Genomic DNA, 288,358 nt, shown 5'->3' with positions numbered 1-288,358 from the left:
CCAAGCCTCGACCACCCATCTTAAAATTGAAATTAGCCTCTTTTCGTCTCTTCCTAGCAGTCCAAATACTGACATGTTTCATTATCTCTCCTTTATATTCTCGTCAACGAGGCCTGCACCTGTCCATACTTCCTTCATATGCCTTCATTTAGAGTTCGTTCTGCAGTGTAAGAACCCTTGCCTCACTTGCCATTGATGTTAAGCTTTTAATACGCCTGGTGCCCTCCAGTCTGCTACGTGCAAATTTTACCATCTTGTTCAAATGCTTTTAGAATTACATTTTAACCGAGCTTCCCAACTGCTGCAAAGCTTGCATGTGGATTCAGTTTGGTTCAGTATATGCATCATACGACACCTGTTAGAATACATAGGTAAAAGTGCTAATGCATCAAAAGTATACGCGGCAGGGAATATGACATATTATTTAGCCCTAACACCTCTGTCGGCTCATCAAGTTTTAGATACGAACAGTCTTTGAATATATCCATGCAAACCGAAGGAGGCCGATATTAAAACTCGACTGCGGTCCCGTATATAACACTGCAAGCGCAGCGTTATGGGCACTTATTGCCTAACAGAGTGAGTCAAAAAGAAAGTGACCAAATTAGAAGAAAATGTTTTTAAAAATATGAGGCTCACTCCAATTCATAAAAAAAACATAGCGATAAAGTTCCTGTTATTGATTATAACTGTGAAAATTTCACGTCATTTGCATACTTTTTTCCAAGGTGGTGTCTATTTTCATAAAAGAGATCACAACATTCAGCTCTCCACCACTGATCATTTACTGTTCTACGAACTGATGAATACCCATTAAATACATGTACAATGAAACACGGATGTTTCCCACCTCCATGAATGAACGAAAACTTACAAAGGAAAACATTCAAAGTCGCCATTCATATTTCGGGGGGGGGGGGAGGGGGAAGAGTGGACTTGTATTGTTCCTCATATTAAAAGCACAAAATCTGACAGCAAAAATAATGTTTCAGTCTTGACTCAAATGATTAAAATCTCATTTGTATTTGAATGCCTGTGTAATATAATTCTCACTCATCAAGCTCAACAGCTTCCAATGGCATTCCATTCCGTAAAAAAATGGGTTCTTTTAGTACAATACATGTATGCACAGCCTAACTTCTGATAGCATGGATAAATTTTAGTAATTTTTTTTCAGGCAAGTGGAAGAACATGCTCTTTTAAGACATCTTTCGTTGGTGTATCAAATTTGAATGCTTAAAAAACCTTGAAAAAAATTAATCCAGGTCACTTTCTTGTTGACTCACCCTGTAGATATCAACGTACATATTATACAGTAAGCAAAGTTTTTGGAAGGTTTCTTTTCCATGTTAATGCTCCCTGATAGAACTCATGTTTGGGAATATACACTGGTGTTTTTGACGTTCAGTATTGGCAATCGTGGTTACAGTGTACTTAAGGGCATACTTGCCAATTTAATCTTTGCTGAAAAAAGTTCTTAGACGCGTATTGATAAAGGACTGCAGACTATGCTCGCAAAATCGCCGCAATTCCCCCTTGTTGGCTCTCGCAGAAGCCATGACGGCTGTGGCTAGCGCATTTCTATTCGCCTGTGTCAACTTTTGGACAAACAACAATTTCATTAGTAAATTGGGATATATACACTCGGGATGCGCCGACGGGCAGGTGGTCCGATGCATTGCACTTGTTGTCATTATGCTGGTTAATTAGACGAAAGGAATATACCTGGCACGTAGCGTCGTGTTCCTGTCTCGGTGATTAATGGCGAAACCGGTAGAGGGAATTAAACAGTTGGTAAATAAATGGGAAATTTATGGTAAATAAAAGTCCGGGGAAAATTGGGAGTCAAAAAGATGAAGGCACGTCAACGGAGTATGTCTTTCGTGATATCGTCGCAACAAGTGTTCATTAAGGAGTCTCTGGTTAAGTAGTTAAAGTATATATCAACACGCAAACCTACAGATTATTATCGTCGAACTCAATGAATGGTCCAAAAAAAAGAGACATTGTATGAAAATTTATAAGTTACGATGATTGATGTATTAATTAAAAACATGACTCCGCCGGCCTTATTGGCAGTTCTTGACAAAATTAATATCCCCACCTTATCTACACTGTATTCAAATAATTGGTATACTGAGTCTGCGGTGACTCATTTCGGAGTGTGGTTATAATGCCATGTCACATTGATGAAGATATCAAATTGCATCCAATGTTTGGAAGGTTGCCAAATGAGTGTTTACATTTGGCGTGGTGGTTGCCTGCAAATGCCGGAAGTCGTCAGTCAGTATCTATATTTGCTCTGAGAGAGGGATATGGCGTTACGATGCCACTCAACGATGTCCGTCAATTTACGACACATTTTTAAAAAATCAACAGATCATACTTGGCGTGTTTTTGACACCTATAGGAACGCAGACAATGAGGCGCGCCAGCAATGCTTTGGCATGTGTTAGGCCTATCCGTCAAACGCCCCCGCCACGGCAACATGATCCGAAATCTGCAAAAACTCATCCCATCAAATATTGATCCATTAACGCTTATAGGCAAGTGCTTGTTTTTCTTTTTCTGCCTCTCCTGCGTCGTGCCCTGCAATATGCATCATTCAACAGGAGACCTCTGTGGGAATTGACTTGTGATGTGACCAATAAAAACCCACAATAACTTAACTAGATATTCTTTTGTCATGGTGAGTGGGAGTTACACGAAGCGTTCAAAAGAAGGCAGGAGGATGCACGTTAGTTAGTCTTGGGATCAGACATTCACGGGGGCAAAAGCACGGTTGAACGTCTGGTATATCATAGCATACATGTATAGTTTATGCGACCCTGCGCGCCAGCCAACCGGAGTGGTCGTTAGAGACTGTGACGTCGTTGCGATCAGAAATGTGGACTAAGCTGTGGATTGGTCGATTGGATGCCATGCTGTTGTAATAACGGAAGACCCGATAGAAGGCGCCCGCGCACTGCCTGGTCAGAATCTCGAGGTCAAGACGCAGACTTGTTAATTTGTGTAGTTCATTGCCCAATCTGCTCGCATATCAAAGACCCTTGCTAGCTGTGCAAGGGGATACTCCATAGACCACACGTTGGTGGTGTATTGAAACGAACATTTTGATGTCGCCTTTTATTGCATATTGCACGTTTCCGTCCTTCCAAGTTGTTGCCGTTTTTGACTTATGGAACGAAATTGTAGCCAGCTGATATTTCGACCATCGATGAGTAATCGAAAATCTTCTTAGATGGGAAGAACAAGGACAAACTTAAACGAACTTTTAATCCGCACCTCAAAATAAAGCCACTAAATCCATTTTGTCTGTAACACGGCACCATTCAAAAAATAGCACAAAATCTCTACTCAACCGCTGAAAAATGATGTGGAAGGCCACAATTATCCTTATCTCGTTTTTCTTCTGACAGTTGGGAGGTTTGCAGGTGACTATAGTTTCTGACAGGTGATACTATAGCGAGCTGAAACAAAATCCATCCACTTAATTTTTGATCGAGGATTGTTCTGCCCAAAGTTATCTCCTTTGTTGGCCGGTAAGAAATCGGAACCACTTGTCCCGCGGGAGGCAGGCGGTCGTACATCACTGAGGATTTTTCAAGATGGAGATGAGTTTTGCTAGTTTGGGCTTGCTCGCAAGTTATTCAATGTGTGTCAAAAAGGTAGTCCAAAAATAATGCCTCATTATGTTTAACAAGTAATAAATTCCAACTTTGTCAGTATTGTCGCATCAGGTGCTTTAACAACTTTCCAAAAACTACCGTTCTTGCACCGTTGTAGTCACTCTTGACTGAGCGCCATCAAGTTCAAAACAAAAGATAAAAATCCCCTTTTGCCAAGCTGGGCTGCTTCAGGTTGCACTCTTAAGGCCCAAATAACTATTTGGCCTGACACTTTTCCGGGTCAAAATGACACACTTTTCCGGTCACAATGACACACATTTCCGTGTCAACATGACACTTTTGCGCGTCAAAATGACACGGAAATTGAGTCAGAGAAGTGTCATTTTGACCCGGAAAGTGTCGTTTTAACGTTTTTACAAAGTCTGACCTCATAATAACACACGTTTAGCGTTTCACACAACAGTTCTTTTGCACAATATGAACTGCTATTGAATGTCCCTGTTTTAAGTAAAGGTATAACAACAATTACGGAAAATCCATTTTGCTTTACCAAAAACGGTAAGTCTTTTTCCCGAAAACGGTTAACTGACAGAATGAACCGATCTTTTTTTCCAAGTATTGAGAACGTGCGAACTCAAGAATTAAGGAAACGACGGATTTTAGGCGTCAGCATCGCTTTTAATTTGCAAACACAGCTTTAATATAAAAGCCGCAGTAACTTTCTAGTGGAACTGACATTGTAGCCTTGTTGTGCAGAAAGCCATGAATCAATACTGCGACTCGGAATTGAATTTGTGAGCGTATGCATTAGGACATTGTTTGATCCGCCCGGGAAAAAGTCATGTTCAAGTGTGTACATTAACTGCGTGTTCTTTGCCTTTCACGAGAAGCGGGGATATTGTGTCGTTGACACGGCGCGTGATTAATGGAATACTCGGTGTCTGTTTAAGGCAGAATAAATGGGGACAAACCAAACACAATTCGACGAGGTGTGCCGATGCACGTGTCGGGACAAGTGATTACCACAGGGAATAAATGCATTTCTAAACATCTTCTCGTACGCTGCGGTCAAAATGTCATCGACAGAAATCGTCAATGTGACTGTCGAATGTGAAGTGAGAAAAATGAGGCGGTCCTTTCGCCCACCGCTGCCATCTGACATAAACCAAGTTAACATCAGGTGTGCTGTCAAAGCTTTCGCTTTTCACCACTAAATTCAAAACGTTTCATGTCGAGTACTCATGGCTACGGTTTGGTTTTTTTCTATTTTAAATCTGATGTTTGTATTGTTTACGCTTTTGACTTGATTTTCCTCAGGCAACCAATTAATTAAAATGAGTTATCTCTGCTTTGTGTTTCTGTGATGAGGAATATAGAAAGAGATATGTACTTGGCCTGTTTTAAACAAGAACGTTTAAAACCGGCTAGGAGCCTGGTCGCCGATAATGGCCCGAGCCGAAAGCGGCGAGGGCCATTATTCACGACCAGGCCTCGAGCAGGTTGTAAACGTACATAATATAATTTTTCCCGTTCATAAATAATTGTCGGTAAAAAGTCAAAAACTCACAAATTCGCAACGATTTTGATCAAAGCTTTTTTTTCATGTTTTGTGAACATCTCTCTCGCCTGTCTATGGTATGTGCCTCACGCGCGTAGTTCTAATAATATCCTTATATGGAAATTGACGCGCGCGCGGCGCGTATAGCGCGATGTGGTGCACAACGCAGCGGCGATATACAACCACCCGTGTTACGGGCTCTTGGTCAACAGGAATAGGTAAACCGTCTCAGGGATTTAGGAATTTGTTTTGATAGGCCTAGCTCTCTCGTGGCTTACTTTTCTCGAACAGTCCCAACGGACGGAACATTATGTGAAAGGTTAAGTTATTTAATTAAAAAGCATAATTTTGTTGAGAGAAATCTCATAGAAAACAAGTCAGGTGTGTTTACAAACACAAATGCCCCGCAACCGTGACTGTTCCCATGACATAACACCACTCTTTTAACATCAACTTACATGTACCTTGGTCACATGGAACGTTCATTGACAGCATTAGTGTCTTCTGTAGGTTTTATATGAATTAATCCCTAATCCCTATGATCTCTATGATCTCAGAATAAATACAAGATATATATTGTTTAAGACACTGTGACCTTGACCTTGACCTTTCAACCCCCAATGCGATAGGCCTATTTGGATTACCAAGAACGATCCACAAACCAAATTTGAAGTTCACATGTAAAGTATTTCTCAAGTTATCGCGCTGAGAAAATTTCTTTTGTTTTAGCCACTGTGACCTTGACCCTTGACCTTTTGGCCCCAAATGCAATAAGCTTCTTAGGATTGCCAAGAACAATCCACATACCAAATTTAAAGTTCATATGTACATGTACATGTAAAGTATATCTCAAGTTATCACGCTGACAAAATTTCTTTTGTTTTAGCCACTGTGACCTTGACCCTTGACCTTTTGGCCCCAAATGTAAAAGGCTTCTTAGGATTGCCAAGGACAATCCACAAACCAAATTTGAAGTTCATATGTAAAGTATTTCTCAAGTTATCGCGCTGACAACATTTCTATTGTTTCAGCCACTGTGACCTTGACCCTTGACCTTTCGGCCCCAAATGCAATAGGCTTCTTAGTATTACCAAGAACAATACACAAACCAAATTTGAAGTTCATATGTTAAGTATATCTCGTTATCACGCTGACAAAATTTCTTTTGTTTTAGCCACTGTGACCTTGACCCTTGACCTTTTGGCCCCAAATGCAAAAGGCTTCTTAGGATTGCCAAGGACAATCCACAAACCAAATTTGAAGTTCATATGTCAAGTATTTCTCAAGTTATCGCGCTGACAAAATTTCTTTTGTTTTAGTCACTGTGACCTTGACCTTTCGGCCCCAAATGCAATAGGTTTCTTAGGATTACCAAGAACAATACACGAACCAAATTTGAAGTTAATATGTTAAGTATTTCTCAAGTTATCGCGCTGACAAGATTTGTCCGGACACTCACACACACCCACCCACCCACACACCCACCCACCCACCCACCCACCCACGGAAGGACAAGGCGGAAACAGTATGCCCCTTCGGCTTCGCCGCGGGGCATAAAAATGAAAGTGTTTGAGGTCACTTAAAGTCGAACTCGTGAATCGAACTCATGAGTGGACGGCTGGTACAAAATTAGTTGCCATTCTTCTGGCATGCGGTTATGGAATTTACGTTGTTCTCCCGTCAACTCCCGTTAAACCCAGACGTTCCAATGTCTGACATGATTATCCTTACATGCCAATTGAATGCGACCCCACGCGCCAGCGCCAATTCGAGTCTACTTCAGAAACTGCTACGTCATTTCGATCGGAAATATGGACTAAGCTGTTGATTGGTCAAATTTGGATGCCATATTTTGTAATACAACAACGGGTTTAAACTGAAGGCCCGATATACTGAATGGTCAGAATCTCGAGGTCAAGACGCAGTCTTGTTTTGTATTGATCGCAGAATCCGCTCGCATATCATAAACCCTTGCTGTGCAAGGGTATATTCCATAGACTTAGTTAAACCCGCAAAAGGCAAAAAAAACATACTCTCTGTGTCTGAAAAACACTGTACTTCTGCTGGTAAATTGTTTGCGTAATGGAAATGTCGTGAACTTGTTATGTTTAACATTGTTAATGTTAGATGGCCGTTTTAGGCAATCACGTCATGATGGCAAAGCCGACCACTGCCGACCGCCTCCCCTAATACCGTCTGATATCTTAAGTGCTGGACATACTCTGTGTCCAATTAAACTGGGTATGTGAAATAATGTCGAGTCAATTGCTTTCAGAAGTCGAGTCAACTTCTTTCATCTTCTGCATTTTCGCAATTATCAATTCCGTACTCGAAGAGGCTTTACCAAAATCCTTCTTCGGGGGTTGTTTACGGGAATGCGCAGAACATCTCTCAGCCGTCCCTGTAATCTGTAGGGGATATCTCCGGCAAATCGTCACTCAACGGAAGGTTGCTGGATTGCATTTGGCATGGCTTCAGTGAATTTCCCGCCACTCAGCGCGTCTTATTAAACGCTATATTGAACTGACTTCTGCACTTCTGCGCGGCTGCAGTAATTCTGCAAAGGGGCACAGTACACAGTAAAGGTCAATCAACAATCGCTGAGAGGGCCTCTCAATGACGATGGTAGGTCCGTAGGGCGCTCTGCGAAAAAGAAGCAGCATACAGAGTTTAATTCTGCAAAATGGCGACGGCACTTTTTTCAAGTTCAAGCAACAATCAACAGACGAAGGAGAACAGAGGAACAGCAAGTTTTTCGATCAAATCCTTAATTTATGTTGATTTGTCTTTAGGGATATTGGATGAAAAAGTTTTACGCCCTTCTGGTGCATAGTTTAATTCATCGATTATGTGTATAACAACAGGTTAGGCCAAAAAAAAAAGTCTCCGGTTTCTGGTATGGAGCTTGCCCAAAAAGTGGTGCGGCGATTGTTTTGCTTCAAATGTCAGCTGATGACTGCAAATGGTGCCCGACTAAACTTAGTGCAAATATATGGGAGTCCAGAGAGGCCACATAGAGCTTATTCTCGACCATAACCCAATCTCAAAACACGTTAAAATTGTGCAGCAGCAGGATTCCAGTCAAACCAGTGAGTTTGGCGGATTTGAGACATCATCTTTCATTGAAAAAAAACTTTTTCATTTTGCCGACGCGCATGGCTACGGCGACGTGCGCGCATACCAGAAACCGGAGCCTTTTTTTGGGGGCCTTATCATGGTTTACAAAAATGCTTGCTGCCTGCCGTGGTCTAGGAACGTATTTTTTTCATTTAAATGTAATTTCGAACCCATGTCCACAATTGACGCGTGAGGATCAAGGTAAAAAAGAAAAACAACAAGACAAAGTGCGAGTGCACAATAAGCTCTGGACGTGTCGCAAGAAGTCTTGGATGAAATAACCGATCAGAATGATCCCTGCATGCCAGAGGTTAAAATTGCGACGCCGAAAAATGCGACGCCGATATGGAACACCGTACTTTGGGTTAATCTTTGGGGCCGACAGACAGACCGACCGACCGACCGATCACCAAGTGACCTGTAGAAGCTCCTGGTAGAGCTTAAGAATAGGAAGTGAATATCGAGAAACCCGTGAAATCTCCTGTTAAGAAGGACCCCTAGGAGAATGAAAAATAGGAGAAACCTCTTAGGAAGATAGAACTTACAGGAATACCTAAGCTGGTAGAAAATGGATAGTGGCAATTGGTAATCCCGAGGAGGGTAGAAAAAGTGGGAGCGCACAGTAAAGCTCTGGCCGTGTTGCAAGACGCCTTGCACGAAAGTCTTGCATGAAATCGATCAAAATGATCCCTGGCAGCGCTTAAAAAATGCGACGCCGAAAAATGCGACGCCGATGGCACATAATTATGGAAGCCTATACTTTTGGTCAATTTTCGGGGACAGACAGACAGACAGATCGACCGACCGACCGACCGACCAACCACCAAATGACATGCAGGATCTCCTGCTAGAGCTTAAACAGGGTTCAAAATTAGCGGTAGCCTGCTAGCCAAATGCTAGCCAAAACAGCGGCGGGCTAGTCAAACTATTTCTCAACTAGCCCGGCTGGCGAGTGAAAAATTATCTAAATCGTTAAATTCAGAAAGAAAACCCCATCAATTTGTGTCTAATTTTATCAACTGTTTCAAAGGGTTAAATAATTAGATCTGTTAATTAAAAACACTCAAATTGCCTCAGAATTGAGCCTGAGAATACGCCATTTTGTATTTGAGATAACAAAAAAATGCGGGCTAGTGAAAATGCCCGCGGGCTAGTGAACAGAAAAGTTAAGGTCGAACCCTGGCTTAAACATTCACGAAGGCTGAATATCTGCCGAGTTAGCGTGGTTATCATTGAGTCTATCGAAATGGTACGAGACATTGTGAGCCCGTTTGTATACGTCACTGACGATCGCGCGATGGGGGGGGGGGGGGGGGGGGGCACAAAGTAAATCGACTCAGTCTCCGATCTGCGTACAATGTTTGCCGATGAGGAGAGTGTTTCAACATGTTGTCTGCATTGCGTGTGTACCCTCTCCTAAATGATGGATGGGAATTCAATGCGCCAGCGTTCCCCACTACGTAATTGCCCAGCATTGATCAGTTAGCAGATCGGAGCCACTTGTTGGTAGAAAAAGTATAATCCCAAATCCTGTATGTATAAGAAGCTGGAACGAGCACTTTTGAAGAGTTCAGGGCTTGGCGTGCTGGAAGACGTCATCGCTTTTCCTCACGTGTCACCAAACCTCATGTCCAGGAGGAATTTAAGATTATTGAATTTTCTTCTTGTTTTCCTGAATGCCGCGTGACAAGTAAAGAGCATCGGAGCTAGAAAAGAAAAGAAAAAGTGCTCGTTCCCCCAGGCGATATCAATAGGAATTATTCATGTCTCTGAATCGATGGGAATATGTGCAAGAGTGTTTGATTCTCACGTAAAATCGTTTGGATCGTAATAGTTCAACGGCAGGTGCGGTGCGAATGGTAACGCGCACAACTTGTTATATAAGTGCGGTTACTTGGTGGGCGGTGTCGACATGCTGACACCGATGAGACAGAGGCAAGCTGTTATAGAGGGGGACAAGCTGACCCCAAATAAATGAAACATTTTCGTTTTTTTCAAACACGTCATCTTTGAATTTTTATGTTTTGGATAACAGATTAAAGCTGAGAGACTTTTTTTCTTTCAAATACTGAAAACCCCCGTGAAAACAGCACATTGGGGGGTTGAGAAAATGCCAATTATGTAACACAACTCCTTTTGTTGGTCCTTTCAATAACATTACCATAGTGATTATACACTGTACCTATTTGTGCATGAAATGCATGTAGCGCATTGTGTCATAATCCTTACAAACAATACGGCACATCTATGACAAGAGTACAAATTAGTTTGATGGATATACCTTTTATTTTCCACCTGAACAGGTATCTTATCCCTTTTAATCCTATTTTAAACCTTTTCATAAATATGCCAAAATATTAAAGAAATTGCATAAAATGAAAGACAATTGTACAGTGGGCTTTCAGTGGCACGTTTCACTGTTTGAAGTGTCATTGGAATGGTACCATTGGTAACAATGGGGCATAGAGCTCAGCAGGGTGACCGTAAGGTCATGGCCAAGTTCTGCTAAATGCACATCAAAAATCTGTCAGATTTATCAAAAATCTGCCAAATTTCCCAGAATTACTCGAAATACACTCTAAACACTAAAAATCACATGCAGATGTTGTAGTATTACCTTAATTAAGGCTCAAATTACAAATATAAACAATCTATAGTCACATAAAGATGTTATGAAATTGCGTAAATTTCAGGCAAAATGCGGTTGCGTCACGCTGAAGTCCGGTTCCCAGTGAACCTCAGCACCTAGACCAGCCAACCTGTCCCATTATGCAGGGGTTTGTTTAAACAGATTGAAGCTTTTTAAAACAAATGTACCATTTTTTTTTTCAAATTTTCTCTGTTTTTCCGTCAAATATATCCATTTTTGCAGAATTCTGCCAGAAATCTGCCAAAAAAAATCCATTTTGTCAAATTTTCTGTCAAACTCATTTTTTTACAAAAAAATATGTCAAAGTTAGCCGAAAATCGGCTAAAACGGTCACCATGGAGCTCAGTGATAAAGGGGATACATGTATATGAATGCAATTACGGAAGGGCTTTTTCGTGACTTATTAATTGGTTCGAGCACATCGAGTAGGGAATCGAAACACACCCCTTTTTGTCCGTACGGGTGACATTTCGCACAGCCGCAGATGCGCCGGAAGACCCTAGCGGAGGGCGGAGGCGCGATTAAAGTAACAGCGCAGACGGAAACACCGAATCGAAAAACATAACAGCAATTAATACTTTAATAAACTTGGCTGCCATAATAATAAGGAGCCAGATGGGAATGTTCCCGTTTTTTCTCCCAAAAGGGTTTTTCACGGGTTTTTTGCCACTCCCGTTTTCAGCGAATGTATAGAAATGTATTGTACCGATGTCATAAGAAGAAATATATTTTACCGATGCCACAAGAAATGTCCAAGTTCTTCGTGTACACTTAATTCACATGTATATGTCGTTTCAAACTGTAAATGTTTCTTTGTAATGATGTACCAGTACAATATTTATTATAGTTGCTTTACAACCATGCAGTAATCACGCATGCTTTTATTTTATTTCATCGTGTTGTATTGTATTTGTACATGTGTTTATAATCATTTGAAGTGAATGCAGGGCCCCAATGGAAACCAGTTTTTAACTGTTTGGGCATACCCTGGATAAAGAAATGTAATAAATAAATAAATAAATAAATGGAGTGGGGCGTCAGGCAAAAGGCCAAAAGCTTGCATTTAACCAGCTCCTTTCAAAATGAAATGAGAATCTATGAGGAAGTCACGAAATTCGAAATTGAACAATCACATGATGTATTGAAGAATCTATTAGTACCGTATTACAAAATTAAAGTTTTATGGGGTCATTTTTCCAACTTGGAGACTACAGATTTAACGGAAAGAATAGAGTCTCTACTTTTGAACTGTCGCCTTCAAGCAGTCTCAATTTCAATGCAGTCTGCACGTAAAATCGTACGGCAGCTTCACCTTCGCCCACTCCTACTTCACAAGAGATCTTTCGGATGAAATCTCTTGATGTGATATTTAAGCTTCTATTACGACTCAAGGTTTCTATTTTGTCAGACCGATAGTATGAATTATTGATGTTTCTCTTACGCCTAAAGAAACACTTGCTGCATCTGCGTGGACAGATCGGAAATCAACAAGGCACTTTGATATTTACTCTTCTTTCTATTGAATGAACCGTTCCTTTGGGGTGGATAAGATTCTGATAAACAGCTATGTCTATTTAATAATTTAATTCAGCTTTAAATTTCACCCAACGCCTACAACATGGAGTCGTAAATTTTGTAAATTTTACAAGTAACGTTATGTGCGTATATCCAAAAGAAATGTGGTTGAAAACAATGTTTCTAACATGTTTAGAAAGGTCGATAACCTGGCACAGCATTAGGGCTGGGCATCGGAACCCGGTACCCGAGTATACCCGACCACTGATGTCAGGAACCGGTTCCAGATTATAGAATCGAGTACCCGTAAACTAATTACTTAGTGACTTCTCAGACTATTTAAAAAGAAAGGTTTTGAATTTCATTTTAAAACAGATTAATGTTGCGAGTGCAATTTTCACTTTAAAGCTACATGTATCGAGCTCACTATATACAAGTTTTGTAACTAGCCGTATTGACTCACTGATGTGGTTGTATTATAATGCAGACCTTTATGAACAATCTTAACAGTATAACTTCCAAGATTTACCCGGGTACCCTTGTGTAGGTTTTTTTCCAATCGGGTAACCGATTCCCATACTACCCGTTAATGCACACCCCTACACAGCATGCACTCCACATGGACGTATTAAATCTGGCACGAAAACTGAACTCACAAGAACTTAATAATAATAACATCGCACTACATGCGGACATAATTAAAGCTGATCTAGAGGCATATACCAGTCTTCTTCTTTTCTTTGCAACATTCTAAGTTGTTGACGAATTGCGTCTGTTTTCACAGCTATCCGTGATGTCCACGTTCCGTCGTAAAGCAGCTGTAAGTTAAAACGAGCAATTTTCTAGCCTTGGGGCATCATAATCTTATCAACGTGTTTTTCTTCGCCCGGCAGATCGTCCCAATCGTGCAGCCCAGTAGCTGACAAATCAACTTTTGTGCGGCTTTAGATTGTGATAGATTTGGTTGCCTGGAAGTGAGAATTATTGTCAGAGGTAAACAAGGCCATTTGTGACGTCACCGCTTCTGCGCATAAGACGTCGTGCAGTCCGCATTATTTTACCACGCCCGCGTGTTTCCGAAGCTAACCTCAAGTGGTCTCTGTCCGTCTTAAGAAAACAGAAATGCATTCGGTGTGCATTCATGGGGGATGCGGGTAATACACAAGACGGTTATTGGAATACGATAACCGGAATAAATGCAACTGTGATGTATCATAGTCGGAAATAGACGATGCACGATTTCCAGATTTCGTTGCGCTGACGCGGGATGCACTGATGCCACGTGTTTTCAAAAAAAAATAAAATGCTTACATTTTCGGATATTCTTGGTGGGCCAATCTGTTGCATTTCATTCATCTTAAAAAATGGTGAATGGAAAATTACAGGATGCATGGTTAAGGGCATGCCTCAACTCCGATTTCAAACTTAGAGAGAAATGACAACAACTTATGGGATGTAAACCATATTGGTTTAAAATATGACATGAGACGCTATAGAGTCTATATACGTTCGTCAATTATAAGACTTCCTTTTGTGTTAAAGGGGTCGGAAGTGTGCACGAATATTTTGTTTTTAATTTTGACACTTGTTTTGCCTCCAATAAAAATGCGATGTGGGTGATCATTGCTTATTATAAATCTTCCTTTTGATTCCTACTTTTATGGAATCTGTTAACTGACGCCAGAGTGAAACCTCATTTCAGTCCGTGCTTTCCGTTGTAATATTTCATGCGAGAGGCGACACATTATCCGCTCTACACAAACACGACCGCGTGAGTTGTCACACATCCCAGTCGGGCCAGTGTTTTAAAAAGATAGATCAGCTTTCGGTGCTGATCCCCTAGAGTAATATACAACATAAATAGCCCCACTGATTGAATTCAGAAACTGGGTCTCCTTTGGTGAACTCGAAATAAAGGGAGTGTCATTAGCGTTGCATAAAGGGCCAAGGCGGGACGCGGAGATAATAACTCTAAAAAGTCCCGGGTCAGATTTGACTCGGAAAAGAGTCAGGTAAGCCTGACCCTTTTCCGGGTCACAAATGACCCTTTTCCGGGTCAAAAATTACACTTTTCCGGGTCAAAATAACCCAGAAAAGTGTCATTTTTGACCCGCAAAAGGGTCAGGCCCCACATGACCCTTTTCCGGGTCAAATCTGACCCGGGACTTTTTAGAGTGTAACTCATTTTCATCAAACAACACGTTTTCATCCAACAATCTTATTCTCAAATCTCCTTTTGCCAATAAAACCATTGAAACATGTTATTACTATTCAACCACACTAAGCGCAGGTATAGTTCAATGAGTTTTTAATGCACTGGTAAAAGTTAAAAGCTGTTTGTTTTACACAAAATAATGAGAGCTGGTTAGTTTTGTTTAACCTTTTAAAGACTCGGGCAAATTATATCTATCACGGTCCTTGTACATCTACATACCGTAAGGCACGGTACCTCGATACGCTTTTTTATTCGCGGGACTCGTATGTTGCTTTTACAATGGCACAATGGGCAGCCGATATTAAAAATGGAGAAAATGGCTGGTAATCGAGATGAAAGCTTTGTAGACTTCCTTTTCATCCAGTCACGTCCTTTTCTAAAGACCTGGCCATCCCGTTTTGGTCGTTTTACAAGAGACGGTCTAATGTGATCCCGAGCCAATGCCAATTTCATCGTAACCATGCCTCAACCTGTAGAATATGAAGGCTTAAAATAATTTCAACAATCAGGAGAAACGGTGGCGACGGATGCAACTGTGAAACCTAGACGCTCTATTTCATTTGCATCAACTTGTATACCAACGACCTCCGGCTATGCCAGCTGTATTTCAAACCGTAAGAAAATTCTGCTTTCTCTGTTGCGCTTTAAGAAAATCTAAACCAGAAAATGTTTAATAGGTATTAGTGCTTTTCCATCATCTGCCGTAGTTCCCATTGCCAGAAAAGACCTTTTTTTAATCAGTAGACTAACGGGCCCCCTTCAATGGAGAAACCATTGTGCATGCTATTGTACAAAGCTACTCCCGTGACGGATTATCTGAACAATAGCTAGCACAAGGCTTTCGCCATTGAAGGGGGCCTCCGTGTTAGAATTGATAGCGATTGGACTATAGACAATCTTAAGACTCTACGAAAGGAAGAGCGCATTTATCTCTCAACTCGAGGGACCCTCTCAACATGCATAGGTGCTGTCCACCCGGAGGGCGGTTTAATACACCCAATTCCCAGACCGTAATACTTCCGAAATGACTTGATGGATTACTCCGAAGCGTGGGCGCAATTTCGCCCGATTTGGGACGGATGTACGGGACACTTGTGTTTTCTTCTTTGCAATCTTTATCGGGTCCTGGGGCCGCATTTAAGGTCCTGCATGCCCCCTGGGAAGGGGTCAAGTTGAAAATTGCTTACAAACACCTCTGCGTAATATAACGCTTTGGATGCAAATCCGAGAAAGAACACTCAAATAAAACGATGGAGACCACCAATATACTCTTTAATGAACTGTCCTACACAATGCGCAAGATTCATGTGATATTGTTCCTCTTCGGAGTGACCCTATAGGCCTTGCGGGGAAAAAATCGAATCACTTGACGACACTTGGTTACTAAGTAACCGATCTCTTCCTGGTCGTATCTCTGTCTGAAATTTCAGCACTGGGATTTTTTTGTATTCTGTGGGTGCAGCTATATAGTGAGATTAATCTCAGGCCTGTGATTGAAAGCTGGGAACTGTTGAGTATCAGTTGTCCCGTCGCAAGGACGGGTGCGTGTTGGCGATCCATACCCCCTTATCACGCCCAGAGGAGTTTCCTCCGTTCGTCAGATTATTATCAACCCCGGCGTGCGATGTCAATGCCCGGCCAGTCGATGAAACTTTGCTCCCCATTCACTTGACAGTGCTTTGCTTGTGTAACCGTTCACTCCGAGTTGGCGGGAAGGGTTTGGGGTAGTTGACTCGCTGACTGGGCCGCTATATGCATTGCGAGATTGCATTTTGAAGAAGGATCTTACAATATAAAGCCCAAAAACCAGTGGCCCAACTGACGTTTTCGCGTTAGTTAATACGCGTAGCACCGCCGTCAGAGAAAGATCAAGTCTTTCTATTTTCACTTTTCCATCCTTGACGTTTTCTGAGCTAAAACAGCACCTGTTTATTAGGTACTTACATTATCAGGCTAACCGTGAATTATCATTCGGACCTGTCATTTCCAGCATTATGTAGGTGTAGGGGACACTGACGAGACAAGAATGCAAGGTGTTAATATTTGTACACAACGTGTCCCAAATACCCCCAACATGTTTTTGGCGAAGCTCTAGTGTCAGCCGCGGAAACACGTACCGCCATTACTTTTATATGATTTCAAAGCTTGGAATCTTAACTTTATCCATGGTAAGTATTGCTTTCATTTTCAAAAGGGTTTTGAAATGATTCGTGTTCAAATAAAGGCATGTCAAAAACAAATCCAACCGATTTCAAGGAAAATCCATCATGCGCATTCAAATGGTTCATCATGTTCATAACGTAACGATCTCGTTGCCTTTTACTTTCTGTGTTTCCTATTCTTTTCGATCCACGTAGACTACACCTTAAATGAATTCACAATATTGATCTTTGTTTCAAGTTCAGTTTTGAAATTCACGTGCAAGTATGTACATATTCAAAAAGCGCGCTCAAAGTGTGACTCGAGTTTGCATCTGATGTACTGCATCATCGAGTTTTCTTGAAATCGGTCGAGTTTCTTTTCGACATGCCTTCATTTGAACACGAATAATTTTAAAACTCTTTTAAATATCAAACCAATACTCGCCAGGGATAAAGTTCTGATTCAAAGCTTTATATTGGTTTAAAAAAAATAATGGCGGCACGTGTTTCCGCCCCGACGTTAGAGCCTCGCCAAAAAATTTGCGGGTATTTTGAGACGCGCTGTATATATTATCCCAGGATACCAAAACATAATCACGTCGCTCGCCACTATGCGACCGATCACATTTGATCTTGGGGGAATAATCTGATCAGATCTGCTTCATCTGTCAAATACATGCCATTTCGTATGCATTGCGGTCTCGGTACTTTGTCACGTAGGCTACTTCAACAAAATTCACATTCAAATTGCACGAGCCTTTATAGGGTAACATGAGTGCATAGCTTATCACTGTAGGGAATTATCTTATTCCTTGACACATGGCGCAAAGGTATTTTGTATGCACTTACCTAAAAAAGACGAGCATATATTATAAGAGAATTATATTCCTGACAACTGGAGACAGGAGCATGCAACTGTCACAAATACCCTAGGGATTATATAAGGAATATAAAGTGAACACCGCAGTCACCTGACGAGATAATTTAACAAAGTGAATTCAACAGGGTTTCAGGTTGACCGCACGTCTCTCAGTTTAATTTGAGAGCTTACACAATTTGTTGTTCGATCAAGCAAAATGAATTGAAGATGATATTGTCAGGGCACAAGAGACGCAAGTTGTATAATTTGTTTTTGCCTGAAAATTATTTTTTCCCCTCCGGTAACTAATATTTAAAGGAAGTGAACGGATCCCCTTCCTCTTGTTCATTTGTCACGTTTTCGATTGGGCAGATAATCCATCACTTTAACGATATTCCGATACAGTCAAATGCAACTTATGTTTTAACGATGCTTCACTTATTGTGTTTTAAAGGTAGAGTACATCATTTGCAGCTATCCAAAAAGTAACTGGTGAAATTATTGTTGAAAAGCATACTTGGTTTAAAGATAGTAATGGCACCCTGTGAAATTATTCTTTCTGGCATGCTGTCATTTTGAAGAAAACGATAAAAGAAGGTCGTTTCCATTTTTTGGAAATTTTCCGGTAGAAGTTCGTTTTTATTTCGGCGAAGCCATGAATAGGTGCGTGCAAGCGTTGACACGACGCGCACGTGCGCGCGGTTGCTATAATTCGTCTGTTTAGCGCGTGACATCGCGTAACTTCAACCGGCTGAATGAGAACGTGTCCCGGACGCTGAATTTGGTTGCAGTTCAAAACATGACTCGGCAACTTTCGAAATCGAAATCCTAGAATATTGTTCTCTCGGAATATATAGCATTCACTGAGCTAAAATTTCATCAGGTTAGTTGTTAGGCACCTTTCTTTAGATTTTGAGCACGTTTGTTGCTTCAAACGAACATAATAGTGCACAAATTACAAATGATGTACGGTACTCTACCTTCACTCACTAATAGTTATGCATGTTGATAATGCGCATGCACATCTAAAACCGCGATCCGCTTTACGAAAAAGTCTGCTCCTAATTTGTCCTAATTTGTCACTAAACGTGTACAGTGTTTTTCTTCAATCTGCGTCTCGCGTAGGCTTATAGGAGTAAATTTTCGGTAATGAATTACTTCGGTAATGATTGTACTGGGACACCAGAAATAAAACTGAAAATCTAACCTATGTGAAGCGATATGCATTTGCTGTGTATGCTACATTGAAGAGTACTTTCTTAATAAGTTAGAATCGCAAGACAGCATCGATGCGTTACAGAGTTGCCGGCACACAATGCTCACTAACATGAACTGAACCACACCGTCACATTAGTGCTAGGCATGAAAACTACAACTGCTTGCGTGTGTTGAATGACCCGATTGCTTGCTCCAATTGTCTCTGCAGTCCATTATAGTGGGTTGATGAATGACACCGGAAATTTGTGGGTTTTTTACGCTGGATGGCAACCCGATACAGAGTCCACAAATTCGTTTGAGTATATCCCTTCAATCTCTTAACCGCAATTACTGCACCTTGTACTTCTGTGCACGTCCACAGACGGTTGGGATCTGCCGACTCGCGGTCTTCTTACTACGTTTAAAAGAGAAAAATGTCCCCTTTCACCGAATAAAATAATCATGAACGGGTCATCAATAAACCAAGAACGATCATATGGAGATAAATAAGCCTTTTAACTCTAAACTTCGGCAACCAGCGTGGAATCTGTTTCGGTACAAATATTGAGCCTCGCAGGTCTCGACCTCACACAGGTTTTTTTTTTTTAGTGGCAACGAAATCAAAATGGAGTGAACAGATAAATTGATATCTACATTTTTAATGACCAATGGTTTCATGGTAGAAATGTAAGGGCAAGTTAACTCAAGCTTCAAAAAGCAAAACGTATGGACAAAGTTATTATTTAGCTAACACAAAACAGTTGTATTGCTGGATACTTAATGGGGTTGCAAATCGCATTTCTAGTCTTTGGGAATTAATTACCGGTACAGTCTTCAGTCCCCCCCCCCCCCCCCACCTATCCACTGTGTCCTTAACTGTCCCCGTAATCTGTCCTCCTTCTCGCGTCGAGAAGAAAATAATACGCTCATGGATACTGTTCCACTTAGCGATTGGGTCCGTGCAAGTGTTGGCTGATTGAATTTGCCGTTGACTCGAAAACATTTTCGTCTTCCTTTTGCTCTAATTCATCGCAGGAGGCCTTCGGAGGGCGTTTCCAATTAGAAATGCGATAGCTATAGCTTGCAATTTTGTTTGTACCAGTGGTGAATACTACGACATTTGGGACTCCGTTGGTTTAATCAAGATTGCACCGCGCGGTTTAGGTATAAGAATGATGAAATTCCAACGATGACGTCATACAGTCTACGGGAATGTCTCAACCAGGCGTGAGTAAATTGATAAAATGCTGGCAACAAACTGCATGTTATTGCTACTGACTTGAATTCTACGAGTCGCTAACCTGCATAAAGACATCGGTTGATCGTGGTTTTTTTTAATATTCTATTGGAATTGGGGGATTTTTGAGAAGAAAAAACTCCCATGTGTTACTGAGATTTACAACAAGCATTTTACAAACAATAATCTATTCAAGATTTCGACTGCGATAAATTGAACATATGCTTAAAGTTGCCACGTGTGATCGGATGGGTCTTCGCAATCGAAAATGGAACATCACGATCAGTATTGTCCTCCTGCGAAACGGGTGCACGCCTATGTTCCCCATTACCTTTGTACCCCAATACCTATGTTCCCCAATACCTATGTTCAACAACCCTAACCCTTACCTTACCCTAACTCTAACCCTAAGGATTTTGGAGAACAAAGCTATTCGGGAACCGAGGTATAGACCTATATCATGCTGCCAGCATTTCAGTCATGTTCCCTGTATCCAATAACAGTACTGAATGATAATGGGTTTGTGCAAAAAGGAACCAGACTATTTTCCTTCCAGCCTCGCTTTGGTTACGTTGATTTGAATGGGAAAAAATCAAGATGGCCGCAACATAATAATGGTCTATTGCGGAACATCCGGTGGACCCCCTGCAAAACCACCGCATCACGACTATGCTTTCCAATGATAGGAAACCCATGATCTGGCTACCAGGCGCGCCGTTTGACTCACGAACTCCACCACACCGAAATCGTGGCCCGTGCGCGATGTGATGAAATTAATATCGGAATGCGTGTGCTTTATAATGTACATATTTCAAGACGTAGTTAGCTAAGTGTCCTATAGGGGAACCCCGACCCATCGGCTAGCATGTGTACTCAAAGACGTCTCTCCTCTCACTTAAAAAATGGTCCCCTTGCGGAGAGTAGGGCCATCATTCATTTCCCGTCTCTCATCGACCGCTTTGACGCAGCGCAGCCATAACACGCGGGCACATACCGTGCTTGCAGTCAGCCAGACTGTTGGAAATTGAGTGGAACTCACGACAGACTCTTTGGCGATCTGCGCGTGCTTGGTAACCGCTGGGCCAGCTCGGTATGCTTCTATGCTGGCGACATTCTTCTGTTGCCAGCATCCAAACATGTTCATTTGCAGCGCCGCGGTTTAAAAATATCCGTGCATTATCTGCATTTCCATAGTGAGGCGCAGTAAGATGAACTGTTGCTTTTGGGCGACACACAAATACAAATGGAAGTTACTCGGTTGATCTAGAGCGCGTTTCCGTGCATCAGTTGCTTTTATTGATCGAGCGGTGACCACGAATATTGCAGGTTTTAAAAGTTATATGAGACAAGTCAGCAAAACATCTGGCACGTGTGTCATGACAGAGTCTGGTTTCTATTATACTTGAACTTGTTGAAAAGTTGAATTGACTGTCCAGATCAACTGACTTGAAGGCTAGGTATTATTCCTTCGCAAGCTTTTGATAACGACACACCGATATGTGCTATGCAGTTACAGAAAAAAATACGTATGGTAAAGTATGACGTGGCCTGGGGGGACTTATGTCAGAGTGTACCATTCATTGCCCGTCCATTTAAAGATCAGGTATCCGAGGAGAAAAGAAGCAAAACCAGCGTCAGAGAATGAAAGTTATTATTCTCTTTTATATCTTGCAGCCGTTTGTGGGTTTAGATCCTACCAAAGGCTAATATTTTATTACCTCCGCCAATTAGGTTATGTTTTCATCGGCATTGGTTGGTTGGTTTGTCTGTTAACAGGATAACTCAAAAAGTTCTGGACGGATTTTGATGAATTTTTGGTACAAGTACAAATACATTAGATTTTGAAAGTGATCCGGATCTGGGTCTGGATGCAGGATTTGTTTAATTTCTTTAACATGTCGTAAATGCGAATATGCTACGAGTGAAGAGACGTGTGTGTGCAGTCTATGAGCGCTTAGCGGACGCACCGTTGAAACTAACGGGTCAATGGACTCGTATCGAACATTTGATGCTATTTGGAGGAGGGGGAATGTGCAATAAAATATGGAATTCCAGTGGATATGTGGGTATTTCTATTGGTTGTACTGACAGTGTGGCGGTGAATTGTTCAGCCTTGGCGGAGGTTTGCGCTCTCCGAGTGCTTTCTAGTTCAAAATTTTGTTGCGACATTTGAACATTATAGAGAAGTGCAATTTGGTTGTGCAATAAAACTTTCGATCAGAAGGTATTCGAGTTATAGGCTGTGAAAATCTGTTTCAAAATAGACCCTGGCAAAGCAGATAAGTGGAAATTTGTAATGCAAGTTCGAGTTGAATAAGGAGCTCCTTGATTTAAGGGCTTTATTACAAAAGGATCTCTTTATACTTCCATAAGGCCAAAAAAAAAAAGTCTCCGGTTTCTGGTATGCGCGCGCGTCGCCGTAGCCATGCGCGTCGGCAAAATGAAAAAGTTTTTTTTCAATGAAAGATGATGTCTCAAAACCGCCAAACTCACTGGTTTGACTGGAATTCTGCTGCTGCGCAATTTCAACTTGTTTTTAGATGGGGTTATGATCGACAATAAGCTTTATGTGGCCTCTCTGGACTCCCATATATTGCACTAAGTTTAGTCGGGCACCATTTGCAGTCATCAGCCGACATTTGAAGCAAAAAAGTCGGGTAAAAAAAAAAAAAAGCCGCGTCGCCGCACCACTTTTTGGACAAGCTCCATACCAGAAACCGGAGACTTTTTTTTTTTGGCCTAATGCATGAATAATTTGAGAGGGAATAAGATATGCCTGTAAACACACAGATCAAGGCTCGGATGAAACATTAAAGATTCATGTTGTGATGAAAACTTGCAAAAATGACTGAACAGAATCTGGCCATGCAGTTTATTCTTGGATAAGTGGAAATTTGTAACGGGCGGTAGATTTAAGCAGGGCTTATTGCGAAATGATGTCCTAATACTCCCTTAATGCCCGGGGAGGTTGCGAGGGATCAAGATGTGACTGTAAATTCATCGACCAAGGGTCACGATTCAACTGCTTTGATCATCCGATGAGAGCCATTATAAAAGCCGACAAGATGGAATTTTGAACAGACGTTAGTTGCTTCTGTTCCATCTGCCAAGACGTTTAAAAATAAATGAGAACCGTCTGAAATCTGTATTTGATTTGAGTGAATGGGTAGTACCGAGGTCAGTGTGAATTAACTAGTAAGCCAATTGCGCTAGTCGGGAAAATAGTTATCCAAGCGTTTTACGCCCACCATCGTGGCTTCTGTCACGTATACATGGAGTTTGTCACTAAAATAGCTTGTAGGCTGTTATGCCAATCCCGGTCAATCCTTTGTGCCAGATTTGTGCGGCATCTTTTAATTGGCCGATCTTATAAAACCAGATTTTTGGCCGGATGGTATAGCTTAGAAATAGTTAGCTTGTTTACATGAACGGTCCGACCAAAAGTATCTATTCGGCTTCCGAGTGGCGGTGGTGAGTGATCAAGTTTTGAAGCCAATCATTACCAATGCAACAGTTGACCAGATCGTAAAGATGAAAAACAATTATGATATAAACAGATATCGTATAAACAGAGTCGATAAGTTAAAGAAAAAAGGTTGCGACTGTCTGGCGGCGAAGAAATGTAACACTTGACTCTAAAAGCTTTATATGCTCATCTGTTTGGTTATCTGATAATTGAATGCCTGTACCTTACTTTTCATTCTCGCATTAATTTCTAGGGTTGCGTAAGAGAATTCGTTTCAAAAAAGTGCGGAACAGTACTTGGTTTGTGCAGGGCTTCCGTATATTTCCGAGAATAACTGCTGCCGATATCCGAATATACAGGGTGTCTCAAAAAACAAACCGGAACCTCAAGGCGTCCTCTTCTTCGCATCTTTAAAAAAATACATCGCAATTAACTGTACCTATTTAGAGGTTATAGTCCATTAGCTTTTCAACAACGAAAAAAAAAATCCAATAGGGCAAAATGTTTATTGAGTTATGGCCAATTCAAAATAAGTGCTGATTGTTCTATCTGTCCAGTACGGTCTCAAATGTGGGGCCGTATCATAAGTCCGACGCCTCATAGACCCGACGCCTCATAAGACCGAAATTTCGGACATATGAGGCGTCGGACTTATGAGGCATAAATTCCGCCTCATAGGTCCTTCGCCTCATTAGTCTGACGCCTCAGAAGTCCGACAATGGACAAATGCTATTTCGGACTTATGAGGCATCGGAGCTATGAGGCGTCGGACTTATGCAGCGTCGGACCTATGAGGCGGAATAATTAAATTGTATGCCTCATAAGTCCGACGCATTATAAGTCCGACGCCTCATAAGTCCGAAATTTCGGACTTATGAGGCGTCGGACTTATGAGCGGACCCCTCAAATGTCATTTGTTAGGAATGTAATGGATTTGGTGGTGAGGGTAGTTTTGCTTTCTTTAATGTTTCAATGTTTCTTTATTTATATTATTCCTTAATTTTTTGCAACAATGGTTATCTATCCTTTTGGACGTAATGGTAGTCCTGAAAAGGACTGTTTGTTCAACTTCTTAGATGTTTACTCTGCTGCTCTGTCTCTTCCCTCCACTTCGTAGCCTTTTTTTCACAAATGCAAATTTTGGTTCGTGTTCTTATTGCGGCAGTGAAAAAATAGCAGTCGCCGTGGCCAAAATGAAAAGGCGGTGCTTGTTTTCAATTGGCCATAACTCAACAAATATTTACCCCATTGGAAAGATTTGTTTCGTTGTTAAAAAGCTAATGGACTTTACTCTCTAAATATATAAAGATATTAGCGACACCCTGTAGACCTACAAACACATTTATGGTATATTTGGGGATCCTTTGGTGTTTTTTAAAGTACAAAAACACATTTTGAATGTGTGCTGCAATAACATGTTGTGTTAACAGCCCAGCGGCACGCTCCGATTGTAATGTGCATCAGTTTTGTAATCAGAAAATCAACTCGAGGAAGCGGGCTCGGGACACTAAAGTGAGAGGCTGTGTCGGATGATTGCTACTTGCAAGCGCCGTTCCATGCTTCATTCGATATGCAATCATTCAATATTATCTCCCACAAGCAGGAGGGTAACTTTATCCGTACATCAATATTTCCCGTGGACCGGTCATTGCGGGAGGTTATCGTCAAGTTCAATCAACCTCACAGTGGCAACTTATTATTTCAGCGGACCTCGGAAAGAAACATTTTGTATAGCGAACTTGTTTTAAGTACGCAAGTGCCTTTATGTATTAACAGGGCTATTATATTGCAGCTAAGTTTACCCCCCCCCCCCTTCTATTTACCGTTGCCTTCTCCGTTAAACCTCGGTGGAAAATTTAAGTATATAAAGATACATCGTGTTCGAGTTGATGCTATGTAGGGTAATTCAATTACGCGCACATCGGGCGGCAGGGAACACGCCAAAGCCGAGCTAATAACATCCTTACTTGCACAGTATTATTTCCTGAGCTGAATGGCAATAGGTGTCGCATGAACGTGACATGATTGTAACCGATAGCTGTAAAAGTCAATATTGTTTTGTTAGGTGGAAGAGTACAGGTTTCAAAGATGTATAAATCGCTTCTTGTCAAGTGCAATATATTCACGCGCACATTTTGGCCGACTACTGCAAATTAAACGGGCCTCTTAGATTGCAACTGATGTGTTTTCCTTCTACTGAAGCATTTACTAATGTCTTACCGAAATTAGGGAAATGAGGTTCATGTTAAACGGATTTCTCTTTTTTTTCTGGCCTCGCATTGTATTGCTGGATGAGGATGAAGGATCGCTATCGCCACGGACACTCTGGAGGCTTTTCAGCCCTATTTCAATTACTGCATCTAATGATCCTGCGGTCTGAAATGTAATATCCTCACCTCAACGAAACACTGATTTATCCCTCGTTAACTTGAGTTTGAAAACTAACTTCTACTTTTTTGTTCGGTTGTGGTTTGTGTTTTCGTTATTTACTTTGTCATGTTGGCATTTTTGTTCTAATTTGATCCGAATGAGCGAGTTTATCCTATGCATTAAGTTCGGAGTCCTTGTGTAATATGATCCAAGACAGGTATACTTATATATGTGCAGAAGTAGAAACTATCCATCTTAGACTGTTATCCTCTTTGGTCTGTTTTTTGGCACGTACTGTCGTGTAAGGAATAGTAGTTTCTAGGCTAGTGTACATTCGATGTTTAGCCAGACTTTTCAAAGAACCATGTATATACGAAAACGCTCCTCTAACTTTCCTCGCATGCTTGTAAGATACAGCGTATTACTTCCGCTAACCTGAACGCACACAGAAAGAGCGGGCAGTTACGAATCTCCGTTGACGTGCCTGCTGCATCGGAAAAAAACTGCCATTACCTTACATGAGGCATCAGCACGAGCGTGATCCCGGCACTCCCTCGGGAGCATCGGGCGGGCGAAATGCTACCCGCCCCAGGCGACATCATTTGAGCGACACGCTCTCGCAAAATGGCCGTCCCTATAGCGTTGAGAGTCTATCTTCTCGCAAGCGGAAATTCAACGATCGATTTAAGACGTCACATGTCCTCCCTAACGACGGGTATAATTCATTTAAATCTACTTAACCTTGATACCAAGTCCACGCGCATTAAGTAAGCTAAGCAGGTCTCAATGTACCGAGTGCGATCAAAAAAAACTCATTTAAGTATATACAGGCTCCGTCGGCCGTCATACGCTGTTGGCGTCTTGCGCTTCACTTTTGATTTGATTTTCTAGCAAATTGTTGTGAGAATATTGACAAGGTTTACGTAAGGCTGTGATTAATTATGAGCAGAGGAAAGCACCACAGCTGTCCCTTGAACATATCGCCGAGTAACTAAGAGATCTAACAATCGATAATTTTAGAAATGACTGAAACGACTCCACAGGATGACGACGCCGCTTCCGACTGCCTGATGCGGACTCAACCACAAAACAATTTCTTCGAGACAATGATCTCTCTCGAAGGCATGGATGTTGTTCCATCGACCCTACGTCATCATCCTATGACGGAGACACGTGCACTTTCAAATGACCTTAAACAAAAGTCGTGTACGTGACAAGCGCCTTTCCCCATTCCGGTGCGTTACTTGCCGGTAATGAATTTGTAGCGCCAGAAACCATAACCAGCTATCATAAAAGACCGGCATGGGCTCAGTCTGCCCGCGGTACGGGTCTCTTGCCGCCACGGCAAATGTCGCTGCCTGATGTGGCGTGATAGAGCTGAATGTCATTCCTGTCGAAAGGCACATGCGAACAGTATAAGATGCGAGACTGTCAAACTTATTAGTAGAACTATGCTCCTTAAAAAAGCTACGTTCGCATGCAATATTCAAATCACAGTGAATGCATCTCATAATACATTCTCCGTTTAGTATTTACTTCTTGATTCCGTCGCGCGTTTGTGCAGTTTCAGAGGCTGATATCAGAGCAAAAAGGTATCAGTAAAATCGTTGTATTAGATATTGTTTTCCAGAGGGAGAAGATGTTTTCCTCCAATAATATAAACTTTACGCTCCTGCGTAATCAGTTTCTTTTCATTTTGTTACTCATGTATTTTTTTTAAAAAGTGAACTAAGGCAAACGAATAAGAAGGCACTCTGACTATCCCAACGGGGTCAGCACAATGAGTGCACTTTAAATTATCAGAATGTGTGACCTCAAGAAACCGTACCGATAAGTCCATTTGCGAAACTGGGAATTGTTTAAATCAGGATGTATCTGACTAGAAGATGTAATAACCTGGTGCAGCTATGGCTTGATTTAATGAGCGTCACGAGGTCCAAACGGCAAATAAGGAAATTGCCGCTGGGAGTGACCCATTACCCAAAATACGTGAAGTGAATATCGTATACAGAGTCCCATCTAGTCCTGGCTTTGGCAAGAGGCAAATCCTTTAGTTTCCATACGTTTCCGGAACGGGAACCGAAGAGACGGCTCAAGATAAAGAATTCCCAAATGGGATCAATTTTAAACTGTTCATGCTGATTCGCCGGGAATAAAATCACGATCAAATCGAACGAGGTACAACTGGTTTTCTGGATGGCATTAGGTAGCGACGAAATAACGAGCTGAGAGCGCGATCTGATTTCGATTTTAATGCAAAACAATGTTTCCAGTAAACTTGTAATTTTACATAGCCTGCATAATTTTGAAGATAAAGTTTAGAATTTTAAACATGGTGGCTAAATTTTAAAGCTTGGCGGCAGACGCGCCAAGCTTGGCGGCCCGCCAGGCTTGCTTTACAGCTTGGAGGACAACGCATGATATTTATTTTAAAATAAAAAAAATACCTGCAGATTTTAAACAAAGTTTAATCGGGCATTTAAATTTTTATTCTTGGCACATACATATTCCCACTGTAATGATTGAGGGGATCATTCAACATTTTTTTTTGTATACAGATACGATGGTGATGAGTGCAGTCCGATATCAGGAGTTTTTCCTACGTTTTTAAGGAGAATGAACGAGGAACTGCAGATTTAGGCCTATAAGAATGAACGAATGCGAAACCGTGTCTGTTCTTGCACGAATCTACAGTTCCGAGTCTATTCTCCGACTTCAACTATTTTTTTCCCCTCAAAACAACAAAGGATTCAAATGAGTCCCATGCATCACCTAACTCTCTGTGTTTTGAGTAATTATGTGTAGATTCGTAAAATTACTCATGCGTACACATTTAGTCAGTGTACAACGAATGAAAGGCGTCAGTATAGAGTTGGGTTCATATGTCACTGCAAAAAGCAAGTCAACTTAGTAAGCCATGTCTGATTGCGACAGTTCTGGGTTTTTCTTGACACAAAAAACCTTCAAATCTTCTAGTGTCCAGAAGAGTCCACAGTTAACTGTAGACTCGTTACGAATCTACAGTAAACTGTAGATTCGAATCTACAGTAAACTGTAGATTCGTTATACAGTGAACTATGGATTCGTTACGTATCTACAGTAACTGAAGATTCGTGGGAAATAATCTACACTTTTAACAATAGTGTGACGTCACACAAAAGTAGTTAATTAGGGAGGAACCGCGATATTAACAGCACGGGCTTAAGCACGAGCACGGCAACGTGAATAATCATAACTGTTGAAAAATGTCGTTTTATTACGAAAGAAAACTACATCCTCGAAATGTTTAACTGCTAACGGGCGATTTGACAAGATTATGTGTTGTTCAAATGGGCATGCTACTGAGCCCGAATTGACACACCATACCAGCAGCAGATACTCAGCAACCAAAATCGTTTGGTTTTAAACAAGTTTCAAGTTTGATGATTAACGTTTTCCCCCGCCGTTCGAAATTTACTCCCGGGCCAGGCCTCGAGGCCATCCGTCTGCAAAAGAGCCGATAAGTGCATCGGGCGTGAAGAAAATGTGACAGTCGTTCTTCGGATTTTGTAGGCAAATAACACTTGTGTGGAAAAACAGCTGCGAGAATCCACTTGCGCGCGAAGACGGAGGTGAACCCCGTTATATCGACCGGAGTGCTTGCCGAGATTGGAACAAACAAGTGGGGGGAGCCGAGGCTAGCTGTTTCATCTCCGTTCCTGTGAAGGTCATTGCGCTAATGTCTGCCGCTGCTTTCACACTGCCCCGCAATAATTATAGTGAACGTGTTGGAGCCAGTGGCTTGGACATACCCCTACAGCGCCCTCTCCCGGTCGAAACGGCATTATCTTGTGTTGCACAATCGTGTGTTGCACAATCGTGTGTTGCACAATCGTGTATTGCACAATTTTGTGTTTCTTTTGGCATGACAGAAAAGAATACCAAACGTTCTTCTTTTGTGGTCTCTGTTTTCTACATTCAAAGCGAGGAATGATATTTATAGACACATTTTAAGCTATCAAAAGCTAAAATTCTTATCATCCCGGCCAATCTATGGACGCTGTCACAGTTACGTCGTTATATATTTCTATGTGTTGCTCCACATTATGCTTTCGCCTTCAATCTTTTAATGGTAACGACTTCAATGCCATCATAGTAAAATTGACGTACTTTATTCATTTTTTTGCAGAATCTAGGTCTGTAGCTGAAGGATCTGATTTGAATCATGGCTGTCCGGCTACATGGATTAACAACAGCTCGAGATACGACTGGCCACGGAATCCGGCCATACCACGTACTCTTGGAGATGTTTGAGAACGTAGGCTCCCCTGAGCGAGACGCAGACGTCGAGGAGGGTTACACGAACTACACGGTGGCAGACAACTTGGAGCAGTATTCTGAGAGCTCATCTGATATCAGTCTGGGTAGCTTCGTGAACAACATTATCGAGGACGGGGCTAAAGATGACGAGGGAAGCATGGACTTTCTTAATCCGCATAGCATCCCCGCCCGAGCTGTTTTTATTACACTGTACACAATCATTGCCATAATGTCCCTACTGGGCAATTCACTCGTTTGCCTCGTTGTTGTGCGCAACAAACGCATGCGCAGTGTGACAAACTTTTTCCTGGCCAATCAGGCGCTCTCAGATATGCTTATGACTATCCTGAACATCCCGTTCATTGCATACAACCAGCTTGCCGGAAACTGGCCTTTTGGCTTCCTCATGTGTCACCTGGCCGACTATATGGGCATGTCGTCTGTCTATGTGTCAACTTTTATGCTGACGGCCATTGCACTGGACCGCCACAGTGTCATCATCCATCCGCTTCGGCCACGAATCACAATGAGAACGGCCATAGCCATAGCCGTGTTGATTTGGGTGTTGGCAATGTCACTGTCCATCCCATTTGCAATCTACCGTGAACTCCAGGAGCGCCCGTCGAACAAAGATCATGTTCTGTGTTTAGCCAACTACCCTGGCGAGGACCACAACTTTACCAAGTACTTCACGCTGGCCACGTTCATTTATCAATGTGTGGTTCCACTTGCCTTGACCTCGGGAGCCTACCTCCATATTGGCATGAAGCTATGGGCTCAGGCCTCCATTGGTGATGTGATTGCCCAACAGCGAGCTGCCAACAACCAGACGAAGCACCGCACCACACGAATGCTTGTGCTGGTTGTGGCTGTGTTTGCCTTGTGCTGGTGTCCGATCAACGTCTACTTGTTAGTGAGCAACTTCTGGCCCGACAAGAAGAGCTCCATTCTCTACTTGTCACTCCACTGGTTCGCCATGTGCAGCGTCTGCATCAACCCGGTCGCCTTTGCCTTCCTCAACAAGAACTTTCGCAGCAATCTGAAGGCCTCGTTCCACTGCTGGTTCAAGAACGCCAGCCTGAAGAGTCGCCACAGCAAGAGCTTCGGCCGTACAACGGACCTCAACGAAAACTCACACACGGCAGATAGACCCACTAATGGTCAGACTCGCTATGAGTATGTGACGACACGCACCGGAGGCTCCGCTGGTACAAGTTGCAACGGTTCGCCGGGTGCCACATGCGAAACGTACCAATTGGAAGTGAAGCTCTCATGTCCGGACGAGTTGGCGGACGAAATCGTAGAGAACAAAGTCTGAAGAGGTTGCTAGGGCTAGGGGCCACTCCACCTGCCTTGGAGAATGACAGGTGCAGGCAAGTCGGGGACCTTTGGGGGAGGAGGGAAGACATGATACATTCCAGTACGACATTGTGGTATATAAATATGTGGCAGCATCTACATGTCATAATGTCACGTTCGGCCCGTGGACTATATGTTTTGTTTCTATGTGCATCACAGGAAATATGTTAACATGCACCGGCTATGAAAATAAATATTATGTATAAGTTACCATGAGTTTGCTAGCTAGACGTCTACAGTGTAAGTAAAAGTTGATATTTACTTTAAGTTTTTTTCGTGGGTGTTTTACCGAAACACTATTTTAAACAAAGCTCAAGCGGCGAAAGGCACTGTTACGAGTTCTATCTGACAACTCTGCATCAATTTCAACATCTTTCAAAGACAAAATGCCCGATACAGATGTACTTCTTAAAAATGGGGTTCATTTAATCTATTCCGTGGTAGAACTTATATGGCCTTTAATCTATGTTAGGTACGCCTTTCAAATGCTTGAGCTACTCAGCACAAGCTGTGCACAAGCTTCTCGATATGTAAATACACAAACTCCTAAGCATACGTTCGGCTCTTAAACCTGTATTTTTTTCTAGTATCGTTTCATTAAATTAATAGCTTATTAAATTTCACCAGAATTAGCACTTTTAAGTTGTATCTGCGCAACCTTAATAGCAAGTGGGTTCATGCACTCATCGCCGCGTACAGAACATTCTCAGTGATCTACCTTTTGCTAATGAGTATGACGCCCATTGCCTTTAAACTTCACCACGTAACTACGGCAGTTAACTGTTAAGAATGTGTTATATTTCTGGGGGGATTGATTAATTTACAGTCAACCTTTAGCCCATCGACGTTGATTAGAGCAAGATTATCAGCAGCTTTCTATTGAACTAAGCTATATAAAGTCTCGCCTAGCGATTGTGTACTTTAAATACGACATCTCGACAGTCACCTTTATCAAAATGAATTAGGCTTAAGGCATCGTAGCACCTGTATCCAACTACCATGAAGAGGTAGGATTATTAATTATGCAGTGCACGATGATGTTGAAGATTGTAAGTATTTCAAATTCAAAAGCCTGCCTGGATACAAACGGCCAAAAGGGACTGTTCGTCTGCGTATCCAAAATGGGGGACTAATCTGAGGATCTATACTTTCTGTTACCACCTTTGATAGATTACGATAATCCCGATATTCGACAGAGAATTAGTTGACCTGTCCGCTAGCTATGCATCTTTCTATTGCGCACGTTAGACATGTCAGCCCAGACTTTCCCCCTAACTTTCTATATATAGTAGCCACACCTCAGGGATAGGACATCAGTAGCCTAAGCAGTGAAAGAGCTAAATCCTCTTGCATCTACCGAGCAGCTTATCACCAGAGTGCGGTTAAAGGACAGAGTGCAAATACTGAATGTTTCAAGAAATGCAGCTTGATCATACAAAACCGTAGGTTTATAGATACACAAGGGCAGTGTGTAAATATTGTAAATATTAATTACAGATAGCTCTAAATTTGTAAAGTTATTTATATTATACTGAAATCACGGTATGTGGTTTAAACAAATATATATTTTGGACTCGGCCATGAACTCATGCGCGGTCGATATACTCGACAGAAACTTTAGACTGAAAAGCCGGTCCTATGGGAACATGCAATCTCCATTTGGGATTAATGATAATTCACATCCTGTAATATTCAATATACCACCACATCTGTTTTTCATAAACACTGTCGAATAATATTCAAACTGAAACAAGCGGCTGTACGTGAACATTTGGTTGTGCATTTACTTGAAGACAGGCTATATAATTACCCATAGTTCTACAGCATGCACGCGGCAGGTCCGTAGCAAGCTCGAGCCTATTCAAGACGGCCATCAATTTAGGGGAGGGGAGGTAATTACATCTTATAATTAAAAAACAATCATCTGATCTTAGCGATTATTATAATTATGACAATGCAGCCCCATGTAGGCCTACGTGACAAACGCTACCACTGGATCCGTAGTATGTAGGCAAGCATGCATGCTAATGTCAGTATTTCTCGGCCTCGGGCCTTGTCTGCTTGCTGCTCCGGCCGCGCTCTGGGCTGCACTGAAGCCCAAATGATGGAGTTATAGGCTGTAATCCTTTTTTCCTCCTTTGTGCTATAGTTGGTTACGCCTAAAAGGCAAAGCTCGTAACACCTAGTCTTTAGTCGAGCGTGCTGCTATCGCTCTTTCTGGCACTGTGCCGCTGTGGCGTTCAGATTGAGCGGATCAGAGGGCGTTTTTTGCCACCCTGGAGCTCGTGACAACCCCCTCGGTGTTCGGGTGACATGCCTGCCTCTTGAGCCCCGATCCATAAGCACTCGCTTTGTGAAGGGGGAACACCACACCATGGAGTGTGATGTGATCACGGAATCTCCCCGAGATTTGATAGACGTGCCCGGGGAGTAGTAAAGGGAGTTATTTGTCCAGCAGGGCTCGGCTATATCGAATGCCATCCGAGGCTTTCAAATGGTGCGAGGATATTGATATCAGGGCAAGTGTCATATGCCGCAGTATAGCGTTTCCTTCGTATTGGGGAAGGCGTGTGCATCATCACAAGTCAAGGGGAATTGACGGAGAATTGATAATTTTTTTTTAATTTTAACACTTCCACGTACATTTCTTAGATATTGATGTAGCCGCAGATCTAGAGGAGGGGGATGTTATTTGGCGGTCGAAACCTCCCCCCCCCCTCCCCCGCTCTGACACAAACACAAATCATATCATTTATAAAAACAATAATAACCTATAAGTCCGCCTGTTAGCAACAATCGTACGTAAAATATCTAACCGGCCTGAAACCCCCTCTGCAAGAATTCCTTGATCCACCCCTGTGATGTCTGGTAACAGAATGAATTTCTTTACCGCTGAGTTACTCTTTGTGTGGGTCTCAATTTTAACATCGCCAAAATTCAGTTTAACGTACTCTTCTACACACGCGGTGATCAGTTAGCTCCTTTGTTTTCAGAGATTAGTTTAATAAACCACGTCAATAACAATTACACCCAGAGCAGGCCCTATACTAAAATGCTACGAGTATAACATTCTTCGTTATGTGAGATGTTATAGATTTATCGGGGCACTTTATGTATTTCTAGTCTCTTTGTGTTTCAAGAATAAGTGTACTCTTAATTATTTTTGCATAAAAGTGTTAATATGCACACAATAAGACAAAAATGTCGTTCAGTGTACCACCTATTATAATGTTTGGGTCTTCGTTGTTATGATTACATTAATAAAGTTGGTATATAAGTGCTTTTTCAAAATTTCGATTTTCTTTTCCGAACGAAATTTAAAGGAATATAATGTCCTGTAACAAATCAATGTCCTGGTTTGTTTTTTTGCAGGCCTGTTTACAGTTTTAAAAAGTGGTTTTAATTTATGGTACCGCTCTTAATTCAAAAGTTGAAATTAATTAATTGATTATTTGTCGTGGGCCAATTTTTTTCGTGCGATGTCTCATTGCAAAGCTCAAATTAATGTAATGCTTAAAAATTATCAATTCGATTTGAAAATCTAATTTTCAAGGTGCCACACCCAAAAAGCACGTATACACCAACTTTGAAAAGGGGCTTAATTAATTGAAAGAATATATAGTGAACTGTTGAAAGTGCGATTGGCACATTATCACACAGCATAGGAAAGTCTTGTAGTAAGTTGACAAAAAGAGTCGGTTTTGACCTCGTCCCTTCCCATGTATTTATCATTGATGGCAACCTGTTTGGCATGACCGTACCTGAGAATATTGTTGAGGGGTGACACACACATGCCCGAATGGCATTGCGCTCCTAAGAAAAGTTTGGGCAGCAAATGAAGTTATGCGTTTAAGCAGGTGAGAACCAATCACTCGCTAACACATCAGGTGTTTTTGCCTAAAAGAAATGCTCCTCATACATGCACATCAGATTTTTGTGCTTTGAAGCTCCCAGGAAATTGGGATCAGCTGAGATTGCGGGGTGTGAGACAGAGCCGGAGCATGGAGGTTGAAGGTGAGAAACTAGCTCATAAAGGAGGAGGAGGAGGAGAAAAGGAATGGTGCAATATGTGTTTATACAGGAGATGCCTGAAGCGAAGACGGAATGTGATGGATGGCCGCTTGGGACGAGTGCAAAGGCATGTCTTAGGAAGGATGAGAATGTGAGTACGTGTGGTTGTGTGCGGTAAATGAACTGGATGTGAATGGGCCAGCTGGTGGGACGAGATGAACATGAAATTGGAGACCGAGTAGGAGGGAGAAGGATGTGGATATGATTGATGTGGGATCAGAATGTAGCGAACAGTGGATCCGTTGGGGGTAGTGGATTTGCTATGGGGTGTCACCGTTTGGGGTATATCACAAAACAGAGCAGGGAATTGTCACCCATAACCCATCTGATTTAAAGACAGCAATTTCTCATCTAAATAATCCCAATAATGGGGCCAGTGCTTAGGACACTTTGAATCTGCAGTCCAAACTATGAAGAAGAAAACTCCCAGCCTGCATCTTTTGCAGGACGAAAACATTCATCCTTGCGAAACTAATATTTCTCTACAACCGATATCGAAGGGTAAATCGTTCAGGCCCGACGCTGTTGTGCAGGGATCACATGCAGATACTGTACAATTTATGTACATAAACAATGAACATGACAGCTATTTATTTATCTATTTATTTATATTTTTATACACAACACTTGCTTAATGAGATTAACGTTAAAATTAATCGAGCAACTGAAGAGATGTCATTTGTAAATTACGCTGTTATTTGTGTGGAAATTAGTCGTGTACATAATCTCACATTATCGGTGTACTTTCAATAAATATGTATTTATGTAAATTGAAGATGTAATGTTCATGATTATGTGAGTTTGGATGTAATATCCAAGAGTGGGTTAAACGATCGGTTTTTTTTGTTTGTTATTAAATCTTATCAGTTTGAGACGAGTGTGCGAAGAAGATATAAAAAATGTTAACTATTTAACGCATGATCTGATGTCTGTTAATTGATGATGGATTGATGAAAAATCTCTGTAACAGCCAATCAGCAGTCAGCTAAATAAAGTCATCACTGAAATATATTTAATTTGTAAAAAAAAAAAAATAGAGGCATAGTTCTTTTTTGTTTAGCAATCTTTCAAAAACATTTAGTTTGTGTTTTTCCATAGAGCTATGGTGTTTCGAAGGCAGCCTAAACACTGAACACTTTAAAGAGTAAATGTCTTCAATAAATACGTGTGTAGATATACAAAAGAAGCAAAGCGATTTCATTTAAGTATTATAGTGCCACTGGTGACATTGGTTTTTGCACAACAATAAAGGTATAAGAACTGCAAAGGTATAGTCATTGTCATAACCGCAAAATGCAGGCATTCATGACACAAATTCACCAATGATGTGTTCGAATGCTCGATATTGTTACACGCCTTTGTTTTTCACTTGGTATGATTTTGCTGGAATTGTGGCGCATCCTTGTTGGGCCTCATAGCTGCAAACATCCTAGTAGAGAATTACATTTTGTTGCAATTGATATTTGCATTTTTGCTTTTCTGGTTATTTAATTGACAAGGGTTTACTGGTACTATATTATTCTGATGAGGAGAACTGGAACATATGCATAAATGGCACCGTTACGAGTATTTTAAGGATGATTGACAAAACAATGAGAGTCTGCATATACAGTGTGATAGATGTATTATGTAAAAATAAAACAGTGATGTGGACATTTTATCTTACAGTCACATTATGTTTAATAAAACAGCAATGCATGTGAGTTGTAGACATTGAGAACACGTTTGTTTGTGTGCATAACTAACTTTTTGTTTATTTTAGAAAGTATAGCCAATATTTTTGGAATTCGTCTTAACAGGTAAAAAATGGTCACCAAGTACCCTTTAAATGCGCTTTGTGGGACCACTTTAACAGAAAATGACTTCGTAATGTTGTTTTTATGATCAGAATCGGCCTTACGTGCTTTAACGTAAGAGTAAGTGTCTCTAATATTCTGAAGTGAGACCCAAAAATTGCAGCCTATTACTCCGCAACAGTTTAACATTTTCTGAGAGTGCTATACCTCTTAAACATCAAATTAGAGTTGGTCGACGTCAAGAACGTGACAATCCAATAATGTCAACGATTTCCAGTAGGCCAAAAACCTTAATGAGAAATTTGAAAAATAATTCAATATCTCCATACAAAAGGAAAGATGAAATTGTCACGATCTAGATCTGTCCACATAGACAGTTCCATATCACAGTCCATATCTTGCCAAGAAGCAAAAAAATCCACTCCCTGCATGAAAAAACCCCCAAAGTCTACGGTGAAGGGTGAATCTTCATTCTCAACATGCTGTCACACATTTCATTGGCATTAACGGGCTGCCGTCTTGACAGTACTGGAACGGAAGAAATAAGTCCCGGGCACAGTCTTGCATGAATGTGAAAGCCGGCTGAAACATGCATTCAGGTAAGAGTCACTGAGACGAGACAAAGATTACTTGCCGGAAATAGTCGTCTCGCTCATTATAGATCTCTGGCCTACTTTTCCAAGTACATGTTCATGTACATGTACATGATGTAGTACAAGTTTATGTAGAGGACTACTTGTAGCCCTCTCATGACTGATGCAAATTGAAGATGCGGAACTTTTATTCATTGCTTTAACAGACGATTAGCGTCCATCCATTAGCAACGCAGCGGCGAGGCACATTTGCAATCTGATGCAATACCTTATTTGTTGGTACATCAAAGCTTAATTCGCATCGTCCGCTTCGCGGGGGAGGCGGCTTCGAGGACGAGTAACTAAACTTCTTGTATTTTGATTCGACCTGCAATGGGCCTTATTCACGTGTTGGCCATGTTGAATTGAAAGCGAGGTAAAATCTTCAAATTTAACCTAAAAGTTAATTACACATTAATACCAGTGTGCTCGGATGAATAATTTAAAATTTGTCACTGAACATACCCTAACGTTTTAAGCCATATTTGAAAAAAAATGAAAGTGAGGCTCCAAATGCACAAATAGTCTGGCACCATCCCATTCAACAGTTTACAAGGACAGGCCGTATACACAATGCGTAATTTCGTCGCAACGACTCCCCCGCCCTTCAATGTCGCTCGCACTGTTCAGAAATAGTCAGAATCTTTTGGTCTGGGAACCGGAACCAGACTAGGAATTTGAGAGGCAACGTGAATGAATAATTAACCTCATTATAAGATATGCCAATATCGGGGAACTTTTACCGTTTGTACCGAGTTGGTTCTTTTTTGTTGTTGAAAACTACTTCAAAAATTTCCACGGGAAAGAATGTTGCATCCTGACGCCATTTTATTTCCATCATATATATTCTCAATGAAGGTCAGTCATTGCAAAATTGTTGAAAAGTCACGAATCTAGGAGTGAGAAACATTTTCAATTTTGTTACAAAAATACTTTGAAAATGCACTCAACACTCCATACACTTTGTACACACCCAAGTGGCGTCAGGATACTACATTCTTTCCATTTCACGACTCTCACGCAAACTTTGCAAGTGGAATACAATATTTTCATCAAGAAATATATACAACAAAAGTACAACAAAATGTATAAGCTTACCCAAATCCTGTACTTTTCTTGCAAGAAGTTCCACGTTTGTTGATCCAATTAGCTGATGAGTCTGCCAAGTCCCCTTGTCAACTTCCAGCAAAATAATTACAGGTATAGGTTGGCTGACCGTAATAATAAATAATCCAATCTGCTTCTCGGTGATTACTGACAGTCATTTCATTATGGGTTCGCAGTGTCCGAGATTTGGGCATCACACTTCCTTTTTTTCAAACATCTGAAGTTAATTAAGCTACTGCCTTTCGTTACTTCACTGTACTCCACATGTTGTTGTGTTTATAGCGATGTATAAACGCATTAGAGGCGAGACAACTGCATGTATCTTGATAACAATCAGTCTCATGTCCTTCCATAAATCACATGTCCTTCTATGAATTCCTCCACTGCATGAACGAACTTGTAGTTCTTTACAATTAAACAAGCCTGAAGTTTGACGAGTTGGACACGTTGTTTGGTTGCAAGTGGTTCACACCTCTTCTCCAAATTGTCACCAAAAAGCTGTAGTGGTTACCCACACGCAAAATTGTTTCTCACACTTCAACTCGTTATTAGTTTCAAAAGTGAAGAACGTCCGCTTAATGATTACGCAACAACCACATGTCACATAGCTTGGATTGAACTGGTAACCATGATAAATGCCTTCATTTATTCATGACGAATACCAGTTCCAACGGGATGGAATTTCCCACCAGGCTCGCATTCCAAAATGCATTGTTTCAATTGTATTGTTATTTTGCACCTGGGACAACTTCGGCTGCGCGCCGTTTCAGCTTGTTGCCTTTGTTGTCCTTTTGGCACGTCGCCCATGCCAAGAATAATGCGCTGCTCGTGGACAGCTAATGTTATTTGGAAAAGTGTAATTTTCAAAAGTTAATCTGCGACCGACAGAACAAAAAATGATCGACATGCAAAGTAAACGAGTATTATTTCAAAATATGTTATGGTAAATCATGGGTGCTGCTGAAATATTTGTACACAATTAACTTACTCCAAGGATACGCATCAAATGTTAGGAATCTAATATATGTACTAACCCCCCCCCCCCTCCATTTTAATTCCAATTAATTCTAACATGAATTTCAACCCATCAACCCCAACGGCATGTTTTGTTACAATCTGTCAGGATGGGTACAGTACTACGGAAGACGGATAGTGCCACTCAAAGAGTGTGAATATAATATATAATAAGTGGCGGCCGCCACATAATAAGTGGCGGCCGCTGTACAAAAAAAAATATTTTCACACGCACTAAAAAAATATATTCACACGCATTGAGTGGCACTATCCGTCTTAACTGACAGTCTTTTACATTGGGTTGGCACACCTCCAGAATCAAAGTCAGAAATAAATGTGTGCGCAGTTTCCCATATGGTCATGGGCCAATATATTTCAGGAGGGGTATGGTTCTTAGTAAACAATGCTAGGGAGTAAGTGTTAATACAGTGGTATTCTCAATGCCAGAAAAGAAGGGGGGAAAACAACTCATAAAGGTGACTGTGAGCATCAAAGCTGGCAGCGAGTTGACAAAAATGCAGGCATTTGCACGGTAGCTGTGTCAAGTGCTCACCAAACGGATATTTCGAATGCGCTCAAGGGTTTGAAAATGGGGAGCCGACGGTTACTGAAATCTGACAATTCCAACCCTCGAGACGAGTGGGCAGGTGCTACGGAGAGTGAGACCCAGGCTCATGTTCTTTCCAAAACATCCCACTTCCGGTCGGTTGTCTGGCGGGAAAAAAAACTCTTCTTTTCTGGCATGAATTACACATCGGCGAACGTGCATATACTCCATGTCTATCGATCAATGGATAATATTGCTCAAAAACGTGGACCAAAAAAAGTACAAGAGTACAGTCGAAATTGATAAGGCTTGGAAATGAGCACACCTGGGCTGCCCTAGCTGCGAATAAAGTACAAGACGCGTTCGATTCTGTACGAAACAGTCGAGACGAACACATCCTCTGGCTCCAAGAATCCACAAGGCAAGGCCGATTAAAGATGTGTGGATCATTTCGAATTTACCTAGGAAGAACCAAACTGTTCGACAAACCACATTTGAATTAAGAAGTTCGATGTTCATTAAACAAGTGAATTGTGCGGATGCCACAAAAAAATCGTGTTTTTTTTAAGGGAATGTACAACAATTGCCCTTGCTACAATTTTCAGTAGTAAATGGATTTGGGGGAGCAGAATGTACAACAAATATTGTTAAACTGACGTGTTTCACGTTTTGAGCTTGAAGATGCTGGAAAAACCAAGAAAAGCATCATATTCTTGTAGTCTTGTTCCCTGACCCCACTTAAGATGAAACTGCATTTTGTCGACTTGGGAAATTGTGAGGTCAAAGAATCAGACCGGCAAGCTTCTACCCCTTCACAGGTGTAGAATCAATTGCAAAGAAAATGCGGCAAAACTAATTATGAACAATTAAGAGCAGTTTTTGAACAAAGCCATCAGTTTTCTCAAATGCTGGTCGGCGTTGGAAAATACATTTTTCCTTTAAAATGTGAGCACACCAGGAGCCACGATTTTACAGGGTGCTTTAGAATGTCATTCCCTAACAATCCAGTAAGAAATTTCGTGAAAATTTGATCATTTCGTGTTTTGATGTTTGTAAATGTTGTATCTTCCTTTTAAACATAAGTAGTGAAGTTATTAAAGAATGTATAGTAGATTTTTGACCACCAATTCTCAACAAATTTCATTATCTAAAATTTAATTATTTACACGCATGATAACTGATGTATTATAGAGGACATAAAATGCGTTCACGTCAATTACATAAGCGAAATCATCTCGTCCTAGACGCTTAAATCTTGTCGTTCTTTTTTTTTTGGGGGGGGGGGTGATATTCCATGAACATTCTGAATACGCGTCAACCACGTGAGTTTGAACATCTCTTTAACAGGACCGTCATTCTCTTTCCGAGTACAGCCGGTCCATGGCTGTGTTCGAACCCTACAGAAACGTACCGCTCATTTAAAGTTAGTATGTACGCGCTTTTTGGGTGTGGCACCTTGACAAATATATTTTCAAATTGAATTGATAATTTCTAGCATTACATTAGTTATGAGCTTTCAAGACAGACATCGCACGAAAAAAATTCGGCCGATGGCAAGTAATCAATTAATTAATTTCAACTTTTGAATTAAGAGCGGGCCGCTCGTAATTCGTTCTGAATATAGTGTGCGCAATTTCTGAACTAGATTGCGCCATTTAAAACCACTTTTTAAAACTGTAAAAACAAACAAGCAAATGTATTTGTTAATTCGGAAAATAAGATCACAATTTTTAAGAAAAAAAACCCCACGTATACACCAATTTTAAGTGGAATGCAAGGGGAGTGGGCGGGGGATTAAAGCCGGTTCATTTTCGGTGCCAAAGCGAACGTGAACGAAGATTAATTTGTGACGTCAGGGCAGGTTCTCGCTTTTCGAATTCGTGTAAACTTCAAAGGCGAATCTCTCTGTTGACTATTTTCCAAGTGATGAACTGTTGTCGGTGTCAGCGATGGAAAAGACAGATGAAATTAGATGTATACCCGCCCCAACCAAAAAAAAAAATACCCCCCACCAAAAACATACACATCGCCACGTCAAACGGGGGTATATGGTTGCAGACCAGTAAATAAGCCCAAAATTGCCTACGCCGGGCAAATCACGATTGCATGCCCTCAGTTTTTGAACTTGAGGGCTTTAAAAAAAAAAATAAGGGTGGAAGCCGTGCACAGGACTGTGAGCTTGCAGTTCTGTGTAATTTGGATGAAATTGGGGCCCTTAAAGCGCTCTATTTTGCAACGGACTGTAGGCATCGTTTTTCAAAATAGCGACTGGTTCCAGGACTATTTTAAGGGGTAAAATTTCTCCTAAAAGTCATCAGTTTACCTCCCGAAAATTGAAAAGAAAATGACAGATGATGAAATGACAGATGATGAAATAAGCTTTAATTTGATGTGTGTCTCGAACACCTTGGAGAGTTGTGAGTATTTTTCATGAATTTCTGAAGTAGGCCCGGGGCATTTATCATTGGTGTATATGGCAGTTTGTTTACTGGTCTGCAGCCATAATAGGAGGGAGGGTGTCTTTGCAATCCCGAACCGCATCCTCTCCTGCTACGTAAGGGTCATTCACATGCAATGACCCACAAAACGCTTCCCGATTGTCCGCAGCAGGCTTTAAACACGCTTCCAACTTGACCTGGACCAACAGATACCGGTGATGGTAAAGCCAGTCATTTGGGCTAATAGGTAAGTGTCGACATACATCTATCGCGGGAACGTTTGCGATGAAACACATTGTCGTTTCACAAATACCATCTGCGTCCAGAGAAAGAGAGGGAGGGGTATACAGTATTAAATGCATGACCAAGGGTCACTCGCTGTCGCCAGTTAATCCTCCATCTCTGGCGATCAGTGCTGATGGCATGCATCTGATGGCATACATCTGATGATGGCAGGGTGGCAAACAGCGATGTGGTTGACCCAGCCAGAATGTCTCAACTTGGCGACCTCTTTCCAAGAGTAGGCTTCACTTCAACCTAGCTGTCAACAGACTTTAGATTGGTATAGTGTTTCATACAGAGCCTTAAAGTTCACTAGTGGCGCGCCTCACGGAACCTTGAATAGAAAAGTTAACGTTCAACAAATCTGCAATTTGCACTTATTTTTGGTACATTGGTTTCTTAGGAGAATCACCCTCCAAAAAAGGCTTTTTTTGTTATGAGCATCTCAATTTATGGAAACTGAAAAATCGCCTGACGTGGAAGAGAAATATTGTGCCAAAACTCGACCTCTAACTTCCGGGACCTAAGCTCTGTTCATGAATACTTTAAAAACTGTGGGGGCTACTTTTCCATCAAACAGGGATATCGTCACAGCGCCCTCTTGCGACGTACCGCATGACGATAATGGTCATTTCTAGTACATTGTACTTTGTTCAAAGGCCAGCGCATCATCAATTGTAAATAAATATTCTGCGCTCTAACAATGGATTGGTTAGTCAGCTACGACACTTGAATCGCTTCAAAAGAATGACCTAATAACAATGATATTCAATGCTACTTTCTAATGTTGCCAATCCTCATGTCATTGAAATGATTTATGTAAAATCGATATTTTTTTCGATAGGCCTTTAATATCAACTTGACATTTGCAGCAGTTACCTTTAAACGGTAAAAAACTGGCGGTCAGGATTATATCAGATATAATAAGTTAATTGATACATATCAAAAGATGGACCAAAAAATTCAAACAAAATTTAATGCTGTTCAATTTGTAATAGAAGGCCCTATACGAGCCATATTTCTTATAGGAAGTTAGCAAAACTCCTTCACGTTTCAAACATGCGTCAGAAACAACCGTCATTTCTTGAACAGAAGTAGTAACAGTTAAAGTTTTGTGAAATCGATGCTGATGGCATTTATGTATGGGCTCCAGATGGCCAACGACCTGCGATAACGCTGCCTCCATTTTCAAATTTAATAACAAGACGAAGAAAACAGCATTAAAAAAACAACCCGAGAGCAGCTCTTTAATTTTTTTTTTTTTAACGCCAAGAACCTTGAAGGCACGGCTACTCAAGTGTCGCATGGCATATTCAAATGTCATCTTCAAGTCATTCTTATAAGGCCGGTGGAAACAGCATAGGTGTTCAAAGATGCAAAGATAAGACCTTTGTTTGAAATGTTTCACTTCAACTTCATGAATAATACCCTCAAGATATTTAATTAAAACGGTAGACTGTAAACGTCAAGTTTAGGGATTTGCAAAGGCTTGGATCAAGCGCGTGGATTCCGACTGCAAACGGCTGCATTAGTTAGCTGCTTTCTTCGGTAGATGACATGAGTCGGTGAGTGGTTTTAAGCCCAGCAGCGATATGTGACAGTAATGATAAAACTACACAAGTTAAACACTCTCAGTGTGGCGGTTGGGAATGGGGTGTGGAAATAATTATGACATCATGATATTGGTTAAGTAATAACCAGAAAGCGGAAATGACTAACATGAGATGCAAATCGGAGCACCAGTTTAAGGTGATCATGCAAAAAAAAGTAGGCAAACAAGAAGCTGGGCAGCGTTCCAGTACAGACATAATTACAAGGTAATAAGCTTTGGAACTAACCAAACGACAAGCAAACAAACTAACAAAAACCATGACGTTGGCATTCATTTTACCACTGTTCGCACTGTGATCTAACTTGTGATGGACTCTTCAAACTTGCTATTGAAAAATTATAATCGCCGTTCAGAGAAAACAAGCAGCAAAAGGGCATGATTAAATTTAATGTAGCCTCCAAATAAATGATAAGAGAGATACGTTTACACACATCAAAAGAGATGTAAAACTCTGGATTTGATCATGAGATTTAAACTTTATTGAAGTTTCGGTCTCAAGAGGAAGATTTTCAAGAAGTAATAAAGATTGTTGAAGGGGTAGGGCTCAAAATTTCAGTGCCTTTTATAAGCTCTCGGAATCAGTCAAGACTATTCATTCAACATCATGATTGAACAACATTGAGAAATTTACAGTCGGTGTTCAATGCCTGTAAAACGGAGGGGTATCAAGCCCAAGCGGATGAATATTGATAACAAAGGCAAATTTGTACAGATATTCTGAAAAGCCATGGAGCCTTCTATCACTCCAACGTGACACAACACGTTTGGAATAATACACCTGTTTTCATTTATTTTGCGCATAAAGACAGCTGGCTTTAGCCATAGTAACATTCCTTTTGATGAGACCAACGCTTCAAACTCATACCAGTCCTGGAACAAACGAGACACGGCTTTTCTGTTTTGTTATCATGTGGAAAATAAACAAAAGCAACTAGAATTGTTGATCGTCATCATGACGTCCGAACAATATGCACGGGTTCAGCCTATGCAAAGTTTCATCAAGAAAGAAGTCTGTTTAATGTCAAAAGTGACCCAGAAAATGAAACGTGTACAAAGTCAATGGGATTTGAGATAGAAGAACAAGGGGGAAAAAGAACAAAAAAATCAGAAGAAAACCAATGGCTTTTCCGCAAAGTTGCGGAAAAGCCCAAAACGGAAGGAAAACAATGGCTTTTCCACACATTGCGGACAAGTAAAAAAAAAAAAAAAACCGCACAGGGTTCAACAGCCGGGATGACTGCAAGATTACGTACACTCCAATGAGTAAAAGCATATTGCTTCAAATTTCGTACAAGAGAGTCGCGGTAAAACTAATCGACAGAAGGAACTGATGACGTACACATCCCGTCAGGAAATCTGTCAGGGACTGCTTCGCATGCCCTTCCATCCACCCGCGCAGAAAGTCATTGCCCTCATCAGAGGAATAAATAAGAACAGCGGTGTGGCAATTGCGACTTTGGTTAAGGGGACACCTGCTTCAACTCGATGCTCATCTTGGAGTGGCCGGAACCTCATTATCATTCGTGGAGATATTTGATCGGTCAGTCCCCTTGTCATTCATGCATCTTCGACGAGTGAATGGAAAATTGGGGATTATAGAGTAGGAACTTGAAAGGTTTGGGAAATCTTCACCATAAAGCTTTTGGGAAATCTTCATCTTGTATTTATTTTCACAAGGCTTTGATCATGAAAAGGAATTTTCCTTTGGAAAGGAATTGAAGTTAAAAAGTCTTAGATGAGATGGGGCTTCACTGTACTGATAACAAGTTGATTGGAGGATGGTCTTGTGGCCTGGTGGGAGATTTAATGATCAAAGCATGGATTTTACTGCTGTAACATGAAACTACCACATTACCTTGTTCATGAGGGTACTGTTCAAGAACTTACAGACAATGAAACTGCCTGAGAGTGAGTGAAACATGGATGGTCAAGATGCAACTTGAAGGAATTATCCTTGTCTACCATATCGCGTATATATATTATTTGAGAATATGTACACATGACCGCTATACAGGATGACTTTTTTTTTAAAAGTCACTTTGGATAAGTCATTGTATTTATGTTTCCCATAAAGGGAAAGGTTATAAGTTTTTTTCTCTTCAGCCAACATTCGGTCTGGGCATTGACCACAGTCAGTAAACGTTTCACTGATATTCATCCATGCATGCAACAGGCATGCAACTGGGAAATCACAAAAAAGAGGAAATTCAAATTTTTCCCAGACTTTGTACAGTGTTTTTCTATTTTCAATGGCACACATGGGAAGTAAAAAAAGAGGAAATCAGCTGATCCGAGGAAAAGTTGTATGCCTGATGCAAGAGATACAGGCCTTTCTTTGTGACGACCCAAAAACACTACCAACACAATTTTCCTAATATTTGTAAGGGGATATTTAACATTTAATTAGCCAGCTCAAAGCAAGACAGAACATTTCACCGTAACCAAAGGCAACAGTTTACTTCTGTCCAAAGAGCGTTCTCCTCCCCCGCGTAGCAGGCGAGGAGAAGCCTCGTCATGTATATGTAGATATGTATTAATCAAATTAGGTCTTGCCCTTCACCGACGTTTTAAACACTGTATACTCGGTGTGTTACCTCCCGAGTGAAAGTTGGAAAAAATAGATATGTATTATTAGCTGGACAATTACAAATGGTGTATTTATACACATATGGGTGCACACCGGTAAATAGGCTTAAACCAATCCGCCGAGCTCATGAATAAAAGTTATACCCTCAAAATATTCTATATTAGAGAGTTCTGAGAGCCATAAAATTAGGGGAATTGAAGAGATATGTAAATGAAGCTCTGGCCCGGACTCGGGGCTTCCAATTCTGAGCATTTTGGATTCAATTGGGCTCGAAAGTGGCACTATTTTGCCATGTTGTGGAGGGATCCTTTTTCAAGATGGCTACTTTTTCGCTTTGAGAAAAATAGGGGTCATCTTCTTTGAGTGAGATTTCTCGAAAAGTCAATGGTCAACCCACCAAAAAAATGAAAAGAAAATGAAAGATGACATGTTGATCATCATTTTACTGTGCAGCTAAAATACCTGTGAGAGTTCCGAGTATTTTAAAAAGAATTCTGAAGTATGGGCATTTAGCACTAGTGTCTATGGGATTTTATTGCACTTTTGCATCCATATGGAGTTGGGATAAACCAGTTGGTTAAATCGCAATTTTGTGTGGTTATTTCGCCAAAACTACATTATGTATATCTTAACGTTTTGATGTGAAATGCACATTGCCCATATTGTGCTAGATGAATAACCACGATTTTACAAGCAACTTTTTCCCGAGCCACATAGCTATCCCGTATATGTACGGTCCTTTTGATCAATGATCAATGGCTTAAAACAAGTAATGCACAGAACTAATGACAGCCTTCTTTTTTTACAAGATTCTTTATCAAAAGCACCAAAGTACATTGTCCACAAGTGGGGCACACCTGGAAGCTCCAGTAAAACACATTCCAGACCTAACATAACTGCAGTAAGTGTAACGGATTCAGAGGGCCGAGGCCAGATTGGCATATCGACGCAAGAAATCCCAAACAAAAACCCAAGAAACTATAAATTCTCGAAGCTTAACCCTATCTTAGATTGTGATATATTCAATAGATGGAATTTTAATGAGATCAATTGGACTCATGGAAGAATGTGACTTGACTCGACTTAACCAGTTCACGCCAGGATTATTTTGACATCCGCCGGACCCAGGCGTGGGATTGTTTTTCACAAACCTCGATGCCAGACAGGTTCAGGCCGTCATCTGCAGGTAGCAAACCCTGATATTTCCAGCCTCGCTCGCTGCGAGCGGTTCGCTGACGGATATCTTCTGCCTCGCTCATTGCGTGTTTATCCATCATCCGATCCGACTACTGCAAAACCTTTGCGTGTATACATGTCATCCGACTTGAACTGGTTAACTCGCCAACCCATTGTGAGTCAACCTGATTCGACTTTGCCAGGTGTCACTGCCTTTGAGTGACTCCATTTTGTATTGAGTCACTGCATTACAATAAATTGACTTGAATTGAGATACAAAATCCAGTATCAAGAAAAAAATTGCAGGTAATTTGTACATTTCAAACAGAAATATAGACATATAATCAACCAGTATTTTTTTAAACTTTACTCATAGCTTTATAGTTCTGTGTAGTGTAGGGTCTGTCTCAATTCATATGAGTTCCGGACAAGTTGCAGGGTAGCATCATTCACTTTGTCCGGAAAAAGCTCCGCATTTTGTCCTGGACATCTTCCTGGCAACCAGGTTAGCAGATGTGGAACACCAATATACGTACTGTCCATGGGCTAATTGTCATGTGAATCTGCCATAAGTCAGTTTTGGGCCCCAAAACATGGCCACTGCTAGAGCTACATCATGGCCATTTAGTCACTGGTAAGGATATTAACTACACGTGTAATGGATCTACGAAACTTGTAAAATCAGCGGTGCCCATCACATCAGGTCATAATAATAATATTAATTATAATAATAATAATACTGTGGTGCTTATATATAGCGCTTTATTACTAAAAAGGTAAAGGGGACGAACCTGTATTCACAGGTACGTGTGGTCGTGGGGCACGTGTGGTCTAGCGGTGGAGCACAGGATTCGTGATCAAGAGGTTGTGGGTTCGAGCCCCACCGTGGCCATGCGTGTTGTGCCCTTGAGTAAGGCACTTTACCTCAATTACTCCTCTCAACCCAGGCGTTAAATGGGTACCAGCATTGTTCAATGCTGGGAAGGTAACAGACTCACTGTGGAGGAGGTGTGGCGATCCCCCCACAGCAGCATTTCATGGACTCAAGTCTGGCCCAATCGCTAACGAAAGAGAGATGGGCACTCCGTTCCTGTGAATACAGGTTCGTCCCCTTTTCTTTTTTTTATTACTAAAAGTCTCAAAGCACTTCACAATTATTACCCCTGTTCATCAGGCCATGAGACCAGTTTTTGCAGCAGCTCGAGATCAGCGCAATCTGGTCTCTACCTTCACAGGTACCCATTTATACTCCTGGGTGGAGAGAGGCAATTGTAGTAAAGTGTCTTGCCCAAGAACACAAGCACCATGTTCCCCGTCAGGCTTTGAACCCACGTACCGAGGCACGCGAGTCAACACCTTAACATTGGACCACAGCGCTCCACAGGCGATAGTTACTTGTGGGCGGTAGTTATGGTTTTTGATTTCCCTACTGTAACACGAGACGGTCACCGAAAGAAAACTCACTTTAGAGAGGTTGGCAAGATACAAAGTTCCAGGAATTGCACATGTAATCAAAATGACCCTCTGCCTCCTACTCTCCGGTAAAATATATTTTAAAACGCACCAACTGTACATAACAGATATCATGATCATCTTTCATTTAATATATTTCAGTCTGTGTGTGCTTCTTTAAAAAAATTGGTTATTAAAATAGTGATTTTTGGTGTTTTTTTTACAACCTGCGGAGCATCACTGGCTGAGTAGAGTTGTGACCTGTACACGGCCGTCCATGGAGCCCGTTAGACACATGCCAGTGTTGACTGACGTGCACCAGTCGACGCTGACGACTGGAGTACGGTGACCTAAGATGGTCAACAGCCGCAGCATTCCCTGCTCTCTGTGCAGCTGGTATTGATTTATAAAAAAAAAAAAAATTATATTTGTTGATGGCTTAAAATTTTTACTAAAAACCCATGACAACGCCTTTGTTGTTTTCTTGTCATTAAAGGGAATGTACAACATTTGCTTTTGCTTCAATTTTCAGAAATAAATGGATTTGGAGGATTAGTATGTTATAGAAAATATTGTTAAACAGACTTGTTTCACGTTTTGGGCTTGTAGATGCTGGAAACACCAAGAAAACCTATCGTGTTCTTGTAGTCTGGTTCCCTGACCCCAATAGGATGAAACAGAGCAATTAATACACTTTGGGGAATTGTAAGGTCAGAGAATCAGTCTAGCAGGCTTGTGCCCCTTCAGAGGTGTGTAATCAATTGCAAAGAAAATTCAGAATAACTAAATATGAAAAATTAAGAACAGTTTTTAAAAAAAAAGCCAGTTTTCTCCAACGCTGGTCGGCCGACCAGCGTTGGAAAAATACAGTTTTTCTTGAAAATGTCAGCACACCAGGAGCCACGATTTTAAAGGATGCTTTAGATTGTCAGTCCCTAACAATCCAGTAAGGTATTTCATGATAATTTGATCATTTCATTTTTTGATGTTTGCAAATGTTGTATTTTCCCTTTAAGGGCTCACGCAATGTAATTTTTTTAATGCAATCCTTGAAAATGCACCTTTGTGTCCCATTTAACCTTATTTTCAGTTTTTGTTTTGCCATTTTGAAGGGCATTTTGGTGACTTTTGGTTCTTATGCTTATTCAAATTTCCATTTTCATGAGCAAAACTGTGATGTCATTCCAGGCAGAAACCTCAATGTTACAGCTACATCAGCACAAATAGTTGCTAGAATTTTGGATATTTTGCGGTCGTTAAGTTTGTTTTCTTTGGGGATTCGTCATTGTGTAAGTACAGGGTAGTAAGCCAATGAGCAACCTTTTCTCACTACTGTTTTAAATTAGCAAATTTTGGGTTCACAATCTGAACAGAAAACATCGAACTGAAAAGTGTCTTCCTGAAATGATATCACATCCAACCGGCGGGTAACCGCAGGTTACCACCGGTTCCTGCCGGTTCCAAGTGGGTTTCATCTGAACATTTTGAAAAGGACGATGTCAAGTCATGAATATTGGTATATGCAAAAGGTCATCCAGCCTGGCCCACGAACTCATTAGGAATGAGTCAACTGGCCTGGGATTAACTCCAGGGTGCCAGGACAGCAAACAATGCAGGGTGAGTAAAAAAAAATGAAACCCAAATGTTGGGACCATTGTTTTAGTGAAGTTCTTCATATAGCACTTTCAAAATCTAGGATATGAAAGCCCAATTCATAAGCTTTCTTTTAGTACAGGAATTATTCAAATCACTCACGTACTTTTCAAGTTACGGAATTTTAAACACAACCACCGTTTTAAGGTTCTGTCCAAAGATCACAAAAAAGTTCAGTGTTCATTCAGCAAAACGAAAAGAAATCACACAGGGATGTGTGTGAATTGTTTTCGTTTTGCTAATAGAACGCTGACCTTTTTGTGATCCGTGGACAGAACCTTAAAACGGTGGTTGTGTTTAAAACTCTGTAACTTGAAAAGTACATGAGTGATTTGAATAATTCGTGTACTAAAAGAAAGCTTGTGAATTGGGCTTTCATATCCTAGATTTTGAAAGTGCTATATGCAGAACTTCCCTAAAACAATGGTCCCAAAATTTGGGTATCGTTTCTTTTTACTCATCCTGTAGAAACCTCGAAGATACATTTTGAGGGACGATTTTGCACGAACAGTCACCAATTTTTTCCCCCACCACTAACCTTGTAAATGATGCCTCCGTACGGCGCACAGGTAAGCACGTGGGTGCCGCTGCTGTCGAAGGCAAAGAGCTTGGCCCGGGGAGCCAGCTGTTGTTTGTATCCGCCGAATCCCGACATGATGAATGGTCCCGTGGCACCGTCGTGGATGTCTAGCTGCTGCAGCCTCTCACCGACTCGGTGCGTGCTCCACTGACTGAACTGTAGTGTAACGGGAGATGAAACCGGCATTGTAGTCAAGCAGTGGCGTAGTAGGGGTCCAATTTGCAGGATTTTTTTTGGGGGGGGGGGAGATGCTAATTTTCTAGCGGAGGGTTGGGAGAGGGGGAGGGGCTCAATTCCTTCTTAAAGGGAAGATACAACATTGGCAAAGATCAAAAAACAAAATGGTCAAATTATCACAAAATACCTTACTGGATTGTCAGGGAATGATAGTCTAAAGCATCCTGTAAAATCGTAGCTCCTGGTGTGCTGACATTTTCAAGAAATTTTCAAGTATTTTTTCCCAATGCTGGTCGGCCAACCAGTGTTGGAAAAAAAACTAGCTTGTTTCTAAAACTGCTCCTAATTTTTCGTATTTAGTTATTCCGCATTTTCTTGGCAATTGATTACACACCTGTGAAGGGGTACAAGTCTTCTAGACTGATTCTCTATACCTTACAATTTCACAAGGTCTATAAATTGGTCCATTTCACCTTAGGGAAACAGACTTCAAGAACATGATTGGTTTTCTTGGTTTTTTTTTACATCTACAAGCCCAAAACGTGAAACAAGTCAATTTAACAATATCTGCTATAGCATACTAATCCTCCGAATCCATTTATTTCTGAAAATTGCAGCAAAGGCAAATGTTGTACATTCCCTTGAACTTTTAAAGGCTCATTTTGCCTTCCCCAAATTCTGAGGTGTATGGGTCATTAGGGATGGATGCACTTGCCCAAAGCAGGAGGATTCAGGGTCAGGGTTTATAGGTTTACCTTTCCATCCGAGCCCATACTCAGGACAGACGTCTCATCTAGGCTGAACTGAGCTGCATAGACCGGACCGGAGTGTGCATGCCAACTGAGTAGGCTCTCTAATCGTTGCATATCTGCAAGAAACACAACAAAAAACAACAATGTACTTCACATAATGTGGTTTATTTTCTTGTCAATTTTGAACTTTTTAGTGTTTTTATGCCTACCTAATCTTCCTTTTTGGCAGTGTTACTGGAAACAAAACTTTTTTTTTTACTTTTCTTACCAAATATTCTGATCATTCCATCTGCTGCGCCAGTGACTAAGAGATGCCCGTTGTGGTTGAATGCTGTGCAGTTCACACAACCTGAATTGGTCGTCATAGCCAGCTCATTCTGGAAGAAAAAGAAATGTTCAAAACCAGGATGAGAAATCAACCTCTGAAAGTCTTCCAGCAAATAAATTACCATTGACAAAGAGGGTGGGGTGTGGAGTGTGGGGGGGGTATAAATCGTTTTTGTCAACGAATAGAGTCCGTCTGCAAATTTGTTGCAATGAAAAGGGCTACCTATGTCCAATGGTGTTAAGATCATTCGCTTTGAACACGCCCCCATTAGCCAGATGGGTGGGTGACGGGACAAAATGAACACGTTTCACCTCGGGGTAATTTCGCAGCTGTTTCCCGACTTCAAATTCGCTTCGTGTTCATATTTCTATACTGGCCTGAACTCAATCCTCATCAGATTTATGAAAGTGGCGTGGATCACACTTACTATGACCTTGACCTGTTTGATGTCACAGACTAGTAACCTGGACGATACCGCTGTGGAGGGAAGACCGGACGGCTGGTGATTGGAAAGACTGGCCGCTGAACAGATGAAGGTTGAACCATTGGGACTGCAGCATAAAGAGACTGCCCTGCAGGAAACCAAGATAAACACAGTATTGTTGTGATTTATTGCACACTAAATTAACCCGATGGTTGAATATTTTTTTTTTCAAAAAGGGGAAGGGGATTAAATATGTAGAATCTTGTGCTATTTCCATATTGTAATACAGGGTGGATAAAAAAATGAAAGTTGGGCACATGTGAATCAAAAGGAGATACCCTCTGTTAGGGTTGAATCTCCTCTTTAAAATGACACCCTGATCATGTCCTTACATTCACAGTTGACTGAGCAGTGACCAATTTTATGAAAGGGTCTATTTAGAGAATTGCGCCACTTTTCATGGTGAAATCTCTTTTTTCCCCCACCTGCCTTGATTGGCAACCATAGCCTTTCACTCTGTGACAAATGACAACACAAAAACCACAATTGAAAAGTGGCGCAAGCCTGTAAATAGACCCTTTCAAAAAAATTTGTCACTGCTCAGTCAACCGTGAAGGTAATGACATGATCAGGGTGTCATTTTAAAGAGGAGATTCAACCCTAACAGAGGATATCTCCTTTTGACTCACATGTGCCCTACTTCTGTTCCAATTAGCAATAATATCTCGGTTTCATGTTTGTTTTATCCACCCTGTATAATTAAAACTAAAAGGTATGCGTAGCTGATGGCTAGCGAGGGAGATACGCAACATTTTAATTTATTTCCTGAAAATGTAAAAAAAAAAAATAATAATAATAATCAATAACAGTTTTCCAGGAGGGGGGGTGCCCCCCACCCCCCTCTGGATCCGGAAATTTGCCAAGTTACCATTGCTTTTATATTTCCTGCCTCTTTTCCTGGTGTCTTTTTAAGGGATTTTCACAAATGCCCTCTTCCTTGGAAAAGCATTTCACAATGATGACCGTTCAAACAAAAACTGAAACTTGAATTCCTTAAAAGTACTCTGACCATACATAACTGAACGAACGGCAACACAGCTAAAAATAGGGAGTTGATCACACCATTGATGCCCTTTTTGAACCACAATGACATTTTGTTTGAACGCAAACCTTGGATGGCCGCTGTCTGTTTCTAAGTCACACACTGGTTTCTTGGCTTCCGTGTCGTAGATCTTCACAGTGCCGTTTGAACTGCCCAGTAACAACTGCAAAGCAATGAAACAGAATTGATGGAAACGTTACAAGTCTAGTCTGGCAACTGCAACTGAAAGCCATGGCACACATGTATGGGCTCCAGTGCGCCAACGAAAGAGGGCGCTTTTGAGACGGGACACCGCGTGTGCCTGTACGGGACTGGTTAGCGCGCGAAGTAAGCACGACTTACTTATTCTGAATGTGCACAAAGCTAAGCCGTAGCATTGTCGCGCGTGAGCACCAGGTGTCGTCGGCGCGCATTCAAATTTAACTTTACGTTCAAATTTAACTTGCGATAGTCTGGCAGATGATTCAAAATACACAGTGGATGGCCCGGAACCAGTCTAGGTCTCCCCCAACTCTCCTTTTCTGGCCGTTGAAGGGGTACTTGTGAACGGAGCCCATAGATGCCAGCAAGCTCGCATGCAGGTCGCATGCATGTACTCAATACGCCTTCAACCAGAAGCCTTATCGTTAAAAGGTAGAGCAGATCATTTCCAACTATCCCACAAGTAACATACCAAATTATTGTTCAAAGCTCAGGCCAAGTTCGCGCAAGGACTATAGTTGACCAATGGTTAACTAACGTTTGCCCGAACTCTGTCTAGTCAACGGTGGTTGACTACGCTAGTCGACTATTTGGAACCAGCCTACTGGGGTTGGTTGCTTCGCTGGTAACCAATAGCCGCGCACATTCATAACGCTAGCAGAGAGCCAGGATCCAGAAGTTTTGCGATGACATTTTGACCAGCGTTTGACTAGAGATGTTCGCATGTTGCTATCAGCGCGCAGGCATAAGGTACGTCACAAATCAACCACTAGTGGACTAATGGTCCTTGCTCAAACTTGGCCTCACTTGATTCAAAGATAGTAATGTTTTTAAACTCCCTGTGAAATTATTCCTGCTGGCATGCTGTCATTTTTTAGAAAACAATATTAAGAAGGTCACTTCCGAAGATGAGTCAAGTGACGCATTTCGGGAAAGTTCTGTTAGCAGTGGTTTGTAATTGGGTGAATCCGTGAATGGGTGCACGCAAGCGTTGACACGAGGCACACGTGGTTGCTATTAAATTACGTTTTTGTAAGTGAAATATCAAAGAAAATTAATGGAAAAAGAAGAAAGAAATATTATCCTAATTTTGTTCATAGGGGGCCAAGTTCGGGCAAGGACCATTTAATAGTCGACTAGTGGTTGATTTATGACGTACCTTACGCCTGCGCACTGATAGCAACGTGCGAACGTCTCTAGTCAAACACTGGTCAAAATGTCATCGCAAAACTTCTGGATCCTGGCTCTCTGCTAGCGTTATGAATGCGCTCGGCTATTGGTTACCAGTGAAGCAACCAACCCCAGTAGGCTGGTTCCAAATAGTCGACTAGCGTAGTCAACCACCGTCGACTAGACAGAGTTTGGGCAAACGTTAGTTAACCATTGGTCAACTATAGTCCTTGCGCGAACTTGGCCCAAGCCGTAGCATCGTCGCGCGTGAGCATCAGGCGTCGTCGGTGCGCATTCAAATTTAACTTTGCGTTCAAATTTAACTTGCGATAGTCTGGCAGATCATTCGAAATACACAGTGGATGGACCGGAACCAGTCTAGGTCTCCCCCAACTCTCCTTTTCTGGCCGTTGAAGGGGTACTTGTGCACGGAGCCCATAGCAAGCTCGCATGCAGGTCGCATGCATGTACTCAATACGCCTACAACCAAAAGCCACTAGGGGCACTAGATCCTGAAATCCCAGAAAATTTTATATTTTGGATTGTTTACTTAGCCTATTTCAAACATCTGGTTGAAAGGAAACCAACCTAATGTCTTACCGTTCCCGAGAAAAGAAAAAAAAAAACCGCTTGTTTACAATCACCATCAATGCAAAAAAAAAAGGTTTCTTCAACGTCCGCAAATGGCGAACACTTTACAAATGAAATCACAACTAGCGTCATAACAGCTCGAATTTATGGGGTCGCAAAAGTGGACCCCGAAATTCGTTCTCGCACGCAAAATACAGGAATAACACAAAAACGCCCAGTTTTGAAAGGATAGTTGTGTGGATGTTTATATCCTACTTTTAAATGTTATTTCCGATTAACATCATCTCGTTCAAAGTGCGTTTTGTAGCCCAATTTGGCTGTTCCAGGACCCTAGTGTCCCTTTAAAATGTAGAGTAGATCATTTGCAACTATCCCACAAGTAACATACCAAATTATTGTTCAAAGCTCACTTGATTCAAAGATAGTAATGTCTTTAAACTCCCTGTGAAATTATCAAGTTCCTTCTGGCATGCTATCATTTTGTAGAAAAGAATATAAGGTCACTCCCGAAGATGAGTCAAGAGATGCATTTTTGGAAAGTTCTGTTAGAAGTGGTTTGTAATTGGGCGAATCCGTGAATGGGTGCACGTAGGCATTGACACGAGGCACACGTGGTTGCTATTTATTACGTTTTTGTAAGTGAAATATCAAAGAAAATTAATGGGAAAAGAAGAAAGAAATATCACTCTAATTTTGATCATATCGGATTGGTGTTATACTTTCTTACCAAGCGGTCCGATTTTGTAGCCCACTCTATGGATAGTACTGGTGATTTATACATGATTGTTGCCGTGGTTATTGGGGAAGGTGCAAACTTCCAAACCCTGTGTGGATAAAGTAGGGTCTTTATGAAAATCAATATTTAATGAGAAGAAAAAACACAATTAAGAAGCTGATCAGGCAACACGAAAATTAAACATTTTTCTCATGAACTTATCATTATGTGGTATAAAGAGGAAGTACAGGGTGAGTCAAAAAAGCGAAACCCAAATGTTGGGACCATTGTTTTAGTGAAGTTCTGCATGTAGCACTTTCAAAATCTAGGATATGAAAGCCCAATTCATGAGCTTTCTTTTAGTACAAGAATCATTCAAATCACTGATGTACTTTTCAAGGTACGGAATTTTAAACACAACCACCGTTTTAAGGTTCTGTCCAAGGATCGTAAAAAAGTTCAGTGCTCTTTCAGCAAAACGAAAACAAATCACATAGGTATGTGTGTGAATTGTTTTCGTTTTGCTGAAAGAACGCACACCTTTTTGGTGAACCGTGGACCTTAACCTTAAACAGTGGTTGTGTTTAAAATTCCGTAACTTGAAAAGTACATGAGTGATTTCAATGATTCTTGTACTAAAAGAAAGCTTATGAATTGGGCTTTCATATACTAGATTTTGAAAGTGCTACATGCAGAACTTCAATAAAACAATAGTCCTGACATTTGGGTTTCATTTTTTTTTAGTCACCATGTACATCTCTTAAAATTGTGGGTTTGTGAGGTCCTGAAAAGAACCGGAGGAAACTCCACATTTCGGACAGTGTGCTCTGCCCGTCATCGAGAGACTGATAAAGCTGATAATCTACTTGCAAAATACAATCTTAAGTTAAAAATACTCACTTGACAACACCATCTATGTCCAAACTGGCCACGGTAGTGGCAGAGGGGTTGAACTTGCAGGCAGCGATGGCTGAGTGATGCTCCGTGTACTCGTCTTGGCTGAGGACTATGAATGGAGCTGCCTCCTCGTAATCTATGGAGCAACAAGTGGGCAAGTATTTTTTCTCTTTATAGAGTCAACTTTTAATAAGCGTAGGGCGCTGAGAGGGGTAACGCTGTAAATTGAGGAGTAGCACCATGTGAACATACAGGGTGAGTAAAAAGAAAATGAAAGCCAAATGTCGGGACCATTGTTTTAGGGAAGTTCTGCATGTAGCACTTTCAAAATCTAGGATGTGAAAGCCCAATTCATAAGCTTTATTTTAGTACAAGAATCATTCAAATCACTCATGTACTTTTTTAAGTTACGGATTTTTTAAAACAACCGCCGTTTTAAAGTTCTGTCCACGGATCACAAAAAGGTGTGTGCTCTTCCAGCAAAACGAAAACAACAGCCTATAGCAATCACTGGCAATATGTGATGCGATCAAGCTAAATGAGTCGTTTGTCGGGAATTATCATTTGGAGATTCAGGCCAAAATAGGGCCACTTCATCACATCACTTCATCACATCTCTTGGTGTTCCGACTTTCATAATTGTTGAACTAAAGATGGTATCAGCATGCCGTTTTCACAGCAGTAATGCAGAGATTGTGCTCTTTTTAAATCTGTAAATATGACCAGGTCGACAAACGACTCATTTAGCTTGATCGCATCGCATATGTTGAGGCACAGCCAGTGCCATCTTGGAGCAGTGCGGAAGATTTCAAGTATAATCTAGGCCTACATTTATGCACGGCTGAGCATAAACAACGCAAGGTCTGGCCCAAGACCTTGGAACAGTGCATCCTCCAAAATCAGCCACACTTTTGCCAGATAGCCTCAATCCTGCAAAATCCTCCGTTTTGCAAAGAGGATTTGGGAGGATTTGTCAAAGTTAGGGTTAACTGACAATTATGTACACATAAAGACAAAACCGCCGATTCGAAATGTCTACCTTGGTCTAGTGAGGGCTTCTTTGTCTCTTCAATAGGCACTGCAACAGGCTGGGGAAGGGCCTTAGGCACAGTCACATCCGGCTCCTTCTTCACGACAGGCTCTAGCGCGACAGGCTCCGCGAAGTTTGGCAACGTGCCAAAGTTGCCGCTCCTGCCCGGCTTGCCGACGCTCAGCATGTCCTGCATGCCGTACTCCTCCACGCTGGACTGCGACGCGTAGCGTTGCGAGTCTGGCGCCCTCCCCTGGCTGGATTTGGAGAGGAGTTCCCGTCTCTGCTGGGCGAGAGCCTGGGAGGATTGCTGCTGGGAGCGACCGGGCCTCTGGTGTGTGGCTGGCTGCTGAGATGGCTGGCTCATTTGGTTGAATCCCTTACAGACAAAAAAAAAAGACGGGAAAAAGGTTATGGCTGCAGACCTGTAAATGAGCTGTCATAGATTCCAGTGACAATTATGCCCACTCCCAGGAAAAACATCTACAACTCTCTGAGGTGTTTGAGACCACATCAAATTACAGCTTGTTTAATCATCGTTCACAGTGAGTGTAGCCTAGAGGTTAAGGCTCATGGACTCATGATCAGAGGGTCAGGGGTTCGAATCCAGCCGCTGGCCACATGTTGTGTCCTTGGGCAAGCCACTTCATCCCCACTTGCCTCTCTCCACCCAGGAGTACAAATGGGTACCGACATTAGCTTGGGGAGTAACCTGTGATGGACTAGCATCCCATCCAGGGGGAAGAGAAATATTCTGTCGTTTCATGCAACTGAAACTGGAGATCAACGCCGGCCTGATGGGTCACATTGGCTCATGACAGACTTCACTACCACTACTAATCATCGTTCATTTTCTGCTCAATCTTTGGGTTAACTGATCACTTTTGAGAGAAATTTTCATCCAAAGATGATCACCCCTAAAAGTAGTCATGTCGCCATTTTGTAAAATGATGTCGAAGCTCCACTGCAAAATAAAGCGATTTTAAACTCTAAACTCTCTGAAAAGCTGAATGGGCAGGCTATTCATATACCAAGAAGACCAGTAGCGAGTAAATGCAGTTCCGATCAGAGAAGACAAAGCAAATTGGGGAATGTTCCAGTTGTTTCCCGCGTCACAAAAAATGGAGGGCTTAATTCTTTTAAAGGTTGGTTTCGAATATCCGGTATCCAAAATTGTAAACAAAAAGTGGGATTCAAACCGAATTATAAAAAATCCAGATTTAAGTCCCACCACTATTTCACCCTTTATTGTACCTGTCCTCCATGAAAATGTTCAAATCACCATCTAACCTGTACAGATATCCCCGATGATGCAGCCTGGGTGATTTCCGCCTTCTTGCTTGTTCCTGACTCCCTGCCATTGCCCACTTGCCTGGTGACCTTGTCACTGACGCTGCCCAGGATCGCCGTGACGGCCCTACGGGCGGGGCCGGGTGTCCCCAGTGGGTTACTCCGTCTGACTGAAATCGGGGACGGGCTTTTCTTGGTGCTGCTTACCCTGGCGGCCTTGAACTGTGGGTCTTTGACTTCAGCATTCCTATAAAAAAATCAAACAAAATTTGAGCTTAATTTACCCTCACATTGCTAGATGCAACACAGTGCAGCCGGTGTGACAAGTCTGTGGGACATGTTTGCATAGGGCCACCAACACCAGTGCATAACCCTCCTGCTATTTAAACGGTCACAGGAAGTCAAAATTTCCACCCACTTCCCCTGCTATACTTATAATAGCAGTCAGAACATAATGTCAAGCACGCACTGTGACTAGTCAAACTCAGTCAACAGACCATGAACAGACAAAGCAGGCAAATTGTGGGCACAGATGGCTTATCAATTACCCACAGTCAAAGCAAAGCTGTATCAAGTTACATGGGCAGTCACGGCCAGTCAATCCTACTTTTATGTGTGCTGGGAATTCTTAACCGTTGAAAACAGTCACTTGATTGATTTTGACTGAAAGGACAACTTGGCACAGAATGTATGTTTGTATAGGAGGGATAAACTGCACCCTCTGAGACACTGGGAGCAAATCCCATTGAACAATGTTACTGTTGTATCCTAAAGCAGATGGTGACCACAGACTCCGAAGCAGTGTGGCCTTAGGAATTTTGACATGTGGGATATTGCTACACTGGGCAGGCTTCTCACTAGTCTTGCTCCAAGACTGCACTAAAAAATTTTAATTCCACGATTTTGCAGCCAGACCCGTGACGTGACAAAGGCAGTAGAGATAAATCCAATGCAGTCTTGGCAATATTGACAGCACTAACCGCGATATTCCGAGCATACCTCATGCGCGCTGTATACAAGATAATGCACGCGCGTGAGGTATGCTGGAAATTTCCTGGGTGGCGCTGCCAATATTGCCAAGACTGGGTTGATTCATCTTGTTGATAGCGACCTCGCTTGTCACGGACCGGCTGTATATGGGGAATAAAATCCAAATCCATGACTAGCTTCTCACTTGCGTAGTGGGAGTTCGCCCGTGTAGTGTACTTTTGCCCTTGTAACGGGCAGTTGCCCGTGAAGCGAGCATTTACCCACAAAGTGTGCGAGGCTGTAAAGCCCCCTACACCACGAAGTGGGCGAGGCGAAGCCTCATCCATACCTAAAGGACTCTTGCAACAAGATACAATAGAGACTATTTTTTACACACACTCAAAAATATTAAATAAGACAACAACAAAATTGACATATAGATATGATTTTACTGCTTTTACGTTGGTAAGGCAGTGAAGTCATCCTGCACCTCTGCGGCTCCGCTGAGTTCTGAAGGAAGCTCTAAGGATGCACCTTTCTCCTTCTGGGCACGCTCCAACATGGAAACCTGTAAGTAAAACATTTATCACATGATCTCTGTAAGCATTAACCCCCTACCCTATTTTGGCTAGAAACCCTGTTGAACGCAACTAAATGCAACACTTGTCAAAATGAAACGCCTGCTCAGTGTAGCAAGATCCATCAGGTCAAAGTCTCAAGGCTAAACCGCCTCAGAGTCTGAGGTCACTGAATGCAGCTGGATACTACTGTGGCATTGTTCAATGGGACTAGCTCTCATTTTTAAGAATCTGTCATTTACGCATTGGTGTTGATGGCTCAATGCAGCAAGGTCCCACAGACTTTCACAGCTGATGCACTACGTTGCGTCCAGCAGGGTTAGCATTAACCACTTACAATCCTTCGTGGTTTATTTAATGGTCAACTTATTTAATAGTCAATTAGTTTGTTATTATTAATGATGTAGCTCTCCTTGACAAAGACAGATCCCATTGATCAGGGACAGAACACGTTGTGTGAGGTCAGGCAGCAAGCGCATGTGTAAAAGTGCGGAAAGAATGTTGCAACCTGACGCCATTTTTTTCTTCATATATCATCTCAATGAAGGTCATTCATTGCAAAAAAGATGAAAAGACATGAATCTGGGACTAAGAGACATTTCCAATTTTGTTAGGAAATACTTGGAAAATTTTCTTGACTCTCCATAGACTTTGTACACAATCGCGGAAGTGGCGTCAGGTTGCAACATTCTTTCCAAAAGTGCTTTATGTCATTTGGAAAGCTTATGATGCTTGAACGTATGTACTCTCCGTGGCTGGTCAAATAAAACTTTAAATATTCATATCCTGCATACCCGCATATCCACTGCCCCCCCTCCCCACAAAAAAAGTGTCCTAATCTGGATGAAGAAATTAAGAAAATACATTTAACATGTTTAACAAGTTGCAAACGCCACTAGGCAGTCTTCCAGCCTGGCTCGCGCCATGCAGCTGATATATACGGACAGTGGCAGTGCAGGGTATGGTTCGTTTAGGTGGTCTGTCAGCCCAGCAGAAGACGTATGTACATGTACACTGTTTACCAACCTGCTTCATAAGGAGTGCGTTGTTGTCTTGCAAGTCATTCATCCGCTGCAGTTCAGCGTCAAAATTCAGCAATCCTGGAAGAGGTGGATTTGGGCAAGTTAAGGAGAAACAAATCAATTCCAATGAAGAAAATTCCTTCGAATTGTTTGACGGATATATATTTACAATGGAAAAAATTGTGTAGAGAATGTGTCAGGATTTTAATTGGTTTATTTTATGAATCGCTTTGGATTGTAATACTGAATTCCGTGTCTCACAGAAAAGATCAAAGTTTGAAACAGATAACACAGTTATTTGTTAACCCTAAATACCCCCCCACAATCAATCCTCCAAAATCACCAGGCATTTTGGAGGATGTTGAAGGATTGAGGCTGTATGCCTGTAAAGTGCACATTGATTTTGGAGGTTGCATTGTGTCAATGACTGAAGCTGTACTCAGCGTTGTTTATAATAAGTTCAGCCATGCACAATTGAGGTCTAATTATACTGGTTATCATCCACACTGCTTCTGGATATCCTCTGCACTGCTCCAACGTGTTAAAGGGAATATACAACATTTGCAAACATCGAAAAATAAAACTATCAAGTTTTTACGAAATACCTTACTTGGATGTTGGTAAATGACAGTCAAAAGCATCCTGTAAAATTATGGCTCCTGGTGTGAAGTCATTTTCAAGAAATTGGCATTTTTGTATACATTTCCAACAGTGGTCGGCCGATCACCGTTGGAAAAACCTAACTATTTTTCAACTTCTGCTTCAAATATATCATTTTTTAAGTCCAAATTTTGTTTGCTATTGGTAACATGTTCATGAACGGGTGCAGGCCAGCTACACTTATTCCCTTACCTTACAATTTTCCGGCATCTATAAATTGATCCATTTTATCCTTAGTGGAGTCAGGGAACCAGACTACTTGAACATTTTCGTTTTTCTTGGTTTTTCCAGCATTTTCGAACACAAAACTTCAAACATGTCAGTGTAACAATATTTGACTAGTATTATACTAACCCCTCAAGTAGTTCATTTCTTAAAATTACAGCAAAAGCCAATGATGTACATTCCCTTTAAAAGTGAGTGGGACGATTTTGGAGGATTGAGGCAGAGGTCACCCTGACAAAAAAAAATGATCTTAAGGATATGCATGGACTGGAAGATGATGCTGAAGAAGTTGTGGAGAGAAATCGTCAAGGTCTCCTGCCACTGCTTGCTGAAGTAGAGTTCAAAGGTCGCACTCTGCTCTGGGTTCTTCAGGAAAGGTAACGCTGTGGGGTAAAAAAGAAACAAGTACATGGTGTAGGAACAACAAAGGTGCACTGATATGCATGCAAACGTCATGGCTTGTAATTGGTAGTACATGTGTATTATACATGAGGTTACCAGTGTCGTAGTCAAGTTAATCACAAGTCAATCACAAGTCAATCACTAGTCAATCACAAGTCCATCACAAGTCCATCACAAGTCAATCACAAGTCAATCACAAGTCCATCACAAGTCCATCACAAGTCAATCACAAGTCCATCACAAGTCCATCACAAGTCAATCACAAGTCAATCACAAGTCCATCACAAATCAATCCCAAGTCCATCACAAGTCCATCACAAGTCCATCACAAGTCCGTCACAAGTCAATCACAAGTCCATCACAAGTCCATCACAAGTCCATCACAAGTCCATCACAAGTCCATCACAAATCCATCACAAGTCCATCACAAGTCAATCCCAAGTCCATCACAAGTCCATCACAAGTCCATCACAAGTCAATCACAAGTCAATCACAAGTCAATCACAAGTCCATCACAAGTCCATCACAAGTCCATCACAAGTCCATCACAAGTCCATCACAAGTCCATTACAAGTCAATCACAAGTCCATTACAAGTCCATAACAAGTCCATCAAAAGTCCATAACAAGTTCATTAACAAGTCCATCACCAGTCAATCACAAGCAATCACTAGTCACACATGTATACCAATTGGACCACTCGGATGAATTGGAGTATTTGACAGACACTGGAAAAAACACATGTATATATTGCATACTTGTATGTACATAAACTGTTCATGTATCTTCACTAAACTGTACAAGCAAAGCACATTTCATGACTGATGCACATACCGAACCACTCTTTCCATTCAGGCTGGTTCTGAATCTCGCTTCCCATCTTCTCAAAGAACTCGCTGACTTTATCGGACCGATTGTTCTGGCTTGCGTTCACGATGTACAACCTGCGATCAAGAACACCATTTCAACTGTCAAATTATCGGATGTTTAATTAGCTTATATTTGGTTGTAGTGTTAAATTAGCTGCATAGTGCATCTCGTAATCCTTTTTCGTGCACAAGCACCCCCTCAACGGTTACAGAGGGAGAGTTGGGGGAGACCATTGCTGATGACACCTGATGCTCACGCAAAAACGCTACGGGCTTGTACACACGGAGTCCATATCAAAAACTTTAGCTTGGATGCATTTTCTTTTGAATTTTAGGCAAGCTGATTCAAGGCACTGGGGCTAACCATAGACATATAATAAAACCTAGACACGACATTATCTGCTATTACGTTGTAAATTCTGTAAGCAAAATGGACTGCGTCACGCGGCCTGGCGCGCGCGATGCGCGAATTATCATTGTGGCTTCGATTTACGCGCATACTTCAAATAACATTCTATACGCGCAGCATTTTGCTCACAGGCGCAATAGCAAATGTCGTGTCTAGGTTTAGACACATTATCTGCTTTTACGTTGTAAATTCTGTGAGCAAAACGGGCTGCATGTGTCACGCGGCTTAATTACACGATGCGCGAATGTCATTCATATGGCTTTGATTTACGCGTATACTTCTTAGTTATTCCATACGCGCAGCATTTTGCTCACACTGGCGCAATAGCAAATGTCGTGTCTAGGTTTTATTATGTCTATGGGGCTAACAGTTACAAACGAAATCCTGTGTCAAAGTTCATATTGTTACACATCAGGGTTCGGATGCAAGTGGGTTTTTGTTCCAGGACCTCTGACCTGTGAAAGATGACCCCATGCATAAAAAGATTGCAATACACCATAAACACATTGCAATATACATTTGTACCACACGTGTTCTTACATGTACATGTATGTATGTCTACTTTGAACTTGCAATTCTTACATTCGTGTACCGAGCTACATGTACATGTGGCATGGTGACTGCCATGGAGCATTGCTACACGAGGATTTATTTTTCCGGCCTGTGAAGGGATGGAAAGCTTGAATTTGTTTTCTAAAACATGAAAAGCCTTAATTCAGGCTATAGCCTGAAAACTAGCATCCCTTCACAAAGTTGGACTTCAGAACACTTATTACTACTATTACTGTAATAGGGCGACAGGTTTTGCGAACTCCGTCCACAATAGGGCGATACACCTTATTGAGGCGACAAAATAACTGTCGCCCTTTTATGAAAACAACCCTTAGGACAAGGAATTTTGCAGTCGCTAACCATCTAGATCGATTCCTCATGGTCCAATTAGTATAAATACTAAATTTTGTGGAAAAAACATAAGGTAAGCTTGGGTTAGGTGACAGTTTAGGTTTGTGCACAAGTCTATGGGAAAGTCACCCTATTGGGGCGAAAGGAGTAATTATTATTATTATTATTATGTTGTGACAACTCTGGTGCTACATGTATGCAATTGATATGCTGTACAGTACGTAATTTAGTTCCCTCCCCCCCCCCCTCTCCCGACCCCCATACAGTAGGTATATTGACTGCACCCACCTCAGAATGCTGACTTCCAGCTTGCGGACATTGGTCATCTGACTGTACTCCAGGTGGGAAAATATCCGCCTGTCCAGGTGTTCCATGTAGCCTCGGACTGCTGCTAGATCGTAATTCCATACCGAGTTCAGCAGATGGTCTAGCACTTTGTCCACCTACAAATGCATAAATGAGATGTGGGTTAACAACGTCAACTACATGTATACAGATGATTAGTGTGGAACTCAAATAAGGGGATTAATAGTGTGATGGCGCTGCTATAAATGTGTGGTTTTAAACCAGTAAGGAACCTGGCCGGTGATAGTAACCCAAGCCAAAAATGCTGACTGTAGCGGAGTGCCCTAACGTGACGCACTTTGACGTTTCCAATTCCCCCGAGTTTCCTCATGCAGTACGTGTTGCCAAACCTCTTTGTTGACTAACTGATGGGGTGAGATGGCCTAGCAGTTAAGAACACTGCACTCATGCTCTGGTGTTTCAGAGACAACAGTGGCGTGGGTTCAAGCCCGGGCCCGGATACTTGTGCCCTTGAGCAAGGCACTTAACCATTATTGCTTCGTCCTTCGGATGAGACGTAAAGCTGTAGGTCCCGTGTGTTGTATAAATGCACGTAAAAGAACCCAGCAAACACTTATCGCTAAGAGAAGGGGTTCGCCCCAGTGTTTCTGGCATTTATCCTCATACATACACCATGAGGCTGCATGTATGCGATAGCCACACCAGGCGTTTGTACAGAAAGTAACAGATAACAGATACATTTGTAACTTACAAAAATCTGAAAAAAGAAAATGTAATACTCTGCAAAAAATGTTTGAGACATGTTAAAATAATAAAAGAAGAATATTCTTATTTATTTGGGGATGAGAAAAAAAACCTTTAGAATGTGGTGCGGTCAGATTCGAACGCGAGTCATACCGCTTACTAGAGCCTTTGCTTAACCACTACACCAAACGTGCTGCACAACTTTTGGTGGGAATTTAATACATCTTATAATTCAGCCCTATTTTAAAGAGTACAGCGCCCTCTGTTGATATGGATTGCCGCCAGCAAACCTTTAGTAATCGTTAGTTTGCCGTCATTACCTCCGGCAAAATATCCACTATCTTTAATAAAAGGGTGGCAATAGTGGTCTATGCAGTGCTATGGAGAGTCGAGAGCAGTTTCAAAGTATTTTCTAACAAAATTGGAAATGTTTCTCAGTCCCAGATTCATGGAGTGGCCCTGTATTCTATAGTTGTGCCGGAAAAACTACCCCCAGTGCTAGTTTTGAAAATGTAAAATAATGTGTGTTCACATACATGACAATTGACATATATCCGAAGATGATAATCCAGCTTTCACTTTCAGTTTCACTGTCAATTACGAATGTCCGAAAACTGGGCAAACCATTTTTTAACATTTTTATTCAAACAGTTTCAGATATTTTAAACATTGTAATCCTACCCGGAGCTTCTTATCTTTGTCGACCTTTAATTCTGCATCAAAAGTTTTCAGAGTATTCGTAAAGCCACGAAACAGCAGGTAATCTCGAACCAAGTCGTCTGTTCTCTCCACCGCATCAGCCATGGCAGACGTTACGGTACTGGTATTACGCGCGCGTGCGCCACCAGCTTGCTAGCTGCATGCGCTGCACGCCCCCAATTTTCTGTTTACTGTACTTTATTTATCCAGTCATCAGGCACAATCATTTCGCATGATGGCGCTCGTCCTATCTTTTCTGCGGACAAGTTAGTCCGGCTACTATAGTTTACACTAGCAAATTTAAAGGTTGCGGGTTCGAATCCCCGAAATTTTAATTTTTCATTTTTCCCCAAAAAGCGAATTTTCTTTCCTAAATTGGGTTTAATAATCACATGTCCTTACTGATCTATAGCTTTTCAAATAACACGAGTCACTCAGTGTTTTTATTTTTTTTGAGACAGGGTCAGCGCAGTTGCGCACCCAAGGGGGGGGGGGGCCTCGGGGGGCTTGAGCCTCACCCCAAGAGGTGTTTTTTTTTTGTTTTTTTTTAGTCCCACGATTTGCACCAACATCAAAATAGTCCCCCCCCCAAAAAAAAAAACCTCCACAAAATTTGAAGAAACAAAATTGTGAGCCCCCCCCCCCCAAAAAAAAAACCCACCAAAATCCTTGGTCGGTGAGATATGAGAACCAAAGAAATTAAAAAAAAACCCTGAGTTTATCAATAAAAAATTTATCGCTGTTGGGAAAATGATGTATGGATGGAATTAAAATGGGCCCATAACAACTTTAAACACACTTTTCTATAACTGACAAAAATTGTTGGGGGCTTCGTGCATAGTGATCACATGCCCAAATTTTCTGCATAATTTTACTAATTTTGCAGGGGGGGGGGGTGGGAGAGGACAGACTGTCTAAACACCCCCAATAGATCTGCCACTGACACAAATAATGTAGTATAGCCCAAAATATAGCCTCAGATTTCAGTTTCACTTTATAACCATTTCCTAACTTTCATTTCAAGGACATGCAAATTCCAAACCCCAACTCCCCCACCCAGCCCCCCCCTCCAAAAAATGAAACATAATTCACTCAAGTGACATAATAGAATTCCATCAAAATGTACAACACTCGTCTTATTTATAATTTCTGTTCAATTTTCAACAAATATAGAGTACTCTGATAGCAGTGCATACAAATGCCTGAACTTTAAATTTAACTACATAAAATTTCTTTTAAAACACAGGTAACCACAACAACAAAAAATTCCCTAAATAGCCATCATAGATCGATCAAGCCCTGCCCATTATACGTACGTGGGCAAACTAACAGGTGTACCTCTCCAATATGCATATATGCCACACTGCATGTTTCGTTTTTTTCAGCCGTGCGTTTCATACACGCCTGCACGCATCTCAGACTTTTGAGAACGCGTATCAGACATTTAGTGGGGCAGATAGGGTAAATATTTGGGGGATTTGTGCCTTTGATAATAGAAGCATTGAATTTGGCACACAGTCAGAGTATGTCATGAGAAAGATATTTGGCAATAGGCCATTGCAGACTTGTCCTTTGAAAAAATATAGGTAGAATAACAAGCAATTTGCAAAATTTAAAAATGGCTGCCTTTGCTTGTTATTTTACCTATATTTTTTCAAAGAACAAATCTGCGATGGCCTTATAGCCAACTATCTTTCTCATGACATACTCTGATTGTGTGCCAAATGCCATGCTTGTATCATTAAAGGCACAATCTCATCACCTATCTGCAGTAATAAGTAGTCACAGCAGTGATTATCAAAACACCACTGGCCGGCCGGTGGAGCGGTCTGTCAAAGCAAACTTTTTCATCAGAATGAATACATTTGGTTTTCTCAGGTACTGATATATAAATTCCTTCTCTGAGCTCCTATGGAACTATAACTGTAGTCACAAATGATTGGGGAGTAAAAATGACAATCACAGAAGATAAAACCTTTTATACAGCAACTGAATAAATCCCGTCATCTGATAACTGATGGCAGATTTGATGTCCAGTGGACACTAGGGGACAAATATTTTGTCCCTTCTTTTCTAAAATGGGACAATTTTCACTTTGTCAGCTAATTAAGTGCTGCCCTGTGCTTGTGGTACTTTTCGGTGATTCAAGCAGGGGTGTGAGTGACCACAGATAAAAATAGCTGAAAACAGCTGGAAAAGGTGTAAAAAAAGCTGAACTTTGGAAAATCTCCTATACTTTTGTACACAGCAAGTGAGGGAAAAAAAAGCTGAAATCCAAGACAAAAAAAGCTGAAATCAGCTTTAAAGCTGAGATTTCACACCCCTGTGATTGACTACAATAAACCAGCACATGCTTTTAAAAAACTGCTGCATCAATGTAGTGCTTGTACACGTACAAATTTGTATAACTAATCAGAACACGTGCTTGTCAAACGTTCCTAAATAGAATGCTGCTTGGATAGAAATACCTCCAATAAAACAACCTTCATCCAAATATGATGAGCATAAATATTGAACTGATGTCAAGCCCGTGGGAAAGGAGGGGGGGGGGGGGGAAGGGTGTTGTGGGTGCTGCAGCAACCCCAACTTTTCAACTTTTTGGATGGGGGCGCTGGAATCCAGTCGAGCACCTTTAGGCCAAAAAAAAAAATACTCGGTCTCTGGTCAGCGCGTGCGTCGATTTTAATAATGCACGTCAACCTTTTTCTTCTTCAATTAACACGAAAACTACAACAGCGCCCTCTATTGCCGCACCTCCTCAAATTTTTGTACCAAGGAGCACAAAGTAATGGGGAAATTGCACCAAGGCAAATGATAAAGGGCACCAAGGCAAATTATGGAGGACACCAATGTATAATGAGGACACAAAAAAGCAAAATAGAACCCACCTTGTCTGTACAATTTAAGCTTTGAAAAAAAAAAAAAAAAAAAAAAAAAAAAAAAAACGCGTCGCCGCATCAATTCCGGAACTTCGGTCTGACCAGAGACTGAATATTTTTTGTTTTGGCCTGATGACAAGGTCCTTGGGACTTTACAAATTACCTTGTCATAACAGGTACCTTGTATTATCAGTGATGGAAAACAAAGAAAAACAAAGACTTGGGACCTACAATTTTCCTTGTTGTAAGGAGGATGTTGTATTAACAGTGCTCTTCTTATCAGGGCTCGACTGTATACTTGAGCACCCCTACCCCTGGCAAAAATGCATTCCAGCACCACGTGGAAAAAATGTGTTCCAGTGGGCTTGACAGATGTCTGGAGTCAACCCCCCCCCCCCTCCCCGGAAATCCTGCATACAGGCCTGAATAACATACTTGTAACTATAAGCAATAAATAAGGAAATTTATATACCAGGAGGGTGTAGTCGAGTTAAGTATTGGAGTTCTAATTACAGTTAAAAACAAACTAACTCGGTATTAAAGCCAGAATTCATCATTTGTAGCTATCCAAAAAGTAACTGGCGTAATTATTGTTCAAAAACAAACTTGGTTGAAAGATAGTAAGGGGACTAAACTCCTGTGAAATTGTTCTTTCTGGCAAGCTGTCATTTTGAAGAAATCAACGAAAGAAAGCTTTTCCAACGGTGCGTCTCAAGAAGCACCATAGGAAATTCAAAGTAGTGGTTTGTTTGTTATTTGGCGAAGCGCGCGCAAGCATGGCACGAAGCAGGAGCGGTTGCTATAATTCGTCGGATCAGTGCGCGACATCGCGTAGCTGCATTCGGCTCTGTGAGAACGTGTCTCGGACGCTGGATTCAGGTCCAATTCAAAACATGATTCAGCAACTTTTGATATGAAATTGAGATCCTAGAATGTTTTTTTTCCTCGAAAAATGCAGCTGAAGCTAAGCTGAAACTTCATGAGATTGGTTGTTCAGCATCCTTCTTCACACATTGAGCAATTCTGTTGCTTCCATTCAAAGAAACAAAATGCACAAATTACAAATGATGGACTATACCTTTAATGGATAGTTACCACCAGTTTGTGTCAGTGTTGTAGTTCAGTCCTCACAAGTCATTGGTAATCCATCCAGTCTGGCATCAAGACATAGACTAGCCCAGGTTGGACGACGTCTTCATTGCATTGCAACTGATGTCCAGGGTATAAATTCTACCACCATAGCGAAAAAACTTATAACACATTTTTTTCATATTTTTACCTGACGGAGGAAGCTGAAAATTTGCTTACATATTCCTTGTGTCCAGAATTGTACTTGCGCTGGGTTTAGGAACTGCAAATATGTCTGCAATCGGCACGTTTACAAAAAATAAACCGCAAGTTCTATGCTTTTGTTGAAAACATTTTCAGTACGAACTCCCCGCGTGAAGACGTACACGCGCGTGCCGTTTGCTGCCGCTTGCTGCCGTGGCGGCAGCGTGCTAGGTGTGCATGCACGCGCACGCGTAATCTTCACACAGGGAGTTCGTACTGAAAATGTTTTCAATGAAAGCATGGGATTGGGGTTTATTTTCGGTAAACATGCTGCCCGCAGACATATTTGAGTTCCTAAACCCAGCGCAGGTACAATTCTGGACACAAGGAATACGTACGCGAAATTTCAGCTTCCTTTGTCAGGTAAAAATATGCAAAAAATGTGTTTTCGTTATGGCAGGAGAGATTCATACCCTGGACTCTGTTGCGTGTACACAACAGAGTCCAACCTGGGCTAGACATAGACAAACTATCCCCCACTGTTACGTGTACTTGTGACCCGACTTGCACAGAGTCGTGTCCATCGCAAGTCCATCACAAGTCCTTCAGTCTAGAGTCTAGTCACAAACTATACAAATGAACTCTCGACAAAATCATTGCACAGTTGTTCATTCCCTGTTACCTGTGACCGGACTTGTGAAAGGACTTGTGTTTTTCTTTTGACCAGACTTGGGACAGACTTGTGATGGACTGGACCACAACACTGCTGACTCGCGATTGATTTGTGATGGACTTCGCGTATTGCCCTGGTTTTGCACTACGCCCTGTGACCTTCATCTTACCATGAACTCCGAGAAAAATTTGTGCAAGATTTCCCTATGGTAGAGGGAACACAATGTGCCTGTTTGATGAAAAACACTTTCACAAGCAGTCAAAAATTAACAAAAACTCAAAGACAGTGTTCTGCAGACCGGTGTTTCAAACCCCATTCCAAGTGGATGGATTCTCTTTGAGATAACAGCACTTTTTGAAGTCCAGTTGCTTAGAGCAGCACCAAAGTCAGTAGGCTTCCTCTTATCTGCAGACACATGTAATCCCACCGCTGACACCGATAGTAAATTTCCACATCTACAGGTGACAGGCTACCACGACCAACTGATGTCGAAAGTCTGTTGTGTACATGTACGTGGGCAAAGCACAAGTCTATCGTTCTTGGCAGTGCGCTTTAACAAGCATCACATGACAGAGCACATGGAGCTCCTGGTCTGATTGGTTGGGGGTCTCGGTGACGGATCGTTGTAGTTAACGACCTCAGCTTTGACGACCCTCTGTTTATGCCAAAGGTTAAGGGAAAGTGATCGTCACTTTTGATGTTTTCTGTGCACCAGTTATACAATTAAAGTTTGGAAACAAGAAAACTGTTTCACTTTAAATTAGACAAATTTAGTTGGAAAAGGATACGTTTGCTTGTTCCATTTCAGACCTCGATAATTTGACACCAAGGATTTCTGCTGCTATCTTCTGGAAACACAGGTCAACCTGTGGAAGATAAATGAAAAAAAAAGAAGTTTTCTTTTCTGTTTCTCTTACTGGAGAAGATCAAAGATATTCCTATCTGAGAGTGTATTTTTAAAATGAAAGCAAGTTCATGCTACACACAGACCAAAAAATAAAGCCAGGTCCACAAGTTGGTGCCTCCATTCATTGACATATATGTATTAAGTAGCAGATAATCCTGGACACTGTCGGTAAGAAAGGTAGCGCCTTTTTTGCACCATATACTGCTGACAGACACACCACTTTTCTGACAGGATGACAATTTTGCCAACAAAAAGGATCAATGGGGTTGACCCCCCCCCAAAAAAATCCCCCCCCCCCCCTCTCTAGCGACCCCCAAGGGCGTTCCATACTTACCGTGTCCCCAGTCTTTGCAGACACAAAATGGCTGGAGAAGCTATGTTCCTGTACCATCCGCTGGTGTTTATCGGCCTTCACTGCCCGCATGTGTTCTAGGTCCACTGAGGAAATCAAAGTAATATAATAATAATAATATGTGACCTGCCATATCATAATGAGGAATAAACCCCACCTTTGACTTTTTTAGTTATGTACATCATGTTGAAGCGCAAATCATTGGCTTTCCAGTGATACCAAATTTATTTCTGTAGCTGAATTTATTCCAAAGATATACCGCAGGAACTTCAACAGTGTGCCGCCAATCTTCGCCAACCTCATTTTGAGCAAAATGGCTTTGAAAAATAAAAGATACGTATTGCGCCACCAATGGCAGTAATAAAGGTTCTTCAGTTTTTTTTCACTTTTGGGGGTATTTTGTCTCAACAAAAATTGCATAGTGTGAATCTTGGATACCTTGACTACTCAAAAATACAAAACAACCAATATCAATTTTGACATCATTTTTCTACTATATCCGACTTAAAGCATCGATTACTCCAAACAATTTTTTGAGGGACATTCCTCATTTTGCCTCAGTAGGTCACATATATTATATTCTTATATAGCGCACGTATCTACCAATTTTTTTTTTGTTAAAATAGGTAAATGGAGTTTTTATGAGAAATATGAGACCCAATATGTGATTATAGGACTGTCCATTTTCAAATAATTTACTGTTCAATTATTTGGAACTGCGTTTCACCAAATATTTGATGATTCAAAACTCTCTGATCCAGTTTTACACACGCCACATGCAACTGCGACTCAATATTATGGACGGCTGGACTGTTTTACAGTAGGTATTTTGTAAGTGTCAAGGGTTTGAACTTGTTAAAAGGATGGGAACAATGAACCACCGTCGACACAAAAGTGGCATCTGACAGTAAGGCCAAAAAAAAAAAAAGTCTCCGGTTTCTGGTATGGAGCTTGCCCCAAAAGTGGTGCGGCGATGCGGCTTTTTTTTTTTTTTTTACCTGTTTTTTTTTTTTTTTGGCTTCAAATGTCGGCTGATGACTGCAAATATTGCCCGACTAAACTTAGTGCAAATATATGGGAGTCCAGAGAGGCCACATAAAGCTTGTTCTCAATCATAACCCCATCTAAAAACATGTTAAAATTGTGCAGCAGCAGGATTCCAGTCAAACCAGTGAGTTTGGCGGTTTTGAGACATCATCTTGTATTGAAAAAAAAACTTTTTCATTTTGCCGACGCGCATGGCTACGGCGACGCGCGCGCATACCAGAAACCGGAGACTTTTTTTTTTGGCCTAAAGTGCCGAAACTTTACGATGAGAATAACATTGCAGTCATGTGCATTTTTGTTCTCGTTTTTCTGTTTTCGAATAATCAAACCGGCAAAAAGCTATTTGAATATTAGGTCGATGAGCGAATATCTGGTATATTTGGGACAGCCCTATGTGACCAGAGCACAATTAAGTAAACACAACACAATCTTCACATACATAGTGTGCAATCAGGCAGGACTATAACACATCTGGCACAGGGAGTTGAAGAATACAAAATAACAAAATATGGACCATTATATAACACCCAAGTAAATCCTTGTCATTTGATTGGAGGATTGTCGGTCACGCGGCATTCATTGATCGAACCATTGCAGGGCCTACGTCATAACCGTGCATTTTTGGTTCCATTCACCGTGCATTTTCGTCCCATCCCCTTTGATCTATTGCACACCGCGCACGCTACGACGCGCAGCGGCCCAGCGCTACTATCTTTGCGCTATTAGCATGCGTTATAGCAGAACAAAACTTGCCTTCAAAGTTGATGCAGTTGCCTTGATGATTTTTTTGCACTGATTGTTTTGATAACTTACAATGTTAATTTTCATTATTGTCAATGATATGACATTTAAACCTTTGTTAGCCTTGAACAAGCTGAAAAGTAGCGAATATTAGTTGAAAGATGGAATGTTCCCATTCAACTCATTTGATCTTTCAACTCATGAAAATATTCTCACCATTGCACTCATTACATTCATTATTTGTATAATATGGGCAATGGAAAAAATAAAGGCAATGTAAAAATTGCATTGATGCATTGCCTGAGCCACATGGTTTGTACTCACTCTTGTTGGCGACCAGCGCTATATGAGGGTAATGCTCTTGGTCTTTGAATACTTCCTTGATTTTCGAATACCAGTCCTCAACATTCTCAAAACTGTTGTAGCTTGTGATGTCGTAGACCAGGAGCACACCCTGGAGGAAAAAAGAAACACAAAAACACCCATTTAAGACTGGAGTTCGCTGATCGATAGTTTACCTCAGACTTGAATTGGATTTCAATCCAACTGTCTTTCTGTGATTCAAACATTTATTTAAAGGGAATATACATCATTTGCTTTTGCTGTAATTTTCAGAAATGGATGGAATTGGGGGGTTGGAAATATATAGCAAATATAGTTACACAGACTTTTTTGAGGTTTTGGGTTCGAAAATGCTAAAAAACCAAGAAAAACAATCATTTTCCTGTAGTCTGGTTCCCTGACTCCATATAAGCAGTAACAGGGAATTGTAAGGTCAGGGAACCAGTCTAGCCGGCTTGTACCCGTTCATAGGTGTGTAATCGATTGCAAACAAGTGCGATGGTCAATTGGGGCCAGTATTTGAAAAAAAGCCAGTTTTTTCCAACGCTGGTCGGCCGACCAGCGTTGGAAATTGATACAAAAATACCACTTTTCTTGAAAATGACAGTATACCAGGTGCCATGATTTTACAGGATGCTTTACACTGTCATTCACTAACAGTCCAGCAAGGTATTTCAAAACGATTTGGTAGTTTTATTTTTTGATGTTTGCAAATGTTGTATTTTCCCTTTAATAATACTTTTACAGTTTTGCTGTTTTGTCGTAGAAGTACTAGTGACCAAAAGGTGAGAGAATTTAGCCCTCTGCGGTGACTGTTCAAAAGTGACCGTGCAAGCCATGATTTGTTTAGCCTTGGTCAAGGCGTTCGACGATACTGTCCGATGATTGATGGTGAGCCACTAACATAAACAGTACCCCGCGTTATATAATAATTTGGGAGGCTAATCATCCTTACTCGCAGCTGGTATGCTGAATTGCGAAGGACGCAGCTACAACGTGGTCGGGCCGCTGGCACGTAAAGGCGCCTATGGCTGCTGGCCACATCAACCCATATATGACCACGGAGCACAGCCTAAGATCGAAATTGTTTGATTTTTCCGGAGGGAGAAAAACCGGAGGGCCCGGAGAAAAACCCTCGTGGCACAGGAGAGAACCAACGCACAGCTCTACTCACATGTGATCCGCGGGCCAGGATTCGAACCGTGGTCACCTTGGTGAGAGGCGAGCGCTTTACGCACAAGCCACCTATGCCACCCTTTTTTATGCACTAACACGTACTGTACAAAGCCCCAACAGCGACCTCATGCGGCTAGGCTACAATATACAAATCAGTTGGTGCTGGTCGAACACCTTGGATTAAGGCAGTTTTCGTTGTTTGTCGCTGGATCTATATCGAGTTATATTTGGTCTGCAGACTCCAAACTTGTTGAGAAAGTAGCCACACTATCCAGCTCTCTGTCCATGTAAAATATGAGCCTCCGCAACTCAAGTACTGAATAATAATCTCATCTTTATTCGCATACGAGGTCTTCCCTGGAAATCCAGAGACAAAAATAAAGAAAAACATTAGCCAAGGCGCACAGTTGTTCCAAGGCGTTCCACCAGCACAAACCAATTTTCGTATTGTAGCCTAGCCGCGTGAGGTCGCTGTTCGCGCTTTGTACAGTACGTGCAAAGCGCACGGCTACTGTTTATAGCGAACGACCATCGATCGTCGGACACTATCGTCAAACACCTTGACCAAGGATATATTAGTTGTTGTGTCCTCACCTTAGCTCCATAGACATAGTTGTCCAGCATTTTACCGCCGAGAGTCTGTCCCCCAATGTCCCACACCTGTAGTGTGACATGAGTGTCATCTGTGAAAGTGAAGAAAAAAAAAACGAGAAGGAAAATATTTGTCAATAACAATGTCACTTAGAAACTGCAATGACTTTGGGCATGATCCCTGGCGACATGGTATATGGTTTATGGCTTCTGATTAGTGCCCTTGAACAAGCTGGGGGAGGTCGTGGGTTCGAGTCCCACCCGAGTGATTTTTTCCAACTTTCACTCGGGAGGTAACACACTGAGTATAAAGTGTTTAAACAGCAGTGAAGGGAAAAAAACCTAATTTGAAGCGGGGGAATGCCAACATAGGGATGGATTGCTAGAGTGTGTAGCATAGTCTTCCAGAGGTCGCAGGTTCAAATCCTCCTCAAATCAATTATTTTGTTCAATCTTATAATTAACAAAAAAATATGTAACAGAGAAGCCCATGCCCAGCTTGATAAATGATGAAGGAATTAACTAAATAATCAGTCTTTTTTTTTTGCTACAGACACTGATCGAACCAGTACTTTCATTAGCCCTAACCCAAAGGCCCTTTTTGCTGGGAACCATCTTCAATCCTGCAAACTCCTTCAATTGCCTACATGTAAAAATTGGATTCATCGTTCAGCCTCAATCCCCCCAAATCATGTGTTACTTTCTTGAATTTAATCAGTGGAGGGGTGACCACTGCCTCAATATACTAGAGGGCGCCGTAGCGGAGAAGTGTCGGCAAATAAAAATGAAGCAAACTTGATGTTTTTCTGGGAATCCTTCAAGTTATGGAAATCGATCTAGGCATTCGGCTGCAGGAGGGGGGGGGGGGGGGTTATGTGTACAGGTAACATGGGGGGTCTATTTAACCCTAACCACCCCAAACCCATCAAAATCCAACTGCATGTTTTGTTGGAATTTGTTGGAGTGAGGACTGCACTAGTAAACTAGTAAATCAGAGTCCAATAGTTAAGCCCGGTTTAGAGTCGGTCCCGCGATGATAAACATCCAACGCGGATAGTCGCTGAACGCTAAACGCTTTTCGGGCAGTTCATAGTCCGATGAGGTGACACATCTTAGTCAATTGTTGATCAAAATTGATACGAGGTGCACTATAATTCTCACCTCCTATAATTATCCTCTTGAGAAAGAAGTCCAGACCGACAGTCTGTTGATACTGCTTGCCAAACTGGTCCTGGGAGTATCTGGTGGCCAGAGATGTCTGGAAACAAAAGGAGTGAAACTGCCGATGTTCACTTCAACTCTTACGAAACTAGGAACATTAAGACCTATAATAATAGTGGGTATTTATAAAGCGCACGTATCCACCAGGACTGGTGCTGAAGGCGCTACATCACTATTACCTCTGCTCATTGGGCCCATGAAACATTCCAAATACCATCTCAGCTCCCTGGGGAGTACACAGCTTGATGCAGCCTGTTAGGTGCAAGGAAGCTAGAATTCAATCACAATCTCTGCCCTCACAGGTACCCATTTACTCCTAGGTGGAGAGAAGCAATGAGTGACAAAGTGCCTTGCCCAAGGGCACACGCACCGTGACCCCAGGCTGGACTCGAACCCACAACCTGCAGCTTTACCCGCAGACCACGAATCCAATGCCTTTAACCACAAGGCCTCAGCACTGCCCCTATAGTATTGTAAAAGAAGTTGTTGGATTTAATGACTCACCACATGACCAACTTGTACAGCATTTAGTCTTAGAAATAGATGTCAAATATACCTGTAATATTTAGAGCCACACAGCTCCATGTATGCGTGGACAAATTCCTGAAAAGTTGTGTTCTTAATTTTGAAATCTAGACTGTTTGTTTTCACTTGACTTTCTGTTTCATAAAGGAACTTACTGAAACCTGGAGATAACCAGGAAAAATTGAATTCCGTACGGTTTTGAGAGTTTGTCCCAACTGATTGCAGAATTTTTCTCGAGGTCAGGGGTCATGCACCTTTGACCTTTTGATTTTCCTGAGTTATTAAACAGATAAGTTATTTCAATTGTGAAGATCAGATGAAAATAACAATCGAGACTTCAAATTCAGGGAACACAATGTCAGGAAATTTAGTACGCATCACACTTGTGTGGACTAAAGACCAAGGAAGTCTGGATCTCAGACATATTTATGAGGCTATAGGCTGTCATACACTCCCTGATAGATTTGGCAGGAACTGGCAGTGAATAGGGTTAAAGTTAAGATGGGTTTACCTTTCCCGAAGCACCATCTCCCAGTATGACAATCTTCAGCTGCTGCTCGCGCTGAGGTCCCTCGCCTTCCGAGTCAGACATCTTGAAAACTTTTCGTCAGGTTCCAATTTCAAAGGAGAAATGCTTAAAGCAACTCACAACTTAGAACAACTGGCACATGCGTCAATTCTTTTTTGGCTGTCCACAGGGTTTTCGAAACTAATTTCAAGGTATCGTTCAAATCATCGCTGCAGATATGAGAAAATTATAATAGGGCTCTGTCTGTGACTATCCTCATGGAGGGCTGTGCGATGTCTCAAGTCGTACCATCAGGCAGCACCAAGCATCTCAAGTACAAATTTGACATTTTATGTTTACAGTGTGAGAGAGCCGAAGACAGTTGTTTCTACATGCTGAGTTTCATCCACTGCACGATCTGTAAGCAAATACAGAAAGAAAGATTCAATGGATTTGGAGCAAACAACTCAAAACTATGTACAACAACTGTTCCATAGTGGAGTGTCATGGCCTAGCGGTTAAGAGCACCGCACCGGACTCATGCTCTGGTGTTTCAGAGGCAGCAGAATGTGGGTTCGAGCCCGGGTCTGGACACTTGTGCCCTTAAGCAAGGCACTTAACCTTTATTGTTTCGTCCTTCGGATGGGACGGAAATCTACATGTAAAGCCGTAGGTCCTGTGTGTTGTGTAATGCAATGCACGTACCTAGGCCAGGATGTGTAATACATGAAAATTGAAGTGACGTCATGATGACATCATCATGGGTCACGTGACGTCACGTTTAAGTTTAACAGATTTAATCTTTAAATATCAATATAAAATCAACCGTGAGAGACCTGAAATTGATTTTTGCGGGAATTGAATAATCCAGGGTCTTCATTTTTGATATCACGTGCAAAATCACGTGACCCTTCCTTCCGGGTGAAACCGGAAGTGCCTTGTAATTTAAAATTGGTAAAAGATGTGAACTTGCTTTCAACGATGTATGCTCTGGCTAAGTTGTTCTTCACAGAAACATTTGCGGTGATGTCATAAAATGTTAGAGCCCCCTCTAGCAGCAGGTTGAAAAATTCAAAATGAATAATCAGTTGATGCGCGTGGCGAAGTTTGCTAAAATCACTTTATAAATGAATACGTGCATATAATCAGCTTCATGTTAAGAACAAGGGGGGAGGGGGAGATTGATGACGTCACCAGACCGGAAGTTACAAGAAAATACCTTTAAACCTTAAAAAAATGCTGAAAAATCAAACGCGAGAGATTTAATCCAGATGTTTACTTCAAATCGCACAGTTATCATAGCTCTCAAGCTTTCTGGTAATCACGTCATGATGACATCATCAAGTATTAGATAACAAGCAAACAAATATTTCTAGATTTAATCTTTGAAAATCAGTATAAAATCAACTGTGATGAGTGAGAGATCTGATTTTGCTTTTTACGGGAGTTGACAGAATAAACCAGGATCTTCATTTTTGATATTATGTGCATAATAACGTGACCCCTCCTTCTGGTTGCAACTTATATACATTAAACTTTATGACACATCACAAAAAAAGTTGCCGAAACAGCCCTGTGTTTGTCCACAAACATAAGTCTAGTTACACATGTTATTGTTAGTTTTGCCCGCCGCTGTTTTGACTAGATTTGGCAAGCGTCGAACCCACTGAGTGTCATGCCTGTAAAAGCATGGAGGAATAAGTTCTTATTCCTCCATGGTAAAAGGAAACCAGTTTAATAGCCTATCATGCCTATGCGGCATGACCGGCCAAATATCCACTGCATTGTTTAGATGCGCTGCGCAGCCTTGGCAGCTTAGGAAGAAATTCTAATGAGGCATTATTAATAATAATATTAATTATTAATATTCATTATGATGATCATAGTGCCACTGTGATTACACAGCACATCATCACCAGCAATACAGTCCCAAATTTTCGGAGTAGGACTGAGTGAGAAACATTTCCAATTTTTATATTTTCGTTAGGCCTAGGCTACTTAGAAAATGTTCTTGACTCTCCATAGACTTTGTACACAACCGCTGAAATGGCGTCAGGCTGCAACATTCTTTCCATGTAAGTCAGGTTTCAAATTGTGTTGTAATTCTCAAAAGATATAACAAGCACTCACAAAAGATAGGCTGGTGTTCAATCCAATCTTCGGGCATTCAATTTCATTTTCAAGCCCGTGCTATAAAATATCGGCTCCTCTGTACGATCTGGCTAGCTCTTTCGGCTGGAATAATAGCCCACTCGGGCGCCATCCTCATATCTTAATCTCTGTATGCCGACAAATACAACTATCTGACAATCTCCTTGTTGGGCTCTATTTGGAGCCCACATTGTTGTGGCTTGTTATGGTGTGGTCATGTCAACATGCACAGTCAACGCATCTGTACTTTGTACATGTACATGTATGTACATTGTATATCTGCTTGCGATATTGCACATCATTAGCACACTATTACGTTTAATAGCGCCCTCTATAAATATTCGCTCTAGAAATAATTCATTAAGTACAGGACGACGGCGGCCGGGAGGGGCGGGCCCAGACCGCCTATGACCTAATACTGCCCGGTACTACTATTGTTTTGGGGAAGGCCTACACATGATACATGCCATCTTTGGGATAAAACCCCTCTAACTAAGGAGGAGGATAGGAAGGGGAGGTATCAATACTAAAGGCGATTGTCCGTCAGTCCGTTCTCGTCTGTTAAAAATGGACGTCACAGCGTCGATGAGGGGAATTCCCCGTTCTGAGGAATCATCGCACGATGAGAAACTCACGCGAACCTTGAACCTGTCCAGCCAGCTGGAGCTGTTTCTCTACGATTGATATTCGCACTGTGCTGTGGCAATCTCTACGGATTTATTTCAGCCATTTTGCTACCGTAATCTTTACTTCCTTTTTTAGGGTAAGCGTTTGCTGCAAATTTGGTGAGTTTTATGCATGACATTCTCCTTCATGCATGCATGCTGGCACGTCCGCCGGAGTCGAGTAACAGTCGACGCCTCAGCGTCCAAAAAATAATTATGGCATGTGCTGCATCAGAAGGTTTTCAACAAAATAACACATTAACCCAGACAAGGCATACTATAATAAGCAGCGATCGATTCAGGGAACGATCACTGAATCATGCCCCAAAGATTGCATGATGCATAAAATCACTCCGCTCACAGTGTCATGGCGAATTCTCGGAACCTCTGCATGCTCTGGTGATCCGTAGGCACATCGAAGTCTGCATGCAGTGGGGGCAGGACAGGGATTAAAGGGGGTAGTGCCTACGGCGCTATAGGATCTTTGGGTATGAGCGCCGTTCATGATTGGGAATGAAAAATACATGTTCCTTCCTCCATGGTTTAAACTAGCACAAGACTGCAGTGGCGGATCTCTCAGCCTACACCCCCCCCCGACGCAAAAAAAGAACTAACAGAACTAGCACATGCCTGCTCACCCCCCCCCCCCAACAGCTAAACTCCCGTCTAAGGAGCCAAACCTGGATCCGCCCCTGATGTGATCCCATGGGGGCGGAAATGATGTCGATTTTAAATTAGATTGAGGTATAGCTCTTAAACCTCTGAGAAGGATGGTTTGCCGACTACTATTAAGTTCATCGATGAACCTGTCTCATGGCCAAAGTGCGTGTGAGGTTCGGTTGTCTGGCTATATTAAAGCTGAATAAATAAATGACACAATTTGTTTCCTTCTATGAGATGAATGTATTGACCGAAATGGAAAAATCCATACTCGTAAATCAATGAAACAATAACTATGCACCATGACCAATAATATTTTTGTTAAAAAGGTTTTCATTGGGATTATTCCCTGATGTACTTCGATTGCAACAACCGTGTATAGACCTATGTTTACACAAGAAATCCGCTGTCTATTGACATCTTTGACGATTATATTCTATTTTATAATTTGCCAATACAGCTCATCCTCCATCATTAGACTGACAGTACAAAACCATGGCACAAAACCGCACCTCATCTGTCGCAGTGCCGGCCAATTTTGACAGGACTCGTGTTGTTGCTGCACGCAATCCAATGGCACCACCCCTCGTACCCAGAATAGTCATCGAGGCACTCCCTGCCCTTCTAATGAAGATCAAAACGGGGAGGTATGATGAATTTGGCCAACCTCAGTCCGCAGAGAAACAAGTGGCCAACGCGCTACAAAACATGTCTGTGATGTACAAGACGGTAGGAAAAGCCCATTACCTTCCGCAGCCAGACTTCGAAGATCCCGCATTTCATGTGGCGTACGTGTACCAGTACCTTACGAAGCACTGCCATCTGATTTACCAAATGCTGTGGATGCTGCTGCCGTTCGGCATCGCCACGCAGTGGCTGGAGAGGGGCGTGAACGTCTGCTCTATCGGTGGAGGCCCAGGCACGGATGTCATCGGGGTCCTTGTGTATCTCAGGTCTCTTAGGTCGTACCTCGACAAACCGGCCAGCGAGCGAGTCATCGGGTACGTGCTCGACAAGTTCGCCGATGCCTGGACAGGCACATGGCAGGACATCCGAGCAAGCAACTCCGTTCTCAGGGAGAGCCAGATATATTGTAGGTACATCAGCTGCGACCTCCTGGATGATCTACCGACGGCTGCAATGGAAGAGGAGATCAGGGAAGCCGACTTGGTGACTATGGTCAAGGCATTCTCCGCGTTCATCGCGTTCATGAGAGACGGCCGCGATATTCGGCAGTGCGCGGTGTCTAAACTTCTCATGCAGCTCAAGCGAGGTGCAGTTGTATTGTTCATCGACAACATGGATGAGCTTTATCTTAAGAGAAGGGCCGCGCCTTCCTGGAGGTTGCGCAAGAGCCAGAATGAGACATTTCTGCAGGACATTGTCCAGCCGGCTGGGTTGATAAGCCTAGGCGAGTGGCATGGTAGCACTAACACCTGGGTAATGAAAGACTCTCACTTACAACTGAAGAGGTACATCCAGGAGCGATTCCACCTGGACTGGAGCACCGGACTTCGCAAATGCGCAGTTAGTGTGTTCCTCCTCTACAAGCCATAAACCAAGTCGACATGGACATTCATTTGGACAAGTCTGGATTTTGATGCTGAACGAAACATGAATCATATCAGTCACTCCACGATTGCTTGCATGGTCAACGTCGGCGCGGCCCTCTTTGATCCGCAACCTCTGCAACTACTTTCCCATTGCATGTGACCCACACAACAGTATAAAACTGTCTTTAATTGTTATATATTTAATTGATTGTCTTATGAGAGGAGAAAACATGTTTGTACAAAACAGGAATCAAAGAATTTTCGAGTATAAATGCCAAACGAAAGTAAAGATCTTGTGTAGCTCGCTGAGGCGCTTAATAAATAAAGTAAATTAAAACCCTACTCATGTTTACAATCTTTACAGAAAAATCTCGATCGCAGTTTGAAAGACCTTCCGTCATCAACATGCGCGCGCCGCCATTTCGAACAAGTCACCTATGCCGCGGAATCGTCTTGGCGCCGGTTAGGGTACGACTGTGTTCCGATCCGTCGCGGCTCAAGCAAAATCGCAGGTCGACCTGTGGAGGGTGCATGGCTTTAGATAGCCGCATTGAAAACGTCGGAACTTGTCGGCAACTTGACCCAAAGCAAGTTTATCTAGTACTCGTTGGACGCAAAAGCATCAGCAAGTGATCAAGAAAAAGTTGTTTCCCCCGTGTCATAATGTGCAAATTAAAACACGATCACTTTTTCCCCTTCAAATTAGAGACTGGCAGGAAAAAAAGTATCATTGCAGATGTAGCGCCGTCTATGTACTGCCTTTACGTGCGCCAAACTGCCTTTACGTGCGCCAAACACGTTTGCTATAGTAGCCTACCCGAAAGAGCAATGCTCATGGGTATATATTTTCTTGGTCTAATCAAAGATTGGACAGATTTCCTTCAATAAACAAAGGCATTCCAGACTTATGGAATTACTGAAATAAACATGCTACACCCCCACTCCAAGTCCATTCCAACTCCAGCCAGCTATAGCTTTCGCCATAAAGTGGTCATCAACCGCAAGGTATGCTGTTCGATTTGCCTTGCATTTTTCGGCTTTCGACTTATGTTTTAAAATTTTAATATCATTCAATCCTTTAAAAAGTTCCTTCAGTGCCTTTTTGAAATGCCTTGCTTTTTTCATGCGATTTGGTGAGCGAGTAATTTATTCTTACTTTTTACAAATTTATTAGACGTTTTAAAACGATTTTTCCTTTCATTTTTAATGAATACATTTTGTTTTATCTTGGTAAATTCTGAGTCTTTGTACGGGGTCCTAGAATTATTTTAATTTTAACCCCAAAGTAGCTCTATTGTCTTTATGCAAGTTAAGGTTTTTGGGTTTCTTAATTAAATTTTGTTCTTTTAATTTTTAATCGTAGTTTGGTTCATCCTTTCTATAATGCTTATCCATGTATAAATACGTCCTTGGGAATGTTTGGCGGATGACCCGGATGTTGGCAATATTAATATATAAGACTCGTATTATTACTCCGACTAGCTAGCTCATGCGAGGCATGAATTTGAACAATATTCATACGGAATTTGCACAATGCAAAACTTATTTTTCGACATAATTATACATTATTACGTAACTTTATAGTTTGCATGTGAGAAAGGAAATGTAAAACAACTTGAAATATATCTCAAATACAGCAACTCAACTACGTCTCTCTGTACCTTCTATCCTTCGTCGTGTCCATCTTACCCGTCAGAGACAGATGGTGGATTTCCAATGCATTGCATATTGGGTTGCGATATCACAGCATTCATCTGCTTCGACTTGTGATCATTGAAGGCATGAGCAGACGAGGAGCTGTTACACAGTCTGACGTTAACCATTCTGTCACAATGTCTCGGGATAATTGGCATCTCCTGACCTGATGCGCAGCCGGGAGAGACTTTCCCAGGTTGGTTCATCCAACCAGAACGGGCTCCCCTTCGGAGATTTTGCTGTGGTGTGTTTGATTCCAACGTCTTGAGCTGAGATGCTCTTGTCAGGGTAGGGTTATTGTGCCGACTGCTGTGCCCTTCATCCCAGTAGAGGTTCGGTGTACATCCTCAAGCTTCTATGTACGTAGCCACGGCGTGGCTGGGGCGAGGCTGGGGCGTGGCTGGGCGAACAAGGGTAGGTTTCATCGTTACACTGCCAACCCGTTCAGTCTGATTGAAGACCACCCTCCCGATATTGGGAAGGCTAGGCTTGAGGCAGCCTGTGGTTAAGCGGCAGCATTCGCACATGGGTGCTGACAGATATAGATTCAGTCACAGAAAACTTAGGTACAATTAACATTTTTATTCGTAGTGAAAATTATAAATGCTCAATGCCACGAGTTCAAAGTACACTTTACAAGTAGGCCTACTTGGGCATTCGGTTTATACCATATTTCTCGTACATGATGTACACTGCACTGTACGTCATAAACAATATGATTAATCCCAAAGTCTTGTGATGAAGAAATAAAACAGATGCCGTTTGAGTCTATATATTAGCACTCGATTAGTATTGCAACTTAAAGGATGAAAAGAGTTCCATACTGGGCCACCACACAGACCTACACAAAGTCTATGGGCCATGACAGAACTCTGGCCCAGTATAGAACTCTTTCCCAAAGGATGACCGGTGGGCTTAATGTGTGATAAGAAGAGATTGCAAAGTTTCAGTAGAGGCATGCCCACTTTTTGCTCCAATTAGTTGTCATGGGGTGGGGATGGGGTCGTTTAGCAGGCATTTTTTTTCCTCCATGATTTTCCTATTTTTTTGCGGCCCAAAGATAACCACCACAGAGAGTGCAGGCAGCAGATTTTGAAAGTTAACTAAAATAAAGGTAGCAGAGTTGGAAACTAAAATACAAAGGGGAAAAAAAAGAGAGTCGACTGTAAAAATCAATAAAATTAAGAGGGCCTGACGTTTCGGTCTTTCAAACAAGACCTTCTTTAGAGACAAATAATTTATTTCGGGTCTATATAAAAGGAGATTCTTAAACCTGCATTATTTGTTGACACTACCTTCTTGAATTGTTTGAAAATCTGTGGAGTGGTCAAATTTTGATCAGATGTGAGTATTTTTGTATTAAAATATTAGCGGGAAAATACAGTGGTGTAAGAAGGGGGCCGGGGAGGGGGAATGGGGGATACCCCCCCCCCTCAGATTTTGGAGAAGGCAAAAAAGAGCCTTGGATTGTTTGAAACTATGACCAAAGCCAATGTGTGCCCCATTTAGAAAGTGAGGTCCCAATTTAGAAAATGAGGATCCCTTACCCCCCCCCCTTACCCCTGAAACCCTGGACTGGAACCACAGTACTTAAAACAAAATACAACAGAATTGCATAAGTTGACTTTAATAGGTGAAAAAAACGTAAAGCCAACTAAAAAAAAAGAGTCTCTAAAAGTTCAAAAGTACCGGCATCGTCTTCACTTCAAACTCTCACATTGCCCATTACCTTCATCCACAGGTGTTTTGGACAAATTTTTAATTAATACACAATCATTCAATTACATGTTGTATGAACAGAATAAATATAACATACTTGTAAAAAGTAATCAAATACAGGTACAGTATTGCAGGCCAAAAAAAAGAATAACAGCATTAAATATGTACATGACCATTGTTACTGGATTTTGCATTTTTTGGGGGCCGGGACGTAAAACATCACCATTACATGTGTATTTACATGACTGCACTGATAAGTGGAAACAGTGCATGCATATTTAATGTACACAAAACTCCATTTTACACTGGTTCAATTTTTGCAGTACAGTAAGTATTCCAAAGTGCCGTAATGCTGTATCGTTATTTGGCATTATGTGCAGACCTTTGTTCAAGGATACCCGATTTAATAAACATTTATTTCAGGCAAGCATTCAAAAGGAGTGCTAGTCTTCATTGGCTTCTTTTCTTAATGTCTAATCAAAGTTAACTAATCTAAATCTGAGCACCTCAATTTTTTTACAAAAAAAAAAAAAATAATTTAAAAAGTCCCAAAATGTAGAAGCAAAGAAAGAAAAGAAATCAAGCAATCACCATTTATTCAATTGCAGATGTATTACCTGTTTAAAGACACGTAGGAAAATAAGTAATTACCCGGAAATGGGCCCACCAATTTAATGAGAAAACCTTGATCAAAGGGATGATAGGTTCCCAAAATTTGCGCAGGCTTTGTCTTTAAGAATGCGTGCAGCATGCGCATAAGCGTGATACCAATGCAGTAACAGCTTCTATGTTTTCACTTTTTTTTCTCAAAATGTGTAGGAAACCACGGAGCGACACTTTGCACATGTTATATGTATTTGTTATGCACCCTATTTAAGATTTTCAGCATGTTACGAAAAACAAAAATCCCGACCCGACAAAAAATCAGGGGGAAAACCGAACCGACCAGAAAAAACAAACGAATATCTGGCTTGGGCAAAGTGTCCTTTGTTTCACGAACATTGTGTCACTTTTTGTGCCAGAACTCATTCATTCCTTCATTAGACAAAGGCATTTGCCACTGGTGTCCTCCTCAAATTGTACACAGCTGGAATCTCTGGCTCCGCTCCCACCACAGCCCGTCTTTCCAGTGCTGCTGCTTTCAGTGCGGTGGTGTCACACCCTGACCATTCTCGGATGTTGTCCACCCAGCGCGTCTACCCACGTTGCGTGAATTGTTTTGAAAACCGTCGTCTCTCAGCAAAGAATCGTACCGTACGGTACAGCGAACACACTTAACGTGACATACCGGTGGGCCTACACATTATAGACTAGGCCGCAAACCACATGCACAATTGTGTGGTTGGTTGACAAGGTAGTAAGATATTGCACCATGTGAATTTCCGAACTGTTTCAGGTTTTTCTTTCCAGTTTGTTTCGGGTTTTCACAAGATGGTTTAAACCGACCCGACCCGACCTAAAAATCACAAACGCTAAACCGAAATCGACCCGACCCAACTGAAATGATGGAAAAACTAACCCAATCTAAATCGAAGTCCATTTCGGGTCGGGTTTGCAACACATTATCCTACGTACCTTTAACATGTAATTTAAGTAGTTGAGAGCTCCCTAAAAAAGCTTTGATATTCAAATTCTCACAGTCTTTTTATCCGCAACAAAAAAAGTTAACCAAACACACCTACGCATCCAAAGCTCATGAAAAAAAGATAATATCAATTCAAAGATTGCTACACAATGTGGAAAATGGTACTTCTCCACAACTGAAACCACAAAACCCAATTGTTTTAGATGTCAAAAAGATCTCATTTACAAAGACCAAGAAAACGAAAACCCCGGACTTAAATTAGGGTTATTTGGTCAAGTTAAGCTTAAGCGGTATAAAAAAATGCCTCATTGAAAAAAAAATTGCTTGAAAATTCGGACGTATCAGACAGCTTATGTGCATTACGCAATAATTTACAATATTCACAAAATGAAGAATATATAGACAATGGTGCATCGTGACCCGTGCTGGGTTCTGGGACCATAACATGAACGTGGGGCTCATTTTGTTTTTGTACAACTTAAGACAACTGACTGTTTATTTCAGATGCTGTTTACAACACTCTCATTTGTTTCTGTTTAAAATCACAAGGTGGTGATCAGTAGATTGAAAATCAAACTCCTTTCAGTGGCATCCCGCGCACATTACAAAATGTGCATGCATTTGAAGTCTCTGTCTTTTGTTTGCAAATCAGAACGCATCTGTTAAATCACCACACCTTGGAGTACAGTTAGACAGTACGCCTCAGCATCATTTCAGAGCACCACCTCAGATGTGTTCCGGGAGACCACCAAATCCATTATTCAGCGAAAGGAGCTGATCAGCGCCGGCTCATGTTTCTACTCTCGGACTGGCGCGTGCCCTGAGCCGTCATGTGGTTGGCCGTGCTGGGGTGGCTCGGGGGCAGGGCCACCTTCTGCTTGAGCAGGGTCCAGTCGAAGATGTAATCGTACTGGTGGTTGAGGGTGCGGAACAGGATGCGGAACAGCTGGCGCAGGTACATGTAGTCGACGGCCTCGTCAAAGCGCAGACCCCGTGCATAGTTGAGGTACATGGAAAACTCAGCAGGGAAGCCCTACCATGGAGATTGGGTAATAAACATACGACTCAACTTACAAAATCGTTTCAGGAGAATTAAGTTACGGTGTGAGTGTAACAAACTTTAAAAAAAAATTTAACTGACTAATCCTGATTGTCATAAAGCCTGTACACTTTCAAACTCCCCCCCCCACAAAAAGCTGTGATCATCTTCAGAGTTGGTTGAAAATTATAACGCATTTGTGATAAGTGACATTAAAGGGTCCATGAAGTGAATATTTCTTAGAAACATATTTGTGCAACTTTCTACTCCTCTTAAATGCATGAAACATATTTGACATCCCTTTTTGGTTAATTTTATGGAAAAGTGCACTTCTTTAAACATTTAAAATTTTCCATGCTTTTCTGGAAAACTGAGGGCCCTGTTGCTGTGATGTCATTTCAGGAAGACACTTCACTTTTTGGTCTTCTGTTCAAATTGTGAACTAAAAAACTTGCTTATTGAAAATATTTGTGAGAGAAGTTTGCTCATTGGCTTACTGTCATGTTTTGACACAACAACGAATCACAAAAGAAAAGGAAATTTACGCCAGCAAAATATCAAAAGTTCTGGCAATTTTGGTGCTGAAATAGCTGTAACATTGAAGTTTCTGCCTGAAATGACATCACACTTTTGCTCAAAAAGATGGAAATTTGCATTGGCATAAACACCAAAAAGGGCACCCAAATACCCTTGAAAATGGCAAAATGAAAACTGAATATTGGGTTTAATGGGACACAAAGGTGTATTTCCAAGGATTGCATTAAAAAAAATTACATCGCATGTGCTCTTTAAGTATATTCATTGCACAAATGACTCTTATACATGTCTGCAGTTCAGCAATGTTTCAAGCTACTACAGCGTGTGTCAATAAAAACGCAGGATTCAAAGCAATTTTTTTTCTGAGAAAATTATGCTACTGGTGTGCCTAATTTGATAAGGATTTGATTGTCCATAATTTCATTTTTGACAAGATTTTTGTTTGGTGGAATTTGGACTTTTGGTTCAAAAGTTATGACAAGTTTTGTGAAGCCCTTCTGAAGCGGGTTGGTCTGATTCAATGACCTTAACACAACGACCAGTTATGTACAATGCAGGTATGCATTGAAGACAATTAAACCAGAACAAAACTTTCTTTGAAACAACTGATGATAAGTATCACTTAAATTTAATAACTGGACTATCATTGTTTCAAAGCATCATGAATTATTGACTAATAACATTGATTGTGGACTAAAGGATTATGTAAGCCTAATCCTGCCACACATGTCCTTCTTTGTGATCCACAAATACTTTCACCTGTACTGAATTCAAACCTTTCATTAGGTATGTGTGATTTCACAAATCAGACCAGCTTGGAATTTATAACCCTTCTTCAATGTACTCTATCTCTGGACAGGATTGTCCAAATGAGATGGGATAAAAAGCATAGTGAAGAGAAGGAAAGGTACTTTGAAAAGAGGGTTAACATTATGATGAATAGGGGTGGTTTATATTCTTAATATTTTTGTTTCTAATCCTGCGTTTTTATTGACACACGCTGTAATAGCAGGCATCTTTCACGTTTTCTGGCCTTGACAAGACAAGAACTGTCAGACGTTTTCAGGTAAAACTCACTTTACACAGCACCTCTACCGGTGTGGACATCTTCTTCTCACTGATCTTCTCATACTTCTGTTTCTTGGTGGCAGCTTTCAGACCTTGCCAGGGTAGAGTGGTTCTGTTGAAGTACATCAGTACGTAGCCAAGGGACTCCATGTCATCGCGCCGACTGAACACATCAGCAAAGGAAAGAGTTTATTTCACAGATAATCAATGTCATGAGGAGCAAGACAATCACTCACAAATGCCTACGTTTCTATATGGTTCTCAATTTCATGTTTTTTTCCCCTGAATAATCAAATAAACCACAAGGGCAACTGACTAAGTGCATTATATAATAATTTGAAAGCTGAACAGAGATATTGACTGGACATGCTTGTGTGGGGTTTGAACTTGCGACTTCTGGAATACTGCACCGGTGCTCTACTAACTGAGCTATCCACCCCTCCGTTTTGTCATTGCTTTTTTTTTTGGGTGGAAGGCTTTTGGTGGAGTTAACAGCTGCTCCTCAACTGCTCTCTTAACTCCATGGCTATGAAACTTAATAAAGGTATACAACAAAACTACCAAATTATTATGAAATGCTTTACTTGACTGTAAGAGAATAACAGTCTCAAGCATCCTGTGAAATCAATCCATACAAGATACATCAATCCATTATAAGATACACGTATTTTGAATTGTAAATCGAGTTTAACATACACTTCATGTGTCGTTATAGACTAATGTGGCGAACAAAATGAGAAACCATTTTTGAGGTAGAACCACGTCTGCATGTATGCCACGTGCATTCTTAAAGACGAGGTATGCGCGCATTTTGGTAACCCTATTGGTTGATGGAGCCCGGAGTGCGTGCATACTACATGTACCTGAGCACAGGCTAGGTTTTACCTCAAAAATGGCTTCTAAATTTATTCACCGTAGTTTCATTTTTGAAGGTGACAAGGAAGATATTTCCTCACCTCTGTTCAATCCCCAGATGCGCATTGATGCTGGCATATCTCGCTGTCCCAGTCAGGTTTTTGTCTTCCCTGTATGGGATGTGTGACTTGGACCGGCTGTCACGGTACTTCTTGGCCAGTCCAAAGTCAATGATGAAGAGCTATGATGATACAAAAAAACAACAACCAAATTGACAGTTTAGACAATTTATGACACAAAGCGCCAATAAATGGTAATAATAATAATATTGGGATTACCAAACTTGTCCTCAACATTTAAAACCGATGGGAGCGTCGTGGATTGAGGGCAGGGTTTGGTTTTTTTTTTTTTAGTCAGTGCGTTATTTTAATTAAGAAAAATCTGCTTTAGGATGCAGAAGTCATTTTTGGAGTGATTAAAAAAACCACTCTTGACTCTAACTTGACTAAAATTAAAGGTACAGTCCATCATTTGTAATTTGAGCATTTTGTTCGTTTGAAGCAACAAACATGCTCAAAATCTAAAGAAGGGAGCTGAACAACTAATCTGATGAAGTTTCAGCTCAGCTTCAGCTGTTTATTTCGAGAAAAACAACATTCTAGGATCTCGATTTCAAATCAAGAGTTGCTAAATCATGTTTTGAATTGGGCCTGAATTCAGAGTCCGAGACACGCTCTCACTGAGCCGGTTGCAGTTACCTGATGTCGCACACTGATCCGACGAATTAAAGCAACCGCGCGCGTGTGCGTCGTGTCAACGCTTGCGCGTGCTTTGCCGAATAAAAACCGAACTACTAACGAAAATTTCCAACGATGCGTCTTTAGATGCATCGTTTGAAAGGCCTTGTTTTGTTGATTTCTTCAAACTGACAGCATGCTAGAAAGAATAATTTCACAGGGAGTTTAGTCCCCTTACTATCTTTCAACCGAGTATGTTTTTCAATTCTTATTACGTCGGTTACTTTTTGGATAGCTGCAAATGATGGACTTTAGCTTTAAAGCTGGGCCCGTAACTACACAATGGCCAAGATTGGTATTATGTCAATCACACCTGATTGCAGTGTTTGCCGATGCCCATCAGGAAGTTATCTGGTTTGATGTCCCTGTGGATGAAGTTCTTGCCGTGGACAAACTCAATACGACTGATCATCTGAATAAAAGCAAAGCATGCCCAAAAGAACACAAGTATAATAAAGGAGAACAACTTTACACATGTACCGGATGCAACACAACAAGTACCCCCATCAACTGTTAAAACAAGGGAGAGTTAGGGAAGACAACTGGGAGAGAGATTCGAACGCACTGCTGACGACGCCTGACGCTCACGCAAAGACTTTGTGCACATTTAGAATAAAATAAGTCTTGCGCACATTAGTTTTGCGCTAGATACACACACCAACCAGTACGAACATGTACAGGGTTCCTTGTGGGGTAGAAAACACAATGGAACAATAGGCTCATTAGCCCTTTTCACACTAGACAAATCGCGGGGTTGACACAGGGTTGACGCAGGGTTGAAAACATGCATCGTTTCACACTTGAAGAATTTCAACCCTGCGTCAACCCCGAGATTGATTTCGCCCAGGGTTGAACTCAACCCTACTCTAGACCAGGGTTGAGATTTTCAACGTGGGTTGAAATTCTTGCCAGAGTTCGAAACAGTAGTAACTGAGCATGATAAGCTTGATTTTCATGAAACAAGTGTGAAACGATGCGGGGTTGAACGCGGGGTTGAAAAATCGAAAACTCAACCCAAGGCGGCACTGGGTTCGCTCAGGGTTGAGTTGAACCCGGGTTGAGAGGCTCTAGTGTGAAAAGGGCTTATCTTCCCCACAGCGAAAACAATCTACCCCAAGGGAAACGCTATGGAGTTTGAGATTTCAATAGGAACAAAGGAAAACAAAAGAAGGGTAACAAAGGTCTTCCCCATGAGCATGTGTGTACCAACCTTACCATCTTTATGTGGACCTGACAACAAAACAGGTCCACATAACGCAGGTTGTGTGAACGCTATGTGGACCAAGCCAGGTCCACATAAGGTTTCACCCTCTCTGGAAAACAGGTTTAGAGGCATTTATGGGTTAGGGTCATCTGTCGCAAAATGCAGAGGAACACTCAAGGAAATCAGGATAAAATATCTGAGAGTTTTCACAGTGTGAGTAAAAAAAAAGTTTCCTCCGGTTTTCCTTTAATTGTGCGAAAACAAAGGAATGTCCACATAGGGTATGTAATGTAAACACGCGTGTGAGGCTGTGTGTGCAAACGCAGTGCGTCCTGTCCACTAGGCTCCCGAAAGTGGTCAGAAAGCGCCCTCTCTTGTTCTTGCACGGAGTCCGTAACGACTTGAAATGGGCTCCAGGAACAGAACAACATGAACAAACCGCTCACCTGGTCGGCTAACATTAAGACCGTCTTCATCGTAAACTTGCGGCTGCAGAAATTGAACAGGTCCTCCAGACTCGGTCCCAGTAAATCCATGACCAGGACGTTGTAATCCTTCTCGTTGCCATACCAACTGAAAATATCAACAATACAGGCAGAAGAAAATTAGTAGAGATTACGACATAAAAAGAAGAAGCGCAGGGCACAATTTCACAGCTCGGCTAGTCACAGAATGTCACGCTTGCGATCACCAATCTGTGCTAACAGCGCCGGCATAAACCATCATTCCTTGCTGTCCTACAACATATGATAATTGTACGGTACATGAAGCATGTAATATTCTCTTTTGCTAACGCTTAGCTGAGCCATGACGTTTGGTCTTCCAATAATAATGGAAATGCCACATTGAATGCATTTTTTTTGTGTCAAACATTTTCCCAATGTCATCTGCGTCTAGAGCTACATGTATTCTTTCTTTTTTTTATTAAAAAAAAGATATACATGCACAGTCATGACAGAACATGTACAAAATTACAGCACTCTAGAAAAAGGTAAATTTTCTTCAACATAACAAATCAGCTCAACATAGACTCAAGTTTTTGCGTGAAGATGTCCATAAGTTAAAACCAAAGGTACACATTTTAGAGTATTAATCATCTACAGTGACGCAACAACGATAACAACCCATGTGACATACATGTACCAGTATGTGACGATTGAGGAAATCCTTATTATTAGCCATATGTACATGTACTGATCCAGCCACGGAAATGCCTACACGTATGTACATGTATGTACATGTAACACACCTTCACTTTCTACATGTTCTACAGTGAACAAATTATGTACCGTACCTGTACATGTTCAAACTGTAAACGTACATGTACATGTACATTTACACGTACCCGGTATGTACATGTACAACGTTCCTTAACCCTAACCACCCCAACTCCATCAAAATCCATCCCCCCATTTTGGTGGATTTTGGGGGACTTGGTCCAGAAGGCCTGGCGTGACTAAATATTGATGGAGTATGATGGACTTGGGCCTAATGGCCTGAAGCAGTGCTAGGGGTATCCGATTGATTTTGTCTAGCTTCCTGTACTGCTATTGGGATAAAAGCCATGTGTAACAAGTCTATGAATGTCAACCAGTGCGTCAGTGGTGGATTCCATTATGTCATGTACAGTTTAGTATTGGACGCACAGTGATTGATGGATTTCGATGGATTTGGTCCAGTTCCTAGTAAAAGACGCTAGGGAGTTAGGGTTAATACGAAATTGCCACCATTTTCTGTACAATAAATAACAATGTTCATGAACATGTACATAATCACACATGTATACAACAAGTACATTGTGATCTCTAAACAAGTCATAATTATGTTCACAAACAGGAATGATAGTAGTGCCCCCCCCCCCTTAAAAAAATGGGAGTGAATAAACATTGAAGTCACATTAACAAAGTGAACATTCCCCCCAAAAGTTGTCCTGCTGAAAACAAACTAACCCCTTCCCCATCAACCCCCCCCCCCAAATATAAAACAAAAAAGATACAAAACAAAACGTGTACTTTCCAAAATCTCAATTTTAGCTAGTGTACAGTAGTGTACAAAATGTACATGTTCAAATACATGTACATGTACATGTGTATTTACACTTGTCAATGTGTACGTATACATGTGTAGAAGTACAGTTGATACATGCACATGTTACACGTAAACCTGTACTTGAGTTGAACAAGTAAGTGTACGCCTACATGACCTCCAACATGTTCAAAATTAATGTCACATGTACAAATGTACATAAAAGCTCCATTCTTTAATCACTCCACATGTTTCACAAGTATACAAAATCACTAGAGCGCACAGCTACTTTTGTGAGTCAAACAAAGTCTGTGGGCACTCCACCCTCTTTTGTCTACATGTATGTACTGTACACGTACTTCCACGTAGTCAGCAAAGGCCAATACAGTGCATGATTCATTGAACATAAAGCGATATACTTAAACGCTTTGTACTATCATGACTGTTGGGTAATGGGTTGGGAAATGCTTTGATGAATGCACACCACAGAAAAAAGGTGCGAAGTGGATTTCTAGAATTCTAGTATCCTGAAATCAATGCAGGCGGTGTATTCATTGTCTAACAGTGGGAATTTTCCAATTGCTGTTCATATTTTTTCCCCACACACAAAAGGATTTGCTTGGTTAAATTTTTTGAAAGCTCAAAATTCACTAAAACTTCCGTTTGTCATTTGTCAGGGTCTGGACAATTTGTACTAGTGGGTACAATTTATTTTGTTTTGTTTGTTCATGCACAGGATGTTGACATATAGTTCTCCCACTGTTATGTACACAATGGGGGGGGGGGGAAACACCTACACAAAAAAAAGGCAAAACCCCCCCCCCCCATAAAAAGCAGATATCTACTTGCCTGATTTTTGGAATTCCAATTCCTCCCTGCAGTATTTTGTAGAGTTTGCTTTCATATAGAAGCTGTGGATGCCTTGCTTTGTGTGATTCTAACTTGACAGCAACCTCCTATAGACAGCAAGATAGAACGAAGGAACTTTGAATTAAAGGGAAAATACAACATTTGCAAACATCAAAAAATAAAACTACCAAATCATTTTGAAATACCTTGCTGCATGGACTGTTAGTGAAGGACAATGTAAAGCATCCTGTAAAATCATGGCACCTGGTATACTGTCATTTTCAAGAAAAGTGTTTTTTTTGTATCAATTTCCAACGCTGATCGACCGACCAGCGTTGGAAAAAACTGGCTTTTTACACACCTATGAACGGGTACAAGCCAGCTAGACTGGTTCCCTGACCTTACAATTCCCCAATGTATGTAAACTGCTCTGTTTCTTCTTAAATGGAGTCAGGGAACCAGACTACAGGAAAATGATTGTTTTTCTTGGTTTTTATAGCATTTTCGAACCCAAAACCTCAAAAAAGTCAGTGTAACTATATTTGCTATATATTTCCAACCCCCCAATTCCATCCATTTCTGAAAATTACAGCAAAAGCAAATGATGTATATTCCCTTTAAATTAACACATAATCTATGTACACACAACAACAACAACAGACTACAATAACAACATTTTTTTTCTTGGTTTTTCCAGCATCCAATTAAGACAAAACTTTAAACATGTCAGTGTAACAATATTTGCTATATACAATGCTAACCACCAAATACAACCATTTCTGAAAATTACAGCAAAAGCAAACGTTTTATAATATTATCTTTAAAACAAAAATAATTGCACTGTTTAATGACAATTGTTTGTGTGAAACTTTTGGTAAATAAAAGTTGCTCCTTTGGTACTTTTTAATATATTTAATATTTTTCTCCTCAGATCAGTAATTTTCACAATATAACTGAATGTGATTGAGTACATTTATGTAGATGTACATGTGTGTATACAAGTTACCACGTACATGCAAAATGCAATTCATGTGCGATGTCCGTAACTAAATTAACATGTGGTAGGTTACAGTATCATGAACATTTGAAACTGAAAGCAAAATAAACCTTGGGCTATGCAGCAACAGCAGCATGTATGTAAAGGGTAGCCTTGAACTTAATCAAAATCACATTCTTTGCACATACATGTACCGGAACACATGTACCGTACACCTACTCTTGAATGACTTTACCATGTTTACTCTGAAAAAAACCCAAAATTAAATTATAAGGCCATTAAAGATGGAGAAAAACTTTGTCTTAAAAAAATAGAAAGAAAAAAGAAATTTGGAGTATGAGCTACCTTATATTATAACAACACAAGTGGGTGCGGACATCCAGGAATTTTTTACATTACATCAATAGCTCCCAGACCTTTGTTCTTGAAACTCAATGGTCAGGATGATTCTATTTTTTTATTACCATTTGGCACTGCAGACTCAAGAACTTCTCGAGTCTGGAATGCTGAAGAACTGTCAATGACAGTCACTACGCCCCGATCTCTAGACCCTTAGAAAACGTTAGATCCTGAGGAATCAAAGGTAACAATCACTCTACCCAGTCCCAGATGTTGATGCTTCTGACGGCCGTGTTTTGTCCACGTTTAACTCGACCTGTTCAATCTGTTCAAAGACTGTAAAGTTGTCACAACAGATGAGTTGTCTCGACAGTCAACAGTCAAGTTGGTTCGAGTTGACTTGGCAAACGGTCAAGTTGTCTGGATACTGGTTGTACATGTACATGTTTTCGTTAGGATTTGTTGTTTATAAATGTAGCCCCACTAGTTTGGCCGTGGTATTGCTGTGCTGTATCTCTGGCCACACGCCAGGTTCTCCCCACTACTGAGGAGTTTATCAAAAAAATACGCATGTTTCTTATATGGTTGTATTCTATGATGTCTCAGCTGTTCTCCTCTGGGATGCTTAGGTGTCCTAATATCCAATTTTTTGAGAAATTTAGGCATCTTTGTGGAGCCCATATGCACACGAAAATCGTCTGTTGATGGCAGCCATTTTGAATGTAAGAAGCGTGACCCCAAAGCTGTGGCGTCGTGTTATGCAAATCGATCTTGTCGCTCAGGCGCGCGAGTTGCAATGCCACAGCCTTTTCTTGTACATTTGATTCGCCCATACAGTGTATGGCTGTAGTCCGAGTAACTACGAATCGCCTTTTTTAACATTTGGAGATGGTCAGGCGATAGTAGGGTCCTAGGATCTTCGAGTACATAGCGATACCAATAACCTATTTTGACCATTTTCACTCATACCCCCAATCAAAATCTTCAGATTTCACCCCCAAAACAGTCCTCAAAGACAAAGTGCCTGATGCGCCCCTGTAGGCTTCAGAGCAAATGGTGGTGGTTAGGTTCCTTCGGGAAGAAAAGAGAAATGTCACCTTCAATTCAGGAAACATCCTTGTCAATGTCACAAACGCCTTGTTGGAGGCTGGGGCTGCCATTTTGAATTCAGGAAAAATTTACTGGCATCAGACAGAACAATCACAGGGCACTTTGATTGGTCGCCATGGTGACCAATCCAGGTGACCAATGATTGATACCGCCATGTACTTCAATCCTACGACCCTACTATCGCCGACCATCTCCAAATGTTAGAATAGGCGATTCATAGAGTCCTTGTTACTCGGACTAGTATGACTGCACGCCATATTATTATACTATCAGTTGAGAGACTGTACATGTACAAGAACTAGGATCGCCCGACCATGTCCAAATGTTAAAAAAGCGATCCGTAGAGTCCTACATGTAGTTACTCGGACTATACAAGAACCAACCATCACCATGACCATATCATGTAAGAAAAATTGCGTATTTTTTGACAAACTCCTCAGTAGGCTAGTACTAAGGGAATAAATGTGTGCTTCGGAGGTTTTTATCACTCTGTTTAATACCACTTAGAGTCTGGGTGCTGATAATTACCCGAGCCGGAGGCGAGGGTAATTATCATCACCCAGACTCTAAGTGGTCTTAAACAGAGTGATAAATACCGACGGAGCACATATTTATTCCCATTCATAAATACCTTTTCGGTAAGAAAAAATCATATACTTCGTTCAAAACATCCCGATTTTGTTCAACAAATTCACTTTATGCTTTTTGAAATACCCTCTTGCAAACTAATGGAGTGTTCAGCTGGCGAGTAAGATGTAAACAACCCTTTTATGGAGATTGACGCGCGCGTATCATGTTCTGCGCGTTGTCGCGCAGAACGCACCTGGCGCGTTGCGTTTTGAATTTAGAACTATAAAATTGTGACTCCCTGGTAGTGTTGCGCATGCCTACGTGGGGATTGTGAACGTTCAACCAATGAAACGATAAGAGGCACTGGATTTTTAGGAGTCCACATTTTATTGTGACACTGGAAAAGTGTTTAAGACCAGCTAGCCATGTCTTTATCATCCGTTTAAGACCGGCCACGTGACGGGCTCTCGACCAATAGGAATGGCTAAACTGTCTAAGGTATTTATGAATATTGTGTGAAGAACCTGACGTGTGGCCAGAGGTACGTACAGCACAGCAATACCGCGACCACACCGCAGTATTGGGGCAATGGAAAAACAAAAAGTGTGAAGGAATATAACATGTACAGTCGACTCTCATATAAACATGATAAAACTAAAAGAGCACTTTTATAAAGAGGTAGCTCTACTGAGTGGAGCGCTGAATTACGGGTACCCCTCCATACTAGCGCTCCACTGATTCACCATACTTTGGTAGCACCATCACATTCACAGTAGCATAGTCAAAAACCCACGCGAGGACAAAAAGACCCAAAAAAAACGGTAAAGAGATTACAAATGAGAGAGACAGTTATCCTGGATTGATCTATACATTCTTGACATCCCATGAGACCCCTTATATTGTTCCCAAACAGCGAACATTTTGGAAAAAAACAGGAAAATAGTCTGAAAACTTACAGTTCAATGTGTTTGCATGGAGGTTCAGTTCTTGAATTAGCTTGTCGCTGAGGGCGTCTGACGTGACGTCACCGTCGTTGCTCGATCGCGAAGAAAAACAAGTCGCACTTTATCTGCGACTGTTTTGTGTAATAATACGTGCTCCTTGGGTGTGTTCAAAGCCCATACTGTCGTACGGCGCGGCGCGGATCGGAGCACGTATTATTACACGAAACAGTCGTTGATAAAGCGCGACTTGTTTTTCTTCACGATCGATCGAGCAACGACGGTGACGTCACGTCAGACGCCCTCAGTGACAAGCTAATTCAAGAACTGAACCTCCATGCAAACACATTGAACTGTAAGTTTTCAGACTATTTTCCTGTTTTTTTCCAAAATGTTCGCTGTTTGGGAACAATATAAGGGGTCTCATGGGATGTCAAGAATGTATCTTCAATCCAGGATAAATGTCTCTCTCATTTGTAATCTCTTTACCGGTTTTTGGGGTCTTTTTGTCCTCGCGTGGGTTTTTGACTATGCTACTGTGATGGTGCTACCAAAGTATGGTGAATCGGTGGAGCGCTAGTATGGAGGGGTACCCGTAATTCAGCGCTCCACTCAGTAGAGCTAATAAAGAGGTTCTGCTTATAACATGTAAAAAGAGCAAATTCTGAGGTCCCAAAAACTCAGGTTCTCTTTGTGTTTCTTTGTTGTCCTTTTATAACAACATTCCTGTTATAAAGAGGTAAGTTGGCTAGTCCCATCGACCTTGTTATACGTTAACGAGAGTCGACTGTATGTACAGCTGTATAACTAATAATGTTTAATGGATCATGAATTATGTAATTCATTTGTAATTTGTAAAAGAAGGAAAGACTAACAGTAAAAAACTAAAAAACAAAAAAAAGTAAAAACGTTATCAAGGAAAACAATGCCGCACAAGTAATTAAAAATCCCTTTCTTTCCCGGATCCATACTCACATCGCCATTGCCGATGTTGATTCCTAAATAAATATCGCCGAACGACCCGCTGCCAATTTTCCTCACCAGCTTGTATTTCCCGCCCACTATAAACTCAGATTTTGTCGTGGATCCCGACGAGGCGGCCATGTTGTCTCTTCAAGTGGCTAGTTCGTCACGTGGTGAACATTTGTGTTATTTGTTGGTGAATCAGCTAATAAACATACATGTACGTCTTCTAAAAATCAAAAATAGCGATGCGGGAAACGTTGTTTACACACCCGAGTGATGAGTATCCATGATTGTTGTGTTGGCGACTATCGATACTAATTTTGAATCGATATTTTCGAACGCAAGAATCGAATGTATTCCAACTTGAAATCGCCGACAATTTATGAGGCATTTATCACTGTTTTCCAATGAGTTTTAATTTTTAAATGATACAGATTTGTCGATGTGAAAAAAATAGATAAACATCGGAACATGACCATTTTTATAACCACAGCGACTACAAGTAGAATCAGGCAATGACTTGGCGGAAAAGTATCGATATCATGAGTATCGACTATCGTTGCATTTATGCACATTAACACGTAGTCACGTACACAGCTGGTTTCGACTGGTTACCAGCTTGTTACCAGTGAACCGACAAGTCCGACATAAACTTTTGCTAGTCGCTCGTTTGTTCAAACCTAAAGATTCAGATAAAAGACAAATTTGCGTTAGTCTGAGATTGAAAACCTTCTATTTTAATTAGCACAGCGAAAATGTCATCATTATTATTATGAAATTTAGTGGTCAAGTGTATAGTAAACCGCACCCACAACTGAGACACAATTCTGCTTGCACAAACGTCATCATAATGTCATCATGTCAACTAACATCCCTGTCTAAGTACATGCAAAGTTTCAACCCAATCGGCTAATGGTCATTGTAGTGACGTCACATGACACGATGACACACGATGTATGATGTCAACATGACATCACACTTCGGGACCAAAGGGACACTGAGCTGACATGAATGCCAAAAAATGGTGTCCAAAAAAGATGTGTACATAGGCAAAATGGACCATGGGGTAGAAAAAGATGAAGAGAGTGAAACATGCGTACAAAAAGGTACGTTTTTCCCCACAATTTTGGGAAAAGCCAAGACAAATGTAAATCCCAAACTAGACCTAAGACGTAATGACGTCACGCTGTGTGCACTCCTACAAGATACCTAGCTGTCTTAGGAAAGCCCACAGGTAAACATGGTAAACAAAGCGTGACGTCATTAATAATGTTTTAGGTCTTCTAAATTGGCTGAACGCAACAATTGGCCTACCTTTTTCTGGTCAAAGAGGGCCAACCTTGTGTCCTTTTTGTGCCCGATTGACCAACAGTCAGCAGGGCCGAGTCGTATAGGATTCCCCCTGTCAATAAATGTGCTAATTCCGGCGCCGGCATTGTATGGTCCAGACACACCAAAGACTCCCAGTAAAAAAAAAGTCATTCTGAATCATTTGAGAAAATCTGGGTGCGGTCTGGGTCTTGCTTTCATGGTCTTGTTTTTCAATACTTCGTGTCAATATTAGGCCTACAAGGTAAAGAGACAAAGGGATCGAAAACCCTGCACACACACACACACACACACCAAGAGTCCAAGACGGCAAATAATTCAACAGTACCATAAAAACAACTTTTTTTTTTTTTTTTTTTTACCCTTTTCAGAGTTTCTTTTATTTCACATTTATAAACAAAACTGGCCCAATCTCAACAGAAAATTCTCATGTCTGATGTGGAAATGAAAACACCCCTTTACGACAAAGGGTACGTCCTACCAAAAAAAAAATTGCTATTAAGAAAATCTATAGAAACCCCGCTACAGAAACTGCTTGTGTATTTTTACAGTGACATTTTACAAGTTGCAACATGAGAATTTTCCAGTCCATTAAGAGATTGCATTATGGCTGGGCGATCGTGACGGTATACATCGTATTTACACATGCCATCCACATGTTTCTTGTGCAGCAATCAAAACAACAAACTTGGGACTTTTTAGCACACAAAGGACAATTAACTGAACATATAAAAAAACATCCAAAGGAGTTCCAACTAGCATAAATTAGACACGACATAAAAATCACATGGGGACTCTAGTATCTCCGTTTGCTATTTACAGAGGAGTGATACATGTAGTTTTGATAACAGGAGACTCAGATACGCTTTGTTAGTTGAAATACCAGTATTTCTGATATCTCTCTATAAAATCTCTAAAAGGGCATTTTCAAGCTACATGTTAGGGAAGAAATCAGGCCATATGGCTGGTTAGTCTTGATCCAAGGCTGGATTTTTTTTCTTCAATGCAGACCACGGCAAGCTACCGTGGCCAGAGGTTGCTAACAAACAAGATGAGTCACATCCAGTCTTGGGAAGTTTGGCAGCGTTACCCAGATGTGGAGCATACTTCACGCTTGAATACAGGGTGTGTGAGGCATGCTTTGGTATTTCCTGGGTAGCTCTACCGATGCTCCCAAGACTTGGTAATTACTAGCGCTATGAAATTGGTCTAGATTCAGGTTACAGGATGTCGAACAGCCAGCCTTAAGTTGTTATCTTGCTTTAAAAAAAATAGATTTGCTGTATTTGCAATAATTGTTTTTGGCATTTTTTTCTCAGGTTTTCATTTTGTCAGCAAAAATCCTTGATCCAGTTTTTATTTTTGGCCTCACTACAAAATGTTAACAAGGGCCCATTATATGTACCTGTAAATGTTTTTCTTGTTCATTGTTGATTACGTTAGAAGAATTAACCTTTCACCAAGTTCAGTTTTACAATTACATTAAAAAGGTTATCAGGTAGTTCTCAAGATAACAAGTTTACAGTGAAACAAGTGTCATATAATTTTGTTTTAATAGTGAAATTCAACCGAGTTAATTTTTTTGTTCTCCACCAATAAAATGAAAAACAAGATTAGAAATTTAATTTTTTTGGTAGTTCATACATAACACAGTAATAATTCAAGTAATGGGTATTTTGTCCTCGCCTACACTGAACTGAAAGTTATCTTGGGAGTTTAATCTAAATTTAGAAAACTAATTAAAAACCTGATGTTTTGTAAAAAAAAAAAAAAATGAATACACATTGCAAACACAATTTGCGCTCAGAAACTGGCAGTGACAGAAAAAGCGGACAATGTAAAAATGGAGTGCAATAACGTGAACCCCCCTCCCCCCCCCCAAAAAAAAAAAAAAAACCCACACAAAATGAACTATAGGCTCTGATTTAAGTACCAAAATGTACCTGAAAATTGTCACGGTGTACTCTGTATTTATATTCAAAACCTTACACTCTATTGTTGAACTTTTTACTTTGTGATGAACTAAATCAAGGGGTGGTGAAGTGATGGTGAGGTCTTTAATAATAATCATGTGCAACTTCACTTTTTATAATGCTGAAAATTCTCTCTCTACAAACAATCTATTTGTTACACCTTTGGCCTTACAAGTTCCTGTTTATGTGCTTTCAACAAAACCAAAAGAACAATCAATCTGGGGAGACAAATGCAAACTAAAAAACAAATAACATAACTAGCAGACAACTTTAAAAACATTTAAAATCAAATAAATTAAAGTAAGTGCTGCACAAGATGATCCTGATTTCCTGATATCTTTCAGCCTATTTTTCTTTTTTTAAAAACCAATCATTCCTTTCTAGCCTAAATCTCTTATTGTGGAGACATGATCAATCTATCAATAAATTATTAAAAACTCGCCAAAATGGTGGCTATTAACACTTGTTCAGGTTGGTAACTAAAGAAAATTATCCTGGCTACTGCCATCTTTCATAAAAAAAAAAAAAAAATGATACAATCCAATGCACCTTTTAGGAGTCGGGGGCCAATTTGATAGAGATGCTGATGCTAAAATATTTGGTTCCAAAGTTAACAATGCCTTCTCTACTAAAAACAATCTGCATGTAAATCGCATGCAAATGTTAGCAATGAAACAAATAACACTTTTACGCAAGATAAGCAACTCTACCACAAAATGGCCCCTTATTTGCTCCAGATGACAGAAACCATTTATTTGGTGAGCACTGATATGGTACACAATGTTAATTTGCTCCACATCGAATGGTGGATATCTACATGAAGTTGTGGGGTATTAAAATGAGAGATACTTACAAGTCCTAGCTTTGCCATGGTCTATTGCTTTTTTGTATTTTTATTAAAAGTCCGATAAAAAAAAACAGTTCACAAACAGCAGAAGATAATCCAATTCTGAAATTAGAAACCATGGCTACTATTTAAGTCTCCTACCCAACTTTTTATTTCTCCTGCCCACTGGCCCTTCGTTAGCGTAACTGCCTACCATAAAACACAGTCAGGCAAGGTGTACAGTTCACGATTACACCGGTGTGCACACTAGTCTATGTAATAGACCTTGGCCCTGACGAAGCCGACAATGGTCTATTGTACATAAACAGATTCGGCGATTAATTATGCAACTAGACTGCATGTGACCTCGAGAAACTGACCAATCAGCAGGCGCCTTCTATACTCGCGTAATTCAAGCTCCATGCTCGTGTAAACATCACGTAGCATTTCTGTACAGGTTGTTGTATTACAAAAACGAGGCATCAAAACTGACCAATTACAATCTTAGTCCTGATTTCGGAATGAAATGATGTCATGCATGCTTAGATATATCAGACGTTATACAGGAGTCTTGGCTCCGTGGATAACGGGTGATACTCAGACTATGTGTACGCGGGTCTGCTCCAGATTTTTGGAATTTTCTACCCAGGTAGAGCCTCTTGACCCTGGTCAATTCCAGGGTTGGATTTTACCAATGTAGAGCGCAGGACCAAGGTAGAAGCCATGTTGGATTCTTGCTAGTGTGAAAGGGTTTCCCGAAATCTGTGTACTGGACCCGGGTCCAACACAGAGATATCGGATAGACTATTTAAAGGCCCTTTTCATGTACATGTTTATTAACGGTGCCATTGAGCAGTTAGGCTTGATGTCCAATAAAAGACGACACGCCATCAACAGTTCTGATGACCTCAATACCAGATATGCCAGGATTATATAAATACACTAAACAACGGTTCTATTTACAAGATGAGTAGTCATTAGGCATTACGTGTTTACTGACGGTGCATAATACATGTACATTGCATAAAAAATCTTCATGGACATGTGAAAGGTTTTTTTCGGTTACTGCGCGGTGAATCATGTAAATTCTATAAACGGTTCACCGGTAGGCTACATGAGGGTAAAATTCAATTGTTTGGCGTTGTGTTACTTGCGCTTCACTCTGTCGACATTTTGCTTCTCGAATTATTGTGAAGGTACCACTGCTATCTGTGGCTTGCATTTAGATCAGATAAGTCAAGTTGTCACAGACAAAACACCTAGAAAATGGGAAGAATAATTTAAGAGTAACTCACATTTACAATGCCTTAGTATATGTATATTTATATATATATATTAACACTTTCAAATTCATTCTGCAATGTCAACACAGAACCGCATTCCTGATTTCAAAAAAGTGCTCTGGGGTGTTTTTTTTTTTCAGGAGGCCAGTCAACCTTGGCTTGCTCCACTTTACCCTGTGCAATCTGAGTAAATAACATCACTTGATTAAAGTGGTCGAAGAGAAAAAACGCAAATTAAAACAAGATCATAATCCATCCGACGGGGCACCACAACAAAAACAGTCTTTAACGAACACACGTAAACTGGAAAGAAGCATGCTAGTTTGTATTAGGGGACTCGGTGCAATCAAAAAAAAAAATCTCATGCGACTTTCCAATCCAATGTTGACGGGAGGGAGGGTGGCGGTTGTATTCTCCGCCCTCCCACAGTATGATCCAACGAAGGCTGACCCATCTGAGGTCAAGCCCCAACTCGTAATCTCACGAGTGATCATTATTGTCTGCCCCTCGCACAATGCGCAATCGACAAACGGGGACAAGGAATTCGGGGGAAATCTCAACGCTTGCTCTTGCTTTTGCTCTCCGTGTGCTTGGTGCCGCCGGCGGTGCCGGCGTTGCCCGGCGCGGCCACCTGCGACGTGGACTTCTGCTTGAGCATGGTCCAGTCGAAGGTGTAGTCGTATTGGTGGTTTAAGGTGCGGAACAGGATGCGGAACAGCTGCCGCAGGTACATGTAGTCTGGCCCCTCGTCGAATCGCAGCCCACGTGCATAGTTAAGGTACATGGCGAATTCCGCTGGAAAGCCCTGTAAGGTGAATATAAAGCATAAAATCATTTATATCAATGTATTTTTAACGCTACAAAGAACAGATTTACCCATTGGCACTTGTACAACATTGTATTACATTGTGTTTTTTCACTGATGAATCCATTCAACTAAAGAGTGCTCAGGTGGTTTCACCTGGGTGCGCCCGCTGGAAGTTGACTACAGGACACGAGCACAACAGCTGTGGCAGTCTGCATTCGATCACTTGGTTTTGGCGGCTCAACGTCCCCCATGAAAGATTAGGATGATGATGATGATGATGGTGGTTTCAGGTGCTACTGGGAGTTATAGGCAGGGTGGTTTTGGGCGCTACAGGGTGTTATCGGTAAGTCAGTTTTGGACGCTACAGTGACTGATGGGTTTATTATAAACACATTCACTGGTAACAATTTGATTTTCAGTTTGATCAGGGCCCAATTTCATGGCGCTGCTTACCATAAGCGAAAAATCCCTGCTTACTGTAGCAGAAAACTCCTTGCTTTTGGTAACCATATTTCACAGGTTAGCAGGGAATTTAGGCTTCTCCGCGCATGTGTACATCCCGTAACTAAGGATTCTGTGCTTACAGGGTTAGCACAGAATTTTTCTGCTAGCGCGGTTAGCACAAAATGGCATGGAATTCTGTGGTTAGCAGAGCCATGAAATTGGACAGGTCCCAACTTAACAACTCTGTTAACCAGGAAATTCTGTGCTTATGAACACCATTCTGTGCTTACAGCACTAGCGCAGAAATCCTGTGCTAACCCTGTCGGCACAGAATCTCTAAGGAATATTTGCGTGCGGAACTATGCACAAGCCAAAAATATCCTTGCTTACCTGTGAAACATGTTAAGCATTAGCACAAATTTTGTTTGCTTAGTGAGGGATTCTTTTGCTTACAGTAAGCAAACTACTTCCCGTGCCTCAGAAACCAGGTTGTCCACTACCAATACCTAGGGGAGGATAATATTGACTCTCCACCCTCAAACCATGGTATAATTGCATATTATCTCACCTTACAGAGCACCTCTACCGGTGTGGACATCTTCTTCTCACTGATCTTCTCATACTTCTGTTTCTTGGTGGCAGCTTTCAGACCTTGCCAGGGTAGAGTGGTTCTGTTGAAGTACATCAACACGTAGCCAAGGGACTCCATGTCATCACGTCGACTGCAGGGGGAAAACAAAAAATTGACAAGTGCAGAGTTAAGCAGGTTACTGAATACAAAAAGACTAGTGGGGTCCGTGTGCGAACAAGAGAGGACGCTTTTTTTACCACTACCGTGCCAAGTGTACAGGACACACATTGCATGTGCGTTCTGGTTGGCACGCGTATCAATATTCCATCAATATTTAGTCACGCCAGGCCTTCTGGACCAAGTCCCCCCAAATCCACCAAAATTGGGGGATGGATTTTGATGGAGTTGGGGTGGTTAGGGTTAATGTGAACAAACGCTTAGTGCCTAGCACCTAGCGTCATTGGTAATGCGTTCAAATGTCTCTCCCAGTGGTCTCCCCCAACTCTCCCTTTCTAACCTTTGAGGGGGTACTTGCGCACGGAGCTCTACATACTGGTATGAGTGTGGATGGGAGGGGACAGGCTGTGGGAGAGGCTTAAGCTGTAATGGCTTATGTTTCTCGTAACAAATGCCAGCCTGTTTCACTCACTACGGTGACTTTTTCCTTCATCTTTCTCACTCGCTTTGAGAACTTTTTCAAGGTTAAAATACAAAACAGGCCTTTAAAAAACATTTCAAGATTGCTTCACAATCACAAACTTGGAGCGTGAAGAAAAGTGTAACAGGGTCTTTGATCAAGCCAATGGAAGCAAATTTTGTACTTTTATCCCAAGATTTGCTTCATGCAGCAGTATTGTAGTTGAGTCCATCACAAGTCCAGTCACAAGTCCTTTCAAAAGTCCAGTCACAAGTAACTGGATGAACAGTGACAAAAAGGAAAGTTTTTGTTAAAGTACATTTGAATAGCTAGTGACTTGAGACTGACAGACTTGTGATGGACTTGCAGGGACTTGTGATGGACTCGTTTACAACACTGCTATGCAGGATGGGCAACCAGATATTACGGAAACATTGAAATAAAAACCCTTCCTTCCTGCGACAGGAGCAGTGTGCGGCATTTCCGCAAATGGGGCGATGAGCTTCTGTTAAAGGGATCCATCAACAGTTGCTAAAAACCCTCCAATTATGTTAGTTTCTGTTATAACCTTAGTACCCACAATTTTTTTTTAAAATCCTGCTTTTGGCAATTTTTTGTGTGTACAATCATATGGAGGTGTCTGCGTGTAGTCAAGGGTAAAAGGTAGTAACTGAGGGTTTTCAGGCTTTTGCCTCATTTCCCCCCCCCCAAAAAAATTAGGGGGATGGAAATTGGCATCCAATATGTAAACATAGATATAGATTGTCATAACGTGCACTATCTGAACTCGGTGATCAGCAAATTGGGCATTTGATTATAGTATTCCTCCTCCCAGGAAGTGAACAAGTCCAGGATTTGTCACGTTGATAGTGGCACGATTCCATGTATTTCCACAGATGACTTAAATCCTGTTTCCTGACAAAAGAACCGTGATGACAACCAAGAATATATCTATGCAAACAGATTTTTCCATGCCCTTTTCCGTTGGAATCTAAATTTCATTACTCCTTGTAAAATAACCAAATTCCATGACTTTCCATGATAGCTTTGAATTCCAGGATTTTCCATGATTTTTCCACGACTAATGCTACGTTCACACATTCCCGATTTTTAAGCCGAATCGCCGCGATTACCAATTTTTGAATAAATCGGGGATAGTTCTTGGCTGCCTCGGGATGATTCTGTTAGTTCGGTGAAAGATCGTTTAAGATCGGGAAGCGCTCCGACAAACTTGAACATGTTCAAAATTGTCGGGGTGATTCGGGAACCAATTTCAATTCTTACTGTATTCTGGTTGTATTCATAACTAATTCGGCAATGTGTGAACCTAGCATAGGGGATATAACCCATTACAACCAATACCAAGGCAGCATGGTGATTTTTTTTTTTTACCTCTGTTCAATACCCAGATGTGCATTGATGCTGGCGTATCTTGCTGTGCCCGTTAGGTTCTTGTCTTCCCTGTATTGGATGTGAACCTTCGTCCGTCCGTCCCGGTACTTCTTGGCCAGGCCAAAGTCTATCACAAAGAGCTTTATTTGAAAGGAAAACAAAATTGGAAATCGGTCAAGGCAAAACAAAAATCACAAGTATGAAAAGAAATTCTGCTTTGAACTGAAAGGCTGTAACTGACAAGAGCACTCAATGTCTGCACCCTTTTAGCCGCAATATCAGAGAAATCCTTGAAAACAATGGCATGTGTTTACTGGCAATGGGCTCCATGCGCAAACACCAGAGGGTTCTTTGTGACTACTTTCGACAGCCCTATGGAGGGGACACACCGCGTGCATGTTTGCACCACCAATTTTTATTAAGAATGTGCACAAAGCCAGAGCGTCTTTGCGTGAGCCCCAGGCGTCGTTTGCAATGTGTTCCAATGTCTCTTCCAGTCGTCTCCCCAAACTTTCCTTTTCGTACTGTTGAAAGGGTACTACTTGTGCACGGAGGCCTTGTACTTTAGCATGCACCAAGTTTACAATAGGATTTTTCATTTCTTTTCTGCTAACTATTCTGCCAATTCCTGGTTTTTAAAGGTATAGTCCATCATTTGCAGCCATCCGAAAAGTAACTGGCATAATTATTGTTGAAAAACAAACTTGGTTGAAAAATAGTAAGGGGACTAAACTCCCTGTGAAATTATTCTTTCTGGCAAGCTGTCATTTTGAAGTAATCAACGAAAGAAGGCATTTCCAACAGTGATTCTTAAGAAGCACCGTAGGAAAATTTTAATTAGTAGTTCGTTTTGTTATTCAGCGCAGCGCGCACAAGTATTGGAACGACGCACACGCGCGCGCGGTTGTTATAATTCGTCGGATCAGTGCGCGACGTCGCGTATAGCTGCAATTCAAAACAATTCAAAACATGATTCAGTAACTTTGGATTTGAAATTGAGATCTTAGAATGCCGTTTTTCTCGGAGTGTACAGCTGAAGCTTAGCTGAAACTTCATCAGGTTAGTTGCTCAGTATCCTTCATTAGATTTTGAACTCTTTTGTTGCTTCAAACGAACAAAATGCACAAATTACAAATGATGGACTGTAGCTTTAAGTAAAGACAGCTGCGATTAGTGCAGGCAAAACTACATCAGGAAATTGACCGCAATTTGGATATAGAACTTTCAATAATAATGTGAAGCTTATAATGATAATAATAATAATACAGTGCTGCAGCGCCATCTGGTAACTATCCAGAGAGGCAATTGCAGTCAAGTGTCTTGCCCAAGGACACAAGCGCCATGTTCCCCATCAGGGTTTGATCCCATGTATTATCGTAAATGAGTTGGACACCGGAAGCATTGGACCACCCCAAAAAGTTACAAGTAGCACAATCATTATCGTGCCATAGTGGAAGGTTTGAGGCCAGCCAACCTTTGACATATTATAGCCAAAATGTCTTTAATGTCTACCTGATTGCAGTGTCTTCCAATACCCATGAGGAAGTTATCTGGCTTGATGTCTCTGTGGATGAAGTTCTTCATGTGGACGTATTCTATACGACTGATCATCTGTACAGAAAGGGGTGTGGGAAAAAATAAATTGAAGAATTAACAGTACTTTATAATTAAATTGTTTTAGTTCTAAAAACAGATATTGAATTGTACCTGATTGGGCACTTGCATATTGCCAAGAATATCTTGGGTGCAGTATGCGTACTTATGGCACATAACATAATTTATGGCAGAAAGGAATAGGCCAAGAAAGAAAAATAAGGTGGGCAGGTAAAAAAAAAATAAGGGGGGGGGGGAGTCCCTAAATTTTTATAGCCAGAAAACATAGGGTGAGATGATGGTCAATTATTATTTTTTTAATTGTGCATGCATTAATAACAGTTAACGTGTGAATTAACTGTTCATTCTGCTTTTGCTTCATTGTTTATAGGCTTGGCAAGACTGCACTGCCGACCATAAAAATGAAGCAAACATTTTAAGAAATGCAGGATGATGTCCTCAAAACTAGATTTACGTTCTGCGTGATTTTCAAGGTTGGGCGGGTGACCAGAAACACAGGGTGTTTTTTTTCTTGGCCTATATGATAAAATGTTATTTCATCAAACAAACAAAAATGCAATTTACAAGATTATTAATTATAACCTGTCCATTTTGGACAGATTTTGTAAATATTTTTTTTGTTTTTGGACATCATCTCATTTGTTCGACCTGAGTGACAACCTACCTGATCAGCTAACATTAGGACCGTCTTCATAGTGAACCTGCGACTGCAGAAGTTGAAGAGGTCTTCTAGGCTGGGGCCCAGTAGGTCCATGACCAAGACGTTGTAGTCTTTCTCTGTGCCATACCATCTGAGTGAAAAAGAAGTACAAGTGTCAGTGGATGTTGTAATAATGCAAACATTTCATTTAATCACATGTTGAAAGTGACACTTGTTTTATAATGCAGTTTCTGAAAACATCCAATACATTTTTGAATAGGATTTTCCACCTTCACCGATGTATTTTTATACACACTGTCTACTCAGTTTGGTTGTGGTACCCGCTACTATGTATATACCAGATTTGAACCAGCCAAGCCGGCCCAGCAAACTCGGTGGTCGAGTGGTAAGACGTCTGCGCTAGTAAGCAGGAGGTCATGGGTTGGAGTCCCAACCGAGTATAAGCTACCTTTCACAAGCCTCGGCCAACACAGCATTTATAAAAATTCATCTGTGAGTAAAGGGATTAATCCAATTTTGAATTTTCATCACGTACCACAATGCAAATTACATCCTATGAACAGATACATGTATGAATGAACGTGTATGGTGTTCATGGGCGTCAATCGTTGAGGGGACAAGTCCCCCCCCCACTTTTTTAAAGTGGGAGGGGGGGGGGGGTGATATCATATCGTTTGTCCCCCCCCACTTTTTTGCCCCCCCCCCTCCAAAAAAATGTAGCCCACATATTATTCTACAGCTCAGAATAGCTGATTCAATTACTCCAAACTTAAACATGTTTTAATTGTGATCTTTTGCTTAAAAAAATGCGTTAAAGTGGTCAGAAATTGCCTCAGATCGCACCACAGAGCGTCTAGAATCCGACATTTTTCGGGGCCCTTAAGCGGGCCCCGAACCCAACGCCATAAGGGCTTCGCATTAGTTACATTCAACAAAAGTCCCCCCCCCCTCCCCACTTTAAAAAAGTGATTAACGCCCTTGATGGTGTTCATTACAATTCTTGCTGAGTACATGTATAAAATTAACATGTAATGACTGAATACTTGGAAACAACGTTGAACACATTAGTTTGAACCACGGTTCAACATATTTTTTTTTAGATGTTCTACGTGTATTTATTCTTTTTTGTCTTGTCTTTTTTAAAGATAAATGCTTGGTCATCTTAATTGATTACTAAGCAGGTACCCATAGCCTGCCCACAACTTAGTCTAGACAGGACTACAAGTACATTGTACATTATGCAGCTTCTGTGGTCTAGCCCTGCTCATCCATGGAGCCATGGTTCAGGCAAAGTTCAAGGCTGGGTGGGTTACACATTGTTTTCATTTTGTGGTTAGATACATGTGGCCCTACTTGTGTACATGTATCTGCAGTGAAACTAAAGACCACAGGATATACAGGGGTCATACGCATTTTGTAATTATGTATGGCGGTACATGTACATGTACTACATGTATGCCGGTAAAAGTATGCTTCAGGAAGATGTCTTTAGGATTTAGATATTCGTGATAATCCATACATGTACATAAATATGTGTACATGTACAATGTACATGTACATGTTGTAGACCTTTACCATGGTACTGATGGTACCGGTAGGCCTTACAACATCTGTACCGGTATACACAATAACAATTAACGTGCACTTATTGCCTAGTACATTGTACAACATGTACCGGTACATGTACATGTACAATACTGGTACATTTACGTGTACATGCATGCAGACCGGATACATTTTGTAAATGTTCATGAACACTGTACACTTAATACGGGTATGTTGTATACGTGTAGGTTCATGTATGTGTTTGACACCGGGACAATGACCTGCAATGTACGTACCGAAACCTCCAATGATCGACAGCTGAATGTACAAATATTCTGGGTTTTCACAACGAATATGCATGCTGCTAGGCCATCAAAGAAATTAGGTCTAAATTTGAAACTACATGTATACTGATGCATTTTCTAAATCTTTTCATAACAGCCGATGTAAAACGTGAATTTATGTACATTAGTTAAAGGGAATATACATCATTTGCTTTTGCTGTCATTTTCAGAAATGGATGGAATTGGGGTGTTGGAAATATATAGCAAATATAGTTACACTGACTTTTTTGAGGTTTTGGGTTCAAAACTGCTATAAAAACCAAGAAAAACAATCATTTTCCTGTAGTCTGGTTCCCTGACTCCATTTAAGAAGAAACAGAGCAGTTTACATACATTGGGGAATTGTAAGGTCAGGGAACCAGTCTAGCTGGCTTGTACCCGTTCATAGGTGTGTAATCGATTGCAAACAAGTGCGATGGTCAACTGGGGCCAGTATTTGAAAAAAAAGCCAGTTTTTTCCAACGCTGATCGGCCGATCAGCGTTGGAAATTGATACGAAAATACCACTTTTCTTGAAAATGACAGTGTACCAGGTGCCATGATTTTACAGGATGCTTTTCACTGTCATTCACTAACAGTCCAGCAAGGTATTTCAAAATGATTTGGTAGTTTTATTTTTTGATGTTTGCAAATGTTGTATTTTCCCTTTAAGTTACCACAATGTACACACATACATGTACAGCAACTGGTCAGGAACAGCCGAACAATTAAAACTAGACAAATTAAACAAAATACAGTTCCAGACAAGAGCAAACATTTGTGTAAACAATATCATTTCAAACAGTACATGTACATGTATGTTCAATCTCTTTCAGGCTACTCCAGCCAGGACTCGACAGTGTAGCAGATTGCATTGTTCAATGACCTTTGGATTATTGTAGACAGGTCAAGCTGTGGGCAACTCCCTCTTGGAATCGGATTGTTTACACCTAACTCCAGGAACTGCTCTATGTACTGAGGGCTCACAATTTCTTGGACAATATTTTTTTTTAATCACTTGGTTGCATTATTTAAGAATACCATTTACTGTGGTAGGCATTTTGTACTTGAATATTTTGTTGATGGTTCGTGCAGGAACTTGTACTGAGGGCTTGACAAATTCTTGGACAAGATTTCTTTTAATCACTTGGTTGCATTATTTAAGAATAGTACTTACTGTGGTAGGCATTTAGTACCGGTACTTGAATATTTTGTTGATGATTCGTGCAGTATTTATAAATGAAGTAAATTTACAAAGAAATATGTACTTTACCGGTATGTACCGGTGCGCTTACAAAGAACTATGTATCCCGTATAATGAAGGCTGTAATTACATGTCTAAATATACATTTTTTTTATGCAGATTGAATGGGGTATTCAATTATATGTGAAATTTTAGCCTGAACTATTTCTATTGCACTACAAAAGCTATACACGACATGGCAACAAAAAGTGAGTAAAACCTACCTTTAATTATTGTCAATATATTTACGTTCGATAATTTCAAAAAATAATGGAAAATTCAGGTCGTTCGCACCATATGCACAATGCTAGTCAAGACGCGGGGAGCTGGCCAAAACTCCGAGGTGTGTAATGCGTGCGTGTGTGGCGAGCGGCCCACCATGGGCCGTCAGAGCTGTTTTTACCGTAAACAATTTCGGGAAACACGCGGCATGTATCACTCCAAATACGAGCTAGATCAATTCTGTAAATTAACTTGCAAAAATGTTCTTTCTCCATCGGTGTTTTCTTGGCATTTTTACGATGTCGAATCCGACCAGTTGACAGTGGCCTGCACTGTACTGATAGCGCGCTATCGGTCACATAGCTAGCTATGGACTGGTTACCGCATTTTCATTATGTCTTCTAAATTGGCCCCTGCGCGGCGCGGCAGGAACCAGTCGTCGCCACGTGATTATAGTCACCGTGCGTGACATCGAATTGCGAAGTACATGTAGTTATATCGCGAAGCGAATTTGTAATTACGGAGGTTTCTTTGAAAAAAAAGCGAATGTAAGTAAGAAAACAAATAAATACAAGCATTTTTGGATACAAAAGGGTTGTTGAGAGGTATTTTGTGAAGACAGAAAAGACAGATTTTATTTGTATTTATTCAATTTTTTTTTTTTTTTTTTTTTTTTTGGAATTGCCGATAACATTTTTAGGGTCGCAGCCTAAAAATAGGGTCGGTCGGTTAACCGGAAGCAGAACTATTCTTTTTTTTGGCCTTACTGTAAGTTAACATGTACGTACATACATGTACCGATACGCTTTAACAAAGAACCATCCCCGTACAACATTGTACAATGAAAGCTGTAATATTACATGTCTAAATATAGTTGGTACTGATGTATACATGTAGCTTTGTTGTTCTTAAATGACATCTTCAACTTTTTACTTACTGTAACATGTACATATGTACGTACATCTCAATTCTGTCTATTAATTTGAAAATTTTTCAAAAATTGCAAGAGGTCCAGAAAAAATTTTTTTTTCCACCCTCTTACTCAAATCAGGAAACAAAATGAACCTGTACAGTGTCACATGCACACATAACCACGTACATACTAAAATGTACGATTGGTATCATTGTTACATGTTTATATACATGTCTATACATCATTTATGCTGTTGGTCATCCTGAAGTATACAAATTAACACTATGTATTGTTAGCCATTGTGTGCACAAAGGATATAAGTCACAGGATTCAAGGATGTCACACGAACAATCAATACAACTGATTGTTGTCATGGTTGTACACAAAGAGAATAGGACATGATTGAATCATACAACACGCAAACAGAGACCAAAGTTAAGGGCCCATGTTTACTGTGAAAAAGCACCTTTATGTCCGGGCCCTTTATTTTCAATTTTCATTTTGCCATTTTCAAGGGTATTTTGGAACCTTTTTGATTTTTACATGTATGTAACATGCAATTTCCATACTCATTAGTAAAAGTGAGATGTCATTTCAAGCAAAAGCCTCAATGCTACAGCTATTTCTGATTTTCAGCACCAAAAGTTGTCAGAATGTTTGATATTTACTGTCGTAAATTTGTTTTCTTTGGTCATTCGTTGTGTCAGAGAGCCAATGAGCACGCTATTCTCACAAATGTTTCCAATAAGCAAATGTTTGGGTTCACAATTTGAACAGAAAACGCATAAACTGAACAATCTCTTCCTGATATGACATCACAGCAAGAGAACCCTCAGCTGTCCCGAAAAGCATGGACATTTTTTAAATGTGTAAAGAAGTGCACTTTCCAATAAAATTAACTGAAAAGGCATGTCGAATAGTTTTCATACATTTAAAGAGGGGCAGAAAGTTGCACAAAATGAGTTCCTAAGAAAAAATTATTTCATGGAAAGTCATCATTCCACAAAAAAACCCAACATTTTTCCACACAAAAAAAATCATCAATTCCACACAAAAAATACTCTTCTCTTCCAAGTTGTAGATAAGCACACAGCTGTTTAAAAAGGTGGTTAATTTCGAAAGATAGAAAGAAAGCAATAGAAAATGTAATTCTGATTAATTAGACTTTTATTACTAGGACAAGTACCAGCAATGCATGTGTACATGTACATGTAGGTATACAATTGGAACATACTGGACATGTTTCATCAGTATGTACAATGTAAGTGCTGTGTATTTTCTAATATTTTAGCATTAAAAAATTCCAACTTTATTGATCAAATATTAAAATATTCGTAATGCGCGAGTCAAGTGTTATATGACGGAGCTTAAAATTGCTGATGTGTTCACCTGCACCTGTTGAAAATTTACAAAGAACTAAATTGAAATAATATTAGGAACTCAATGTTCTACATGTATGTGTACATTTTAATCGAGAACTGTACACATGTACATTGGGGTATGGCATCTACGTATGCTCCAGAGAAAGTGTCGCTTTATACCCCCTAGTACTTCCTCAGGACTACCCTGCTAAATCCAACAGAGTCCAACCGGACTTTCCTGCTCAATCCACTGTGTCTCATTGTCAGTTGTCCGCTGAATCCAACGGAGTCTAACAATGCATTATAATGCGGTTCAGTTGCCTGCTGAATCCAACATTTTTGCATGAGGAATGTACACAAGGGGTTAACTGCTCAATCCAACAGGCTCCATCGGGTATGTGACATAGTTGGATCCTGTTGGATTCAGCAGGGTTAGGGTTAACGTTTACATGGGATAATCGATATATCAAATATTTTCAAATATTGGATTTCCGACATATCGATTAAAGGGAATGCCTTTACATGTACGTGTACATGTACATCATTGGCTTTTGCTGTAATTTTCAGAAATGAACTATTTGAAGGGGGAGTACAAATATTGTTACACTGACATGTTTGAAGTTTTTTGTTCAAAAATGCTGGAAAACCAAGAAAAACAAAAACGTTCAAGTAGTCTGGTTCCCTTACTCCACTAAAGATAAAATGGATCAATTTCCAGATGCCGGAAAATTGTAAGGTACATGTAAGGGAACAAGTCTAGCTGGCCTGCACCCGTTCATGAATATGTACGTAACCAATAGCAAACAAAATTTGAACTGAATAAAAAATGGTTAATTTGGAGCAGTAGTTGCAAAATAGTTAGGTTTTTCCAACGGTGGTCGGCCGACCACAGCTGGAAACGTATACAAAAATACCATTTTCTTGAAAATGACTTCACACCAGGTGCCATAACTTTACAGGATGCTTTTGACTGTCATTTACCAACATCCTAGTAAGGTATTTCGTAAAAACTTGGTAGTTTTATTTTTCGATGTTTGCAAATGTTGTATATTCCCTTTAAGGAAAATTCTGATATCGATGGTTCTTAAAAATTTTAACCCCCAAAATCATCACCTGCAGCTTTGGAATAGAAATAGAGTGGGATCAAAAATTTACATGTACACTGTCTGTAGATGAATCATGATCAGTAGGAATATGTACACATGTACGTCACTAATAACATGTAATTCCCAGACAGCCATGGCAAGCCAGTGATGTCAACATCCTTGACATGCAGAAGGCTGGCGGCTATGATGAGTCAATGACCATACAGCTTGATGTCGGGTGAATCCTCCACCTTCTGCCTGGTTACATGTACCGTACAGTGTATAACATGTCATGCAATACACTGGCTTTGACAATGCACTGCATGGGGGATGGTGATGACTCAACTTCCATTTCAGCAGAAAGAGCTAGCTCATCAGGCGACCGACCAAGAAACTCTCGGCTGCTCACTTCCCATGAAACAAGATTAGATCAACCACAACAGACCGGTCGACCAATAAAATGTGAAGACTGTTGTAGGGCAGATCGGATGTGTGGTCATCTTGATCAATGGTACCATGGCATAATCCTCTGACCATGATAAAATATTTGTACATGTAGATTATAGACTGGTTCGCATTTGAAGTCGTATTAAGGCCTGCCTACAATGTACATGGATGTTGTACACTCATTTAAAACGTGATTAATTAATTCAACCTTTAGACACTTCAAATTAAGCGTGATGTTGCTAAGCACCACCAGCTGGTGTGTATCCTATTACCAAAGATGCACGTTTTTATGCGTGATGGATTGTACAGTGTACAATTTCATGCTTTGTCTACCTTGTAGAGTTGTAGACCCCTCGTTCGTTTGGTTTTGCCCTTCACTGACGCATAAACACTGTACATTCAGTGGGTTACCCCCCCCCCCTCCACCCCAGTGCAAGTGAGAATAAAGCACTCGGGTGGGACTCGAACCCACGACCTCCTGCTTTCTAGTGCAGACGTCTTACATGCACCATGTCGACCACACAGCTTGCCGGGATCGGCTGGCTTGTTTCTGGAATCTGAAGTAGCAGTGGGCACCGCTATGGAATTTGCGCATTGGTGATGTAAATTGCAATAAGGTTTTGCCCTGCAAAGTTCACCGCTGTATAAAAACAGTGTGTTTTTTCCCCAATGATGTCGGCAGGAATGCATAAAACAAAAACAAAATACCGTACAGGTTGCTCATGGCCACCCTGACACTTTGAACTTACAATTCATAAAAACAATTTCCCTGTTAAGCTTTGTGCATGAATCATCCAGCAATTGCAGTATTGCTCTTTTTAAACAATGGTGGTTCAAGGATTACGTACTACAGGTAGGCCTACTGTCTAGGTACCAGCAAACCAGTACGGACGTGTGCATAATTGTACATCGTTTGTTTTGTTGAACAAAATGCACGAATAAAACAAGATCCAATACACGTACATATAGTAAGTGGGGAGCAGCCATGTCAGTCAGGCAAATAGATAGCATAACCCTCCTGCTATTTAAACAGTCACAAGCAGTCAAAATGTCCTTCCTCTTCCCCTGCTATATACTTTCAACACAGGCTAGTCACCAGCAGTCAGAACATGTCAAGCAAGCACTGTGACTACATGTATAGTCAAACTCCGTCAACAGACCATGAACTGATGAACAGCTAAAGCAGGCAAGTCGTGAGCACAGCAGCTAATTAAGCAGGCAACTGGCAAGTCGTGAGCACAGCTGTCACATCAATTACCCACAGTCACAGCAAAGCTGTATCAAGTTACTGAAACAGTCCCAGCCAGTCAATCCTGCTTTATGTAGGCTGGGAATTATTAACATTTTGAAAACAGTCACTTGATTGATTTTGACTGAAAAGACTATTTGGCACAGAAGGTACATGCATGTATGTTTGCATAGGAGGGTTAATAACCGACAAATAAATAGTACACGTATACATGTACATGTATGTAAAAGTTTGCATTAATTAGTTTCCATAACTACTGTACGTCATCAGATGAGTACATACTGGTACAAGTATACATGTACAGTACATGTATGTGCAGACCTAAACAGAGGACCTGCCAACTTTAATTTAACATGTACCGGTACACTGTACCTAGTTTTACTCTTGTTAGCCATTAAAGCATTAACTTACTTCTATATGCAAATACGTGTACATACATTTACCATCCATGACTCAGCGTGCAAACTAATGACATTATTGAAAGCTGGTTGAGAATGAGGTACATGTACATGTACATGTATGGACATGTGTATATTGTTTGTACAGTGATCAATGGATTGCCAACATGTAGGTACAGTATATGAACAATGCATTCATGTCCCTCATTTGCATCAACTGATGATAGGCACTATATGAGTAAATGTGCTGTTATTTACATGCACACCTACTGGTAGAGTACCAGTGTACATGTACACACAACAGCCCAAGTACTCCTCCCTGTCTGTCAGATGAAAGACAACCTCGCAGACAAAGGCAACATCCTGTGATGACCAAACAGGATGCATTGTGGATGGATAATAACCATAATAGCTCCTGTATGTACATGTACAGTAGATGAATGTACATGTACATACAGCTGCAACCTTCTTCAGTTCTGTACCTTGTCATTGCCGGGGAGTGGATCAATTCAAAACCAAGAAGGGTGCAGGGACTGCAGGGGGTACACCGGGGTGTACACAACTTTGAATTACTCATACCATGGAGGAATTCCTCCATGCTCATACCCATACTTGACCTGTACTAGTTCGGGGTACGCACGGTACCGTGTGTGTATATTGTATAGCAAAGTACTCGTATACCGTACTCGTGGCAAAGTACTCATACTCTTGAAGAAGTACAATGTACTCTTGGAAATGCGCTCCAATCCCACTAGAAATTTCTACTGTTTTGGATTTTGGAAGGCTTTTGCATTTGTTTAGCTTGACAGTAAAAAAAGGCTTGAGTCTACCGGTACATGTATATGCTCATACTCATAAAAAGAACTTGTAATCTTACTCATGGGAAATAAAATTGCCTTGTACTCAAACTCATAGCAAAGTACATTACTCATACAACACTTGTACAAAAGTACTACATGTACATGTACATGTATATATTGTAGCACTGTACAGCAATGTAAAATATAGTCGAGTCAAGCTATTCAAATGAACCGTGGCGAAGGCATCCTTTGTTATTGTTATTGCTCATCCCCTGTTAATCGTGACTGGTCTTGTGATCAGACATGTGACTGGACTAGTGATGACAGTACGTACACATGTATATACACAGTACACATTCATACATGTGAAACAGACAGGCGCATGTGGAATGTTATTTCATGTCTGCTGAAAATCTTGATAAATTTTCATGTCGTGCATGTGTAAGGACATTCCTGGTTGGCCAGCCAACACAATCGTCACAGATACATGTACTCGCCTAGAATTCTGTATCACCCTCAAGAAGGATATTAATATGGAAATTCTCAATGCTGTGTACAAATGTACATGCAGGCAGGGACACCCAATATGAAGAGGAAATTGAATTTTGGCCTCACTGATGCTCAGGTAAAACTGAGTGTTGCCATGTACATGTACGTACACGCACGTAAATCAAGGATTTTCTTTGGTTCCTCTTTCCTTTTTCTTTGTTACACGTTTTCTAATCGAGGTTGTCCTCGATTTGGTTCCTAACCTCGATTCACCGATGATGTTGCACGTGTGTGTCCTCGATTTACACCATAAACAAACGCACACACACATACAAATTACACATATGCGGATGTCAGCATGACAAAAATCTTTGAGAAACATGACTATATTACATTGTCATACCTCTGTCTTCAATACTGCATTTTCATTGGCCTACATGTAGAACGATCACGTGTTAAGTTTATAAAAAGTCATATCACGTTCGTGATATCCCACAGCATACTGTGCTGTTCACTCGAAACACAGAAAGTAAGAAAACACAGAAAAAAATGGGTGAGTGGGTGTGTACATTTTTTCGTGTGTTTGCTCTAAATTTTTTACAGGGGTGATGGTCAATTATTTCTTTTCTTTACTTTTTTTTTCAAAGTGAATCAACTGTTCATTCTGCGCTTGCTGCGCTGTCTATAGGCCTCATGGCGGGGCAGGCCAACATACCTGACCAACTTACTACAATGAAATAAAAAAAAATTCTAAGAACGCTGGACGATGTCCTCAAAAACTAGGGTGGGGCATTTCCATAATTATTTAACATATTTTTTCAAGTAGGACACGCAGGTGATTTCTTTTTGGCCTAAATACACACATACCGATATACATACATTGTATGTTTTTGTTTGGTAACAAATTTCAAGTAATAATATCGGATATAGCGCAAGTATCTACCAACAATTAGGTACTCAAAGCGCTGGAGATTATGTCTAAAATATTATGAAAGAAAGGTAAATAAGGTTTATGAGAAATTTGAGACCCATTATGTAGCACCTTAAGTTATAATGGTTTACAAGATGCTGTGGCGCATATTGCAGCCACTGCCAGAAACACCGGGGCAAACCCCTTCTGCTAACGATAAGTGTTACTGGGTTCTTTAACGTGTATTACACAACACACGGGACCTACGGCTTTACGTCCCATCTGAAGGACGGAGCAATAATGGTAAAGTGCCTTGCTCAGGAACATAAGCACCATGTTCCCACGGTCAGGATTCGAACCCATGTACCACGGCAAACGAGTCAAACACTGTCACCATTGGACCACAGCACCCCCATAAGTCATACCATGGATCCTCTACACAAGGATAAACGACTCATCTGAGCTTGTGTACAAATGTACGGAACCGTTTGTCTACATATGTGATATGCCGCGTCCGCGCATAGAACAACGCATAGAACATGTAGAACAATGCTCGCGTGCCATGATCGCCAACAGCTGGCGTCCCGACAGAAATGTGACCACTGAAAGACTGCAGCCTCAAAAATAGTTTTTATTGCTCAAAATCACCTTTACAATCAAAAGCAGACTTTTCTCAATTCTAATGACACCCGTTTTGCAATTTTGATTGAACAGATTCTTGGGGTAGAAATCATGATTCTTCTGCGCGGTTTGTGTCTTGCGATACAGTGCGCCATGCATGCTCACAGTACATCACGCGGTGATCGCCATCTTTATTTTCGGGACGCGTGTTGTCGCCATGCTGTCATCATCATTTTACCCCCAAATTTCCCTCAAAAAATCAAACATACCTGTTTATTGAGAATGTCACCAACTAGTTTGGTAGGTCCAATAATTTTAAAGTGGATTTTGTTCCCTTATAGGAACCGGGCCCTACACAACATGATCGCCAAAAACAAAGGGTACATAATGTGCAAAATACTCATAACAGGTTAAATTTATCAAATTTACCTGGATGTGACAAAAATAAGTCCCTTGCATTTTTTTTCTGTTAGAAATCCCGCAACAAACTACCTTGTGTGTGGTATACCGGTGCCTCCTTGTAGTATTTTGTACAGTTTGCTTTCGTATAGAAGTTGCGGATGCCTTGCTTTTACAGCTTCAAGTTTCACCGCAACCTCCTGTAACGAAAATACACAAAAGAAAATGTCTTCTTAATTGATGTTAATTCTTCTTAATAATGTCCAACACAGAACTATAGTAAGGGAATTTTACACACTCTGTTAAAGACTGGTTGGAGTAAAGGGCGGAACCAGAACACAATTTTGATCCCCCAAAAAGTGGGTCCAAAAATTGCGGTGTGGGGTTCGGAGCCCCGAAACACTTTTGGATTCTAGATGCTCTGTGGTGCGACATGAGGCAATTTCTGAACACTTTAACCAATTTTATTTTTGGAAAAGTATATGCAGTGCCTGCCTTTATTGCAAAGTAACTTAAACAAAATTTAAAATTGGGTTCGTTTTGGAGGGGGAGGGGGTAATGACAGCAGTGATAAAATCCCATTACGGCTGCCGTAACGATATCCACTATGTAAATAAAATACATAAGCTTTGTTTATGTTATATGGAACAAAGAAAAGTGATGAGGATGAACATTGCAATAAATATATATTTTAAGTTTTACCTATTTTACCTACTTCCATTATGATTCCCATATCTGGCCATTAGTAGTTTTTCCCTTAAATGACCTATCACCCATCAGAAAGTGATAACATACATGTCCTAGAAAGTCAACATTAGCAAGGACAAATTTTGAATTTTTACTGAGAAAACACACATTTTCAGACCAGTCCCATAGGGTTTGGGCACAGGGTGACAAGTGATGGCTAGATATGGAAATCTTTTCCTAGTAAAATGTACTCCTAGGGCCTACATAAAAATAAGCGTTATTACTATATTATTAGGTAAGGCTTAATTTGACGTCACTGTAGAGCAACAACGGCCAAGCTTAAACATTGTTTCATTCATGGATGGATCAAGGACAAAAAATTCCAAAATGTCCAAGTTGTCATTCAGTACTTTATTTTGTGTAGCAATGGCAGCTGTGTTCTGGTGTTGATAAGTCTGTGTTTATTTAATGTTCATTCATTTCTTAGTAACTGTAGGCCTTTGTCATGTTTGTCATCAACATTGTTTGTCATGGGCCAAGTTCGGGCAAGGACCATTAGTCGACTAGTGGTTGATTTGTGACGTACCTTACGCCTGCGCACTGATAAAGTGATAGCAACGTGCGAACGTCTCTAGTCAAACGCTGGTCAAAATGTCATCGCAAAACTTCTGGATGCTGGCTCACTGCTTGCGTTATGAATGCGCGCGGCTATTGGTTACCAGCGAAGCAACCAACCCCAGTAGGCTGGTTCCAAATAGTCGACTAGCGTAGTCAACCACCGTCGACTAGACAGAGTTCGGGCAAACGTTAGTTAACCATTGGTCAACTATAGTCCTTGCGCGAACTTGGCCATGTTTGTAGGCCTATTGTTTTAATGTATCCTCGTGTGACCATTTTTCACGCACTTAGTTAGTACTTTGACCGATTTTTTTCTTGCAAAAACTAAATCCTACACAGTTATGGACTTTAATATTGTAAGAATGACTAATAAACTACATGGAAAAATAACCAAGAACGTCGTCGTCTGCAGATGAGTCAAATTGGCTGCCACGAAAGTTTCGTGCCCATAATTCGCGCACGAACGGAAAACGTCATTCCTCGGAGTCTCCATTGTGTCCTACTTCTTAAAACAATGTGGAATCGATGTTTGTTGAATAAAGGATAAGTTTATGTGCACAACTTTGGTCTCTAGTTTGATAAACTAACTTTCATTTGCCATCCGACATTGTTACTAAATACACGTTTAAATGAAATAAATGAATTTCTTTCGATTTCAGTAAAAACAACTGCATGCAAAATATTTAAAATCATGGCCTAAATTACATAAAATTATAGTTCTACAAATCTCAAAAAAGGAAAACAGTTTTCTATTTCTCTAATATTAATTTTTTTTTAAAGGTAATTAATTAATGATTAAAACATTCCAACATTTACCTCCCCGTTTGTTATGTTGATGCCCAAATAAATATCACCGAACGACCCGCTGCCGATTTTCCTCACAAGTTTGTACCTGCCACCAACCATGAATTCTGAGCTGGATTTCGCACTTGTCGTCATGGTGGCCAAACAATAGTCCGCCCAAGAATGGGGACAAACTCAGCCACTTCGTCAGTTCGGTGAAGAGTTCTATCTGGCGGGGTTAAATAAAAAAATAAGGGGGAAATATTTCAGGACGTGAGTCACAGTAGAGTCGTCTGTAGGTTCGCCATTTTCACTCGTATGCGATTTGCCATTGGTTTGCGTACATCTGCTATATAGCCGGACAGCTGTGTGATAATGTTATGGAGATGAAATAGACGTCCTAACACAATGAAGTTACGCAGTGCATTGTGGGAGTCTGCCCTGCCGAACTCCCCTCCCGATCCCTGTTGCTACGGGCAACTAAATTTGCATACGGGAACGCCCAAATCGCTTAGTTTCTCGGGGATGAGGGCGCCATTTCAATTTTTAGATGGATGCGTGATTGGGTTTGGGTATGGATAAATTTAATAAGGAACTACAATTAAAGTAGTTATGACCTGCCAGCAGTGTGACTGTGCTCAAAATCCCCATTAAATAATAAAATTCCCCGTAAATGAATCATGGGAGAAAAAATTATTTTGAACACAAAAGGAAGTAGTATCTTGACCTCCTAGTCAAGATCCCTAGAGGATGTTTCAGGAGGAAACCAACCAAGTAAGTAAATACAAGTAGTGCTACTTTATCCAGTCTTTCCACACAAAAAATATCGACGCTCAAAATTTTGTCACATGGTCCGCAATGAAACAGAAATCACATCCGGTATGGAATGTGCGCAATTCTATGTGGGTTTTCGGATAGCATTTGCGCACATTGTCTAACTGCGGTCTTGAACAGCTGCAGCCAGATGCTTTATACATAGGTCATAGGCCACTTCCTTCACAAGATTCTGTGAAGCTCATGAGAGTATCCCAGCGTCCTGTTTGCAGGGCGGGGTACGGGCGAATTTAAGAGGCTGGTACCATCTGTCGGTGGAGGCGCTGTTCAAAACCGATCATTATTAATATTTACACTAACGGACAATATATGGGGCTATTCAAGGCGATACGGTGCGTCAAATTAACCAACAAATAAGGGCACCCGAACGGCCGCTGGCACACAAAGGGCACAATTCTTTTTTAAAAAGGGCACTCGTTCAGAAAAAAAGGCACTTCTTAATAAAAAAAGGGCACTCCTACAAAAATATTGGGTGGGTAAGCGCCGATGAACCCCCCCCCCCCCCCCCCCCCGGCTACACCTATGAATTTGGGAAAAGAAAATTCGCAGCCCGTGCATGAGGCAAAAGGCGAGGTTTATGGCCACTGACGGTACGGTAAGGCTCATATCATCGCTTTTTGCTCACGAAGTGTAGTCTATACCCGTACCCCCCGCCCTGCAAACAGTTTGCAGGGCGGGGGGTACGAGCGAAGGGTGATATTGGTTGGTCGTGATAGCGCCCTCTCGCGGCAGAGGTTTATCGCTGCGGTGGGTTATAGCTTTTTAACGATCGAAGTGACAAAAAAACAACCCAAACGGGTAGAAGCCAAATCACAACGAAAATTAATCTCCATAGACTGTAGTCTGGTTCCCCGACCTGATAATTTCCCCCGACGTCCACACGCCTTAATTGTAGGTCAGACAGCCTCCGTGGCTAAAAATAAACATGACGACATTGATGGCCCTTTTTAAAGTTCGGCTTCCTTTCCGAATTCGCTTTGACACTTAAAGCCAGTTTTAATGTTCCGATCCAATTTTTACAATAAGTCACTGGCTTCATACAGTTATGATATACAGTTTTACACTCCTGTAAGAAAACATTGACTAATTTTGACCTGGAATCTTCAAAGTTAGACAAACAAAATAGCACTGTTAGCAGGCGGAGCCAAATGGGACCACGCCGAGTTTTGGGAAACGCCGGTAACTGTCGTCAAATTCAAACTAGTACATGACGCAGCAAAAATTTCGCCTCTCGTATACGATCCGAGTACAAAATCGTCGTTGAATTTCAAGTTTTCTAAATAAAAGCAATGGACATTAATAATCAACTTGTTTTTTTAAGTTTATAATAAGCAATTAGCAGTTTATTAAATGTATATTATACTCGGAAACTTTACTCGGGCACTATCCGATTGTCGACGAAATGAATTCGGCAAACTTAGGACATTTTCGGAAAAAGGAGGAATTCCTCCCGTTTTAGTCACGTGACGTAAATTGTAATACAGTGTATTACCGGAGGCTACTGGACCTAAGATATTCATCAGGAATAGTCAAAATCTTTTGGTCTGGGAACCAGACTACATAGACTATGTACAAACGTGGAACAAACGCGCGCGTACGCTGGGGCCGTATCAGAAGTCCGACGCCTCATAGGTCCGACGCCTCTTAAGTACGAAATTTCAGACTTATGAGGCGTCGGACTTATGAGACATAACATTGATTTATTCCGCCTCATAGGTCCGACAACTCATAAGTCCGACGCCTCATAAATCCGACGTCGGAAAAACGAGGCGTTTAATTTGTCGGACCTACGAGGCGTCGGACTTATACGGCGTCGGACTTATGAAGCGTCGGACCTATGAGGCGTCGGACTTATGAGCGGACCCTCGTACATGTATGCTTGGCAGATTGAGCAAGACAAGTCTGGGTAGCTGCATCACCAGTCGACTCCATGGGTTCGTGGCGTTCCATAATTCCTGAGGAATGCTGAGCGCTGATTTGATTAAGGGAAGAGCATTTAGCGAGAGAAAAATTCTTCCTTCACCATGAACTTTCTAATCGCAAATATCAACGACACTTGTCACGAACAGACAATGGCAAGCGTGCAACAAAAACTTGTTATTTGCAATTCCGGTGAATAAAATTATTCGTTTGGGTTTTTCTTTTCTTTTTCTAAGCGTCATATTTTAATGTCACCGACAGTCATCACAAAAGGAGGTTAGATTGAATATCTTCATATTAAATACCATCATTCCCATCCATGACCGTAATCCCCGAAAACGGGCAACATAAAGGACTTATCTGTCATACAATTTGAAATATGCGGGAAATATAATGGAAGGGATACGCTCTTATATGTTCTCCCCCTCTGACGCGTTGATCCACCTTTTAAGCTCTCAAAAATCCTACATAACTCGCACAAACGTAATTGGTCAAATTGTCCTAAAGAAGTTGCATGTAAGTGGTTTCAATTTCTTTTTGTGCTTTTGCAAACGGTCCTACGCAGAGCGGGTCTCTCCAGATTAGCGAAACGCTAAGGGACTCACCTGCAGTAATTGGATGAGTTATGTGAGCCATCTAAGGAAAGAATCATGCGTCCTTCCCATTCTTATGTTTTAATGTTCCTGCAGGAATGGTTTGCATCTACTCTCATGGAATGTAATGTCGTTAGCTGCCGCCACCAGCCTAAATATAACTTCCAAAAGTCTATTTCAAGGGCTTTTTCTATGTAAAGCACGCTCATTGTGAAACTATGCCTATAGGCCTACGCAAAATAAATCCGACCATGCACTGGCGTCCATGGGCACATCTCCTTTCAGGAAATGTTTTTTAATGGCAGGAAGACATGTCTCTTGACAAAGCCGAAATTATTGTTAAAGGGAATATACATCATTTGCTTTTGCTGTAATTTTCAGAAATGGATGGAATTGGGGGGTTGGAAATATATAGCAAATATAGTTACACTGATTTTTTTGAGGTTTTGGGTTCAAAAATGCTATAAAAACAAAGAAAAACAATCATTTTCCTGTAGTCTGGTTCCCTGAATCAATTTAAAAAGAAACAGAGCAGTTTACATACATTGGGGAATTGTAAGGTCAGGGAACCAGTCTAGCTGGCTTGTACCGTTCATAGGTGTGTAATCGATTGCAAACAAGTGCGATGGTCATTTGGGGCCAGTATTTGAAAAAAAGCCAGTTGTTTCCAACGCTGATCGGCCGATCAGCGTTGGAAATTGATAAAAAAAATACCACTTTTCTTAAAAATGACAGTATACCAGTTGCCATGATTTTACAGGATGCTTTACACTGTCATTCAATAACAGTCCAGCAAGGTATTTCAAAATGATTTTGGTAGTTTTATTTTTTGATGTTTGCAAATGTTGTATTTTCTCTTTAATATTGTCTCATCTTGATGGTACAGCCAGAAGCCGCTCTTTGTGATATCACGTTTCTTTCTGTGTGTCCATATGTAATGCCCGGAAATCCATTAAATGCATTTCGTTGGGCTTCAATATTTTGTTCATGTTCTGTTCCACTTAGTTCAGTGGACCATGTATAATCTGATGTTCTATCGAAAAGCATTGGATGTTATCATATTGCAATATGATAAACATGCAATGCTATTCGATAGAAAATCAGATTATATTGCTTCATATTGTCATAGGCTTTTTAAGCTGTAGGCCTATGTAATCTTTTTTTTTATTCAAGCTCTAGAAACTTGGACTGCTCGACTTGTTCCGATCTGTCCCAATTGACGTATGTTTACTCTTGACAGGCGCAGATCTAGAGGGGGGGGGGGGGGTTCCCCGGGCCCCCGCTCTGTTTTGTTTTGTTTCATACCCCCCCCCCCCCCGCTCCTATACACCCAAAAATTTCCTACACCCATAAGTCCGAAATTTCGGACTTATGAGACGTCGGACCTATGAGGCGTCGGATGTATGAGCGGACCCCGATTTTACGATAGTCAAGTGTCAGAAAAAACCCAACCTGTCTATATTTCAGCATAAACCCCCTGCAAAAATGCTGCTCTTGCTATACAGATTACTGCAGGTCTTAGTCTTTTAACCCTCCGGCGCAGAATCTAGCCCTTTTGGGGACCCAATTGGGTTAATTACCTTAATTTAAAAAAAAAATTCAAACCAATTCTGGTGATCTTCCATCTAATCCTAGCAAGAGACACCCTCTACGGATATATGCAGTCACCTTTAGTGTGTGACCCCGGGTCAGGCATATCTGAGCATGACAACCTGGGCTAAGGACCGATGCAATTTCTGCCCATCCGGGGACCCACCATATACACGCGCACAAAACAAGGTCACTTGCGAGTAGACAGTGCACGGCTTGACCACAGACTATGTATACAAATACACCTCCTTAGTCTACAGACATGGCAAGATTGTGTTCATGTGGATACAGTGTTGTGTAGCCTCAAACCTTGGCGCTAAATATTTGGGTCCCCGGGGGACCCCTTACTGTAAGGGTGTTACTAAATGGGCTTTCTGCGTCGGAGGGTTAATTATGTATATGAAGTCTATTTTGTCACTAATTCTTTTGGTAAGTGCGTTTGATTTTCAGCCAGCAAAAGTGTATTTTGTTCCACTTTCACACAGTCCTGGAATTTCCTATACATTTCGTCAAAGGCCTCGGCATGCACAGACCTAAAAGCATGCGACGTCTTTTCGTAAGTTCACTTTTTTTCTACCGCATATATGAGCAAAAATGCAAAACACTGCACCAATTGTGCCGCCGCCCTGTCTGAAAAGGCTGAATTAGTTTTCGTTGACTTTGTGTTTCTGTAAAAAAATTCGTTACATTTTTGAGAAATAACTTGGTTACGTGGAGTCACAGCCCTACACTGCCTTTCAATTGGAGCAGACCAATCAAAACTGATTTTGTTAAGATCATCTAATTCATTGTGTCCCCGGTCCCATCAGAAACGTTGATGCACAATCTAGACCGAAGTCGTTCAAGTTAGGTTTCAATATACGTGCACACAACAGATAAATTTCATCAAACAACCAAGCTGTTTTCATGGTTTTCATCTTCCATGGAAGGAAGATGAAAATTGCAATTGCAATTCATCTTCAATTGCAATTGCACTTTCCACATCTGATTTGATGATGGGCGGTCCTCTGCCATTTTTTACAGCTTTTTTTCTTCTTCCATGTGTTCATCAAACGAGTCACCCACATTCAACTCATCTGTCAATATTTTGATTGGAATAGCGTTGTATTTTTATTCAGCCCTTCCCCGACATCGTACGTTACTATGATTTGTTTTTGCCCACTCGTTGTCAATCCACGTTGTGTACGTTCCCATGTTATTGTAAGTAACATAATTAATTGTATGTAGACATGAATTATCTGCGCGATCGAGTTTACATAAAAATCTCATTAGTCACACAGAAAGCTAAAAACAAAAGATCCATGCCATGTGATGGACTTACATCACTTGTAAACGGTTTCCATGGGGTGCAAATGCGTCAAAACAGGACAAGCCTTTTAAATGAATTTTTAATGCAGGTTCATTTTCTACATTAAAACGACAAGTAGGGGAAACGTGCTTCAGTCATGAAAAGAGTCACAATTATTGAAAAACGTTACGGTTTTGTTCTTGTTTTAGTTCTTTGCTCGTCTTTCCACTGCATTCCATGGTCATGATCTTCATCCACACTGGTTTGCCCCCCAGCAATCCTCGTGGTCTGCCCTCCCCTATTTATTCCGTCCTTCGTTCGTTCATACTCCTTTCCATTTGATCGACACCAACATTGGTCTGTCCTCTATTTAATACCTCGTTTGCGTTTCTCATCCCAACCCTATGTTTGCGGGTCTCTACATGTTTGTTTCTTGTACCTCTGTCATTTTTGCCTGTAAAGAAATCTTGTCAAGATGGGAAGTTCAGGCCGCCATAATGTTTTTTGATTTATAAAACCTGTTCGACAGCCAAAATAGAGATTTTTGTTTCTGTTCACGACTGGCAAACGATAACATCCATCATAATTCGGCGTGGCAAAATAAGGCTTGTCAAAAATAATGTGAATAGCACTTATTGGTCTATCGGGTGTGACTAGTGCATAGTGTGGTTCATTTGCAGAGCTGCATTCGCATCACTGAATTATCATTTGTAAGCCTTATCTCGGTGCAACCTGCTCTCGTTACGACCCATAATGGTTCCATATAGGTTTCTAACATATCATCAGACACGAACCAAGTTACTGATTGATGTGATTAACGTTATCATCGTTATAGTTTCCATTGGGGGGGGGGGGGGTACCTGCGGAAAAAAACAGAAATTGAAGCCAACGGTTTCCATTTTATTATAGGCATTAATTCGCAATATTTTCAATTATTTATTGCATGTTACAAAGTCCATCTATTGCCATTAACTTTGTCAGGTCAGAAATGCTCCTTCAGATGTACTGTTTTCCCGTAACGTCTCGAAGGTTTTTAAGGTCAACCTGCGCGCTCTATATTGTTGGTATCTGTATTTCACTACACGTCTCGTGCCTCTTTATACACAGCAGTTTGTTCTGCAATAAGTAATGAATGCATCCACTATTTGAAGAATACTGCACTAGTATTGTTTGAGTAAAATCTATGACATTTTCAATAGATCGTTTGGGTCGAATTGGAAACACGGACGTTAATGGATAGCTGCATTTTGTTTATCTATCGTTTGTGCTACCTCTTTTATCTTGTGAGAGGGAGTATTTTCCTTTCTCTTCTTGGCCTGACCCATATTCTCAAAGCCACGTGTGCCGTGGACTGTAAAACATGATAACCGAGGATGCGTTCTATCATGCTGCTTCGCTTCACGCACGAATGCAAAGAGTAATCTTTCGCATGACCTCTCCCCTATCTCTTTGATGTATTCAAGGCAGATTATTTCGAATTGAGAATAAGAAACAGTCCCTTTGTGAGAGCTGAAGCTGTAGCTATTGTGTGACGATACAAAAACAAAATTGGTTCGATACGATTTTCCGCCTTTTGTTTACGTACGTGCGTCTTCGCGGCAGTGCCGTATTTATTGTGAAGGCCCGTTGTTTTGCTATTTTTGTAGTCAATGTCTATTTAAAAGTGAATAATTTAAAGAATTTAAATAATTTAAAGAAAAATTCGGGGATAAGTGAAACTCGAAATAGAAGATATCTTTAAAGGTACACTTTCGTCCGGACACAGTCAAAATGTTGTGTAATATTTCAAAAGTCTGGTTCACAGAAATCCACGTCTTCGTTTACAGAAAAAAAACGTTGAAAACCCATTCCACTCCAATCCGGCGCTTACAACGGTTCTCTTACATTCGAGCAGTGAAAAAAAAACCATTTGAGCAAAATGTAACATTATGTGTGACAATTCACTAAACAGCAAAACTGTACATGTTGTGTGAACATCCAGACCTCTTTCTTTTGAACGATCTGTTCAACTAATGTCATTTCGTGGTAAACGCGCTTCGAGCCAAAAAGAGCGCGTTCCCTCAAAAGGTCTCCTTTGATATAGAGTTTCAGCCTGCGCCTTTTTTGGTCATGCGCAATCTGCCGGCGGGCTTCGCTCAGTACTGGGAAGGGTTGATCTCTTCTAGCTGTCATTGGATAGATTTTGCGTGACCTGTGACGTACATGCAGCGCAGCTACTGTTTATCACACGTAGCGCGCTAGCTGCATGCGAAGGTCATGATAAGTTACCCATAATGCCATCCGTACTTCCTTCACAAGATTCCGTGAATTAAGCGGCATCAGCCATTCCCAGCGCGCCCTGTTTGCACATAATGAAAAGTTGATATAGGCAAACGGACATAAGCTCAAATACGCGTGGTTCTGCATACACAAACTACAGAACACACGTTACACAATAGGCACGTGCATTTATATACAATGTATATAATACGCGCGCGCGCGTGTGTGGGTGGCTAAACTGTGGGCTAACCATGGGCTAACTAATCAAAACACTGACGGGCTATACTTGTTTCAAGCCAAAATGGTCGTCGGAATTTATTGTCCAATTAGCATGTTTCTTATATCAGCATTTAGAGAATTTTATCAACTTTATGAATGTCGTCACCCCAAGGTTGTTGAATTTTTCGTTTTGACGCTGTGGTAAAAAACACACGGACATGCGTGCTAAAAAACTAGTTTACGCTTCGTGGATGTGCACTATTGAATGGGAGCACAAAGCGTGGATGTGTCTTTTCAAACTAAAATGGTCGTTATGTGCCAAGCATTGTCATTGACAAATTTCATCCCTATAGAAAGCTGAAGATGTCTTCTTTCATGTTCTGATCACCCCAGATTTGTACGTTGCCCAGTTTTAAAGATATGCCTGTTTTGGTGTCTCAACAACGCACGCGCACACATACTGAGCGTGTACACGCAGTGTTGCGATGAGCAAATGTCCAAAACTTTTCATTATGGGTGGGTGTACAAGCGAACGGACGAGCGTGCAATCTCGTAATTTAATAAACTAGCGAGTAACGCATCGGTGGGTTGAAACGTCAAGAAACAATCATTAAAATGCAGGCAGGGTTCTCTGAGCATTCACGTGCAAGTACCTCGAGCGACGATTCGTGCTTACAAAGAGTAGCCGCCGCCTCGTGGTTACCCGTTGACCAACCTACACAGGTTGTTATCGGAATGTTATCGGAAGACGCTGACATTACTTTTTACGGCAGGCATTATTTGAGAAACTACCTGTGCCCTCTTGCTATATTTTTGTAACCAAATTTATAGGAGGTGTCGTATTTAAACAGGATGCTTTGGTTGTTCTCCCACATTCACGTGGGCAGTCACTAGAATAATACTTCTGACATCCGGACGTACATGCTTTGTGATTTTAGCAGCGGCAAGATGATTTTTCGCTGGCTAGTACTATTGCTGGTGGTTCCGAGGCCGGCGATCACCGGCATCATCCCGAGTGCAGCACACGCCAGCATGACCAGGCCCGGGCATGTTATCTTAGGGGCAAGCTTACCGATTCACGGCCGGTCCTCCGGACCTCTGTGCAGTGGCAAACTGTACGACTGGGGGATCGAACTGTCTGCGATTCTGCTGTTCGCCATCGAAGAGATCAACAATCGCACCGATCTCTTGCCGAATATCACCATCGGCTACGACATTCGCGACAACTGCTACTCGGAGACCCTGTCGATGTGGACCGCGCTCAGCCTGGCAAGCACATCCGAGAGACCCCAGGAGGATGTTGAGTTCACCAAGATCAGCCCAGCAGAGTACGGAAATCTTTTCTGCATCATAGGAACTCAAACGAGTGCAACTACAATAACGACGGCGCAGGCCGCCAGCCTGTATCGCATCCCTGTCATCTCTCCATTCGCAACAAGCAACGAACTCAGCGACAAGCCCCGGTTCCCCTATTTTCTCCGCACGGTCCCTCCAGATAGTCTCCAAGCCGCGGCAATTGCCGATATTCTTCTACGATTTGGTTGGAAGTACGTCGGTCTGTATTTCCAGCTGAACTCCTACGGTGTTCACGGCGCCCAAAGCCTGCTCCACCTCGCGGAAAAGCACGACATATGTATCGCGTTCTCGGTCTCGGTACAGTCTCAAGCAACAGATGCCGAGCTTCGGGACGCTGTGGGCAGATTGTCCAGCTTCCCCAAAGCCAGGGTCGTTATCATGTTCATGGATGTCGTGACAGCGAGTGGCATCTTGACGACAATAAGCGACGTTGGAACTCTACCCCACATCACCTTTGTGGGTAGCGATGCCTGGGCATTGCCCGATGCGCTAGCAAGGTACAATGTCGAGCTACCAACGTTACAGGGTAGCCTTTTCGTCCAGATAAGGTACGTGAACATTCCAGGTTTCAACTACGACCGATTCTTGCAGACGATCGAACTCGGACAACCGTGGTTAGCCCAGTGGAAGGCCGAGCGCAATTGCTCCGATCTTACGGAATGTCCACTCCCTATTAGTGCAAATGATCACCATGTGGTGGATGCCGTTTACGCGTTCTCGTATGCCCTTCATGATTTGTTGAACGATCTTTGTGCTAATTACACTGACTGCAATTCGACAATTCACACTATCACAGGCCAGGATTTCTTTCCTTACCTGCTAAACGCCACGTTTGCAGGATTGGCTGGGCAGTACAGATTCGACAGCAACGGTGATCCTGGCGGGAATTACAAAATACTGAACTTTCAGATTCACGACCACACCTTTACAGCAACTAAAGTTGGGCAATGGAGCTCATCAGCAGAGAATCCCCTTCAGCTGAACGCAACTGCTTTGCAGTGGTATCGGGACTCGCCAGACCCACCAGTTTCATTGTGTCGAGAGGTGTGTCCAGCTGGTTTCATAGAGAATCCATTGGAAGAGAAATGCTGCTACGGCTGCCGGAGATGCCCTGCTAATGCCATCGTCAGCGGCAACTCGTGCATGTCGTGTCAGAGGGATGAGTGGCCCGACCAGAGCTTTAGACACTGCCAGCTCATTGTTCCGACGCCTCCGAAGTGGAGCGAGCCAATGGTTATTGTCATCTTGGCCCTTTCCGGCCTCGGACTGGTCCTATCCCTTCTTGCAGCGCTGGGGCTCTTCCACTACCGGCACCACGTGCTGATCAAAGCCGCCAGTCGTGAGCTGAGCAGCATCATTATCTTGGGGCTCACTTTAGCCTTTCTTACTCCTGTCACGCTCCTTGCTCCGATAACGACAGTCTCGTGTAGTGCCTCGGAGGTCATCGTCGCCTTGTGTTTCACCCTGACGTACGCACCGACTCTGCTGAAGGTCAACCGGATCTACAGGATCTTCGAAGCCGGGAGGAAATCCAACAAGCGCCCTCCGTTCACCGGTCCTCGTGCCCAGCTTGCGTTTGCACTTATCGCTACTCTGCTAATGGTGAGTGAGACCTATGATTTTTCACCCTACATCCGATCCCTGTCTAAAGCCTAAATTGAAGACTGGGATAAGGTATTCTCCTCGTGTATCGAGTCTACCTTTTTGGGTACCACATCTTTTCAAAAAATGGTATAGTGGGACGGCAAAATGATGAGGCCGCGCCGGCCCTCAATTTGAAAGATGACGAGCACCGGGGCATACTGAACGGATGAGCAGATCCAAATAAACCACACTGCACTGCTGGACGCACTTGCTTGTGATTAACTATTCCTGTTCATCTTTGAATGAACTATACGGTACGTACGCCAAGCCTCAGTACTAGGGGGAAAACCAATTGCCTGGGTTTTGATCAATTGCCTGTAATTGATTAATTACTTGACATGGGCCGATTTTTTTTCGAGCTGTGTCTCATTGGAAAGCTCATAACTAATGTCATGCTAGAAATTTATCAATTCAATTCAAAACCACGAACACACCAACGCTAGTTTTCCTGATATTATTATTACTGAAGCAGCTGTCAATCGTAGTTAAACAATAGTGATTTTTTCCCCTTCATTTCAGTTGAGTGCTCCCTTTCTTTCATTTTACCAGATGGTGATCTGCATCTCTGGGACTCTTATTAGTCCAACAGTCCCAGCCAAGTTATATTTCAGCCCTCCGACCGGCTACATCGAGGCCTACTGTGCGTTCGGCTACGGCTCAATGGTATCCACTCTTTGCAACCTGCTGTTGGTCCTAGCCTGCTGCTACTACGCCTTCAAGGCGCGCAAGGTACCCAGCAACTACAACGAGTCCAAATTCATCGCCATCAGTGTGTACTCCACGCTGGTCTTCGGCATGGCGGCCGTGCCCGTCTACATCACGGCGGCTACCGTTCTGCAGAAGGTAGCCACGCTGTGCGTTGCCATACTGCTCAACTCCTTCCTGACGCTGTCCTGTGTCTATCTGCCCAAATTGTACGCCGTTCGTTTCGGGGTGGACGTCCAGGTTTGCGAGTGGAGGAGTAGCGGGGTGGTTTCGGCCGACAATGTTTCAGCTGCGTCACCATCACCAGCACAACAGAGGAATGCCTTACCCAAGGCTAACTGAGCCTCGGATCAGCCTGCGAGGTGATTTTTGGTCACTCGATCTTCATTCAGTGTCCCTTTTAGCCTGCAACTTACAGGAGTTCCTATAATACCAGAACAAACGATCACAATTATGATTATGATTGTGATTGATACTGATATATTGGTGCAGAGAGCGCTGACTTGCCTGACTGTAAGGCAAAATTACAACACCCACAATGTACAGTTAGGAATTCTCCGACAACATTAAGGGGGGGGGGGGGTCAACTTCATGCCACTTTTGTATGTGGGACTCGTTTTTGCAATCGACAGTCGGGGGTTCACAAACTACATCAAAAGAAGTAGCTTGTTGAAACGTTTGTGCATAACGCTTGCTGACAGAATACCTATATACCTCCCATCAACAACAAAACACAAAACCCCCCAGAAAGTCTACTGCACCTAAAAAAGAAAAGAATAATTGTAGATGTTGATGCTAAACTGAGGCTTCCGCCCGATATGACACCCCGATGTGCTCACGATAGTCATATTAGCATAAAAACCAAATGCCTCGAAAAAGCCATAATCTAACAATATGAAGATCGAAAATCAGTTTTTGAAGGTACACATGGAAATATTCAACTGCTTTAACGAGAAAAAAGAAGAAGATACATTGGCCCCCATTGACTACAAATCAGCTGATGCTGGTTACCAGTGCTGACCCAATAAAAAGTCCCTGCAACCGTCCTAGTTTAAATTTAATCTCAGTCCAGAATTTTTCACGTAAGCACAATCCCATGCAGTGCTCTTGTTTTGGTCACATTTAACACAATTTTACGTGAATAAATAGAAAATATTCTTCTGAGTGTATTATTTATACGAATGTTGCCCATTGAATGCGATCATACACTGCATGTATTAACCCTCCTACTGTTTGAACAGTCATAGACAGTCGAACTTTCCATCCACTTCCCCTGCCATGCCTTTTACACAGGCCAGTCACCAACAGTCAGATCATATTTCAAGAAAGCACTCACACTAGTCCAATTCAGTCAACAGACAAGAGCAGGCAAGAGGTAGGCACAGCTGGCTAATTATCAATCACCTACACAGTCAAAGCCATAAAGCCACATAGCTGTATCGAGTATACATAAAGTCACAGCCAACCAATCCTGCTTTATTTATGTAGGCTGGGAGCTCTTAATTGTTGAAAACAGTCACTTGATTGATTTTGAATGAAAGGACAATTTTGCTCCATGGTTCTTTTTAGACTGGCAGTTTTTGAAGCCGTCAATCTTGATTCTTAATGGACGATATACAACTCGCGCAGTGTGATCTCGCATTACAAAAACCTGCTCGCCCCAATTCTGCTCATTTTACGCAGTTACGATCGATCTCGTCTCTGTCAAAAGCGAGTTTATTTGATAAAAGTCCGTTTACTGTTGCATTCAATCCTCTGTGATTAAATCTGCAGTGGTTTTGGACGTGTCCGTAGGCCTAAAAGTACAATAAGAACTCATCACAAACAACTTCAAACGAGGTTTTTGATCAATCTTGACTGTCAAACACAAGTTTATTAGATTAATTTCCGTTTAATCATGCCTTCAATTCTCTTTTTATTTAATTTGTGGATGCTTTCTGATCACACAAATAATGCTTAACTGTGGTATGATTGACCTTGTGTCTGTGGAATACAACTTGATTTGAAAAAAAATGACCGTTCTTTATTCTTGCCTTTAATTCTCTTTTATTTAAGGATGCACTTTGATCACAAACAAATGCTTGATTGTGGTATGATTGACTTGCGTCTGTTGAATACAACTTTATTTGATATATTTCCGTTCTTAATCTTGCATTCAATTCTCTTTTATTAAATTTGTGTATTTTTCGGTCGTTTTTATCCGATGTAATTTAGAACTCTCGCGCTCTAATAAAAAAGATTAACTGTGGTAGGATTGACCTTAATTGTGTCTGATAAAAACACGTTTATTTGATAAATGTCCGTGAATGTTGCCTAATTCAATTCTCTTTTATTAAATTTGTGGATTTTTGGGTCGTTTCTATGAATTCTGTAATTTAGAACTCTCTGATTAAAAACAAATGCTAAACTGTGGTATGATCATGTTTCTATTAAATACGAGGTTTGTAGATGAAAGGAAGGTGTAGAATATTTTTTTTAAATGACCAACAAAATGTTGGAGTAATTCCAAATGTTACGAACTACACTAATAGTATATTGCCTACACGGAGAGTTTGTTATTACATTTTTGGGTTATTTGATGTTTATTGCTCGCGATTAGTATTCAGCTGTTGTTTGCTTAGCATGAAAATCACATGGAGTTTTGGTTGGTAGCCTGCTTTTATAAGCCAGACTTATTTTGTGCTAATCAAATTTGTGTGCTTAGCACACAAAGCGTGATATAATGACCGGGTTGGCCGTTTGCCATCTCGACTAAAGCTAACTCGACCGTTCGGCAACTCGTCCGTTGTATACAAATCGACTTAAAACGTAGAGAGCAAAGTCATGCCGTATCTGCTAAAAACTGACGGGTAAATATTTTTTTCAGCAACTCAAAAACACGTTGGCAAGTTCAGGTTCTAAGACAATATAAGTTTGCGGTGACACCATGTGAATCAATCTCTTTTGTGAGTGTGTGGTTCTGAAAAGAACCGGAGGGACTGAACGTTCCGAACAGCCTGCTCTGGCCGTCGTCAGGTTCGCCGCAAAACGTGACAAAATAACACTGCACACTTGTTGATCAATTAACTAAGAGAAGGAACGGTACGGAGCGCTAATTTTGTTCAATTTAGGCCCCAGGATTTGGTTCCATTTATTTACACTGAGATAAGTTTACAAGTGCTGTTACATGTACATACGTATAATACGAGTTGCCTTGAAATTATGACTTCTATTTACAGTAAAGTTTACATGTCATCATGGCAAAACAATCCCAGTATTCAGTTAAGTATCTATAGCAGCATTGCTACACAAAAACATGACAAAATAATTATTACTTGCACACACTTTACTTTTCCTTTGCTGACGTGTCAGTAGTCGGTACATCGAACAGACTTTTTCATATCCTTGTCTACAAAACTCATCACGTGCTGCCGCTGCAGTTACTTTGATGCGGCATGGCAGTAACCACCCCCTTGCAAAACTGTGTATAAAAATTCGCTTGGAAGAGCAGGAATGCACAAAATATCCATTCTCCAAAGATGATCGGACCAAAAAGACTGAAACGTTGACATGAAACCACGGACTCTTTATAGCTCCATATAAGTTCACAAAGTGGACATTTCACAAATACATGTACGTATAAAACATGATTTGAATGTCACACAGAATGAATTCTTAACCATCTGATACGATACTACACTCGCCTGTTGTATTTTTTTTCTCTTATTTGTCTTATTTACACATTTTTTTCCCAGACATGACAAACATTTTGTACAGAGACTTTCATATAAAATTTGCTATATCTCATACACGAGGATTCTATGTACATCATTTTCAATTCCAAAAAAACGTCTCTCTTATCAAAAATAGTTAATGATTTGGCAATTAATTAATGCTGATGTATATAACATTTGGTTCAGAAACGAGACCAGCTGATCATCAAATCGGATGTTTTGCAGAAGTATTATCTGAGCCACCTTTCAAATACCGAAAGGCAACGAGTGATTTAAGTACCTTTTTTAAAATTAATCTTGGGGAAAAAGTCATAAGTACTTTTTTTTAAAAACTTAAACCACACCATTTTGAAAAAAAACCCTTAAAATAGTGAGGCAACTCACTTGACACTTCTATAGATTTCGTCTGACAACATTCACAATCACGTTTTACATGATCAACTCCGAATATAATGCAGCAACACGGAAACAAAAGACTTAAATATGTACAATATTGAAAAAGAAAGACATTAAACTTAATTATGTGGCTTACATGTATAGTTAGGAACCAAATTATGTGGCTTATAGTTAGGAACCAAACATTCTATTGGGGAAAAAAACAGTTTGAAAGTATAACTGCATCAGCAGCTTCAACTTTCGTTCCCACGTTCTGCTGGAAACTTTGTAGGCCAAGAACAAAATCCACCAGCAACGACTCAATTTTCCCCCTCAAAAACATCAAGAAATAAAATCTTGTATGAAACAAGAATTGGCAAGTCCGGTTAAAATGGTCACAGACTAGTCCGAAATTTGGGACTCTCAATACTGTGTATGAGAGTCCCCGTTGAAAAAAATGCCGTACAAGAAAAAAGACTGGCACCTAAACCAACAACCCTTCAGGACTGCATCAATCAATTGTGCCAAAAGAAACATCTGGCATGTCTGGTACTAGTCTCTGTTGCTACCCATTTCTCCATAGTCAGCAACCAGACTAATGATAATGAATGAAGAGGTCAGTCTTTTCAAACAGTTGGACAATGGCTTGGCATGTACCAGTCTAGTCTTTAGCCTCCCTTTGAAATCACTCCACTTCTCTCTCATGTGCAAAATATTGAACAAAAAAGTCTCCTTTAAAAATTGAATTGATTCTTCAAACTTGGTTGGTGAAATACTGAGGAACTTTTCTATGCCCAATGAAAATTTTGGAGAATTTTGCTGACTAAAGATTGATTAAAGTTGGCCTGATTTCGTTTTGCATGTTTTTCAGCACTCAAGGTCTGAGTCTGGTCACAGACCAACCAAACCAAAGTCACAAGTGACAGTCAGTCAATGAGTCGGTCAGAATGAGTCAGTTAGTGATATTGGCGCAACGAGGACACTAGATTGGCCATCTTGGACACGCGAACAAAATGCTATCCCTAACCGTCCCGACACCTCCAATTTTAATATGATTTTGCACACTCCTAGGGAGTTAGGGTTAACAGGCCAATTTCTATCTATCTAGGGCGTTATTTGAAGCTCTAGCAAAAACTACAGTTTTCACGCAATAAAGCAAAGGAAAAGCTAATTTTTCCCCCCACGTACAATAACTTCACTCGGCAAGACTCCCTACGCTTTTTCCTAACCCCCCCCCCCTTCCAAACAAATCTGAAAAACGGGTTTGCCGTGCGAGCAGACTGGCTCCCATTTCATACATTATCGATACTAATTCAGGGCGGGAACCAGCCTACCTCGCAAGAATGGAATTATTGTCAGGCCGCCGCGCGGCAAAGGAATCACGGTCATCAGGAAATCTGTTAAGTAATAACTAACAACAACTAAACGTGGCAAATAGGTTTTCCGATCGATGTCTTATTTAAAAGTGAATTACTTTTGTCTTGCTAGAATTCTTAAAAAGGTATATTTCTCGAGGTGAAAATTGAAGAGAAGAGAAAAAGCACAGGGGAATGCAACTTTAATGATGGTATACGCTCTTCACTGAAGTACATAACATAAGGTGTAACAATGGCATACATGTACTTTGTACGAAAGCAAACAAATTTTAGTTTGATCTTTTTTTTTAAAAGTGAATATAAGCATACTGTGCTTTGCTTTTACTGTACACAATCTCAACTGAGCATCACGCCATGCCCAAACTTCATGGAAGTATCACACTACACAAAATAAAACGTGTTGCAAAAATACTTATATAATCCGCACAGCTTTTTTTCCCTTCTTTCTAAACAGTTCCCATATCCTTTTCAAATATATAAAAAACAAATCTTAAAAAACAGAATATAACTAAAAGATAAAATATAATACACAAAATTTGATCATATCATCATGAATATGTTGAGAAATATTGTAAAACAAACAAAAAATCCTGTAAATATAATTTCACTGGACGTAACAAGTTTTCAAAGTAGGACCCTCACACATGTGTAAGTAGAGGATAAAATTAGAAACACACACAGACGAGAAATTGCATTGACAAAAATGACCTGCATAGTCAATTTTGACCTGCATAGTCAATTTTGTGGGCAGAAAAAGCTGACTTTGAACCAATCACTGGAGTTGTGAGGTGGCTCAACGGGAAGTTAGGCCATGCCTGAAGCCGGCTTCCAGGGCGACGGCTCCATCAACCCTCAGCATTTCCTCAGGTCATTGTAATTTGTCAAAGACCGAGACAAATAGCTCTTGACAAGAGACTTGGGCGCGGCCTTGAAAAACAAAAGCTGCTGCTTCTGCCGATCAAGGAGTGCGCCCACAAAAAAACCCATTAGCGCTATCAGCGGAAGTTTGGCGCTGCCACCTTCAGGCAAGTCTTGCCCGCGTCTCCGGCCAAGATTAGAGGACTGGTCATGTGGTGCTGGATAAGAAGTACTGCCGTGTCAAAAACCTGTATCAGTCGGGAAGGAAAAGACAGTCAAGCAGACTTCTGTCAGTTTGTTATAGCAAGAACCAAAGATGTTAAAGGGAATGTACAACATTTGCTTTTGCTGCAATTTTCAGAAACAAGTGGATTTGGATGATTAGTATGTTATAGCAAATATTGTAACACTGACTGGTTTCACGTTTTGGGTTCGTAGAAGCTGGAAAAACCAAAAAAAAACAATCATATTTTTGTAGTCTGGTTCCCTGACGCCACTTAAGATGAAACGGAGCAATTTATAGACTTTGGGTAATTGTAAGGTCTGAGAATCAGTCTAGCAGGCTTGTAGTCTTCACATGTGTGTAATCAATTGCAAAAAACTACAGACGAACTAAATATGAAAAATTCGGAGCACTTTTTGAAAAAAAAAGCCAGTTTTTTCCAACGCTGGTCGGCCGACCAGTGTTGGAAAAATGCAGTTTTTCTTGAATATGTCAGTACACCAGGAGCCCCAACTTTACAGGATGCTTTAGACTGTCATTCCCTAACAATCCTGTAAGATATTTCGTGATTATTTGATCATTTCGTTTTTTGAAGTTTGCAAATGTTGTATCTTCCCTTTAACAGGTTAAAACAATGGAAAGGGGTCCCTCTGTAATCACAGGTCAATCAGAGGACAGGTAGGGGTGCGTGTCTAGGGTTAGTGTGGGAACCTGGTACTTGTAGCTGTTTACAGTTTGGTACCCACGGAACTGTACTGAATGTAAGTGGTGCACTCTAAAGTTCAATTCGCGGAAGATGCTGTTCAGATTGTTCGTAAAGGTCTGCACGATAATACTACCACATCGGTGCGTCAGTACAGAAAGGTACAGGTGTGTACAGTGAGCTTTATAGACTTACGGTGTAAACTGCAGCTTTCGCGAGGGTCATAAACGTGAAAGATGTTTTGTTTTCCCATGTAGCCCAGTTTTCATTTTGAAATTTCCACACAAATGACTTTCAAACCTTTCCTTTTCATCGTCTGAGAAGTTACTAAGTAACAGTTGGTAACAAAGTAACAGTTGGTTTTGGGTATTTTGTTTCTGCTCCCACAATCTGGAATGGTTCCCGACATCAATGGTTGGGAACTGGACTGGTTTCTTTCCTCGCCTTCCACCTCTATGGCCCGGGTTCGATTCCTGCCCTGGTACACATGTGGATGTGGTTTTCAGTCCCCACCTGATTCCGTGGGTTTTACTCAGAATATTTTTCACGGGCTTTCCTCCCACCTTTGAAACTGTAACTTCTTCTCATTGTCTTCTCTTTACAGGTTTCTTCAGGCTTGTGAGCTACAGTGCCAAGGGCGCTTTTGAGGATTCCTTGGTTTCATTACCAGAAATAGAAAAATAATAATAACATTACCCGGTTCCGTGGTGCAACCCTACCCAGAAACCTCTGGTTTTGACAAACCACGTCACCATAGGTCTCAATCAAATGACGTCATTTTGTAAAGACTAGCAACATGCATTGGCATTTTGAGCGTCAACTTGCATAACGCGCATCGGCTGCGTCGTCTTTCGAACACATTTCAAGCAACAAGCCCGCGTATTTGGAACATTTCAACACTGCCCAATGTGTGCTTGGTTGCATAAAATACGCAGTTGGAGTTCTCATACAGAGACGGCCATCTTTGAGAGAGATCTATCAGCTTGCCAAACCAGTCACCTCTGGCTATCTCACCTGTTCGTTGTCCTTGTAGGTGCCCAGAGCGTACTTGCCGTCGTCCCGCAGTCGGATGTGTAGGTTCCTGACTTTGTTGTTGAACCAGAGAGACAGCGAGTAGGGGATGTTGTCTCCTCCTTTGGTACTGTTCCGGACAACAAATGCACCATCCTGACAGAAAAAAATACCAAAAGATGAATTTTGTACGAGGAAAAGGCAAAACTTTGGGTTACCTCTGAGGTACTCCATAAAAATGTTTAACAACCTCGGTGAACCTCCGCATGAACCTCAAGTTACTGCCTCTTTAACCCTAACCGAACTCAACCAATCAAAATTCAACAGCAGGTTTTGTTTAAATCTGTTGGGATAGTACCCCTAAACTGATGGTCTTTTACATTGGGTTTGGCATACCTCCAGAAACGAAGTCCAACAGTGTGTGTGTACAATTTCCCATGTGGGTGTTGGAATTTGCCTGAATGGGTACGGTTCCTAGTAAATTAGGCTGGGAGTTAGGGTTAATATCACATTCTGTTTCAGACACCATCTTCTGGTTGTCACATACGTTGGTCGGGTCGTGTGCAAGTCCCAAAGTAATTTATGAGATGGGCTAATAGCAGTGAGATTTCTTAGGTTGTTGGAGTCTATCCTACTTTTGAATGTATTGACACCCGGTGCACTTCTTGTTTCAAGATTAAGGAGGTTCCATTCTGGGATTGTCTTTTTGGTAAAGAGAGTGACAGTCCTTTTGAAAAAGTGGTACCATGTATTTGAAGGACACTGTTTGTTTGGTTTGAAGGCGATTTGAAGAATTCTCCACTTATTCCTAGGCAGCTACAGTCTAAATTACCCCCACCAACTCACCAACAAACTGAACTATATTCTGCGGGTATTTAAAGATGTACTGTGCGTGCTCTTAATCAGCAAATTCAAATTTTTGGCTTCTGAGAAATTTTTTACTATGTTTGATTTTAACAGAACGTGTACTGTCGCGGTGCTCGCCATCTTTATTTTCATGTTGCGTTTGTTGGTTTCATTTTCATTTAACCCACAAAATTTTCCTCATAAATTCTTAACCCTGCGCTCTATCTACGACATACCTGTTGGTTTTTAATGTCGCTAACTAGTTTGGTAATTTCATTAACCTGAAAGAGGATTTTTGTTCTCTTACAGGAACATGGCCCGAAGAAATTAGAGATTCATTGGATCAGTCTTGGCGTGGACCAATCTTGGACCAATCCAACAAGAGCAACTTGTCTTCAAATCCTAGAAGACAAGATTAAACACGACTCGCGTGAAGTTGGTCCAAGAGCAAAAAAGTTTTGAAGCTTTTACCATTTGCATAGAAAAGAAAGATATGTCACATTTCAAGCACAATCAACCATTAGTTTTTAACTTAAGGTCGTTTATTAGTTACCATTTTGGCTTGTTTGAGGATCTGCACTGCTTCGTCACGGCTTAGATCAGCATCATACCATGGAAAGCCCGTCATTTCATTCTGTTCAGGAATAAAAAAAATTACAGTTACAGAAGGCATGGGCCTTATTCACGAGTTGGCCATTTTTGTCGCGTTCCCTGAACGTATTTCATTAAATGTTAACTGTTCAATGGGATGGCAGCAGACTATTTATGCCGGCACAATGCAGCCTTAATTGACTCTTCTTTTTTTTTAATAAGGGAATAAATGTGTGCTCCGGAGGTTTTTATCACTCGTTTAATACCGCTTAAGAGTCTGGGTGCTGATAATTACCCGAGGCGAGGGTAATTATCAGCACCCAGACTCTAAGCGGTATTAAACAGAGTGATAAATACCGACCGAGCACATATTTATTCCCATTCATAAATACCTTATCCGTAAAAAAATATCAAATAATTCGTTCAAAAAATCCCGATTTTGTTCAACAAGTTCACTTCATGCTTTTTGAAACATCCCTCTAGCAAAATAATGGAGTGTTCAGCTGGCGAGTAAGATGTAAACAACCCTTTTATGGAGATTGACGCGCGCGTAACATGTTCTGCGCGATGTCACGCAGAACGCACCTGGGGCGTTGCGTTTTGAATTTAGAACTATAAAATTCTGACTCGCTTGTAGTGTTGCGCATGCCTACGTGAGGATTGTGAACGTTCAACCAATGAAACGGTAAGAGGCACTGGATTTTTAGGAGTCCACATTTTATTGTGACACTGGAAAAGTGTTTAAGACCAGCTAGCCATGTCTTTATCATCCATTTAAGACCGGCCACGTGACGGGCTCTCGACCAATAGGAATAGCTAAACTGTCTGAGGTATTTATGAATCTGGCTTTAAACATTAGGGAATTTTTAATTACAAATTTGAAATTGTTCATTGATAGGAAGCAGACTGGAATTAATTAACTGCTTTCATTTCTCTTCGCAAGTTCCAAAAATTAAGATTTTACCTCACTTTCAATTCAATATGGCCGACTCATGAATAAGGGACCATGTGGACACAATTTTGAGCGTCGCATAATGCAATCCGACCGTTCGTGATTCGACACGGAGCCTGAGCAAGTGACGGGAATTGTAAATTTACAACACAGATAAGTTTTACAGAATTTCCTACATTATTACGCCTTTCAACGAAAAAAAAATCATCGCTAAACTGGAATAAAAGAGTAAGGAATCAGTCTTAATGGCCGTTTCAAAGATTGCAGAGTCATGACTGTGATGATGCGCATGTCACAGGTCTCGCAAAATCCAACCAATCAGAGCGCGAATTCATCAGGGTATCCCAGCGTCCTGTTTGCAGGGTGGGGGGTATGAGCGAACCTACTGACCCCACTACTGAAATCCCCAACCCCCCCCCCCAAAAAAAAAGTGGTGGGGGAGGGGGGTAAATGCGCATAATGATCAATAAGCTGAATGTGCTCCGGACACGGCCCACTTGCGCACATTATGCAGGAGTGGTTGCAACCATCAACACGGTCCTAATATTGAACTTGTTTTGTCATCCCCCCCCCCCCCCCCCCCGAGAAATGTCTGGCTTTGCTACAGATAATATGTCTTCCCATCACTTCTAACGGTCCCTAAGATTGTGCTCGTGAATATCCATAATCGTAACACAAACCATTACTGCGCACACTTTTGATCTAGCCATCAACAATTCCATGAACATCGTCTTACCCTCGTGGGAGGTTGAGGCATGGTTCTTGGGTCAGGAGGGGGAGCTGGTGGCGCCTCTGCGGGTATCTGCTTAGGAAGGTCTGGCACCCTGCTGCTGTGTGCTATTGGGGCAAATTGAAACAACAGGTGCTTCAGAGTGAAATTGAGTTTGAAACAAAAATGAGTCCTGCTCCTACGAGCCCCGGACAAACTGGCAAAAGTTGTTTTCACACAAGGGGCATATGAAGTCACATTGGGGTGGAACTGACCATTTTGAGGTTTTGAGTTTCTCTGAATCCGTAAACTCTTACAACCTCCCAAAATACGAATACAATCTCAAGTATGTGTTTTTCACTTTTGGGGGGTCAATTTAGTGAATAAAATGTAGACATTTTTACAAAAGCAAGTCAATGCAAATTTTTATCTCATAATTGGGTTGTCAGGCTTTCGGCACTTAATCCTTCTCCCAGGAGTGACGTGGCCACGGTACCTATGAATATCACGTATCATTTTGATCTGCGATCCTGGTTTACTTCTAAATCTAAAGACTTAGTTTCTGACCTCATTTGCATACAGGCCATTCACTATGTATGGTGCTCCTGAAAGGTCATTAACAAAGTAAATGTGTGGATACTACAGTGATCGCCGGGAGAGACATTTTCACTTACTGCCGACGGCGCCAGATGCTCATACAAACACCCTAGATTGTGCACACTCAGAACAAAATTAGTTGTGCGTATATCGCGCCCTACGCTAGCAAATGCAGTAATTCCCTTCCACTGGCGATTTTGAAAGTGGTCACAATGCACCATCTACTCTTTGTGCACGGGGTCCACTAGAAATAAAGAAGAATGATAACAAAAGCGATGTGGAATGAAAGTTAGTTTTCTCAACGTACGAGTGAACTTCTTGATTGGTTTGGCAGGCTCCTTGGTGGGAATCGGGGGAGTTGGCTTGTGTTCGGGGCTCGTCGGAGGCTCTGCGGGTAACCGAGATCTAGGAGTTGGTCGTGGAGGTGCATGTGCCGACGACGATGCTGGGGTGTGTGGAAGGCTGGGCACGTTTGCTGCCTGATTGTTAGCCTCCGCTATGGCCGTATTCAGCCACGACTGAACAGGTTTGTTTGTGTTCGGCTTGGCTGACAACTCCGGTTTATTCCCTAGCGGCCTGGGAAGCGGCGGCGGCCGCATGGACTCTGTGTCTTCGGCTGCCCCCTGAAACTGCTGCAACCTTCTGCCGATGGTGCCGCTGCCGCTGCCCGAGTTCTCACTGACCTCTGGAGCCCGCTCCGCGTCCCGTGGAAGGGTCTTTGGCAATGGCGGGGGCAGTTTCGGGGCACTGCCCGCGGAGGTTTTTTTCCGGGGTACAAAATTCCGGTTCTCGTCTTGCCAGGCGTTCCCGTTGCTCATGTGGGGGCCGGTTCGGATGGGCGACTTGTCGCGGGGGATTTCGGGGGGTCTGTTCAGGACCTCCCGGATGACGTGAGGGGGCGGATCGGGGAGGACCTTGCTGAATCCTTTGCTCTCGATGGGGGTCCGGGGGGCGATGGGCCGCGTGGGGATGGGCGGGGGTGGCCCCTCATCGGGCACTGAAGGAGGCCGGGTAGGGGTGACGGCCAGTTCAGGGGGTTTGACTGGCCTTGGGGGAGGCATTCCACTTCCACTTCCGGGTGTCGGGGGGAGTGGGGCTGGTGGACGACCAAAGTGCGGTCTCTGGGGCTTGAAGTTTGTGCCATCTGATGAGAAGCAGACAAAACAATATCAGGAAATGGTAAAAATCTCAATACAGATCTCAATATCTCAATACAGATATATGCATGAGCAATTCCTTTGCAAGTGCACAATAAAATGCCGCTGCTGTGTGTTATGCATCTCTGCTACATGTTACTTATGTATTGCTTTGTTTTTAAACAGCATCAATTTTGGGGAATTTCACAGCATACTGAATCGATGTTTTTTTTTTCAGAAACGTAATAATGATATCGCTTTTCAAATGATCAATTGCTTGACATTGTGCTCAAAGCCTAGGAGTAGTAAGTGCCGTAATGGAGACATGTATCACTATAACTGTGCCAACTAGTGAGGGTTTTGTGTTGACACCATGTGGAAGAATCTCTTTTGAGAAGATGGGTAGATCTGAAAATAACCGGTTGGTTGTGAAACTCGACGTTCCGATCAGTATGCTGTGATCGTCTTCAGGAGAAAATGAAGACGATCACAGCATACTGATCAGAAGACGATCGGAGCTTACAGATCTGAGCGTCGAGTTTCACAACCAATAGGTTCTTTTCAGAACCACACATCTTCTGAAAAGAGATTGTACCACATAATATCACCGCAAACCCTCACTAGTTTACACCGCCGCCATGCAAACTTTCAAATCTTATTTTACGAAATCCCTGTGTGAATTGTTTTTCGCCTTGCCGAAAGAACACTTACCTTTTTGAGTGATCCGTGGACAAAACTTTAACACAGTGTTTGTGCATGTTCAAAATTCCGTAACTTGAAAAGTACATGAGTGATTTGAATGATTATTGTACTAAAGGAAAGTGTATGAATTGGGCTTTCATATCCTAGATTTTGAAAGTGCTACATGCGGAACTTCATTAAATAATTGGTCCTGCCATTTGGGTTTCCTTTTTTCTTATACTCGCCTTGTTTATAGTTTGGGCCTATTGTACTCTGTATTATTCTCACCTGCTACTGGAACAAGGTACTCCTCTTCGGGTATTTCCTCTTCTTCCTATTGGATAACAGGAATGTATTTAAAATGTGTTAACATTTATCAGGCTGGGTGAGTGTATAAGTTGCGATGTTCATTTCATTATTTAAAGGCTGATTAATACTAAGCAAACTGTCTGTGACTAGACTAGTGTCATTGTTTGGTGCCAAGATGTTCACATGAAAAGTGAACGTGGACTGGAGAGACTTGCACATGCTATTGCCCCCCTGCATGCTGTTTAGGAACAAACTATGGACCCGTTTGTTTCATGCAGATCCGGATCGCGATGAGTGATCCGACGCGTTGATAGCTGCTCCGGATCACGTTTTAACGGATCCTGCTCGGGAGGTGGATTCGCAAGATCAAAGATGGCGACGTGCGCGACGGACGGAGAGAAAAAGTGAGGTTTTTTAAAGTAGATTTGAAGCATCAATTGAGCTTTTGCGACAATACATTCTTCATATTTCTTTCAGAATGTATTTTCGTAATTAAAAATAGAAAGATTGAATTACTTTTTCTATTATAAATAGCTGATCAAAGAAATAGCCCCACTGCCTAAAAAAATTTGAAGCAGGCAACAGTCGTGTGCGCCCTAAAGGATTGGATGTGCGAGAGTGGTCCTGTTTGTTTTCGCATGGCGCTGGATCACATGATCTCGATAGGAAACAAACGGGCCCTACAAGTAGACTATCGTGAACCTGCCTACCTGTGTGTCCATTATGGGAGCTTCATAGTTGGGCTGATTCAGTTCCGCTGAGGAAATAAAAAAAACCCAAGTTTTCAAAATTAGTTCAAGCTGTTGTAACTAAGCATGCAGCCTGTTCGCCGACATTGCTCGTACTACATTTCATATTCACAATTACACACAGACCAACCAACACAAGAAACTGCAAACTTGGGTCTACTTGTGGTCATACAAGCATTACTGGGTTGATAACACAGATGTGACATAAATGGCACACTTGAACACAACCACAATTCGTCGTGTCCATGCAACAAGGCCATATCTCTTATAATGGCGTTTTGACGTCATGTACGTAAAATGCGAGTTTTCAATGTCAAAAGGTCGTATCTTGCTTAAAGGTACCTGGTATAGTCCATCATTTGTAATTTGTGCATTTTGTTCGCTTGAAGCAACAAAAGTGCTCAAAATCTAAAGAAGGGTGCTGAACAACTAACCTGATGAAGTTTCAGCTCAGCTTCAGCTGTATATTTCGAGAAAAACAACATTCTAGGATCTCGATTTCAAATCAAAAGTTGCTGAATCATGTTTTGAAATGGGCCTGAATTCAGCGTCCAAGACACGTTCTCAATGAGCCGATTGCAGCTACGCGATGTCGCACACCGATCCGACAAATTATAGCAACTGCGCGCGCGCGTGCGTCGTGTCAACGCTTGCGCGCGCTTCGCCGAATAAAAAAACGAACGGAAATTTCCAACGGTGCTTCTTAAGACGCACCGTTGGAAAGGCCTTCTTTCGTTGATATTATCAAAATGACAGCTTGCCAGAAAGAATAATTTCACAGAGAGTTTAGTCCCTTTACTATCTTTCAACCAAGTATGTTTTTCAACAATAATTACGCCAGTAACTTTTGGGATAGCTGCAAATGATGGACTCTGGCTTTAAAATAACCTGGATGTATGCACATAGTCAGTGGATGTTGCGATACGCGAGATACAACATTGTTGCACGGAACATATTCACGTGAGATACAACTTTGTTGCAGATTCGAGTTATGACATTGTTGCACTGATGCGAAGAATTTTTTGACATACAGTGTAATTGTGTTTATGGGATTCCACTACACTTTAGCAGGGTACAGAGATTTCTAAAGACTGATGACTTGCCGGGTCCCAGCCTACAGTCCTTTTTATTCCTCACTGGCTGACTGATTGACTGACTGACCGACCGACCGTCTGACTCCCTCCCCCCCTCCCCCCCCCCGACTGACTCATTCCCCGATTGACTGATGATTGGCTGAATGACTGACCGATTGACCAACTGTCACTTGTGAATCAGTCCCTCCTTTTGTTCTTTGGTCCTCGTACACCGTATCCCATAACATGTATACGTGAACATCGACATCTATACTTTCTGGGACAGACTAAATCAGTAAACAGTAAACTCCTGTTAAAGGGAATATACATCATTTGCTTTTGCTGTAATTTTCAGAAATGGACGAAACTGGGGGGTTGGAAATATATAGCAAATATAGTAACACTGACTTTTTTGAGGTTTTGGGTTCGAAAATGCTATAAAAACCAAGAAAAACAATCATTTTCCTGTAGTCTGGTTCCCTGACTCCATATAAGAAGAAACAGAGCAGTTTACATACATTGGGGAATTGTAAGGTCAGGGAACCAGTCTAGCTGGCTCGTACCCGTTCATAGGTTTGTAATCGATTGCAAACAAGTGCGATTGTCAATTGGGGCCAGTATTTGAAAAAAAGCCAGTTTTTTCCAACGCTGATCGGCCGATCAGCGTTGGAAATTGATACAAAAATACCACTTTTCTTGAAAATGACAGTATACCAGGTGCCATGATTTTACAGGATGCTTTACACTGTCATTCACTAACAGTCCAGCAAGGTATTTCCAAATGATTTGGTAGTTTTATTTTTTGATGTTTGCAAATGTTGTATTTTCCCTTTAAGTCAAACCTCGAGGGAATGGGAAAAATTTGAGGTTTCTGGAGTCCGAGTCAAGCGAGTTAAGTTAACAGACACATTATTTGGTACACTTTCCTTGGTTTTTTTTTTTTATTCTAATGGTGTATTGATTTTAGTCACAATGCTAAGAGCAGCATCAGTGACCAATGCTACTGAAAACTGACTGGTTGTCGCTATTCTTACCTATGCAGGGAACTTCATATTCTTCCTGTTCTTCCTCCTGTATTGCCAAAAATACATTCAAAAAAGGAATTTTTTTTCAACTTTTACACTTCATCCATAAAGATCAGTCAATTCAAGGTGGCAAACATTGACTAATTTTGAAGATTATAATTGTGACCCGCTCCACAGAAAAGGGTGTTAAGTCGCACTGTGCATTATCGTGTAAAGGCCCGCCCAATGTTGAGAGGGTGAACATTTCGTCAAAATGTGATTTAAATTTTTTGTCATGAATGACATCTTTGTTACCTAAAGTTTGAGGGTTCATTCACAGAAACGTTTGATTTTAATGATTAAAGTGGGGAAAAACTACAATTTTGAGTGCAACATGCCCAAATCTACAACAGAGCCAGCTATTTCAAAGCCTGTTTTCTAAGTTGTGTAATTGGAACTCCAAGGCAGTAACTCATCTGCAAAAGTCATATCTCAAGAACAGGAGGGGCAATGGAGCTCTAATATATACCAAATGAAAGTTTACGTTGTGGGCTTTCCAACCATGCATATAACTCAATTTCACTTTTTGGCGACATGATACCTTTTCTTGCAGAGCGGGTCACATATATTTGAAACAATCTACAACGCAAACTACATATAAATTAAGGGAAGTTTAAGCCATGAAAAAAACCAAAAGTTAGAAAGCTCTGCTAAAAGCCAGAAGCAAAACAAAAGCCGAGGGGAGCATCTGCTACGAGCCCATTTTGATGATGTCAAGGAACGGCTCTACAATCAAATGACTTATTCTCGTATGTGCGCATAGTAAATGCATTTCACACATTTCAATTTACGATTCCCTTGTGAATTGTAACAATTTAGGTCTGCTGTCCGATGACAGTGCATATGGTTAACAAAGGAGGAGAGAGACAAAGTTTTTACAAGGATCTTCTCCCTGGTAGAATTAATGACATGTTGGGAAGCTTGAGAATTGAATGACAAAAGAACCATCCACGCAAAAGCTTACAAATCGACAGTCGACACTTGACAATTTGGAAAGTTTACCAGCTGCCGCACTAGACTTAACCATAATCAGGCCAGGTTATTTTGACCCTAAGATCTCGGCCATGGAGTGACAAAAATGTTTGAAACTCTGTACATGCTTAGAGCAACTCATCATGAACATACCCAAGAAATTTCATGACTATAGGTCAAAGGGTATTGGAATTATGGCTAATTAATTATTCATATGTACGTATATGGGAAAATTAAGTTTTCACGGCGTGTAGCGGCGGAAATTTTTTTGCTACACGGCAACCCCCAGTCAAATTTTTATGTTTTTGGTATCAAAAATATGCGCAAGGCTCGAAGCTGAAAAGTCATAACAGCTCGGGTCGGGAAATTTTTTGTTTAAGGCTATCACAGAAAAAAATGAGGAGGGGGGGGGGGAAGGATCCCCCCCGGCCCTTTTAGGGTTAATTTGGTTATGCTGACAACAGTCTCCTAACGTTTTACCAAAAAAAATCTGATGTGAACACAGCTCCAGAAGGACTTGTACCAGGTAGAAGTCAGTAACTAAGGACCAAGGCTTTTGTTGACCAAGTATAACAGAAGAAGGAGATAATACTTTTCACATTTTAGTTGTGACATACCTGTTTGATAGGGATATCCGACTGTCTCTGGAAGTGATGTGGGGACTGGGAGGGCCTCTGTGGTGTGTGAGGAGCGAGTCTGTGGCCTTGCTGCGGAGGGGGAGGCTGTTGCCAGGAGTGCTGGGATGGGGGTAGGGTTGGCAACGGCCGCTCATGTCGCGGTGAACTGTGCCAAGAAAAAAAACCACCCAAATTTCAGTTACAAATCTGCTAGCAGGCAGATATACAGAAGCAACGAAGTCTTGTGCATGCACAATAAATGGTGTTTTTGGACCGCTTTCGAGTGCTCCGCGTACACAAGCCCATTGGTTCATGTGCATGTGTACGGTGTGAATAACACACGATTAACCCTTACTCTCTGAGGGTAGTTTACTGCATGTCAGTTGGTTATGCCAATGCCCTCCAGCTGCAGTTAATTGGAGGATACTTTGATGTAGCAGTGAAGGCTCCAATTGGCAGGAGTTGGAGGCCCTGGAGGGTGCCTGATACTGACCAGCTGGGGGCACTTGATTGTTATCAGAGGACTCTCATTGTTCTCTGTGGCATGTATTGGAGTGCCTGTCCAGTTACCCTTGAAATGACATGGCAGATATTGGAGGGCCATGCAAAAAACATAGGAGATTTTCTTGAGGCACATATTGGCATGCGTTGGAGGGTCTAGTAGGGTAAGGGTTAATTCCTTGACTGAATGTCCGCATACCTGTAGGGTCTTTGTGTGAGTGGTAGGCATATGGCGCCAATGCGTACCATTGTCCCTCCCATTGTGAAGTCAATTGTCCCTCCCAACTGTCTCTTTGTAACCATCAGGGTGATTGTGTAGTTACGGGCCCCTCTTTATTTTTGGCCAAGTCAGAATCACAAGTATTTTTATCATTCCAAAATGACACCTGCAACCTATAGCAGACTTATCTTAATCCTAATAATCCTATTATTGGTAATTTTATATGTTGGTAAAAAAATGCAATTTTCTTGCGCATTTTAAAGTTGACACCATGCGAATCAATAACTGCATTTTGAATCTTCGATATCTCCCACCACTAGCACATTTCATGTGCACGGGTCATGCCCACAAGGAATAGGCTTAAGACCTAATGACGTCATGCTTTGTTTACATGTGCGCTTTGCTACGTGGTAGAAGGTCCCTTCCCTCAGAGGGGCCTTGTAGCCGAGCAATTAGAGCGTGGAACTACGGAGTGGAAGGTTGGCGGTTCAAATCCCATTCAGACCAAAAACTGGAAAACTCTCCCTGGCGACCCAACAGTAAAATGGGTACCTGATTCGTTCAGGGAAGGTAAGACGGCAAGAGGAGAGGACTGGGCACCGCCACTCATATGCCGTGCCCAAGACACAGTGGACCTCTAACATCCCACTGCCCCTACGGCCAGTAATGGCTATGGGACCGTTACCTTTACCTTAGAAGGTTCCTACTTTGTCTGGCATCCCGACTATGCTCCCATAGGAAAGCGCATTTGTAAACAAAGCCATTATGCCATTAGGTCTCAGGTCTATTACTGAACCCGGGTGACGGTCATCGAGTTAACAAAATCCGTCAACTGAGAGCACAAGGAAATGAATGGTCACTAGCACCATGGTTAGGGCTGTGGTTACAAGTGAACAATGACTTTACTGGAAACTTTCCTGAATCCTCTAAAATCCTTGACACATTTCATTGTAATTGTAACTTTCAAATTGCATCAAGCTTCATGTATTGTGACACTGTGCTCCATTCTGCCTCAATCATGTAAATTCCTTTGAAACCTCCCAGAGGCTTTCTAACACTAACCTCACTAACTTCATCAAAATCCATCCCCATATTTGGGGGGATTTTGGCAGATAAGCTATGAGTACCAAGTCCATCAAAATCCACCAGCACCAGAAGTGGATTTCAACAAATCTGGTCCTGATGCATTAAAGTTGAATTAGGACGGTACCAAGAGAAAAAACTAGACACTGAGGGAGTGAGGGTTACAGAGGGAAAATGAAGAATTCAATGAAATCTTACACTGGTGGCAATGGACTCGCTCTTCCCGGTATCTGAAAAACAAAAAATATCAGAACGTTTTGTCTTAACATGGTACCACACTTTTGCCATAAAATCGTAAATAACGATTAAATCATAAATACTCACAAACAAGAAGAAACAAAAAAGGAGACAAGAAGGGCTTGTTCTGTTTGCACTTTTTTCTAGGTTATGGCCTGCACTTAGTTCAGTCTTATTTTGCAGGTGCATGTCAAACATTTTTTTTTTTTAAAAGCACATTTACAGATTGTCTAGAATATACTCACATTGTGAGGTGGTCTTCCTGGCTGCAGACCTGAAAAACCAAAACGGGCAAAAAATAAATCTTCTGTCGATCAACCGTTTTTCATTGATCAGCGCTGATCAATATACAGTGTTGATGAGGTAGTACCTGTGCACAGAGTTCAAAGTTTTCTGCTAATTCTTTTAGTACTTTTTATGGCACTTACTATTTCTGTTGTCTTCTTCTTCGTCTTCATGTGGAAAATCGTATATCTCGTCACAATCCCCTGCGCAAGTAAACAAGACTGACATCATCAAAAGCAGGGCAAATGAATGGAGGATTTCAGCGTTTGACCCAATATAGTACCGAAGTGAATACATCACGCGCACAATTAGGTGTGTACTAGACATTAGGGCGTGATTCAGCCCGTGAACCAGCACGCGCGCGTAATCCATTCATTTGCACTACACTTCCCGGTTCAAAATGACGTCACACTTCCGTACTCTACAGTTTTCCCCACTGAAAATACTTAGCTGGAACTTTGGGCCGGTCCGATATGGATCGTTACACTTGTCCGTCAGTTTGGTTTCGAACAAACAATTCTTTTTGAGGATTGCTACATGCGTAGGAATTAACAGGGATGTCTCATTAACGAGAGCCCTCTACGGGCTCCGTGCGCAAACAAAAGAGGGCGCTATATTTTTACAACTTTCAAAGCCCCATGGACGGGACACACTTACTGTTTCGTGCTTCGTGTATCAATCTCACCAAAAGGTTCAAGAGGTTCAACTTAGTACCACTATTTATATTTCAGTTTGAATTTCTTCAACCGCAAGCGCAATATACAGACCTCTTTTTTTTTAAAGGAATCTAACAAATTAATGCGGCCTGACGTTGCGAACTTAACAAGGCCTCTGAAGAAGAACTTCGTTAAGTTCGCAACGTCAGGCTGCATTACTCGTTTAGATCTGTATATTTCAGGTCAATACAGTCAGAAAGCAGTTTGCAGCAGTCCTATTCATGTTTTTAAGGAATCATTAACTGCCTCGAAATGCTAAGAAAAAAAAAAAAGAAAAAATTTGTTCAAGGACATCAAATTCCTTCTGAACATTTGAAAAAAATCACGGGGTAATGACTTTAACTCCCGAGTAAAAATACAAGTACACGTTTTTCTTAAAATAAATGCATTTTCAAGAAAGGGGCGAAAAAAAGGGATTTTAATTAAATGAGGCTTATAAGTCATCCAGCAGGGAACCACGCACCAATACAGTCGGGAAATGGTTTAGGGGGAGTCTGAAGATGAACCTGATGAAGGGAGGAAGGGGCTGGGTAGGGGGAGGGGAGGGGGTCATGAAGGGGGTTTGCGATTCATCCAATTGTTCTCATGCACCAAAACAGGTGGTGGGAAAAATGCGTGCCACAAATGACCATTCACATGAAAAATCAAACATGTGTGTAAATGTACAACTACACCAATGTGGAATTTATTTTCATGAACTGCGAGTCCTGTATTTCAAGTCTGGTTTCAGATTTTCCAGATTATTTCTCTCCTGCTGAAAAAAACCCCACAAGTTCTAATATACTTTGCGAAAAAAAGTAGCCCGCGTCCCGAGGGAATTTTAAGCTAGAAATGAAATTTATCAAGTATGTCATTTTCACCAATTTTCAACACGTTCAAGCAGAATAATAATGAACCCTCCACAAGACAAATACATTGATAAATGAATTAATTTTCTCAATGCAAAGATAGAAATGAAACAATACTTATTGTTTTTTTAAGTCACAATCTGGAAACTTAGCTTCGGGATTTTGAGTGGACACATTTGCAAATAAGTTTTACTTTGTATGACAACACTTTTTCCAGTGTACAATGGCACTGGAACAGACTTTTTGTCGTTCACAACAACATACACAACCTAAGATATTTTCTTTTAAAATCAGTACTTGAACAAAATTGATCACAATTTTTTTTTGAATTTTCAACGTAACATGTGAATTGTCCAAAACCAGAAGATTGTAAATGCTCGCCATCTACGACCACAAGAAGTATTACAGTTCTGACCACTTCTGCCCTCTATTGTTACTAAAAGGTGGCGTTTTGCAGTTAAAAGTTGAAATTCCTAGATATTTTGATTTGGATGGGGAGCTGGATAGTATGCTTACATTCTCCAACAAGTTTGGAGTCAGCAGACTGGATATACAGTTTCATTGTAACTGTTACAAACGTAGGATTCCATTTTATAAAATTTGAAGTTTGGATAAGATCATGACTCAACTTATTTTTTGTTTGGAGACTCAAAGAGTCTCGTACTGAAACTCAACTGTTTTGACTTGGATCTATGAGACACAAAACGGGACTGGACACGGAGGACTCAAACACAAATCTTACCGTCACCATACGAGTTCGAGTTCATCAACTGTTCAATGGGCACTTCATATGTCTGATCAAAATCTCCTTCTAAAAGTCGATAACAACGATGACGACAAACACAAATTTCAGACGAGATGGCCACAGTACAGTGGTGAGTCAAAATGATCACAGAGTCAAGGACGGTGGTGATAAGGAAAGCAGGTTGTATTGTGCAACAAAATAGAGTAACGTAAATTTCAGGCAAGGTGGCCATAGTGGAGTGAGTCGAAATGATCATAGTGATGGTGGTGATGGTAATGAAGATGATGAGGAAACGTAAATTTCAGGCAAGGTGGCCCCAGTGGTGATTGGAATGGTTGTGTTAATTGAACAGTCACAGGCATGGTGGTGGTAAGGATACAGGATGGAGCGAGGGATGAAAGGAACAAAGTGCAATGCAAGGGGAAAAAAGAACGGCAGGAAATGGGAGGGAAAAAAAAACAAATATAAAAAACATGATAAGACAAGTTTCTGCACATAAAAAGGTTCAACTGAATTTCAATCAGAAGAATTTCAACAATTTATTTTGTCAATGAGACCTTCCAATTTTGTGATTTTTTTCCCCATTAAATATGCCACGACAGTGAACAATTTTTTTCAATCAAAACTTTACCAAACATCAAGTCTCTTTTTGTTGTGTTTGTACAAGTTTACAATTTTTCGTTTCGATAAAATGAGATTCTGGCCGGGTAAGAGTACATAAAGTATGTACATCCAATCCATCAAAGAGTGGAATCTAAAATTTGGAAAATTTGAAAATGCACACATCAACTGCAAGTACATATCAATTTGTCAATTACATGCATGTACACATTGTACCTTTTCAAATTGTAAAAGATTGGGAATAAAAAAAAAAACAAATGGCACCATGAACCATGGAAATTTGGAAACACAAAAAAAGAAGGGGAAAAAACCCTTATGCAACCAAGTCATTCTGGGGTGTTTGTCTTAACACTTTCTCATCGCAATTGAAAATGTGAAGCAAATTTGACACCAACAAAACATCTGATGTAAAATTTGCCAGGGTGTTTTCTAAGTTTTGCGCATTTCTTTCACGCAAAATATGACCCAGCCTTAACACAGGTACATAGCAGTATTGCAACAGGAATCCTTTTGACGAAAACACCGTGATTTGTACCTTGGTTTGGGGCTTCGTACAACATGCTGGAGTCGTCATCCTTCACAGAGGCACTGGAGCTCTGAAATGAAGAAAAACAGTGTGAATTTGACTAGTGATTTTTACTACATGAACATGTACGCTTGTAAGTGACTTTAGGCCAGTTCATATATCGGTACTTCACAAAAATGCAAGTGCGAAGTGAATTTTATGTTTGGAAACTTTCACTGCGGAATTCGCCAGAGTTGGAATGTGTATTTCAACTTTTGCAAATTCACAGCACAAACAATTGCTGTGACGTCACAAATTTGCATTTGAGTTCACTTTCGCGCGAAGGATATACCGGCCTGAAGACATATTTTATTATTAACCCTCCTGCTATTTAAATAGTCACAGGCAGTCAACATTTCCATCCCCTTCCCCTGCTATACTTTTAACACAGGCTAGTCACCAGCAGTCAGATCATATGTCAAGCAAGCACTGTGACTGGTCAAACTCAGTCAACAGACCATGAACAGACAAAGCAGGCATGTTTTGGCCACAGCTGGCTTATCAATTACTAACAGTCAAAGCAAAGCTGTATCAAGTTACTTAAAACAGTCCCAGCCAGTCAATCCTGCTTTAGGTAGGCTGGGAATTCTCAACTGTTGAAAACAGTCACTTGTTTGATTTTGACTGAAAAGACTAATTGGCACAGAATGCATGTTTGCATAGGAGGGTTAATAAACTTTGTGTAAGATAGGCCGGGTCTGAATTACATGGCTACGACTGGCCATCACACATGACCTCATGGAAACGGCTGAATCCATTCTCATAGACTAGTGTGTCAATGCACGGCCATAGGCGGGTAATTCAGACGGGCCATAATTTCAGAGAAACTGATGAATGTATGATGCTGTGATAACACACATGCATATGTATACATGTAGGCTGAAGCTGAATTTGTACAATGTAGGTTCCGATCGTATGACGTCAAAGTACAACATGATGACCATCCGGTTTCCCTGTGATTGGCCATCATTGCAGTAGGCAAGCATTTGGTTAGCAACCATGTTTTGTGCTGTGAACTAGGCAGTGGGGATTATTTTCACGTAAAATAATATCAAACGGCATAATGGTCACTACCTGTGCTAAAATGGTCACCTGTGCCGGGTATGGTTGTCATAATCGTGCCAACCAGTACCAAACACTGGGTGTTGGCTCCGCGTTTTTCTCACAGTTTTTGCCATCCATCACAGCTTTGAAGGCGTGCCTACCGTACTTCTTACTGTACGCAGTGCTATACAATCTTTGCCTATACTACAATGGCGAAGGTGACTTTCCGGTACTGGGTCACGTGGGTCATGCGAGAACCGTAGATAATAAGCCAATTTATCTGCAGAACATATTTCATGGGGAAAATTGGATATTTATATGTAGAAAATGCCACATGGCTTTCACTTTGCACTAGGTGACAAGGGCTGAGTTGTTATGCTTTTAACTTGATTTGATGAGCTTTCTTGATTCAAGTCGGAATTGGGATGTTTTAATTAACCATGTGTTTGTGTAGTACTGCACACACAAAGATCAAAGAATGATGATCAACTGCACGACAATAGGGCATATGTTACATCAATTTTCTGGATGCAAACTGTAGAAAAATCCTGCTCATTAAAGCTATAGTCCATCATTTGCAGCCATCCGAAAAAGTTACTGGCGTATTATTGTTGAAAAACATACTTGGTTGAAAAATAGTAAGAGGACTAAACTGCCTGTGAAATTAATCTTTCTGGCAAGCTATCATTTTGAAGTAATCAACGAAAGAAGGCCTTTCCAACGGTGCGTCTTAAGACGCACTGTAGGAAAATTTAAATTAGTAGTTTGTTTTGTTATTCAGCGCAGCGCAGCGCAGCGCGCAAGCATTGGCACGACGCACAGGCGCGCGCGGTTGCTATAATTCGTCGGATCAGTGCGCGACATCGCGTATAGCTGCAATTCAAAACAATACAAAACATGATTCAGCAACTTTTGATTTGAAATTGAGATCCTAGAATGTTGTTTTTCTCGGAATATACATTGTACAGCTGAAGCTGAGCTGAAACTTCATCAGGTTAGTTGTTCAGTATCCTTCATTATATTTGAACACTTTTGTTGCTTCAAACAAACACAATGCACAAATTACAAATGATGGACTATGTCTTTAAAGCAGTTCCCGTACTAAAATCTAAAAAATTTAATGACTGCAAAGATGAAATGTATGTCAATAGCCTTGGATACAGGTCTGTTTAAACAAATGTGTTAAACCCCCAAAATTGCGTTGTGCAGGCATGCTACTGGTGCAGTAACCAAAAAAGAAAGAGGAAATTCCAAGCTTTACAAGACTTCATACAGTGTTTCTAAATGTTGAATGACATAAGTGTGAAGCGAACAATGAGGAAATCAGCTGCATGTCTGGCTGTTACAGCGCCCTCTTTGTTCTAGAATAAGGAATATTCAAACATGTATGTCTTCGCTCGTACCCCCCGCTCTGCAAACAGGACGCTGGGATACTCTGATGAATTCACGCTCTGATTGGTTGGATTTTGCGTGATCAGTGACCTGCGCGTCATCACGGTCATGACTCTGCAAGGTTTGAAACGGCCGTTAAGACTGATTCATTACTCTTTTATTCCAGTTTTATTTTCGTTGAAAAGCATAATAATGTTGGAAATTCTGTAAAACTTATCTGTGTTGTAAATTTACAATTCCCGTCACTTGCTCAGGCTCCGTGTCGAATCACGGACGGTCGGATTGCATTATGCGATGCTCAAAATTTTGTCCACATGGTCCGCAATGAAGCAGAAATTACATCTGATATGGAATGTGTGCATTTCTATGGGAAGTTTTTGGATAGCATTTGCGCACATTGTCTAACTGCGGACTTGAACCGCTGCAGACAGATATGCTTTATACATAGGTCATAGGCCACTTCCTTCACAAGTTTCTGTGAAGCTCATCAGAGTATCCCAGCGTCCTGTTTGCAGGGCTGGGGGACGAGCGAAATGTATGTCATGCATGCAATTGACCATGACAATGAAAACTGATTTGTTCATGAAAACACTGATTGGAGATCTATACTTTGAATGCTATATCAACCGTTGTATAATGCTGACACGATGAACTGGTTGAGCAGCCACTACGTTGGAATCAGATGTGCACTTTGTCATGTTTGTGGCGTACCGTAAGTATGATATTTGGCGTTTTGGGTCAGAATAGACAAAAATCAGTTTGGAGTAGGGGCTACCTTGGATATTGCCTTTTTTTAGGGGTGGAGCTACATTTTCAAAAAAGAAAGGGGGAGATGATCATACACCCTGGCGAACATGGTTTTTCTGATTAAAATTACATGCTAGAAAAAAAAATAATAATTCAAGAAATCTTGTCTTGTTTTTTACTCCTAGAAAAATTTTCGAGGGAGTGAGCCAAGAATTGTTATATTGTAATACAAGTTTTCTTTGGCAAGATTTCATTCTTGGACATGTTGGAGAAAAAAATAAAGCTTAGGCCAAAAAAAAATAAATATTCGGTCTCTGGTCAGACCAAAGTTCCGGAATTGACGCGGCCACGCGGCTTTTTTTTTTTTTTTTTGCTTTTTTTTTTTTTTTCAAGCTTGGATTGTACAGACAAGGTAGGTACTATTTTGCTTTTTTGGTGTCCTCATGTACATTGGTGTCCTCCATAATTTGCCTTGGTGCTTTCGATCATTTGCCTTGGTGCAATTTCCCATTCCTTGGTGCTCTTTGTTAAAAAAAATTGAGGAGGTGCGCAAATAGAGGGCGCTGTTGGAGCTACCGCGGAACATTTTGGAGAAAAAAAAGATCGACACGCATGGTTAAAATCGACGCGCGCGCTGACCAGAGACCGACTTTTTTTTTTTTTTGGCCTTAGTTCAAAAAATTTTTTTTGGGTTTAACTCCTACAACAGTTTTCAAGGGTGTGAGGCAAGATTTTTGTTAAATATCATAATAAAAAATTTCTTCGGCAACTTAAAATAGATGAGGTTAAAAAAAAACACCTAAGGCCAAAAAAAAGAGGGTTTTTTTTCAATGTAAGATGATGTCTCAAAACTGCCAAACTCACTGGTTTGACTGGAATCCTGCTGCTGCACAATTTTAACGCGCCACACCACTTTTGGGGTAAGCTCCATACCAGAAACCGGAGACTTTTTTTTGTGTTGTTGTTGCCTAACCCTCGTTTTGTTTTTACCTTTAAATGCTATTAAAGATGCTGGTTAACAACCAGAAAAAAATTCTTGGCTATGAATAACCCACGATGAGGAAGGAAATTCTCATGTTATCTGAAGTCGGCAGAAAAAACCACAAATGCAATACTTGTACTTTTCCTGTGACTTTTTATCATGACATTGCCAACATGGCTAATGTCAATGACTTTCTATTGGTAGGCTCTTCCCCCATGCCCGTCTGCCCTAGTCTAATGGAATATCCCCTTGTACAGCAAGACTATAATGATATGCGAGCAGATTCCGCGATTAATTCTGCAAAACAAGACAAAATCTTGACCTTGAGATTCTGACCATTCATGCAGCGGGCTCCTTTTATTACATCTTCGGTAACCCGTTGTTGTATTACAAAAACATGTCAGCCAACTTAACGGCTCGGTCTACATTTCTGATCGAAATGATGTCACAATTTCTAAAGTTGACTCCGACGGGTTGGTGCGCGGGGTCGCATACAATTTACATAGCTCACCTACATCAGACGTTGGTTAAGGAGAGGCCTAGGCTCAGTTGGACAACGGGTGATACTAAGACTAGCCATGCATATGGGACATCTCGATTAAACCAAATGAAAATAGTAAAGAACGTTTGTAAAGCGCCGGTATCCGCCTAAAAAGGCGCTCGTGGCGCTTGAGCAGAAAGTCAAGTTAGGATTGTGTGTTGTGAGAGTAAGCTTGTTTGTACAGGTGAGATTTTACGTTTGTCCTAAATGTTGTGATGGATGGAGATGATTTGATAGCCAGAGGGAGTTGGTTCCACACTCGGGCTGACTGCAGTAAAGGATCTGTCACCCCAAAGAGAGGAGGTCCTGGGCTCATGAAGCATCATGAGCTCACTGGAGCGGAGTCCGGTGCGTGCTGTTGAGTACGGGTGGATGAGCTGGATGAGATAATCCGGCGCATTGTTGTGGAGAAGTTTTGTAAACGAATAGGCCAAGTTTGTATTTGATTCTGTATAATACTGGCAGCCAGTGGAGATCTGCTAATACAGGAGTGATGTGAGAATGTTTTACTAAGGGAATAAATGTGTGCTTCGGAGGTTTTTATCACTCTGTTTAAGACCACATAGAGTCTGGGTGCTGATAATTACCCAAGCCTCTGGCTCGGGTAATTATCAGCACCCAGACTCTAAGTGGTCTTAAACAGAGTGATAAATACCGACGGAGCACATATTTATTCCCATTCATAAATACCTTTTCGGTAAGAAAAAATATATAATTTCGTTCAAAACATCCTGATTTTGTTCAACAAATTCACTTTATGCTTTCTGAAACATCCCTCTTGCAAAATAATGGAGTGTTCAGCTGGCGAGTAAGATGTAAACAACCCTTTTATGGAGATTGACGCACGCGTATCATGTTTTGTGCGATGTCGCGCAGAACGCACCTGGCGCGTTGCGTATTGAATTTAGAACTATAAAATTCTGACTCCCTGGTAGTGTTGCGCATGCCTACGTGAGGATTGTGAACGTTCAACCAATGAAACGGTAAGAGGCACTGGATTTTTAGGAGTCCACATTTTATTGTGACACTGGAGAAGTGTTTAAGACCAGCTAGCCATGTCTTTATCATCCGTTTAAGACCGGCCACGTGACAAGCTCTCGACCAATAGGAATGCGTAAACTGTCTTAGGTATTTATGAATAGTGATGATAGTCATGGGAAGAGGTGGAGCTGAATGCTGAAGATTTAAAAGGTAAAAGCCGGAATGGACATCACTGCGCCCGCACACAAAAAGCTTTGTGGAATGGAAACTTTGTGATTGTGTGGTAAAAGCGATCAACATTTTTGTTACTTGAGGGCGTGAAAATAAGTGCTTCTTCGGCCATCCCGGCATTGGGTCACTTATTGCTCGCTGCTTGCGCAGAAGGATATTGGCCAGTTCCCTTCTGAAGACAGGGGTCTTGCGCTGCAAAATGAAGTTCATTTTGAAGACAGAATACTCTAATAAGGCTCGATCTTCACATTCACTTGCCAACACTTCACTTGACAAGATTTGGGGATTTAACAAATCTTCAGCAAAACTTTTGAAATGAGCTTATAAGTACATTAAAATTCATGTTAGCTATGTTAGTTGTGACATTCTGCAAATTATGTACGCAAAAAGGACTTGAAAGCTGGTTAATATTGAGACACTATAAAGATCAGTATCAACAGTGCATTTTAGACCATCAGTAATAATGAATTAAAGAAATATTTACAAACGACATTTGATGACAACATATCGAAAACCTGGAATGTGTTTTCACCACTGTCATCGCATTGGCAAAACTCTTTGAAATGAGCTTATAAGTTATACATTAAAATTCACGTTAGCTATGTTAGTTGTGACATTCTGCAAATTATGTATGCAAAAAGGACTTGAAAGCTGGTTAATATTGAGACACTATAATATAAAGATCATTATCAACAGTGCATTTTAGACCATCAGTAATAAGGAATTAAAGAAATATTTACAAACAACATTTGATAGCAACATATCGAAAAACTGGAATGTCTTTTCACCAATGTCATCACATTGGCAGAACTCACCAAAAACATCTCTCCCAGTAACTTCTATGTGTTTTTTTTCCCCATTTTTTTTTCAAAGTCCAGAATAATGATCGTATCACTCAAGTTACGACAAATTGTAATTGCCAAGTTCATGTATTTGACTACTGTACTAACAGCAGAGAGCTTTGCAACAGAGGTTACGATCCACTTGGATACATTCTTTCATAGAAAGGGCCCAGATGAGGACAATATTATTATTGATATTGTCCTCATCCAGACATTTTGACAAATTTTGCTGGTTCCCGGACAAATTTTGCTGGTTCCCGCACAATCAAGAGTGCAACAAAGCCACAGTTGTTAACCAGTGAAAAGAGTGGGCTCGCATGCGCATTCGGTACCATCTTGTCAGAAAAAAATTACAGAGCTATGAGAGGTGCCAGATTTGCTTCGGTTAGTGAAGAATTCAACAAAATTTGTGAACTAAAGACACTGAAAATACCTGGAAAGCAACCAAGATGACACTAGTAAATATTCTGTGAGTATATCTGCCTGAGAAGAAGCCACTGACATGTTTAGCAATGCTGGAAAAGTTTTCACCAGTAGGTATTTTGTTGAAGTTAACGTTAAAATACTGAGGAAGCAGTCGGCGATGTTTACAAGACAGCAACATGAAATCTACTTCTTTCGGATAAAGTCAGCCTGATATAAATAAAAACAATAAAATTGGATTGCTTTTTTTCAGGGGATACAAGAACATATTGCACTCATTATGACAATGTTATAGCTCATGCAATATATTGTTGTATCTCCCTCGAAGCCATCCAATATTACATGTACATGAAATATGAGAATTTTGTAATTGGTTAGTCGATACTGCACATGTACATACCAGATTGGTGAAGGAAGAAGTAGAGGACCCATTGTAACTTGGAGCACGACCTAAAAGTAAGAGAAAGAGAGACTTCGAAAGATGAACTTTGTGCCTGAATAGAGGGCACGTTTGAATTGAAGAAGTGATGTGATTGGATGCTTATTCCAAACTCAGGTTTTGTCCTCTGTTTTTACGTTTGTTTTACTTTGTATTTTTGTTTTCCTGGCTTCAAAGAGTGACATAATTTGTCAATGTTGAGTGATTTTTTGCGCATTTTGATATGCAATGCAGGTGAAAGTACCCACTGCTAAGGATTTTCTCGCCATCTTGGCTTGAGGTGATGCACCACTGCATTGACAAACAGTTCCATCTTAGAGCCATGAAAAAAAACTACATTTTAGGGTCACTACAGTACATGTACATGTACCTACTATCAGCAGATCGAAAGGGGGGGGGGGGAATTTCAATTTCTTGAATTAAAAAAACCCAAAGATTTATTTACCCTGTGAATGTCCTTGTGATGGGTGAACATCTTCCGATCGGTCAAACTCTGGACTCTGCCAAAAAAACAAACAAAGCGCAGAGGAAAAGGAACATTTACATGTAGTACATGTACAGGTATTCGCCTTCCTGCTTCTAGAATAAACAAACTGATATACATTGCACACGCACATGTAAACATGACCTTTTGATTTTTGTTGTTGACGGTATGACAGGACAAAAGGAAGTTTAGATGCACTGTCAGTGTTGGAATTGCGTCCATTTCCGAGTTCAAGCCCGAGTACCAAAAACGTTTCACTGAGAACAGGGCCCAATTTCTTGGCTCTGCTTACCGTTAGCGAAAAATCCCTGCTTACTATAGCAGAACATTCTGTGCTTACGGTAAGCGTTTTTCACAGGTTAGCAAGGAATTTTGACTTCTGCGCATGTGTACATCCCGTAACTAAGGATTGTGTGCTTACAGGGTTAGCGCAGAATTTTTCTGCTAGCGCGGTTAGCACAGAATGGTGATCGTAAGTGTGGAATTCTGTGGTAAGCAGAGCCAGGAAATTGGGCCCTGGGTGTTTGGACAAACCGCCTGACACAATACGGAGGAATCTGCAACAGGATTTGGACATGGACTCAAGCCAAAAACCATTTGCAAATACTTCGATACGTGCAATTTCAACATTGTATCTTTTCTTCTAAATACTCAGATTCTTCATGGGTGAGATTTGGGGGGGGGGGGGAAATGATCTGCAGAGGGTTTGAGGATAGCCGGGAGCTCAACAGCCATGTATTTGCCCAAAACCTCAGGAATTCTGAGTTTCAAAAGGACTTCTATAAAAAAAAAATCATGAAATCAGGAGTAATGCTGTGTAATTTCAATGTACTTGCAGAACTCAAAAAATGAACTACCTCAAATGCTATTTATTACACCTGTTCATATAATTGTACCTTGTGACAGAAATCACTTTTGTGAGATTTAGTGGTTCAGAAAAAAATAAAAACGGGAGAAAATTCGGACATTTAGGATGCTCTGCCCTATGTCAGGAGACTGACAGTGTTTTCTCCCTTGACAACAGGCAGAGCATACTGTCCAAACCATTGAATTCCCTCAGTTCTTTTCAGAACCATAAAAAAAATTGCACAATTTGAGATTTTTTTATCGTTTAATATCACTCTCTGTTGTGCCAAAAAGCTGTACTCACTTCTTCTTCTTCACTGAAATCACTGCCCCAGCCTTCTTCTGCAGAGATAAAAAGAAACCCAAAGTAAACCATTTTGAGACCAGTAATATTGTACACGAGGCCTCGCCTCGCCCACTACGCCTAACAATCAACTTATGAACATGTTTTCATGGTTTCAAGAAAACAAAACATTTACATCGTTTCAATGCAAAATCAGAGTGAATATTCACACATATACATGTATATATGTGTAGTTCATAAGCAAGTACAGCATCGAAAGAAATCATGCAATTAAGAAACCAAGGATATTACATAAATCTGCAAATGCTAACTTTGTACGTGTAAAGTGCATGTGTAGACTAATTTGGTGACCTGGGCCCAATTTCATAGCAGAAACAGTACGCAGAAAAGTTGTGCTTACTATAGCAGAAAATCATGCTGCTGCTTAAGCACTATTTCATGCTAACGGTTGCGCGCGCATGGAGATTTCTATTGTTACGTCACTGATTTAAGCAAAGTTTTCTTCTGGGGTTAAGCGTGCTTTTGCTGTGCTTACTGCTTAACGGTCCCTATGAAATAGATGGAGGTTCGGTAAGCACAAAGTCGGCTGTTTAAGCAGCGCTATGAATTTAGGCCCAGCCTTTACCAAGGTGAAATCACCGATGTCTTTATACTGACCCGCCAGCATGGTGCCATGGCTTCTGATTTTGTTTGCTGAACTGTACACGTAGTCTTCAGATACATATACTGCACATCATAATTATTTAGAAGAATTTTCCCCAAATATACAGCACATGCACTTTACATTCACTTTCATGTACATGTACATGTACATGTACATGTAAGTAATAATAAGATAGCTTAGAATAGGAATTTTAACATTTACTCCATTGTTTTGCACACATGCAGACATGATTTACATGTAACACATAACACATAACACATAAAAACATTAAGGCATTTTTGTTTCACTTTCGTGTTAAATCAAATTACACCACACATGTGAGACATTACATGTACAAAGAATATTGCAAGGATTACCACAAAAGCAACATACATGTACATATGTAATACTGGTGCACAGGGTGGACGCAAGCGACCAAGAAAGCGTTAAGAACAAAATACATACAGTATTTATCAATGGTCTGTCACCTAATTAATCACAGATGTCAGCTGTCCATGAGATGCTTTACTTGAACAATACGGAAGTGACAGAAAAAGATTAACATTAACTACATTTGCCTCTGAAGCAGACCTTAAGATTAAAAGTAAAGTCTGTCATGAGCCAATGTGGCCCATCAGGCCGGCGTTGATCTCTGGTTTCAGTAGCATGAAACAAACTGAGAACATTTCTATTCCCCCTGCATGGGATGCCAGTCCATTGCAGGTTACTCCCCAGCTAATATCTGTACCCATAGTGGGATGAAGTGGCTTGCCCATGGACACAACATATGGCCAGCGGCTGGATTCGAACCCCTGACCCTCTGATCACAAGTCACAAACCCTAATCACCAGGCCACACACCCCCGTGTCTACGTTTAGCCATTTTGGACCAAAATATTTTCATAATGGCGGGTGGAGGTGATTCAAGACTATTTCATGACCGAACAAAATCGTCCACAAACAGCTGTTGTAAATGCTGTTATTATCCTCGCCCAAGATATTAAGATTATTTAAAATATTGCATAACTGTGCCAAATGTCGTGAAATCAATCGTAAGGTTATTGTGCAGCTGCGCAAAAATTTTGTTGATAAGTCTTATGCATGGCGCAAGTTACGCACTGTTTCGTGAAATCGGCTGCAGGGTTGAGATGTTCTACCTGGGTAGAAAAGCCACAATCTACAGCTGACCCGTGTTTAATCCGATACAGGTGTGAACGTGTGACACGCCTTGTTGACCCTTGTTCGATTGGACCCAATTCTGCTCATGGCGGACCCGTGTTTCAACGCAGGCAGGCGAGAACATAGTATGAAAAGGCCTCTTCAACAGTTCCTTCGTACGTACCTTCGCTGCCGTGCCCATCCCGAGATTCTTGTCTGTTTGTCTGGGGCTGTCTGTAGTCGGGCACCGGTGCCTTAGGTGGTTTCCTTTCACTTCCCCATCTGCGATACATGTACGGAAAAACAAGAGTCAATTATGGGCTTTTGCTCTATTCTGCTGAAGGATGAACTATGTTGTCATGGCAACACACTTGGCTCGTAACTTTAGTTTTCACAGTTTTTAGTTCTGTGGCCTATTAACCCAATAAAAAATCTAATATTAAGACAGCCAAGAGCGCTTTAAAATACCTGTAGAAAGCGATACGTACAAATCAATTTATTTATTACTATTATTTAGAAAATTGTTGGGCGTATAAGTATTACATGTAATCTTCATCTTAAACAAATAATAAATGTTTTGAATTGTAATGAATTGTAATGAATTCATTAAAAGATGGAATGTTCCATTCAACTCCGCTTTGCCTCGTTGAATGGAACATTCCATTTTTCAACTCATGAGATATATTGTCACATTGCACTCATAACATTCATTATTTACATGTCTTTCTAAAAAGGCACATCGGCTATAAATTTACCCGAATGACAGCATGGATTTCTTGCCAGTTCTTCTGCTTTCCTTGACTTTGTTTATCTGTTTAAACAACATCCTGTCGTAACAGAAAAAGGGTTTGGTTAGAACAAATATGCACACACAGGGTATAAATATGATGCGATACAATTGTAAACATGCATTCGTATCACTTTCGGTTGAGACCGGACGTGCTAACAATAACAATGTTCATACAATATAGCTCTCTGTTTTAAAGATAAAAGTACAAATGTTGGAAATATGTTAAAGCGAATATACAACATTTGCTCTTGCTGCAATTTTCAGTAGTAAATGGATTTGGGGGATTAGAATGTTATAGTAAATATTGTTAAACTGACTTGTTTCACGATTTGGGCTTGAACATGTTGAAGATGCTGGAAAATATATCCACACAGGGTATAAATATGATGTGATACAATTGTAAACATCATTCGTATCACTTTCGTTTGAGACCGGACGTGCTAACAACAACAATGTTCATATAATATAGCTCTCTGTTTTAAAGATAAAAATACAAACGTTGGAAATATGTTAAAGGGAATATACAACTTTTGCTCTTACTGCAATTTTCAGTAGTAAATGGATTTGGGGGATTAGAATGTCATATAGCAAATATTGTTAAACTGACTTGTTTCATGATTTGGGCTTGAAGATGCTGGAAAAACCAAGAATAACATCATGTTCTTGGAGTCTGGTTCCCTGACCCCACTTAAGATGAAACGGAGCAGTTTGTCAACTTTGGTGTACTGTAAGGTCAGAGAATCAGTCCGACAGGCTTGTACCCTTTAACAGGTGTGTAATCAATTGCAAAGAAAATGCGGAAAAACAAATTATGAAAAATTCAGAGCACCTTTGGAAAAAAAAAACAGTTTTCTCCAACGCTGGTCGGCCGACCAGCGTTGGAAAAATACCTTTTTCTTGAAAATGTCAGCACACCAGGAGCCACGATTTAAAAGGGTGCTTTAGAATGTCATTCCCTAACCATCCAGTAAGCAATTTTTTGATAAATTTGATCATTTCGTTTTTTTGATGTTTGCCGTTTGCAAATGTTGTATCTTCCCTTTAAAGAAAAAGCAGGTGCACAAACATGACACAGCAACCAAAATTGAAATGCTGAGAACAAAACAGAATGTACACAGAAGTTCATGTAAATGTACCAGTATCATATGCATTGTTCATTTTTTGGAATTTGGCTTTAATAATAGGGCCCATGTGATGTAATATTTTTAATGAAATCCTTGAAAATGTACCTTTTTTGTGTCCCAGTTAACCTTATTTTCAATTTTCATGTTGCCATTTTTAAGGGCATTTTGGTGCCTTTTTGCTTTATATGCTAATGTGAATGTCCATATTCAAAAGAGTGATGCCAAGCATTCAGTTATTCGAACTTGGACTTGATCAAATATTTTAATATATTCGAAATGCGCTGATCAAGTCTAACATGTGCCAGCCTACCGTAACTGGCCACTAATCAGGATTTTAGTGTGCCTGCGCTTGTCACAAATTGACAAAGAGTTTATTAAAATAATTTAGGCTATCAGCCTGGGGGTTTGGTCAGTATCAGATCATGGCATAACTGATTATATAGTGCGCATGCGCAAGGTATACCGTCCCTAGAGTGGTAACAAGCATTTTGATGGAAATTTTGAGAAAAAAAAGGTGCTAACACCCAAAAAGCTGCCACCGCTGCAATGCTATCACATATTTTCCAACTCTGGATGTGTATACATTGTACCTTGCCAAAAATCTCTATATGACGATTATTCCCCTCACTTGATACCGATGGCCAAAATTTTTGACTGAGGCTGATGGCCTCATATTAAAGAAGAGGTACATGTAGTGGACTGGCTGACAGAATGGCCTTTACTTTGATTTTACAGTCGAAAATTCGAGCTAATTAATCTCACGGAATTACATAAATGTAGAGCTCTCAAATCATGCACCAAAGTGGCTTTTGACACTTAAGTGTGGCATCTGGCAAACAAAAAGCTTGCAACCTATAACAATTTCATGTAAAGAATTGTGTTGTGGACGTTTTTCTTGCCTCGCTAAAGACCGCTCAAGTTTTTTTTCGAAGAGTTGAATTTAAAAAAAAGAAGCCATTTTGATATTCGATTGACGATGAATATTTGGCATATTCCATGTTTGTATTCGGCACAGCGCTAGTGCAAGCAGACAATCTGCAATCCCTTGCTTTTAAACCCTAACCCATTCCACTAGGATCCTTCCTCACTCTTACAAAGTCTAACACCGTAACTCAACACCATAACTCAACACCCAAACTGTTGTACTCTGATAATACAGTGGTATGTGGGCAATTCTCCATGGGAGAGCAAAAAATGTCAAAAATAAATATTTACATATTAAACCTTTTTTGTACTTTTTCCAGACCTCAATTAAATGGGGAATTCAGTTCAAAAAACAAAATTGAAAAAAATTACATATTTCTGGTAAAAACAGTGATTTTTGCAATTTATGATTAAAAACTTTCAGATTTGGTAAAAAAATAAAATTTAGTGTATGTATTACTTTCTGAGTTATAGGGAAAAGATTTGATTTATTTTATGATGTTACAAGTTACTAACATTACTCAGGGTCATTAAAAAAAATTCTAAAAATATAAATATATATATATATATAGTGTAGGCCTTCATTTAAAAATGTCAAAATTAGCACGTAATTCCGTTACCGAAAAAATGGCAAAAGTTACTTATTTCACAAATTTTCTTGTTTTTTTTCTTCAAATCATGTATGTTGAGAAAAGACCCTACTATAAACATAAATGAAAAATAAAAACTTTAAAATAGTAATTTCTTGGCATTTTTCCAAGTGGTAACGGAATTACGAAACGGTAACGGAATTACGGTAACGGAATTACGCATGCACAAAGTATGCACATTTCCTCCAGATTATGTACATGACATATTATTAAATAGGAGATTTGCTTGTAACCTTGGACAATAACTTTAAATACTAAATTACTTGTTAAATCATTTCCCTCTTAAATTTGCTATTATATAATTAAAAATAATCAGGTGTTCCATTGATATTTTTTACTTTTACGTTTTCTTTTTAACTATTTAAAAAATGCTAATAGTTGTTTGGATGCTTAAAGGGAATATACAACATTTTCAAACATCAGAAAATAAAACTACCAAGTTTTTACAAAATACCTTACTAGGATGTTGGTAAATGACAGTCAAAAGCATCCTGTAAAATTATGGCACCTGGTGTGAAGTAATTTTCAAGAAAATGATATTTTTGTATACATTTCCAACGGTGGTCGGCCGACCACCGTTGGAAAAACCTAACTATTTTTCAACTACTGCTCCAACTTTACACTCTTTCCAGTCCAAATTTTGTTTGCTATTTGTTACATGTTCATGAACGGGTGCAGGCCAGCTAGTCTGGTTCCCTTATCCTCCAATTTTCTGGCATCTATAAATTGATCCATTTTACCTTTAGTGGAGTCAGGGAACCAGACTACTTGGACAGTTTTGTTTTTCTTGGTTGTTCCAGCATTTTTGAACGCAAAACTTCAAACATGTCAGTGTAACAATATTTGATCTATTATACTAACCCCTCAAATAGTTCATTTCTTAAAATTACAGCAAAAGCCAATGATGTACATTCCCTTTACATTTTGTAAATATGTGTTGCCAAAGCCGTTGTCTGGTACCCACAGAAAATATATTCAACAACAAGTATATATGAAAGTTGAGTACCAGACTGTACTTGTACTTCTACTTGGCATAACTTAACATCTTCCCTTGCTCAGAGATGCCAACCAGTGCAGTTTTATTGTATTTTCCACGAAAAACTAGTGAAATACGATAACACAATTGTTCATAGTAAAATTAGATTTTCTCGGTAAAAAAAAATATACATATACATATTGCTTTCATTTGACCTTGACCTTTGACCTAAAAAATGAAGCCCAGACATGTTTAGGCCTACATTTACATTTTGATCTGCTAATTTTCACTTAGCTTTCCCCTTGTGGCATTTTATAAACTTCTAACATTTGTATTGTGATGAGTTTATGTTGAATTCAATGTAAAAGTATTGCATTTACCTATTACATGTAAACCTATGGCGTAATTCCGTTACCGCCCAGGCGTAATTCCGTTACCGTGATTAAAATGCAAATTATGAAAAGAGTGATTATTTTTTTCAACTTTGTTCTGCATTGTAGTTAACAACACCCCTGAACTCTATGAATAACAGGTAGTGTCCAATTTTAAAATTTCAAAACTTCAGAGAGTTTTATTAATTTATGCAAGAACTCAAATATGCTTGTCCTCCGTCCGTAATTCCGTTACCGATATTAAGCTCCGCCCCTTAAAGGGTAATCTTGTGGGATTTTTTTTTTTTTAGCGCTCAATCAATTCTATTGGGTCTTGGCTCCCTTTCCATGTTTAGATTAGTTGCCTAGCATAGAACATATTTTCTTGGGAAAGAATAATCCTTGACAAAGTGACAAAATTCCGTAATTCCGTTACCAAAGAATTGCCCATATACACGTATATGCCTGACCACATGTAAAGCGTAATCAGTTTACCAGTGCAGTCCTCACTCCAATAGATTCCAACAAAACATGCAGTTGGATTTTGATGGGTTGGGGATGGTTACGGTTATTCAATGCGCATAGAAGTGGGTCAGCTTTATAAAAGGAGACCCTGCCTGACCTTACACATACTAACCTCATTAAGTTATCAGTTCAAGTTTAGATCCTGTTTCTAAAAAAATTGGCACTGGTGCTATGTAAACATGAGAGCATGATATTTATTTTCGTTGTTTCCTTTATAAATACGAATGCACGCAAGATTGATTCTCGATTACCATTTCAAACTTCATCATGTCCATAATGCACATTACGTTTCCTTGAAAAGTTTCTAATCTCGTGTGCGTGTACATAGGCCTAGTATCTTGATTTTTTAAAATCACTGTCATACATGTGTATGTTATGAATGTAACATTCAGAAAATCATTAAATTTTCAAATAAACCAAATAACAGTAAAGTACTTACAGTTACAAATATATACATGTGGGTCATTCCATTAATTTGGGGTCCAAAAGTGTGACATTCGTTTTGTGTCCCTGTTACACCTTATCTTTGTAATTTGCCACGCAAGTACATTTGTACCAATAAAAATCGGTTTCAAACTTTGTATTTGTTTGGCAGGTATATATACTGCTTCACAGAATCACTCTCGGAGGTAGAAGGCATTAAAAAATGTGTCCTGAATTTACACAATCTTATATCAGATGTAACAGGGACACACACACAAAATTGGACCCCATTTGTGAAATGACCCATGTACATTGTACAAGTAGCTTTGTTCGACATGTAATTATCATCAATTCAAAAAGCTCAATTTTCCAACGACTGATAGAGAGCCCCGATTATTGTATTTCTGTGATGTTTGTATGGTATAAAAACCAACACATGTTCGTGTTGAAGAGCACTGTCAACCTTAAAAGCAATGGTGCATGCAATTTGCTCCCCCCTCCTCCTCCCTCCCCCCCCATTTTTTTTTTTAGCCAGCATCCCATAAAAAAAATCCTCATTGTTGGGTAGTGCATTGTAGGGCTATGCCCTAGGATGTCGAAATTTCGATCATCCGCTGAATACCCGAAAAGCTGTTTTTGTACCATGGGCATATGTGAGGGTTTCTCGTAAAAAAAATAAAAAAATATAAAAGGGATGAATGCAACAAACAAAACTAGATTGATGTCAAGTATGTTTGTGGACAAACATATAGGGCTGTTTCGATCACTTTTTGTGACATGTGACATGTAAAGTTTCAAGTATAAGGAAGGATGTGTACATGTAGTTCTGTTTATAATAAATGGTGACATATAATAGGTGACTACATTCTCATAGGGCTTTGAATTATGACGTCACATGTCACGTGATTACGTCATGATGACGTTACATCAATTTTCATCTATAACACATCACGGTCTAGGCATACACCAACATTCAACATAATCAGACATGTAGTTCTGTAGATATTGGCCGTCAAAATATGCACTTTTAATATGAGGTCACATGTCACGTGATGACGTCATGATGACGTCAATGTTCGGCGCACATCGTCAGATGCTGGTCGAAGTGTGTGCCGAGTATAAAGTCAATCGGATTGATTTTAGTGCCCAAAGAGCCTTCCACTGTAAAAACGTGTACAAATGCTATGGGGATTGCCTGAAAAAGAAGAAAAAAACGAAAAAAAGAAAAATTTTTACGAAAACAAAGGCTGTTTCGGCCGGTTGCCGAAACAGCCAAAAATGAATGGGGGTGATTATATTTTTTACTTTCATAGTTATTAATATTTGTAGTCTTTACTTTGATATGTCTACTATGCATATATTAAGTAATAGGATACAAATCGTGGAATAAAAGTGTGTTTTTTTAAGGAAAATCAATTGGCATCTTTCATTTCTCACAACCACAAAACAGAGCTTTATGCCCTTTTCTCAGTTTTTTACTTTTTGACATGTCGATAATGCAAACTTTAAACACCCATAACTTGTCAACGGAATGTCCGATTAAAGTGCAACAAACAGTATGAATTTTAAGGAGAATTTAACTATCTTTTCTAATAAATATCCGCAAACCTTCATTTTGACCTCTGCCCAGTTCTGTCTCGCTAATTGCAAGAATGCGTCACGTATTATTTACATTACAACATACAGCATGACAAAGTTCAAGTTCTACATACATACATGTACACAAAAAAATGGGTGTGGGTCTGTACACACAGATAGGCATTCCAGGCCAGGCGGACGTATGGTATCGAGTGGCATCTCTGTAATCCTTCTCAAAATTTAAAACCCCCGGATATTCTAAATGTGTACACATGTGCAACCGGAAAAATATTTAAGATAAATACCGAAATGAAAGAAGGAAAAAGAAGGAAAAAGAAGGAAATAAAAATAAATGGAACAATTAGCAGGCCCTTATCATTTTTTTTTAATTGAGGGCCTGTCCCTGCATCAGCTGTCAAGAGGGTTTTCAAAGTGCTTAAGTTTGCTCCACTATGGCACATGTATGGTATGTAGTTTTCATCCAAAGAACAAAACAAGTAGAAATATGCGTACACGTGCAGTTATGCCATATTATTTTTTTTGCAGCTCAAAAGCTGATAATTATTGCATCAGAGGTCATCAGCTAAAATTTCATGCAATGTTGGGTAATCTGGTTCCCACCCAACAATCAGTATCGATATTAATGTAGGGACTGGGAGCCAGATCTGTTTGTGCTCAAAAACAAGAACTTTTTTTCAGAGGGTTGGAAACGTCTAAAAAAGGGAAAAAGGAGTTTTTGTTGTTGGAATAAAACATACGCGTTGAAAATGTACAAAAAGAAAAAAAGTACTGAATTTGTTGAACAGCACAGGAATGCAACTTTAGTTGAACCAGAACCAGAAATTAAACTCCACTTCAGTCACACACACACACCCCTCCATGTACTCTTGCTTTACTATACTCCCGAGGACAATGCTTTGTGTTTTAAGCACACAAACCTACCACAGAGGACCATTTTGAACAAAAGACCCAACTCCCGAGGACTGAAAGGATCTATTGTTCTCCCTTTGTGTGTCTGTCCTTGGGGGTAATGTAGAACAAGTACACCCAAGCACGTTTGTTTATGGTGTAAATCGAGGATTTTCTTTTGTTTCTCTTCCCTTTTCTTTTGTTTGTACTTGAACTTTTTCGCAGCAGCTCTCATTGGTTTTGTACACGTTTTCCAACTGAGGAGTCCTCAATTAGGTCTCTGTCCTTGATTCATCGATGATGCTGCACGTGTGTGTCCTCAATTTACACCATAAACAAGCGCACTCAGACATACAAGCATGTTTGTTGATGATGTAAATTGAGGATTTTCTTTTGTTTCTCTTCCCTTTTCCTTTGTTTGTACTTGAACTTTTTCGCAACAGCTCTCATTGGTTTTGTACACGTTTTCCAACCGAGGAGTCTCGATTCGGTTTCTGTCCTCGATTCATCGATGATGTTGCACGTGAGCCGTGTCCTCGATTTACACTATAAACACGCACCATTTGACACCAATTTAAAAAAAAAGTGATCAGGTTACTTACGAGGCTGGATCGGACTTTCCTGTCGGCATATTAGGGTAGAGTCCTTGCAGTCTTCTTTCTGACAGCTCCTAAAACGACAGATTTTTTTCAGGGTGATATAAAATACGGTACACCGACAAAAGATAACCGGAGGAAACTTCGGTATATTTCCAGTCAACAGGAATCTCAATCAGGATGTAGTGGTTTCAGGTATAAATTCAATCCTCACGTCTCACCAATCGTGCACAAAAATACCAGCGGCTTTTTATTACATTGAGTAGCCTGTTGCGGCCCTTTTTTCTAAGTATAGCGCAGGGAAGACCAGAGTTTACAGGAAGGACCCTTCTGACGTGCAGGTAGTTGGCGGATAAGGCTGGTGCGTGAAGCTGGGGAAAAATCTGTGATTATATATTTCACAGCTAGGATGACACCGTCCACTGGTCAGTCCTCGTGACATACAGGGTGCGATTTCCACGTACAGGGATGCCAAACTGATCCTGATGAACTCCTAGATTAACTTTTGGCGAGATAGAGAACCGCCACGATCAAGCCCATTTCACACGAATGAGGAAACAACATGTACGTGCGTGTACATGTAGCTGTCTTTTCCCAATGCGCTTGATTTTTTGACCGAATGCAAACCAGTCACTGCTTTCACTTTCTACGCCCGACTCATTCCTGTACTCGGCCGTACTTGCTCACTCCTTGAATGTTCACACGAGTAACATTCAACAGCCAATTCTAACGACGACACAGAACTCACTTCCTTGTTGTGTGACATACTAAAATCATGGACTAGTAACAAGGAAATCACTTTTACAGCGCTTCCTTTTAAATGCCCTCAAGACATGCACATACCCCGGTACCATCACAGCCAACTTTTAAAAAAAAATAAAAAGGGGAAAAAAGCTGGAAGACACATTTCCGGCATTTAGCAATATGCTGGGAACAATGTTTATATATGCACTGTTGCAAAACAACAGACAATGAGCAGCTCTTTAGTAGGGACCTGGTATCGAGGCCTCGGCTAGATTTCAAGGTCTCATGGAAATTGTGGTTCTTTGGATCATGTTCATGTTGGCACAAAAGTGCACATACCCGGACAGCCTGAAAAGGAGATATATGTATCCAAGCTACAGTTTAGCTACATTGTATCTGTTTTTCTTTGAAGTCTGTGGTTTAAAGCTATAGTCCATCATTTGTAATTAGTGCATTTTGTTCGTTTGAAGCAACAAAAGTGTTCAAAATCTAATGAAGGATACTGAGCAACTAACCTGATGAAGTTTCAGCTAAGCTTCAGCTGTACATTCGGAGAAAAGCAGCATTCTAAGATCTCAATTTCAAATCAAAAGTTACTGAATCATGTTTTGAATTGTTTTGAATTGCAGCTATACGCGGCGTCGCGCACTGATCCGACGAATTATAACAACCGCGCGCGTGTGCGTCGTTCCAATACTTGTGCGCGCTGCGCTGAATAACAAAACGAACTACTTATTTAAATTTTCCTACGGTGCTTCTTAAGAATCACCGTTGGAAATGCCTTCTTTCGTTGATTACTTCAAAATGACAGCTTCCCAGAAAGAATAATTTCACAGGGAGTTTAGTTCCCTTACTATCTTTCAACCAAGTTTGTTTTTCAACAATAATTACGCCAATTACTTTTCGGATGGCTGCAAATGATGGACTATAGCTTTAACCACTTCACCCTTTAAAAGCTAATTTTTGGTGTAGGACATTAGTACATGTATGTCCTGTTCTTTCCTCTTTTTTTGGGGGGGGGGAGGGGAAGAAATTTGCAGACAGAACCTCAAGGCTCAATGCTGGAAGGTAGCCAGGAATTTGTTGGGGGGTGTTGGGTTGGGGGAGGGGGGTGTTGGGTTGGGGAAGGGGGGGGGGAGGAAATGGACACCACTTATAGGGGTGCTGTTCAAAGCTGACTATGAAATCATGATAGGTGGTGCTCTTCAGTATGTACAGCATACCAACAAACACATGAGTTTGCTGACCCAATGACGATTTTGCCGCCAAAAAAATATACAATAGGAGGATGGCACACCCCTTATACACACACAAAAGTGTGTAAATTGCAAAGGGCATGTACATGTACGTGTACATACACCAGAGGCATATCAGACAGGGGAGGGGGTGGAGGGTGGATGGGGAGGGGGGTGGGTGGGGGGGGGCGACTTGCCTGCCAGGGATATTTGGAAATTTTGACACAAGAACAGGCATTGCTAGTGGGGTGTGTGTATAAGGGTTGAGTTTGTTTCTGTAGGGGACGTTGAAAAATAGAGGACAATAGGGTCCCCAATTCCCGAAGGTCCCCAATTTGGCTATCATGTATAAACAAAGGTACATGTATAAACAAAAGAGGGACAATAGGGGGTCCCCGATTGCAGGCAAATAATCAATACTTACAAATAGCCCCTTGCCATTGATGTTGCATTTATGTAGAGGTTCCACAAACTCATAAAAACCAACCTGCAAGTCAAAGATAAAAAAGTAGAGTAACTGTATATTTGTACAGTATGTACACACTCAGGTAAAATCTACATGAAGTACACTCAACAATCATTGTATAGGAAGTACATTATGTATGTTTCCTGTGTCGTCCATATGTACAATGTACATAAATATGTACGCATTTTTACCTGTAACTAAACACCCAGACTTGTTTCACATACCTAGTGTGGACTTTCCTTTCTTTTCGTGTAGTTAAGGAACACCAGTGGAAAAACTCATTTTTCTCAAACTGTGAAAACTCTTACAACCCAATTTTTTTTCAATGATTCCCTTTAGTGTTTCTCTTCATTCTGCTACAGATAAACCTAATCCAAAAATGCCTCTAAACCTGTTTTCCAGAAATGGGGAAACACTGTGTGGACGTGGGCAAGTCCACACTTCGTCGCTGCTACCTACATTATGTGGACGTCTTTTGTTCGGAAGTCCACACTGCGTATGTAAGACAAGCTCACTATAGTCTGCATGTTATACATTCCTGTAATAGTAATTTTTTGAAAAAGCATATGTACTGACATGACTGATGACGTCATACTTTGTTTAGTCGTGTGCTTTTCCATGGGAGCCCGGTGGGGACGACGGTTTCGTAGCCACATAGAAAAGCGCACAAGTAAACAAAGTGTGATGTCATCAGTACGGAGGCTTATTGTAATTTGTTTACGCTCATGTACTTTCTTGCAACTGTGTATAATAAGCCAGTTTGGTATCTCGAAGAAGTAGTCCATGTCGAAGGTCACTCGGGAAAAATAGCTGACGTGATGATACGCGATGTTACGCGGATGCCCGTTCTGCTTGTAATTAACAGGCGAGCGTCGTGTGCCCGGGTCTGTGCGCGTTCATGCGCCTTCGATGAGCATTGGATTATCCCGAATGACCCGTGATCAATATCACTGTGCTCATGCACAGTTGAAATACGGAACTGGCGTAGGCCAAAAAAAAAAGTCTCCGGTTTCTGGTATGCTCGCGCGTCGCCATAGCCATGCGCGTCGGCAAAATTAAAAAGTTTTTTTTTCAATGTAAGATGATGTCTCAAAACCGCCAAACTCACTGGCTCGACTGGAATCCTGCTGCAGCACAATTTTAACATTTTTAAAAATGGGGTTACGATCGAGTATAAGCTTAATGTGGCCTCTCTGGGTTCCAAAACATTTTGCACTAAATTTAGTTGGGCACCATTTACAGTCATCAGCCGACATTTAAAGGAAAAAAAAGGTAAAAAAAAAAAAAAAAAAAAAGCCGCATCGCCGCACCACTTTTGGGGCAAGCTCCATACCAGAAACCGGAGACTTTTTTGGGGGGCCTTATTGAGTGATTGTGGATTTTAACGTGTGAATTGACGTTTTACAGTATTTTCATGATTATTGATTGGTATTTGAGACAAATGCTGGTCCGGCCTAATCTAATGCAAGTTGGGTTTTTAAGCGGGATTGTTTCGATTGTTTTTCGTTCCATTGCTAAGCACTTACAGGAATCATACAACACTATATATGCTGTATTAGTTATTGCATACATAATTTCTGCAATAGGCTTCACTGTACGGAAGCTTGAATTGCCTTCCGCAATACCGCGTTACCGTGATAATTTATCACAGAAATCCGGAATTCAAAGATAAATCCTTCCTCGATACTGCGTTACTGTGATAATTTATCGCAGAAATCCGGAATTCAAAGAAAAATCCTTCCTCGATACCACGTTACTGTGATATTTTATCACAGAAATCCGGAATTCAAAGATAAATCCTTCCTCGATACCACGTTACCGCGATAACTTATCACAGAAATCACAAGTTACTTCCCAGCTTAATGCTGGTACCACATACCCCCTGATTGGAGAGAGGCAAGTGGGGGAGAAGTGGCTTGCCCAAGGACACAATACATGCATGGATTTGAACTCCTGACCCTTCGATCATGAGTCACGAACCCTAACCACTAGTGTCACAAGCCCCCTCCCAAGGTAGGGCAGCCAAAATAAATTAAATTGTGTTCCCAGCAATTTGCTCTTTGCACGCTCCTGCCATAAGCATGCAGAGCCTCGATCTGGCAACTTTACACAATAAATATACCGTAGCCGGTTCAATGATTCCCGTGTCGGGGTTCAGTACATGGTAATCACTGAACCGTCTATTTTTATTGTGTAAAGTTGCCAGATCCAGGCTCTGCATGCTTATGGCGGAGTGTGCAAAGAGCGAATAACAATTAGGTACATGTACGTTCCATTTTATAAACTTGGTTTATTGAATGATTTCAATTTTGGTATATTACTTGTAAAGGTAGCTGGGTAGATCATTTGTCATTTGTGCATTTGTCTACATATGTGTCTGTGAAGGCAGAGTCCAGAAAGCACTGATCTCAAGCTGCTGCAAAAACTGGTCTCAAGTGCTTCCTATGGAGTCTTGAGACCTTTGGTATAAAGGGTCATTCCGTGTCAAATCAACACGTTTTTGGACCCGACCCTCACAGATTGAAACGATATTTGGTGTGATGATTGGCCTATATGAGAAACCCCCAGAACTGAATTTTTTTGTAAATTGACTCGTTAGTTTTTGAGATACGGGTCAACGAACTTTTGACTAATTAGCATGACCTCCGAACTTTAAATACTTGTATCTCAAAAACTATAGCGCCTACAAAGCCAAGTTGTACATCATATTAAAGCTCTTTGAATGGCCTCCATTTCATAAAATAAAACCAAAATCGTAGCATGAAGTGCAGAGAAAATGCGTAACAAAATGACCTTTGACCTCGAATTACGAAAAACAATATGCTTCAAATTTTTAAATTTTTTTTCAAATGTTAGTTAATGATGTCAGCTTTTTAAGTTATGATTTTTTGAAGAAAGCCTGTCCATGAAAAAGTATGCATAATATTAAATGTACATGTACATGTACATGTACATGTATACTTGTACTGTGTACATGTACATGTGTACATTTTACCTGTGCATCATGTTTGCCCTTTACAACCATATAGTCTCAACTCATATATATATTAAGGGCAGAACAAAATTACTTATAAAAAATATGTTATACCGGTCTACGTTACTTTCATTTTTTGCTCAACCAAAGTCTGTGTTGCAGTGTTCATCTCCTCGGCGGAGATCTTGTGGACGCGTCCTGTTTCAGTGAACGGTTCCACTGCTGTTAGTACATCCTTGCCATGAATTACTGGTCGATAGGGGAACTTGAAAGATGGAGATGGCCCATGGGGATGAAGGAAACTCAGTTCCACTTCTTGGGATGCTGGAAGGATCTCCTGAAGACATGCTAGCCACCAGTAACAGTCATACATCACTGTAACATATCCCTTGATATCTGCAAAATCAATACATGCAGTTTGTCCATGGACTTGGAGACAAACTGGTTCCTCCCTTGAGTCTGAGGAGGAGGAAAAATCACGCACCTTAATTTTGTCTTTAGACATCGGACAAAAACAGTGCAGCTTTTGTGTTCCTGGAATGGTACGTGCAATTTGGAATCTTTGCCTGAGAATATCCGCTTCATTCTTGTATTGCTCTGTTGTTGCAAAAGCGAAGTCAGTACTCATTCTCTGAGAAGTAGCAAATTCATACAGCTGCCAAGGGGTCATGATCTGCTGATCCAAAGGTCGCTGGAGACTAGCTCTTGCTGCAAGGCGTTTAACAGTTTAACACTTGAAACCAAAATTCATACAGTGGATGATTTTTTGGATTCCTTCATGGCTACTCTCCGCAAGTTACTACATCATGACTTTATTGCCAAACAGCAGAGTCACTTTCTCCAGCACACTAAAGACAACATGGAACCAAGCGAAATCTTGGTCATTGCAGATTTTGCAGAAAATTACAGTTTTGTAGTTCAGGATGCTGCCCAGTCATTCCACTGGAACAATCTACAGGCTACAATTCACCCCTAGGTGTGCTACTTCCAACAAGAAGGCAAACTTGATGAGCACCTAAGCTTTGTCGTCATCTCAGACTGTAATACCCATGATACTGTAACAGTACATCTGTTCCAGAAATTGCTCCTTCAATTTCTCACTAATAAGATTGGAAGTTTCAAGAAGATATTGTACTTCTCAGATGGTTGTGCTGCTCAGTACAAGAACCTCAAGAATTTCATCAACTTGTGCCATCACGAAGAGGATTTTGGTGTACCAGCAGATTGGCATTTTTTTGCAATCTCCCACGGGAAAGGCCCATCTGATGGAATTGGAGGAACTGTTAAACGCCTTGCAGCAAGAGCTAGTCTCCAGCGACCTTTGGATCAGCAGATTATGACCCCTTGGCAGCTGTATGAATTTGCTACTTCTCAGTCAGTATTGACTTCGCTTTTGCAACAACAGAGCAATACAAGAATGAAGCGGATATTCTCAGGCAAAGATTCCAAATTGCACGTACCATTCCAGGAACACAAAAGCTGCACTGTTTTTGTCCGATGTCTAAAGACAAAATTAAGGTGCGTGATTTTTCCTCCTCCTCAGACTCAAGGGAGGAACCAGTTTGTCTCCAAGTCCATGGACAAACTGCATGTATTGATTTTGCAGATATCAAGGGGTATGTTACAGTGATGTATGACTGTTACTGGTGGCTAGCATGTGTTCAGGAGATCCTTCCAGCATCCCAAGAAGTGGAACTGAGTTTCCTTCATCCCCATGGGCCATCTCCATCTTTCAAGTTCCCCTATCGACCAGACACACTTGTAATTCATGGCAAGGATGTACTAACAGCAGTGTAACCGTTCACTGAAACAGGACGCGTATACAAGATCTCCGCCGAGGAGATGAACACTGCAACACAGACTTTGGTTGAGCAAAAAATGAAAGTAACATAGACCGGTATAACATATTTTTTATAAGTAATTTTGTTCTGCCCTTTGAGTTGAGACTATATGGTTGTAAAGGGCAAACATGATGCACAAGCAAAATGGCACATGTACATATGTACACAGTACAAGTATAAATGTACATGTACATGTACATGTACATACATGTACATTTAATATTATGCATACTTTTTCATGGACAGGCTTTCTTCAAAAAATCATAACCTAAAAACTTTAAGAGCGCCCATCCCAATTTTTTTTTAAGATTGTTGCTGACATCATAAACTAACATTTGAAAAAAAACTACAAAATTTAAAGCATATTGTTTTTCGTAATTCGAGGTCAAAGGTCATTTTGTTACGCATTTTCTCTGCACTTCATGCTACGATTTTGGTTTTATTTTATGAAATGGAGGCCATTCAAAGAGCTTTAATATGATGTACAACTTGGCTTTGTAGGCGCTATAGTTTTTGAGATACAAGTATTTAAAGTTCGGAGGTCATGCTAATTAGTCAAAAGTTCGTTGACCCGTATCTCAAAAACTAACGAGTCAATTTACAAAAAAATTCAGTTCTGGGGGTTTCTCATATAGGCCAATCATCACACCAAATATCGTTTCAATCTGTGAGGGTCGGGTCCAAAAGCGTGTTGATTTGACACGGAATGACCCCAAAGCGCTACATGAAGCATCACTGTAACATGCATGCTGCTGCGTGGAACAAAGATATATCGTCGCTCGTGAATAACCCCGCTGAGAACGTCTTGCGCGCCACGACTAGCAGAAGGAAAGAGAACCCCTAATATTTGACACATCGGTTGTTCACAGATGTCTGGCCATGATGATGCATCAATTTCCTGCACATGACCAGCCTACATGTACATACGTGAACTGGCCTACAATGTATGCACCAAGCAGGATATGATGTCAACTATCATGGGCTATACCTATCGGCAGATCCCGGATTTGTTGTCGGGGGGGGGGGGGGGGGGGGGGGGTTTTCAAGGGGGAGGCGAGGCCAGGTAGTGGCCAAGGTTTTTTTTAAGTCAACAGACCTGACGAAGCAATGAACCAATTTGCAATGTTGCATAATTATAGTCTACTCTCAACCAACGGGTTCTTTTCAGAACCACACTTCTTCCAAGAAGAGATACTTTCCACATAGTGTTGCCCGCAACCTTTTTACTTTATCTCATCCGCCATGCAAAGCTTCAAGTCATATATGAAACTGCAATGCACGAAAGAAATGTAACGTCTGTAATTCACAATACAGGCATGACAGGATGGCTACTTGGCTGCACAAATCCTGCAGTTTCAAAGTGTATCATGGAAAAAAAGGTGTCTGATTATAAATGTAGACTACATGTATGCCAAATTGTAAACTTTTCGTAAGCTGAAACTTAATCAGCAGTTTTAAAAAGTGTTTGTATCTGTTTTTCGAAAGGAGGGCAGTTACTTTAGAATATAGTGTGTGAATAAAACCATACACAAAGATTTGGAATCAAATGTGTGTATACATGTTCATCTTTTCAAACCGTGGACGAAAAATACCAGAGAACAAAAGAGAACAATATTGGCCATGATTCCCAGCATACGTCCGCGATTGGGGTCGTGTATAAAACCTATAGGAGTCTTCCTAAAAAGTTATGGTACAATCAAAAGAGGGACAATAGGATGTCCACGATCGACGGTGAACACACGTTTGGGTGTGTGTGCTTGTTCCCAACAGTGAAGGTTGCATGATTAACTGCAATCTACAATCTAGATCATGCAGGAAGTTGACTGCAAACTTGAAAAACTGTGACCTTTTAGAGACAAACACAAGGTTGCTGATGCAGTATTGTGAATTATTCGGACAGAAATAACTTTCTGTACTTCATTGTACACTCAATGGACTGTGTGGTGGGGTGTATATATTCAAATCTTTGTGCAAGTACCAGTACCTACATGTACATGTACTAGTACATGTTATACATGTTTACATACATTATGTGTATCCAAGTACATGTATACCATTTGTGCAACATGCCGTTTTGTTGATGCAATACAAATGCAATATGCTGAATTTATTTTAAAAAGCAGTGTGCACTAGAATATAGAACATGTGGATTTTTTTCCCCATAGACTGTGCACAATTCAAACACAGAAATGTTTGGTAAATAAATGTAGACAATACCTGTACATGTATATAAATTGTACTAAAAAAATAGAAGGTACATGGAAGCATGTACATGTACATGTACATGTATTTAACGATTCCTGACCTACAAAATATTGTCAATCTGTGTGATACAAAAATTAAGGACATAAATATGTGCATGTACATGTACATGTACAGTGGATATTAGTATTATTGTCATCATTTACTCATTTCTGGATCCAAGGATTCCTCAAAAGTGCCCCAAGCACCTTAGCTTGCATTAAAAGCCTGGAGAAACCTGAACAGAGAGCTCAAGACAACTTAAACTTATAGTTTTAGACGTGGGAGGAAACCCCTAGAATAGGAGAAAACGGGGTCCGCTCATAAGTCCGACGCCTCATACATGTAGGTCCGACGCCTCATATGTCCGACAAAATCGCATCCCCTAACCAAATAAAGGCCCCTAAGTCCGACGCCTCAAAGGTCCGATGCCTCATAAGTCCGACGCCTCATAGGTCCGACGCCTCATACATTGTCATAAGTCCGACGCCTCATACCTTGTAAGTCCAACAACGGAAAAACAAAGTGTTTAATTTGTCGGACTTATGAGGCGTCGGACTAATGAGGCGTCGGACCTATGAGGCAGAATAAATAAATTGTATGCCTCATACATGTGACATGTAAGTCCGACGCCTCATACCGGTAAGTCCAAGATTTCGGACTTATGAGGCGTTCGACCTATGAGGCATCGGACCTATGAGGCGTCGGACTTATGATCCGCGGCCCCGGAAAAAACACATGGAATCAGGTAGGGACTGAGAATTAACCCAATCCACTTGTGGACCATGGCTGAAATCAAACCTGGGCAACAGCGGTGCCTGCGGTGGAAGGCGAGAAAATTCCACCACGCGAACCCGACACCCCAGTATGCATGGTAGGCCCTATACATGTACATGTAGTGAAACATGAAAAACCCTCAGACTGCATGCAATTCACCAATTTACCTGTATTCTGGATTTGCCGCAGTCAACACCCCTGACAACAATTCCTTTTCAATTGAGTCCTGCAGGATACAGTGCTACATATAAATGTATAATCCAAGTCCCCTTATTGTGACTTTCTGTTTCATGTTCATAAAGCTGTTGTGCTTAGCATGTACAAGTGGTGCTTGTAAAAAAAGGACTACTTGGCGCTTCTTCACTAGACAACAAGAATGGGGCTCGAGTAGGCTATACAGGGTATTCTTGTACTTAGGAAGTGTAGCCCACGGGGTCCGGAAAATAAGGGACCCTGTTTGCTTGAAAGTGAAACACAAAACTGCTACTGAATGTACATGTAGGCTGTGTCAATATGCATGCTGTCGTTATATCAAAAGTAGGGTACATTGTACATGTACTTGATGAGAAGTGCATGCAATATGTACATGTGTAAAATGCTTGTAATGGGGATACGCTGTGTAGTATGTACATACCGGTACATGTATTCCGGTACATGAAGGGATGGGCTCACCTGAACTACTTGTGCAAAAGTCCAGGTTCAAGTACGTGTACATTTACCACATGTGACATCCATGATCCTTGAATCTGAAGTCATTAATGTAAACATCCAGGGTTTAGGAACTTTCTTGGCAGCCCTTGCGTACATATACGCTACAGTACAACACAGATAACAATTCCATTCAACACACCACCCCCCAAAAAAACAAGCAGGGTCAGGGTACAATGTAAATCCCAAATTTACGGTTGAATTCCCTGAAGTGGTTCAACAAGGCAGGCAACCAAAGAGATGTTACCGAGTTGGATGGCCGACTTTCTGTGCACGCTGGTCATGATGTGAAACATGCTGAGTCAGGTTCTCCCAGATATCCAAATTTCCTCCCACATGGAGTATTTGTTGCTCTACAGATCAGGAACAGATATCCTTCCAGTGACTCGGACACGAATCCCCGCAGAGAAATTAAAGAATGTCCGATTGTCTTCACGCCACTCAAGCCGGCCGGTGCAGAATCCGGATTAGGGTGTTTCCGCACTTCCTGAATCCCGACGACATGCGACGTGCTGTACACATAACGCGTACACTCACACACAGTGTTAAGATGCATGCACGCACTGGTACCTTGTTACCCCTCGACGGAACGACAAATCAAACTAGGCAGCTGCCCGGTGACTCATGCGACCAATCCCCTCGCCCACGTCGCCATTTATAGCACCAAGCCATACCAGGGCCGGCGCAAACTGCAACGGCTGGTTACTGATGGGAAAGGGGGGGGGGGGGTGTTAGGGGATGGGGTCACAAGAGTACGGGGAGGGGGAGTTAAGAAAGCATGCACAGGTGACTGTAACGAGGGTCCTGGACGAGACTAAACTTGGAAGCTGCCGGGATAAATATAAACAGCGAAAGAAGGCTAACGGTTTAATTGGTGCCGACGTCCCTTGACATTGGAAGCGGAAGTGCATCGTTTTGACGATGACGTACAGACAAGGGCTGCCCGGCCTGATTGCCTGGGATCTCCTTCTAAGATACACAGGCCAGGAAGACAGGATAATATCTATTCTAAGACCCTGAATTAGACGTTTTCCAATGGCAATTAGGAACATTTCTACTTTAATAGACTAAGAGACTCTGAAAATGAAAAGGCTGATAGAGTGAGTTTATGCCTGTTTTTTTTTTTCATACAGGGTGAGTAAAAAAAAGCGGAACCCAAACCCCCATATATGTTGATATTCTTTGAACGGATTGAGCAAATTCAGTATTTTTTTCATCTAAAAGTAGCTTATGATGTACATGTATGAAATTGGCTTTCCAGTCATTACTATTTTTGGTGCTACATGTACATGTTTTAAGTATGAAACATATTTTGGGGGTTTGAGTTCTGCTTTTTTTTACTCACCCTGTACATGTTTGTTCTGTTTTTAGTTGATCATGTCCTTCATGCATGTAGTGAGAGACTGCTTTATCAGTCATGAATACTAATTACCGTCGACTACCGTCAACTTTGCCATCAAACATGTCAAATATTTCAAAATGCACTAAAAACGAAGAAAAGAGGAACAGCACCATAGTAATACATATAACCTAACGTGTCAAGAGGTTCTGGCTTGAAAAAGGATGATTAACCCTAACCCCTTGGGTATATTTACTAGAATGTATCTTGAATCCCCCCAAATCCATCAATTTTGCCATGCAAAAACATTTTGGTTGCCAGTGAGTCCATCAGAATCCACCAGTTAGCCGGGAGTAAATCTGTTGAGATCCTGAATCCATCGAAGTCCCCCAACTGCTCAATATGGAGGTATCCTGAATCAATCAAAATCCTGCAGTACCAGTTATATGTCCTGAATACATCAAAATCCCCCAACTTTTTCAATATGGAGGTATCCTGAATCCACCAAAATCCCCCGAAACAGGGGTGTGGATTCAGGTACGTTAGGGTTAAACATCTGAAAAGCAGGGCTTATACTCAATGCATTTTTGTTTTTAAAGGGAATACATACAACATTTGCTTTTATTGCTTTAGTTTACAGAAATGGATGGATTTGGGGGGTTAGTAAAGTAAGTCCAGTAAGGTATTTCATAATAATTTGGTAGTTTTGTTTTTTGATGTTTTCAAATGTTGTCCCTTTAAATAAATTGGTCCTGTTTTGACTGTGCTTATGTGAATGTTTCTATTGATCACTTTAAGAAAAAAATTAATTTATCGTTTGTGTTGTATTGTACATATGGCCTGAATTATTTTCATTTGCTCCACGAAAGCTTTCAAATTTGGCCCCCGTATACATTGTATGATAAAATCTTGCCAACACTAACAATGCTCAATTCAACAAGATTCTGCATTTCATCAAATGAACCTTTCAGCATTAGGGTTAAAGGGAAAAATAGTTAAGGTCAACGTTACTTTAAAATAATGGAGAATTTAAGTCGTGGACATCACTATGCACAACGTTAGTCATGAAGGGAAACTGGCCAACACGGTTCATAACACGAGGCATCTGTGGACGTATCAACAAGGTGCATGCACCGCAGGCAGAAAATTCGAAGAAAAAAAAAGATACATATCTCACTATCTCTACAAATACGAGGGGTAAGACCTCGAAATAAATTAACAAAATTTAACAGAAAATACACAGAAAAGAGAGATCAAGTTCCGTGAATTTACTTGCAGAAATCTTCTCCATCAATGTTTGCTTGCCCTTTTTACGATGTCAAATTCGACAGTTTAACACTATGCAGGTCAGACTCATACACTGTCTCCCTATCCTCCCCATCAGTACTCTGGCTGTAATCGTCTAACCAGTCTACCATTTACTACTGCATGCAAAACATACATGAACATGTGCTATTATCATCAAAATGGGTACAAGTACTTGCTGATCACGTCTGAAAAAACAACGGTTTCCTTCCGAATATGACAATTGTAAACAAATGAACAGCCATATACGGTCAGCAGAAATGCCTTTTTGAGGTTATTGAGAAGCATTTTTGTTGAGGCAAAAAGGGCATTGGAAAGAATTCCATATACATGTACGTACGCCACTAGTTTTTCCTTACAATGACTCATCAATCATCAGAGAGGGATAACATGTCCTAAAAAGTGAAATTTAGCAGGGAAAATATTATTTAAAGGGAAATTACAACATTTGCAAGCATCGAAAAATAAAACTACCTAGTTTTTACGAAATACCTTACAGGATGTTGGTGAATGACAGTCTAAAGCATCCTGTAAAATTATGGCACCTGGTGTGAAGTCATTTTCAAGTAAATGGTATTTTTGTATACATTTCCAACGGTGGTCGGCCGACCACCGTTGGAAAAACTTAACTATTTTTCAACTACTGCTCAAAATTTATCATTTTTTCTTCAGTCCAAATTTTGTTTCCTATTGGTTGCATGTTCATGAATGGGGGCAGGCCAGCTAGACTGGTTCCCTTACCGTACAATTTTCCGGCATCTATAAATTGATCCATTTAATTTTCAGTGCAACAATAATTTGATCTATTATACTAACCCCTCAAATAGGTCATTTCTGAAAATTAAAGCAAAAGCCAATGATGTACATTCCCTTTAAAGCATTTACAAAAATAGTTGGAAAACAGAATTTTTCATACCAGTCTCATAGGGTTTGTACACAGGGTCTCAAGACTCAAGTGGCATACATGTACGTATACGGAATTCTTTCGAGGACGACATACATGTAGCCTTTGATGTAGGCCCCCAACGTTTTTAAGTATTTTTGTTATCTTATCGATAAAAATGTTAGGGTCAGGATACTTCTAGATGTATTTGTGTATTTGTGTATCAATTTTTTGGACGGTCCTAACGCTATGGGATCGACATTGCAATAGTCCTGATTTGAAAATCACAGGTGTGTGGGAAAAGGCACATCTGTTTGGTTGCATCACATTGTGGGCATGGACATTGCTCGGACATCATGCAGGATCCGGAAAAAAAAGTTTACTTTTTAAAAATCTAAAAAAAAAAAAAAATCAACTTATTGTTTATTTAAATAAAATAATATGAACTATTTTGATAGTTTTGGAAAATTTTGAGTAATAAAAATAAACATATTTGGACAGTTGAGTTTGCCATTAAATTGTTAAATCTCCAAAACCCAAGCTCATACAAATATGATTTAAACTGTATTTATTTTTATGTGTGATTCTTTTTTCAATGATACCAAATTTTCCAGGGTTGTATACAAAAAAAGGAGTGTCCCGACTCCCTGGTTAACTTAGAAAAGAGAAATAATGTTGCAACCTGATGCCACTGTTTTCTTCAAACCGTACATGTACTTGTCATCTCAATGAAGGTCAGTCATTGCAATAACGATGATAAGACATGTATCTGGGACTGAGAAACATTTCCAATTTTGTTAAGAAATACTTAACATTTTCTTGACTCTCCATAGACTTTGTACACAAGGTTGTAACATTTTTCCTAGGAAAGAATGTTGCAAACTGACGCCACTACATCTCATTGAAGGTCAGTCATTGCAAATATGATGATAAGGTATGAATCTGGGACTGAGAAACATTTCCAATTTTGTTAAGAAAAATTGTTCTTGACTCTCCTTAGACTTTGTCCACAACCGCTGAAGTGGCGTCAGGTTGCAACATTCTTTCCTTAACATATTCCTCAAATTAGAAGGGACACGAAGATGAAGCTTCAAAAGATTGGTAATCCTTATCTTTAGGACACCTCTATTTTTACGAGTTCTGTTCAAAACTGACTTTTGCAGGTGACTGTCCAGTACCAAAGTGACTCTTGCAGGCTAAAGCAGTCTTTTTTTCCTCAGATAAACTCATGTTAGTTGTCATTTTGAAAGCACTTTCAAAGAAAATGTGACTTTTCTGCCTTTTTGGCAGTTTGCCATCTTGCTTTTTAAATATATTTTCTGTTTGTCATCGTCGTCTTTAACCCCTCATAAATCAAAGCCCTGCCCTCTTTTTACAAAAGGGCAATTCCACACCAAAGTGGACATGACACCAAAAAATTCAAATACATGTGACTTAAACAAATTTGGCATCAAATGAAAGCTAAAAGTCTATATTTTCAATATTTGAAGTCGGAATTTTATTTTTTATACATTTCAGTACCAAAAAATAGGATTATGTAATAATCCTGTTTTAATCCTAAAAATGTGATTAATAGTGATATGAAAGTATTCTACCAAAACACACACAAAAATATGTACTAATGCCATCCGTTTCTGTCATGAGAAAGTATTGGTCTTGAAAAACCGACTAAAACTTGTTTTTAACATTTTGCGTAATTTGCTTCGCTTCAGTGACTTCTAATATTTCAGCCTTCGAAAATGTCCTTCCGTTACCGAAAATATACATATTTTTAATTTATTTTTAAAACTTGCAGTATGAATGCATTGAAAGTTATTGTGCAAAGCAAGTTTAGGTAGGCCTTCAATATGACATTATAACTGACACTGCTTTTCTTCTCGTTTTTTAATTACAATTAATTAAATCACGTCCTTCCGTTACCAAATTGGTAACGGAAGGACGGTAACGGAAGGACAAATCGTATTTTTATCAAATGTTACGACATTTGCGCTCATGTTTGAAAAATGAAAATCACTGCAAATACATGCATGTATAATGAGCATTGAAAGGACATTCATGTGACCCACCTTCACAAAAGCGGGATAAGCAGGGCAAGGTGTTTGTTACAAAGAAAGGCACAGGCATGTACAACATGTACAATGTACATGTACATATATGCTGATGTACCAGTACTTGTACATGTATGGAGTTGTTGCAGAAAATCAAATCATAAAGTTGCTGCCATCAGCATTCATGGACAATAGAGAAAGATACGAATTCTGTGAAGCCATTCCAGAAGCAAATTAAGTCAAAAATGAGATGGCAGAAAGTACCGGTACTTTGGGGCACTTTCATTCAATTTACATGTGTAAGACATGTGAGGTGCAATCTTTGAAAATTATGCCCAAGTTAACAATTTCAGTTTGGATGTTTATAAATTAATTGTTACTACTCTAAATCATTGTAATTTGATTTCAAACATTGATTTTAGAGTTCAATTAAAAGCAACACCTAACTGAAGCCATCAGTACTACCGGTAGATGTTTTTACCTTAAATGTACATGTAGGCTGGTCGCCCCCCCCCCCCCACCCTTTAGGTAAACCACTGAACCTACCGGTATTATTATTAAAAGTTGTTGGTGAACATGTAACCAATATACTCAAGAGTTCAAATACTGTGTATTTAAACTTTTAAGGATTGAGGTGATGGGTTTGAAGTCTATTTCTGTAGTTGTCTTGTGTTCGTGAATTATGTGTTTTGGGTTGTGTTCGTTTTTCTTTTGTTATCATTAATTAGCAGGCTTCTATCTTTATCTCAATAGTTTCTTGGGTATAATTATTTATGCCAGGTCTGCATATTGTTGATTTCACATTCAGTTACACATTTCAGCAATTTGTTTCACTTGTATAATTAGTGTAAATTCACATTTTGTTCATGCTGTAATTGAGTAAACCTTTTGTCCTTCCGTTACCGTCCTTCCGTTACCAAATCATAATCTGCTTAAAACGTTGTAATTATATTACCGAAACACTTCAAGTCAAATGAAAGGCGGTATAGTATAGATAAAGCTTCAGGGATTCCATTTCTTACCTTTAAAATATAATTGCCCCATAAAATTCACAGAGTTTACGCAAAACGCGAGTAAGTTGAAAAACCCTTGTCCGTTTTACCGTCCTTCCGTTACCGACCTCATTAATATTCATAATTCAAAAACGGGAGGCATTCTTCCCCCTCAAAAGTGTGGAAAATGAAAGTAGCATTATAGCAATACAATTGTGACATTTGTTTGCTGTAACTATTAACAGTGTCTGTGATACACACATTTGAAATTTTGTTTAATGAGTGAAAACGTCCTTCCGTTACCGTGGAATTGCCCAAAATTAAACCTGCTGATATTAAACAAGGTGTCATTGCCAACTGTTCAAATGTGTCAAGAAACATCAAAATGTCACTTTTGAGTGTCATTTAGTCAGCTGTTTTGGTGAGTCTTTTAACCTTATAGGAACGGGGTCCTAAACTAGTAAAAGTAAGGATTACCAAAAGATTGATTGAATATTGAAAGAAAATCACCTGTTGCAGCCATTCCCCGACATCATCGACTGTCCAGTACAGGGCATCGTCATAAGTTGCTTGTTTCTTGGACATAGTTGTACTTTAATCTACCACCAAGTTTGCCGAAACTGGAATGTAAACACGGCAATGTTTTGAATCTACCGGTATCTACATATGGGGGTGTGCACAGTACACGCCACGCGTGTCTGGGTGGTCAGTGGGGTGGTGGATGGGTCGGTGGTTGAATGAAGATTATGTCAACGACAGTGTGAACGTGTACAGTTTTACGCAAAACCGAATGCTTCTTTTGCGTTCAACTATTTGTCACGAATCCACCATTGACAGCTACTTGGGTGTTCTTTCGCGAACATTCAACATCATCACCATTTTTGGGGGGAAACGATAACTTAACAAAATCACCAGTAAAATGCACCTGTTTCGCGTAAAATGTACCTGTCGCGTCGTCTACCGTACGTACCGACGTTGACAACTTCCTTGTTTTTCCCTGGTTCTCGGCCGACAGTTGATTAATGGTCAAACACTTTGAATACCACATCAAGTCGGGTACTCTAGCATTTAGTCAATGTTATCAAACTAACTGAGGTCTAGGGTCCCGACAATGATTGGATTGTACACCAGTGAAAACTTTTTTACGGTCATCGAAAAAAAAAAAATACATGACATTGGTTGGCGAACGAGATTGAGGGCGCACTATGCCGGATGCAATACAAACTCGATCAACCCGGATATGATGATACATCTATTTTTGCACTGTCAGTTCTTGGAGGAATCATTACCAATAAATACATCATGATAGTTCGGACCACAGAGTCAGACCGGTTTTTTTGGTACCCGTTATTGTAGTGAAATCTTGCGTAGTTACATGCCTAGGTGGGTGTGGGTTTGTGGTGTAATCGAGCCAAGGCTGGACATGTTTTCATGTAAAACATCCTTGTGTAATGAGGATAGGAGTCAAATCGAGGACGTCCTCGATTACTGAGAAAACGGGTACAAAACCAATGGGAGCTTTTGCAAAAAATTATGAACAAAAGATTGATGATGAAGAACGATAACAAATTCTCGATTTACACGCGTGTGTTGGGGGGGGGGGGGTCAGACCTGTAAATCGACTCCCAAAGACCTAAGTGCTAATTACACATATTTACACATATTTTTTTTTTTTTTAAACACTCACCACTCTAGATCTCCAAGGCTTTTTGAAATTTTAATTTAATACATCTTTATTTCTTGAGTTGTTACCCCAAAATCGGGATTTGTTCTGTATTTCAAAATTGAAATAATTTCATAATGTGTAACATTATGATATTTTATTTGATGGAACCGTCAAACAATAACAAATGATATGATGGAAACAAATATAGTATAGGTTTTCCCGGCCAATTTCATAATATGTTCATTCACTTCCGAAAATCGGTCATTCATTTTCGTCTGAACTTGAGAATCGGTCTGAACACGCATTTCTTCGCTACCAGAGCATTCGCGGATTCCATTTCAGTTCAATCAGTAAGTTGTTGAGCAGAACCTAGCTTCCGTTTATATTCATTCAGATTCAGTTCGTTTACGTACAAGACTTCTTTCTCGCTTTCAGAGGGTGATTTCAAACATTCACCATTCTATTTCACTTTTAGTTTAATGCATTCGGCACCAGATAAAATTAGGGGTTTCTTTTTCATTAACGGTCAATCAAATTTTAGCTGTACTTGCGTAAATGAATTAATGCACAGATAACGTAATTGGCCGTCCGTGTTTCTCAAAGCCGACTGCACGGACAATAATGAAAACGACTGAACTTTCGTTTAATTGAAATGGGATTAAATACGTGCATTCATATTCAGACGAAAATGAAAGACCGATTTTCAGAGGTGAATGAACATTTAAGGAAATTGGCAGAGAAAACCTATATTTTAAACGCGAAAATACAACCCGAATGAAAAAAGAAAGTCAAGGGGCCATTCAGAATTTTCAGTGTTTTAAAATTTCGATCTTTTTTCCAAATTGTGGGTGGGTGGGTCAAGCTAAATAATTGAAAATCGAAATTCACTTTCCATGGAAAAAAGATTAAAAAAACAAGGAAAGATAGATCTGTTGACTTGCCTGAACTACGCGCAAGCGTTCCGATATCGCGATGCGTGTTTCTTTTCCAACTTCGTCCCCTGTGTACTGTACATGTACGTCATGTACGTGTATATTATTGTTGATGTACCCTAACGTGGCGCGGCCCCCAACGTGGCGCACTTTGATTTTTCGCCTGTAGCGCCTACCTAGAGCAAAAGTTTTAACTGAAATTTCACAGAAAGTGAAATTTCATCAAGTTCTAAACACTCCCGTTCATAAATCGCGAGTTAATTCACCCGTAACAACGTTAGAAGAAAAAAACTATTTTGGCGTGATTTTCCGATTTTATTTCAAGTGCAAAGTGAACCCTTTGAAAATGCCCCGAAAAATAAGAAAATAATTTTCTGACAAACATCTGGCTGGGTATGTCAGTAGAGATAGAAATTATTTATCAGAATTATTAAGTTTACAGAAATTCCTTAATGTTAATGTGGAATTTTCCGAGATTCATTCAAGTGCGCCACGTTAGGGAACACTCCACCAATTTGTGCCCAATTTCCGGACGCCACCGTTTTTTAATTTCGGATTAAATTTTATGAAACCGAAATTGTTTACAGAGGTTAAATGGCAAGCATTGATAAGGTAAAAGTACCAGTATTTTACTGCATGAATTTGAGGTTTGTCAACAAAGAGGTTTGGCAACACTACACGAGGAAAGTCGGGTTGGCTTCGAAGTGCGCCACGTTAGGGAACACGACTATAGACCCACTGTGGCATGAGAGGGAGGTGGTTTTTCAGTAGACTTGGACGCCGGGCGTTTGTAGCGGTTAGGCCGTGCAGAGGCAGCAGGGTACCAGGTGTACTAGATCGGCTCTATAACACTCCGCGGGCGTCGATTACCAATCGCTATAAAAACTGGACTATTCAACCACAGGAATCCAAGACTACGAGGACCGCAGCCTGTGATGTGATGTCTGCCCAAACCTGATGTTTTTCTTTCGCTCACGGTCATCTTTAATTGTGGCTTCCAAAACTGCAACCTGTCATTCCCAACAGCATATCAGCTGGCAAAACACAAGAAAACTGAAGGTCACCAGTGCAAAAGAGCAAGACCGACAACTTCACGCCGTCACTGAACTAGACACACATGTACATGTACATGGGTAGTCATGTTCAACTTCAAGTATATGTACATGTACACGCAAGTGCATGTACATGTACATGTTCAGTTTTTTATTAATCGAAATTAGGGGTGGGTGGGTGGGTCAAAATAATTTGGAAAAAAAGTCGAAATTTTAAAACATTGAAAATTCTGAATGGCCCCCAACGCCCATGGAATTTTTTTATAACACACTCGTTGTTTGGGCAATTACCCGAGGCCCAGCTGTATTATATTGTAAGTTTGGCCAGTGATCGGTCTTGATGTGTTACATAAGGAGATTCAATTTCGTGAGAAACCGTCAAACAATAACTGAAAGTTTCGTTCGAGAAAGGCGCGCTAAATAAAACTAGTGGTCTCGCACCGGTGTAGCGTGAATTTACGTTTCTATGAAATTCGGACTCATTGGTAATAACGCGCATGCGTAAGTATGGTAATTAGGAAAGTGACCGGTCACGTGAGAGGGATTAACCAATAATAGGGAAAAGGGGTCCGATTTTCATAGGAGTCGGATTTTCATGTGACACCGGCACCAAGACAAACGTACTGTGTGCGCGCGTGCCTACTTTAAAATTCGTTCAATAGAGGGCGCGCCACATAAATAGTGGTCTCCACAAAGCATCAACACTGATGCCGCACTGTTGAGCAAAAACAACAAACTCGTTTTCGATCATCTACTCAAGAAATACGAAATGTATTAAATTGAAATTTCGCGCACTCATTTTCCACGGTGTGTAACATAAGGAGTTCGAATATCATGAGAAACCGTTGAACAATACAAATAATATGATCGCAACAATGTAGTGTTTTACAAGCGAAAAAAAAGGTTGACTCTCATTCGGATTGTATTTGTCGCGCTTAAAACACTGTATTGTTACGGTCATAACAGCTTCATTGTTGGACATTTTCTTTTGACATAAAGTCTCTTGATGTTATACATAATGAACGAATCAGTGGACGAACATTCAATTTAATACATCTTGTATTTCTTGAGTTGTACCCCCCAAAACGAGTTTGGTGGTGGAGATCAATCGAGATCACTATTTATGCGGCGCGCCCTCTATTGAAAGAAAATTAAAGTAGGCATTGGTGCGAGACCACTATAGGTGTGCGCCCAATCAAATAAATTCCCTCAGACAACAGTGATAAATGCCCATACTCCAAAATTCTTTTAAAAATACTCAGAACTCTCACAGGTGTTCAGGCTGCACAGAAAAATGATGATCAACATCTCATCTTTCATTTTCTGTTCATTTTTTTGGGGGTTGACAAATATGACTTTTCGAGAAATTCTCACCCAAAGAAGACTGCGACCCCTAAAACGACTGATGATGGAATGGTATAACCGACTTGAAAACGAATCCATCCACAACATGGCTAAATAGCGCCACTTTCGGACCCGATTGCATCCAAAATGCTCTGAATTGGAAGCCCCAAGTCCGGACCGGAGGTGTATTACCATATCTCTTCAATTTCCCAATTTCATAGCTCTCAGGACCCTTTAATACAGAAACATTTGAGTGTATAACTTTTATTCATGAGCTCAGCGGCCGGATTTTGTGGCCTATTCACATGGGTTAGTTACGAATTGAGCTGTTTCTTATTAGTGACGACTCAAAATAACGAGGGCATATTTCGATAGAGAGTCAACTCGGCTACAATTTTGATATTTGCGCCGCAGAGCATCTGCAATCCGAAAATTTCCCGGGGCTCTTAAAATGTCCCCGGGCCCCACGCCTTCAGGGTTAAGCGCTCGCATATAAAAAAAAATCCACCGCTGCTCCAAACTCCGCGAAGCTAAAATCCGGTTCTGAAACCCATGTCAAAAGATTGTACATTCTGTCATGTCGGCTCAAGCTGCCGCGCGAAGTCGCTTCATATACGGGGGTTGACAGCTACAGCTGTGCATATAAAAAATATAAATATATAAACAAAATCCAATATAGGATTTAAAGACCCCCCCCCCCTGCAGTCTGGGGGAACAGGCCTGAACAATGTATGTGCAAAGGTACTGAGCATGTACATTTGCGACAATGAAATAAAAACATTATTTTCGAGCAATTTTAAACATTAATTTCGAACGATTACAGTACAAGCTCTCAATATAACAAATTAATCATTCTTGCAATTGTCCTGCGATAGAAAAGAAAGAAAATAAAACAAAAAGTTATGTGGCGATGGCCAAGTCTTCAGGAGTCGGACTTATGACCCTAACTCAATGAGCCCCTTACCGACTTCCATATAGAACTCTTCCGGGACTCGGTACCCGGCCCACCACACCTCCTTCCCTGTCCATCCATGTAACTCGAAAGTCAGGCACCATAAAGGGAGGAAACGAGGTGGCACCCTAAGCCTTGCTGCCGAGTCAGCAAAAGAACCCCGTACCTATACGCAGACGCCAACCTGGACTTCGCAGACAGTCCCAACTTGTGAGTCAGCTTACCGACCGACCGAGCTAACTGCTGTTGGTAAATGATGACGGGAAATTAATACTCTTAAATGACAGATCCGCGGGCATCGAAAACCAAAAAATGACACCAAGCGGATTCGAACCCCTAACCCTGGATCCGCTGTCAGACAGCTTAACAACTGGGCTGTTTCAGTAGGTGCTTTTCTCTTTGCGTTTAAACATAATCCTTATTTCCGCAGTAGTAAAGTTACTTTGTGTTTCATAGCTGCACGAAAAATGCATCAGCAAGTTGCGCTATACACATGAATGCTGTTACGTAACTCTTTTCTACAATCATTCTTTTATACGAAGCTCGTCTTTATTCTGTATTGTTTCGCGTCGCGCGTCTTTCGGCGCAGCCGGCACTGACATCTCGCTTATTGAGTGAAATTCTAGCAAGTTTCCCCTACCTCATTATATTTATATCAAACTACTGACCCGTTTTAATATTTACGAGGGATTTTGTTTGTCTGATTTTAATTCAGTTCCTTTAGCTAGCTTGGGAAAATTCATCTACTTACGCTAAGTCTATGATGCCATTATAATACAATGTCACATTAACGTCAGCCGGTGGCATGATTAGAGTCGCGACTACGCGAGTGCAATGACGGCCAATGGCGTAAATCTGTGCCAGCGAGTGGGGGGGGGGGGGGGGGGGGGGGATGGGGGATGACCAGAATCATAAAATTCGGGCGATTCACAATGCAGTGCGCCACCAATAGTTTGCCATGGAGAGTCATTTTTTCAAATCTGCGGTCGACAAAACAAGGCCCATTTTGAATGAGTGTTATTGAACAATTTCTGTATCCGTAGCATACTGCAAGCAAATTCCACTATGGGATATACGGTTGCAGGCGCGTGGTGCAGAATCCCTATACAATTTTATTAGTAGGCCCCCTTATAGTGTTGAAGACAACTGCATCTCATGGAGCCTTAACTTAAAGGACTCAACTGAAGTAGCTTCCCTGACTTCTGTAGGAAGTAAGTTCCACTGAGCTGTTGTTCTTGGTAGGACAGGGTATCTGTAACAGTCCTTTTCAGATGTAGGGTGAACAAAGGATAATGAAGATGATTTCCTAGTTGAGATTTTGTCCCGTTTGGAATCAACTTGGTACTGATCAACATCAATTGCGATTTTATGATGGATGGATTTGTAGAGCACGGTTAGTCTGGATATGGTTCTGCGTTCCTCCAATGATTTCCATCCGAGGTGGGTGATCATGGATGAGACACTACTTGGAGTCCTTACAGACGAACCTGGCCGCTCTGCGTTGGACAGCTTCAAGTTTATTTTTGTGGTCCTGATGGTATGGATCCCATATGCTGGCGCAATATTCTAACTTAGGTCTGAGCAGGGTCTTATATGCAGTTTAGTAACTTTGGTGGAGCAGCTGAACAGATACCTGCGCAGCAGTCCAAGAACTTTGTTTGCTTTAGAAGTAGATGTTCAGCCCCGTTCAGTTTGTTGTTTAATTCTACTCCCAGGTAGGTGTGATTTGTGACGTTTGGAGAGGATTGCCGTTTATCTTATAAGATGACAGAAGAAGTTTCCCTTTGTGGGTCATGTGCATGGCATAACATTTTGGTGACGTTGAATCACATCTGCCACTTGGACTCCCAGTTACAAAGGGTATCGATGAATTTGGGTATAGCGTTCTGCCGCCTTACCAAAAACGCCATGATACAAAAAAAAAAAAAGGCAAATTTATACTCGAATCATACGCTTACGAAACTTAACTACTGGCCGGAAAAAAACAATTTCAAATGTCCCGCGCTGCGAAATTGTCGACCATCTCCCACAATGCACTAGGAAAAATGAACTCTCCGTGGCAAACTCTTGGTGGCGCACTGCATTGTGAAACGCCCGAATTGCCAAGCTGTGGACATTCAAAAGGGGGAGGGGGGGGGGGACTGGACACCACATTATAATAGGGGACGCTCTTTATCAATTATGTATACTCGCGCTTACACTTTAAAAAGCTTTTGTTTCTCCACTTTACAGTGCGATTGAAAACATTTTAGTTGATGGGACGTTTGGCAAATACCTCAACATCCCTTTTTTTCTCATCACAAAAAAATGGGGGATGATTCAACAGCCTACCCCGGTCAAAAAGTGTGGGGGGTATATACCCCCATCCCCAACCCACCCCGGGAATTACGCCCCTGATGACGGCGCACGGAGCCAAAGAGCATGCCACTCGCATGGTCTTTTTTTCGTGTCCGGGTTGCCATACGCCAATTGACTCAAGTCTACGTGGCTGACGAATCACGGTCATCAAAAGGCCTTTGAGATGAAACAAAGCAAATTAATGAACCTTTGGTGACTGATCGATCTAAATTGGGGTCGTATTAGGCCTAGTGAGTATAATTTTCACTAACACCTGCACATGTAATACGCCAATCGGCAGCGGCGGAACGCTTTTAAAACTGGGGGGCATGACCAAAAAGAGGCACTGGCTCAGAAAAAGGCACCTTGCGTCGCTGTGAAAGAGGAGAAATTGTGAAACTATTTTCGTTCACATTGCAAGGAATACATGTTACCCAGAGTAAAATTTACTACCAACATTGATATAGGCCTACACTAAAAAAAAAATTTTGCATTGCATTTTAAAAGCGTGAGGAGTACTACTTTTTCTTTCCAAGCCAGTTTAGTTAGGGTATATTGATGTGTTAAACTGATAAATATACCTTTATCATGTTGCGGCTACCTTTATTTTTTTCCCATTCAAATGAACGTAACCAAAGCGAGGCTGGAAGGAAAAATAGTCTGGTTCCTTTTTGCACAAGAATATCATCATTCAGTACTGTAATTGGATACCGGAAACATGACTGAAATGGTGACATCATGACATTGGTCTGTTAGCACGGGTTTGATGATTGGAGGCTGCTGGATCTATTATAATAAGGAAAATGTTTGGAGTGTACATACAATGTACAAACAATCTTAGAAGTAGGCCTCAACATAATTATACGGAAAGATAGCAAAAAGACAAGGGTGGTTGTAGATTTTTCAACCACCTACAGCCGTTCATATCGTCATCACATAATGATTAATTTTAATGATAATGTCACCCTTTCGAAACGACCAAAATTACCAAAAGTGCGCACGTACTGCACTGATTCATTAAGCAAGTCCCAAGTTGCTGTACGGCGTTCGCTCAGTGTGCAACAGGTACAACGAGATGTAGCTACAGATAGCTTTTATATCGGTCCCCGTGCTGGCTTCGGGCACCTTGAGCCGGTCGATACATGGTCGACCATAGAAAATGCCCAAGTGAAACATAGACAGTTTATGATTAAAAAGACTATAGGAAAGACAGACGGCCGCCTACGACTGTTCAATGCTTGGGACTGTTTGATTGGTCAAAGAGGTCCGACGGATCATGATGGATCTCATTTGAAACGATGACGTCACAAGGAGCAAAATTGACGTCTTTTGAACGAGCTGATGTCTACTGACGATAGCCACATGCGTCACATCTTGAATAGAAAGTCGAAACATAACCGAATCAAAAGTCTTGTTGCACCGGGAGTTTTAATTTCAACGCTACCATTTTGAGTGAGAATCTTGCCTGCACACCACTGATCCTGAGCGACCCAAAGAAGAAGGAGTTCTGGAATTCTCTGTATTAGAGGTAGGTAGATAAACATATTTTGACCTATCATTCAATGAAATAAATCATGCTCCATTTTAGTGGTTTGCTGACCAAGTGACCGAGTCACTTTGGACGATTCTGCATAACTGGACTTTGCCTGATGTGTTGATGAATAATGCTACAGCATGCACGGTGTTTCAAAAACGTTGTCGGGACTATTGAAGCCCGGTTGCCAACACATGCCCTCTTCCGAACTGGAAATTCCATTTTATTCCTCTGTTCTAACGAATCAAGGAAGGAAACCTCATTTTCAAACGGAAAAAAATTAAAGCTCTGCAATCTAGTCTGATAACGTTCGCGCGGAAAAACTACTTTGATATCTACAGAATTAGGTGAGGGCAGCTCTTCAAATTAAAAGTTAGTCCTGTACTAAAATTAGTGATTACGAATATACTCTAAAAAATCCTGGGTCAGATTTGACCCGGAATGACACCTTTCCGGGTCAACATGGCACTTTTCTGGGTCAAAAGGACACCTTTCTGGGTCAAAAGGACACCTTTCTGGGTCAAAAGGACACTTTTCCAGGTCAAAAGGACACTTTTCCAGGTCAAGATGACACTTTCCGGGTCAATTAAGATGCCACTTTTCCGGGTCAAAATGACCGGGAAAATGAGTCCAAAAAGTGTCATTTTGTCCCGGAAAAGTGTCTTTTTGGCCAGGAAAAGTGTCATTTTGACCCGGAAAAGTGTCAAACCCAATAGAAACCCGATTCGGGGTCGGTCAGATCCGACTCGGGATTTTTTTAGGTTGTACACGGAATCAGTTTTCACTCGATGGATATAAGACACCCTTTGCATTCAGCAGGCATCTTTAACTTAAAAAAAGTATTCTGAAACAAGGCAAACCAAAGGTGGAAAATGAGCGAATCGATTTGAGTTCTTCCCTGGTGTACCTGATATGCTTCAAAACCATTGGAAGTCCTGTCCTGCGGTCTTCTGAACAAGCTTCAACATTGAAGCCTTTTGAGATCAGTCTGAACAACGAATTCGTCTTTGAGGTGAACGCTATGGATTTGCAACGTAACATGACGTTGCTTTTCCCTGCACTGTTATGACCGTAAACTATAAGTGGGCATTTAAAATAAGTTGTCGGAAAAGTAATAATAATAATTTGTTAAAATTGTAATTTGGTGTGTTATTCTACTACGGTAGGCCAATCACTTGTCAAAGAACTGTTCTTCCTCGGAGCCCTGGTTAAAACTCAAAACAAAGTGAGTTAAAAATATATATATAGAATACATGTACAACCCAAACGTTAACAATACATGTGTGTGCATGTATACTTGAAGAACTATATCGAAGGTTTGATAAACCAAAGGTTTTATTTTTAAGAGTTTAATTATTAGCATCACTGCCTGACACAGAATTAGATGCGTGGTCTCCATTGCCGGTAACAGTTCTACCTGGTGGTTTTTTTTTGCCGTGTAACGTGAGCCACCGTGGTCTCTCTGTTGGTTGTACCGTGTGATATTGGGTTGCCACGGGCGGGCGGAGTAAGCCGCAAGGCGGCCAGTCGTACATCTGTTTCTGTATGCCCGTAGTGATGCAAACAAACATTTTTTTTTGGAAATCACCGATTTTATCTGTCCAGTAAGCTTCAAATATACCATGTAACGTTATTTACAAGCATTCGTACTAATGTTATACCTTGATGTGTTATTGGGGCACGTCCGTACCAAACATTATCAAATTTAACTAATCGGTTAAAAAAATATTCTAAAGAATAATGCAGAACCACACATACTCACAAAAGAGATTTATTCACATGGTGCTACCGCAAACTTATCTTGTCTTAGTATCTTTCCACCATGCAAACCTTCAAATCTCAAGAATAATGCAAACAAAAACTGAAGCTTGTATAATAAAGAGGGTTTTTTTGTCTGAACTTTCCGGGTAAGACCTCCCTTGAGTAACACTGAGCAACGTTTCTTGGAGAACTAACTCACAAAGACCTAAACTATTTAAGTAAGAACTGTGCTCTTCAACAGATAAAATGTTTGTTCTTTTGACGATCTTTCAATTTTTTTTTGTTTTCAGGAAAAAGTTCTTTCTTTTTCTATTTTCGGTGTTTGCCACTGGCCACCATCAGATCCATCCTGCGAGTAGACTGGTTTCTGGGCTCTGCATTATCGATTCTGAAAGGGGCGGAAACTAGTCTAGCCTGCGCGACCTGAATTTGTGAAGTAATCATTCCATAACTATACAACGATGCGCTATTTTCTTCTTCCGAAGTCTCATTCATAAGTAAATACCATTTTGTGTATCTATAATTATAGAAATAGCTATCTAGAATATATGTTTATGGTTGAAATTCGAAAATAGCACGTGTCTTTAAATGTTGTTTAATTTATGTGCTATCTTGATAAAAAGCGCTATCCAAGTCACTGTCCTCCAACTTAAAGGGCACATGAAGTGAATATTTCAATAGGAACATATTTGTGCTACTTTCTAATCCTCTTAGATGTATGAAGACTAATTGACATCCCTTTAAATTTTATTGAAAAGTGCGCTTCCGTCTTAAAGCATTTAAAACGATTTTCCGGACAACTGAGGTGCTGTTGCCGCGATGTCATTTCAGGAAGACAATGTTTATTTTAGGTGTTTTCTGTTCAAATTGCGAACCCAACAATTTGCTCTTTGAAAACATTTTGTGAGAAACGTTTGCTCATTGGCTTACTGCCACGTACTGACACAACGACGAATCACCAAAGAAAAGAAAGTTTACGACAGCGGAATACATTCAAAAATCTGGCAACTTTTTGTGAATAAACTAGTTGTAACATTGAGGTTTCTGCCTGATATGACATCACACTTTTGCTCATGAATATGGAAATTCGCATTAACATAAAATCCAAAATGGCACCGAAATACCCTTGAAAACGGCAAAATGAAAATTGAAAATAAGGTTAAATAAGAGACAAAGATGCATTTTCAAGGATTGCATTAAAACAAATTACATTGCAGGGCCCCTTAAGAGACCATGACAACGGTGAGAGTTTTATTTTGTTTTCATGGCTACATTTGAAGTATAAAAACTAGACATTTAAGACTTAAGATGTTCCGGGAAATTGAGAAAATCATTATTTCAAATCAAGAAACTTAATGATAAAGGATTGATTTATGTACACGACGCAACAAGTTTGCTACGATGACTACAACGGCAACATCAACATTACAACGACGAAAACACAACAGAAAATAAAACAACGAAATCAAACACGATAACAACCACCTCTCAATACTAGTACCGATGTTTTAAAGGTCATTACCCATGCTAGTATTGCGAAATTGTTTTCAATTGCTAATTTCCTAGCAATATAAAAGTTGTTCATTTTTGAATGACACATCGAAAAAAATACCAACGACGTTTAGTTATTGAGTTATTTCTTCACAACATGATTGGCTGCCAGACAATAATTTGGCTCTTGCCGGGCGGTTCATTAATGAATCAAATGAAAGCCTTTTTCAGAGGGTTGCGGACGCCCAAAATGGGGATAATGTAGTTGCTTTCGTTAAACTAAAACATACAAATTAAAAGCTCGTTAGGAGAAAAAAAAAATCCAATTTTTTTAAGAGCACGGTTATACAACTTTAAAAGCAGAACGGAAAAAAAAAACCAAGGGAAGCGCTAGAAAAGACAGGAGACCCTAAAGACGGAGCATTAATATATCAGAAACACCATAAAAACTAAGAAAGTTGTTGATTGCGTCTGATCAAGTCCGAAGGTACGGGTCATTACGTACACGGATTAATGATTGAACGCCCCCACGCTTTACCAACTGCCTGAAATGAACAACGCACGTACCGCGTGCGTCACACCGGAAAATCCGAGACACCTATATGGGCGGCGGCAGGCGAGAGAATTGGGAAAATGACGTTTGATTGTCATGTAAATTAATTGGGCTGAATTCGTATGCGGGTAGACAAAAGCAACCAAGTTAATCATCAGTGTGTTTCCCCAATTGACATTTGTAGATGTTGTGCGTTCTCATTAAAAAATATATAATAACAGAAGAAAAAACTCCGATAACAACGTGGGCGAACAGCTCATTAGTTGACGGCGACTTTGTAGGAAAGTGCATTTAATGAGGTAAATGATTGGACTTTAATTGTGAAGTGTCTCTGCCTTGTTTAAGTAGAAATTTGGAACAACAGATTGTGTCTTTCGATTAAAAACTGCAAAACCAACAATGGTTAAGCCTATATGATAGGCCTATACAGATTTTTTTAGTTCAAAGACGTTTTTGAAGACTGAATCAGAAGTCGGAGGAGGACGTGCATTCTTCATTTGCCCAATTGGTCTAGATCTCCGGAATCATCGCAAGTTGTACCTGAAACATTGATGCAGAACAACTTGAAAATTTTCCAGATCAGAAGCATGTTAATTAGAATGCTTTACAAGTCCAATGTTTATTTCTAAGCACAAAACAAGAGCGATATGCATCTGGTACCAAACTTTCTACATACACGTCTTCATTATCCTTAGAAAGTTCAGTTGATACTTTCCGGAAAGCAGTAGTTCCGATTCGTGTCTTCCATGACACAGGTTGGTATCTCCATTTTAAAACGTTTCTTTCACATAGTTAGGACATATATCATCGTTCGTCCAGTCCACCACACTATGACAAATTCGTAATGAACACGGTATAAATATAAACCGTCGCTCTGCAAACAGGGGCACTTATTAACGATTACATTTGATTTTAAGTCAGATTAAGTCAGAGCGCGCAAAATTCTCTTCAGTTGATTCAGAAATGGCTTTTCACATATGTACATCTGGTCGACACATTCGGCCGGATTTAGCCCTTGCATTTGCGTTACGGGGTAATCCTATACGATAGCACTGCCAGGCTCTCATCACCAGAGTTCACCAGAATTCTTCAGAGTTCACAGCCATTGCTCAATGACATCTGCTTTTTTTTTAACATCCTCACCATAAAGGAGAGCACTGGGGACCCTGGTCTCAATGTTAGTGAAAAGATGTAGCGTCAGGATAAAGGGAGGGATCTTCCTCAGTGTATACTTGTACTGCATGACAAGAACGCACAGAAAATGGCGCTACAGGCAAATCAGTGCGGTCGATAAACTGGGGTCGACAGTAGTAAGTGAAAACCAATGGCATTCTATCCAGCAAACGGATTCCAGTAAACGGATACCAACGACTATTTCCCGGCGAACTACGAAATACAAAAGAAGACCCTTCGTTGTGCATTGGCGTGGACGCGATAAATGTCCGGGAGATGTGCTATCTTCACGTCATGGGGTCTGGCGTAAGTTCTGACAGCAAGTAGTGTTTTTCGACGTTTTACTTAAAAAAAACAAAAACCCAGGATGGAAGTTCCAATTGCTGTAAGGTAAAAATGAGAATCACAAGAACCTTCAATCACACATCAGCAGACCCAACTTTAAGTGATATCAGAAGAACCGCACCAGAACATCATATCCGATGAAACTTGTCACTGAATCACAGACTAGACTAGACATGGGAGAAACAGTTAGGTCATTAAATCAGCTAGATTAATTTCGAACTAGGTAGATTATACCAGATCAGCAAACCAGGTCGTGGACCAGACTAGATTAGAGTTTACACCCCCCCAACAAATAATATGGATAAATAGGTTGGTATTCTTCCCAAAATGTGGTCCATTTTTACCTAAAGTAACCAACAAAAAAATGAGATAATTTCATAATGTTTACAGATGCCTGAAAGTTTTTACGAAACTTTTGTGTTTATAACGTGATAACATGTAACCAGATCAGTAGATTAGGCCGTATCAGACCACACTAGTTAAGGGAATTGATTTTTCGTTTTGCCCTGGCCTTATTCTTGACGTGGTATGTTATCATTTTCCCCCACAAACTATGCTACATACCCTGACCAGCAATAACATGCTTAATCATGATAACCCCCATCGCTGTCTGGGCTTCGGTCAATTGACGTCAAACCTTATATCTGGTCTACCATAAAAGTTCACTAATATTGAAAGAGTTGTTTTTGACAGCTACACGATTCTGGATATAATACCTGTTTTATTATTGCTTCGGCTTATCGGCTATGATACCAGCCAACCACCACCCCTCCTTTAAGTCTCTCTATCCAACCAATCGCCTGCCATCTCGGCACTGACGGCGGAGTCGAGGCGGCAATTTCCGACTTAATTTCCGCTGCGTCCACTTGGAGCAAACATGGCCAGTGTCCTAGCGCGTGGTTTATTACCGGCTGGCTCCACCGGCTCCGGCATGCATTTGATACACTGACGGGCGGGCTGCGGGCGGTTTTTATTGACCCGCGTGCCGTGTTCTTTCCCCCTACGCGCATGTGACGAAATACCAAGAGAAGCGAGCGAAGGAGACGGGGAGAAACGAGACATCGGCAGGGCAGGTTTTGGTTTACCTCTCGGTACCGAGACGTATATAGCGCTCGATGAAATCCTGGTTTTAATGAGCTGAGAGCCGGGCACGCAGCAACAAGTTGTTATACGCTGCCGTGGCATCGTTATCTTGACTGTTGTGGATATATGTAAATTAGGCACTGATGAAAATGCTTTACTGTCATAAATAAAAAACAGTGGGCTAGACAGTGGAGTTAAACCGTATGTCATCGACTGAAGGCTGCGTCACTGTCTGTTGAACGGACTCTTAAAATCTTACGAACTGAATCCATGTTTCGGCGTCTTCACACTCTGCGAAAAGAAACTCTTTTTTTCAAATCCTTGAGAGGGGTGGGCAACTTCATCAGAGGCGTTCGTGTGACGAATGCCTGCCTGTGATGTGGCTTCCTCGATCGGTTTACTTCGTAAGGTGAGTGTAACATAATATTGCAACTTGAGAGCTTCTGTCTGAGATTTACTTGTTGAAAAGTATATTGTAAACGGGAGGACACATTATACAGGGTGAGTCAAAAAGAAAGTGAACGAATTAGAAAAGAAATATAGCAAAATGTGAAGCCCGCTCCATTTCATAAAAAAATACAGCTGTTAAGTTCATGTTATATAGTAAAAACTGTGAACGTGTCACGTAATTTGTATACTCTATTCCCAAATTACGTCTATTTTAATATGAAGATCACACAATTCAGCTGTCCACCACTTATCATTTACCGTGCTAAGAACTGATGAATATCCATGAGATACAATGAAACATGGACGTTTTCCCACCTCATTGAATGGAGGAGAACTTGCAAAGGAGAACATACCAAACTCGCAATTAATATTCAGACAAAAAATAGATGACTGGTTCCTCATATTCAAAACACAAAATCTGATAGTACAAATTATGTTTCAGTCTTGATTGAAATTATTAAAATCGCATTTGTATTTGAAAGCTTTTGTGTAATCTATAATTATCACTAAGCTCAATAGCTTCCAATGGCATTCCATAGACAGCTATAAAAATGGGTTGTTTTTGTAAAACGTGCATAACTTCTGATAGCAGGGATCAATTTCGGTAATTCTTTTTTTTTGTTGGTAGATGAGTAGAAGAACATGTTCTTCGATATACTTAAGTGGTGTTTCAAATTTGATTGCTTTTTAAGAAACAAAATCATTAATTCGGGTCACTTTCTTTTTGATTCACCCTGCAGCGTAATCAAGAACACTGTGTACATTACGAAGAGAAAATAATTGTACATTATTGGAGTTCAGTACAGAGTTTAACACAGGAAAATGACGAATAGCGGTACGGCAATGTTGTATTTTTGAACGATCAGTGTTGACATGGGCGAATGGCAAAGGGTAAAACACGAACCGGACAGGGTGGGCTTGGCAACTGTTTAAACTACACCAGCGCAAATGTTGATATTAGATAAGGATATAGAATCCAAAGTAAATAATCAAAAGTAGGGATGACCAACGTCAATGAAATCAAATATTAAGCGAATAAGGGTGCAGTCCGGTAACTTAATATAAGGCCCGAAATTGCCCACGTCGGCCAAATCACGATTTGAATGCCCTCAAGTTATCCGGTATTTGAGGGCCGTGAACTTCAGGATTTGTAAAAAAGAAAAGAAAAAAAGAAGAGCCGTGCAGAGGACTGCGAGCTCGTATTTGTATGAAATGTGGATGCAATAAGGCCCTAAAGTTGCACTATTTTGTACTATTTCAAATGGCACTATTTCAAAATGGGCTTAAGGCCGGCTGAAGTTTAGGAGTGATCATCTTTGGATGGAATTTCCTCCCAAAAGTCATTGGATAACCCCCCCCCCCAAAAAAAAAAATATGAAAGATGATGAAATAAGCTTTAGTTTGATGTGTGTTTCAAAAACCTTGGAGAGGTGTGAGTATTTTTAATAATGTTGGGATGTGCGCGTAATTGCCACGGAGGTACAAGGCAGTCTACTTATACTGGTCTGTAACCATCAGACAAGTACTCTTACCACGTTTTGTGACCAGGGGCCAATGATGCTGTGAAGTCGCAGAACACAGAAAATTTCTACCAAAAATCAGCGGCATAAATATCAGTAAAGTCATTTATTGTGACTGTACTTCATCCCTGCTCTTTTTTAGCCAGTGTGTGTGCTTATAAAACACATACCCAGATTTGTTTATTCTGATTACCAGTGCCATCATGACATTTGGCCTTTTGGCCCAGCGTGTTGAGGACTACACCTGCCACACATTACACTTCTGTATTCACCACACATTCATGATTTGTTGATATATATACCTTTAGTATATTTTTGGTATCACCGCCATTGCAAACACCAGTTACATGTCATGTCTACATAGATAATAACCAGTGGCCTGTTTGTCAATAACGATAATGCCTATGTATAGCCTACTGTTGTTGCATGCCGTGATATCTAATGACCATTGTGATTGCAAATAATTTGCGGTACCAAAGTGTTACATAACCAATGATTGATTGCATGGCGAAGGATTTATGGTCAACTCGCCCCTTGGCCATCTCGCCCCCTATCCAACTCGCCAACTGGCCAACTCGTCCCTAGTTAACTCGCCCCCTGACCAACTCGATCGCCTCCTCGCCAACTCGCCACTTACCAACTCGCCCGCTGGCTTACTCGTCTCCCTGACCAACTCGCCCCTGACAAACTTCTGGCAGGAGCTTCTGCATAGTAATCACTTGGTGGTCGGTCCCCGGAAGCTGGACCAAAAATAAGCCCCTAAGTTTCCCATAAAATATAACTACCAAACTTTAATTAAACAAAAAAAAAGCAAACAAAATAAATCAAATAGTTAACAAAACTTGTTTGTAACAATTAGGAAAGATGTTTATGAAAAGTTGGTAAATGGAGGTAAAATATGTGCAGTAATGTTGTAGTCGTGTGGTATTTATCACAAATCGCTATAAATCAAGGTATAAATCTAAAGTATGGCGTTCCATAATGTGCAAATCGGCGTCCAATTTTTGGGCGTCACATTTTTAAGCTCTGACAGGGATCATTTTGATAGATTTCATGCAAGACTTTCATGCAAGACGGTCAGAGCTTTTTGTGTGCACTCGCACTTGTTTGGACATGCCTCGGTCTGTTATTGGGCATACTGAGGTCCTCGCTATGATTGACAAGCTGTTTTTCAGTTGGACAAAAGAAGTATGAGCAAGAGAAGCCATTCGTGAAGGGAACAAAATGTCCCCGTTTTTACAATATGTATTTCGAATTCTTTTTAGTACATCTGCAGTATATTTGCAGTTTTTGACCAACATGAGGTTGCCCATCTATTTACAAAGAAATTCAGGTTGAGGAAACTTAATTCCGGTACTGTCAATGCCTCTGTCTGATATCGTGTCAATCAATAGACATGTGTAATGCGATGGTCCAGTGTCCCGTTTTTGATTAATGTACGACGGTGTGCGGGTTCGAACCCTGCCATGAACATGGTGTTTACGCCCTTGGGCAAGACACTTAACTACAATTGCCTCTCTCCACCCAGGAGTATGAATGGGTGCATGTGACGGTAGAGGACCGAATGTGCGCTGATATCGGCTGCCGCGTGGTCTCGTGGCCCGATGAACGGGGAATAATTGTTTAAAGCGCTTTCAGATTGTTGATACGATGGAAAACGCTATAATAAGCATTACAGTTTGTGGTTTCCGTAGTTAAGGATAAGCCTCATTATATATGCAATGATTAACGAGGGTTATAGAAATTGCCTTCATGTTAAAAATAAAATGAAGCCGTATGCTTGTTATTCTTAGGGATAGCTAATACCTTTCAATGAACCAAAATACTCGCTTGCTTAGAATTTTTCCCCAGCTTTGGTGTCATAAAAGATGTTGGACCGTATGGATCGCGGTTGAGTAGGATTCCCTCATTAAGGAAGAATCCATTGTTTAGTGGGTAGATAAACAGCATGACTCGACATGGAGGACTGTGTGTTGACATGAATTTGCAGCTTTAACGGATTTGAACTGAAATTCATTTCTTCATCACGATTTGCTTAATATCTTAACATTTTTTTAAAAAGGCCTAAAGGAAGCGGAAGTATTTTCTATAAGGTCGAACCACTTACAAAAACGTCGTTTTGGTCTCAATTAACTGGTTTGTTTTAAAGTGATTTCTTGACACCCCAACACTGCCACCACGCAAACACTTTGGAAAAATCTTTTACGGAAAAGGCTAATTCGCCCGACGTTCCCGTATTTTCTTTTCAACATGAGTAAGTGGATTTTGGCCGAGTGCCGGCGGCATTAAGTGTGGACATAAAGGATGGCTTTTGTGACATACAATTTTTCATACGTGTTCGTGCCAACAACCGTATTCAGTGTTTGGGATAAAAGAGATGAGGTAGTTTTTAAACTTGAGGTTTGAAACCGCTATAAAGATTCGCTGGCCCGATCCGGGGGCCACGCGTGTCTCTGTATAGTTTTAACAAGCGGTTTCAAGCCACCCACGTGACAGGTTCTCAACCAATGGGAATCCTGAAACTGTTTAATAGTGTAAGTTTCATTTGAATGTCACTTTGATAAACGATAAACTGTTAGTATCGAATCCACGGAGCCCCTTTAAGGCAAACGAATGTGCTTGCATGTTGAGTCCATTTTAAGACAATATCAGTACTGTAGGCCTAGCACACAGACAATTGCTTTTTCTCTCTGGATGACACATTGTAACACCAAATAAAAAAGATTTGGTACGTAACCCACTTGCCATCTTGACGTGAACCCTATTCCTGTATGTCATTGACGTGTGGTTTTAAAAAGAGATAATAAACATGAAAGTTACCAATGACGTCATGCCAAGAAACGTTAGAAATCGTTTTTCTCCCTGGGAAATACAGTTGATTAAGCAAGAGCCGGTCTAACTCTGAGGTGACCGACTTTCGTGATAACAATTATAAATGCCAAGCAGTGGGTCAGCGTTCGAGTGCTTGCTTAATCAGTTTCTCTCTTTGATTACAATTATGCGCGGTCAATATTTGCTCGTGGTTTTGTGGGGGATGCCGCACAATACCTCATTAGGGCTTGTTTGTCAAACCTTTTGTCCGGCGGGGTATGAACGTATGCTTCACTCCAGAACTTTATGATTTCAATCAACAGCCGGACGGACATGCAAAAAGACGTTTTGCTATTATGACGGTTTGGGGTATTTCTGTCGCGGTGAATTGGCATCATTCATCGGGGCCCGTTTCGAACGAAAGCCAACGACTATCATTGAAATTAAAATCTCACGTGAAGTGTTCAGAGCTAGTACGTAAATTAAATTGTAGACCATTGTTGAGTGACTCCTATTGAATATTCAGAACAATTAGTGGAGCACCGTGTGTTGTAGACCGAAATTCATCGACTGTCGTCAGAATTGTATACTTATTGCTAGCTGTACCAATAGTGCAAGAATTAAAGAGATGCATATAATGCGAAAATCTGAAGATTAGTCTTCGTATGTAGCAAATCTATCAGGAAAAAAAAACCTTCTTAAATTATGCGAAGCACAATTTAAATTTAATCAGCCGCTGATTAAATTTCGAAGGATCACCGCATGTTTACATTCATACAAAATGCCGATTGTTGATAAATGTACAATCGCAAAATGTGGCTTATGGCAGACAGGTATACAGAATAGGTCAACAGATTCCTATCAACATCTCAGCTTGCTGCAATCGTGAATGTTTCCTCAATTTAAAGTCTTCCCCATCGTCAAAATACCAATAACCTCGAAAAAAAGGTTGCCTTATACCGTCTGTTTGGAAGAAATAACAACCGATGCACAAACACAACACACTGACACACCGACTGACAAACCATAATAGGCCATCATTGCAAGCCGAAGGGCGCACTAAAAGGACGCCATTTTCCGGGTTAAATGCATATATAGGATCATTTGCATTTCATGCATTTTGTCTGTTTCCAATATTAACATCACTCAAAATCCAAGGAGAATGTTACAAACCTGACCTGTGGAAGTGGACAGAACTTTAAAACGGTAGTTGTGTTTAAAACTCCGTAACTTGAAAAGTACATAAGTGATTTGAATGATTCCTGTACTAAAAGAAAGCTCATGAATTGAGCTTTCATATCCTAGATTTTGAAAGTGCTACATGCAGAACTTTACTAAAACAATGGTCCCAACATTTGGGTTTCGTTTTTTTGACTAACTCTGTATATAACTCACCGAATTGCCGTACCTTCTTTTCAGACAGTAAGTGAGTAGAGTCGGCTGAAAGGAACTGCCTGTTTTCCCGACTGCGCCAATCATGATGGACTCGGAGAAGCAGGTGTCGGTGCCAGTGTACGAAAACTTTCGTGCGTCGCTCCACTACAGGTGGCGGGACTTCAGCGCAATGGAGTGCATCAGAAATCTCCGGCAGTCGCGTCGACTGGTGCTGTTCATCGTGTTTGTGGCCCTCCTGCTCGACAACACGCTCATGACGGTGGTTGGTGAGTGAACTTGCAAAAAAGAAGAATATAATAATTACCGGCACTGGGTCATTAGGGTAACTTTCCCATAGACTTGTGCACACATTTTTTTCCAACTTAAATGTGCCCTAACCAATATTCCCTTGTCCCTTTTCCACGAATTTCGTTTTTTTTTTTTACTAATTAGACCACAAGCAACAAATATAACCTAATTGCGACAAAAAATATTGCCTCTAAAGGGGGGGGGGGCTCTGCCATTAGGGAGACAGTTAGGTGTCTCCCTAATGGCACGACATTTTAAGTTTTGAATGGCCTGAAAGAATGTCTGACATTTTATAAGACCTACCATATAAGAAAAAGTTCATCAAAAACCTTTGCCCGACGAAGTAGTGGAGTAATTATGCCATTCCCCAAAATGCTGAGTCAGCACTTTTTAGTAAGTGTGCTTTCTTACTATTGTGGAAAAAGTCTTCTGATTTCTTCTACATTACTAATTTGATACATGGATAATAACAAGCATAAATAACACTCTTCCTTTGATATATTTATTAATTATATGTGGTTTTATCAATTATCTTAATTACAACGTTAATTTGATTCAAATGATGATTTAAAGCTGATTAATTATGTCCTCGTGTCACATCTAACTCACAAGGTATGAAAGTGTATGATCAGTTTCTAACATTTCATTCTTTATTCTGAAAATCCATTGGTCGTTCAAGTTCACTTTTGGTAGGCCTATATTGTACACGTATAGGCCTGCATCCATATACATTGTACACCCATATGGATGAGGCAACTACCTGTAATGACACGTCCAAGTTGTTTTTATTTGCACAAGTGCACCCAGATGTGTTCATTGATTGTTTAAGCTTATGCTGAAATTTTATTTTCTCCTACACCTTGTGTGTGATCTGAATCACGAAACACACTGTTTATATTCTGAAAACATATATTGGTCGGTTCCAGTTCACATTTTTGTTCTTGGGTGTAAGGTTTGACTGTTGCACGGGTAGGCCTATATTATACACGTATAGGCCTGCGTTCATATACAGTGTACATCCACATCCAAGTTATTTTTTTCGCACAAGGTCACCCAGATGTGTTCATTGATTGCTTGGACTTTATGCTGAAATTCTTTCCTAAACCGCTTGTGTGACCTGATTAACAAAACACATTGTGTATAAGAAGGAAATTCAAATGTAGATTTCATTCTGTAAAAAAATCCAGTGTAGGCCTACTTGGGAAGTTGGGATTGTAAAATTGAAAAATTTAGAGTCGCTAAACCTAAAGGCACATAAATCGTGCATACTTTATCATGCTAACCATTAAGTTTCTCAAAAATGACAACGATAAAATACAGCTTATAGCGAACTAAAATTGTGTAAGTTGCTGAGATTGATCATGATACAAGGCAGTTGATGAGGAATGACTGTAATCGTGCATTGCATTCTCTTCAGTTTTTATTTTAGGCCACAGAGGTATTAGTGAATATAAAGTAAATCAGAACATGAAAACAGTTTAAGAGTTTAGTATGCAGTACTCAATTATCTCTCCTGGCATATACGCCTGATCCACACTTATACCAAACACGGGTGATCAGGGCCAAGGTATTACACTAGACCAAGATTGGAATACTGGAAACTGGTCGTTCACCTTCATGCCCTGTGAGTTAAATGTGTAAAATACAAACATATATGCATACATAATCACCTTTAAATCATCATTTGAAGCGAACTAAGTACGTTAGTATACCATACAGGGTGAGTAAAAAAAAACCCGAAACTCAAATGTCGGGACCATTTTTGTGTGTGTGAAGTTCTGCATGCAGTTCTTTCAAAAGCTAGGACATAAAAGCCCAATTCATAAGCTTTCTTTTAGTACAAGAATTATTCAAATCACTTCAGTTACAGAATTTTAAACACAAACACCGTTTTGAAGTTCTGTCCACGGATCATAAAAAAGGTAAGTTTTCTTTGAGCAAAACGAAAACAATTCACATAGGGACGTATGTGAAATGTTTTCGTTTTGCTGAAAGAACACTTACCTTTTGGGCAATTAAAAAACCTTTTTAAAACCGTAACAAGGCCTTCAAAAGCAAACAAGCAATTTTATTTGTTACAGGACATTACATTGCTTTAAAATTGGTTCGGAAAAGAAAATCAGTAGGGCCTACATAAATTAAGCATCGGAACCTTTTTATGGAATATCAGGAAATGTCCAAGTTACCCGTCATTTCTTGGAAAAGCGGAAACAAAGATGGTCACTTTTATATAGTTTCTCTAATAATTAATCAGTTATACACCTGTTGTTTCACAGTGCCGATTCTGCCGGACTACATCTTCGCGCAAGAACACCCGGAGTACGTGAACGGGCGGCTAATGTCAGAGTACAACAGAAGCAACTGCACTCAGTTACCTACGGAGCACCTGTCGTCCATGGACACAGCAGACCCCATGTGGATTGATGAGTGTAAATATAGCAATGTTCATTATAGAACAAGTACAGTTATTAGATGTGTTTTTCATTTTTTAGACACAAGAAAATTCATGCATAAGTGATCAGAATTAGACACAGGACATATGGCAGCCATTCCCTGTTTAGAATCAACTTTAATATTTCCTGGGTAGTAATAAATTAATAATTAATGATAGTACTGTGTATTTATAAAGCGCACATATCCATCAGTATTGGTGCTCAAGGCGCTACATCATTATTCCCCTGTTCATTGGGCCAATGAAACATTCCAAAATCCAAATACCATCTCGGCTCCCTAGGGACTGCACAGATCGATGCTGCCATTTCGGTGCAAAGCAGCTAAAGCCATTAATCACATAACAGTAACCATCCCTGCCCTCACATGTACCCAATAAACTCCTTGGTGGAGAGAAGCAATGAATGACAAAGTGCCTTGCCCGAGGGCACATGCATGCACCATAACCCCAGGCTGGACTCGAAACCACGACCTGCAGAATTACCTGCAGACCACGAATGTAATGCTCCAGACCACGAGGCCACGGAATAGCTAGATGCCTTAGTTGCCATCTGCTACACAGTTGGATCATGCTTTCTTAAAAAGAGTTATGCTGTAGCATGAGTGACTTTCAGTGTGTTAACTTTTTTTCAAATTATCAATTTCGTATAAAACAATCAAAGATGTACGTAAGAAAAAAACCTTGTAAATTTCGTGTTCATGTATAAACAGAAAGGTCGTACATATGGTTACACATTGCAGACTGCCAAGACAATTGCATAGATTACTATTGTTCAACACAACAAAAGAGCGATACACACATCATTAACCATCTGGAGGTCTCTTGGTGCGGTACTCACATTAATTTTTTTTTCCGGGAACGGACAAGCTGACCTTCTGTTGCAATTCACGAGACAATTATATTGTCACCAAGAGCTCCATGTGTTGGACAGTCTCAATTAAAATCTTGATTTGACAAGTCTATAATATGCTCCCTTTGAAAGTAAGGACTCTTGAAATCTTTTACAATTTCCAAGTCGTAAGTCAAACGGCAAGGAGTTCACAAGATGAAGGCAAAGTGATTAGCTCAAACTCTGTCTTTTTTCTCTTCAAGTTACTCCGGAGAATAGGGGAACGCATTATTGCCCCGAAGCATTCTTGAGTATTTGTTTTGGTAATGAAACCTATGATTCCTCAAAAGCGCCCATACAAGGCCAACTATGTGTGGCTCGCAAACTGACGAACCACCTAGAGAGAAGACAATAATGAAATCTTTTAATGGTAGAAGGAAAAATCAAAAGGACAAAGAAGGGACCAAAACCCAAGCCAATCGTCGGCACAGTCGGGACTCGAAAAACGGTTCACAGAGGTAGGGGACGATCGAGGGACGGACCACTGCGCCACCCTGACGACCCCAAACACTGCTATCATCTATGTCTTCCTATACTGATTGTTCTTTGTCCTTCCTCCTGGCGTGACAACAGGTAACGTCAACGGTACCTCCGCCACCATGAGCCCTGAAGAGAAGCTAGAGTACAGACTGTTACTGCGTCACGCGAATCTCAAAGTGGGGATACTGTTCGCCTCCAAGGCGATCGTCCAGCTTATCACAAACCCTTTCGTGGGGCCCCTGACCAATAGGTAATACCCAAGTATTAAGCTACATAAATATAGGACACTGAGGTCATTGAACTTATTTTTAGGACCTTAAGGTGCAATACTTAAAATACATGACCTTGAGTTCCTTAAGTTTTATGTGATGGAAGATGAACATCATTTTTTGGAAGTAGAGGTTTATTGTAGCGACCACCTGTACGCAAGAATTAGCAACCCATGGAAATGTTACGTTTCAAATTAAAGTATACATGTGGATGTTTTATGTTTGGCTACATAACCTTCAGAACTTAGTCTTGCGATCAAGCACAAACCTGTTGTCATCCTTTCAAGTTTGAGTAGAATTAAACATCTGTTCAAAATTTGCAAAATAGATTATTGCTGAGACGTCGTGCACAGTTGTAACTTTGCGTAAGATTAGTTCATTTTTTTTATATTATTACTTTTTATTTCGTGCAGAGTTGGTTACAGCATACCGATGTTCACTGGGTTCGTCATCATGTTTGTATCAACATTAGGTAAGACATGACTTTGGGCGTACAAGTAGCCAAGAGATATATGGAATTACACGTTGACCAGAGACACATGTGGTTAAACACTTTTGTAAATCCATGACCTTTTTTTGGGGGGGGGGGGCAACATTTCATTGACCCAGAATAGTGTAGTTTTCGACCCTGAAAGGTATCACATCAAATATGACCAGGACTGACTTTCAAGAGAGCAGGTCTCAATATTAAACCAGGAAAGCTAAAAATCAGTCGGACTTACGAACAATGGGCGTTGCTAGCAAAAGATGATAATTTAAGGTGAAAACACGATTTTGTCAATTTGTGCACTTAAAACTCAAGGGATATGATCAGTTCACTCTTTTCGTTTCAAAATTTTGCTTCAGTATTCGCATTTGGTCAGTCGTACTGGTTACTGATTGTTGCTCGGATGATACAAGGGATCGGTTCTTCATGTTCGTCGGTGGCAGGTAAGATCAAGCGTATATCACTCTTCGATGTTTGTCAATTAAATGGTAATTACACGCAAATTAAAGCCAGAGATAAAAATAGGCGTAGGCGATCACTCCTTATTAACTCAACTGCATTTTGGCGTTTTGGTCTTCATGAACCTTTGCAGGTTAATTATTGTACAACGTCATTAAGGCCTCAATGTATTCGCGCGATGTTTTTTTTGTAATGAAAATAACTTTCGTGAGTACTGTTCGCAGTCATGATAGGGTTTTAACTGCTGCGTTGGATTTGTGATGTCGTGAGGTAATTTTTCAAAGCGAAACAACAATATGTTCAAAGGGTTTTGTTAAACAAATTTCTGGTAAATTGTGGGGACATTGGCCTCATTTTGTCTCAATATACACTGCAAAAACTGTGGTGTAAAATGTAACACGGGGTGGTATCTATATAGGACCAGTGGCGTACAAAAGCTATAGAAACGACTGGTGTTAAATTTAACACCGTTGTGTTTTTTGCAGTCTAAGCCAAAGAAACACATTATTGTGTTGAGTCAAATAATTTGTGTCATTGTACTAGCTGTCAAGGATCCAAGTATATCAAAACATATCACGTCGAGGTCAGTACACTGAGGTAACCCGACAATAAAATCATTTTCGTCCTTTAGGAATGGGGATGCTTGCCCAGCGGTATCCGGGCTATGAGGAGAGAGGAGCTGCCATGGGGATCGCTCTGGCCGGTCTGGCCTTCGGTGTGCTAAGTAAGTAAACCAAAAGCATCCGGCAGAATTGCTCAATTTGGAAATGCTCCACAATTTCAGCTAGTCTGAGTGCCACCAGTTGTCCAACGGAGCCCACTCCGTAACCAACATGTGATGTATGAGCTTTTATGCACATTTTATGCGACCCCGCGCGCCAGCCAATCGGAGCCCCGACTTTAGAAATTGTGATGTCATTTCGATCAGAAATGTGGACTAAGCTGTTGATTGGCCAGTTTGGCTGCCATGTTTTTGCAATACGACAACGGGTTACGGAAGACCCGATAGAAGGCGCCCACTGAATGGTCAGAATCTCGAGGTCAAGACGCAGTCTTGTTTTGCATAATTAATCGCCGAATCTGTGCGCATTATCATAGACCCTTGCTGCGCTACGGGATATTCCATAGACTTAATTTCACCACAGGTTTATTCCATTTAGTGCCCATAACTTGCCTTTATTTAAAGAAAAGAAAAAGAAGAAGACAAACGCGAGGTTGGGATGTAGACTGTTCCAAATGTGCCAACTACAGTCTAGCTTCAGTTCTCTGGCAGGGCTTTTGGTCGGAGTATATATAACTTCGGTTAGAAAGGGTAGACTCAGCCGAAATATTGAGATAATCCACACATTGTTTTACAGCGAAATTGTACACATATACATACACACTGCCATCTACTGCGGAAAATATCCACAGCCGCATGACTCCCCTCCAAAATCCCTCAAGCAAGAGATCGCTGCTGCCGACTGTTCTTGGCCGTTAGCCCTTTCTTGAGATTACGATTGACACACTATAGAAGGGCACTAAATGGGGTGGGTAAGAGCGCCATCGATTGTCGCCGTATCTGGAAAAGGCTAACTAACCAGGGACCTTCCCTTAAAAGGTGATGTTGGCATGACCAAATAATACCATTTCATCTACTTATGTACTATCCAACACTGCTAACGTATGGCCGAGTGTATGACATCTTACGCTCACTGAAGCACAAAATACCTTATTCTCTAGGTTTTTCGTAATTTTTAGACATAATGACTCTTTTCGAAACCCTCAATCTATTTGTCTTTTTTTATATCACAGTTGGGCCACCTTTCGGAGGGGCGATGTATCAGTTCGTTGGGAAGGAGTCGGCTTTCCTAGTACTGGCGGCATTGGCTCTAGCTGATGGGTGTAAGTGATGGATAGAATAATGATATTATCAGATCGAGTTCGAAAAAAATAATCACATAGAAATCGGAGACAGACGAAAGACTAGAAGAAGAACCTAAAGGAGAAATACTCTAAAATACGATTGTTGACAATGAGACAATATACGGACAGGCAACTAATGTCTCATTGGGAAGAACATTCACATATTTTTCATTCAGATATCGAATTAGCAACTGAATGATCAACTGGTCAATGCAAGATAATATCTTTCACTTTTTTTTTATTCATTGACTCAATTTAATGCTAAAAATGGCGACTACGAGCCGAAAGAGAACGTGCCCATCCAGAGGGGTTCAAATGTGTCTTGGCTAAAACACCTGAAAGATTTTGCGAATCGCATGGGCCTCTTATTAACGTGAAGATTAATCCACTCATTTGTTTGTGTTGATCCAGTTTTGCAGTTGCTTGTGCTAAATCCTGGTATAAACAAAGAAACCGAGATGGAGGGAACTTCACTGTTAACCCTTCTACGAGATCCCTACATTTTAGTTGCAGCAGGTAGGCTTCAGCAATTTGTCTGTTTATCAGTTATACCAAGAAGAACACGCTTGAGTTAAACACTTTCATGGAAACTTATCTGTTTGTCCACTACGCACCTGCACTGTCCCTTGTGGCATATCGAAATAGACTTGTTTTTTTCTCCGAACTTTGTTTTCATCCACGGCTGTGGCTTCATGCTCCAGCACTTACTTTTAGGCCTTTGACATGGGAGTATACTTTCTTTAAATGAGCCAGTTTTTAGCAGCAGGGGTATCAAAGTCGCAGGGGCGTAGCAAGGCTATTTTATTGGGGCGGGGGTAAACATTTCTTGAAAAGGGCACTTGCACATCGGCGCTGAATGTGGACACGTTTTTTTTTCTTTCTCCGGGCACTTGGCCTCCGTAAAAGCAAATAGTTGGGGGGGGGGGGGGAAGAGGTAGGGGGAGGGAGAGGGGGAGGGGGAGGGGGGGGGGGCGCTGGTACCATCTGTCGATCAAAAACAACGATTATGTACTAACGGACAATGGACAATATCTGGTGCTTTTCAGGGAGATACATGCGCGAAATAAAAAGGCACCCGTAACGGCCGATCCGATGGCACAAAAAGGGCACGACTTTTTAAAAAAGGGAAATTATTGCACACTCGTAAAATACTTAATGGGCCATATCGATATAACAATTACATATTACTCTTTGCCTTTATCAGGAGCTATAACATTCGGCAATATGGGAATAGCCCTACTAGAGCCATCACTGCCGCTATGGATGCTAGATCGTATGCATAACCCATCCAACTGGGAAATTGGTAAGTAATGCGCATCGATCGTGTAGCAAAACCATTTCCCCAAATGGTTGTTGAACCATTTCCCCAAATGGTTGTTGCACACTTGGTGACGCAGCTGAATGGATGCTGTTGCCAAAAGCTATTGAACTCAGTGAACACCTTATGATACAGTTTAAACACAGTACCCTTCTCCCTCTTCCCATTCCGACTTTTCTGTATTATCTACACTAATCTATAAAAAAAGGGCCAGCATAGTGTCCATCTTGTACCTATCTCACTGACTGAGTGACTCCCCGACCGACTGACTCCCCGACTGACCGATTAACTCACTCACGCACTCCCCGACGGTTACTACTTTCTAGTGCTGGGTACCATGTATCTCACTGACTGACTGTCACTTTTGACTTCGACTGGTCAGGAAACAGCTTTACTACGCATGCCTAGTCTTGCTAACACTGCTTTGACCTTATTCTTCTACTGCAGGTGCTATTTTCATACCTTCCAGCATCTCCTATCTGATTAGTACTAACATCTTTGGGCCCCTTGGACACAAAATAGGCAGGTAAATAATGATTAAATCTTGACTCTCATTAAATATCATTTCCTGTGTGTAATCTCTGTTTCTCACTCGACCGAATAGCTTCAAAGCACTTAGCATCCATGGACAGCTGTAAAAATCTGTTCTTGTAGTAAAACATGCATAACTTATGATAGCAACGTTCAATTTCAGTATTTTTTTTTCCAGATGAGTGGAAGAACATGCTCGTCTAATACTTGCTTTATTGGTGTATCAAATTTATTTACTTGAAGGGGGAAAATCATTCGTTAACTTTCTATTTAACTCACCCTGTAGACAATTTGTACCTTTTTGTCACTGAGTTTAAAGGGCCTATGACATGAATGTTACTTGGGAACATTTTGCGCGACTTTCTACTCCTCTTAAATGTACGAAATTATTTTGCATCCCTTTTTGGTTAATTTTATTGAAAGGTACACTTCTTTTAAACACTTGAAATTTCCCATGCTTTTCCTGACCAATGGGGGCGCTGTTGCTGTGATGTCATTTCAGGAATACTCTGTTCAGTTTAGGGGTTTTCTGTTCAAATTGTGAACCAGACATTTTGCTCATTGAAAAACGTTTGTGAGAAAACTTTGCTGATCGGCCTACCTTCATGTACTAAAACAACAACAAATCACCAAAGAACAGACATTTTCGAAATAAACAACACAATCCGCAATTCTGGCAAATGTTTGTGCTGGAATAGCTGTAACATTGCAATATGCAAATTTTCATTAGCATAACAACCAAAAAAGAAAAGGCACCAAAATGCCCTTTTAAATGGGCAAAATGAGAATTGAAATTAGGGTTACATGGGACACAAAGGTGCATTTACATGGACTGCGTTAAATAAAAATTACAATACATATGCCCTTTAATTTCAAAAGCTACCCTCGTTGAGGGCGTATTCGTGCAAGGGGTCTATAGCGTTGAACCTTCATTACGAAAGATAGATTTTCCTTTTGAGCCATATTTAGTATGGGCGGCCACTGACTTGCAAAGCAGATCTGCCATGGTAACGTTTGAAATAGCCACGGTCGATTATTTAGTGTTTTTGATAAATGCATGATTTTTGCTAAACTCTCTCTGAATAATTCTTTTGTTTTTGGAATGACGGCCAAAAGTAATTTGCCGTTCATTTATTCCACACAATACGAATTTTGCCTATCAGAGGAGAAGTCTGTTAAAAAAAAAGGAAAGAAAGGTGATACTATGATAACATGCTAACTGTTATTGATTCAATATCTTCTTCACAGGTGGCTGTCGTCGTTACTGGGTATGGTACTGGCGGGTCTTGCAATACTCGTGGTAAGCAAAGGACGCTTTTGAATTTATGTCCCAGTAACAAACAAGTGCGGGTACATAATACGCTATGGCCGCCTTGCATGAATGTCTTGCATGAAACGATTGTGCGTACAAGCCCGGGCCGCCGTCCCACGCGAAAATCAGGCGCTGAAAATTGACCAAAATAAGCCTCCTAAGTTTCCAATAAAAATAGCGCGCTATATACCACGTGACTGTAACATTAATGCCCATTATCTTGCCTTCACTTACACATTTTTCATAAATAACTTAACGAATTGTTACAAACAATTTTTGTGAAGTAATTAATTTCTTTTGTTTGCCATTTTTTTTGTTTTTTTATAAAAGTTGTGTAGTTATAATTTATGGAAAACTTAGAGGGCTCGTTTTCGGCCAATTTTCCGGGGAAAGACATATGCAAAATAGACGCGCATGCCCATCGATCGAGACAAAGCCCGTTTTTCGATAGCTTTCGTCACGTCAAGAGTGCATTTACTGACGATGGCATTGCATTTGGCCAAGTTTTGGTCAAGTTTTGGTCAAATGGTAGTTATATTTTATGGGGCCCGTTTTTGGTCAATTTTCCGGAGACAGACCTACCGACCGACCGACCGACCGACCACGAAGTGACATGTAGAAGCTCATGCCAGAGCTTTAAAACAACGTGGGAGCTTTTGGACTGCTGATAGTTAATTAAATTGGACAAATTAGATTGAAATTCTGAGAGCATAGGTGACGTATCGTCTACAGACTTTGTGCACACGATACGTCACTCCGTGGTGCGACCGACAATAAATTATGAGGAAATAACGAAGTATTTGTTTTGCATGAGTCTTATTGATTGGTTTGGTTAAACAGGTGATCACAAGATTTTTTTTTTACTTTGAATTTTGCGACGCAGATTCCGTTTGCTAAGGAACTTGGTCATCTCGTGGTGCCGAATTTCGCGTTAGGATTCGCAATAGGTAAGTACAGTGTATACAATACTGAGCCGATTGGTGGCAGCACACACAGTCATGGTCTACCTGGGGCGGTTGGAAACGGTTTTGAATAATTGTTTTGAAACTTATTGTGATGGAATTTATGCAATTACTTCCACATTAATGGTCAGTTTCGCCATTTCTTACCTGAATATTTTATTTGAAATGCTAAAGTTGCATGCGATAAGTGTGACGATCGACTACTTTATAAGTTTTGTACGTTAGGCCTACATAATATGCCGAGTATTGTTCAGGTCAAGCAGCGATGAGTAGTGCAGCTAAAAAGTTCTTTTCAGGTCCATCATTCAAATATTAATATTCAAATATTTGGCCTAACCCTTTTCCGGGTCAAAAACTGACATTTTTTCCGGCTCAAAAAACGACACTTTTTTGCCAATGTTTCTGGGATTATAATGACCGAAAAGGGGTGTCATCATTGTCCCGGAAAAGTGTGATTTTTGTCCCGGAAAAGTGTAATTTTTGTTCGGGAAAATGTAATTTTTGACCCGGGAAAGTGTCATTTTTGACCCGGAAAGGCGTCACTTTTGTACCGGAAAGTGTAATTTTGACCCAGAAAAGTGTCATGTTTGACCCGGAAAAGGGTTGGGCCATATAGGACCCAGATTCCGGGTCAATCTGACGAGGATGCATTTCCAGGTCAAAATAACACTTTTTGCTTCTGTTTCCTTTTTGCTTCTGTTTCCGGGGTGAAAGTGACTTGAAAAGTGTCATTTGTGACGCCGAAAAGTGTCATTTGTTTACCCGGAATAGGGTTAGGCTAAATAGAACCAAATAGAAGCTGAGTGTATATGGTTATTAGTGCCTCTGACGTTTCGATTTGATGCAGGAATGGTTGATGCTACCATTTTGCCGATCATGGGTCATCTGGTCGACATACGGCACGTGTCGGTCTACGGCAGCATCTACGCAATCGCCGATGTGGCGTTCTGCATAGGCTTTGCTGTGGGTAAGTCTACTACAGTGTAAATAACACCAGGGGTGCGTTTTGGCGGTCATAACCAAGAATTGGTTCGGTGGTTTCTTGTCTGTGAATTTCTTCGGCAATTTTGATTGGGTTAGAATTACACATGATCATGTAGTACTCAAATCCCCAAAACAATTAACCAAAGAGAAACCACCGAACCAATGCTTGGTTATGACCGCCAAAACGCACCCCTGGTTTGCATGTCTCAGTATCAACAGTGAGTTAACGATATTTAGGTAACTAAAATGGCCGAGTGATGCAAGTTGTGAGGACTGGTTAGGCCTACTCGTTTTGAACAACAGCATGCTTCTTTTTCAGCTGATCTTTGGAAAGTCTACCGAATTCGTCTTCAATTAGTCTATGATAATATTTCTCAAGAGACGGAGCACACTGCTCGAAACATCGAGTTGACCGTTCTTCCATGAACCACAAAACAACTCACAAAACAGACACTTGTCGCATGTACATGCTGTGACCGCAACATTCTTCACTCACTCAGAAAGTGGTTTGAAATTACCTTTCTACTAAACTAGGCCCAAGTTGCAAGTATCTTTGAGAGTGGTAAAGAAACGGTTCAGAAGTGCTTTCATAACTTGCCGAGGAAGACCATTAGCTTGAAACTTATAAGAAGAAGTCATGTGGTACATAATGTAGTAACCAACGGATAATATATCACCAACCGATAATGTCACAAAAATTTACCGATAGTGTAGTAACATTTTCTACACTATCAGTCATTTTTTGTAACATTATCGGCTATAGTGATGCAATATCGGTTAATTTTTTTAACATTATCGGTTGATGATACATTATCCATTGGGTACTACATTATCAGTTATAACAGGCTGCATTGTTGGCTTTTATGATTAGTGTTAAGGTCCTAAAAGTCGCGATTTACAGATGAATGTTGCAAATCAAAGTGTATTTTAATACGTTATTTTATTTACGATAATAAAAGTCCCTGGTCAGTTTGGAGCCTGAATTAATTCGGGTCCGATTATTCTGGGTCAAAATGACAATTTTTGGAAATCAAATTTTGACATCAAGTTGAATTTGTTGGTGGTCAAAATGACCCTATCTAGGTCAAATGACCCGAAAAAGTGACTTATTGATGGTCATTTTGACCCAAAAAAGTGTCAGGTCAATTCTGACCCCGATCCGGGTCGAACCTAGTCCGAGTATCACCCGTTCAACGAGCGTCTATTACATAGACTAGGTCGAACCCGACCCAGGATTTTATGAGCGTCTATAAAATCTGCTATTAAGCAACATCTCAATTTGTTAATGAGGCATATTTGAAAATCTTTTCAGGTCCGTCCTTGAGTGCAGCAATAGTGCAAGCAGTCGGATTCACATGGTAGGTAAAATTATGAAACTTACTGTTGTGATTGTAGTGATTGAACCATTCATGTGCACGACGCAAAGGGGGCGCTCTGTAGGTTGACCATGGCAACAATTTCAATGGGATAGGACATAGGCTTCGCTAGATCAAGTGCGTACATTTACCTGAAAAAAAAGAGAGTTGAAACAAATAACAAGAACAAAGTGAATTGAATGTTAGGAACAAAGTGAGATACACCAGTTTCAGTCCAGCTTTAGTCCCTCTATAGACTTAAAAAGCACCCAATTTTAAATCACGTCACCACTATACATCACAAGGCATCATAAGTCATCATAAGTCAGTCACGTACTGGTCATAACTATACACAAGTCGCAGGTCATCTTTCAAACTACTCAAATGATTATGCGACATAGGTATTTCCTTGTCAGTGTTAATGTTGTGCAAACCCGACCCAAAATCGAAACCGATCCGACCCAAAAGCGATCCGGGTCCGGTCGGTTTTTCCATCATTTCGGTCGGGTCGATTTCGCGTTTGCAGTATTCGGCTCGGGTCGGGTTGGTTAAGCCGTTTTGTGAAAAATCAAAAATAAACCGAAATAAACTAAAACAAACCGAAACAGAGTAAAAATTCACGCGGTACAATATGATTGCAGAGTTACTGTGCCCGGTACGACCAACGTCATGTAGTTTGTTGTCTATCACGGGCAGTCTATAACGTGTAGGCTCACATAGGTAGCGTTATGAGACGACGATGAGGCACAAAAAGCGGAAACAGTTGCTTACCAAATATTCTTTTTTTTCCTGGTCGGTTCGGTTTCGGGTCGGTTGGGGTCGGTTTTACTTGAATTTATATCGAGTCGGGTCGGATTTGGGGAGTTCAGATCGGTTTAGGTTCGTATTCGGTTTATATTTTTTATGTTTCAGGTCGGTTTGGCCTGGTCAACCCGACCCAATGCACAACATAAGTCAGTGTTCATCAACTTTGACTTTGTGACCTTTCTGACTAGCGACTTGTCTGTGGTTGACAGCCTCCCAACTCTGATGAAAAGATGGGTTTGGAATCAGTGTAGTTGGTTTACAGGCGCTAATATACACCACCCGTTTATGAGGCCCCCCCCCCTCCATATACTACTGAAAGAAATTACGAATGAGTGAGGTGCCACATAAGGCGTTCCATGGTTATTGTCTTAATGTTTTGAATGTTCTTTTAGGTTGTTGAGGATCGTAGCCATTCTAAGCTTTCTCTACGCCCCCTTGTGCTACTTCTTGAGAGATCCACCGAGAAGAGAGGATAAATTGGTATGTTCAAAATTGTTCGACAATATTATTATCTGATGTTCTCAAAGAATGCATTATGTATATATTGTACTGTTGCTTGAAAAAGCTTCACTGTATATTTTATTGAAAGGAACTGGTGCAACTCTCACTAAAAAGAAAATAGAAACTAGAAATTTCGCAGGCAATTTCTCAAGTCATATTTATATTCTCAGGCAATGTTGATCGATATTGTGTGCATGCGTAAGGCTTATTGTTTCAAATCAACAATGGGCAAGTTCGAGTAAGGACCAGTGGTTAACTAGTGATTGGTTCGTGACTTACCTAGCGCATGCGCGCACTAAAATTGAAGCGCGAACGAATTTAGTCCAACTATTGTCATGTCATGGTCATGTCAACGACCGTCAAAAAATGGCGGTCGCACAATAATATTCAACACTTGTTGTTTCTCTTTATTTACACACATAATAGTGATTGTGTATAGTTAAAAATATCTTACAAAATCGCTTATATTATATTGTACAATGGTGACAATTGTCTTCCGCAATTTTGTTGATAGTTGGTCCCCTCTGCACTATCCTATGGAAATCTATATTGATAACCAGTTATAAATCATAATGCGACCAGCCGCGGTAGGCTGGTCCTGAATGGTTGTCTTGAGCAAACCAACCATCGTCGACTAGACTGAGTTCGGGACTAGTTAGTCAAGCCATGGTTCACAATAGTTCTTGCGCGAACTTGACAATGATTGCAACATTCATGTTGAAGTTTAATTTCAGCACAAACTTAAACTTATTCCTGAACGTTGTTAAGGAATTTCACATTGATTGGGGAATGGTAAAAACACATAGACAGTTTTCTTTGGCGATTTGAATGATATTGGTATAGTAAAGAAATGGGTCGAGATGCATAAGAGAATTATTTCAAAAGATGTATTTTTCTACTCGCAGGGGATATTGATGGAGGAGAGGTTACCTGTGTCGTACACGACTCACAAACAGACCGACTACCAGACTATGGAGGAGGATGAAACACAGAGGGAATAAAGGAACGTAATTTAGAAAGCCACCAATAGTAGGGGGAAAAACTAAATCAAATGCCGAATTTGTGTCTACTCGTCTACTTATTTTTTTGTGTCAGCTTTAACTACCGTTTAGATTATCTGTATATACTTGCAAACGATATTAGAAATATTTGGTTATAGTAGACTTTTACGATGGATGAACCAGCGGTGAAATTCTGAATGGATGCGCGATGGTGAGAGAGTGTGTCAAATGAAGACGAATAAGGATATAACTTGTGAAATTGCGAAGAAGTCAGTAATGCGATGAAGTACCTACACAAGGCAAATGTTACAAGAAACCCCCTTAAAACAACAACAGCAACAACAGCAACAACAACAACAACAGCAACTACAACAACAACAACAACAAGAAGTACCAGTCGATTTACAGGCACGAGTGCGACTTTCGTCAGCCCATGTTGGTATGATAAAATTTTACTTTCATTGACAATTTTCATTGAGTTGTATTTGAGCGGTGGAAAAATCAAGTCAGGTTACAGGAGATGACCGATGATAAAGAACAGCCCCTCGTCACAGATATAATAAACTGACATGCGTGTTGACCATCTTAACTCAAATCACTGGTCAATAGACCTCAGACATCATGACGTCACGCTTTGTTTACATGTGTGCCTTCCTATGGAAGCCAGGTGGGGACAGAACCAATCGTCCCCAACTGGCTCCCATAGGCAAGCGCACATGCAAACAAGGCGTGACGTCATTATGTCTTAGGTCAATCACAACTTAAATCAGAAGGAATTGCCACAATTAGGCCTATTGGGATGAACAATGACAAAGAATAGTAAGTGGTTATGAAAGAATATGGCTGAGAGAAAGTGTTAAAAGTTCAGGGTCGTTTTTGACCTGAAATTCAGGTCAGATTTGACCCCATTATTTTAAGGATCAAAATAACACTTTTGTGGACCAGAATTTCGCCCAGATATCCAGGTCGACTCTTACCCGGACAGTATAAATCTTGAATCTGAAAATGGTCAGGTTAACTCTGACCCGAGACATTAAAGAGTGGAGAGTGAGTTGATGGGAGTCACGAGTGAGTTGATGGGAGTCAAGACAAAAGTTAACGAAGCACGAATGAGTGAAGATGAAGAAGCACCGGGAGTACAGTATAAGAGAGTTAGGCTGGAGAATGAAGGAAGAAGCAGTTGACGGTTTGAGAGGGAACGTGCTTGAGAAAATTGTAGAGAGTTTTGAGTATTAAGCCATATGTATACACTCTAAAAGGTGCTGGGTCAGATTTTGAGCGGGAATCCGGGTCTTATTAAATGTGACCTGCCATTGCATAATGAGGAACAACCCCCACCATTGACTTTTCACGTTATGTACATCATATCAAAGCGCAAATCATTCGCTTTCCAATGATTCCAAATTTATTTCTGTATCTTAATTTATTCTAAAGATATGTTGCAGGAACTTCAACAGTGTCCTGCTAAATTTCGCTAACCTCATTTTGAGAAAAACGGCTTTGAAAAAAAAAAGACACGCATTGCGCCGCCAATAACAGTGAAAAACGGTCTTCAGTTTTTCCACTTTTGAGGGTATTTTTCCCAACCAAAATGCATAGTGTGAATCTTGGATACCTTGGCTACTCAAAAATACAAAACAATCAATATCGATTTTGACATGATTTTCCAGTATATCCGACTCCAGGCGTCGATTACTCAAAACAAGGTTTTGGGGACATTCCTAATTTTGCCTTTTTGATTGGAAGCTTTTCGGAGTAAAAACACGTTTCTGTGACAAAATTACATTTTTGCTGCAGAAGATGATCCACAGATGTGTCATTTTACCCGAAAAAGAGTGTCAAATCTGACTTGCGCTATTTTAGAGTGCAGGATTTACGCGAGGAGCGGGCGATGTTCCGCTAAAACCAAATTTGGGAACAAGGAATCACCGCAGATCATCCAGTTGACGGAATTTAGAAAAGCGGGGGAGGTGGCTCTATAATAGCTTTGCACATGAAACTTGTTATATGTAGATACATGTATTGGCATGTGAAGTCCATTTCCGACAGCTTAGCCTATTGTCATGCAAACTTAACTTTGGTTTGTCATGGGTAGTATTGCCAAGGGGAATGTTTGAAGGAAATACGTACGGCACTTGTTTACAAAAGAGCCCTTCGTAAACCCCCAGCCCCGCCCTCGCTAGTTGATGCTGAATTGGATTCTGTTGAGAAGGTAAAATAAATGACTGATAGATGTATTGGATGTACAATGTATGTGTTACTTGGAAAGGGAGGGGGATTTTAATCCAGAATAAGATTGCTATCGTAATTCTCAGTAATTCACTTAACCGAATAATGCACGCTGATATGGAAATTGGTACTCTGCTACCGTCAACTACTCCACAGATGTTTTGCGTATCATGAATGTTTTGCTAGCTTTGCATATCATTAAGTTGTGTCAGTTTCTGTATCAGTAGCCTTCTTTTGAGGTGTTGTACATAATGCCTGAGTTGTTGTGGGTCAATAACATTTGGCGCTAAATATTTTTTGTTTGTGTATTCGTGTAACCGTATCATAAAACTTCAACTCAGAATGATAACTGAATATTAAATTATGTGAAGATTATACTTCACCATGTGCAGTGTCCAAGAGAGCGAGTGTTGTTCTTTCAAATGGAGTATATTTTCTTTATTTTTTCACATAGGCCTACATTGTACATGCAAGTGTAATTTCGACTCAACTCTCGAGGGCAACTACAATCTTTATACAGAGTAAATTTTGGGCCTGAATAAGCAATGTCTAAATACAAAAGAATATTAAAATTCTCTGGGGAGCAGCATTAAGGTGTATAAGGGTAGGGCGAATCAGGAACGACCAGCCCCCCCCCCCAACATTTTGGGTGATGCCCTCCAATTATTTCTCCATTTTGTTAATATACATTTCTAGCAAAGCTGCCTCATTTTTTTTAATAGTATTCCCAAAGTGTAATATACAGCACTACGATTTTGCTCGTTCAACACCCATTGAACGTAAATAAAACGGTACATGTGAGCGGAAAGGATCTAAAATGCGTATTATATAATTAAACGTGTATATAAACACATGTATACGTATTAAGCCAACATGTTTGAACAGGGCTCCCCCCTTTAATTTTCCAACCAGGGGAGCCCCTCGAAATGTTGATCAGGAATCCATTTGAAGTTGGCGCATACCACTTCATGTTTTAGTTACCATTTCTAGACCCCATCAATTAATGATTGGAGCCTCCGTTGGAACGCTAAATTACAAGGGCTCCCTCTCTTGCTGAATGACGTCTTCGCTGAAGTTGCGTGGTGGCGGTATACAATCGCCCAATTTCGCTCGTACCCCCCGCCCTGCAAACAGGACCCCGCCCTGCAAACAGGACGCTGAGATACTCTGATGAGCTTCACAGAATCTTGTAAAGGAAGTGGCCTATGACCTATGTATAAAGCATCTGGCTGCAGCTGTTCAAGACCGCAGTAACACAATGTGCGCAAATGCTATCCGAAAACTTCCCATAGAAATGCGCACATTCAATACCGGATGTGATTTCTGTTTCATTGCGAACCATGTGGACAAAATGTTGAGCGTCGCATAATGCAATCCGACCGTTTGTGATTCGAAACGGAGCTTGAGCAAATGACGGGAATTGTAAATTTACAACACAGATAAGTTTTACAGAATTTCCTACATTATTACGCTTTTCAACGAGAAAAAAAACATCTCTAAACTGGAATAAAAGAGTAATGAATCAGTCTTAACGGCCGTTTCGAACCTGGCAGGGTCATGACCTTGATGACGTGCAGGTCACTGATCACGCTAAATCCAACCAATCAGAGCGTGAATTCATCAGAGTATCCCAGCGTCCTGTTTGCATTACGAGCGAATCGCCCAATAGGCCATGAGTGGGCGAATGAGGGCGCTATAACGACACGACTTAGGGGTGCACGCCCGTAAATAGACCAAAAATCCGTCCGCCGAGCTCATAAATAAAAGTTATACCCTCAAAATATTCTATATTAGAGAGTTCTGAGAACCATGGAATTGGGGAATTGAAGACATGTGGCACTGAACCTCTGGCCTGGACTTGGAGCTTCCAATTCTGATCATTTTGGATGCAATCTGGCCCGAAAGTGGCGCTATTTAGCCATGTTGTGGAGGGATTCTTTTTCAAAATGGCTACTTTTCCAGTTCGGGAAACATCATTCGTTTTAGGGGTGTTCTTATTTGGGTGAGAATATCTCAAAAAGTCAATGGTCAACCCACCCAAAATTGAAAAGAAAATGAAAGATGACATGTTGATCATCATTTTTCTGTGCAGCTTGAATACCTGTGAGAGTTCTGAGTATTTTTAAATGAATTTTGAAGTATGGACATTTAGCACTAGTGTCTATGGGAATTTATTTGCAGGCGCGCACCCTATAGATCCTGAGTGGTGGCGGCCACGTTGTTATGACGGGGGATTTCAACGTGTGCTTTTTATTGCTGTAAGTACAAAATAAGCTTAAATTGAGTTAAAATAAATATGAAAACAAACATTTTACACTCTGTATCTTTGATTTTTCAGGTTTTTATTCAAAACACACTGTGGAAGTTAGCATTTACATGTAAGTGAACCGTTAAAAAAATGTAAACAATGAGTCATTCACCCCAGTCTGTGCATGTTCTTATTTTGTTTCCATTTCGGGGTATTTTAATTGGTTATTATTGAAATCGAACACAGAGAAGGCACAGTTCTTTCTTTATTCAGACAAAAATAAGTGAATAATATTGTTTGTACTTGTTTGAGCTTGTACAAATCAAATTTTGACTTGTAATAAAATGGATGGTGAAGGGTGGACATTCACATCCAAGGTAAAAAACTTTTAGCCAATGGATTTCTGGGCTCCTGAAAAACACTGAGACAAAATGGCCGACATGGAGTCGTGGTGCGCCAGAATTAAATGGGCGATTGCAAAAAAGAGCAGATTTCAGCCTTCAAAAGGATGCCGGCTTTGGCGGGGATGCATAAAAAAATCCTATGGCATCATTTCAATGAAAATGCCAGGCTCGAACAAACGCACTCTGAAGTCTGTGCACAGGGCGGCTTACATGGCACACACCGGAAATGTAAATTTGCCACGGGAGTGGGATGTAAGTCACCTGTGCCAGAATTCATTGTGCGTTTGTTTCGAGCATTTGTCCCTTGAACCTAGGGCTGTAAATAATAGCAGAAAAGTCTGCAAACGACTCAAGCAGTGCCAAGGGCACGATGGGTACCGGGAGTGCCTGCTTTAAGGTATCGTAATGAACAATAAATTTGTCAGTTACATTCCAAAAACATAATTTAAAAACGTTTGCAGTAATTGTGTTCAGATTGGATGATGTGGCAGACATTTTTCAAACCATCGTCTGGCTTAGGATCCAGTTGGCCACGTTTATACAGTGGCCGTGTGGCATAATACAGCTGGAATCTTTGAGAACGCAATTGTGCTCTGCGTGTTTTGTACTCCTGACCTTTAGCACGTTTAACATACTGTTTTTGTTTCTTATCCATTTCAGCAAGGGCTTTTGCAGCTGGGGAGCCTGCAGTTACTGGGCAACCAGCAGCTGCGCACTTTTTGACTATTGAATTGGCGTGTCTGTTATTCACCAAGTGCACTGCGCTATGGTCTCGACAAGAACCATTTCTTGAGAAGGTTAGTGTGGCCTTAGGGTTGGTTACTGCAAAGGCATGGTTCATTGATTCTGCTTTTTGAGTACTGGTGCCATATTTAGTTTTTTCAAGGGCTTCTTGGCCAAGTCGTTTGCCTAGGAGTTTGATGAGAGTCTGTTCATCACAAGTTGCTAATTTCAGTTTGCCACGGGCATCGACTGGCAGGTATGGAAACCGATATTTACCACCCATACAAATTTGGGACCACTTTTTGCAAAGGCCGTGATTCCCCATGTAACATTGAACAATGGCACTTGCTGCATTTCTAGCCATGGTCGTCATTTGGGAAGAGTTCCCACCGCTTTTTTTCAGTATAGCAGCAGCCTCGGCCTGTGCCCTGTGGCTGACGTCATCGGCAAATCGATCTTGAATGTTTTTCTTTGCTCTTTTATTTTTGCCTGGAAACATCTCTTTACTGAATTTTGCACGACTTATGGCCGCACAGAGTGATCGGTTTAAATGAGGCGGATCTAACGAATGTTCAGTTTCCATACCTGCCACCTTACTTTGCATATATGATCTCATACCCCGTGCCAGACAACCGTCGGCATCTGTTGTCACCCTATTTACAAACAAAGGTTCTTTACAGTTTAAAAGTTTTTGGGCGCACTGAATGCCCCCGTTGCGCTCATCTCCCATATTGAAGTTCGGTGGACGAGTGGCCGTGCATTTCCCTGCGTGCTTGTGATCCCTCGCTCCGTCAATGTCACATTTTTTGCAAAGTTTGTTCTCCTGGTGGTACATGACAACATACTTGCTGGTTGTCACATTTTCAACGACAACATCTCTTGTCTGGGTGGCTGCGACGAAGGGTGTTTTCTTGCGACAGTTTCGAAGGGGATTATTATATTGTCTGTCAGTTTCCACTGCAATTGCGCTGTGTCTCTCGTAACCCTGCAGTTCATGAATGTCTTTCACGATTTTTCTCTTGTTGCACATGTCCGTTTCATTTTCTGTGGTGATAATTTCACCACATTTGTTTGATGTACTTTGCAGGCTACTTATCGAGGGAACAGTTGTGTCCATTGCAGACAACAGCCGCCTAGCCCCAGCAGCTGCAATGCCGGTGTTGTAAAGACCAACCTGGAACGCCATGTTGGGAGTGGCAGTCCGTCGTCCTCTCCCCGTCTGTGGAATTTCGGTGAACAGTTTTGTCTTGTCAGTGCAGAACCCACACTTTTGGCAGGACAGTACCTCGGACACAGCCAAACCTCGTCGCTCCTCAGCATCTGGCATCAATGTGGGCCGGCCGCTGCAATCAGGATGTGTGCGTTGGTGATCTAGGATAGCCTGCACTCCCAAGTCGACTGCAGAATTGATGTCGACGAACCGGTAGGCTGCTCGCTTCCCTCCATCTGACTGATCAGCTGGGCTCTGGTGCTGGAGTTCTCTTCTACAGAGGGGCTGTGGTACTGCTTCCTTCTTGAGTTGGAGTTTGTCAAGGGGAGTACTTTCAGCAGCGTTTGGTCGAAGCAGCATGACTTTCCTTGTCGGCACTGCATTGGGCGTGGTACAGATGAACCCCCGCTCATCTCTTTCAACAGCAAGTTGCATCTGCTGTTGTGTTGGCCTTGTGTACACTGTTGGTGAGTTCATCTGAAAATGACTGATTGGGGATTTACACTTTGCAGGGAATAGTTTATGGCCATTCTGGAACCAGCTTTTCTTCCTTTTGTACACTGCTCGTCCCAATCGACCCATACTGAAACTGCTGCAGAAATAGCTGGTTTTGCAAAATTGAGATTGTTTTTCCCCTGTGTGAGCATGTGACAGAATGCATGTGGTCACACTAACTCTCAATGCCAGAGTGATGACTATACAGCACAAGTTTGGTTAATAATTCAGAAGCCAGTCTGTACAGAGAGTTTATTTCTGTTGTTATTTTATGGGGGGGGGGGGGGGGGGGTGGGTGGGGGATGGAAGATAGGTGTTTTACAATGGAATCTTTGGAGACAGTAATTAGCCCAGCTAGTACTAAAGAGGCTGGGCTGTGATGGGGACAGGGCCAGGGAGTCATAAATAGGGTCATATAATAAATCTTCAGCATGTACTTTCAGAGAATAAAAGGCAGCCACAGCCAGGGATTAGTGCACAACATCAAGGCCCATTGTGTACAGTTTTTGATCTTCCAAGGGTGTTCATTGCTTGCAATAATTTAAGAAATGACCAAAATACTACTGTTGTAATGTTGCTTATGTTACATGCCACCATTAAAATACAGGGCACCCTGTACATTTGCATATACAAAATGTTAAAGCTGTGCTGAAATTAATTTACCCCCCCCTTCTTTTCACCCTTGATCCGCCCCTAAAGTGGTTATGGCCACCACAAAGTGACCCCAGATGAACCAAGAAAATAGTTCACACACATTGCAAATGTAAAAGAAAGGAATATGTGGCAAAATTTGAAGTGAGAAGGAAAGAAAAAACAACTTCCATGTGCATATTGCATGCACACAAGCTGTATTTTCCTATTCAAAACAGTAGAAAACACCATAGCCACACCCTACACATTAGCCCCTGTGGTTTCTCCGAGGGGCAATATTTTTCATTTTTTTTTTCAAAATAATGACTTTGAAGATATTCTACTTCTCCTGAATGTGGTTTTGTGTTAAAATTTGAGAGTTGCCTGCTATTAAAGGGTGCACGCCTGTAAATAGACCAAAAATCCGTCCGCCGAGCTCATAAATAAAAGTTATACCCTCAAAATATTCTATATTAGAGAGTTCTGAGAACCATGGAATTGGGGAATTGAAGACATGTGGCACTGAACCTCTGGCCTGGACTTGGAGCTTCCAATTCTGATCATTTTGGATGCAATCTGGCCCGAAAGTGGCGCTATTTAGCCATGTTGTGGAGGGATTCTTTTTCAAAATGGCTACTTTTCCAGTTCGGGAAACATCATTCGTTTTAGGGGTGTTCTTATTTGGGTGAGAATATCTCAAAAAGTCAATGGTCAACCCACCCAAAATTGAAAAGAAAATGAAAGATGACATGTTGATCATCATTTTTCTGTGCAGCTTGAATACCTGTGAGAGTTCTGAGTATTTTTAAATGAATTTTGAAGTATGGACATTTAGCACTAGTGTCTATGGGAATTTATTTGCAGGCGCGCACCCTTAGACGTGAGGGGTTTTCGAAACCTTTGCTTCGGCTTCGGCTCCGGCTTTGCCTCCTTCTTCTGAATTACTGAGAGGCAATTGAAACAAAAATATTCCAACTTTTGTCTTCAAATCAACCGATTGAATGTTCCTGAAGCATAACAGCAGTGGCGTCGCCAAGGGGGGGCCAGGGGGGCACGTGCCCCCCCTGGAAAACCTAGTGCCCCCCCGAGTGCCCCCCATCTGAGATTTGGGTTGGTAAAAATATATATATATATATTGTTATATTCAACTCCCATCATCTGAGTTGGTTAAATAGCAATTTCTGGAGATATCTTCAGATCGAATTTAGCATCAAATGTGGCACCATTTTGCATCTAGCCCATCCTCCGTATGCGAAAATTTTCCAAAGGGGAGGGGGGCACCCCCTCCCCTTAGACCCCTCCCCCAGGACGGCGATCCGTATCCACCTAAGTGCCCCCCATCAAATGCTGGTGCCCCCCCTGTGCCCCCCCAGACTGAAAAGTCTGGTGACGCCACTGCATAACAGGCACCAAAATGTAGCTGGAGTCCCCAAAGTTGGGGCCTAAAATGTCATTAAGCCGAAGACAAAGCCCTTAATGCTCTTACCCGCTGCTTGCACAGCGTATGAAAACATGTTATCTGAATAATGAATTTCACTCTTTATGCATGAGAAGCGGAGGAGGGATCAACCGCGAGCAGCCTAAGAGTTCCCATCGGATTTCCCCAACTAATAGAAAATGAAATTCCACGAATTAATCAATATTAATGTTCTTAAAATCTTAAAATCTAAGGAAATCTTTCATCATTTGAATTGATAAACCAAATTTAAATTGAAAAACTAAATCCCCCAATACAGTACTTCTCACAAAAAAAAACGGTGCCGGAGTGAACGGTGCACGGATTTTGTCTTTCGATGGGGAATGCATCGATTTGCCCTACTCATGTTGCACGAGTGGGGTTGAAATTTGTGTCCTTTTATTCAACGAAATCGTTCTCAAAATAATCTGGAGCTGCATTAAGACTTGACTTCGGTTTCTGAAATGTAATTTGAGACATTTTTTCGATGTACTTTCTTGTTCAAGGCGACTCACTCTGGGACTTATGCACGAGTTGGCCATAGTTGTCGAGTTCCCTGAATGTATTTCATTAATTGTTAACTGTTACATGGGATGACGCCAGATTATTTATGCAGGCACAATGCAGCCGTATTTTACTGTCATTTTTAATCTGGCTTTAAACATTAGGGAATGTTTAATTACAAATTGTAAGCAGAAATTGATTAGTAATTAACTTGCTTTCATTTCTTCGCAAGTTCCGAAAATTAAGATTTTACCTGACTTTCAATTCGATATGGCCGACTTGTGCACAAGGTCCATTTCCATCATCAAACCCACCCAATTTCTTGACTTAACTACCACGGCCATTTTCGACAGTGTAAAACGCTCGTGAGTGCATTTGGAGTTGAAATTTAGCCTTCGTGTCACTCACGCCTAGATCCCTACCCTGAAAAAAAAAACATGCAGAAAAAAAACTGAACCGCAGAATACATGTATTTCATAAGTACGCCTAAGTCTTCCAAGTTAGGTGAAAGCCCCCTCCCCCTCCCCATATACAGTTTGCCCTTTAGTATTGTTTGGGTCCATTATCGTCTGGTCGATATCCATCTTGTGAACTGCGCAAAGCCGCAGGGATTACCCTCACCACGTACCGGTAAAAAGGGAAAGGGGGAAGTGCGACGGGTTGATGGCGACCCGGGCCCCGGCGAACCAAAGCCCGGGGACATTTTGCGGAGAGACACGGTGTGACGATGGTCACGTATATATCATAAAAGCTTGCTCCTTTAACGGGGGATATAGATCTCCACCTGATCAATTAAATTGGTGGCTCGCACATAATGTTATTTGTACGGCATCGGGGGTGCGGGGGGGGGGGGGGGAATGGGCACAGCATACTCCGTTGGGGGAAAATGATTATATGGGACCACAAAAAGTACAGCATTGGGTTCGCCAGTATTCCAATATTAAGATAACCATTTTGCTTTTTTTCTGTTATTTATTTATGTATTTTTTTTGGAATGGGTTATTTTAGACCGGATTTTGGTTGATCAGGGAAGCGAGGAAATCGCAGTCATAACGCGGTACACTTACTTCTGTAGGCCTAGTTGCCCAGCTTTTTCCGCTGATCTGCCTTTAAGAGAAGCTGATCTAGAGTTCCACGGTTTTTTTTCATGCACTGCTTCCCCACGACGACTGTTTTACGTTATAAACAATGTAATTTTGAGTTCAAGGCATCGTTAAAGGATTTAAATCTGCGTTTCTTATGTTTATCTAGAACGAACGATTCACTAAATGGTGGTCTTTTAAGGGAGCAGGCCAGTAAATAGGCCCAAAATTGCCTACAACGGCCAAATCACGATTTGGATGCCCTCAAATTCTTCGGTATTAGAGCATTTTGAGGGCCATGAAGACGTTGAGGGTTTGTAATAGAGAAGGATAGAAGCGGCGTGCACTGGACTGCGAGCTCGTATTTCTGTGAAATTGGAATGAAATTAGGCCCTTAAAACTGCTCTGTTTTGCAATGACGCGTAGGCATCTTTTTTTTTAATAAGGGCTTCAGGACTACTCTTAGAGGTGATCATCTTTGGATGGAATTTTCTCTCTCCAAAGTCATCACTGAGGTCAATGGAAGTCCATTTACTGGTCTGCAACTCTAGGGGCCTGCCATATTATTTATAATGTGAAAATACACATACATTTGGTTTTAAAATAAAATAAAATAAAATAAAGAAATAGAAAAAATAATTTAAATGGACAAAGGTAACCATATTGACATTTTGGTTCTGCAAATCTACAGATTTTCTTAGGGCCTATATCTTCCTCATTTGGAGCTGTTCTTATAGCCACAATAACCTTACACATTTCTCTTTTCGGTCGTTTGATTTTGTCTTAAGTAAAGTACACACGAATAAAAACGAACCAATTAGGCCTACCAATGAATAATTATTAATGATTTTTTTCACACTGCCTGTTTTTGTTTTTACAATTTTACGGGAACAGTCGTCGGACTCGGCTTGCGGGCCACTTGACGTAACTCAAAGTACGCGATTAAATTAATTCGAGCAATAATGGAGGTTAAAATCTAATCATTTTCCTCAAGCCACGCTGATCTTGAAAATATTTTGCTTTTTAATTTCCTGTTCCGGACTCGGACTGGAGACGAATTACCGCACTCTTGCAGAAAGAGAGAAGAGAGAAGGTAAGGTAGGGGGTTTGGTCACTGGAGTCAACTGACGAGAAAATTAGATCACATTATAGTGAGCTTCTTACAGGCCAGCGTTTTCCGCACTTAGAATAGAGAAAACACGCGCCTGGAAATCCTGCCTTGTTATTGTGATAGGTTGCACCTCTATGTTCCGACACCCCTATGTTCCTACACCCATATGTTCCGACTGCACATATTCTTATCCCTATCCCTATACCCTAACCCTACCTAACCCTAAACCTAACCCTAACCCTCGCCGGGAGTAACACAATCTTATGTGAAGGTTGTCGGAACATAGGGCTGTCGGAACATAGGTTTAATTGTCGAACATAGGGGTGTCAGAACATAGGGGTGTCGGAACATAGAACAGTCACCGTGAGTCACACTCGAAGACTCGAAGACGCAAGTCACCTATACGGTTTAATACACACTTATGTTCTGACAAACCTATGCTCCGACTGCTCGGGCTATGTTCCGACACCCCTGTGTTCCGACAACCATATCATGTTCCGACTACTGAACCTATCTTCCGACACCCCCATGTTCCGCCACCCGTACCCCTACAAACGTAAACATAGGCTGGTCTTTGGCCCCAACGCACCAGTCTTTGGCCCCAACGCACCAGTCTAAACGGGCTAACACAATCTTAAGTGCGGGTTGTCGGAACATAGGGATGTCGGAACATAAGGGTGTCGGAACATACGGGTGTGTCGGAACATACGGGTGTCGGAACATAGGTTTGTCGGAACATAGGTTTGTCGGAACATAGGTTTGTAGGAACATAGGTTTGTCGGAACATAGGTTTGTCGGAACATAGGTTTGTCGGAACATAGGTTGAACAGTAGGGGTGTCGGAACACATGGGTGTCGGAACATAGAACATTCACCTATACACGTCGTTTCCGAGCACCCGAAATAGCGCACGATTGCCCAAATGTTGAAATGATGTCTCAGAATTTGTTGAAAAGATATTTCAGAATTTGTTGGCATAAAATCTGTTCACGTTTTACTTTAAATGTTTTGTTTTTGTGGGGGGGGGGGGGGGGTGTTCCAAGTTAGAGGAGAGCTGAAGCAAAGTTATCATGTTATCATGCAAAGTTATCAAAGTTATCAGTATCATGAACAACAGATTAGTTTAAAAACTTTACTTGGTGTGAAGTATTGTGTAATTCTAAGTTAAAAAATATTTTGTATAGAAAATTCTGGGTTTGTTGGTTATTCTAATACACAATTGAGTCTCTTCTCGTCGTGCAGTGCGTGGAATGTACCACTTAAGTCCGCAACGAATATTTTGTCCTACAAATACTTAAACAGGGAATAGAGAAATAGAAAGAAAAAAACCCCGGAGATTGCACACGTCGAATGTTTGACCTAAAATTCTCGCTGAGTGACATGACATGTATAGGCGGTCGGTGGATGTGCAAATAAACCGTAATGTGTTCTGGCGAGACTTAATGCCTGGCCCGTGTAAAATCTCTTCTTGTCTCACCCAAAAGCTAAATTGATCTCACGAAGTTTCGTCATTTTCCCCCAGCGGTCAATTATAGTATCTCTTACATAGGCCTACTTACAAAATATGTCAGGGTATTAATATACACTCAATCTGTGGCTTTGGGGTTGCGAGACAGGCCCCCGTTCGAGGCACGCCGCTCTCGCACCCCTCAGAGTCCCCTCCCTGCTCAGAATTCGGGGTAAGACAAATGAAAGCTTTTTTTAAAATCCACTGGGTACTTATCCCCACAAAACACATCCAGTATATCGCCTATGAGGTATCCTCTGCATTGGACCCTGGCTATCCACTGAGCTCATTATGTGACGTGTCATCACAAGATGAGCTTAAAGTCAGCCTTGTTAAGAATTGAAACTTTTATTATCTGGATTCTGCAGAACAAGAGCTTTTCAATGGTATATAATGTTTAGGGGTACTGAGTTCAGAAAACAGAAATATAGACCACCAACTTAGGCCTACTTTAAGTTGTGAAACTGATTCTTGAGAAAATGGTATTTAATCATTTAAACATCCTGCAGTTGTGTTACAGTGAATGAACAGTCAACTTATAAAATGTGATGAAAATAGGTTTTACAAATGTTTGGCAGAACACCTTATTGGGTACAGGTAAAAGAGGACTGACAGATTAAGGTTCACCTGAAAAAAAAATCCACCCTCCCTTCAATTTTGACTTTGCGCCACTGTCCTGCATGCTAAATGGCAATTTCCGACTTTAAGCTCATTTGTGATGACAGGTCACATTATAATTACTGTAAAAATCAATTTGTTATATTATTAAAGTCATACCGTGGTGGGTGTTGTCGCCTCAAGTGTCGCTGACCATGAGGTAATCCAGGAGCACAAAACTACATGTATTACATTTCCTCAAACCTCTGCCATTATCAGGACACGGTCGACGGATGTCAACGACTCGCTATACATCACACCTATCTGCATGCTAATTGTCTCGTTATTTGAGGGCACATTATTACAGTCGAGAGATAGTGTTGACGGGTCAAAATTCACCCGATAATGGCGCGGGAGATTGACCATAGAATTAATAAAAAAAAGTACCCCTCTTTGTATGATCCAAAAAAAATGTCACAGAAATACATTGACGGAAGTATGTGCACCAGCTGTACGAGGCCGAAAAACCACAGACAAACAGGCTTCAAGGAACGCGAAATCCCTCACAGCCAACGGTACTAATTGAGCTCTAAAAAAATGTTGCCATTCTAAACACGTCATTGTCTGTCCTGAAAACACGCGATTCGACCCACCTTGCTCGACGTCTGAACGCATATTTCCTTTCGGAAACAGGTGATGTGGACGTGTTTGCAAAGCATGAAACGCAACACCGACCCAATTACCCCTGATCACTCTCGGCAGACTAGGAATCCGTCCAACTCATCCCTTGACCCACATTTCTTTGAGAGAAGTCGTCCAAGTGAATAAATAGAATTAAGTAGCGCGGGTCGTTAAAATAAAACTGGAGAATTAGAACGCTGGAAACTGTCTGGAAAAATCCCCGGATTACTTAGTTTATTTTTAACGGACGCGTGTCGAGAGTCGTTACATATTTTAAAGAAATGTGGGCACGAACGGTGCCTTGATTTTATCGATTGTAGAATGTTTTCAAGATTTTACAAGTCTCGAAACATGAAACAGAGAAGGATCGATATAAATGAAGTAAGGTGTTGAGGGTTGCCAAACCACGGCTATTATGTCTCCGGTTCGGTTTCATCTGATGGAATACTCCAAGTCTGTAGGGGCGGTGCTTCGGCGTGTTACCTATATACCTCTTATAGATACAATTATGTGACGCATATACAATCTATCAGTGGTGGGTTGGGACGTGGCATCTTTCTTGAAACCTCTTCATGACTGACGGTCTGTGGCATCTCTGAGTCTTATGTATACATTGTATATTGCCATGGGATGTTTTCCAGCGGCCTTTCTTCACTTCTTCTCCCGACCGTTCTTTTCCAGCAAACAAAGCGCTTCGGTACCTCGTCAAATCATTTCACTGTCATAGTATACATAAGACTACTACTGCCCAAAAAAAAATCATTGGTTAGTTTGTATCCTACCCCCTTCGTTGCTCGTACTGCCTTTCTTTGGAACACTCTACTATAATGATGCTTCTCTTCCAACATTCAACCTTTCACAATTCAAACGAAATATTAATAGATACCTTTTTTACGACATCTTTCTTTCTTCTCTCTAGATTGTGTCCTACACCTTTGAGTGACCTTGGCCTTGTGTGTTTGGGCGATACCCATGAAACATTTTTGGCTTTCGAATCGATTTGAAGCCATCACAATAAATTGCAATGTCGAATCAACTAGTTTTGCCCGTATATTCTTGGATTTGATGTTGCTGTAAACGAAAACGGACCTATATCGAATTGAAGTCCCGCTATAGGCAGGAGTCTTCAATCATGAAGATAGAAATCCTGGAGCCTAAACCGGAGACAAAGATCAAAGACAATTGATGAGTGCCTTCTGGGAGCATCACATTTCAAATTAATCATGACTTTATAGTACACTCACAGATCGCAGTATTCTTGTCTGGGTTTCTTTTCTCGATTTCAGTGGCTAGCTCTGTTTTTCAGTTTTGCTTCATAGGCCTAATTCCCTGCATCCAACGGGGCAAATCTTAAGATCAGTTTCATTTTTTTAAAAGGGCTACAGAGTTACATTTCAAAAAAGACATTGATTATGAGAAAAAACAGTCATTCACAATGAGTGACTAATAACACTGATTAATGACGAACTATGACAAAAGAAGCAGCCTTATGCTGCGCGCATGTGCTTTGCATCTGAATAATTAGTCCGCATGATATGAAGGCACGAATAAAAGTGGCAGAAATGTCGAAGCGAAGGACGTTATGGTTACGTATTAAGCGTAGTACAAGAAAAAGCAATAATGTCTTAACTGCGTGGATGGAAGAGTCCTGATGTTTGAGAGCTCCTTAACGTTTCAAGACGAACGTTTCTGTAATAATTGGTTGGCAGGTTGTTTTTGTTTTTTAAATTCCCAGAAAGCATGGCTACCTTTCAATAGAACAATGCATATAGGAATCTTTATCAATCCTCCACCCGACACAAAATTGCCTTCCTGCCTCCAAAATACGTGGGTTAATTTTCGTAGAAAATTTAAAAAAAACCTTCGGTTCATAAAGTTGTTTTTTTGAAAGCAGAGTTCTCGTCCATCGGGCGGGCGATGACAGCGAGCTAAATGACCCGTTGACGAACGTGCCTTTCTCGTTAAGGACTGCAAGGCCTATTTGATTTCAGCTGATATGTTGACCCTTGGAGAATTTTCTGTGTCAGAACACGCGAACCGTTTTGCATCGCGAACCTCACATATTGAACCCGGCAAAAAAGCTGTGTTTGGCAATTAAACATTAATTTTCTTGCTTTAATAATAATAAACGTTAAGTGTGCTGATGGACAACGTTTAGCAATTCAACATTGCTGTTTAGGAATTGGACACGCAATGTTTAGTCAACATATTTACAAAGTGACAGCTACACTGCGTCTAATTGCTAAGTAATAAGCCTCTGCTCTGAAAAAATTCCCTGGCTTAATTTTACCCAAGCAAGGGTGAAAACTGCAAGTACCCAACATTGGGTTGCCCTTTACTCAATTGTTTGGTTTAGAATTTCTGTTAAATTCAACCAAAACTTGTCAAGAACAAGACCAAATTACATTTAGTCCGGTATGACCACACGTTTTGGTTGAATTTAACAGAATTTCTAACCCAAACAGTTGGGTAAAGGACAACCCAATTATGGGTAGTTGCAGTTTTCACCCTTGCTTGGGTAAAATTAACCCAGACAATTTTTCAGTGTGTACTGATGACGTCACACTTTGTTTACGTGTTTGCTTTCCTATGGTGCTCAGTGGACCGTGGGGCGCCCCACTGGCTCCATAGGAAGGTGCGCATGTGAACAAAACTGTAACGTCATCAGTACAGAGGCTTATTCTGGAGGCTTATTCTGGGCTTTCTATATATATATTTGTCAATAATTATTGTCAATGTTATCGCAAACTTTACAAACATCTTCCTCGAGTGATGCACCCCTTTTTCTCTTGGATTGCCCTTTATGGTGTTTTATGCACTCTTTACTTGTCCTAGTTACCAAAAATAGTCCGAGCCTTATTAAAATAATTGATTAACATTATCATACATGCACCTCCGTCACATCACTTTGTGCCGCGGCCGCATAAAAACCGGGTCAATTATACATGTGTGAAACAAAACAAAACTCAATGAACACATTAATTTATCCAGTTAAAAACGTTTCGTGTCCCCTTGTGGTATATACTTAAAATTCCATTCTCAAATAAATTCTCTGGAGATTTTGGTTTGTTGCGGACCGTGCCACGGCATTCCAAAATACTTTTCTCAAGCGAGAGCAACAAAACATCTCGCGTTTCAGACTAACTGAAATAACTCTCCGCATATGTGGCAAGTATCCGCATCAGGTCGCACCGTAGGCAGTGGGCTCTCCGCACCAGACATGTCGACGTGTTGACAACCGTCTTCGGTACAATACTGTACATCATTTTACTTTCTAACATATCAATAGATGGTTGCATACCTATATGTTCCCCAAATCCTATTTCCCCAACCCTAACTCTTACCTTAACCATCTAACCCTAACCATTTAACCCTAACCCTAACCCTAACCCTAAGGATTTTGGGGAACATGTGCTGGGTAAAATTCTTTTTAGGCATTGGGGAACATCGGGTAGACCCTGAATAGATATTGTGTTTGATGAAAACCTGACCCCGCGCGTGGGCTGCAATTAGGTAACATTTTGGATGAATCCTTCTGCAGTATACCTACATCGATTCTTGAGAAGAGGTGTCGTAGCGGGAATGGGGGGACGCTATAGGGGGATACCCTTTCCCGCTCGTGGCCCCCTTCCACTCGCTTAGACTTTGGAGAAACAAATGTAGCTTTTGAATTGTTTGAAACGATTACCAAACCCTCGTGTGCCCCTTCGAAAAATGAGGACCCTCAGTGCCCCCTGCAAAGGGACCCCACTTTTGCTACTATTGAGTGGAATTAAAGCTACAACACTCAGTTTCAACAGGGGATTTTAAAAAGTCCACAAGGTATCGCCAAATCTGTGGCCGTCCTGGACCGTTCCCGCGTGGCAAGGTAGATAATAGTTTTACCACCTCGTGCAATTTCCGACATCTTCGCTTCAAATCTTGGCCAGTAATTCCTTCATAGGAAACACGTGTGCTTGAGGCGCAGGCTGAAATAATGTTTGGTCATCTGATGCTTTTTTTTTCTTCGCTGAAGTGAGAGGCACGCGGAATAGTTGTTTCCCTGAGCCATTCAGATCCGTGCAGCGTTGCCGAGTGACGGCCAAGTGTTCTCGCAGCATCACTTAAAGTGAACGAGTTGCCTGTTATTACTGATTACCGCGTTTCCCGATGGATCATCTTGGAAGGAATTCAAAGGGCGCGGATCTTACGTCGATCCAGACAACTTAGAAGTTTTGAGTGGTTTATTTCCAAGACATGGAGCACATCAGCCAAATTGACGCGATAATAGGCCTACCATGCTCCGTGGTATACATGTAACAACACATTGGCTCGTTTAAAATCACCTTTAAAACTGTATCGTCTCAACATAAGATGCTATACTCTTCGAGCAAACTTTGAAAATGCGTCTTCATTTTTTTCGAGACAAATTTAGGTTACCGCGTTTCCCGATGGATCATCTTGGAAGGAATTCAAAGGGCGTGGACCTTAACGTCGATCCACACAACTTAGATGTTTTGAGTGGTTTATTTCCAAGACATGGAGCACATCAGCCCAATTGACGCGATAATAGGCCTACCATGCTCCGTGGTATACATGTAACAACACATTGGCTCGTTTTAAAATACCTTTAAAACTGTATCGTCTCAACATAAGATGCTATACTCTTTGAGAAAACTGTGGAAATGCGTCTTCATTTTTCCCGACGCAAAGCAAGGTTTCCTTTGAAACCCCTCCCTCCCAAAATGTTCATTAACGCATTTTGACTTGCACCCTCTTGTGATGTGTTTGTCACTTGGGAAAATTATTTTCATTCACGGATATGTAACCGATTGCAAACTGAACTAAATTCGGTCAATTCGGGGCAGTATTAGAAGAAAAAAGCCGGGGTCGGGGTTCGCGGTAGTTTGGCAATCGCGAGGAAATGGTAGTAATTCCTCTTTTCTAAATAACAGCATATTATACCAGGCGCCATTATGACAAGATAGGCCCTACTTGATCCTATAATTTAATTACAATCAAGTAGGATATTTCACAATGTTTTGGCAGTTTCATTTTTGAATGTTTTGCGAATGTTGTCCATTACCTTTAAAAGAAAACGACGTCATTTGCAGACATCAATGAGGTCTTAATTAACCTATCGCGGTAGAATCGCGTCAACGCAGCTGTGAAATATTGTCCAATTACATATACAAATGGACGCGGAACGCGCAAAATCTGAGACAAACAAAACTTAACGTATACGCAAATTCCATATGGTTGTCTAAGGGGCGCGGCTAACTCGCAAAAGGCGATAGGTCACATGCGCGCATGCGCACTTGATTGTCTTCGTCCAATAGCATTCTTAGCAGCCTCGACTCCATGGATGATGGGAAACAACATGGCGCAGCAAGATCTCGTACCCATGGGAACGAGGTTGCATTCTTAGTTGCAAATGCCAGGTTATTTAAAACATTTGCCTTTGCTGTAATTTTCAGAAATGGGTGGATTTGGGGGTTAGAATTTCATAGCAATGATACTGTTACACTGACCAATTTAAAGTTTTGTGCTCACAGATGATGGAAAAACCCAGAAAATGACTGTTCTTGTAGTCTGGTTCTCTGACACTATAGATCACACGAAACGGAGCAATCCATAGATGTCAGGGAATTGTCAGATCAGGGAACCAGACTAGCTGGCTTGCACCCGTGTAACCGATTGCAAACAAAATGTGGACTAGCTAAATGTGTTACAATGGGGGCTGTATTTGAACAAAAGTCTGTTTTTTTTTCAACGATGTTAAGCCGACTATCGTTGAAAATTGATACACAAATTCTACTTTTCTTGAAAATGACAGCACACCAGGTGCCATGATTTCACAGGATGCTTGAGACTATTTCCACTTACAGTCAAGTAGGGTATTTGTTTTTTGATGTTTGCAAATGTTGTATAGGCCTACTACCTTTAAAGAACCCGAAGGACGCACTTGCGAACGTACGCGGTGTCACCTCAGTAGTGGCTTTATTGTGGTCGTAAGAGTAGTTTACACCTCCCGCCGATTTGCCATTCCAACCACTCTGCTCTGCATCCTGTCTCCCCAAGAAAGCCAATTTTAACGCGAGGATCCTGGCCCCAAATTGCTGACGAGTCAGCGGGACGCACTCCCTATTACAGCCAAGCTAGCGACGAGACATGCAAGGCCAGACACGGGAGCTTTAGATGCGACCAGAATCAATATTCCATTATCGTGATCTCACAATTATTGTTCCTGCGTTTCCATATCCCTAACCCCCAGCGCGCTTAATTCTCCATTAATCTTAATGGTTTGGAGCGCGGGCCAAAGTGTATGTTTGAGTTGCATGTTAAATGACGGGATTTGTCAGGGGGAAAACCAAGACATTCTTCGGTTGTGTCCGTAGTTTCCTGTGCCGAGACGCTGCGACGTCGTGGACGCAAGATGAAGCAGTGGGATTTAGGGTATTAGTTGGCAATTTGTGGGTTCAAAACCGAGGTAGTTTATTATTTACCATTTTTTTGAGGTTATGTAAACGACAAGCTGAAACAAACGAGGAAAATTCCTAGGTCGACAGGGTAGTTTAAAGATGCGTCCTACTGTGATTTGATGAATAAATATGCAGGATTTATCCTGAAAAGGACATCCGGATTGAATAAAACGTCATCTACGAAGCATTTCCCCCTAGTGTTTTATCTTTCTAAATTGAATTGTTACAAATGTAGTCCACCAATGGAATCATACGCACTTATACAGAAAGCCACCATACGAATAACTGTGGAAACATTAACTTCAGCAAAAGACAAATGATACCAAATGCATTCGGAAACAGCTCTGTTAAGAAATTAAAAAAAAAGTGACGAACGTTCGAGAGCGCATTTAACCTGACCACCTGTATTTTCTTTACAAATAAAATATGATATTGGGAGAGAATACACCGGTGTCCGTTTAGAAAAAAAAATGCATTAGTGTGAGTGGCGAGAGGTGAGTATTGTGGAGAATGACCACTTTCCTAACAAAAAAACCTCATTAGGGCACGCAAGATATACGTCGGGCAAATCCGGTCATTTCGAATCGACCTACTCGGGCCGCAAAGTGGCGAAAAGGAAACGCCAGATCGATAGTGGAGCAATCTTCCTACCCTATTATGCGTATATACACCTAGACAGCTTTAGTCAACAGGCGAATAGAATAACATTATTTTTGACAACTCTTGTAAACTTGCTCCCATTAAACCAAGAAAAATATTGAAGGTATAGGGTTCTTAGTCAAACCAGTGGTAGTTTGTGGGATGAATTATTTTTTTCTCTCCACAAACGGATCGATGTACGTGCGTTGTTGCCGTTGGCCTAATTATTATCAGCGCCGGTATGGATGGAAGTACGAGTTCGGTACGTGCGTTTAGTAGGAGATGAGTTGGTTTGTGTTCGAAATAAAATGAAATATTCATTTTGGTGATCTGTCTATTATCGTTTATCATCAAAGTTTATTTGAGTTTTCTTTTCTTAAATCCTCATTGTTTCATTGTCATAGCTCTTCATCTATAGTCTCGAGAAAACATTGTAAAGAGGCATGATTTTTTAATATCATTTTACTCCGACATCATTGGGTAATCAATTTAACTTAAACACAAAATCATGGAATCTCCAAGAATACAGTTGATAAGCCACGATAAGGTTTCTACGAAACAGCGTGGCTTTTCTCTCAACAAGATTATTTGGGAATAGGGAGGTTTGCGGTAACACCATGTGAATGATATCTCTGTGAGAGTTGTGTGGTTCTGAGAAGAACCATATGGTTGAATTCGACGTTTCGAACCGTATGTCCTGTTCGTCATCAGTCTCCCGACCTGATGACTACCGCTGATGACGAACAGAGCATACTGTTCGAAACATCGAGTTAAACCAACTGCAGTGGTTCTTCTCAGAACCACACAACTCACAGAGAGATATCATTTATATGGTGTTACCGCAAACTTCCCGTTCATCATGTCCACCATGCAAACCTTTGTCTCAGTTAATATATAGGAATATACATGGCCTGTAGGTGTACAACGATGTTTGTTTTAAAACGAAAATAGACCTCTTCTCCACTTAAAGAAAATCTAAAACATATATATAATTATATCATTACAAATTGGAAATATATACAAATTGGAAATATAAAGACGGTGTGTTTCCGAGAACTCGCCACCCCGGCGCAGCGATAAAGTATACTACTGATAATAGTGGCTATTTATAAAGTACACGTATCCACCAGGTCTGGTGCTCAAGGCGCTACATCATTATTACCCCTGCTCATTGGGCCCATGAAACATTCCAAATACCATCTCAGCTCCCTGGGGAGTATACAGCTCGATGCAGCCTGTTAGGCGCAAGGAAGCTAAATCAACCACAATACCCATCTCTGCCCTCACAGGTACCCATTTACTCCTGGGTGGAGAGAAGCAATGAGTGACAAAGTGCCTTGCCCAAGGGCACACGCACCATGACCCAGGCAGGACCCGAACCCACAACCTGCAGAGTTACCCGCAGACCACAAATCCAGTGCCCTTAACCACGAGGCCACAGCACTCCACTACAGGGTGGTGTCAAGAGTAGAAACCTACTTTTGACAGCAAATTTCACCTACTAGTCGAGCACATTTCAAAATTTTAATTTAAGGGTTTTAAAATATAGATTTTTAAACATAAGTGACTAAAAGAATGATTGCAATGGCATTGTCTCTGAGATATGGTAGTTTAAACATTGCATATGCCAAACCTTTTGTCCACAGACGGATTTACTCCATCCGCTTGACTGAGCTCAGAAGCTTGATTTGAAGACACTAGACTTACAGGTGGACAACAGTGATTTCTGGTGACCTTTATTCAAATTAGCATAATAACACTCTTCTTGCGATTTTGGTAAAGATTTGTGTTCACCTGCACGCATTGTTGAAGAGCTATACTTCACTACATTATAAAAAAAAACAGTTCAAATAAGTTAAGTAAGTACGTTGAAATTCCTGTCAAAAGTGGGTTTATTTCTTTCTGCACCACACTGTTATGTAGGTATGACGAAATTAATATAGGTTTATTAATAAGGACTCAGAAAAGACCAATCAAACGCACTCCGTTACAAGCATCTTATAAGCAAAATTTGTTTTTCACTCTTATTGCAAAACAACTGCCTTTTGTTTACAATGGATTCAGGCTGCACTAATGCGGTCGAACGAGTTGCCGCGGAGAGCGAGGCAAACTACTTCGAGTTAATCAACTGTTCTGCCCCACGGAGTCAGTATTTTCCACCGTTTAATGTCGTTAAGTTTGCCTTCCACTACAAATTCGAGTAAAATCGAACAGAATTCATGACAGAGTTAGAAATCATTCCACTATACTGTCAGGAACACCTTTCACAAAATAACTCCTCTTTTTAACAACAAGAGGTGTTCACGATTAAACATCTTAAACAATACAAAAATGTCTGCGGCTGTTCCAAGATGCAAACTTTTTCCACGCGCATGAAACGTTCGTCGTGTAATACGCACCGACTTAGTGCAATACGCTCGGAAGCCCTGATCAGTTTCAACTTCACAGCTATAATTGTGGCTATTAACAGGGTAATTAAATCACGACGATAACGACCTGTCCGCTGCAACGTAAAGGCGATAAGGTCTTAGAATTTATTTCAAACTGTGGATTTGATTGGATTTTTCGACGGTATGCCTGGGTTGGTTTTATGTCGGGGTCTGTCGATGCCGAGATCATTTTAAGGGCGGCTGCATGTAATTTTCACATAACGGCTTTGTAAACGCTTTGTTATTTTCACATAACGGCTTTGTAAACGCTTTGTAAACGCTTTTTTTCTCCAACGGTTTATGAACACTGTAACGCGTTTAAGGGGTTCAATTTTGAGTCCAATTCATTATGCAAGTATCTTTATACCAAAAAACCAAAGCCTCAAACAGCCTGAAATTTGACTTTCATGAAAAAAAAGTATAACAACGTTATTAACGCCTCGTGTTTAACTTCCTATATAAAACGGCAGGCACGGATTAAGTGTTTCGTAGGCCCTAGGCACCAGTGTTCCGAAGAATGGAGAAGCAAGGGGAAAGGAAGAGGGAATAAAAACAAAGTGGAGAATGTAAATAATAAACACGGCTGCTCAAAACTCCGCGAAGCTAAAATCCGGTTCTGAAACCCATGTCAAAAGATTGTACATTCTGTCGATGTCGTCGTCACAAGCTGCCGCGCGAAGTCGCTTCATATACGGGGTTGACAGCTACAGCTGTGCATATAAAACATATAAAAATATAAAAAAGTCCACTATAGGATTTAAAGACACCCCCTGCAGTCTGGGATCAGGGAACAGGCCTGAACAAGGTATGCGCAAAGGTACTGAGCATGTACATGCAGTTTTGTGACAATGAAATAAAAGCTGGATTGAATTTTGTATTTTCGGGCAATTTTAAAAATTAAATTCGAATGACTACAGTACTACAAGCTCTCAATATAACAAATTAATCATTCTTGCAATTGTCCTCCGATAGAAAAGAAAGAAAATAAAACAAAAAGTAATGTGGCGATGGCCAAGTCTTCAGGAGTCGGACTTATGACCCTAACTCAATGAGCCCCTTACCGACTTCCATATAGAACTCTTCCGGGACTCGGTACCCGGCCCACCACACCTCCTTCCCTGTCCATCCATGTAACTCGAAAGTCAGGCACCATAAAGGGAGGAAACGAGGTGGCACCCTAAGCCTTGCTGCCGAGTCAGCAAAAGAACCCCGTACCTATACGCAGATGCCAACCTGGACTTCGCAGACAGTCCCAACTTGTGAGTCAGCTTACCGACCGACCGAGCTAACTGCTGTTGGTAAATGACGACGGGAAATTAATACTCTTATATGACAGAACCGCGGGCATCGAAAACCAAAAAGTGACACCAAGCGGATTCGAACCCCTAACCCTGGGTCCGCTGTCAGACAGCTTAACAACTAGGCTGTTTCAGTAGGTGCTTTTCTCTTTGCGTTTAAAACATAATCCTTATTTCCGCAGTGGGAGAGTTACTTTGTGTTTCATAGCTGCATGAAAGATGCATCAGCATCGTACCATACACATGAATGTTGTTACGTAACTCTTTTCTACAATCATTATTATGTACCAAGCAGTTGACTATTCAGAGTCACTTCGAGCAATTAACCTCACCAAGCTCGTCCTTATTCAGTCTCATCAATTATTGTTTCGCGTCGCACGTCTTTCAGCTGGCACTGACATGTCGCTATGATTGAGAAAAATTCTAGCAAGTTTCCCCTACCTCATTATGTTTATATCAAATTACTGACCCGTTTACAAATTGTTCCGAGGGAATTTTGTTTGTCTGATTCTAATTCAGCTCCGTTTATTAGCTAGCTTGGGAAAATTCATCTTTTCTTGTACTTACGCTAAGTCTAGGGAACGGTGCCATTACAATGTCACATTAACTCAACCGGTGGCATGATTAGAATCGCGACCACGCGAGTGCAATGACTGCCAGTGGCGTAAATCTGTGCTGACGAATGGCGGGGGAGGGGGGGGGGAATGGGGGATGACCAAAATCCTAAAATTCGGGCGATTCACAATGCAGAGCGCCACCAAGAGTTTGCCATGGAGAGTCAGTTTTTCAAATTACGGTCGACAAAACAAGGCCCATTTGAATGTGTGTCGTTAAACAACTATAGCTAAGTGGTTACAAATTCGGGCATAGTGTTCTGCCGCCTTACTAAAAACACCATATTGATACAAAGAAGAGGAAAAAAAAGGCAAATTTATACTTGAATCATACGCTTACGAAAGTACTGACCAAAAAAACGTAACAATTTCAAATGTCCCGCGTTGCGAATTTGTCGACCATCTCCCACAATGCACTAGGAAAAATGAACTCTCCGTGGCAACTCTTGGTGGCACATGAAACGCCCAAATTGCCCGGCCGTGGACATTCGAAAGGGGGCGGGGGGGGGGGGGCTGGACACCACATTATACTGGGACGCTCTTTATCAATTATGTATACTCGCGCTTACATTTTTAAAAGCTTTTGTACTTTGTTTCTCCAATTTCCAGTGCTATTGAATACATTTCAGTTGCTGGGACGTTCGGAAAATACCTCAAAATCCTCATTTTTTTTCTCATTACAAAAATGAAGTGGGGAAGATTCAATAGCCCATCCCCGCGGTCAAAAAGTGTGGGGGTATTTTTCGTAGGCCCTAGGCACAGTGCCTACTGTGCCTATTGGGTAATCCGGGCCTGTAAAACGGTTCATCGTGAGCGGTTATTCTGTTTAGGAACACTAAAACATCAAGTTGAATTTATAAACGCTTCGTGAACGGTTCTGTCAGGCACACTAAACATCGTGTTTAACTTATAAATGTTATACAGTGTTTAAAATTGAACGTTATGACATTCAATTTTAAACACTAAAAACACAATGTAATCCGAAAAAGTTGGTGCTTTTGTTGTGTCGAGTCTAAAACCATTTTGTATTCGTCTGTGATTGGGGCGTTTGGCGACAAGTCAGTTAAACGCAATAATAATTTCAAATCGAGTGCTGCGATCGAACAGCTAAATTATTCCCTTAATGCTGGCGCCAGAATAATGCATTACAATAAAAGGATTTCGCGCAGCAGGCAAATCACATCAACAAGTTACAGTGGCACTCCGAGAAGACATCGTCACGATTCAAATAATACCCTTGCCATTTGGTTCGTGCAACCAATTTAAATGAATCTATACCCTAGCTATATTTTGAATCAGATATTCGCGGCAATTTTACTATTCAAGTATTTCAAAAAATATCTACGGGTACGGCTGTCACCACCCTCAACACGTCGATTTTCGTTCAAAATTGTCTGCGTTTTCCCTTTTGGTATTGACATTAATTCTAGTTCTTCGTATTTTTCTTTCAATAACAAAAAAAAAGTACATTGGTAAGAAGCTTTGACTACGTGAGGAAGACTCCCTTTTTAGTCTGCTTTCATTTTAAATTTATATAATTTTCCTCAGTGGGAAAGCCGTCGACCCTATATCTCAATCAGACAAAAACAGGAGGCTAACCAACACATGGTTGTACCATGGAGCTATAAAACCCATATGGTTATAATATACTCAAAAAATTATGAGCACGGCTGGTCTTATCATTCACCAATATACATTAACGACAGCTGATTCAAGACCGTATTCGGTTCGGGGCAATAAATACATCAGCAAGAACCAGTCGCTTCTATTTATTTCCCCGCCTGTGCAGCGAAATAACGACCAAACCAGTAATCTTCATTATTCTCGGTGTCTCGGAATTATCATTAACAATTCTGATAAGGACATGCTAAAAACAGAAACTTGCCAAGGCAGAATGGAGTTGCAATGAATTTAGGCATAAAAAATTCCTGCTCTGGGCTTGGAACAACTTAGTTAAAGGGAATATACAACATTTGCAGACATAAAAAACAAAGCTACCAAATTATTATGAAATACCTTACTGGACTGTCAGTGAATAACAGTCTAAAGCATTCTGTAAAATCATGGCACCTGGTGTGCTGACAATTTCAAGAAAATTTGTATATCTGTATCAGTAAAAAAATGTTTGTTTTTTTCAAATACTGCCCCCAATTTACCATCTGCATGTTGTTTGCAATTCGATTTCACATCTATGAACGGGTACAAGCCAGCTAGACTGGTTCCCTGACCCTACAATTCCCTGACGTCTATACATTTCTCCGTTTCATCTTAAGTGGGGTCTGGGAACCAGATTACAGGAACATGATTGTTTTTCTTAGCTTTTCAAGCATAAGTCAGTGTAACAATATTTGCTACCAAATACTAACCCCCAAATCCAGCAATTTCTGAAAATTACAGCAAAAGCAAATGTTGTATATTCCCTTAAAGCGAGTTATACATCCACGTATAAGAATACATATAAATAAACAATTCCCTCCTTTTCTGCTATCGTCGGGCAGTTTTGTTTCATCGGCGGGGTAAGAAGTCAGGGTAATTTGTAAGATACACGAACATACAGCGAGACAATAAAGATTGCACATTAGACGAGCAATTTCCGATTGAAAACACGACCAAATTCATCACCTGCTTGGAAATGTTTATTTAACTCCGCTGCCGGAGCTGGCCAAATTGATCGTTTTTATTCTTGCAGGGCCCAAGTAAGGTATCATTCATTACACAACATTGAATTCACGATAGTTCCTACATGTGCCGTCTAGCAGCTGACATTTAAAACTGAAGAAAATGGTGATGCAAGTGATAGGGAAATGGTAAGACATGTTTATTTTTTGGTTTATTTTTGATGCACTTTTTTGCTTACTCGTGAATACCTAGACATGGGTGGGCATACACCACCTGATGGGATATTATAAACATTCTGGGTTTGCTTTTCAATTTGTCAAGCATCCCGCCTGATCCACATCAAACGCAAGACAGTCAACTTAATCTACGTGATAGTGCCAATCTCCTACTTCGAGTGAATGCTGCAAAATCATTGATGATCGGCTCAGCCGACTGGATATCTCGAACGATGATGAGCGTTGGTTGACACGTGGAAACGCCATGTACAACATACGCACCCCACGACGAGCCATGCGCACAACGGTTTGTAGTGTATGCATATGAACGACGGAAATGATTTCTCGCGCGATAACGACAGCGGCCGGCAAGGCGGGGTTGCATTTCGGTCGCTGGCGATAACATCACCGGAGCTAGCCAGACTGTGAAGGTTAACCAACCGTCTGCCTCATCTTTAGCGTGCTCTCACTGCACCTGCTGCCGATGAGTTATATACCGGTGTAACGGTGATGATGACAGCAAGCTAGCCTCGCCGCTGGGTGGAGGCGTGTCCTCCACTGGCCCCCACCAATCAGCGCCGAGGCAGCGCGCACCTGTGGCACGGTCGCGCTGTGAGGACGTTGTCACATACCCTATATCTGGCCTTCACTCTCTCCACATAACTCATCACCAGCTCTTCACTCCGGATTATTATGACCGCACATCACAGGAGAGAGCAGTGAACAGTGTGATGTAACGTTGTGCCGTTGACAAGTCTTCGCACCCGTACGACACCAGTCGGAGAGATCTGGCGATGGTAGATGGCATCAAAAGTTGCGGCAAAACAGTGTGACTAGCCGGACAGACTTGCTTCACCGCATTTGAGACGGGGACATAGAACTAAATATTTTCGTTCGTGTGCGTTGGATTGACCCGAACGACATCTCGCAGAGCTACTCAAACGAGGCTTTCAATCGAACTAAGCCTATTCCTGTCGAAGAGACTGACATGTTATACCGACGCGATACAATGCAGGTTGATGAATGACGCACATGCTGAGACGGTACAATAAGGCAGCCCCTCGGCTTTATACAGCGGGGCATAGCCGAGCGCTGTTTCATCCAGGCTCGCCAAACAACACGCGAACACCGTAAAGACACCGTGCGGATGGCAGAGTTATCATTTCATGTTTGAACTTATGCATCAACTTCGAGGAGGATCATCTGCTTCCTCAAAAGGTAGTGTTCTTCTTATCAGACCTTTTGTGCCCTGATCACGAAGGCATTCACAAAATAGGCGTATACATCAGCCTAAAAAGAACTCACAATTTATTTTTTTCTGGACAGCTGACTGTTCTCTTTTCGAACTAGCTACACAAACGTGATCGTTAGCTACAACAATGGATGTTTGTACCGGTATTTCCTTCACTTATCACTATTAATGCCCCGCAGTAAAACGATTTTTATTATCATTTATCGCTATATAATTTAACATTGACGTACCTACTAGTAACAGTGTTGAAGTGTAGCTTCAGTGTGTACTGTCGAGCAAAAGTATTATGAATCGAGCATCAATTAGTGATACCTCGATTCCACCGCATGGCTACGTGCCATAACGCACAATGGATATTCAGTTGCAATGCACACGAGTGCACAACATGTGTTGTGTGGATGGATTGATAGAACCATAGATTGTAGAGAATTTCATTGTTCTGGAGGAATTTTCTCCGAGTGACACGTGGACAAGGTAAGAGGAAGAAGTCTCCAACCTTTTCCCCAGAAAAATGGGGACAGTTATCATGTTCGCGTTGAAATAATACGTTCACCATGGAATACTTCAATTCCACGGAAAACTGGACAGCGAACAGCACGGAATTGACTCCGACTGTGACCTACCCTTTCCCACCCAGTGGATACCACAATGCTCACATCATCGTGTGGAGCATCGTGGTGGGACTGATTATCATCGGCATCGTGTTTGGTAACTCACTGGTCTGCATCTCCGTGGTCAGGGTGCGTGCCCTCAAGGGTACCCAGTACCGATTCCTGGTGTCCCTGGCGCTGGCCGACCTGATGGTAGGAATCCTGATCGTCCCACTCAGCATTACCAACGAGCTTCTGGGCTGCTGGGTGTTCGGCACCTTTCTCTGCCTCATGTGGAAGGTGATTGACGTCTTGGCGTGCACTGCTTCAATCCTTAACCTGTGCCTTATCAGTCTGGACCGGTACTACTCCATCACCAGACCCATCAAGTACGCCAAGTGGCGCACGCACCGCCGCGCGTATTTCATGATCGGCGCAGTCTGGACGCTGTCTTTCATCATCTCCGTACCGCCGCTCTTCGGTTGGAGGAACGAGGACAAGACTGTCAACGGGTACTTCCTGTGCGAGGTCAGCAGCGACCCTGGTTACGTGCTCTACTCCACCATGGGCTCCTTCTTCATCCCGGCATTCGTCATGGTTTTTGTGTACATCCGAATATGGGGTGCGGCCAAGAAACACGCCAGGACGAGCCTCGGACAGGGCATCGGCGACCCCAGGCCAAGCCCGAGTCAGGCCGGCAATTGCGGGAAATCCACGGCCTACGAGCTGGTGGATACTGATGAGGCATCCAGCCAGGCGGCCGGCGCCATGTTGCGAGTGGACAAGAACCGCAACAACCAGAATGGAGGAAAACTCTCTCCCCAGGAGCCTCCCGGCAGCCGGCGGTTCACGAATAATTCCATGCTGTCCCCCAACTCGGCCAGTAGTGACATACGCCGGAGGACTTCGTCTTGTGATTATCGTGAAGTGGACAGGAAACGCCGGAAAGTGGCTCAAGCACGCGAGCGGAGAGCGACTGTAGTCCTGGGTATCATTATGGGTAGCTTCCTAGCCTGTTGGTACCCGTTCTTTCAACTCTATGTCATCGCCACGGTCTGTGGGGACGCGTGTAATATTCCAGACTTCCTCTTCAAGTTCGTCTTCTGGATCGGCTACTGCAATAGTGCACTGAACCCGCTCATTTATACCATATTCAACCGAGACTTCCGCAAGGCTTTCAAAAAGGTCTTGGGCATCGGGCGGTGAATGTCCGGGCGAAACAAATCTGTCCATGGCGGGAATCGCAAGGTAATCACTGGGGTACAAATCCCAGGATTTGGCAGTAAGTGGTAATGGATAACTGAACGAGCCGTAAGCCTAGGGCTTCTTCACTACTTCACGTTATTGCAAAGTGCAGAGTGAAATACACCCTTTTAAGTAAGTCAATTATATTACCTTGTAAAATGTTCATTAAAACAACACGTGTTTATATTTTACAGTAACCAGATAAGATTGATTGTTGTCACACTTTACGTCAACATATTTTTTTTGTTTCAATATTAGGCCTCGACCTCTCCGTACAAGTGTACATACCCTTCACTCGGAGTCAAGCACGCTTATACCCAGTACCAAATAAGGTTGAATACAGAAATAAAAGTCCCTTTAAAAGCACAGTGTAATATTAAAAGTACCAATCACCCTGATAGTTTTGGAACTTTGTTTAAACCAAAATAGTCTCCGATTACACATTTCAAGGTTGTTTCCATTCTATAGCCCCATGCCCATTTATGTTTATTTATTTTATTTATTTATTTCTTATTTTAACTGGGTAGCCCATTCAGTGGAACCCACTGATTTCCCATGGGTCCCAGTAAAGAGAAGACAATATGAAGAAATTACTGTTTTAGAGGTGGGAGAATCAATCCACATATTGACCCATATGTTGGTATATACGCTTTTGATCTTCGACCGTAATCATTTTATCGACCCATTATTGGCTTTCACGGGTTTCCCCTTTGGTTCCGTTCCATTTAAGTCTTCTTGAATGCCTAGTACTTCAGAGACGAAGATTTCCGAATTAATAGTATCCCCAGGCTTCCGCACCACTTGACATGTCTAAGCGAGTCTGCGACTCGGAATGAGAAATGAATGAGCTTTTTTCTTCCTTTGCAATATATAACATGACAGCCTGTACAACAATATACCCCATTCCTTTGACATGAACGCTACGTCTTGGCAGACAAAAATCATCCACCAATATTTTTATTATTACAAAATTGCCATTATTTTAGCATCTTTCTGACAAGCACATTTCCAGAAAAAAGGATCGGAGTAAAAATGTGAATAAAAATCGTGTCAGAGAATGGTAAGAATGTTTACTGCTCGTGATATTGAAACGTCAATATTAGCCTTCGGTGTACAAAAGCGTGACGAATCACTAGGGGCACTTTCCCCTTGTTGAAGTCGTTATTGATTTGGGCGGCCGTGCACTCGATCGGCAGCCCCGGGAGCAATGTGTGGAAGAAAGCCGACCGTTTATTTGCCGAGCCACGCTGGGTTATATACACGGGAGTGTCACATACTGAGACCAAACAAGAGAAAATATCAAATTCGTAATGAAAAGCATGGTTGCAAATATCAAAGGGTTGTCTCTTCGCCATAGCAGGTGTAAAAAAAATTCTTATGTACACCATTGAAATATTTATTATACAGAACACAATCTTTGGCTATTTAAAGAGATGCTTATGTAAAACCTTTGCAACCCATGTGTTTCAACGACGCAAAAGATATTTTATTTTGTTAGAGTGTATAGGTTTACTGTTTATTTTAATATACTATTCCGTAAATAGAGCGAATTCCAAAAAAAAACAGTTTGTTGTTTAAAGCAAAATTGTTTCGAAAGGTACATGCAAACAGAGTTCAGCTTTAACATTTAGTCGATTATTGTGTTCAAATTTGTATCCTTGTGGAGACACGCACACAATAGGGAACAAAACATTGTAAAGGTCTCCACAAGGCAATTTCTATAGATGAATAGGTCTCCACAAGGTTTTCACGAAATAGATATATGGATTTTACTCAAAAACAAGGAATTTCCAAGGTGGGTTGATCCGTCGCAAATGGAAGAAAAGGGATATTAAGTCCGAATTTCAGCCAAGGAAATTAATTCTGGTTAAAATAAGAGCATTTTGTAACTTCACTTTCAAAATTGAAAACTTTACTACACGAGAACAAAGAAATGTCTCTACAAGGATACACATTTGAGAAGGTGTGTGTTTGTGGGTGGGAGGCCTATTTCTTTCTCTGATGTTTAATTTAGGTTTTGTGTTCCCAAAAACGACTTGAAAATTCGGCATTCCGACTGCACAGGAAATATCTGCATCAAGATGTTGACATTTCACATCACGATGAAAGATAAATAAACGCAAAATAAAAAAAGGTTCAAATAGAGTCCACACAGACTGACGTAAGATCAAACGAAATATTAAAGTCACGGTGCTGTCCAGTTTAAAAATGTTAATTTTGTTCTTGCTTCAAAGGAGAAATTGTAATGAGAATAATTAAGTCTTGAAGTGCGCACGCGTAGTTAAAGTGCTTGCAAACCAGTCTTGCACGTCATGCAACTTGCCGCTCAAATAAATAAGGGGAAGGCTTGTTTTATGTTAATTGCTTTTACGGACTTTTAACTGCAACATTTCTCCTTCCCACAGGTTGAAAAAAAATTACCACGCTATCAAAATTATTGAACGTCACTTTATTCCTCCCGCGCTGTCAAAATGTGCGAATTGGTACATTTCAGCGCCCCTATCCCTTGCACAAAGCAAACAAAAACCAAATTAAGATCCCGGGGATACACTTTCATCCTGACGGATTAAAAAGTTATTTCGGACGCTGACAGGAACTTGTAAATTGCCGACAGTTTTATAGGGCGACGGAAAACAAGAGTGGTATTTTATAAAACAAAACTGGCGGGCTCTGGGCGTGTTTAGCTTCGTCCTTAGCAAAACACCCCGCGTGACGGTCGAGCCTATTTGGCGCGAGTTTCCCGAAATTGGGAGATTGTTGATCACCCGGTGGATGGGAAAATAGACCCAGGGCGGTCGTGGTTGATGGGATCATCTTTTGATGTCACCCGCGATCCACGGACATGGTTGGCTTAGGCACATGGGACCGATCGGAATTGAGATTGCCTCGCATAATACCGCGTGAGGCTACTGGACCGAGCCGTGTATCTTAAATGTGTACGGACCCCTGCCAAGCGTATTAAAATGCGTAAGCACTCGGGCCTGTAGGAGTTCAAGATCGTGTCCGACCAAGACTTTCAGGCCGACAACCTCTGATCAGTGCCCCGAGTGTTGATATTACTTGTTATAGCATTGAAGAGCACCGTGAAATTTTGCCAATCGGTTGCGTGGTCTTGCATATAACACCCTAATCACATTTAACGGTAAGAGTTTTACACACCTATCTTTTCACTTGCAAACTGCCCTTGGAGGAAATTGGTAAAGTTCTGGCGCATTCCTTGACCGACATCAGGTTGAGGGAAAAGTTCCATGGTATCCATCACTTGATAGTTACTTATCCAGTCTTGTAATTAAGAAAACAGTTGTCAACTTTACTTTTTCAAAGTCCACTTGGGATATAACTGTTCCGGTACTTTGGGGGATATTGTTTGTCAAAAGAAATTATCCAATTAGATAATTTGTTAGAAGTGACCTCGAGGAAAACAACTGTGACTTAAACTTTCAGTACGTGTAAAAACACAATGTTAGTGGCTTGAATTAACCTAACTTGATTGACTTTGGCATTTCGGTCGCAGTCTTTCATACTCCCAGAAGTAATTGCTGGGGAAAACAGGTTTTTTTCCCAGTTTAGTCGACGACAACAACTACGTCAATGCTGCGTATACCAATGCCCAGTTACGGACCATGACGGCTATCGTGACGTAACCAACGCCCCGTACCTGTCCATTGAGAAATAATATTTGCTACAGTCCCACGCCTGTTTCGTACACTGAGCGTCATCTGACATCTTGTTTGATCCCTACTTTCCTCACAAATACAAACCAACCAAAAACATTAACTCCGTTGCCCCACTTTGAAAACGTGTGTTAGCTGTGTTTTGTTTTGTGGGTCACTCATGATTGTGGAAAAGAAAATCGAATAAGGTTCGGTTTAGTTCAACATAATTACGCTAGCTGTCAGGGGACGGGGCAACTAAACAAGCTGTTGAATATGTGGCAGTCATTGTTAATAATGTGGAATAAAGTCGTGCTTGCACAATACTCGTTGTATGGTTACCGCGACCAACGTTTCGGCTCTTGATTCATCGGGGCCGGTCCTCGGTATTTGCGCTTGTTTCGTGGGCTGCGCGAGTTCGCCTCAAAGACGGTGTAACATTTACAATAATCGTTGACCTAATCGCCCGAGCAGGGGTATAGGAGGCAGACTGGAGTGGTTGCAAACAGACCCTCCAGAGTGCGCCGCCAATTATTCATCTGCGGTGACTTTGTAAGGATCTGGCAAATACTGAGGACGAGGACGAGGACGAACACGCGTTGTGTTGCAATGGACCGAGCTCGCAATTCTTGTGTTTTTCAACACCGATGTCCACTATTTTTGTATCTACACAGAAAAAAACCTCTCTTAAAGCCGAATGTCAATGACGATGAACAAATGAACGATGTTTACAGAGTAGTGAGCAATGGGTACACAGGTCATCACCAAGGCACCTATAAAGGCACTTTTTTATTTGCTCATATAAAATTGTCAAACGACATAAATTGTGGAATATTACAAATTAAATTGAAATTAAAAGTTCATTTTATGTAAGTCACAATGTCATAATTGTATCGGAAATATATTGCCTCAAAACTAACTATAGCCTGTGTAGGATTGAAACTTCACACCAACAACACAATTGCACACATACTGAAATGTGTATCCTTTTGGGGTAATTTCTTTGTTCTCGTGTACTAAATGTTTTCGAGTTTGAAAGTGTACTTTCAAAATGCTGCTATTTTAACCAGAATTAATTTCCTGGCCTAAAATTCGGACTTAATATCCCTTACATAAAATACTTCAATGTGCGACTGATCAACACACTCCTTTGAAATTCCTAGTTTTTGAGTAAAACCCATATATCTATTTCGTGATAACCTTGTGGAGACGTATTCACCGATAGAAATTGCCTGTGGAGACGTATTCAATCTTTTGTTCCCCATAGTGCACATGTCTCCAGAGGGTACCGTGTAACAGATCTGCGTGTACACACGTAACCCACATTCTAACTACCATAGCGTGCTGAACAAATATTAATTTAATTGGTTCGAACGTAAATTGGATACCATCCAGCCCTATAATAAGTTTGTACATTGTTTGCAATGTAAGATTAATCATATGTATGCGGGTCTGTGAAAATATACCTGTATAATGAAAACTAAACTATGGATGTGAGTGTGACACAGGGAACAAAAGAATGAACACAAAATGTGAATGAAACACTGCATGTCCTACCTATTTTTCACACTGTTGTTTTCGATTTATTTGAATGTTTTTCCCAATATGAGAAGATTTATTTTATTTACGTGAATATAATATTGCAAACCACTTCTCTATTGAACGTTTTATGTCATGGTTGAAGTTAGGCTCGTCCGGCATTATCGGGGGGAAACCATGATCAGATAGGCCTACATCCATTATTGCTCGATTTCTAATGACTGGTACGATAACCAATCACCCTATCCTCTGTTACTGAACAATATTGCCAGCGTCGCAATTATCTGTATGATTGTTAATTAACAACCATTCAATTGTCACGGTCCATTGTATTTGATATGATGCCATGCATCACGATTCGATCCACACACACATAGGGTACACCGATAATAGGCTGTGATGTACGTGCATTTCATGGTCCGTTGGCTGACACCGCCCATACGTAATATGAAGAAAACTTGATCGTTGATCAATCATTATCTGAGCAAACACGCCTAAAAGCTTTCTGGTGTGCGCGACACACATCAATGTATGGAGGCATTCTTCTGGAAGGGGCGGCCCAATATTGACAGAGATCCGGGCATTGATTTGGTGAGCATGTTCTTCGCCTCTTTGATAGACTTTTATTCACGAGTCGGCCATATTAAATTAAAAGCGATGTAAAGTCTTCAGATTTGGAACTTGCGAGTAGAAATGAAAGCAATAGAGTAACAGTTCGTTACAAATTAACATAAGCCTGCTCTGACGAATAATTTCAAATTTGTGATTAAATATACCCTTGTGTTTCAAACCACATTTAATAAAGAAAAATCACAATCACATAATAGTCTGACACCCTCCCATTGAACACTTTACAATTAATAAAATAGATCCAAGGAACACGATCGAAAAATGGCGTCCTCGTGGATTAGGTCGATTCAGTGGTCCGCCTCGTTGTGTTAATCGTGTTATCGTGATATCACTCAAGCGTTGTGTTAATCGTGTTATCGTGATATCACTCAATACGACTTTAAGTTTCTTCAGTAAAGTGCTAGAGATGAACTTTTTTTTACCGGGTGATTTGTTGAAGTTATCCAACACTGAGAATTGATAAGGCTATCAAACGAGTCTCGTATACTCACATATATCGGTCGCAGACAGACAGACTGACGGCAATCAAAGACACTGACAAACATACGGACAGATGACGCACTAACCCCTCCCCCCACGTGGTGAGGACAGTGACGTAACTAGGGTTAACATTCTTCATTTTTCAAGGGGGTGCACCTGAATTATATATACTTTTGTTCAATTCAAGATTTCAAATGGGGGAGAGGGCGCAACGGGGGGGGGGGGGGGCACGAACGGGGGGGGCGTAGTTACGCCACTGGGTAAGAACGAAGGACTGTGAAATTTCAATTTTAAATAAAAAAAATACCCCTTTGATTCTGCAAACACGTCACAACGTGGCGACAAATGATAAAAAGAGACTATCATTATTTTTATCCAATAATTATGTATCCGTGCTTTGCTTTAATTTCCTGAAATCTCAAAAATACGTTTCGAAAATGTGCGTGTTGTCTTTTATAATGAAATCAGTTTTCGAGCTTTCGCATCTTGTTTAGTGGAATAAACATTTTTAAATCAATTTTGTACCACGCAACACGTTAGCAAAAGTCTGTTTAATATATACCGTTTCGACCAATGCTTTATTCTGTTCCATTGGCTCTGCTATCTTGTTTCCTTGGTTTTATTTTTTATTAACTCGCTTACTAACCTTTTTGCTCACAAAATAGAAACGATGTAGACCAGACGAACCGAGCATTTTTTGACACGGACATTTTTTTCCTCTGACTTAACTCAAAGCGCGACAGCGGACTGGGAAATTCTACAGGAAATCAAGAACACGGCACCTAAAAAACTCGACGCACTCCAAGTTTGCCAACGGGCAGATCTGACTTGACCCTGCGCTTGGAATTGGCGACACGGGGTATAATTTATTAACTTTTGCCCCCGTTTAAATGTCAGACCTTCCGAATGTTTAACACACATGTTGCTCGGAAAACAACCGATTAGAATGAGGCTAAGCAAAGAAACTTACACCCGTGTATCCTTGTTTGATTCTGTGTCAGTTGTTCTGGCCTGGTCGGTTCGATAATTCTACTCCATCTTTAATTGTTTACCTTGTACCTTACTGTTACAAGACATGGAAGAGAGTATCAACGATTGACTTGTATACTGTGTTCTGGTTCTAATATTTCGAATTTCTTTACATGAATTGTGATTCTATGGCCTATAACAATTATTATGATCAGTCTACGGCACGTTGAACTATACTCTCGGGTCAACAATGTGTCAACAATGTCACTGACGGAGTTAATAAATTAATGCGAATCCTATTGTGTTTGAAAAGGGGACGGTGGATTCCTATGGATTTATATTTAAGATGAAACCGTCAAGGAATCGTATTCTAATATTACCTAATAATTGTTATTGAAATAGCAATTATCATGGATAAACTGTTTAAGAATGGTTACAGCCTTAAGGTTTTATGCAGTTCTATAAAAGATTACGCCTGTTCTTAATCATGCTCACAATTGTGTTCCATTTCACTGCCACATTTATTAAATAATAATATTAATACTATTGATAATAATAACGGGTACTTATATAGCGCTTTTAACCAAGATCGAAGCGCTTTACATTGTTATTACCCCTGATCATTGATCCAATTTGATCCTTACCAAGATTTGATCCACGTTTATGGAGTTTCCTGTGCTACCAGAATACAATGAGAATGCATTTACTGTAAACTCTGTTTTTAAGGTATGGATACTATCAATTCCCTTTCAATATTATCATTACTGTAATTATGTATATATTTCATGGATTTAATATTCTACTTATTTAATTAGTAAACTCAAGGTGGAATGTGGAAATACATTACACACTTGTTTACTCGTTGGACAAAGTCACATGGTTAATTACATAGAGACGCGAGTACGCGTGTAACAGAGTTTCTTAAATGTCTATACCTTGTCATCAATTACCAACCATGCCACTTGATGACAAGTGTTACACTATTTGTCTCCGTATTTTAATTAGAGTCGGCTATGCCCAGGACTTTGTTTTATACAGCCTGCATACTCTAAGGGGGTGTTCGAGCGTGATACTCGTGTTAACGCAAGTATACTTCTGAGCGCACGAACGGCAGGAGTACGACCCGCGGGTTAGCAAGAGCATGCTCTCCATCATACCGGGAGTATACTCTTGCACCGAGAGTAATGCGCACGCAACATTTTCCGGCACTCGGGAGTAGCAAGAGTAACAGGATCGAACGCACCCTAAGATTGCAGATCACATTATTTGGCATTTTCGGTGCACTCAAACGATGAGTAGCCAACCGGCAAGTAATCTTCAGGCTTAAGGTGACGCTTTGGGCAAAGACTTGCGAGGCTTAGCGATGTGTTCGTGGAGACAAGGCTTGGTATAAAGGCGTAGGATTTGACAAATGCCACTTGGTGTTCACAGAAGAGATGTTGGTTTTACTGCACACCGGGCGCTGTGAACGGACAGCGTTTGTGCAGGGTTTTGTGTAAGTGCTGTTTTGTGACAAGCACCAATTGTATATAGGTGCATGTGTGTAACGCTGAAAAGGTGTATTTCAAACTGAACAGTGTGGTGGAATAACTGTATCTATGCCTAAGCTTAGCTTAGGACCGTCTCCCAATGGTATACAATCACAAAGCTCGCTGACTTTCGATTTCATTTGACAACACACAGTGGTTCTACGGCAATGTTCTAAATTTAGAACTGCCACTTCACAATTTATATATCGGATCTTCCCTTATGGCAAAAAGCGAAGGAGCCAGGTTAAACAACATGCATTTCTCTCTTGTAAATACAATTTTCCTGGGCTATATGCAATCATCTTGTCAATGTACTTTTCACGAACCCTCGACTCTGTGTGTGCCGTTTTCCCCAAGGGAAAAAGTCGGTGCGTGATGTACTGTTTTTTTTTAAAGAGACATTATATTACAGCCTTTCTGGTTAATAGTGGACCGATAAACCGTGACCAAAACTCCATCTTTTCAATTTGCAAACCATCGTAGATTTGTGGTGTTTATTTATGCCCTGCATTTTTATCAATCATTAACAACATTGTTTGCCTTTTCCCTTGGAGTGTCTTGTTATTGATACAGAACACGCAGCCTCTTCGTGGGGACGTTAAGTAATTATCGTGTCTTGTTCATATTGCCGTCAATGCAAGAAATCATATGTTAATTACTCCCCTTGTTATTTATCTTCAGTTGGCAACACTGGCTTCAATTTGTACAATAATCTAAGCTATCTTGTTTTCTAATTAGCTTCAAGGATTCTGCTTATGTTGGTATATAACTGTAGCTATACGTATATGTGCTTGAATAAATAGTGGCTGTGGGAAAGCAATACAATATCAAGTGTGTTTTGTCTTTCATTTCGTTTGTGATCTATGGTTGAAGTACTTGTCTTCTTTACAATTGTGTGTAGACTGATAAATGCGGGCAAAATACCAATACTCGTCCCGGTTGTGAAGCAAGTCCTTTTTAATTCTAGACTCATTCATCAACACTAAAGATGTAGGCCTATGGGTCATTCTATAAATTTAGGTTCCAAACTGTGACCTTTCTCCTTTCCCTGTTACCTTGGTACTTTGCCATTCAAGTAGCATTTTATAAGAATCCTACATTAAAAGATCCTACGCAGTCTGTCTGTCTGATGTCTGTGCTTTAAAAGAATGTGCGCAAGCACAACATTCAATGGTTAATATATAGAGAGGCTTGGTTATTGTTTGCAGGTCCTTAATGGTGTAGGTGACTGCTCTATGTTCCGACACCCCTATGTTCCGACAACCTAGATTGTGTTACTCCCGGTTAGGGTTAGGGTTAGGGTTAGGGTTAGGAATAGGAATATGTGCAGTCGGAACATAGGGGTGTCGGAACATAGAGGTGTAACCGTATTATATATGCCCCAATTTTACCGTCCTCTGAAGTCACGGTTGGCACGTGAACAAAAAGATGTTTTTTGGTTTCCTGTTTTGGCAAATTTTTTTTTTTAGACGTTGGAGTGATGTGGCCTCGTGGTCTGAAACATTGAATTCGTGGTCTGCGGGTAATTCCGCAGGTTGTGGGTTCGAGTCCAGCCTGCGGCTACGGCGCGTGTGCCCTTGGGCAAGGCACTTTGTCACGCATAGCTTCTCTCCAACCAGGAGTAAATGGGTACCTGTGAGGGCAGAGATGGTTATTGTGATTGATTTAGCTGCTTGTGCCGAAATGGCAGCATCGAGCTGTATACTCCTTAGGGAGCTGAGATGGTATTTGGAATGTTTCATTGGCCCGATGAGCAGGGGTAATAATAAGCGCCTCATCCTTTGGCAATTTGGCGCTCTACAAGTCCAGTTATCATTATTAGACTTTGAATAGTTAAATATTACAACATTATGCCTATCTCTACGAAAACACTCCAAAACGTATCGCTATTACACAAAACATAACGTTCATGATGAAAAATATGGCAAAATTGCTTCACAAGGTTGACCACGCCCACTTAGGGTCAACATGCAAATTGAGGCCAAACTAAACATTAGCATAATGACTCCACCCAGCTAGCGGGTGCCACGCGAAGCGCGGCATCCCGCTAGTGACCTAAGGGATTGTTTTATTTGTTGAGTATATGCAGTTTCTTGAAGGATGACTGTATTAAAGAGTGCATCAGAATTTATCATAGATGTCAGATGTAATAGGGACGGGGGAAAAAAGCGGACCCCAAATGTATAGAATGACCCATATTTCATTTGATAAAGATGTACAGATTCTACGGACTCTGAGGATAAATAAATGACCGTTGCACCAAGTGGATTATCAATCTGTTGACACAGGCACGGGACGTAACGGCCAGATGACTCGACCAAACGAAACGTTGCACACCGTTACCTGGATTTGAACTCGAACTCAAGAAACTTGTTTGATAAAAAGAATGATTTAAGGGAACTGGAATTATTGACTTAACCTAATAATGGGGCCTAGATGCAATTTGATAAATTGTCAGGCTTCCGTTGCAAGCACAGTACTGTGAGTTAATGAAGATGTGCAGTAGGGGGTCGATGGGACGGAATTTGACTCAATTTGTCATGCGAACACAATCTCATAAAAACACACACAATATCTCTCTGTGGTACATTTATGAGCTAAACGTTTTCAATTGAGCCCGTTAGTATTCGTAGCATGGTGTCTCATTAAAGAGTGCAAGTGCTCATTTTCCTACACGTTCCTCGGGGGTACGGCCTTTTTAAAAATAAACTTCTTGACTTTTAAGAGTACAGCTATAACACGTGGCCACCTGATGTCATGTGACTCAATGAACGTCAATTACGTCATCGACGCCCCGCCTATAACTGCCCAATTATTTATTTGCTTTTTATTTAGTTCTCCAAAGTCTTACCATCAATATTTGTGGGAGGGGGTTTGTCAAATTTCGCACTGATTCACCTATTCCTTGAGTCGCACACGCGCACACAAAAAGCTCGTTACGAGGTCTGTGCTCCGAGGAAGCCAAACATAGTTCAGAAGCTCCAAAAACACAAGAGTTCTCATGTGAGCCGAGCGAAAACAAACCCGGGAGCTTGCAGTGTTTTCTCTAAACAAAAATCTACTATGGCTCAGCGCCTCCTGCAGGCGTCGGTAACTCCATCATCGTGATGATAGCTCTCGCTTCATTGTGTCTTCAAACAACACTCCTGTCCTATATATTCACTCTTCGACGATGGTCTTCGGGAAAGGTATATGTATACCGTTTCCAGTCCTTTGGGCTTTCTTTGACAACTTTTTGTTTCCTAGGTGCGAAACGAGATCGGTGTGTCTGGCTAGACGACTGAAATTGTCTACTGGGTTTCAGATTTGTGTCGTACCCTGGAGTACTTGTGTTTATGCTGTTTGTGCGCCAAATAAACAGAGACTTCTGGTGTGGTATGAGAACAGGTACTTTCTTCTGAATTTTGTTTTCGTTTGGTACTGATCCACCCCCCCCCCCTCGAAAAATAATAATAATAAATAAAACCTACGGGCATTGATAAACATTTTGGACTTCAAACCAAGATTGTTTTTGCATCTTCTGAAATAGGCCACAGTCTTATACCTGAACATTTAGTCCGGAAGAGGCCAATTCATGTTGCAGGTTTTCCTAAAAGGTCAACCTTCATAATAAATATTAAATACAATAAATCAGAAATTAAAAAAAATGTACACGTCTCGAGCTGGGCAGTCAGCTTCCCAGCACACTCATTTAAACAATTATAAGTCATGAACATTTCCTAATGCCAAAACAATAGGTGTGTGATCTGCTGAAAGAATCGAACGCACGAAATATAAGTATACTTTGATAACCTGGAAATATATCAGCAATCCGTTTGTATGATCGGAAGCTAAAAATAACCGTTAAGGCCACAATCATGCATGAAAATAGAAACGAAGCCACCTCAGAAATAAGAAGGCAATAAACTAATACCGTGTGCCGTAATGGCATTTTAACAGGAGAAGTGAAGGACCAGGAACGCCCGGTGGATAGACCGAAAATTGGCCATGTATCTACCATCATGAAGCTCCTAAAGAGGGTTCGCTGAGGTATAGAACATATTGAATTAAATGCCATAGAACCTACGGGTTTAATGACAGTTTAGTGTATCCTCGAGAACTACAATGTGAACCTTATACGGTGGTTGAGGCGAACGCCCTATAGACCGTTATCATGTTGCGGCCATCGTGATTTTCAAACCAACGTAACCAAAGTGAGGCCGGAAGGAAAAATAGTCTGGTTCCTTTTTGCATAAAAAAACGTTATCATTCAGTACTGTTATTGGATACAGGGAATATAACTGAAATGGTGGCAGCACGATAAAGATCTATAGCCAAGCAACTGTAACAAAATGGGGGCGATGCTCAATTATTGACCGGTAACGTGAACAATGGAGTATGACTAGTTGGCATCATAAGGTATGAGGAATTGGCGCTTCTACGGTTGTACTAAAATTGTCTATGCTGCCAAA

The 288,358-nt window shown here is 41.0% G+C and overlaps 11 protein-coding genes across 19 annotated transcripts; 6 read left to right on the top strand and 5 right to left on the bottom strand.

The window, feature by feature from the left end:
• Positions 1 to 29,111: 29,111 nt before the first annotated feature.
• LOC119740070 (probable G-protein coupled receptor 83) lies at positions 29,112 to 31,634 on the top strand. Its single transcript, XM_038215271.1, has one exon. It carries the CDS (start codon positions 30,159 to 30,161, stop codon positions 31,569 to 31,571), a length of 1,413 nt encoding a protein of 470 aa, XP_038071199.1. The 5' UTR covers positions 29,112 to 30,158; the 3' UTR covers positions 31,572 to 31,634.
• Positions 31,635 to 50,359: 18,725 nt separating this feature from the next.
• On the bottom strand, positions 50,360 to 69,159 carry LOC119739949 (WD repeat-containing protein 91-like). Its single transcript, XM_038215102.1, has 16 exons — positions 69,004 to 69,159; positions 67,561 to 67,715; positions 65,926 to 66,035; positions 64,951 to 65,073; positions 63,810 to 63,892; positions 62,667 to 62,773; positions 61,237 to 61,483; positions 59,956 to 60,325; positions 58,920 to 59,052; positions 58,032 to 58,128; positions 55,411 to 55,505; positions 54,244 to 54,388; positions 53,757 to 53,865; positions 53,492 to 53,604; positions 52,518 to 52,715; positions 50,360 to 50,719 (listed from the first exon to the last, which is right to left on the bottom strand). Exons 1-16 carry the CDS (start codon positions 69,124 to 69,126, stop codon positions 50,564 to 50,566), a joined length of 2,364 nt encoding a protein of 787 aa, XP_038071030.1. The 5' UTR covers positions 69,127 to 69,159; the 3' UTR covers positions 50,360 to 50,563.
• A 4,462-nt stretch (positions 69,160 to 73,621) lies between these two features.
• On the bottom strand, positions 73,622 to 83,649 carry LOC119739985 (ras-related protein Rab-28-like). The gene is made up of 8 exons (XM_038215160.1): positions 83,386 to 83,649; positions 81,259 to 81,673; positions 80,163 to 80,259; positions 79,005 to 79,093; positions 77,217 to 77,346; positions 75,087 to 75,190; positions 74,634 to 74,711; positions 73,622 to 74,500 (listed from the first exon to the last, which is right to left on the bottom strand). The coding sequence occupies exons 2-8, from the start codon at positions 81,337 to 81,339 to the stop codon at positions 74,408 to 74,410; spliced, it is 672 nt and encodes a 223-aa protein (XP_038071088.1). The 5' UTR covers positions 81,340 to 81,673; positions 83,386 to 83,649; the 3' UTR covers positions 73,622 to 74,407.
• A 291-nt stretch (positions 83,650 to 83,940) lies between these two features.
• Positions 83,941 to 87,802, top strand: LOC119739635. The gene is made up of 2 exons (XM_038214638.1): positions 83,941 to 84,191; positions 85,192 to 87,802. The coding sequence occupies exon 2, from the start codon at positions 85,227 to 85,229 to the stop codon at positions 86,286 to 86,288; it is 1,062 nt and encodes a 353-aa protein (XP_038070566.1). The 5' UTR covers positions 83,941 to 84,191; positions 85,192 to 85,226; the 3' UTR covers positions 86,289 to 87,802.
• Positions 87,803 to 89,678: 1,876 nt separating this feature from the next.
• On the bottom strand, positions 89,679 to 105,077 carry LOC119739636 (casein kinase I-like). Its single transcript, XM_038214639.1, has 7 exons — positions 104,590 to 105,077; positions 99,658 to 99,764; positions 97,230 to 97,356; positions 95,893 to 95,991; positions 94,884 to 95,023; positions 93,937 to 94,090; positions 89,679 to 92,316 (listed from the first exon to the last, which is right to left on the bottom strand). Exons 1-7 carry the CDS (start codon positions 104,716 to 104,718, stop codon positions 92,062 to 92,064), a joined length of 1,011 nt encoding a protein of 336 aa, XP_038070567.1. The 5' UTR covers positions 104,719 to 105,077; the 3' UTR covers positions 89,679 to 92,061.
• A 1,183-nt stretch (positions 105,078 to 106,260) lies between these two features.
• LOC119739637 (casein kinase I) lies at positions 106,261 to 130,643 on the bottom strand. The gene is made up of 7 exons (XM_038214640.1): positions 130,245 to 130,643; positions 128,217 to 128,323; positions 116,122 to 116,248; positions 115,356 to 115,454; positions 113,844 to 113,983; positions 111,812 to 111,965; positions 106,261 to 110,796 (listed from the first exon to the last, which is right to left on the bottom strand). Exons 1-7 carry the CDS (start codon positions 130,365 to 130,367, stop codon positions 110,548 to 110,550), a joined length of 999 nt encoding a protein of 332 aa, XP_038070568.1. The 5' UTR covers positions 130,368 to 130,643; the 3' UTR covers positions 106,261 to 110,547.
• Positions 130,644 to 139,862: 9,219 nt separating this feature from the next.
• Positions 139,863 to 143,190, top strand: LOC119740039 (metabotropic glutamate receptor-like). Its single transcript, XM_038215237.1, has 2 exons — positions 139,863 to 141,872; positions 142,464 to 143,190. The coding sequence occupies exons 1-2, from the start codon at positions 139,863 to 139,865 to the stop codon at positions 142,959 to 142,961; spliced, it is 2,508 nt and encodes an 835-aa protein (XP_038071165.1). The 3' UTR covers positions 142,962 to 143,190.
• Positions 143,191 to 148,812: 5,622 nt separating this feature from the next.
• Positions 148,813 to 205,507, bottom strand: LOC119739634 (extensin-like). Of its 4 annotated transcripts, none has more exons than XM_038214636.1 (23): positions 205,416 to 205,507; positions 204,981 to 205,090; positions 189,321 to 189,383; positions 186,924 to 186,991; positions 178,807 to 178,878; positions 178,236 to 178,333; positions 176,252 to 176,289; positions 175,063 to 175,117; positions 174,579 to 174,628; positions 166,966 to 167,026; positions 165,807 to 165,875; positions 163,644 to 163,703; positions 163,461 to 163,489; positions 163,177 to 163,208; positions 161,175 to 161,340; positions 159,556 to 159,592; positions 157,410 to 157,456; positions 156,679 to 156,724; positions 154,881 to 155,717; positions 154,004 to 154,104; positions 152,278 to 152,358; positions 150,882 to 151,034; positions 148,813 to 149,189 (listed from the first exon to the last, which is right to left on the bottom strand). In XM_038214636.1, the coding sequence occupies exons 2-23, from the start codon at positions 205,053 to 205,055 to the stop codon at positions 149,079 to 149,081; spliced, it is 2,349 nt and encodes a 782-aa protein (XP_038070564.1). In that variant the 5' UTR covers positions 205,056 to 205,090; positions 205,416 to 205,507; the 3' UTR covers positions 148,813 to 149,078. The 4 variants fall into 4 exon arrangements, with proteins under 4 accessions (XP_038070564.1, XP_038070562.1, XP_038070561.1 ...); XM_038214634.1 differs by having other exon boundaries at positions 205,396 to 205,477; XM_038214633.1 differs by having other exon boundaries at positions 204,981 to 205,479.
• Positions 205,508 to 214,025: 8,518 nt separating this feature from the next.
• LOC119739950 (synaptic vesicular amine transporter-like) lies at positions 214,026 to 245,499 on the top strand. Of its 3 annotated transcripts, none has more exons than XM_038215105.1 (17): positions 214,026 to 214,281; positions 226,894 to 227,135; positions 229,434 to 229,586; positions 231,072 to 231,228; positions 231,661 to 231,719; positions 232,094 to 232,177; positions 232,825 to 232,917; positions 233,988 to 234,077; positions 234,510 to 234,614; positions 235,303 to 235,401; positions 235,864 to 235,942; positions 237,196 to 237,247; positions 238,143 to 238,206; positions 239,069 to 239,188; positions 240,518 to 240,563; positions 241,760 to 241,847; positions 242,774 to 245,499. In XM_038215105.1, exons 2-17 carry the CDS (start codon positions 226,952 to 226,954, stop codon positions 242,867 to 242,869), a joined length of 1,569 nt encoding a protein of 522 aa, XP_038071033.1. In that variant the 5' UTR covers positions 214,026 to 214,281; positions 226,894 to 226,951; the 3' UTR covers positions 242,870 to 245,499. The 3 variants fall into 3 exon arrangements, with proteins under 3 accessions (XP_038071033.1, XP_038071034.1, XP_038071032.1); XM_038215106.1 differs by lacking the exon at positions 214,026 to 214,281 and adding an exon at positions 220,388 to 221,102 and having other exon boundaries at positions 226,898 to 227,135; XM_038215104.1 differs by lacking the exon at positions 214,026 to 214,281 and adding an exon at positions 220,389 to 221,102.
• A 1,816-nt stretch (positions 245,500 to 247,315) lies between these two features.
• Positions 247,316 to 250,459, top strand: LOC119740001. 4 transcript variants are annotated; one of them, XM_038215181.1, is made up of 3 exons: positions 247,364 to 247,476; positions 248,411 to 248,547; positions 249,561 to 250,459. In XM_038215181.1, exons 1-3 carry the CDS (start codon positions 247,395 to 247,397, stop codon positions 249,846 to 249,848), a joined length of 507 nt encoding a protein of 168 aa, XP_038071109.1. In that variant the 5' UTR covers positions 247,364 to 247,394; the 3' UTR covers positions 249,849 to 250,459. The 4 variants fall into 4 exon arrangements, 1 of the variants encoding a protein (XP_038071109.1); XR_005272641.1 differs by lacking the exons at positions 247,364 to 247,476; positions 249,561 to 250,459 and adding an exon at positions 247,316 to 247,356 and having other exon boundaries at positions 248,411 to 249,560; XR_005272643.1 differs by having other exon boundaries at positions 247,364 to 248,729.
• A 22,188-nt stretch (positions 250,460 to 272,647) lies between these two features.
• LOC119740170 (alpha-2C adrenergic receptor-like) lies at positions 272,648 to 275,427 on the top strand. The gene has a single exon (XM_038215385.1). It carries the CDS (start codon positions 273,827 to 273,829, stop codon positions 275,066 to 275,068), a length of 1,242 nt encoding a protein of 413 aa, XP_038071313.1. The 5' UTR covers positions 272,648 to 273,826; the 3' UTR covers positions 275,069 to 275,427.
• Positions 275,428 to 288,358: the final 12,931 nt, after the last annotated feature.

The sequence above is a fragment of the Patiria miniata genome, unplaced genomic scaffold, assembly GCF_015706575.1.
Source record: "Patiria miniata isolate m_02_andy unplaced genomic scaffold, ASM1570657v1 HiC_scaffold_4, whole genome shotgun sequence".
Lineage (NCBI taxonomy): Eukaryota > Metazoa > Echinodermata > Asteroidea > Valvatida > Asterinidae > Patiria > Patiria miniata.
Note: the sequence above shows the minus strand (reverse complement) of the source record. Positions and strands in the feature narration are given on the sequence as shown.

What these genes read in the sequence shown, in the direction of transcription:
- LOC119740070 (XM_038215271.1), top strand. Translation starts at nt 30,159, where the DNA reads ATGGCTGTCCGGCTACATGGATTAACAACAGCTCGAGATACGACTGGC.
- LOC119739949 (XM_038215102.1), bottom strand. Translation starts at nt 69,126, where the DNA reads ATGGCTGATGCGGTGGAGAGAACAGACGACTTGGTTCGAGATTACCTG. An exon ending in GACTTCACTGCCTTACCAAC is followed by an intron (nt 61,484 to 62,666) that starts GTAAAAGCAGTA and finishes ATTTTTTTATAG; the next exon opens with GAATGCTGAAGTCAAAGACC. An exon ending in GACATAGATGGTGTTGTCAA is followed by an intron (nt 58,129 to 58,919) that starts GTGAGTATTTTT and finishes TTATCCACACAG; the next exon opens with GGTTTGGAAGTTTGCACCTT.
- LOC119739985 (XM_038215160.1), bottom strand. Translation starts at nt 81,339, where the DNA reads ATGTCTGACTCGGAAGGCGAGGGACCTCAGCGCGAGCAGCAGCTGAAG. An exon ending in ACTATGTCTATGGAGCTAAG is followed by an intron (nt 77,347 to 79,004) that starts GTGAGGACACAA and finishes TTTTTCCTCCAG; the next exon opens with GGTGTGCTCCTGGTCTACGA. An exon ending in CTGCAAAGACTGGGGACACG is followed by an intron (nt 74,712 to 75,086) that starts GTAAGTATGGAA and finishes TATCTTCCACAG; the next exon opens with GTTGACCTGTGTTTCCAGAA.
- LOC119739635 (XM_038214638.1), top strand. Translation starts at nt 85,227, where the DNA reads ATGGCACAAAACCGCACCTCATCTGTCGCAGTGCCGGCCAATTTTGAC.
- LOC119739636 (XM_038214639.1), bottom strand. Translation starts at nt 104,718, where the DNA reads ATGGCCGCCTCGTCGGGATCCACGACAAAATCTGAGTTTATAGTGGGC. An exon ending in CATCTGGGGATTGAACAGAG is followed by an intron (nt 94,091 to 94,883) that starts GTGAGGAAATAT and finishes TGATGTGTTCAG; the next exon opens with TCGGCGCGATGACATGGAGT. An exon ending in CGGTAGAGGTGCTGTGTAAA is followed by an intron (nt 92,317 to 93,936) that starts GTGAGTTTTACC and finishes TCTCCATGGTAG; the next exon opens with GGCTTCCCTGCTGAGTTTTC.
- LOC119739637 (XM_038214640.1), bottom strand. Translation starts at nt 130,367, where the DNA reads ATGACGACAAGTGCGAAATCCAGCTCAGAATTCATGGTTGGTGGCAGG. An exon ending in ACCGGTATACCACACACAAG is followed by an intron (nt 116,249 to 128,216) that starts GTAGTTTGTTGC and finishes TTTTTCACTCAG; the next exon opens with ATGGTATGGCACAGAGAAAG. An exon ending in CATCTGGGTATTGAACAGAG is followed by an intron (nt 111,966 to 113,843) that starts GTAAAAAAAAAA and finishes TTCCCCCTGCAG; the next exon opens with TCGACGTGATGACATGGAGT.
- LOC119740039 (XM_038215237.1), top strand. Translation starts at nt 139,863, where the DNA reads ATGATTTTTCGCTGGCTAGTACTATTGCTGGTGGTTCCGAGGCCGGCG. An exon ending in TTATCGCTACTCTGCTAATG is followed by an intron (nt 141,873 to 142,463) that starts GTGAGTGAGACC and finishes TCATTTTACCAG; the next exon opens with ATGGTGATCTGCATCTCTGG.
- LOC119739634 (XM_038214636.1), bottom strand. Translation starts at nt 205,055, where the DNA reads ATGTCCAAGAAACAAGCAACTTATGACGATGCCCTGTACTGGACAGTC. An exon ending in ATATGAAGTTCCCTGCATAG is followed by an intron (nt 157,457 to 159,555) that starts GTAAGAATAGCG and finishes TTATTTCCTCAG; the next exon opens with CGGAACTGAATCAGCCCAAC. An exon ending in TCCTCAAACAAGCCAAAATG is followed by an intron (nt 151,035 to 152,277) that starts GTAACTAATAAA and finishes TTTTTCTGTCAG; the next exon opens with GATGGTGCATTTGTTGTCCG.
- LOC119739950 (XM_038215105.1), top strand. Translation starts at nt 226,952, where the DNA reads ATGATGGACTCGGAGAAGCAGGTGTCGGTGCCAGTGTACGAAAACTTT. An exon ending in CCCCATGTGGATTGATGAGT is followed by an intron (nt 229,587 to 231,071) that starts GTAAATATAGCA and finishes GCGTGACAACAG; the next exon opens with GTAACGTCAACGGTACCTCC. An exon ending in CAAGCAGTCGGATTCACATG is followed by an intron (nt 240,564 to 241,759) that starts GTAGGTAAAATT and finishes ATGTTCTTTTAG; the next exon opens with GTTGTTGAGGATCGTAGCCA.
- LOC119740001 (XM_038215181.1), top strand. Translation starts at nt 247,395, where the DNA reads ATGAAAACAAACATTTTACACTCTGTATCTTTGATTTTTCAGGTTTTT. An exon ending in GTGGAAGTTAGCATTTACAT is followed by an intron (nt 247,477 to 248,410) that starts GTAAGTGAACCG and finishes TATCCATTTCAG; the next exon opens with CAAGGGCTTTTGCAGCTGGG. An exon ending in AAGAACCATTTCTTGAGAAG is followed by an intron (nt 248,548 to 249,560) that starts GTTAGTGTGGCC and finishes TGTACTTTGCAG; the next exon opens with GCTACTTATCGAGGGAACAG.
- LOC119740170 (XM_038215385.1), top strand. Translation starts at nt 273,827, where the DNA reads ATGGAATACTTCAATTCCACGGAAAACTGGACAGCGAACAGCACGGAA.